This window comes from Phyllobates terribilis, unplaced genomic scaffold (genome assembly GCF_046119375.1).
Source record: "Phyllobates terribilis strain yellow unplaced genomic scaffold, ASM4611937v1 Scaffold_29__1_contigs__length_15306474, whole genome shotgun sequence".
Lineage (NCBI taxonomy): Eukaryota > Metazoa > Chordata > Amphibia > Anura > Dendrobatidae > Phyllobates > Phyllobates terribilis.
This window is the reverse complement of record NW_027362789.1, coordinates 7,286,992-7,575,349: the sequence shown is the minus strand read 5'-3', so window position 1 is coordinate 7,575,349 and position 288,358 is coordinate 7,286,992. Positions and strand designations below refer to the sequence as shown.

The 288,358-nt window shown below is 45.8% G+C and overlaps 2 protein-coding genes and 2 pseudogenes across 2 annotated transcripts; 1 reads left to right on the top strand and 3 right to left on the bottom strand.

Annotated features, from left to right (window-relative positions):
• The first annotated feature begins 31,593 nt into the window (after positions 1-31,593).
• LOC141178614 (uncharacterized) lies at positions 31,594-34,347 on the top strand (annotated as a pseudogene).
• A 24,780-nt stretch (positions 34,348-59,127) lies between these two features.
• LOC141178694 (uncharacterized) lies at positions 59,128-117,540 on the bottom strand. The gene is made up of 4 exons (XM_073660578.1): positions 117,505-117,540; positions 109,342-110,964; positions 98,833-98,938; positions 59,128-61,460 (listed from the first exon to the last, which is right to left on the bottom strand). Exons 1-4 carry the CDS (start codon positions 117,538-117,540, stop codon positions 60,514-60,516), a joined length of 2,712 nt encoding a protein of 903 aa, XP_073516679.1. The 3' UTR covers positions 59,128-60,513.
• Positions 117,541-118,742: 1,202 nt separating this feature from the next.
• LOC141178692 (gastrula zinc finger protein XlCGF66.1-like) lies at positions 118,743-132,597 on the bottom strand. Its single transcript, XM_073660577.1, has 5 exons — positions 132,543-132,597; positions 124,588-124,671; positions 124,286-124,465; positions 124,079-124,202; positions 118,743-118,756 (listed from the first exon to the last, which is right to left on the bottom strand). The coding sequence occupies exons 2-5, from the start codon at positions 124,663-124,665 to the stop codon at positions 118,743-118,745; spliced, it is 396 nt and encodes a 131-aa protein (XP_073516678.1). The 5' UTR covers positions 124,666-124,671; positions 132,543-132,597.
• A 17,394-nt stretch (positions 132,598-149,991) lies between these two features.
• On the bottom strand, positions 149,992-264,442 carry LOC141178691 (uncharacterized; annotated as a pseudogene).
• Between the last annotated feature and the right edge of the window lie 23,916 nt (positions 264,443-288,358).

The window sequence follows — 288,358 nt, the reverse complement described above, 5'->3', positions numbered from 1 at the left end:
CACGGGATGTCCTCCGGTCCGGATGCCAGCTGGATCTTCCCTGGGGTGGAAACCTGTAAAGACTGCACAGTTCGGGTTAGCGCAGCAACGCTCTTAGCTAGCTCTTGGACCTGATGGTGTAGGTCTGGAGCCGGGTCATTGTCCAAAGCCTGCGCATCAGCTCCCACAGGCCCTGCCGACAAGGGCGCCGCCTCCTGGTGGTAAGTGATAGCTGGGCGCCTGTGGGTCACAACGCCACCCGGTGCCGGTTCTCGGAGCACCCGGATGGCTCTGTCCTTGAACTGTGCAAAGCCCAGATGGGGATCCTGTAAGGCCATCGCCCGCAACTAGGTTCGGTGGGCATTACAATATAGTCCCTCTATAAATTGTTCGGTCAACAGCCTGTCCTCGTTTCCCACTCCATCAGGGTCGGTCTGCTTAATGGCCCTCAGGGCCTCTTGTAGGTTTAGTGCATAGTCCCTTATACTCTCATGCGCTCGCTGCTTGCACCCGTAGAATCTAAGCTTAATCTCGGCTGAGGTGCGGGTATCAAAGGTATCCTTCAGCCGGGTTAGTATCCCTGCGACAGTCTTCCTCCCAGGTGGCCAGGATTTTACTTCCCTTTTGGCTGCCCCGGTTAGTTGGGCCACCAGGATGCTCACTTTTTGCTCTTCTGTGAGGGGGTACACCTGGAAGAGGCTATCCAGCTTTTCTCTAAAGTCATGCAGGGTATGTGACTCCCCTGAGTACTGGGGTAGCCAAGCTGCTCCCGGGATATAGGGCATGGTGAAGGGCATAACTGCAGCAGCGGTGGCGCTGGCGGGGGTTGAGGCAATGAAGCTCTCCTCCGCATCCGACATCTTCCTCCCCCCTAGTGGACCGTGGCCTACCTTGCGATGATCCTGTTCCGTAGGCCGCGGCTCCGCAGTAGATCGTCAGGGTTGAGGACCTTCCGTCGCGCTCCGGTGACGTCGGCGTCTGCTGGGCTCCTTCCAGGACCTTACGCAACGTCCGGACGTGAGGCGGGGCTTCAGTTCTCGCGCGCTTTCGGAGTCCACGCCCCTCTTCTTCCCGCGCGGCGTCCTCAAGATGGCGTCCAACGGCGGGAAAACTCCACGGATGGCGGGAAGAAGGCTGAAGATGGCGCCGGATGGCGGGAATCTTCACAGATGGCGGGAAGAAGGCTGAAAATGGCGCCGGATGGCGGGAATCTTCACCGATGGCGGGAAAACTTCACGGATGGTAAGTTTTAAAAGTCTCTTTTTCAGGCACGCAGTACCCGGTGGTTGCGGGCACGAAATCCTGCCGACTACGCCAAAGTTGACGCGCCCCTGGGCCTGCTGTGTCGCGCAGCGTCTCGCGCACGGGGGCTTACCCGGAACCGGATCAGATGAGGGTTGTAGTCTCCGAGTGGCGGGGACCCGGTCCGTGCCCAGGGAGTCAACTCAGTGTGTGGCAGTCTTGATAGATGTTATTTGAGTGTCGACTACGCCACCCGTTGATTTGCAGCTATGGAGCTGCCGCTGCAGGGCAGACCGCTGAGGCCGGTGTAGAATTGTGCAGCGTGATAGTATAACCACCAACGGGAGGGGTATGGCCTCAGGGCAGCCGACGTGGAAGATGAGGGTAGCAGGAACCACTCAGAGACGGTGCGGTGTAATTCAGGGTCTTTACTGGTAACAACGATAGACCCTCCCGGAGTACTTGCTAGCGAACGGGGCCTGGTCAGTCCTTGAGCAGATGGGATCTCCCCTGGCCAGGCGGAGTTGTAGGCCTCCCAAACTGACTGTACTCTTCTGGCTACCTTGCTAGAAGCGGATATAAGTAGCCCACGTCCCTGAGTGTACCGTGTGGTGCTCACCCGTATGGCCGGTGACTCGGGGCCTTCTAATGGCTTCCGCTCCACGATGGCGGCGCTGGTCCCACGCGTGTGACCGTGCCTTCGGGTTTCTGGGCCTGAGGACCTGAAATCCCCTGCCGGTCGGCTTCTGCTGCTGGGTAAGAGTTAGTCCCCATAGCCTCGGACGCCGGGTCCGGTAAGAAAGCTTCTCAGTCAGGGCGAGCTCTGCAGCTGCCAGCCCCTGACTTGTAGTAGTATTGCTCCCACTGAGCTTCTGCTGTTTCTTCCTGTGACTGTTTCTTGTCTCTACTCTCCTTGACTGACTAACCCTGCTTCAGCCCCGGGTTTATATAGGGGAAGGTCTTCCCCTCCCAAGACTGGGCAGGAGGTGTGGCATGCACAGGATCCCTGGCCAAGAGACCTCCCACCTGCTCTCAGACATAACATTGCTTGTTACTGTGGAAACCAGACCCCTGGGGTGCCACACGTACATGTAGTATAATGCGCAGCCCATAGTCCGTACATGTAGTATAATGCACAGCCCATAGTCCGTACATGTAGTATAATGCACAGCCCATGGTCCGTACATGTAGTATAATGCACAGCCCATAGTCCGTACATGTAGTATAATGCACAGCCCATGGTCCGTAAATGTAGTATAATGCACAGCCCATAGTTTGTACATGTAGTGTAATGCACAGCCCATAGTCCGTACATGTAGTATAATGCACAGCCCATAGTCCGTACATGTAGTATAATACACAGCCCATAGTCCGTACATGTAGTATAATGCACAGCCCATAGTCCGTACATGTAGTATAATGCACAGCCCATAGTCCGTACATGTAATATAATGCACAGCCCATAGTCCGTACATGTAGTATAATACACAGCCCATAGTCCGTACATGTAGTATAATACACAGCCCATAGTCCGTACATGTAGTATAATGCACAGCCCATAGTCCGTACATGTAGTATAATGCACAGCCCACAGTCATCCATGTAGTATAATGCACAGCCCATAGTCCGTACATGTAGTATAATGCACCCACTGAGCTTCTGCTGTTTCTTCCTGTGACTGTTTCTTGTCTCTACTCTCCTTGACTGACTAACCCTGCTTCAGCCCCGGGTTTATATAGGGGAAGGTCTTCCCCTCCCAAGACTGGGCAGGAGGTGTGGCATGCACAGGATCCCTGGCCAAGAGACCTCCCACCTGCTCTCAGACATAACATTGCTTGTTACTGTGGAAACCAGACCCCTGGGGTGCCACACGTACATGTAGTATAATGCGCAGCCCATAGTCCGTACATGTAGTATAATGCACAGCCCATAGTCCGTACATGTAGTATAATGCACAGCCCATGGTCCGTACATGTAGTATAATGCACAGCCCATAGTCCGTACATGTAGTATAATGCACAGCCCATAGTCCGTACATGTAGTATAATGCACAGCCCATAGTCCGTACATGTAGTATAATGCACAGCCCACAGTCATCCATGTAGTATAATGCACAGCCCATAGTTTGCACATGTAGTGTAATGCACAGCCCATAGTCCGTACATGTAGTATAATGCACAGCCCATAGTCCGTACATGTAGTATAATACACAGCCCATAGTCCGTACATGTAGTATAATGCACAGCCCATAGTCCGTACATGTAGTATAATGCACAGCCCATAGTCCGTACATGTAATATAATGCACAGCCCATAGTCCGTACATGTAGTATAATACACAGCCCATAGTCCGTACATGTAGTATAATACACAGCCCATAGTCCGTACATGTAGTATAATGCACAGCCCATAGTCCGTACATGTAGTATAATGCACAGCCCACAGTCATCCATGTAGTATAATGCACAGCCCATAGTCCGTACATGTAGTATAATGCACAGCCCATAGTCCGTACATGTAGTATAATGCACAGCCCATAGTCCACACATGTAGTATAATGCACAACCCATAGTCCGTACTTGTAGTATAATGCACAGTCAATAGTCCGTACATGTAGTATAATGCGCAGCCCATAGTTTGTACATGTAGTGTAATGCACAGCCCATAGTCCGTACATGTAGTATAATGCACAGCCCATAGTCCGTACATGTAGTATAATGCACAGCCCATAGTCCGTACATGTAGTATAATACACAGCCCATAGTCCGTACATGTAGTATAATGCACAGCCCATAGTCCGTACATGTAGTATAATGCACAGCCCATAGTCCGTACATGTAGTATAATGCACAGCCCATAGTCCTTACATGTAGTATAATGCACAGCCCATAGTCCGTACATGTAATATAATGCACAGCCCATAGTCCGTACATGTAGTATAATGCACAGCCCATAGTCCGTACATGTAGTGTAATGCACAGCCCATAGTCCGTACATGTAGTATAATGCACAGCCCATAGTCCGTACATGTAGTATAATGCACAGCCCCTGGTCCGTACATGTAATATAATGCACAGCCCATAGTCCTTACATGTAGTATAATGCACAGCCCCTGGTCCGTACATGTAATATAATGCACAGCCCATAGTTTGTACATGTAGTATAATGCACAGCCCATAGTCCGTACATGTAGTATAATGCACAGCCCATAGTCCGTACATGTAGTATAATGCGCAGCCCATAGTCCGTACATGTTGTATAATGCACAGCCCCTGGTCCGTACATGTAATATAATGCATAGCCCATAGTCCTTACATGTAGTATAATGCACAGCCCCTGGTCCGTACATGTAATATAATGCACAGCCCATAGTCCGTACATGTAGTATAATGCACAGCCCATAGTCCGTACATGTAGTATAATACACAGCCCATAGTCCGTACATGTAGTATAATGCACAGCCCATAGTCCGTACATGTAGTGTAATGCACAGCCCATAGTTTGTACATGTAGTATAATGCACAGCCCATAGTCCGTACATGTAGTATAATGCACAGCCCATAGTCCGTACATGTAGTATAATACACAGCCCATAGTCCGTACATGTAGTATAATGCACAGCCCATAGTCCGTACATGTAGTATAATACACAGCCCATAGTCCGTACATGTAGTATAATGCACAGCCCATAGTCCGTACATGTAGTATAATGCACAGCCCCTGGTCCGTACATGTAATATAATGCACAGCCCATAGTCCTTACATGTAGTATAATGCACAGCCCCTGGTCCTTACATGTAGTATAATGCACAGCCCATAGTCCGTACATGTAGTATAATGCACAGCCCCTGGTCCGTACATGTAGTATAATGCACAGCCCATAGTTTGTACATGTAGTATAATGCACAGCCCATAGTCCGTACATGTAGTATAATGCACAGCCCATATTCTGTACATGTAGGATAATGCACAGCCCATAGTCATACATGTAGTATAATGCACAGCCCATAGTCCGTACATGTAGTGTAATGCACAGCCCACAGTCATCCATGTAATATAATGCACAGCCCATGGTCCGTAAATGTAGTATAATGCACAGCCCATAGTCATCCATGTAGTATAATGCACAGCCCATAGTCCGTACATGTAGTATAATGCACAGCCCACAGTCCGTACATGTAGTATAATACACAGCCCATAGTCCGTACATGTAGTATAATGCACAGCCCATAGTCCGTACATGTAGTATAATGCACAGCCCATAGTCCGTACATGTAATATAATGCACAGCCCATAGTCCGTACATGTAGTATAATACACAGCCCATAGTCCGTACATGTAGTATAATGCACAGCCCATAGTCCGTACATGTAGTATAATGCACAGCCCCTGGTCTGTACATGTAATATAATGCACAGCCCATAGTTTGTACATGTAGTATAATGCACAGCCCATAGTCCGTACATGTAGTATAATGCACAGCCCATATTCTGTACATGTAGTATAATGCACAGCCCATAGTCCATACATGTAGTATAATGCACAGCCCATAGTTTGTACATGTAGTGTAATGCACAGCCCATAGTCCGTACATGTAGTATAATGCACAGCCCATAGTTTGTACATGTAGTATAATGCACAGCCCACAGTCATGCATGTAGTATAATGCACAGCCCATAGTCTGTACATGTAGTATAATGCACAGCCCATAGTCCGTACATGTAGTATAATGTGCAGCCCATAGTCCGTACATATAGTATAATGCACAACCCATAGTCCACACATGTAGTATAATACACAGCCCATATTCTGTACATGTAGTATAATGCACAGCCCATAGTCCGTACATGTAGTATAATGCACAGCCCATAGTCCATACATGTAGTATAATGCACAGCCCCTGGTCCGTACATGTAATATAATGCACAGCCCATAGTCCGTACATGTAGTATAATACACAGCCCATAGTCCGTACATGTAGTATAATGCACAGCCCACAGTCATCCATGTAGTATAATGCACAGCCCACAGTCATCCATGTAGTATAATGCACAGCCCATAGTCATCCATGTAGTATAATGCACAGCCCATAGTCCGTACATGTAGTATAATGTGCAGCCCATAGTCCGTACATGTAGTATAATGCACAGTCAATAGTCCGTACATGTAGTATAATGCACAGCCCATAGTCCGTACATGTAGTGTAATGCACAGCCCATAGTCAGTACATGTAGTATAATGCACAGCCCCTGGTCTGTACATGTAATATAATGCACAGCCCATAGTTTGTACATGTAGTATAATGCACAGCCAATAGTCCGTACATGTAGTATAATGCACAGCCCATATTCTGTACATGTATTATAATGCACAGCCCATAGTCCATACATGTAGTATAATGCACAGCCCATAGTTTGTACATGTAGTGTAATGCACAGCCCATAGTCCGTACATGTAGTATAATGCACAGCCCATAGTTTGTACATGTAGTATAATGCACAGCCCATAGTCCGTACATGTAGTATAATGTGCAGCCCATAGTCCGTACATATAGTATAATGCACAACCCATAGTCCACACATGTAGTATAATACATAGCCCATAGTTTGTACATGTAGTATAATGCACAGCCCATAGTTTGTACATGTAGTATAATGCACAGCCCATAGTCCGTACATGTAGTATAATGCACAGCCCATAGTCCGTACATGTAGTATAATGCACAGCCCCTGGTCCGTACATGTAATATAATGCACAGCCCATAGTCCGTACATGTAGTATAATACACAGCCCATAGTCCGTACATGTAGTATAATGCACAGCCCACAGTCATCCATGTAGTATAATGCACAGCCCACAGTCATCCATGTAGTATAATGCACAGCCCATAGTCATCCATGTAGTATAATGCACAGCCCATAGTCCGTACATGTAGTATAATGTGCAGCCCATAGTCCGTACATGTAGTATAATGCACAGCCCATAGTCCGTACATGTAGTGTAATGCACAGCCCATAGTCCACACATGTAGTATAATGCACAGCCCATAGTCCGTACATGTAGTATAATGTGCAGCCCATAGTCCGTACATGTAGTATAATGCACAGCCCATAGTCCGTACATGTAGTATAATGCACAGCCCATAGTCCGTACATGTAGTATAATGCACAGCCCATAGTCATCCATGTAGTATAATGCACAGCCCATAGTCCGTACATGTAGTATAATACACAGCCCACAGTCATCCATGTAGTATAATGCACAGCCCATAGTCCGTACATGTAGTATAATGCACAGCCCATAGTCCGTACATGTAGTGTAATGCACAGCCCATAGTCCACACATGTAGTATAATGCACAGCCCATAGTCCGTACATGTAGTATAATGTGCAGCCCATAGTCCGTACATGTAGTATAATGCACAGCCCATAGTCCGTACATGTAGTATAATGTGCAGCCCATAGTCCGTACATGTAGTATAATGCACAGCGCATAGTCCGTACATGTAGTATAATGCACAGCCCATAGTCCGTACATGTAGTATAATGTGCAGCCCATAGTCCGTACATGTAGTATAATACACAGCCCATAGTCCACACATGTAGTATAATGCACAGCCCATAGTCCGTACATGTAGTATAATACACAGCCCATAGTCCGTACATGTAGTATAATGCACAGCCCATAGTCATCCATGTAGTATAATGCACAGCCCATAGTCCGTACATGTAGTATAATACACAGCCCACAGTCATCCATGTAGTATAATGCACAGCCCATAGTCCGTACATGTAGTATAATGCACAGCCCATAGTCCGTACATGTAGTGTAATGCACAGCCCATAGTCCACACATGTAGTATAATGCACAGCCCATAGTCCGTACATGTAGTATAATGTGCAGCCCATAGTCCGTACATGTAGTATAATGCACAGCCCATAGTCCGTACATGTAGTATAATGTGCAGCCCATAGTCCGTACATGTAGTATAATGCACAGCGCATAGTCCGTACATGTAGTATAATGCACAGCCCATAGTCCGTACATGTAGTATAATGTGCAGCCCATAGTCCGTACATGTAGTATAATACACAGCCCATAGTCCACACATGTAGTATAATGCACAGCCCATAGTCCGTACATGTAGTATAATGCACAGCCCATAGTCCACACATGTAGTATAATACACAGCCCATATTCTGTACATGTAGTATAATGCACAGCCCATAGTCCGTACATGTAGTATAATGCACAGCCCATAGTCCGTACATGTAATATAATGCACAGCCCATAGTCCTCCATATAGTATAATGCACAGCCCATAGTCCGTACATGTAGTATAATGCACAGCCCACAGTCATCCATGTAGTATAATGCGCAGCCCATAGTCCGTACATGTAGTATAATGCACAGCCCATATTCTGTACATGTAGTATAATGCACAGCCCATAGTCTGTACATGTAGTATAATGCGCAGCCCATAGTCATACATGTAATATAATGCACAGCCCATAGTCCGTACATGTAGTATAATGCACAGCCCATAGTCCGTACATGTAGTATAATACACAGCCCATAGTCCGTACATGTAGTATAATGCACAGCCTATAGTCCGTACATGTAGTGTAATGCACAGCCCATAGTCCGTACATGTAGTATAATGCACAGCCCATAGTCCATACATGTAGTATAATGCACAGCCCATAGTCATCCATGTAGTATAATGCACAGCCCATAGTCCGTACATGTAGTATAATGCACAGCCCATAGTCCGTACATGTAGTATAATGCACAGCCCATAGTCCACACATGTAGTATAATGCACAGCCCATAGTCCGTACATGTAGTATAATGTGCAGCCCATAGTCCGTACATGTAGTATAATGCACAGCCCATAGTCCGTACATGTAGTATAATGCACAGCCCATAGTCCGTACATGTAGTATAATGCACAGCCCATAGTCATCCATGTAGTATAATGCACAGCCCATAGTCCGTACATGTAGTATAATACACAGCCCACAGTCATCCATGTAGTATAATGCACAGCCCATAGTCCGTACATGTAGTATAATGCACAGCCCATAGTCCGTACATGTAGTGTAATGCACAGCCCATAGTCCACACATGTAGTATAATGCACAGCCCATAGTCCGTACATGTAGTATAATGTGCAGCCCATAGTCCGTACATGTAGTATAATGCACAGCCCATAGTCCGTACATGTAGTATAATGTGCAGCCCATAGTCCGTACATGTAGTATAATGCACAGCGCATAGTCCGTACATGTAGTATAATGCACAGCCCATAGTCCGTACATGTAGTATAATGTGCAGCCCATAGTCCGTACATGTAGTATAATACACAGCCCATAGTCCACACATGTAGTATAATGCACAGCCCATAGTCCGTACATGTAGTATAATACACAGCCCATAGTCCGTACATGTAGTATAATGCACAGCCCATAGTCATCCATGTAGTATAATGCACAGCCCATAGTCCGTACATGTAGTATAATACACAGCCCACAGTCATCCATGTAGTATAATGCACAGCCCATAGTCCGTACATGTAGTATAATGCACAGCCCATAGTCCGTACATGTAGTGTAATGCACAGCCCATAGTCCACACATGTAGTATAATGCACAGCCCATAGTCCGTACATGTAGTATAATGTGCAGCCCATAGTCCGTACATGTAGTATAATGCACAGCCCATAGTCCGTACATGTAGTATAATGTGCAGCCCATAGTCCGTACATGTAGTATAATGCACAGCGCATAGTCCGTACATGTAGTATAATGCACAGCCCATAGTCCGTACATGTAGTATAATGTGCAGCCCATAGTCCGTACATGTAGTATAATACACAGCCCATAGTCCACACATGTAGTATAATGCACAGCCCATAGTCCGTACATGTAGTATAATGCACAGCCCATAGTCCACACATGTAGTATAATACACAGCCCATATTCTGTACATGTAGTATAATGCACAGCCCATAGTCCGTACATGTAGTATAATGCACAGCCCATAGTCCGTACATGTAATATAATGCACAGCCCATAGTCCTCCATATAGTATAATGCACAGCCCATAGTCCGTACATGTAGTATAATGCACAGCCCACAGTCATCCATGTAGTATAATGCGCAGCCCATAGTCCGTACATGTAGTATAATGCACAGCCCATATTCTGTACATGTAGTATAATGCACAGCCCATAGTCTGTACATGTAGTATAATGCGCAGCCCATAGTCATACATGTAATATAATGCACAGCCCATAGTCCGTACATGTAGTATAATGCACAGCCCATAGTCCGTACATGTAGTATAATACACAGCCCATAGTCCGTACATGTAGTATAATGCACAGCCTATAGTCCGTACATGTAGTGTAATGCACAGCCCATAGTCCGTACATGTAGTATAATGCACAGCCCATAGTCCATACATGTAGTATAATGCACAGCCCATAGTCATCCATGTAGTATAATGCACAGCCCATAGTCCGTACATGTAGTATAATGCACAGCCCATAGTCCGTACATGTAGTATAATGCACAGCCCATAGTCCGTACATGTAGTATAATGCACAGCCCATAGTCCGTACATGTAGTATAATGCACAGCCCATAGTCCTTACATGTAGTATAATGCACAGCCCATAGTCCACACATGTAGTATAATGCACAGCCCATAGTCCGTACATGTAGTATAATGCACAGACCCTGGTCTGTACATGTAATATAATGCACAGACCATAGTTTGTACATGTAGTATAATGCACAGCCCATATTCTGTTCATGGAGTATAATGCACAGCCCATAGTCCGTACATGTAGTATAATACACAGCCCATAGTCCGTACATGTAGTATAATACACAGCCCCTGGTCCGTACATGTAGTATAATGCACAGCCCATAGTCCGTACATGTAGTATAATGCACAGCCCATAGTCCTTACATGTAGTATAATGCACAGCCCATAGTCCTTACATCTAGTATAATGCACAGCCCATAGTCCTTACATGTAGTATAATGCACAGCCCATAGTCCGTACATGTAGTATAATGCACAGCCCCTGGTCTGTACATGTAATTTAATGCACAGACCATAGTTTGTACATGTAGTATAATGCACAGCCCATAGTCCGTACATGTAGCATAATGCACAGCCCATAGTCCGTACATGTAGTATAATGCACAGCCCATAGTCCGTACATGTAGCATAATGCACAGCCCATAGTTTGTACATGTAGTATAATGCACAGCCCATAGTCCGTACATGTAGTATAATGCACAGCCCATAGTTTGTACATGTAGTATAATGCACAGCCCATAGTCTGTACATTTAGTATAATGCACAGCCCATAGTCCGTACATATAGTATAATGCACAACACATAGTCCACACATGTAGTATAATACACAGCCCATATTCTGTACATGTAGTATAATGCACAGCCCATAGTCCGTACATGTAGTATAATGCACAGCCCATAGTCCGTACATGTAGTATAATGCACAGCCCATAGTCCGTACATGTAGTATAATACACAGCCCATAGTCCGTACATGTAGTATAATGCACAGCCCATAGTCCACACATGTAGTATAATGCACAGCCCATAGTCCACACATGTAGTATAATGCACAGCCCACAGTCATCCATGTAGTATAATGCACAGCCCATAGTCATCCATGTAGTATAATGCACAGCCCACAGTCATCCATGTAGTATAATGCACAGCCCATAGTCATACATGTAGTATAATGCACAGCCCATAGTCCGTACATGTAGTATAATGCACAGCCCATAGTCCGTACATGTAGTATAATGTGCAGCCCATAGTCCTCCATATAGTATAATGCACAGCCCATAGTCCGTACATGTAGTATAATGCACAGCCCATAGTCCGTACATGTAGTATAATGCACAGCCCATAGTCCACACATGTAGTATAATGCACAGCCCATAGTCCGTACATGTAGTATAATGTGCAGCCCATAGTCCGTACATGTAGTATAATGCACAGCCCATAGTCCACACATGTAGTATAATGTGCAGCCCATAGTCCGTACATGTAGTATAATGCACAGCCCATAGTCCACACATGTAGTATAATGCACAGCCCATAGTCCGTACATGTAGTATAATGCACAGCCCACAGTCATCCATGTAGTATAATGCACAGCCCATAGTCATACATGTAGTATAATGCACAGCCCACAGTCATCCATGTAGTATAATGCACAGACCATAGTCATCCATGTAGTATAATGCACAGCCCACAGTCATCCATGTAGTATAATGCACAGCCCCTGGTCTGTACATGTAATATAATGCACAGCCCATAGTCCTTACATGTAGTATAATGCACTGCCCATAGTCCGTACATGTAGTATAATGCACAGCCCATAGTCCACACATGTAGTATAATGCACAGCCCCTGGTCTGTACATGTAATATAATGCACAGCCCATAGTCCGTACATGTAGTATAATGCACAGCTCATAGTCCGTACATGTAGTATAATGTGCAGCCCACAGTCCGTACATGTAGTATAATGCACAGCCCATAGTCCACACATGTAGTATAATGCACAGCCCATAGTCCGTACATGTAGTATAATGCACAGCCCACAGTCATCCATGTAGTATAATGCACAGTCCATAGTCATCCATGTAGTATAATGCACAGCCCATAGTCCACACATGTAGTATAATGCACAGCCCATAGTCCGTACATGTAGTATAATGCACAGCTCATAGTCCGTACATGTAATATAATGTGCAGCCCATAGTCCGTACATGTAGTATAATGCACAGCCCATAGTCCACACATGTAGTATAATGCACAGCCCATAGTCCGTACATGTAGTATAATGCACAGCCCATAGTCCGTACATGTAGTATAATGCACAGCCCATAGTCCGTACATGTAGTATAATGCACATCCCACAGTCATCCATGTAGTATAATGCACAACCCACAGTCATCCATGTAGTATAATGCACAACCCACAGTCATCCATGTAGTATAATGCACAGCCCATATTCTGTACATGTAGTATAATGCACAGCCCATAGTCCGTACATGTAGTATAATGCACAGCCCATAGTCATCCATGTAGTATAATGCACAGCCCACAGTCATCCATGTAGTATAATGCACAGACCATAGTCATTCATGTAGTATAATGCACAACCCATAGTCATCCATGTAGTATAATGCACAGACCATAGTCATTCATGTAGTATAATGCACAACCCATAGTCATACATAGTAGTATAATGCACAGTCCATAGTCATCCATGTAGTATAATGCACAGCCCACAATCATCCATGTAGTATAATGTGCAGCCCATAGTCTTACATGTAGTAGTATAATGCACAGCCCATACTCTTACATGTAGTATAATGCACAGACCACAGTCATCCATGTAGTATAATGCACAGCCCACAATCATCCATGTAGTATAATGCACAGCCCATAGTCCGTACATGTAGTATAATGCACAGCCCATAGTCCGTACATGTAGTATAATGCACTCCCCATAGTCATCCATGTAGTATAATGCACAGCCCACAGTCATCCATGTAGTATAATGCACAGCCCCTGGTCTGTACATGTAATATAATGCACAGCCCATAGTCCTTACATGTAGTATAATGCACTGCCCATAGTCCGTACATGTAGTATAATGCACAGCCCACACTCATACATGTAGTATAATGCACAGCCCACAGTCATCCATGTAGTATAATGCACAGACCATAGTTATCCATGTAGTATAATGCACAGCCCATAGTCCGTACATGTAGTATAATGCACAGCCCACACTCTTACATGTAGTATAATGCGCAGCCCATAGTCTTACATGTAGTAGTATAATGCACAGTCCATACTCTTACATGTAGTAGTATAATGCACAGCCCACACTCTTACATGTAGTATAATGCACAGCCCATAGTCCGTACATGTAGTATAATGCACAGCCCACAGTCATCCATGTAGTATAATGCACAGCCCATAGTCCGTACATGTAGTATAATGCGCAGCCCATAGTCTTACATGTAGTAGTATAATGCACAGTCCATACTCTTACATGTAGTAGTATAATGCACAGCCCACACTCTTACATGTAGTATAATGCACAGCCCATAGTCCGTACATGTAGTATAATGCACAGCCCACAGTCATCCATGTAGTATAATGCACAGCCCATAGTCCGTACATGTAGTGTAATGCACAGCCCATAGTCCGTACATGTAGTATAATGCGCAGCCCATAGTTTGTACATGTAGTGTAATGCACAGCCCATAGTCCGTACATGTAGTATAATGCACAGCCCATAGTCCGTACATGTAGTATAATGCACAGCCCATAGTCCGTACATGTAGTATAATACACAGCCCATAGTCCGTACATGTAGTATAATGCACAGCCCATAGTCCGTACATGTAGTATAATGCACAGCCCATAGTCCGTACATGTAGTATAATGCACAGCCCATAGTCCTTACATGTAGTATAATGCACAGCCCATAGTCCGTACATGTAATATAATGCACAGCCCATAGTCCGTACATGTAGTATAATACACAGCCCATAGTCCGTACATGTAGTATAATACACAGCCCATAGTCCGTACATGTAGTATAATGCACAGCCCATAGTCCGTACATGTAGTATAATGCACAGCCCCTGGTCCGTACATGTAATATAATGCACAGCCCATAGTCCTTACATGTAGTATAATGCACAGCCCCTGGTCCGTACATGTAATATAATGCACAGCCCATAGTTTGTACATGTAGTATAATGCACAGCCCATAGTCCGTACATGTAGTATAATGCACAGCCCATAGTCCGTACATGTAGTATAATGCACAGCCCATAGTCCACACATGTAGTATAATGCACAGCCCATAGTCCGTACATGTAGTATAATGCGCAGCCCATAGTCCGTACATGTTGTATAATGCACAGCCCCTGGTCCGTACATGTAATATAATGCATAGCCCATAGTCCTTACATGTAGTATAATGCACAGCCCCTGGTCCGTACATGTAATATAATGCACAGCCCATAGTCCGTACATGTAGTATAATGCACAGCCCATAGTCCGTACATGTAGTGTAATGCACAGCCCATAGTTTGTACATGTAGTATAATGCACAGCCCATAGTCCGTACATGTAGTATAATGCACAGCCCATAGTCCGTACATGTAGTATAATACACAGCCCATAGTCCGTACATGTAGTATAATGCACAGCCCATAGTCCGTACATGTAGTATAATACACAGCCCATAGTCCGTACATGTAGTATAATGCACAGCCCATAGTCCGTACATGTAGTATAATGCACAGCCCCTGGTCCGTACATGTAATATAATGCACAGCCCATAGTCCTTACATGTAGTATAATGCACAGCCCCTGGTCCTTACATGTAGTATAATGCACAGCCCATAGTCCGTACATGTAGTATAATGCACAGCCCCTGGTCCGTACATGTAGTATAATGCACAGCCCATAGTTTGTACATGTAGTATAATGCACAGCCCATAGTCCGTACATGTAGTATAATGCACAGCCCATATTCTGTACATGTAGGATAATGCACAGCCCATAGTCATACATGTAGTATAATGCACAGCCCATAGTCCGTACATGTAGTGTAATGCACAGCCCACAGTCATCCATGTAATATAATGCACAGCCCATGGTCCGTAAATGTAGTATAATGCACAGCCCATAGTCATCCATGTAGTATAATGCACAGCCCATAGTCCGTACATGTAGTATAATGCACAGCCCACAGTCCGTACATGTAGTATAATACACAGCCCATAGTCCGTACATGTAGTATAATGCACAGCCCATAGTCCGTACATGTAGTATAATGCACAGCCCATAGTCCGTACATGTAATATAATGCACAGCCCATAGTCCGTACATGTAGTATAATACACAGCCCATAGTCCGTACATGTAGTATAATACACAGCCCATAGTCCGTACATGTAGTATAATGCACAGCCCATAGTCCGTACATGTAGTATAATGCACAGCCCCTGGTCTGTACATGTAATATAATGCACAGCCCATAGTTTGTACATGTAGTATAATGCACAGCCCATAGTCCGTACATGTAGTATAATGCACAGCCCATATTCTGTACATGTAGTATAATGCACAGCCCATAGTCCATACATGTAGTATAATGCACAGCCCATAGTTTGTACATGTAGTGTAATGCACAGCCCATATTCTGTACATGTAGTATAATGCACAGCCCATAGTCCATACATGTAGTATAATGCACAGCCCATAGTTTGTACATGTAGTATAATGCACAGCCCATAGTCCATACATGTAGTATAATGCACAGCCCATAGTCCATACATGTAGTATAATGCACAGCCCATAGTCCGTACATGTAGTATAATGCACAGCCCATAGTCCGTACATGTAGTATAATGCACAGCCCATAGTTTGTACATGTAGTATAATGCACAGCCCACAGTTATGCATGTAGTATAATGCACAGCCCATAGTCTGTACATGTAGTATAATGCACAGCCCATAGTCCGTACATGTAGTATAATGTGCAGCCCATAGTCCGTACATATAGTATAATGCACAACCCATAGTCCACACATGTAGTATAATACACAGCCCATATTCTGTACATGTAGTATAATGCACAGCCCATAGTCCGTACATGTAGTATAATGCACAGCCCCTGGTCCGTACATGTAATATAATGCACAGCCCATAGTCCGTACATGTAGTATAATACACAGCCCATAGTCCGTACATGTAGTATAATGCACAGCCCACAGTCATCCATGTAGTATAATGCACAGCCCACAGTCATCCATGTAGTATAATGCACAGCCCATAGTCATCCATGTAGTATAATGCACAGCCCATAGTCCGTACATGTAGTATAATGTGCAGCCCATAGTCCGTACATGTAGTATAATGCACAGTCAATAGTCCGTACATGTAGTATAATGCACAGCCCATAGTCCGTACATGTAGTGTAATGCACAGCCCATAGTCCGTACATGTAGTATAATGCACAGCCCCTGGTCTGTACATGTAATATAATGCACAGCCCATAGTTTGTACATGTAGTATAATGCACAGCCCATAGTCCGTACATGTAGTATAATGCACAGCCCATATTCTGTACATGTAGTATAATGCACAGCCCATAGTCCATACATGTAGTATAATGCACAGCCCATAGTTTGTACATGTAGTGTAATGCACAGCCCATAGTCCGTACATGTAGTATAATGCACAGCCCATAGTTTGTACATGTAGTATAATGCACAGCCCACAGTCATGCATGTAGTATAATGCACAGCCCATAGTCTGTACATGTAGTATAATGCACAGCCCATAGTCCGTACATGTAGTATAATGTGCAGCCCATAGTCTGTACATGTAGTATAATGCACAGCCCATAGTCCGTACATGTAGTATAATGTGCAGCCCATAGTCCGTACATGTAGTATAATACACAGCCCATAGTCCGTACATGTAGTATAATACACAGCCCCTGGTCCGTACATGTAGTATAATGCACAGCCCATAGTCCGTACATGTAGTATAATGCACAGCCCATAGTCCTTACATGTAGTATAATGCACAGCCCATAGTCCTTACATCTAGTATAATGCACAGCCCATAGTCCTTACATGTAGTATAATGCACAGCCCATAGTCCGTACATGTAGTATAATGCACAGCCCATAGTCCGTACATGTAGTATAATGCACAGCCCATAGTCCGTACATGTAGCATAATGCACAGCCCATAGTTTGTACATGTAGTATAATGCACAGCCCATAGTCCGTACATGTAGTGTAATGCACAGCCCATAGTTTGTACATGTAGTATAATGCACAGCCCATAGTCCTTACATGTAGTATAATGCACAGCTCATAGTCGTGCATGTAGTGTAATGCACAGCCCATAGTCCGTACATGTAGTATAATGCACAGCCCATAGTCCGTACATGTAGTGTAATGCACAGCCCATAGTCCGTACATGTAGTGTAATGCACAGCCCATAGTCCGTACATGTAGTATAATGCACAGCCCATAGTCCGTACATGTAGTGTAATGCACAGCCCATAGTCCGTACATGTAGTATAATGCACAGCCCATAGTCCGTACATGTAGTATAATGCACAGCCCATAGTCCGTACATGTAGTGTAATGCACAGCCCATAGTTTGTACATGTAGTATAATGCACAGCCCATAGTCCGTACATGTAGTATAATGCACAGCCCATAGTCCTTACATGTAGTATAATGCGCAGCCCATAGTCCGTATATGTAGTATAATGCACAGCCCATAGTCCGTATATGTAGTATAATGCACCGCCCATAGTCCGTACATGTAGTATAATGCACAGCCCATAGTCTGTACATTTAGTATAATGCACAGCCCATAGTTCGTACATGTAGTATATTGCACAGCCCATAGTCTGTACATTTAGTATAATGCACAGCCCATAGTCCGTACATATAGTATAATGCACAACACATAGTCCACACATGTAGTATAATACACAGCCCATATTCTGTACATGTAGTATAATGCACAGCCCATAGTCCGTACATGTAGTATAGTGCACAGCCCATAGTCCACACATGTAGTATAATGCACAGCCCATAGTCCACACATGTAGTATAATGCACAGCCCATACTCTTACATGTAGTATAATGCACAGACCACAGTCATCCATGTAGTATAATGCACAGCCCATAGTCATCCATGTAGTATAATGCACAGCCCATAGTCCGTACATGTAGTATAATGTGCAGCCCATAGTCCTCCATATAGTATAATACACAGCCCATAGTCCGTACATGTAGTATAATGCACAGCCCATAGTCCGTACATGTAGTATAATGCACAGCCCATAGTCCATACATGTAGTATAATGCACAGTCCATAGTCCACACATGTAGTATAATGCACAGCCCATAGTCCGTACATGTAGTATAATGTGCAGCCCATAGTCCGTACATGTAGTATAATGCACAGCCCATAGTCCACACATGTAGTATAATGTGCAGCCCATAGTCCGTACATGTAGTATAATGCACAGCCCATAGTCCACACATGTAGTATAATGCACAGCCCATAGTCCGTACATGTAGTATAATGCACAGCCCACAGTCATCCATGTAGTATAATGCACAGCCCATAGTCATACATGTAGTATAATGCACAGCCCACAGTCATCCATGTAGTATAATGCACAGACCATAGTCATCCATGTAGTATAATGCACAGCCCACAGTCATCCATGTAGTATAATGCACAGCCCCTGGTCTGTACATGTAATATAATGCACAGCCCATAGTCCTTACATGTAGTATAATGCACTGCCCATAGTCCGTACATGTAGTATAATGCACAGCCCATAGTCCACACATGTAGTATAATGCACAGCCCCTGGTCTGTACATGTAATATAATGCACAGCCCATAGTCCGTACATGTAGTATAATGCACAGCTCATAGTCCGTACATGTAGTATAATGTGCAGCCCATAGTCCGTACATGTAGTATAATGCACAGCCCATAGTCCGTACATGTAGTATAATGCACTGCCCATAGTCCGTACATGTAGTATAATGCACAGCCCATAGTCCGTACATGTAGTATAATGCACAGCCCATAGTCCATACATGTAGTATAATGCACAGCCCATAGTCCGTACATGTAGTATAATGCACAGCCCACAGTCATCCATGTAGTATAATGCACAGCCCACACTCATACATGTAGTATAATGCACAGCCCACAATCATCCATGTAGTATAATGCACAGCCCACAATCATCCATGTAGTATAATGTGCAGCCCATAGTCTTACATGTAGTAGTATAATGCACAGCCCATACTCTTACATGTAGTATAATGCACAGACCACAGTCATCCATGTAGTATAATGCACAGCCCACAATCATCCATGTAGTATAATGCACAGCCCATAGTCCGTACATGTAGTATAATGCACAGCCCATAGTCCGTACATGTAGTATAATGCACTCCCCATAGTCATCCATGTAGTATAATGCACAGCCCACAGTCATCCATGTAGTATAATGCACAGCCCCTGGTCTGTACATGTAATATAATGCACAGCCCATAGTCCTTACATGTAGTATAATGCACTGCCCATAGTCCGTACATGTAGTATAATGCACAGCCCATAGTCCGTACATGTAGTATAATGCACAGCCCATAGTCCATACATGTAGTATAATGCACAGCCCATAGTCCGTACATGTAGTATAATGCACAGCCCACAGTCATCCATGTAGTATAATGCACAGCCCACACTCATACATGTAGTATAATGCACAGCCCACAGTCATCCATGTAGTATAATGCACAGACCATAGTTATCCATGTAGTATAATGCACAGCCCATAGTCCGTACATGTAGTATAATGCACAGCCCATAGTCTGTACATGTAGTATAATGCACAGCCCATAGTCCGTACATGTAGTATAATGCACAGCCCATAGTCCTTACATGTAGTATAATGCACAGCCCATAGTCCTTACATGTAGTATAATGCACAGCCCATAGTCCGTACATGTAGTATAATGCACAGCCCATAGTCCGTACATGTAGTATAATGCACAGACCCTGGTCTGTACATGTAATATAATGCACAGACCATAGTTTGTACATGTAGTATAATGCACAGCCCATATTCTGTTCATGGAGTATAATGCACAGCCCATAGTCCGTACATGTAGTATAATACACAGCCCATAGTCCGTACATGTAGTATAATACACAGCCCCTGGTCCGTACATGTAGTATAATGCACAGCCCATAGTCCGTACATGTAGTATAATGCACAGCCCATAGTCCTTACATGTAGTATAATGCACAGCCCATAGTCCTTACATCTAGTATAATGCACAGCCCATAGTCCTTACATGTAGTATAATGCACAGCCCATAGTCCGTACATGTAGTATAATGCACAGCCCCTGGTCTGTACATGTAATTTAATGCACAGACCATAGTTTGTACATGTAGTATAATGCACAGCCCATAGTCCGTACATGTAGTATAATGCACAGCCCATAGTCCGTACATGTAGCATAATGCACAGCCCATAGTTTGTACATGTAGTGTAATGCACAGCCCATAGTCCTTACATGTAGTATAATGCACAGCCCATAGTCCTTACATGTAGTATAATGCACAGCTCATAGTCGTGCATGTAGTGTAATGCACAGCCCATAGTCCGTACATGTAGTATAATGCACAGCCCATAGTCCGTACATGTAGTGTAATGCACAGCCCATAGTTTGTACATGTAGTATAATGCACAGCCCATAGTCCGTACATGTAGTATAATGCACAGCCCATAGTCCTTACATGTAGTATAATGCGCAGCCCATAGTCCGTACATGTAGTGTAATGCACAGCCCATAGTCCGTATATGTAGTATAATGCACAGCCCATAGTCCGTATATGTAGTATAATGCACCGCCCATAGTCCGTACATGTAGTATAATGCACAGCCCATAGTCTGTACATTTAGTATAATGCACAGCCCATAGTTCGTACATGTAGTATAATGCACAGCCCATAGTCTGTACATTTAGTATAATGCACAGCCCATAGTCCGTACATATAGTATAATGCACAACACATAGTCCACACATGTAGTATAATACACAGCCCATATTCTGTACATGTAGTATAATGCACAGCCCATAGTCCGTACATGTAGTATAATGCACAGCCCATAGTCCACACATGTAGTATAATGCACAGCCCATAGTCCACACATGTAGTATAATGCACAGCTCATAGTCGTGCATGTAGTGTAATGCACAGCCCATAGTCCGTACATGTAGTATAATGCACAGCCCATAGTCCGTACATGTAGTGTAATGCACAGCCCATAGTTTGTACATGTAGTATAATGCACAGCCCATAGTCCTTACATGTAGTATAATGCACAGCTCATAGTCGTGCATGTAGTGTAATGCACAGCCCATAGTCCGTACATGTAGTATAATGCACAGCCCATAGTCCGTACATGTAGTGTAATGCACAGCCCATAGTTTGTACATGTAGTATAATGCACAGCCCATAGTCCGTACATGTAGTATAATGCACAGCCCATAGTCCTTACATGTAGTATAATGCGCAGCCCATAGTCCGTACATGTAGTGTAATGCACAGCCCATAGTCCGTATATGTAGTATAATGCACAGCCCATAGTCCGTATATGTAGTATAATGCACCGCCCATAGTCCGTACATGTAGTATAATGCACAGCCCATAGTCTGTACATTTAGTATAATGCACAGCCCATAGTTCGTACATGTAGTATAATGCACAGCCCATAGTCTGTACATTTAGTATAATGCACAGCCCATAGTCCGTACATATAGTATAATGCACAACACATAGTCCACACATGTAGTATAATACACAGCCCATATTCTGTACATGTAGTATAATGCACAGCCCATAGTCCGTACATGTAGTATAATGCACAGCCCATAGTCCACACATGTAGTATAATGCACAGCCCATAGTCCACACATGTAGTATAATGCACAGCCCACAGTCATCCATGTAGTATAATGCACAGCCCATAGTCATCCATGTAGTATAATGCACAGCCCATAGTCCGTACATGTAGTATAATGTGCAGCCCATAGTCCTCCATATAGTATAATGCACAGCCCATAGTCCGTACATGTAGTATAATGCACAGCCCATAGTCCGTACATGTAGTATAATGTGCAGCCCATAGTCCGTACATGTAGTATAATGCACAGCCCATAGTCCACACATGTAGTATAATGTGCAGCCCATAGTCCGTACATGTAGTATAATGCACAGCCCATAGTCCACACATGTAGTATAATGCACAGCCCATAGTCCGTACATGTAGTATAATGCACAGCCCACAGTCATCCATGTAGTATAATGCACAGCCCATAGTCATACATGTAGTATAATGCACAGCCCACAGTCATCCATGTAGTATAATGCACAGACCATAGTCATCCATGTAGTATAATGCACAGCCCACAGTCATCCATGTAGTATAATGCACAGCCCCTGGTCTGTACATGTAATATAATGCACAGCCCATAGTCCTTACATGTAGTATAATGCACTGCCCATAGTCCGTACATGTAGTATAATGCACAGCCCATAGTCCACACATGTAGTATAATGCACAGCCCCTGGTCTGTACATGTAATATAATGCACAGCCCATAGTCCGTACATGTAGTATAATGCACAGCTCATAGTCCGTACATGTAGTATAATGTGCAGCCCATAGTCCGTACATGTAGTATAATGCACAGCCCATAGTCCGTACATGTAGTATAATGCACTGCCCATAGTCCGTACATGTAGTATAATGCACAGCCCATAGTCCGTACATGTAGTATAATGCACAGCCCATAGTCCATACATGTAGTATAATGCACAGCCCATAGTCCGTACATGTAGTATAATGCACAGCCCACAGTCATCCATGTAGTATAATGCACAGCCCACACTCATACATGTAGTATAATGCACAGCCCACAGTCATCCATGTAGTATAATGCACAGCCCACAATCATCCATGTAGTATAATGCACAGCCCCTGGTCTGTACATGTAATATAATGCACAGCCCATAGTCCTTACATGTAGTAGTATAATGCACAGCCCATACTCTTACATGTAGTATAATGCACAGACCACAGTCATCCATGTAGTATAATGCACAGCCCACAATCATCCATGTAGTATAATGCACAGCCCATAGTCCGTACATGTAGTATAATGCACAGCCCATAGTCCGTACATGTAGTATAATGCACTCCCCATAGTCATCCATGTAGTATAATGCACAGCCCACAGTCATCCATGTAGTATAATGCACAGCCCCTGGTCTGTACATGTAATATAATGCACAGCCCATAGTCCTTACATGTAGTATAATGCACTGCCCATAGTCCGTACATGTAGTATAATGCACAGCCCATAGTCCGTACATGTAGTATAATGCACAGCCCATAGTCCATACATGTAGTATAATGCACAGCCCATAGTCCGTACATGTAGTATAATGCACAGCCCACAGTCATCCATGTAGTATAATGCACAGCCCACACTCATACATGTAGTATAATGCACAGCCCACAGTCATCCATGTAGTATAATGCACAGACCATAGTTATCCATGTAGTATAATGCGCAGCCCATAGTCTTACATGTAGTAGTATAATGCACAGTCCATACTCTTACATGTAGTATAATGCACAGTCCATACTCTTACATGTAGTAGTATAATGCACAGTCCATACTCTTACATGTAGTATAATGCACAGTCCATACTCTTACATGTAGTAGTATAATGCACAGCCCATAGTCCGTACATGTAGTATAATGCACAGCCCATAGTCCGTACATGTAGTATAATGCACAGCCCATAGTCCGTACATGTAGTATAATGCACAGCCCATAGTCCGTACATGTAGTATAATGCGCAGCCCATAGTCCGTACATGTAGTATAATGCACAGCCCATCCTCTTACATGTAGTAGTATGGCCAAGGGCACCGTGTACTCGCTGATTTAAAAAACAAACAAACATTATACTCGCCTTCTCTCCGCTCCTTCGCCGCGCGGTGTCTTTTTCTGGAGCTGCCGCTGACTTCAGCTGGAAGCGACAGGAGAGCATGATGTCACTTCCATGCGCCCCCTAATGACGTACATGCCGATGTCAGCTGCTGGCCTCTGATTGGTCCGCAGCGTGTATTGTGGCACTAAGCTGAATGTCAGTCCGAGAACACACATCCAGCTGCAGCAGGGGCTGGTGGTGGCTGGGCCCGGTCACAGGAGCGACTGCGGTCATTAAGCCTCTCAATATAATGCTCTCATAGTACCTCTATTTCCCCACACTGTATAATGTTCTCACAGTACCGCCATCTTCCCACACACTGTATAATGTTCTCACAGTACCGCCATCTTCCCACATACAGTATAATGTTCACAGTACCGCCATCTACCCACATACAGTATAATGTTCCCACAGTACCGCCATCTACCCACATACAGTATAATGTTCCCACAGTACCGCCATCTACCCACATACAGTATAATGTTCCCACAGTACCGCCATCTTCCCACATACAGTATAATGTTCTCACAGTACCGCCATCTACCCACATACACTATAATGTTCCCACAGTTCTGCAATCTTCCCACATACAGTATAATGTTGTCATAGTCCCGCCATCCCCCCACATACAATATAATGATCCCACAATACCACCATCCCCCCACATACAGTATAATGTTCTCACAGTACCGCCATCTTCCCACATACAGTATAATGTTCCCACAGTTCTACAATCTTCCCACATACTGTAGTGTATAATGTTGTCATAGTTCCGCCATCCCCCCAAATACAATATAATATTCCCACATTACCACCATCCCCCTCACATACAGTATAATGATCCCACAGTGCCGCCATCCCCTAATTTTATTTTATGTTTTAACACTTGGTTTTCTTTTTTTGGTGTTTTTCATGTAATATATGGAAACCTACAGGAAAATGCTAAAAGAAACATAATATCCAGGAAAGAAAAACACTGTACATGGAGACATTCGCATCAAATAACTCCTGTCTTGGTGTTCTTACAAACAAGCTCTTATAAATGAGATCTAACGTGATAAAAGATTATAACCTGGGAAAGACGGGAAACATTCATATAGACAGTCGGTGATGATGAGGTCAGCGACGGACTGTGGCCAAATTTGTTTCTAGAGCCGTATTAGAAGATTAAGATGTCGTCGTCATTATGAAGTTGTTTTTTCTCATGTCACGTGTAATGTATATGACGAGAATTAGCGTTAGGCTGAGTTCACACGATGCGTTTTTCATCCGTTTCCGCAGCGTTTTTGCAGTTGCGTAAACGCCGTGGAAACGCATGAAAAACGCATGGTAGAAGGGCAGCAATGTTCCCCAATGGAAATCCGCATGTACTGTGCCCATGATGCGGATTTTTCCGCAGCGTAAACGCTGCGGTCAAAAATCCGCAGCATGTCAATTAATTTTGCGGAAACGTTGCTCTTTTGCCGCCATTGACTTGCATTAGACCGCATGGAATCCGCATCACTGTATATGTTGATGCGCTTTTCATGCGGTCTAATGTGCGGATGGTACCCGTGTCTGGATGAGAGGACTCTCATCCAGACCCAGGTACCATTAAAAAAAAAAGAATAAAATAAAAAATATATATATTCTCACCTTCTGACGGCACGCGCTGCGTCCTGCCGGCTTCCCGGGCACTTCGCGGTTGAATGAAGAAGGACCTTCGCTGACGTCAGAGTCATGTGACGGGTCACGTGACGCTGACGTCGGAAGGTCCTAAAGTCTTCACTGCCGGCAGCCGGGACCGATGAAGCAGGACACCGGGGGCCATCAGATGGTAACGTATAGATTTATTTTTTGACATTCACACACTATATAAATCCATGCCGGTTGCATGGATTTATATAGTGTGAAGTTGACAAGCACTTTCCAAGTGATGCTAAAATCGCTTGGGAAGCGCTTGTCAACCCGCATGCGGAAATGAAAGTGAAGACCGCTTCATTTCCGCATGTCCCTGGCAGGAAACCGCATGTACAATCCGCATGCGTTTTTTCCTGCCAGAGAGATGCAGAAACGCTCAGGAAAAAATCCTGAGCATTTCTGCATCGTGTGCACATACCCTTATGGAAGATGAGTCTATAAGAAACGTATTCAGCTGCAAACTCCAAGGAAGAAACTGCTTGTTGTCTGTGGCCTAAAATATATAGGTTTTATTAGTACGTCAGGGACAAAAGCAGAATGTTGTAAAATAATAAAAATACCATTGCTGCTTGGGTTTCTGGGTGATTCTTACTGCAGCAGTGGCCAACTTAGCCAGTGATTGGAAGTATGGAGGAGATGTCTAAGTCAGCAAATCAACTTATGTTCCAGTCCATAAAAGACTAGAGAATACAACATCTACACATTCTATCTCCTGACATATTTCCCTTATTGTCTCCAGTAATTGTATTAATACACAGAATTCTTTATGATGTTACATCGGCTCATCTTCTTCTCATTCAGGTCTCTACAATATCGGATCCTCTCAGTGAAGATCTTCTATATAAGAGAATTTTCCTTATTGACCCATCAAAGATGAATATGGACAGAGACAAGATGGCAGAGAGGATATTACACCTCACCCTAGAGATCCTCTTCCGGCTTACTGGAGAGGTGAGAGATTCTGATGACGTCACATTACATCATTCTTATCTATGGGAATAACAGATGGACAGAACTGGAGAGGTGAGGACCCTGGAAATGTCTGTAGTGAGATTTATGAATGTGTCTCTCCATAACCAGGATTACACAGTAGTGAAGAAGACCTATAGTGGGCACTGTCAGGACCCTGTGTCTGAGGGATGGGAAAGAACCCAGAGCCCAATCATGGGGCCTCCACCTCACCCCCTGATACATGAGGACATCAATGACCAGAAGATCCTAGAACTCACCTACAAGATGATTGAGCTGCTGACTGGAGAGGTGACACTGCTGGAAATGCTGGGACATTATACAGTAACGCTATGGAGGGATCGGGGGGATGACGGTATCATTGTATGTGTCAGGTTCCTATAAGATGTCAGGATGTCGCCGTCTATTTCTCCATGGAGGAGTGGGAGTATTTAGAAGGACACAAAGATCTGTACAAGGATGTCATGATGGAGGTTCCCCAGCCCCTCACATCACCAGGTAATAGACAGGACTAAATACACACGGCCTATAATTATCTGTATGTAAAGAATGAATTCAGTCCCTGTATGTGTTTCCTCCAGATCTATCCAGTAAGAGGACAACACCAGAGAGATGTCCCCGTCCTCTTCTTCCACAGAACTGTAAACAAGAAGATCCCAATGTTCCTCAGGATCATCAGGTAGATGGAGAGAAGGTGTCATGAGATCTCCCCTATGATGTGTAGACGGCTGTGAAGGTCTTGTGCTCAGTCTTGTTTTATCCACCAGTATTATATGTTTTATACTTGTGTAATGAGAACGGTGGAGATGGCAGGATTAGAGCTGATCATAGATGGGACTTCTCCATGTTTACAATATTTGTTTCAGGGTGAAGATCTGACCTATATTAATACTACAGAGACATATGTGAGGGGTGATGAGTGGTGTAAAGAGGAGATTCCTACATATGACTACCCAGGTGAGTAGCGACCACTAAATGCAGAGAAGTCACAGATTCTTCTCAGTCACCGGCTGTGGCTGCTTTATCGCTGGTGTAGTCCAGCTGTATCACAATCGTGTGATCACCATTTTACCGCTAGACCACAATATTTTCCTCCATCCGAAAATGTTCACATTACTTTGTGTAATTGTAAAAGATCTTTTCTGTAGAACCTACAACCTGGAGGATCCACCTACCCCCTGGGATTAGTAGACGCTGACCATTACCTGCCCAGATCTGTAAACTGTAAAGCCAAATGACAGCGTACGTAGAATGTTCTGACAAGTGAGAAAATCAAAATTATGATGGACCTGTAAGATAAAGCGGAGGGTAATGATGCTGTTGGCTTCCTAGACCCCTGATATCTTTTAGGATGAATCTACCTTCTCTCCCTTCTGTGCTGCTGAATGTGCTCATATGGTCCCTACAAGACCAGGTCCAGTCTTTGTGGCCAAACTTCACTTTTATGATCGACAATATTAAATGTGCAGTGAGGGGCAAGTGTGAATTTCTGTACAATAACAACAGAGTTTCCCTTTATTCTGACTTTTCAATTTCTTTTTAAACCAACTAACTTCAAACAGGATTGTGATAAACTATACAGAAAACATTACACCTGTGCCATGATATATCTCTAAGCTGTGCGTGGCTGATGGCTGTAATATACATTTATTCACACCTGCAGGAGATGTGTTGGCTCCAGCCCTGGTTTCATGGATTCACTCCATGTCATAAATTCCATTATGTTTTCAATTCTAAGGAATTCAGATTACTGCACAATCTCTCCTGAAATGGGGGCGCTAATACTTTCTCTACTCTCCTGGTCAGGACTCATAGTAGCTCCAATGCTCCACCATAAATGAGTGTGACTCCGCTTTAGTGTTGGAGCTCTCCCTTGTATAGATGTGGTTGTTGGGGATGTAACATATCTTTTATTCTGTCTTTTTTTACAGGTTCACTTTGTTTGATTTTGGTGGGATCGGCCTGACTCACTTATTTGACTCTGTAACTCCCTGGTAGTCTTTAAAAGAAGGTCTCCATTACCTCTTCCCAATGCCTGAGATCTAAATTTAAGACACCTCATCTCTGCACTATTATAAAAAGTTCTCTTTGAACGTCTAATATTTCTTCTTGAAACTCATCTGACAGAAAATATTGTCCCTTACGATAGTTTAGATTGCCATGAGCCACCGAGCTCCATACTCCAATTACCCCAGAGAGGTTTCACCACTAGTTACTCATTTATTACTGATGGAGACTGTTGAGTTTGATAATTTCAGTAGATGTTATAGTCTATACTCACAGTTTTTGACTACAGTAGTTAGTTCCCAAAATACTCTGATTTAACCCCTTCCTGCAGACAGTTTTGTGTTCCTATCAGAGCCCATTTTCAAATCTGACATGTGTCACTTTATGTGGTGATAACTTTGTAATTCTTCACAAAGGATAATAGGAAACAAATGGATCTTACAAATTATTTACCAACTTCTCTTGAATCCAACAATCCCCTATATAAGGTTGTACACTACTGTCTGGGCACATGGCAGGATAAGAAGGGAAGGAGCGACATTTAGCTATCTGAATGCAGATCTTGCTGGAATAGTTTGCAGACACAATGTATTGGGGACACTGTTCATGGTCACCTGGCAGCTCAAAAGATGGCTACCACGAACAGGCTTGGTGCTATCTACTCCATTTTCCTGATCCCAGGGATTGCCTTGCTCATCACCCTTTAACCCCAAGACGAATAGTCTGGTAGCCGGGTCATAACCAGGAGGACCGAGAAAATACTAAATCAGAAGAGTAGTCAGTAAACGGTCACAACAGGAAACAAATACACAAGCCGGGAGCTGAGCACAGAGGACTGAACCAGAGGAGAACAAGGCTGTATCTGGCAGCTTCCGGCAATATGCTTCCAGCTTTAGTAGGGTGCGGTGCTTTCTGATTGGATGAAGCAGGGAGCAGATTACTCCAGTTGGACAGCACACGCACCCATACTGCCAGACTGGATGGTACTACAGGTCCCAGGCACCCTAATCTTAGTGTTTGGACACAGCCTGCGCCGCCCAGAGCTTCTGGTTACTCTGTCTCCTCCATCACCAGCGCCGCCTGCAGGATGAATAAGGCGGCGCCTGGTGACAGAAGCAGACGTCGGGGGAGCAGATCCCAGGGGAGATTGGACACACTATTTACGGAAGCCTTAAAGAAGTTTTCTAGTACTTTTTACAATTGCCCAATGTCTCCCAATGTATTTACCATGTAGCCTGTGAGTGGCGCTATCGGGGGTCACGTGGTGCCTGAGAGCGGCCAGCGATAGCAATGCGCACAGGCAAGAAGGACTGCAGAAGGTAATTGCAAAAAGACTTATGGGCACAGGGTAAAAACATTGGGGGAAATTGGGGCAATTGTAAAAAGTACTGGACAACTTCTTTAATATAACAAAGTGACTCCATTTTGGAAATTATAACCCGCAGTGAATTAATCTATAGACGTAGCGATTATTTTGATTCCAGAGGCACTTTCCGGAAATTAGCACGCAATGAATGGTGGAGAATGAAAATTGCACATTGGCCATTTTATTACCCAACACATAGTGCCCAGATTGTGCTCCAGGAGACACACACCGTAAATGAAGTGGGTTCTTCTCACTATAGTAATACCAAGTACATGGATGCTGAATATGGTTTGGGCACACTGCAAGGCTCAGAAGTGAGGGGGAGATTTGACTTTGAGAGAGCGAATATTGCTGGATTGATTTATTGATGAGTAGAAGCTTTTATTGGTATAATTTTCACATACATAACATTTTTTGATGGCTTCTTATTCCATATTTTGGAGACAGAATGAACAAACAGTTGAACACTACGATCCACTGGTTCATCCTATGAGGTTTTCTATTAGACTGTGAACTGTCATTCTGTCAATAACTTGCCATTTCTACAGATATTTTAAGTAGAAATGTTCAAAAATATAAATTTCAGGGATATTTTATTCAAAATATAATAATTTGTTTTATTCTTGGCAGATGACTGTACCAGGAGATCAGAGGAACAGCTGACATCTTCAGTTTTTAAATCTGATGATCTTGGGATCCCAAAGGATACATATGAAGTGAATGCCATTACCCCGGATATACCATCATTCCTTCACAGCAAAGATCTGTCATCTGATTCATTACCGACTACTAAGGAAAATCAAAATAAAAAAATAAGCATTAAAAAACAAACTGCTCATAAAGGAACAAAGTCATTTTCATGTTCAGAAAATGGAAATAGTTTTACCCTTGAAAAGTATTTTCTTAAACATCAAAAAATACACACAGCGGACAATAGATTTTTTTTGTTCCAAATATGGGAAATGTTTTAACCAGAAATCAGATTTTGTCAAGCACCAGAGACTTCACATAGGGGAGAAGCCTTTTTCCTGTTCAAAATGTGGAAAATGTTTCAACCAGAAAGCGCATCTTAATATCCACCAGAGAACTCACACAGGGGAGAAGCCTTTTTCATGTTCAGAATGTGGGAAATGTTTTAACGATAAATCATCTTTGGTTAAGCACCAGAGAATTCACACAGGGGAGAAGCCTTTTACCTGTTCGGAATGTGGAAAATGTTTCAACCAGAAATCAGCTTTGGTCAATCACCAGATAATTCACACAGGGGAGAAGCCTTTTACCTGTTCAGAATGTGGAAAATGTTTCAACCAGAAAGCACATCTTAATGTCCACCAGAGAAATCACACAGGGGAGAAGCCTTTTTCATGTTCAGAATGTAGGAAATGTTTTAACCAGAAATCAGATTTGATTAAGCACCAGAGAACCCACACAGGGGAGAAGCCTTTTTCATGTTCAGAATGTGGGAAATGTTTTAACGATAAATCATATTTGGTTAAGCACCAGAGAATTCACACAGGGGAGAAGAGAAGCCTTTTACCTGATCAGAATGTGAAAAATGTTTCAACCAGAAATCACATCTTAATATCCACCAGAGAATTCACACAGGAGAGAAGCCTTTTTCATGTTCAGAATGTGGGAAATGTTTTAACCAGAAATCAGATTTGATTAGGCACCAGAGAACCTACACAGTGGAGAAGACTTTTTCTTAGTCTTTTTTTTTAATCCAATACATTTGAGATTTTTTTCATTAGTTTTTTTTTTAACAAAACCAAGAAACCAGTACATACAATAATAAAGCAACTTACCATAGGGATCATATACATTCGTCTCTCCTATATATCCTTTCAGCTTGCCCATTACTGCCTGATAACTTGCAGTTCCTAGATCTTCCACATTCTTGAAATCTCTTACAGTTATGCTCAAAAGTTTACATACCCCAGCAGAATTTTTCCATTCTTGGCCTTGTTTGAGAGAATATGAATGATAACAAAAAAAACTTTTTCTCCACTCATGGTTATTGGTTGGATGAAGCCATTTATTGTCAAACTACTGTGTTTTCTCTTTTTAAATCTTAATGACAACCAAAAACATCCAAATGACCCTGCTCAAAAGTTCACATACCACAGTTCTTAATAGCGTGTATTGCCCCCTTTTAACATCAATGACAGCTTGAAGTATTTTGTGGTAGTTGTAGATGAGGTTCTTTAATTTCTCAGATGGTAAAGCTGCCCATTCTTCTTGGCAAACAGCCTCCAGTTCCTGTAAATTCCTGGGCTGTCTAGCATGAACTGCGCGCTTGATATCTCCCCAGAGTGGCTCAATGATATTGAGGTCAGGAGACTGAGATGACCACTCCAGATCCTTCACTTTGTTCTGCTGTAGCCAATGACAGGTCGACTTGGGCTTGTGTTTTGGATCATTGTTATGTTGGAACGTCCAAGTAGGTCCCCATGCGCAGCTTCCGGGCTGATGAGGGCAAATTTGCCTCCAGTATTTGCTGATAACGTGCGGCATTCATGTTTCCTTCCACTTTTACCAAGTTTCCTGTGCCATTGTAGCTCATACATCCCCAAAACATCAGCGATCCACCTCCGTGCTTTACTGTAGGAATGGTGTTCCTTTTTATCATAGGCCTTGTTGACCTCTTTCCAAATGTAATGTTTATGATTGTGGCCAAAAAGTTCAATTTTGGTCTCCTCATTCCAAATTACCTTGTTCCAGAAGTTTTGAGGCTTGTCTCTATGATGTTTGGCGTATTCTAGGTGAGATACTTTGTGGCATTTGCACAGTAATGGCTTTCTTCTGGCGACTTGACCATGCAGCCCATTTTTCTTCAAGTGCCTCCTTATTGTGCATCTTGAAACTGCCACATTAATAGTTTTCAGAAAGTCCTGATGTTCAGCTGATGTTATTTGTGGGTTTTTATTTGCATCCTAGACAATTTGCCTGGCAGTTGTGGCCGAAATTTTTGTTGGTCTGAGCGTGGTTTGGTTTTTACAGAGCCCCTGATTTTCCAATTGTTAATCATAGTTTGAATGCTGCTGACTGGCATTATCAATTCCTTGGATATTTTTTTTTGTGTCCCTTTCCTGTGTTATACAGGTCAACTACCATTTCCCGTAGATCCATTGACAATTCTTTTGCTTTCCCCATGACTCTCAATCCAGAAACGTCAGTGGCTGGATGAAAGATGCAAGAGTCTGTCTGGATCCCAGAAACTCACTCAGCTTTTATGCACACACTCTGATTGCAAGCAAACAGGTCACAGGTGAGGATGTTACCTTTAGTAGCCATTCAAACCCATTTGGGTCAAATTCTGTGCATGTTTTCAGGCCAAAATCACCAGGGTATGTGAACTTTTGCTCAGGGTCATTTGAATGTTTTTGGTTGTCATTAAGATATAAAAAGAGAAAACTTAGTAGTTTGACAATAAATGGCTTCACCCAACCAATAACCATGAGTGGAGAAAACAAAAAAACTTTATCATTCATATTCTCTGAAACAAGGCCAAAACATGAAAAATTCTGCCGAGGTATGTAAACTTTTGAGTACAACTGCATGTGTGTGTATGTGTATATATATATATATATATATATATATATATATATATATATATATATATATATATATATATATATAAGTGTGTGTGTGTGTGTATTCAGGAGCTTTGCTATGCTTTATAACTGTTAGTGCTGCACATGACCTAAATAACTTGTTAGCTCTGGTCACCCGGATGTTGTCATGATGACATCGAGTCACCATGGCAATGAGTGGCCCCTGAGGTGTGGGCTAACTAATTTCTGACGACATATAGGACATCACCGCTTTCAGGAGATATTATTTAATAAATTATGGGGTTCAGTATCACCTATTAACCCTTGTGTACCTGACAAATTTGTAGCAAATACAAAAATTGCATTTTTACCACTAAAATGTCATATTTCCATGACTAAATGTTATAAAAGTCTGTAAGGCACCTATGGGTTCAAAATACTTACTACACCCCTAGATGAATTCCTTAGGCAGTGAAGTTTCCAATATGGGGTCACCGGGGGGGGGGGGGGTGTTTCTGCCACCTCAGGGGCTCAGCTAATGGAGCCCACAATCTATTCTAATGAAATCTGCGTTTTGCAAGCCAAAACCCAAAGCAGAAACACTGAACATGACGTCATAGAAGGCATATTACCTAAGTGGTCCAGGGTACAGAGTGTGGCGCATACTCGGTACCCTGGACCACGTAGAGCAGAAGTATAAGGCATATTACCTATCTTGTCTTGTCTACAAGTTTTGACCTGACCCTCATGTTGAACACGTCCTCTAACATCTAACCAGCATCTTCTGAGCACTTCTCTCCACAGCCGGTCATTAAGCTCCTTTCTTATATATAACGCTGTCGGCCATTGATCTGGTGTTGTGTCCATTGTTTTATCCCGCCTTCCCTCTCTTTGGAATACTCCGTACCTTACATTACACTTCCTTCATTAGTCATTGAAATTTTTACAAGAGGGATTCATTCCCTGGTCCCACCAGTTGACTCGCCGCCTGTGTGAGGCCACTTTATATCTACAATCATCTTATGCTATACAGTTAAGCTCACCTATATGTTATTATTTTTAGGCTACCCCAGGATCATTGACATGCTGCACTAGGTATATTGCTTTATACGCTTGGCCTCATTCTACTTGTACATACTTGCTCCTTTGTGGTTCAGGATCACACCCGTGTCTGTGCGCGTGCACATGACATAATATTAATATATATATTTTATATTAACTATTTGTGTATATATACAATCACTGTATTGTATGTAGTGTGGGCACCCGCTTCTGCAGTGCCACCATGTAACCAATTGCTTGTGAAATAAAGGTTTTTCACTGACCTCATGTTCGGCGTTTCAGGGCTTGGAATGGAAGGAGCGCATTTGACTTTTTGAAAGTAAAATTTGCTTGAATAATTAGCGGACGCCATGTCGCGTTTGGAGAGCCCCTGATGTACCTTAACAGTGGAAACCCCCCACAAGTGACACTATTTTGGAAAATAGACTCTTCAGGGAACTTGTCTAGATGTGTGGTGAGCACCTAGAATCCCCAGGTGCTTCACAGAAGTTTATAACATTGAGCCGTAAAAATACAATTTTCAAATTTTTCCCGCAAAAATGTTTTTAGGCCACCAATTTTGCATTTTCATAAGGTTAACAGGAGAAATTTCACCATACCATTTGTTGTGCAATTTCTCCTGAGTAAGCGATACCCCATATGTGGGGGAAAACCACTGCTTGGGGAAAACCACTGTTTGGGCGCACGGCAGGGCTCAGAAGGAAAAAAGCGCCATTTGACTTTTTGAATCTAAAATTTGCTTCAATAATTAGCGGACGCCATGTCGTGTTTGGGGAGCCCCTGATGGAGCTGTATGGCAGTTTGTTTTTTGCGGGCCAAGATGACATTTTCAGCAATACCATTTTTATTTCCATTTGTCTTTTTGATCACGTTTTATTCCACTTGATGTTTGATGATAAAGCAATTTTTTTGCTTTAGTTTTTTATTTTTACCGTGTTCACTAAAGGGGTTAACTAGTGGGACAGTTTTATATGTCAGGTCGTTCCGGACGCGGCGATACCAAATATGTGTACTTTTATTGTTGTTGTTTTTTTCCACTTTTTTACTTAGTCCCACTATGGGACTTTCACTTTCTGCAGTCTGATCGCAGCTATAATATATAGCAGTGTAGGATCACTGCTGTACATTATAACCTGTCAGTGCAGCAGACACAAGTTAAGGCCCCGTCACACTAAGCGATGCAGCAACGATCCCGACAACGATACGACCTGTCAGGGATCGTTGCTGCGTCGCTAATACATCGCTGGTGAGCTGTCAAACAGGCAGGCTCACCAGCGATCAGGGGAGCAGCGACATCGTGGAAAGAATCGTTCCACGATGTCCTGCTCCCGGTTACCAGCCTGCTGCTGAAGCAGGAGCAGGCTATTAACCATGATAAACATCGGGTTACTAAGTGCGCGTGTGCCCCTAGTAACCCGATGTTTACCATGGATACCACTCTGCTACGGTGCGCGGGAGGTTACCGTTCACCTTAGCAGAGCCGTATCCATGATAAACATCGGGTTACTAGGGGCACGCGCGCACTTAGTAACCCGATGTTTATCATGGATACGACTCTGCTACCGTGAGCGGTAACCTCCCGCGCACCGTAGCAGAGTGGTATCCATGGTAAACAGTGGGTTACTAAGTGCGCGCGTGCCCCTAGTAACCCGATGTTTATCATGGATACCAGGCTGATCGTTGGTCCCGCTGGTCATACACAGCGATGTGTGCTGGCCAGCGGGAGGCCAACGACCAAAAAATGGTCCAGGACACTTTGCAGCGATCAGCGACCTCACAGCAGGGGCCTGATCGCTGCAAAGTGTCACACATAGGAATAAAAAACATTTCACAGCAATCAGACCTCTAATATGAGGCATACAGGTAGGTATAGATTTACACTTATATCACCTGTATGTCCATATTAGAGGGCAGATAAGTCCCAGGGGGTGACAGATTCCCTGTAACTTATCTACTACAGCCTCAACTGAGGACCGACACAGACTCTCGTCATATGGTGAGAACTTTGTACCCACTTACAATTCCACTTTTTTCCACAATTTGTGATGTCAACTAATCCATCAGGAATATCCCTCTTAGAAAGCATTCTGACAATGATGGAATTAATGTACATTGTGGTGAATTGAATCCAGAAAACGCCTTCAGGTCATTACGCTTTACGGAGCAACTTTCACTGTTCTGCTTGGAAAAAGAAAATACTCCTAACAGTACTGCTGATAATCTCATCAAGATGTCATTAGTGTACCAAATCCAAATTTATATCCAGTACAAAAACGCAAACCAACTGTGGATCAATTACAAAATAAGAGAATCAGAGCTGAAGACGCTTTCTGAAAAATTCCAAGATGGATGAATTTATACCAGCAATATCCAACCCAGTTTACAGTGCGCCTTACAACAACTCAGAACCAATAACAACTTATCAAAGCCTCAGACATAGGAGGATCAGTGGTTGTCATGGATAAAAGGATTATGTGAACTGGGTTGAAGATATGCTATTTGACAATAATGTGTACAGGCGTTTATCAGGTAATCCAACTCAGTCTGTTAAAATTAAAATTTTTACTTTGTTGGAACAAGATTTCAGTTTAGGGTTTTTTGCAAAGAAAGAAATGGAGCATATCAAAATAGAAAATCCTGCCATGCCAATATTGTATGCTCTGCCCAAAACCCACAAAGAAATAAATCCACCCCCCATGAGACCAATCGTGTCTGGCATTGGCTCTTTGGGTGAGAGGCTGGGGGAGTGGGTTGCCCGGCTCCTCCAGCTCCTCGTCCAGAGGACACCTGGTTTCCTTCAGGATAATACTGACATGTTGCAGGTAATGAGTGACATCATATGGCAACCATAATAATAATAATAATTTTTATTTTTATAGCGCCAACATATTTCGCAGCACTTTACAATTTTAGGGGGGTTGAACAGACAAAAATAAGTATAACTCAGATATTAAAAGGAGTGAGGGCCCTGCTCGCAAGCTTACAGTCTATGAGGAAATAGGGGAGACACGAAAGGTAAAATGTACATATATTGTATAATACAGCCATAATATACTAAATAGGGTAAGTACATAACACCACATGAACTGGTCGCCAGCCAGTATGTGTACAGTACAGACAGAGGCTATTCAGTGCATGGATGGTATGAGCATGATTTTGAAGAAAATTTTGATATGGGCCAAACTGGGACAGTTAGACTAGTGTGTTAATGCAATAGACCAGTTTAAAGAAATGGGTTTTTAGGGCACGCTTAAAACTGTGGGTATTGGGAATTAATCGAATTGTCCTGGGTAGTGCATTCCAAAGAATTGGTGCAGCATGTGAGAAATCTTTGAGACGGGAGTGGGAGGTTCGGATTAAGGAGGATTTTAGCTTTAAGTCATTGGCAGAACGGAGGGCACGGGAAGGGTGGTAGACTGAGACAAGGGAGGAGATGTAGAGTGGTGCTGAATCGTGGAGAGCTTTGTGGGTAAGAGTGATAAGTTTATATTGAACTCTGTATTGGATGGGCAACCAGTGCAATGACTGGCACAGGGAACAGGCATCGGTGTATCGGTTGGAGAGGAATATGACCCTGACTGCTGCGTTCAGGATAGATTGGAGAGGGGAAAGTTTAGAAAGAGGGAGACCGATAAGTAAAGAGTTGCAATAGTCCAGACGAGAATGAATAAGAGCTACAGTAAGAATTTTTGCAGAGTCAAAGGTAAGAAAAGTTCTGATTCTAGAGATGTTTTTGAGGTGTAGATGACATGAGCGAGCGAGTGATTTGATGTGAGGAGTGAAGCAAAGATCTGAATCAAGTATGACCCCCAGACAGCGGGCATGTTGCTGGCGAATAATGATGGAGCCAGAAACGGGAATGGCAATATCGGGCACAGGTAGGTTAATGGAGGGAGGAAATACTAGTAGTTCAGTTTTTGACAGACTCAATTTTAGATAGAGGGAGGACATAGTGTTAGAGACAGCGGAAAGACAATCACTGGTATTTTGTAATAATGCAAGGGTGATGTCTGGAGAAGAGGTGTATAATTGGGTGTCATCAGCATAGAGATAGTACTGAAAACCGAATCTGTTGATTGTTTGTCCAATAGGAGCGGTATATAAGGAGAAAAGAAGGGGGCCTAGGACTGATTCTTGAGGGACCCCGACAATAAGGGGAAGGGAAGAAGAGCCGGCAAAAGACATAGTGAAGGAGCGGTCCAAATTTTTCTTGGCTAGCTTCTCACTGTACACATTGATCCCACACAAAATAGCTCTTTATGCTCTAAATTTTCACTTTTCACATGAAAAAAAACAGTAATTTTTCATCAGATTTACAATTATTTGTTTTGGATGTTGTACATTTGCTCATACAAAACAATTATTTTTCATTTAATGAAACATATTACATGCAAATCAATGGAGTTTCAATGGGGGCAAAATACTCCCCCTCTTTAGCCAACTTAGTTATGAGCTGGTGGGAGGAGTCGTATGTATACAGCGTGGACAATCCATATAGAGACTTTATATGGTGGTACGGCAGATACATCGATGATATGATCATCATATAGAATTCCGATGTATCTGCTGTACAAAATTTGATAATTTTAATTGCAACCCATTTAACTTAAGATTTACTTTCCATCAAGAACGAACACACATAGATTTTTTAGATTTAAATCTGATTGGCGTTCCCTCTAAAACTGTGATCACCTCAACTTTCAGAAAAGTATAGCAGGTAATACAATCCTGCACGAAAAGAGTTATCATACAAGACACACAACTAGAGGTGTACCTGTAGGGGACATGATCCGGGCAAAATGTAATTGTAGCATGGAAAGCGACTATTAGAGAAGTAAGAAACATCAGAAAGACTATCCGAGAGAGGTTATAGCAATTAGAGGCTAAATAGAGCCGAAAAAATAGTTGAGGACAAAACCCGGTTCAAACACAAATCTAATCAATTCGATGAAAAGGACTTCCCCGCTACACTTGTCCTGCAATACAGCAGTCAGGTTTCACAATAAAAAGAATCTATTATAATAATTAATCAATTTTGAAGGAGGACCCAGATATAGCTGAAATAATCAAAGGTGGGTGTAGAGTAGTATCCAGAAAAGCACCATCTTTGGATTAAGCCTCTCCCCTAGTTTTTTGAAGACTACACAAGCTGCTTCCTCTAGTTTTCTACACTTTAAGGGTTTTTTCAAGTGTGAAACAACATCCGGCAAAACATGCAAATACTCACAAATGTCAGAATTTTACTGACTGAAGTAACAAAAACACCGATCAGATCAAAACGTTTCTTAATTGCAACACAAGCAGTGTAATATACAAGATGGACGCACGGCCGGCAATCTACAATATGTCGGCAGCACAAAACGCCGGTTACAGGCTGGAATCAAAGAACGTATTAATGATATCGAGAACAAAGGTGGAAATAGAAACATATCACAAATCTCCAAACATTTTATATAGGAACACCAAAGTCATCTCGGCACATTAATCGTTTATGCAATTGATAAAACACATAAACCCCTTAGAGGTGGTGATAGGGAGAAGATGCTGAGAACCAGAGAGGCATGGTGGGTCTGTCAGCTAAACACCGGGGTACCGCATGGTGTAAATCTGAGAAGGGACATCATGCTTTTCTATTCCATCTCCATCTCCACCCTGCTCTTCCTCTCACACTTCTTATCGCCATTTGCTGTTTCTCCATCTCTTGATCACCAGGATTAGAGCCTCCATTAGTCTCTCCACCTGCCTTGAAACACTGCGGCCTCGGGTCTTGACATACAGAAAAACTCAGTTCTTTATGGAGGGCTGTATACAAGTTTACTGAAAAGCCGGCCCGTAAATCCCCGCTGTGACAAGTCTGTCTCCCCCCGAATGATCTGTTCTCCTTCCGCAGAATATGGTTGACACGCCAACTTGTCTCCACCTTAGATACCCAGCGATTGTTAGCGTGCGGCTTCCACACATGTTGTTCTAATAGGAGATTTTTCTTATCCCGCTAATTTTGAATTATTGTCTAAACCTCTGTTTTGTATGCATTGCAGTATATTGTTAGATTACCAGTCTTGTGTATTTTGATGCCATATAGTGAGTAAATGTCATCACTAAGAATTCTTATAAAACACAAAAAAACAGAAAATATATAAAAATGTACTATATTATCATAATTGTGCTCCTCTTTATGCTTGTACACACAGTCACTGAATCTCTCAATCAAATTTATGTAGCATACATTAGAAATAATAAATCAATACCAAATTTATTGGGCATTTTATTTACCTTAAGGTTGCGTGCCCACTATGCGTTTTTCAAGCGTATTTGCCGCGGAATTTCCACTGCGAAAAAGCTTAAAAAATGCTTGGTAATACGTGCCCCATGGTCCCCAATGATAATCCGCATGTGCTGTGCACACGCTGTGGAAATTTCCACTGTTGATTATCATTGCGGAAAAATACGCAGCATGTCCATTAATTTTGCGGACACACAGTGTAATTGCCGCCATTGACTTGCATTGAATCGCTTAATATCCGCATCACTACATGTGCACATGCAGATATTAAGCAATTCAATGTGCGGATGGTACCCGGGTCTGGAGGAGAGGAGACTCTCCTCCAGATCCGGGTACCATAGAAACTGTAAAAAAAAAAGAATTTAAAATAAAAAAATAAACATATACTCACCTTCCGATGTCCCCCAGTGTTTTCTCCAGTGCGTCCGGTCTTTTGTACGGCTCGTGCGGTGGTCTAAAAGGACCTGCAGTGACGTCATTTAGTCAAGTGACAGGTCACACGACCGCCGACGTCAGTGCTCGTGTGACCTGTCACATGACTAAATGATGTCACCGCAGGTCCTTTTAGACCACCGCAAGCCGTACAAAAGACAGGACGCACCGGAGAAAACACCGGGGGCCATCGGAAGGTAAGTATAATGTTTATTTTTTATTTTTTACCATTTTTATTCTTTTTTTTAACTATTACTTGGTCACACTATATAAATCCATACCGATTGCATAGATTTATATAGTGTGACCAAGTTGTCAAGCACTTTCCAAGTGATGCTAAAATCGCTTGGAAAAGCCCTTGATAACCCACATGCAGAAATGCATGTGAAGAACGCTTGACAAACGCTTCTACCTGGCAGGAAAAACGCATGTAAAATCTGCATGCGTTTTTCCTGCCAGGGAGATGCGGAAAAAATCTGCAGCATTTCTGCATCGTGGGCACTTAGCCTAAATTGAAATTATTTAAGCTAATGTACAATAATATGGTCACATATTGTACATAAGGATTTGTCATCTCTCTATAGCTAATATGAGATCACATATACTCACAAATAGATTCGCAGCTGGTTTATACGTCTGTATTTATATTACGATTAGTTCTATGTATGTTAAAGTGCACCTGTCAGCAGGATTGTGCAAACTAAAGTACATACACTGTCAGGTGGGCGACATTCCACTGATTGATATGATACCTTTGCTGATGAACTCCATCCAGTGGTTCTTGTGCAATCTTTATGTTCATTTCTGAGATGATATGCTCGTGCTCTGGGGCGGGCATTTGGGGAGGGGCTTTATCTTGGTGCTCTGCTTGTGTATTCATTTGTCTGCTTTCTGATAAGTCACTGTGTGTTCAGTGACCTGCCCCCTATTTTAAATAATGCATATGCAATTGGATATATGAAAGTCTGACATTTATATGCATCAAAATGGCGCCTATGCCCACGCAAGCGCAATAGCGTCTCTCATTTGCTGATAGATGCTACTGCACAAGTGCAGCCGTCCGTGCCATATTGCAGGTTGTGGACAAAATTAAGCTTGTTGCAAACAGAGTGGGCTTTCCACAGTGCTCCAGAGAGAGGGAGCATGGGGGCAGATGTCAGGGGCACGGGTTTTATGTAGGAGAGGTTGCGGTAGTCTGCAGTTGGTTGGAAGCGATACGAGGGAATTGGTGGGAGGTGTAAGTTGTGGGGGTCCAGGATTGGGAGATATGTCACTAGCAGTGAGGAGAAGCAGAGAGAGAGAGCAGGTGGGAGAAGTAGAGTGTCCGGCTTGTTTTGTGTTTTGGTAGGATAGATCTGAGGTTGAGGAGCATGTCTACGGATGAGGTCATGTGGGGAGGTAAGAGGGAAGGAGAGAAGATTATTTGGTTAGAGGATGCTGGGGTTTAGGGATAGCGAAGGAGAGTAAGGATTAGTGGTGCAAATACAGCAATGGCAAATGTAAGCATAATGAAGGTTTAAGTGTGAAGGAGAAGGAGAACCTGAGCACATTTAATAAATAGTTACTCGTACCTTCTGGTCACTTCTAGTCCCATTTCTGGCATTTTTCCGTCAGCTACTTTGGAAACTGCTACTTAGGATAACTGCTCAGAGACCATGCATGGTCAGAGACCAGGCCCTCTAAATGTATACCTCTTAGCTAATTACACATGTAAGAAACCAGGTGTGAATAGAAGGGAGGAGGCACAGGGAGACAGGTAAGAATTATTATTATTATCCTATTGTAGTACAGAAAAAAGATGTAACTAAAATCATGATTAAAAACATATTAAAAACCTTAAAAACAACATCATTAAGTTACAGTGCCTCCACCCTTACAAAAATGAACCAAAACCAAAACTTTTGTTTAACCCAGATGGTGCCAAGGTCTCTAGTCGAAAAATCCACTTACTTTCTACTTGGCCGGTGTTATGCACACGCCCGGGCTGAGCGGCGTGTGCGTGTGATTGTAGTGATTCCACTGGACCATGAACCGGAGAGTGCCTGGAGGGGCGTGACTAAGTATCTGGCCGATCCGACCAAGATGGCACGACGGCATACGACGCCAGTGCACCAGGGAGAAACCGGGCAGAGGGACCAGGTGCTACTCCAGGTCAAACTCCGGACACGGGGGTTGACCCACACAGGGATTACTGGATCAGGCTGGTTAGGCTGGCGCACAGACTGGAGGGTATAGGCAGGCACGACTGGTATGCAGGCAGGCGGGTAAAGGCAAGCGCAGCTAGAGTGCAGACAGGGAGGCACTAGCAGGTAGGAACACAGGCGGGATAGGACCCAGTACACACTGGGACTCAGGAACAATACAGGTAGAGGGGTACAGGCAAGCACAGCTAGAGTGCAGACAGGGAGGCACTAGCAGGTAGGAACACAGGCGGGATAGGACCCAGTACACACTGGGACTCAGGAACAGGCAGGTTAGGCTGGCACAGACTGGTGGATATAAGCAAATACGGCAGGTATGCAGATGGGTGGATACAGGCGAGTATGCAGGCACGGAGGTACTGGCCGAAAGGACGGGCTGGAGCACAGAAAGGTTAAGACCCAGTACAGACTGGGTCACAGAACCGCAGATGCGGTAGACAACCACAGCAGAGAGGGAACGCCCGAAGCGGTGGGCAAGAACAGAGCAGGACGGGGCTGCAGGAGCAGCGAGCACAAGCAGGGCAGGACAGGACTGCCGGAGCAGCGGGCAGAAGCAGGGCAGGACAGGACAGGACTGCCGGAGCAGCGGGCAGAAGCAGGGCAGGACAGGACAGGACTGCCGGAGCAGCGGGCAGAAGCAGGGCAGGACAGGACAGGACTGCCGGAGCAGCGGGCAGAAGCAGGGCAGGACAGGACTGCCGGAGCAGCGGGCAGAAGCAGGGCAGGACAGGACTGCCGGAGCAGCGGGCAGAAGCAGGGCAGGACAGGACTGCCGGAGCAGCGGGCAGAAGCATGGCAGGACAGGACTGCCGGAGCAGCGGGCAGAAGCAGGGCAGGACAGGACTGCCGGAGCAGCGGGCAGAAGCAGGGCAGGACAGGACTGCCGGAGCAGCGGGCAGAAGCAGGGCAGGACAGGACTGCCGGAGCAGCGGGCAGAAGCAGGGCAGGACAGGACTGCCGGAGCAGCGGGCAGAAGCAGGGCAGGACAGGACTGCCGGAGCAGCGGGCAGAAGCAGGGCAGGACAGGACTGCCGGAGCAGTGGGCAGAAGCAGGGCAGGACAGGACTGCCGGAGCAGTGGGCAGAAGCAGGGCAGGCTAGAACCACCGGAGCGGTAAGCAAAGGAGTCAGAGCAGGCTAGGCTGAGTAGGGGGGACAGGGCTCTGTTCACACGGAACAGACAGGAAGGGAAAGGCAGAGCCAGACACCCACAGGGTACTAGCAGAGAAGTAGCGAGTGGACCACAAACTCACAAAACGGGAGTACAGAGACAACAAGCAGGAGTTAGGTACGAGTTCAGACTCTGCAGAAAAAGGAAGGGAACGGACATAGAGGCAAAACAGGTAAAGGATAGGAGAGAGTTCAGACTGGAACTGAGTGTACGGAGGAGACCGACACTGCAGCGGAATACAGGAGCGGGTCTGGGAATACGGCCCCCAGAGAGGCAGGACGAACAGGCAAGGTGCGTGTTCAGACAGGACAGACAAGATACAGGAGCAGGTCTAGGTAATCGGCCCCTAGAAGGCAGGAGGAACAGGCTAGGAGCGTGTTCAGACAGGTCAGACAAGATACAGGAACGGGTCTAGGTAATCGGCCCCTAGAAGGCAGGAGGAACAGGCTAGGAGCGTGTTCAGACAGGCCTGGAAATACAGCCTCCAGGATAGGCAGACAAGAGAACACAGAACGGGACCTGGCACCTTCAGAGTGCAAGCACACACTGAAAGAAACACTATGCTCAGGCAGGGATAGATGGGAGCAGCTGAGCTATATACCAGGTGACAGACAGCAATAGGCTGAGGACGCACAAGGGGTGTGACCCACAGCAGGTACAAAAAGCAGGAAGTGATCGGGCGCCGCCCTTAAGCAGCAGAAACAGACACAAACAGACAGCATGGAGGGAAGCCAGAGAGACATTCTGGACAGGAGATCAAGTGCGCGCTCTTGCACAGTGGGAGATGGACCACTATGCAAGGACGCCGCCAGGTATGTTACAGTACCCCCCCCCTTACGCCCCCTCTTCTTCAGGCCTGCCAGAATCTTCCGCAGGGAATTCGAGGGCCAATTCTTCACTTCGAAGAGATCACTTCCCCTGTCCACCGGAAAAACTGGTCTCCTCTGGGTAGCTAGGATGCTACCTCCCATCCAGCCACCCTTAGCAACAGACGAAACGGGTGGAGTACCAGGAACAGCACACAAGGAAGTCTCTCTCCACATATTTTCAGGTGGCACCCCAGAGGGTACAGGAGACAACTGGAAGTCCTCCACCGGGTTGGAGGGGGACAGAGACTTGGGGGTAATCTCTGCTTCGAGGTACATCTTGTCAAGCTCACAGGAAGAAATAGACGGGTTATCAGGTACATAATGAGGAAAAGTCACTGTCTCTTTGTTTTCTGGTGGTACCCCGGAGGATTCAGGAAACAACTGGAGGTCCTCCGCCGGGTCAGAAGAGTGCAGAGGCTCAGAGAAAACATCTGCTTCAGAGTACACTAGGTCGGACTCACTGGACGAAGCAGGCGAGGTATCGGGTACCGAGTATAGGAGAGTCTCTGTCCATTCTCCACCAGGTGGCACCCCGAAGGGTTCTGGAGACAACTGGCGGTCCTCCGCCTGGTCAGAGGGGTGTAGAGACTCACGGGTAACCTCTGCTTCAGAGTACACTAGGTCGGACTCACTGGACGAAGCAAGCGAGGTATCAGATCCAGGATATAGGAAAGTCTCTGTCCATTTACCACCAGGTGGCACCCCGAAGGGTTCTGGAGACAACTGGAGGTCCTCCGCCTGGTCAGAGGAGTGTAGAGACTCGGGAGTAACCACTGCTTCAGAGTACACTAGGTTGGACTCACTGGACGAAGCGAGCGAGGTATCAGGTACAGAGTATAGGAGAGTCTCTGTCCTTTCGCTACCAGGTAGCACCCCGAAGGGTTCAGGAGACAACTGGAGGTCCTCCGCCTGGTCGGAGGGGTGTAGAGACTCGGGAGTAACCTCTGCTTCGGAGTACACTAGGTTGGACTCACTGGACGAAGCGAGCGAGGTATCAGGTACAGAGTATAGGAGAGTCTCTGTCCTTTCGCTACCAGGTAGCACCCCGAAGGGTTCAGGAGACAACTGGAGGTCCTCCGCCTGGTCGGAGGGGTGTAGAGACTCGGGGGTAACTACCACTTTGGGGTACCCATTGTCAGGCTCACAGGACGAAGCGGACAAAGTATCGAGTACCGGGTGTAGAGAATTCTCTCTCCATTTGTCATCGAGTGGTATCCCGGAGGATTCAGGAGGCAACAGGGGGTCCTCCGCCAGGTAGTAGAGGTGCACAGACTCTGAGGTAACCACAGCTTTGGAGCATCCTTGGACATGCACACCGGTTAAAGTGGGTGAAGCATCTGATGCCGGGTGCAGGAAGTTCTCCTGTGTGGAGTCTGGGTGGGCAGAAGTCTCTTCGGGCAGGAGAACTGGTGCACTACCCACGCACATTACCCGTTGGGGCTTCTCCGGGATACAGGGAGATGAAGCTTCAGTAGGGACTTCAAGGTTGGGGTCAGGAGGTCTCAGGGAGGACAGACCCTGGCGTGACGGCTTGCCTCTACGTCTAGCACGTCTGGACTGCCTCTTGAGGTTGGGAGAAGTATTCCGGAAAGCGTAGTCACCCTGTGAGGATTCTGGGTGGGCAGTAGTCTCATTGGGCTGGAGGACTATTGCGCTACCCACACACATTACCCATTGGGGCTGCTCCGGGATATTGGGAAGTGAAGCTTCAGCAGGAGCCTCCGGGTTAGGATCATCGAAGACCATTAGAAAGGCCACCAGGAAGGCCATTAGGTCCAGGAGGATCGGATCCTGTGTTTCATATAGGGGGTTGATCCATTCCAAGGCATCACCCGCCAGGTAAGACATAATGAATGCCACCTTAACCCGATCGGTGGGAAAACATAGAGGGTAGAACTTGAAGTGTAGCATGCATTGCTCCACAAATGCACGACTTTGTCTAGGATCCCCATAATAACGTAGCGGATCCGCGGGAACGAGAGCAGATAGATCCATCTGGACGGGTGCGTAATTCGCCTGAAAGTCAGCTAAAGGAAAAAAAATATATTTATTTATTTATTTTAATGCATGTATTCGCTGGAAAACTTCTCAGAGAGCGAAGGCCGTGGGGCTCAACGGGAACCATGGCCTGAGCATGCTGTTATGCACACGCCCGGGCTGAGCGGCGTGTGCGTGTGATTGTAGTGATTCCACTGGACCATGAACCGGAGAGTGCCTGGAGGGGCGTGACTAAGTATCTGGCCGATCCGACCAAGATGGCACGACGGCATACGACGCCAGTGCACCAGGGAGAAACCGGGCAGAGGGACCAGGTGCTACTCCAGGTCAAACTCCGGACACGGGGGTTGACCCACACAGGGATTACTGGATCAGGCTGGTTAGGCTGGCGCACAGACTGGAGGGTATAGGCAGGCACGACTGGTATGCAGGCAGGCGGGTAAAGGCAAGCGCAGCTAGAGTGCAGACAGGGAGGCACTAGCAGGTAGGAACACAGGCGGGATAGGACCCAGTACACACTGGGACTCAGGAACAATACAGGTAGAGGGGTACAGGCAAGCACAGCTAGAGTGCAGACAGGGAGGCACTAGCAGGTAGGAACACAGGCGGGATAGGACCCAGTACACACTGGGACTCAGGAACAGGCAGGTTAGGCTGGCACAGACTGGTGGATATAAGCAAACACGGCAGGTATGCAGATGGGTGGATACAGGCGAGTATGCAGGCAGGGAGGTACTGGCTGAAAGGACGGGCTGGAGCACAGAAAGGTTAAGACCCAGTACAGACTGGGTCACAGAACCGCAGATGCGGTAGACAACCACAGCAGAGAGGGAACGCCCGAAGCGGTGGGCAAGAACAGAGCAGGACGGGGCTGCAGGAGCAGCGAGCACAAGCAGGGCAGGACAGGACTGCCGGAGCAGCGGGCAGAAGCAGGGCAGGACAGGACAGGACTGCCGGAGCAGCGGGCAGAAGCAGGGCAGGACAGGACAGGACTGCCGGAGCAGCGGGCAGAAGCAGGGCAGGACAGGACAGGACTGCCGGAGCAGCGGGCAGAAGCAGGGCAGGACAGGACTGCCGGAGCAGCGGGCAGAAGCAGGGCAGGACAGGACTGCCGGAGCAGCGGGCAGAAGCAGGGCAGGACAGGACTGCCGGAGCAGCGGGCAGAAGCAGGGCAGGACAGGACTGCCGGAGCAGCGGGCAGAAGCAGGGCAGGACAGGACTGCCGGAGCAGCGGGCAGAAGCAGGGCAGGACAGGACTGCCGGAGCAGCGGGCAAAAGCAGGGCAGGACAGGACTGCCGGAGCAGCGGGCAGAAGCAGGGCAGGACAGGACTGCCGGAGCAGCGGGCAGAAGCAGGGCAGGACAGGACTGCCGGAGCAGCGGGCAGAAGCAGGGCAGGACAGGACTGCCGGAGCAGCGGGCAGAAGCAGGGCAGGACAGGACTGCCGGAGCAGCGGGCAGAAGCAGGGCAGGACAGGACTGCCGGAGCAGCGGGCAGAAGCAGGGCAGGACAGGACTGCCGGAGCAGCGGGCAGAAGCAGGGCAGGACAGGACTGCCGGAGCAGTGGGCAGAAGCAGGGCAGGACAGGACTGCCGGAGCAGTGGGCAGAAGCAGGGCAGGCTAGAACCACCGGAGCGGTAAGCAAAGGAGTCAGAGCAGGCTAGGCTGAGTAGGGGGGACAGGGCTCTGTTCACACGGAACAGACAGGAAGGGAAAGGCAGAGCCAGACACCCACAGGGTACTAGCAGAGAAGTAGCGAGTGGACCACAAACTCACAAAACGGGAGTACAGAGACAACAAGCAGGAGTTAGGTACGAGTTCAGACTCTGCAGAAAAAGGAAGGGAACGGACATAGAGGCAAAACAGGTAAAGGATAGGAGAGAGTTCAGACTGGAACTGAGTGTACGGAGGAGACCGACACTGCAGCGGAATACAGGAGCGGGTCTGGGAATACGGCCCCCAGAGAGGCAGGACGAACAGGCAAGGTGCGTGTTCAGACAGGACAGACAAGATACAGGAGCAGGTCTAGGTAATCGGCCCCTAGAAGGCAGGAGGAACAGGCTAGGAGCGTGTTCAGACAGGTCAGACAAGATACAGGAACGGGTCTAGGTAATCGGCCCCTAGAAGGCAGGAGGAACAGGCTAGGAGCGTGTTCAGACAGGCCTGGAAATACAGCCTCCAGGATAGGCAGACAAGAGAACACAGAACGGGACCTGGCACCTTCAGAGTGCAAGCACACACTGAAAGAAACACTATGCTCAGGCAGGGATAGATGGGAGCAGCTGAGCTATATACCAGGTGACAGACAGCAATAGGCTGAGGACGCACAAGGGGTGTGACCCACAGCAGGTACAAAAAGCAGGAAGTGATCGGGCGCCGCCCTTAAGCAGCAGAAACAGACACAAACAGACAGCATGGAGGGAAGCCAGAGAGACATTCTGGACAGGAGATCAAGTGCGCGCTCTTGCACAGTGGGAGATGGACCACTATGCAAGGACGCCGCCAGGTATGTTACAGCCGGTATCCTCTTAATATTGCCCCCTCTCGAACCCAGATGTACCTGATCAATGCATATAACTTTTAGTAAACTGGCATCCCCGTTATGACACATGCGGAAATGTTTGGGTAATGTCTTTAAATTCTCAATATCTCCTTCCATATTTGACTTTTCTATATCTCTTATATGCTTTCTGATAAATGTACGAAGTTCTCTCGTAGTGAGGCCTATAAAAATGTTTCCGCAGGGACAGAGAGCATGGTAGATTACCCCTTTAGAACTACATGTGAGATGGTGCTGAATATCATATACCCTAGTGCAATCTGCATTTTGGAATTGTTAAGTTTTAACCATATATGGACAGGCTTTGCATCTGCCACAAGGAAAAACGCCTTTGGTTGCCAACCACGTCTCACTCTTTTTCCGATGATCCCTCTCATAATGGCTGTGTACTAGTAGGTCTCTCAAGTTCTTGAAACATCGTGCAGGATTTGCAGGTAATTAATTCTTCAGAACAGGATCAACTTGTAGTACTCGCCAATGTTTTTTAATAATTTCTAAAATATTTAGATTTGAGAGTCCTCAGTGGTTGATACCTTTTAATGGCTAACTGAAAAGATGGTAACAAATTGCAAGCTTTCGGGACTACTCAGGTCTCTTCATCAGGCATAGTATACCACAAAATCTGAAGAGTCACATATTTATACAAAATATTGTGTATAAATTCAGGGCGGACAATGACCCTTCCCAAATAAACCACACATCGTCAATAAAACGCATCTAGTGATGTATATTTTCTATTCACGGTATCAAGTCGTCTAAAAAAAATCTCTCGCTCCCATGCCCCTAAAAATAAGTTCACGTATGAAGGGGCACTTGTGGCCCCCGTAGCTGTTCCTTGCAGTTTTAAATGCACTTTATTATTAAAAATGAAACATTTATGGGTTAAAACTAAATCAAGGAGAATCAAGATTAGTTCCGCCATGTCAGATTCAATATTACCCCCTCTCAGAAACCACGCAACTGCAGTTAGCCTGTCGGTATGCCTAATGGAGGTATACAGAGGTTCAATATCTGCTGTCACCATAATCATGTTCTCAGTCAGATGCATGTTGTCTATTCTCCGTAAAGCCGCTGTGGTGTCTTTAATATAAGACGGTAAAGTGGTTACCAGGGGTTTTAAAAAATAATCAATGGTTTGCCCAATTACCTCACAAAGGCCTCCAATGCCCGGTACAATGGGTCTTCCAGGGGGATCCATTGGATCCTTATGAATTTTCGGAATTAGATATAGAGTTGGCAATCTGGGATTTAGTTCTTTTGATCACATCGACCATTTTTTTAGGGATCATTCCTTCTTGGTCAGCTCTCTCTAGAATGTTGATCAATTCCATCTGAAAGGCCGACATAGCTTCAGCTGGTAATTTCCTATAACAGTTGGTATCATACAACAATTTATATGCCTGTTTTCATGCACAGTGTAGCGCCGGCGTCCCTGCCCTCTGCTAGGCAGGGACGCTGTTCCCCTCACCCCTCTGCTCCGAGCCCGGCGTCCTCCTCCCGCTCTGCTGGCAGCGCGCGCTCCTTCCCGGCCACTGTGCTTAGGGCGCGCGCGCGCTCCCTCCCTCCTAAAGGGGCCGCGCGCGCCGTCCTAAGGAGTCCCCGGCCAATGGCCGGAGGACTTCACCATATATAAGGCACCTCCTCCAAAATGGAGGTGCCCGAGCAATGTTGTTGCACTGTTCACTACTCTGCTTCAGCCCTCAGGTCCCGTTGCCAGTTACCTGCCAGATTCCTGCCAGTTTGCTGTCTGATTCCTGCCTGATATTCTGCTTACCTGCCTGCTAGCCTGAAGTCCGACGGTCTGCCTACCGACTTCTGTCAGTCTGTCTAAGGACCAGCTTGTCCGCTCACCTGGGAGCGCTCCTCTGCTACCTGCCTGCTAGCCTGAGGTCCGACGGTCTGCCCTCCAACTCCTGTCAGTCTGTCTATGGACCAGCTTGCCCGCTCACCTGGGAGCGCACATCTGCTACCTGCCTGCTAGCCTACCTGGAGGCTCCGCCGTCACGTGCTGTGACCACCTGCCATTCCAGAGACTCTTGCCCGCTCACCTGGGAGCGCACACCTGTTACCTGCCTGCTAGCCTACCTGGAGGCTCCGCCGTCACGTGCTGTGACCACCTGCCATTCCAGAGACTCTCGCTTGCTCACCTGGGAGCACACATCAACCATCTGCCTGCTAGCCTACCTGGAGGCTCTGCCATCACAGGTCGTACCTACCCTTTACCCAGAGACTGCCCCGGTCACTTGCCGTGACCTCCTGCCCGTTCATCCAGAGACTGCCCCGGTCACTTGCCGTGACCTCCAGCCCGTTCACTCAGAGACTGTCCCGGTCACCTGCTGTGACTGCCTGCCCGTCTTCCCTGGTCGCCACCCGCTCCCTTACAAGGACCGCCCCCTTGTATAGTAGCTCAGAGGTTCCGCCTCCCAGACCCGTTACACACAGCATTAGGCCAGATAACTAAGTTACCACCTTTTTATGCCCCCTTAAATACAACATCTTTCCAATCTTGCATTTCTTTTAATGCTGTTCTGTCTGCATTGCTCAAATCTGAGTAAGTTTATTTTAGTGTTAAGTTGCCTAATTTCTGCTGATACAAGTTTGGTGAAAATGTCTACTGCTGGACATAAATTAAGAATTGAAAATGTTTTGGATTTATTGAAAAGTTGTATGGGGAAAGTACTTACCTCTGCTGCAATAGTCGTGGTTTCTTCTGCTAGTGATTCCAAGATCTGTAAAGCCTCAATTTCTTCTTTAGTGGTAAAAATTTCTTCATTGTTGGTTTTACGATGAAGTTTTTTCAATATAAGTTTTCTGCCGAATAAGTGAACATCTTTGATTGCTATAAATGGGTCTAAGGGTTGAGACAGAGAAAAGGTTAATCATTTTTCTAACACATTTATTTGTGCCTCAGTAAGAATATGGGTCAAGAGATTAATCACCTTAAGTTTATCATTCCTTCGGTTTCTACCTCCTCCATGAGTAGGTGCTCCAAATTTCTTTTTCTTATCAAAATATCTTGTTTTCTGACCACGATAACTGGCACCATCCGGTCCATCCTGGTCCCTATTGGATGATGTGCTTTCTGCTGCTGATGCGAATTTGAGGATATACTTCGCGTCAGGGATGTTTTTCTATTCAATTTCTTGAATTGCCATCTGTATACTTTATTGGATTCATAATCCGCCTGATCTCTGGCGAATTTTTTTAATATGCCTTGACTTAGATTATGTTCACATTTTTCCAAGTCCTTCTCAATATCTTTATGCCATTTTTCAAGATTCTCAATTGACATATCTTTATGCATGACTTTTTCTATTTTTTCAATCTCATTATCTATTTCCACCAATAGGGAGGTATTTTTGTCCACTATGACCTTAATGAACAAAATAGAACATGTAGTTGCTACTGTGATCCATTTACTAACAAGGGTTTCATCTTCAAGTTCAAAAGTGGAAAAAAGCTGGATTCTCAGACTCCTAGGAATTATTTTTTGATCTAGATAATTCTCAAGTGAAGTTTTGGTCCACCAAAGTTTGATTTTCTTGAATAATAGATTTTTGGATTGACGTATGGTTTCTTTATTTGAGGTGGAGGTGTCACTAAAACCACATTTACTACCTTTTTTAAAAATTTCTATAGCCTTAGATTGCCAGACCTGTTCTCTGGCTTTAAGATCCATTTGAATTTAATCAAACATTTTTTACTTGGACACTCTGTAATGACAGAAATAATTCATATATCAAAAAACGTCCTATATCACCAAGAATTTAAATTCAGTGGTGTCACCCTACATGTGGAACAGCATAAAAAAAACTATTCCTGAACTGTTGGTTTTTGTTTATTCTGCCTCCCAAAAATTGCAATGGAAAGTGATCAAACAATGTCACGTGCCCGAAAATGGCACCAATAAAAACGTCAAGTTGTCCTGCAAAAAGCAAACCTTTACATGACTTTGTCGGTCGAAATATGGAAAAATTATAGCTATCAAAATATGGCATTGCAAAAACTAGTCTTTGCAAAAATAAGTGTATTTTTAGTGTGTGACAGCAGCCAAACCCGATATAAATCTGGTATCACTGTAATCGCACCGACCCAAAGAATAAAGTAGTCTAATCACTTATACCACATGAGGAACGGCATAAAAGAATGAATAAAATTAATTCTTCACCTGCTGCTGATTTGTTCATTCTGCCTCCCAAAGATCAAAGTAAGGCTTGGCTCACATTTATCCTGCGTTCTGCACTGAGGGCTTACACCGGGGTTTCTTTGTAAATCTCTGAAATACCTGATTCAGATGGAACCCCCGGCGGAAGACTCCCTGTAATGAGTCAGATGGAGGCACCATGGATGCAGTCTGGCCTGTGATCACACGGTGTCTGTCTTTTAATTAGATGTGCATAACAGTGCCATTAGTCTCAGTTTTCTGAACTTCTGAAAAAAAGGACACCGCTAAACAGAGGCCAGATAGAGTTCAGAGTAACTCTGCTGCCTCTTTATAGTGAATGGATCCCTTGGGGTAGGGTTAGGGTTGGGGTTAGGATTGGGGTTAGGATTAGGGTTACGGTTAGGATTAGGGTTGTGTTAAGGTTAGGGTTGTGTTAGGGTTGGTATTTTTTCAAAAGTAAAGAAAAAAAATGAGGATATGGCGACTAGTGTTGAGCGCAAGTGTTCGCTACTTGAGTTTGCATCGGGTGCTTGGGTTTGCTCTGAGTATCGTGGGTGCTCGGGTGACATACTCAAGTCTCCACCCCGCATGTTTCGCGGCTGTTATACAGCAAAAAAAAAAAAAAAACACGTGGGGATTGCCTGCCATACACGAGCAATCCCCGCATGTTTTTTTTGTGTGTTTAACAACCGTGAAACATGGGGGGCAGGGACTCGAGCATGTCACTCGAGCACCCACGATACTTAGTGCAAAAATAAAAAAATGTTTTTTCTAAAGTAACATTTTTGTGAAAAAAAGTTAAATGTTCATTGTTTTCTTCCACATTCCAAAACGTCCTGTGAAGCACCGGAAAGGTGTCACTTCTGGGTATTTTCTGTCATAAAGGCTCCTCAAAGTCACTTCAAATGTGATGTAGTCCCTAAAAAAAGTTTTTTTTAAATTATGTTGGAAAAATGAGAAATCGCTGGTCAACTTTTAACCCTTATAACTTCTTAACAAAAAAAATTTTGGTTCAAAAATTGTGCTGATGTAAAGTAGACATGTGGGAATTGTTATTTATTAACTATTTCGTGTGACATCTCTCTCTGATTTAAGGGCATGAAAATTCAAATTTCGCCAAATTTCTGATTTTTTCACAAAGTAACGCAAGTCTCATCGAAGAAATTTTAACACTATCATGAAGTGCAATATGTCACAAAAAAATAATCTCAGAATCAGTGAGATCCATTGAATTACAGAGTTATTACATCATAAAGTGACAGTGGTCAGAATTGTAAAAATTGGCCTGGTCGTTAACATGAAAACCACATTCGGGGGTAAAGGGGTTAATACAACAACAACAAAAATTGAACGAAGCAAATAATATATATCAAACCAAAGGAAAGTATCTACGTATCCGACAATTGTCTAGTACCAATAAGATGGTGACATATCTATGCTAGGATATGAATGGCAGACCATTTGGGAATGATCAGAAACACCAAACATGAGTTTGGTCAAAAACCTTTATTTCACAAACAATTGGTTACATGGTGGCACTGCAGAAGCGGGGGCCCACACTACATAAAATACAGTGACTGTATAATACACAAACAGTTATATATGTACAGTAGGTGATATCCAGAAGACTATTGATCCTATTCTGAACATTATTGGAGAGTTTGGTGAATGGTCAGGCCAGTCCATTAATTGGGATAAATCGGTTATTCTACCATTTGATGATATCTCTAATTCCAGCATATTAGAACATACACGAATACAAACGGTTGAGAAATTCTAATACCGAGTATAAGTATAACAAAAAGATCTCCGGATTACATTGCACTGATTCTATATCTTCTTCTGGAAAAGTATAAAAAGAAAATAGATGCGTGGTGGAGATTACCATTATCGGCTGTAGGAAGAGGGAACTTATTAAAAATTATATTGATGCCCCAACTCTTATACATTCTGCATAATGCCCCTATTTGGATCCATAATTCCTATTTTCAAAAAATTCATAGCAAGTTTCATTCTCTTATATGGAAAAAGAAATCGGCTAGGATAAAATGTGAATATCTACAAAGTGACAAGGAATCTGGTGGATTGGCGATTCCTAATGCACCAATATACAGTGGGGAAAAAAGTATTTAGTCAGCCACCAATTGTGCAAGTTTTCCCACTTAAAAAGATGAGAGAGGCCTGTAATTGACATCATAGGTAAACCTCAACTATGACACAAAAAATGAGAAAACAAATCCTGAAAATCACATTGTCTGATTTGGAAAGAATTGTTTTTCAAATTTTGGTGGAATATAAGTATTTGGTCAATTACAAACAAGCAAGATTTCTGGCTCTCACAGACCAGTAACTTCTTCAAGAGGCTCCTCTGTCCTCCACTCATTACCTGTAGTACTGGCACCTGTTTGAACTTGTTATCAGTATAAAAAACACCTGTCCGCAACTTCAAACAGTCACACTCCAAACTCCACTATGGTGAAGACCAAAGAGCTGTTGAAGGACACCAGAAACAAAATTGTAGCACTGCACCAGCCTGGGAAGACTGAATCTGCAATAGGCAAGCAGCTTGATGTGAAGAAATCAACTGTGGGAGCAATAATTAGAAAATGGAAGACGTACAAGACCACTGATAATCTCCATCGATCTGGGACTCCACACAAGATTTCACCCCGTTGGGTCAAAATGATCTCAAGAAAGGTGAGCAAAAATCCCAGAACCACACGGGGGGACCTAGTGAATGACCTGCAGAGAGCTGGGACCAACGTTACACAGGCTACCATCAGTAACACACTACGCCGCCAGGGACTAAGATCCTGCAGTGCCAGACGTGTCCTTCTGCTTAAGCTATTACATGTCCGGGCCCATCTGAAGTTTGCTAAAGAGCATCTGGATGATCCAGAAGAGTATTGGGAGAATGTCATATGGTCAGATGAACCCAAAGTAGAACTGTTTGGTAGAAACACAACTCGGCGTGTTTGGAGGAGAAAGAATGCTGAGTTGCATCCAAAGAACACCATATCTACTGTGAAGCATGGTGGTGGCAACATCATGCTTTGGGGCTGTGTCTCTGCCAAGGGACCAGGACGACTGATCCGTGTACATGAAAGAATGAATGGGCTCATGTATCGTGAGATTTTGAGTGCAAACCTCCTTCCATCAGCAAGGGCATTGAAGATGAAACTTGACTGGGTCTTTCAGCATGACAATGATCCAAAGCACACCGCCAGGGCAACGAAGGAGTGGCTTCGTAAGAAGCATTTCAAGGTCCTGGAGTGGCCTAGCCAGTCTCCAGATCTAAACCCTATAGAAAACCTTTGGAGGGAGTTGAAAGTCTGTGTTGCCCAGCGACAGCCCCAAAACATCACTGCTCTAGAGGAGATCTGCATGAAGGAATGGGCCTACATACCAGCAACAGTGTGTGCCAACCTTGTGAAGACTTACAGAAAACATTTAACCTCTGGCATTGCCAACAAAGGATATATAACAAAGTATTGAGATTAACTTTTGTAATTGACCAAATACTTATTTTCCACCAAAATATGAAAAAAAATTCTTTCCAAATCAGACAATGTGATTTTCAGGATTTGTTTTCTCATTTTGTCTCTTATAGTTGAGGTTGACCTATGATGTCAATTACAGGCCTCTCTCATCTTTTTAAGTGGGAGAACCTGCACAATTGGTGACTGACTAAATACTTTCCTGCCCCACTGTATTATATGGCAGCGCAACTGCAACATTTGGGAGGGAGGCAAAGCGCTGCAAACCCAAATAGTATTAAGGGGTTAATTACCTCAGGACACCGTGGAATATTCCTATTCATATAGTGGAACTGAATGACCTCGCACACAAGAAATCAATATACCCTACACTTGCTCTACTCTACAAGGTCTGGGATAGGGGTAAAGATATAATGGAAATAGACTGCAATGAATCTACACCTATATGGTTTAATAATAAATATGCAGAGGTCTATAAATTAGAGGGATTCCGGAGTTGGGAGGATAAAGGAATTTATACAATATAAAACATATATAACATATATACGATATAAAACATATTGTCTGAAGGGATACTTAAGTCCTTTAATGAATTAAAGGGGGAATTTGGGTGACAAACAATTCTAGAAATATCTACAGTTTCGGCATTCATTTAATGCACAATCAAGATGGACTCCCTTTTGGGTAGAAAATAATACTTTTGGTAAGTTGGTATTAGAGAAGGGAAATACTAAGGGTCGTATTTCTGATATTTACTGAGTCCTTCTTGATATTTATTTAAAAATATTTCCTTCTCCAGCTAGACAAAAATGGATGGAGATATAGGTCCAATTTCTGAGGATCAATGGAGAGAGGTATTAGAACTGGTTCCCCAATTATCTTTACATGAGGCTCAGAGATTTTCCCAGATCATATTAATACACAGGAAATATAAGACGCCTAGATTCCTATGTAACATAGGATACCGGACTGTCACTGAATGTCCAAGATGTAACATGGATGCTGCGGGCCTATTACATCCGCTATGGGAATGCCGGGAGATAGGTAAATACTGGAAAGGAGTTCTGTCTATTATAAAGAGGGTATATAAAATAGATATTCAACCAGACCCAAAAATGCCTATTAGGTATATTAGAGGAGGATATGGAATTTAACCCAATGTCAATAGGGATTTCACATATTTTATTTCAAGCTAGGAAACATATTGCATCCAAATGGATTAACCCCTCACCTCCAGAAATTAGTGAACGCAAAAATAGGATAAATAATATTATCAGATTAGAAAAAGGGGTATATAAAAAACAAAACTCAATGAATAAATTAGAGAAAATATGGGGCTTATGGTTGGATACACCTGGAATGCCATCAAGGGGGTTATTGTTGGAGAGACAATGACTTATGGGGGAAGGGGGGTATTGGCGAGGTCTAATGTTTCATTGTAATGTGTATTGGAATTCCTTAACATGTGGTATGGGTAATATAGCACACCTATATGTGTATAGGATTATAATGTTTATTACAATATTATGGTTATATAAAAGATTTCAAGAATGTAGAATGTTAATTGTAAGATATAGTAACTGCAAGTTATCAGATGGTAATGGGCAAGCTGAAAGGATATATAGGAGAGATGCATGTATGTCATCCCTATGGTATGTTATTTTTCTATTGTATGTACTGGTTTCTTGTTTTGTAAAAAAAAAAAAAAACCTAATGAAAAAAATCTCAATAAAAATTTATTGGATTAAAAAAAAAAAAAAGATTAGAAAAAAGGCTTCTCCCCTGTGTGAGTTCTCTGGTGCTTTACCAAAGCTGATTTATGGTTAAAACATTTCCCACATTCTGAACATGAAAAAGGCTTCTCCCCTGTGTGGGTTCTCTGGTGTTTATTAAGATGTGATTTATGGTTAAAACATTTCCCACATCCTAAACATGAATACGGCTTCTCCCCTGTGTGAATTCTTTGGTGATTAACAAGATTTGATTTCTGGGTAAAACATTTCCCACATTCTGAACAGGAAAAAGGCTTCTCCCCTGTGTGAGTTCTCTGATGCTTAATCAAAACTGATTTTTGGTTAAAACATTTCCCACATTCTGAACAAGAAAAAGGCTTCTCCCCTGTGTGGGTTCTTTGGTGACTAACAAGATCTGATTTAAGGTTAAAACATTTCCCACATTCTGAACATGAAAAAGGCTTCTCCCCTGTGTGTGTTCTCTGGTGACGAACAAGATCTGATTTAATGTTACAACATTTCCCACATTCTGAACATGAAAAAGGCTTCTCCCCTGTGTGGGTTCTCTGGTGGATATTAAGAGGTGTTTTCCGGTTGAAACATTTCCCACATTCTGAACATGAAAAAAGCTTCTCCCCCTTGTAGGTTCTCTGGTGATTAACAAAAACTGATTTCTGGTTAAAACATTTTCCACGTTTGGAATAAAAAAATCTATTATCCATTGTGTGTATGTTTTGATGTTTAAGAATAGACTTTTTGAGGGTAAAACTGTTTCCATTTTCTGAATGTGAAAATGATTTCTTTCCTTTAGGAGAAGTTTGTTTTGTAATGCTTATTTTATTTTGATTTTCCTTAGTAGTCGGTAATGAATCAGAAGATAGGACCTGTTTCATAGAAGTAATGGTATTCACTTCAATTGTATCCTGTGTATCCAATTTAAAGATCTCCTGTCCATCTGATCTCCTGGTACAGTCATCTGCCAAGAAAAAAAAAACAATTATTAATTTTGAATAAAATGTCCTTGAAATTTATATTTTTTAACATTTCTACTTAAAATGTCTAAACAAGCACATCCCTGGGCTACATGCTAATCCAGGGAAATGAAGAGATATATGCTCAAGTTTAAAAATCTATTTTATTAGACACAAATCTAAACAATAGAGGATTTTAAATATTTTAAATATTCCTCTATTTTTTAGATTTGTGTCTTATAAAATTGATTTTTAAACTTGAGCATATATCTCTTCATTTCCCTGGACTAGCATGTAGCCCAGGGATGTGTTTGTTTAGATTGAGTTAGAAGTGGTATGCAATCTTTATTTATTTTTCTATGGGATTCTTGTGTTAATTGTACAGAAAATGTCTGTAGAAATGGCAAGTTATTGACAGAATGACAGTTCACAGTCTAATAGAAAACCTCATAGGATGAACCAGTAGAGGGTGGTGTTCAACTGTTTGTTCATTCTGCCTCCAAAATATGGAATAAGAAGCCATCAAAAAATGTTATGTAGGCAAAAATGCTACCAATAAAAACTTCTTCTCATCCCACAAAAAACAAGTCCCCACTTAGGTCAAACAGAGGATTCCACATTATTAGATTCTCAAAGGCTCTTTAGAATCAACATGGCTTCCATAAACCAATCCAGAAAAATCCGCTCTCCCGAAGTCAAATCCCCCCTTGCTTCTGCGCCCAAACAACATTTAGCCTCCATGTGTCTGACATTACTATAGTGAGAGGAACCCACTTAATTTACGGTGTGTCTCTCCTGGAGCACAATCTGGGCACTATGTGTTTGGTAAAAAATGGCCAATGTGCAATTTTTTCTCTCCAACATCCACTGCGTGCTAATTTCCGGAAAGTGCCTGTGGAGTCAAAATAATCAAAACTCCTATAGATTAATTCACTGAGAGTTATAATTTCCAAAATGAAGTCACTTTATGGGGATTTCTACTGCTTTGGTTTTCTGACATTTTGTCATATTAGGGCTTCTGCAAATAGTGTGTCCCATCTCCTCTGGGATCTGCTCCTGTGACGTCTGCTTCTCTCACCAGGAGCCGCCTTATTCATCCTGCAGGCGGCGCTGGAGGAGAAGAACCAGAAGCTCTGCGCGGTGCAGGCTCTGTCCAGCCATTAGGATTCGGGTGCCTGTGACCTGTTGAATCATCCTGTCTGGCAATATGGGTGTGAGAGCCATCCAGCTGAAGTAATCTACTTCAGCCAATTGGAAAACACCACACCCTACTAAAGCTGGAAGCATATTGCCGGAAGCTGCCAGATACAGCCTTGTTCTCCTCTGGTTCAGTCCTCTGTGCTCAGCTCCCGGCTTGTGTATTTGTTTCCTGTTGTGATCTCGGCTCGTTTACTGACTACTCTTGTGTCTCCTTATTTTGTATTTCCTCTGCCTTCCTGGTTCTGACTCGGCTATCTGACTATTCATCCTGCAATCTCACTCCACAGAACAGCAGGTAACACTGTGGCCCAAGCCTAGGGGTCTCTGTGTAAGTCCAGATCCATGTAGAGGGGTTAAATGGTGATGAGCAAGGCAAACCCTGGGATCTAGAAAACGGAGTAGATAGCGCCAAGCCTGTTCGTGGTAGCCATCTTTTTAGATGTCAGGTGACCATGAACAGTGCCCCCAATACATTGTGTCCGCAAACTATTCCAGCAAGATCTGCATTCAAATAGCTAAATGGCGCTCCTTCCCTTCTTAACCTGCCATGTGCCCAGACAGAAGTGTACAGCCCTTATATAGGGTATTGTCAGAGTCACAAGAAGTTGGAAAATAATTTGTAAGGTCCATTTGTTTCCTATTATCATTTGTGAAGAATCTCAAAGTTATCACCACATAAAGTGACAAGTTAGATTAGAAAAATGGGACCTGATTAACAACACAAAACTGGCTGCGGGAAGGGGTTAAATCAGAATATTTTGGGTACCAACTACTGTAGTCAAAAACTGTGACTATAGACAATAACACATCTACTGAAATGATCAAACTCAACAGTCTTCATCAGTAATAAATGAGTAACTAGTGGTGAAACCTCTCTGGGGTAATTAGATTATGGGGCTCGGTGGCTCTTGGGAATCTAAATTATCGTAAGGGACAATATTTTCTATCAGATGAGTTTCAAGAAGAAATATTAGACATTCAAGAGAACTTTTTATAATAGTGCAGAGCTGAGGTGTCTTAAATTTAGATCTCGGACATTTTGAAAAAGCAATGGAGTACTTTTTTCAAAGACTACCAGGGTATTAGAGTCTCACATAAGTGAGGCCGGCCGATCCCACCACAACCTGTAAAAAAAAAAAATGTATTCTATGTTAGATCCCCAACAACAACGTATGTTTGGATGGAGACTTCCAAAACTAAACTGGAGTTTAGAGAAAGTATTATCGCCCCCATTTCAGGAGAGATTGTGCAGTAATCTGAATTCCTTAGGATTGAAAACATAAATGAATTTATGACGTGGAGTGAATCCATGAAACCAGGGCTGGAGCCAACACATCTCCTGCAGGTGTGAATAAATGTATATTACAGCCATCAGCCACGCACAGCTTAGAGATATATCATGGCTCAGGTGTAATGTTTTCTGTATAGTTTATCACAATCTTGTTTGAAGTTAGATTTAAAATAAATTTTTAAAGTTTAGATAAAAGGAAACTCTGCTGTTATTGCATCATTACCCTCCGCTTTCTCTTACAGGCCCATCATAATATTTTTCTTCAAGTGATTTTCTAAGTTGTCAGCACATTCTACGTACGCTGACATTTGGCTTTATAGTTTACAGAACTGGGCAGGTAACGGTCAGCGTCTCCTAATCCCAGGGGGGAGGTGGATCCTTCAGGTTGTAAGTTCTACAGAAAAGGGCTTTCACAATTCACAAAGTCATTTGAACATTTTCAGATGGAGGTGAATGTTATGCTCCAGCGGCAAAATGGTGATCACACGATTGTGATACAGCCGGACTACACCACCAATAAAGCAGCCACAGCCGGTGACTGAGAAGAATCTGTGACTTCTCTGCATTTAGTGGTTACTACTCACCTGGGTAGTCATATGTAGGAATCTCCTCTTTACACCGCTCATCACCCCTCACATATGTCTCTGTAGTATTAATATGGGTCAGATCTTCACCCTGAAACAAATATTGTAAAAGTCACAGACAGATGGAGAAGTCCCATCTATGATCAGCTCTAATCCTGCCATCTCCACCGTTCTCATTACACAAGTATAAAACATATAATACTGGTGGATAAAACAAGACAGAACACAAGACCTTCACAGCCATCTACACATCATAGGGGACATCTCATGACATCTTCTCTCCATCTACCTGATGATCCTGAGGAACATTGGGGTCTTCTTGTTTACAGTCCCGTGGAAGAAGAGGATGGGGACATCTGTCTGGTGTTGTCCTCTTACTGGATAGATCTGGAGGAAACACATACAGGGACTGAATTAATTCTTTACATACAGATAATTATAGGCCATGTGTATTTAGTCCTGTCTATTACCTGGTGATGTGAGGGGCTGGGGAACCTCCATCATGAAGTCCTTGTACAGATCTTTATGTCCTTCTAAATACTCCCACTCTTCCATGGAGAAATAGACCGCGACATCCTGACACCTTATAGGAACCTGACACATACAATGATGGTGTTATCCCCCAATCCTTAATAGTGTTACTGTATAATGTCCCAGCATTCCCAGCAGCGTCACCTCTCCAGTCAGCAGCTCAATCATCTTGTAGGTGAGTTCTAGGATCTTCTGGTCATTGATGTCCTCATGTATCAGGGGGTGAGATGGATGCCCTGTGATTGGGCTCAGGGGTCTTTCCCATTCCTCAGACACAGGGTCCTGACGGCGCTCTCTAGAGGTCTTCTTCACTACTGTATAATCCTGGTTATGGAGAGACACATTAATAAATCTCACTCTAGACATTTCCAGAGTCCTCACCTCTCCAGTTCTGTCCATCTGTTATTCCCATAGATAAGAATGATGTAATGTGACGTCATCAGAATCTCTCACCTCTCCAGTAAGACGGAAGAGGATCTCTATGGTGAGGTGTAATATCCTCTCCACCATCTTGTCTCTGTCCATATCCATCCTTGATGGGTAACTCTGGAAAATTCTCTTCTATAAAAGACCTGAATGAGAAGATGATGAGCCGATGTAACATCATAAAAATCCTGTGTAATAATACAATTACTGGAGATAATAAGGGGAAACATATGAGGAGATTTATTATTTTACAGTATGTAGTTTTCTTCTTTACATCTAGTAATAAAACCTATATATTTTAGGCCTCAGACAACAAGCAGTTTCTTCCTCGGAGTCTGCAGCTGAATACGTTTCTCATAGACTCATCTTCCATAAAGCTAATTCTCGTCTCATTTACGGACACTGGAATCGGCATTAGCAATACTGCAGGAGATATTCATTACACGTGACATGAGAAATAACTACTTCATGATGAGGACGACATTAGGCTTTCCTATATTGCAAGAAAAACATCAGAAATAAAGCAGATATTAAAATGTTTCAAAAGAAAATTGGTACCAACAATTCTTGTAAAAAGAAAAAAACATGCAAAAATAAATTTTCTTATTTTTAATACATTAAACATTTAAGAAAAACAAAAAACCTCTTTTGGGCATCAGAACATAGATGTACACCGCAGGGATGGCACAGGTGCGGCTGCAACAAAAACCCTGGCAGTTTACCCACGTGCTGCTGACAGAAACAAACATGGCATCTAGAAGGTTTGGTAGAGTTTTGCTGAATGTCCCTCCTACCCCAAGGTCTGGATAATATGGGGCTGTCTAGTTACTACGATATATAAATGCCTAATAATGGTGTTTGGGCCTGCAACTTACAAAAGTCTATTAGGCCGGGCCAGAGGCAGCGTCCAATAAGTTACTTTTTAAAGCCTCCAGACACATTAGACTAAAGCTGCATGAAAGTTGGTTGACTATATAATGTATTTTTTTTTTAAACAACTCTCATTAGTGCGATCATACAACATACAAGCCTCTGATTGCTCAGATAATGCACTGTACTACTGTAGTGCTGTGTATCATCCCTGCCTGTCAGTGTAATACTAACGGCCCCATAAACATGAGTTAAGTGTTGGCGGAGCGGTCATTTGGCAGACGGCTATCTCTCCCAACTCCCCTATACACACAAATATTCCAGCTTTCCTGTGGTCTGTATGAGAGAGTCGCCTCCAGACTCCTCTAGCGGAGGATTATCTACAGGAAGAACAAACGGATTAGCCTCTGAAATTCAGGATGCCAGATCCTGCTCTGCCCTGACATCATCTGTTGTAGAGATGTGTCTGCTGCTAGAACTCTGTGTGGCATTGACCTGGTCTCTAATCTGAGCTGCTGTTAACCTGCGATTTCTGAGGCTGGTGACTCGGATAAACTTATCCTCAGAAGCAGAGGTGACTCTTGGTCTTCCTTTCCTGGGGCGGTCCTCATGTGAGCCAGTTTCTTTGTAGCGCTTGATGGTTTTTGCAACTGCACTTGGGGACACTTTCAAAGTTTGCCCAATTTTTCAGACTGACGGACCTTCATTTCTTAAACTAATGATGGCCACTCGTTTTTCTTTACTTAGCTGCTTTTTTCTTGCCATAATACAAATTCTAACAGTCTATTCAGTAGGACTATCAGCTGTGTATCCACCTGACGTATGACCAACACAACTGATGGTCCCAACCCCATTTATAAGGCAAGAAATCCCACTTATCAAACCTGACAGGGCACACCTGTGAAGTGAAAACCATTTCCAGTGACTACCTCTTGAAGCTCATCAAGAGAATGCCAAGAGTGTGCAAAGCAGTCATCAAAGCAAAAGGTGGCTACTTTGAAGAACCTAGAATATAAGACATATTTTCAGTTGTTTCACACTTTTTTGTTAAGTATATAATTCCACATGTGTTAATTCATAGTTTTGATGCCTTGAGTGTGAATGTACAATTTTCATAGTCATGAAAATACAGAAAAATCTTTAAATGAGAAGGTGTGTCCAAACTTTTGGTCTGTACTATATACACACACACACACACACATATACACTGTGGCTGGTGGGGTCTGTGGGGGGAGCGGCAACGTAGTGGGCCACAGGAGGCAGGAGCCACCTACTGCAGACTACACTGTGCCCGCTGCTAAAGAAAATGAATATTCGCTGCTCCCCACGCCCATGGATGTCGGGAGTAGTGAATATTTATTCTCCTAAATAGCGCTCAGTGTTGCCGCAGCACGGCTACAGCTGCGGCTCGACGGTCATGTGTGCCCGCTATTAAAGAGAATGAATATTCACTACTCCCCGCTCCCATGGGCGTGGGGAGTAGAGAATATTCATGCTCTTTAATAGCAGGCACGTGTGATCGTCAAACCGCTGCAGGAGCCGCGCTGCGGCTACACTTTGAGTGCTATTAAAGAGAGTGAATAGTCACTGATGTGAATAGTCACGTCAATAGTCTCAGCGTGGGGAGCAGTGACTATTCCGGCAGCTCGTTTGCTCGAGTGAGGGCATACCAGGATGGGGATTGGGGAGCCATGCATACCAGGATGGGAATGAGGGGTGTCATGCATACCAGGATGGGGATATGGATTGGGGTGCCATGCATACCAGGATGGGGGATTGGGGTGCAATGCATACCAGGATGGAGGAGTGCCATGCATACCAGGATGGGGATTAGGGTGCCATGCCTACCAGTATGGAGATAGGGGGTGCCATGCCTACCAGGATGGGGATGGGGCTGCCATGCATTGCATACCAGAATGGGGATTGGGGTGCTGTGCATACCAGGATGGGGATTGGGGTGCCGTGCATACCAGGATGGGGGATTGGGGCGCAATGCATACCAGGATGGAGGAGTGCCATGCATACCAGGATGGGGATTAGGGTGCCATTCCTACCAGTATGGAGATAGGGGGTGCCATGCTTACCAGGATGGGGATGGGGCTGCCATGCATTGCATACCAGAATGGGGATTGGGGTGCTGTGCATACCAGGATGGGGATTGGGGTGTCATGCATACCAGGATGGGGGATTGGGGTGCAATGTGTTAGAACCTTGCTCTTAGGTTTTTTCCTTTGCTGGTCACATGACCTTGTTGGCCTATTTAATCCTGCTCCGCCCTTCTGGCTTTGCTGGACTTCATTGTATAACTACTTTCTAGCTAGCCTGTGCTCTGTATCTAACTCTGTTAGTTTGCTTGGTCTACGGACCTCAGTGTTCTATATATTTTGTTTGTTTGTCTGTCTGCTACTATCTGTTAGGAGGTGTCCCATTTTCCTCCCAGTCCTTAGTACTTGTAGGGATTCCTTCCCCACATCTATAGGTCTCCGTACAGACTAGCTTAGGACTTTAGCAGGTCTGATCGCAGGATCAGGTCCCCTGTTACATCGTAGGGATAAAGCTGAGTTCTATCGTAGGGACAGATCTCCTCTCTTTCCTTAGCTCTGGTAGCAGAACATAACAGTAAGTCCAGCCTGCAAATTCTCTAAGGAAAGATTTTTCTGTTCCATCATGGTGTCGGTTCAGGATTTGGCTCATCGCCTGCAGGGACTCTCTCTGGAGGTGGCCGAGCTCCGTCAGCACGTGAGTAACTGTCCTGGAGCACATTTCTTGGAGCCTAAGGTATGTTTGCCGGATTTATTTTTTGGTGAACACCGAGAATTTTTTTCATTTTAAAATGCTTGCTTATTGTATTTTCATTTGAGACCCAAGTCCTCTGGGGATGAATCCCAGCGCATAGGGTTCATAATGTCACTTTTCATATTCACTTTCTGACTCCGGAGGGTGTGGACATGCCTGTCTGCCTCTCTGCTAGATTGTGGAGACAATACGGCGCCGGACTACTGGCAGCCCATTGCAGCAGCAGAAGCTTCTACTTTATTTTAGTTACAGTTTTGTTACAGTTATTTTATTTTATTATTTAATTACCTTCTCTGGATTGCAACGTTCCTGTATACTCGTCTATTGGGGATGGAAGATACAACACTTCCCACACTATCAACTGCTGCTGGGCACACAGCACGAGATCTGCACCTGGATCTTCTTCCACCACTTACAAGTCTCCTGCAGGTACAGACACTCTGGGGCACGCAATACGGACCATCTCAGCTAATGCTACTGAAGGATGCATGCTGCTACCCACAGCCTGTGACAGGGATACAGCCATATGTGAGCGGTGGAGGTCACTGTATACGATTTGCCATGGAGAGGACTGGTGTGACGGGTGGGAATAATGACGGGATGGTGGACCCTAGGTCTGTTGCTAAACGAGCAGTGTATTCTAGGGATCGTCTTCTGGAACTGCGCAGGATAAAGTCTTCTCCAGCAGTGGCAATACTGAATGTTCCACGGGAAATAAGGAGACCTTTCAGAGGCTGCAGAGCAGGCAAGAAGATCAAGTCCTGGAGGAGAAGGTTTAAACCAGTGGTCCCATCCATTATCATGGGTAACGTACGATCGCTGGGAAATAAGTCGGATGAACTGCTGGCTCTGAGTAAGACCCAGAAGGAGTTTAGGGAATGCAGTCTCATGTGCTTTACAGAAACCTGGCTGCATGAGGAGGTCCCAGATTCATGTGTCTCGGTACCAGGGTTTCAAATGGTTCGGGCTGATAGAGAGAGAGTTAGATGCGGCAAGAAAAAAGGTGGAGGAGTGATACTCTACATTAACAACAGATGGTGCAATCAGGGGCATGTAACTGTTAAGGAGAAACATTGCTGTCCAAATATTGAACTGTTAGCAGTGGGCCTCAGGCCTTACTATCTGCCTAGAGAATTCACTCTTGTTATTGTAGTTGTGATGTATATACCACCATCTGCGAACCCAGAGGCTGCTGGGGATGTGTTGTCAGGGGTGATGGCCCGGCTTCAGACTAAACACCCAAACTCTCTAACTGTAATTTCTGGGGATTTCAATCGAGTAAAGATCTCATCTGCAATACCAAAGTTCTATCAATATGTCAAATGTCCTACACGGGACAACAACACACTGGATCTCCTCTTTGCTAATGTTAAGAATGCTTATTCATCGGCTGCATTACCCCCCCTGGGGAAATCTGACCACAACCTCATACTATTGTCTCCTGCTTACCAACCAGACGTCCGCAAACAACCAGTGACAATTAAAAAGATAAGGAAGTGGTGTCCAGCAGCAGAGGAGGCGTTACAAGACTGCTTTGACTGTACAGACTGGGAGGTGTTGTGTACCATGAAAGAGAAATGTAATGTTAATGAGATTACTGGCAGAGTTACTGATTACATCAACTTCTGTATGGACATTGTAGTACCTGTTCAAGAGATTCGGTGTTATGCAAACAATAAGCCATGGATTACAAAAGAGTTGAAACATTTACTAAACATGAAAAAACTGGCTTTTAAAAGGAAGGACAAGGAGGCATTGAAAATTATACAGCGAGACCTAAAGGGGAAAATTAAGATTGCCCGTGAGGCATTCAGAGTTAAATTAGAAAATCAATTTGCACAAAAAAGCTCCAGAGAGGTGTGGGCTGGAATGAAGCTAGTGACTGGGTTTAAGGCAAGGTCGGAGCAGGGGGGTGGTGGACTTACAATGGCTAATGAAATGAATCAGTTCTTCAATAGATTCAGCAATAAAGGTGCGGTAGCAGCAGGGAAGGGGGAGGAGGCCGGGGAACAACTAGCTAAATTAACAGGGGGTGAAATAGATCATTTCTCGGTCTCCAAAAATGACGTGAGGGACCAGTTTAGTAAGCTGGCCATTGGCAAAGCAGCAGGGCCTGACGGTCTCAGTCCACGTGTCCTCAGAGTGTGTGCAAATGAGTTATGTACTGTCTTCCAGCATCTCTTTAACCAGAGCTTACAATCAAAGAGAGTACCAGTGCTATGGAAGACTTCCTGCCTGGTGCCGATTCCCAAGACTACCTTCCCGGCTTCCCCGGGGGACTATAGACCGGTGGCCTTAACATCGCATGCGATGAAGTCCTTGGAGAGAATAGTACTTGCTCACTTGTGTCCGAGGGTGATGGCGCATACTGATGCTCTTCAGTTTGCGTACCGGCAGGGACTGGGTGTGGACGATGCTGTAGCGTCTCTGCTACAAACAGTACATTCCTTTTTGGACAATGATGGAACCACAGTGCGTGCTTTGTTCTTTGATTTCTCTAGTGCGTTCAACACATTACAGCCACTCTTACTGCGAGGAAAGTTGATTAAAATGGCGGTGGATGAGGGACTTGTGAATTGGATAATTGACTACCTGTCGGATAGGCCACAGTTTGTTAGGTGGGGGACGGCTACATCAGATAGTGTACTGAGCAGTGTCGGAGCCCCGCAGGGAACAGTGCTGTCGCCATTCCTCTTTACATTGTACACAGCTGACTTTCAGTATAAATCAGACCGTTGTCACCTCCAGAAGTACTCGGATGACTCTGTGATAGTTGGCGGTATTGGGAAGGACCAGGACGAAGAGGAATATAGAAGGGTGGTTGCGGACTTTGTAGTATGGTGCCAGGCTAACCATCTAGAACTAAATGTTAAGAAAACCAGGGAGTTGGTGATGAGCTATGGAAGGTGCAAGAAGGTATGCCTACCTGTTACCATTGACGGTCAGGATGTGGAGATGGTGGACAGTTTCAAATATTTGGGGGTTTACCTGGATAGCAAGCTAGACTGGAAGTGCCACATGGAGAAGGTCTACAAGAAGGGGATGAGTAGATTGTACTTCCTAAGGAAGTTAAGGTCTTTTAATGTGTGTGGCAAAATGCTTGAGGTGTTCTACCAATCCATTGTGGCTAGTGCCACCTTTGCGGCAATAATTTGCTGGGGTAACAGTGTGCGTGTTGCTGACGCCAACAAGCTCAACAAACTTATAAAGAAGGCTAGCGCGACGGTGGGCCTACAGCTTGGGACTTTTGAAGAGGTGGTAGAGGATAGGATTAAGAAGAAGTGCAGAGCTATAATGGGCAACAACACACACCCGCTTTATGAACTGTTTGCGAAACAGAAGAGCACATTCAGCAATCGCCTAATACAACTAAGGTGTAAAAAGGAAAAATACAGGAGATCGTTTGTTCCAACAGCTATGGGGGTGTTTAACAAATGTCTGAAAAGCAATGTCTAAAGCATTCCAAATGTTTTGTTATCATATGTGTCATGTTCGAGATCTGTGTTCTGCTGCTGTGATACCGCAATTTCCTCCGGGATAAAATAAAGTATATCTTATCTTATCTTTTGCGCAAAGAGCCTCAGGAGTGGGCCTTTTCTTTGCAACCTAGTGATACATGCTTCAGATCAGTGGATAGTTTTTTTTCTGCTTTGGGACTATTATATGATGATCCTGACCGTGTCGCATCAGCTGAGACTGAGTTGAGACGTTTGAAACAGGGATCAGGTAATGTGGAAAAATATTGTACTCATTTCCGTCGTTGGTCTACTCAAACAGGGTGGAACGATTCTGCTCTGAAAAGTCTATTTCTTGCTGGGCTCAATGAAAGGGTTAAAGACCTGCTAATTGCTTATCCTACACCTGAAGATTTGCAACAGGCTATGCAATTAGCTATACGGGTGGATAGGAGACTGCGTGCAAGGGTTAATGAGAGCAAATCCTCTGCTATGTCAGTTTCTGGTTATGAGAATGTGTGTACTAACAGTGGTGAACCTATGGAGATTGGATCGGTGGCACCTCGCTCTCAAGAAAAAGACCGTAGATTTTTTGAAGGCTTGTGTTTCTATTGCGGAAAATCTGGTCATTTGATTAAAGGCTGTGAGCTTCGTATGAAGAAAGAAAAAAAAATGGTCAGTCATGCCCGTATTGCCTGTTTAAATTCCAAGGGTGTACTTTTAGCTGCTTCCACGATTGCTCAGGAAAAATTTATGTAATTTCGGGTGTTTGTTGATTGTGGGTCTACTCTGAATGTAACTGATGGGGGATTCTTGGAAAGACTCAATTTAAAACCCGAACCTTTATCATCCCCCATTGCTGTGGTTTCTGTGGATGGTTCCCCTTTGAAGAATATTACTCTCAAGGTCTGTGAATTTCCTCTCACTATTAATGGTGTTCACCATGAGAAATTGGATTTGGTAGTTTTGAATAACTTGCCTTCTCCAGTAATATTGGGATTGCCCTGGTTAAAATTTCACAATCCTGTACTGGATTGGTCTACCAGTGAAATTAAATCCTGGAGCCATAAATGTTATGACAAGTGTTGTAACGGGCGTATTGCAGCTTTGGATAGGGGAGAATTGCCTGTTCCTATTCAGGATTTTTGGAGAGTTTTTTCTGAGAAGGAATCGCAGGTTTTGCCTCCCCATAGAGACTATGATTGTTCTATTGAATTTGTCCCTGGAGCGACTCTTCCTAAAAGTCGTTTATTTAACCTTACTATTCCTGAGAGGAAGGCTTTGGAGGAATACATACAGACAAGTTTGGCCGCCGGTCACATTAGGCCCTCTAAGTCTCCTGTGGCGGTTGGATTTTTTTTTGTAAAAAAAAAGGACGGCGGTTTACGTCCTTGTCTGGATTTTCGTGAGATTAACAAAATTACTGTACGCAATCCTTACCCACTACCATTGATTCCTGATCTGTTTAACCAGTTAATGGGGGCCAAGTGGTTCTCTAAAATTGACCTTAAGGGGGCATACAATCTGTTGCGCATGAAGGAGGGTGACGAATGGAAGACTGCTTTTAACACTCCTGTGGGTCATTTTGAGAATCTGGTTATGCCTTTAGGTCTTACTAATGCTCCTGCATTTTTTCAGAATCTTATTAATGACATCCTTAGACCTTTGATCGGCAAAAATGTGGTTGTGTATTTGGATGACATTTTGATTTATTCGCCGGATCAGGAGTCTCATTGGCGGAGCGTACGTGAGGTATTACAGTTGTTAATGGACAGTTCGCTTTTTGCTAAGCTGGAGAAATGTGAGTTCGCTGTACAGAGAAATAGTTTTTTGGGTTACATTATCTCCAGCGAAGGTTTTGAGATGGACCCGGTTAAAGTTCAAGCTGTACAGGAATGGCCTAGGCCTATTGGTTTGAAATCGATACAGAGGTTTTTAGGTTTCGCCAATTATTACAGAAAATTCATAAAAAATTTTTCTAGTATTGTCAAACCTCTGACCGATCTCACCAGGAAAGGTGCTGATGCGGTTCAGTGGTCTTCTGAGGCTATTGAAGCTTTTGTGTATCTCAAGGAGAGGTTCACCTCTGCTCCCATCCTTATGCAGCCTGATGTGACTAAGCCGTTTTTGGTTGAGGTTGATGCTTCCTCTGTGGGGGTTGGCGCAGTATTGTCTCAGGATAACGGGGATGGATTACATCCCTGTGCCTTTTTTTCAAAAAAATTTTCGGAGACTGAACTGAATTACGATATTGGTAATCGGGAATTATTGGCTATTAAACTCGCATTTGAACACTGGCGCCACTTCTTGGAAGGTGCGGAATTTCCCGTTCAGGTTCTTACGGATCATAAAAATCTGATATATCTTGATGCTGCCAAGCGCCTGAATGCCCGTCAGGCTAGGTGGGCACTGTTATTCTCGCGGTTTAATTTCTCCGTTACTTACATCCCTGGTACTAAGAATGTTAAGGCGGATGCCTTGTCTCGCAGTTTTTCTCCCATAGTCGGTGCTGAGAAAGAGGAGAACATTTTACAAGAAGGTGTTGCGATAGCTGCTTTGGACTCCGTTTTGGAAGATGAGATTCTTAAAGCACAGGAGAATGCCCCATCTAACACTCCTCATGGGAGGTTGTTTGTGCCTGGGACCTTTAGGAGAGATTTGTTTGTTGAGTGTCACGAATCTCAGTTGGCAGGTCATCCCGGAATCTCTGAGACCAAGAGACTGGTGGGTCGCAGTTTTTGGTGGCCTGGATGGCAGAAGGAAGTCATTAAGTGGGTGCGTCAATGTACTATATGTGCTAGATCTAAGTCCTCACATACTCCTGCTGCGGGGTTGCTTTGTCCTTTGGAGGTTCCCAGTGCTCCTTGGACACATTTGGCTATGGACTTTATAACTGACCTTCCCCCCCCTGAGGGTTTTACTGTCATCTGGGTGGTCGTGGACCGTTTTAGCAAGATGTGTCACTTGGTTCCCTTCGTCAAACTGCCCTGCGCTAAAACTCTCGCTAAGGCCTTTGTCAAGGAAATTGTCAGACTTCATGGCGTTCCTACTGACATTGTTTCTGATAGGGGTCCTCAGTTCGTGGCTCGTTTTTGGCGTGCCTTTTGTGACAGGTTGGGAGTTCATTTGTCGTTCTCGTCCGGATATCATCCTGAATCTAATGGCCAGACAGAAAGGAAAAACCAGGATGTTGAGCAGTTCTTGCGTTGTTTTGTGGCAGACAATCAAGAGGGGTGGTCTGAGTTTCTGCCACTTGCTGAATTTGCTCTGAACAATCATACATCTTCTTCTGCTGGTTGTTCGCCTTTTTTTTGTTGTTCTGGGAGACATCCGTCGTTTGGGTCGTTCTCCAAGTTGGGATCTGCCGTGCCTGAGGAGGAGAATTTTTCCGGTGATTTGGAGAGAGTTTGGACGGATGTGCGTGGTAATCTTCAGGAGGCCAACAGAAAATCTAAAGACTACTTTGATAGGAAACGACAGGAGGTTTTGTTCGCTGTTGGTGACATGGTTTGGTTGTCCTCTAGGAATCTGCGGTTGAGGATTCCTTCTAAGAAATTGGGTCCCAAGTTTGTAGGGCCCTTTAAGGTGCTTCAGGTTGTCAACCAATCTGCTGTTAGGTTGGAGGTTCCTACCTCCTGGAGAATTAATCCGGTATTTCATGTCTCTCTGTTAAAAAAAGCTGTTGTGTCGGATGGTGACGCCTCTGCCTCTGTTCCTCCGGTGGTGGAGGACGGGGAATATGAAATTTCTCGCATCCTTAACTCTAGACGGTATAGAGGTAGTTTGCAGTATCTTGTGGCCTGGAAAGGTTTCGGACCCGAGGATAACTCTTGGGTGAGGTCAGATGATGTTTCCGCGTCCAGACTTATCAGAGCGTTTCACAGGAGATTTCCTGATAAGCCTGGTCCTAGGGGATCCGGAGGATCCTCTTAGAAGGGGGGGGGGAATACTGTTAGAACCTTGCTCTTAGGTTTTTTCCTTTGCTGGTCACATGACCTTGTTGGCCTATTTAATCCTGCTCCGCCCTTCTGGCTTTGCTGGACTTCATTGTATAACTACTTTCTAGCTAGCCTGTGCTCTGTATCTAACTCTGTTAGTTTGCTTGGTCTACGGACCTCAGTGTTCTATATATTTTGTTTGTTTGTCTGTCTGCTACTATTTCTGTTAGGAGGTGTCCCATTTTCCTCCCAGTCCTTAGTACTTGTAGGGATTCCTTCCCCACATCTATAGGTCTCCGTACAGACTAGCTTAGGACTTTAGCAGGTCTGATCGCAGGATCAGGTCCCCTGTTACATCGTAGGGATAAAGCTGAGTTCTATCGTAGGGACAGATCTCCTCTCTTTCCTTAGCTCTGGTAGCAGAACATAACACAATGCATACCAGGATGGAGGAGTGCCATGCATACCAGGATGGGGATGGGAGTGCCATGCATTGCATACCAGAATGGGGATTGGGGTGCTGTGCATACCAGGATAGGGGATTGGGGTGGCATGCATACCAGGATGGGGGATTGGGGTGCCATGCATACCAGGATGGGGGATTGGGGTGCCATGCATACCAGGATGAGGTGAGACATGCATATCAGGATGAGGGATTAGAGGGGCCATGCATAACAGGATGAGGGATAAGAGGGGCCATGCAGACTAGGAAGAGGGATGAGGAGTGCCATGCATATCAGGATGAGGGGTGCCATGCATACCAGGAAAAGGGATGAGGTGTGTCATGCATACCAGGAAAAGGGATGAGGGGTGCCATGCATACCAGGATGGGGATGAGGGGTGCCATGCATACCAGGATGGGGATTAGGGGTGCCATGCATACCAGGATGGGGATGAGGGGTGCCATGCATACCAGGATGGGGATGAGGGGTGCCATGCATACCAGGATGGGGATGAGGGGTGCCATGCATACCAGGATGGGGATGAGGGGTGCCATGCATTCCAGGATGGGGATGAGGGGTGCCATGCATTCCAGGATGGGGATGAGGGGTGCCATGCATCTCAGGATGGGGATGAGGGGTGCCATGCATCTCAGGATGGGGATGAGGGGTGCCATGCATACCAGGATGGCGATGAGGGGTGCCATGCATACCAGGATGGGGATTGTTGGGGTTCCATGCAGGATGGGGGATGAGGGGTGCAATGCATACCAGGATGGAGGGATGCCATGCATGCCAGGATGGGGATGAGGGGTGCCATGCATACCAGGATGGGGATTAGGGGTGCCATGCATACCAGGATGGGGATTAGGGGTGCCATGCATACCAGGATGGGGATTAGGGGTGCCATGCATACCAGGATGGGGATTAGGGGTGCCATGCATACCAGGATGGGGATTAGGGGTGCCATGCATACCAGGATGGGGATGAGGGGTGCCATGCATACCAGGATGGGGATGAGGGGTGCCATGCATACCAGGATGGGGATGAGGGGTGCCATGCATACCAGGATGGGGATGAGGGGTGCCATGCATACCAGGATAGGGATTGTTGGGGTTCCATGCAGGATGGGGGATGAGGGGTGCAATGCATACCAGGATGGAGGGATGGGGATGAGGGGTGCCATGCATACCAGGATGGAGATGAGGGGTGCCATGCATTCCAGGATGGGGATGAGGGGTGCCATGCATACTAGGATGTGGATGAGGGGTGCCATGCATCTCAGGATGGGGATGAGGGGTGCCATGCATATCAGGATGGGGATGAGGGGTGCCATGCATACCAGGATAGGGATTGTTAGGGTTCCATGCAGGATGGGGGATGAGGGGTGCAATGCATACCAGGATGGAGGGATGCCATGCATAGCAGGAGGGGGATGAGGGCCATGTATAACAGGAAGGAGGGGGCCATATATACCAGGATGGGGGTTATTAACAGAATTGGGGGACATTACCCCTATAACAGTGTCAGCAGCAGACCCCATCTCCCTTAACGGTGCATCATGACCACATTTTTTGCTTAAATTTTTTTTTCTATAGGTGCGTCTTATAGTGCGAAAAATATGGTACCTCACTGGCTGAGGTGTATCTGTACGACTCCTCACTGGTACTCTCAAAGTACATTCAATGAGGGCTACACGCTCCTTGCTGCGGCATTTCATCTTCAGTTCTTCATAGGAGAACTCATGTCCCAGTTTGGCGACACTGTAGCTTCCTCTCCAGACAATTGCTTGCTTAAATCCTGTTAGTTCAAGATAAGGAATCATCCTTATCATTTCCCTTCCGCTGACATCCCCACTATCATCATGGGTGACTTCAACATCCCCATGGACACTTCCCTCTCAGCTGCCTCTAAGCTTCTATCTCTCACTTCCTCTTTTGGCCTCGCTCAATGGTCCTCCACAGACAAGCACAAAGATGTCCACACTCTGGACCTCATCTTCACACGCCTCTGTTCCCTATCTAACCTCTCTAACTCACCTCTTCTTCCCTCTCCTCTCCAGTTGCACAATCCCCACTCCACAAACCTGCACACCCTCGCAGAAATCTTAAACACTTTGATCTACATTCACTTTCCGAGTCTCTTCTCCCTCTTGCAAACATAAGTTCCTTACACAATGCAGATGCTGCCGCTTTATGTAACACCACTATATCTGCATCTCTCAAATCGGCTTCCCCTCTCAGACATACCAAAGCTCACAAAATTAACAGGCAACACTGGTACACTAGCCTGACTAAAGAACTGAGGCGGGCTTCCAGAGTTGCTTAGCGGAGATGGAAAAGATCCCACTCCAAAGAGCACTTCATCGCAATCAAACAGTCCCTCACTACTTTCAAGTCCACACTCACTGCAGCAAAACAAACATACTTCTCATCTGTCATAGCTTCCCTGTCTCACAACCCTAAACAGCTATTCAACACTTCCAATTCTCTCCTCAATCCCCCAGCACATCCTCCCTCTCCCATCATCTCAGCTGAAGACTTTGCCTCACTCTTCAAGCAGAAGATTGATAACATCAGAGAAAGCTTTGGCCGACAACCCCCCCAGCACCTGCTCATATCTACTCAGCCCTCCTCCTCCAAAACCAGCTTCTCCGCCATCACAGAAGATCAACTTTCCGCTCTACTCTCAAGATCACATCTCACCATAATGACTGCTCATTCTCCCTAGTCCCGCAAGCTAGCTTCCCCGGGGTAACCTTGGACTCTGATCTCTCCTTCAAACCACATATCCAAGCCCTTTCCACTTCCTGACGAATCCAACTCAAAAATATTTCCCGGATCCATACATTCTACTTAATAATCTGCAAAAACCATAGTCCATGCCATCATCATATCCTGCCTCGACTCCTGCTCTGTGTGGCCTCCGTTCTAACACTCTCGCACCTCTCCAATTTATACTAAACTCTGCTGCCTGACTAATCCACCTGATCCCTGGCTATTCCCCAGCCTCTCCCCTCTGGCAATCCCTTCACTGGTTACCCATTACCCAGAGACTCCAGTATAAAGCCCTACCCATGACATACAAAGCCATCCACAACCTGTCTCCTCCATACATCTGTGACCTAGTCTCTCGGTACTAGCCTACACACAACCTCCGATCCTCACAAGATCTCATTCTCTACTCCACCCTCTGCTCTTTGTCTCTGCTATGCTCTCGCCTTGGAATCTGAATTCCCACTGCTATTATATCTTTGTTTTCCTTCAGAACGTACCATCTGATGTCTACCTTTGGTCACACAATACCATATCAATTCAAGTCACCAGGTAGACCAAAAATTTGTATTTCTCACTTAATTATCCCTATCTGACTCATCACCAGGAAATTGTTCTCCTGTATGCCCATGTAGCTCAGAATTAGGCTCCAACACAGTATAATGGCACCCACAAAGTATGATGGCCCCCTCAGCCCCTCATAGAGTATTATGGCCACAATAGCCTGCTAAACAAAATGAGGACACGCACTCAATATGGAGGCCATTAAAGTCCATCAAAGCACCCAACACAGTTTAATGGCCCCCACCTGCCGCCAACTCTGTATGAGAGTCCCAAAGGCCCTTCACTTAATATGATGCCCCCATAATTCTTGATATTAAGAAAAAAAACACACACACTCTACTCAACCAACCCCGTTCCCGGGTGCACTGCTCCGGTCTGTTCAGTGTGAGTACTGAGGCTCCATACTACAGGTGTGATGTAGTGACATCATTGTGCCTGCAGTGCACAGAGACTCAGATTCACAGGCGAATGCTGAATGATGGATCAGTGAGCTTTCGACTTCCTGATTCATTATCCTATTCAATGGTATTACCGTCACAGGAATGTGGATGTAGCTGAAATTTTGATGATTGGGAAGGAGAGGGTGCCCGTTGCTGACCCACACCGAGCCCTCTCAATTCACAGGCATTATAGTGGCTACATGGGCTGCCACTATGGATGATATGCCTTTGCCTATCCATCTATTGTGTGGTAAATATCTCAGAGGATCTGGGTTCATTAGTATCTGCACCAAGAATGGTGCTGAGTTTTTATTAATTGCCGTGGGGTAGTCGGTGAGATGGGTGGTACAAAATTGTGTGTCTAATGAGCAGTACTGTGGGAAACCTCCGCCCCCCAAATGAAAATATATGCACTAAAAACTGGACTAACAACATATACAGTACAGACCAAAAGTTTGGACACACCTTCGCATTTAAAGATTTTTCTGTATTTTCATGACTATGAAAATTGTACATTCACACTGAAGGCATCAAAACTATGAATTAACACATGTGGAATTATATACTTAACAAAAAAGTGTGAAACAACTGAAAATATGTCTTATATTCTAGGTTCTTCAAAGTAGCCACCTTTAGCTTTGATGACTGCTTTGCACACTCTTGGCATTCTCTTGATGTATATACTTAAAACTAGCAAAACTACAAGCTGAATGGCTTACCCTATCCTGTACCTAAACAAAGCTGTTACAGCCTAAGTGCAGAGTTTGGCACCCTAAGAGACGACAATAGCATCCCCACTCACCGGTGGCTGTCCCTCAGAAGCCCTAGATAACACTGATATACACAAAAAAATAAAGGGAACACACTCAAATAACACATCCTAGATCTGAATGAATGAAATATTCTCATTGAATACTTTGTTCTGTACAAAGTTGAATGTGCGGACGACAAAATCACACAAAAATCATCAATGGAAATCAAATTTATTAACCAATGGAGGCCTGGATTTGGAGTCACCCCCAAAATTAAAGTGGAAAAACACACTACAGGCTGATCCAACTTTGACGTAATGTCCTTAAAACAAGTCAAATTGAGGCTCAGTATTGTGTGTGGCCTCCACGTCCCTGTGTGACCTCCCTACAATGCCTGGGCAAGCTCTTGATGAGGTTGCGGATGGTCTCCTGTGGGATCTCCTCCCAGACCTGGACTAAAGCATCCGCCAACTCCTGGACAGTCTGTGGTGCAACGTGACGTTGGTGGATGGAGCGAGACATGATGTCCCAGATGTGCTCAATCGGATTCAGGTCTGGGGAACGGGCGGGCCAGTCCATAGCTTCAATGCCTTCATCTTGCAGGAACTACTGACACGCTCCAGCCACATGAGGTCTGGCATTGTCCTGCATTAGGAGGAACCCAGGGCCAACCGCACCAGCATATGGTCTCACAAGAGGTCTGAGGATCTCATCTCGGTACCTAAAGGCAGTCAGGCTACCTCTTGCGAGTACATGGAGGGCTGTGTGGCCCTCCAAAGAAATGCCACGCCACACCATTACTGACCCACTGTCAAACCGATCATGCTGAAGGATGTTGCAGGCAGCAGATTGCTCTCCACGGTGTCTCCAGACTCTTTCACATCGGTCACATGTGCTCAGTGTGAACCTGCTTTCATCTGTGAAGAGCACAGGGCGCCAGTGGTGACTTTGCAAATCCTGGTGTTCTGTGGCAAATGTCAAGTGTCCTGCTGCACGGTGTTGGGTTGTGAGCACAACTCCCATCTGTGGAAGTCGGGCCCTCATACCACCCTCATGGAGTCGGTTTCTAACCGTTTGTGCAGACACATGCACATTTGTGGCCTCCTGGAGGTCATTTTGCAGGGCTCTGGCAGTGCTCTTCCTGTTCCTCCTTGCACAAAGGTGGAGGTAGCGGTCCTGCTGCTGGGTTGTTGCCCTCCTATGGCCCCCTCCACGTCTCCTGGTGTACTGGCCTGTCTCCTGGTAGCGCCTCCTGACTCTGGACACTACGCTGACAGACACAGCAAACCTTCTTGCCACAGCTCGCATTGATGTGCCATCCTGGATGAGCTGCACTACCTGAGCAACTTCTGTGGGTTGTAGAGTCCGTCTCATGCTAGCATGAGTGTGAAAGCACAACCAACATTCAAAAGTGACCAAAACATCAGCCAGAAAGCATTGGTATTGAGATGTGGTCTGTGGTCCCACCTGCAGAACCACTCCTTTATTGAGGGTGTCTTGATAATTGCCAATAATTTCCATCTATTGTCTATTCCATTTGCACAACAGCATGTGAAATTGATTGTCAATCAGTGTTGCTTCCTAAGTGGACAGTTTGATTTCACAGAAGTTTTACTTACTTGGAGTTATATTCTGTTGTTTAAGTGTTCCCTTTATTTTTTTGAGCAGTGTATATATAAAAAAAAACACTGATACATTAAATAGGACCACGTATGTCTCAAGGTATATGTAAAGGAAAGGGTATGGTACTCTTCAGAGAACGTTTCAACAATCCGCCTCAATGGGTTTCCCCAACAGGTTCATCAGACTTGATACAGGGATGATAATTCATGATGTTTAGCATAGTGTGTCTAATAGCCAGGTGTCCATGTTTAAATATCCTACTTCATCCAAAAACCCTCCCCAGACTAGGAGACCCATTCCCCTTCCTAGAAGTGAATTGTCATAGGATATATAGAATGCAGTCTGTCTATAATAAGAGGTCCGATAATGTCCATCTCCTAGTGTGCATCTCCGGAAGTGACGTGCTATAAAGTTTAATGGCAGATAAACTGATTGCTGTCACGCTACTCGTACCCTTCACTGCGCATGATCGTAGTTATGCATTCCACGCCGGAGAGCATCTAGGGTCATTGCCTGCGATTGTGCATGACCGGATGTATCCGGACGAATACTGAATCTGGATTGCATTCCTCCCATATAGAAAAGTCCGGTCTCTGAGATCAGCATCATGGGAGACTAAAAACAAGTATTGCACATCCTCCCATCAGGCAATAGGCATGTAGATCTACTTTATCACTACATAAAATATGGGATGGTGGCCCACAGTATATTCCTAAATGGCCAAATCTGACCCCTATTACATAATTGGAGATATACAATGATCACCACACTTGTTAGTTACTAAACAGTATACGTGGGATATAACTGATAAGAAATAATTCTGATATAGGAGCTCAGATATCTTGATGAAGTACAACAATATGTGAACCCCATTCACATTGAACTGAGTAGAAATGGGTAGAGTATAAAATCCAAAAGTGTAGTTCAGAATATGGATGTATTCACACAAAACAGGCATAGGAAATTTGCTCATCGAGTCCCTTAGGGGCTAGTCAATCCAGTCTGGAAATCCACTCTCTTTCCTTTTTGAGGATACATCTATTGTGATCACCTCCTCTGACACTGGGTTTAACCACCGCAATGATAGAAAAGGAGATGTTTCCGGTTTCACCTCGATGTGCACTAATTGGGGTGTCCTGACCATGGCACAAATTACCCAAATGCCCCCTCCCCCACCCTCCTCCTAGACTGCCTCTTGGTTGTTCATACATAATCTAGGACAGGTGCATGTGGCCATATATAAAAGTCCTGAGGTTTTACAGTTGGAATAATCCCTCTGGAAAAAGATTTTACCTGTAGAGGAACTCGAGAAAGATTTACATGGTCTCATCCAATTACATGTACAACTTTATCCACATCTAAAGAAACCGCAGACTCTTCTATCTAGCCAAGTCCACTTGGTTGCAGGTTTTTATAGAAACTATGCACTAAACGGTCTCTAATTGACCGACCATTTCTGAAACTTATTGTGGGAGTAGATCCCACAGCACCCTCAGGTCCAGGTCGGCCAGGGTTTTCTGAGAATATTAAAGATATGGTCACTCTGATTCTCGTAAGTTCCTATTACTCGTGTTATCCCATCTTTTTCTTGCTCTCTTGGTTAGGTATGGAGGAGTGTCTGTCTCTCCCGATTTTCTGCAAACAATCGTGTGGAATCCAAAATGTACTGTTGGTGCCCTTTTTTCTTGAATCTGGTGTTCATGTCTATTGCCTGTATATTAATCTCTGTGACATTAGAGCAGTCTCTTCTCAACTGTAAAAATTGGCCCTTGGATATTGCTTTTTTTAAGGAGGATGGGGTGGTGACTATCCCACTTCAATAGTTTATTAGTGCTTGTAGGTTTATGGTAGATGAGTGTCCCTAGGGTCCCACCCCTTTCATTCTTGATTAGTACATGTAAGAAAGGCAACTGGTAATAATTAAACTCTGATATAAATCTCAGGCCCACTCTATGGATATTGAGTTCCCAGACAAATTCAAGAAACTTTTCACTCGTCCCTGACCAGATGATAAAAATGTCGTCAATATATCTATACTAAGCCCCAATATATGGATGCCATCACTTATGATCATCTATGAATATTGTATTTTCCTCCCACCAGCCCAGGAATAGGTTAGCATATGAGGGGGCACAGAGGCTTCCAATCACAGTACCCCTGAGCTGGTGGAAGTACTTCCTGTCAAAAAGAAAGAAGTTATGAGTAAGAGTGAATTTTAGAAGATCCTCCATGAAGTCATTATGTCTGCTACACTCTATTGATCTCGATTACAAGAAATGTTTTACTCCTCTGATATCATCCTCATGCGGTATATTACTGTACAAAGCCTCGATATCTAGTGAAGACTGCTCCCCTACATGCATGTATACATGCTCGAGGGTCTACATGTAGGGGAGCAGGGAAAACCAACTCCAGAGGGATTATTCCAACTGCAGGACCTCAGGTGGTACTGGGGGAACATTATACTATGTGGGGGCATCATACATACTGCATAAGGGGCATAATGGGGGCATTATACTATGTGGGGGCATCATACATACTGCATAAGGGGCATAATGGGGGCATTATACTATGTGGGGGCATCATACATACTGCATAAGGGGCATAATGGGGGCATTATACAGTGGGGGGCATCATACATACTGCATAAGGGGCATAATGGGGGCATTACACTGTGTGGGGGCATCATACATACAGCATAAGGGGCATAATGGGGGCATTACACTATATGGGGCATCATACATACTGCATAAGGGGCATAATGGGGGCATTACACTGTGTGGGGCATCATACATACTGCATAATGGGCATAATGGGGGCATTACACTGTGTGGGGGCATCATACATACTGCATAAGGGGCATAATGGGGGCATTACACTGTGTGGGGGCATCATACATACTGCATAAGGGGCATAATAGGGGCATTACACTGTGTGGGGGCATCATACATACTGTATAAGAGGCATAATGGGGGCATTACACTGTGGGGGGCATCATACATCCTGCATAAGGGGCATAATGGGGGCATTACACTGTGTGGGGGGCATCATACATCCTGCATAAGAGGCATAATGGGGGCATTACACTGTGGGGGGCATCATACATCCTGCATAAGGGGCATAATGGGGGCATTACACTGTGTGGGGGGCATAATACATCCTGCATAAGGGGCATAATGGGGGCATTACACTGTGTGGGGGCATCATACATCCTGCATAAGGGGCATTGCACTGTGTGGGGGGCATCATACATCCTGCATAAGGGACATTACACTGTGTGGGGGCATCATACATCCTGCATAAGGGGTATAATGGGGGCATTACACTGTGGGGGCATCATACATACTGCATAAGGGGCATAATGGGGGCATTACACTGTGGGGCAGTAAAGGGGTCCTGTACTATGAGAACAATACGTTTCCTCCCTTCCTGTCTCCATAGTTGGGTCGTATGTATCTATTACAGGGAACAGAACAAAAACCTTATGATTCTTATAAAGGGGCAACACAAGACCCCAAAAGAGTCTCCGTGCTGAAGGGGTTAATGCCCCCTGCGCCCAGTAATGGGGGTCTCCACATACCTCCACCTGCAGAGCCGCCACCACATATATGGCTGCTCTGTGCGCACAGGAGCTGTGATGAGGTCACAGGAGGGGAGGAGTCAGGGGTCACATGATCAGGGGCCTCAGTGGATGCAGGACTCTGCTGTGCTGGTTGTCATGGTGCTGGATGAGCTGAAGTTTATGTGTGGGGTCAGGAGGGGTTTACAGTGTGGATGTAGCAGAGCCGCGTGTGTACGAGGTGTACGGAGCAGAGCCGTGTGTGTACGAGGTCTACGGATCAGAGCCGTGTGTGTACGAGGTGTACGGAGCGGAGCCGCGTGTACGGAGCAGAGCCGCGTGTACGAGGTGTACGGAGCCGAGCCGCGTGTGCGAGGTGTATGGAGCAGAGCCGCGTGTGCACGAGGTGTACGGAGCAGAGCTGCGTGCGTACGAGGTGTACGGAGCAGAGCCGCGTGTGTACGAGGTGTACGGAGCAGAGCCGCGTGTGTACGAGGTGTACGGAGCAGAGCCGCGTGTGTACGAGGTGTACGGAGCAGAGCATAATGGGGGCATTATACTATGTGGGGGCATCATACATACTGCATAAGGGGCATAATGGGGGCATTACACTGTGTGGGGGCATCATACATACAGCATAAGGGGCATAATGGGGGCATCATACATACAGCATAAGGGGCATAATGGGGGCATTACACTGTATGGGGCATCATACATACTGCATAAGAGGCATAATGGGGGCATTACACTGTGTGGGGGGCATCATACATACTGCATAAGGGGCATAATGGGGGCATTACACTGTGTGGGGGCATCATACATACTGCATAAGGGGCATAATGGGGGCATTACACTGCGTGGGGGGCATCATACATACTGCATAAGGGGCATAATGGGGGCATTACACTGTGTGGGGGCATCATACATACTGCACAAGGGGTATAATGGGGGCATTATACTGTGTGGGGGCATCATACATACTGCATAAGGGGCATAATGGGGGCATTACACTGTGTGGGGGGCATCATACATACTGCATAAGGGGCATAATGGGGGCATTACACTGTGTGGGGGCATCATACATACTGCATAAGGGGTATAATGGGGGCATTATACTGTGTGGGGGCATCATACATACTGCATAAGGGGCATAATGGGGGCATTATACTGTGTGGGGGCATCATACATACTACATAAGGGGCATAATGGGGGCATTACACTGTGTGGGGCATCATACATACTGCATAATGGGCATAATGGGGGCATTACACTGTGTGGGGGCATCATACATACTGCATAAGGGGCATAATGGGGGCATTACACTGTGTGGGGGCATCATACATACTGCATAAGGGGCATAATAGGGGCATTACACTGTGTGGGGGCATCATACATACTGTATAAGAGGCATAATGGGGGCATTACACTGTGGGGGGCATCATACATCCTGCATAAGGGGCATAATGGGGGCATTACACTGTGTGGGGGGCATCATACATCCTGCATAAGAGGCATAATGGGGGCATTACACTGTGGGGGGCATGATACATCCTGCATAAGGGGCATAATGGGGGCATTACACTGTGTGGGGGGCATAATACATCCTGCATAAGGGGCATTACACTGTGTGGGGGCATCATACATCCTGCATAAGGGGCATTGCACTTTGTGGGGGGCATCATACATCCTGCATAAGGGACATTACACTGTGTGGGGGCATCATACATCCTGCATAAGGGGCATAATGGGGGCATTACACTGTGGGGGCATCATACATCCTGCATAAGGGGTATAATGGGGGCTGTGATGAAAGCCGGCCGGTGGGTGCAGCTCTCTGGCGCCCCCTTACCTCTCAGGTCAGTCAAGGTACTGCACCTAGAGAAAGTAGTGCCAGGTAGCTGCAACCAGCGCAGGGAACACGGTAGTGTGTTATCCCTTCAACGTCACTACACAGCACAACTCGCTAGCGCCCTCTTAGCCTCAGGTCAGTCAAGGAACTGCACCTAGGATAAGCGGTCGCCAGAGAGACTGTCCTGTAACCTACTGGGTATCGGGGCCCTCTGTAGTGAGGGCGGTATATATATCTTCCTTGGCCGCGCCAGGAATATATATATCTGAACCTCCGACCGTCACTACCAGCCTTCCCCAATCCCCAGTTGGTATGCTGCCACCAGTCCCTATTTTAGATATACGCCCAGTCCGTGAATGGGCCTATATCGGGTCAGGAACCAACCCTGGGTAGCGTTTTTGGCTTGAGCCGAGCTCACACGGACGTGCGTTCGTTATGCAGAATAAAAGGCAGGCCCACAATTACTTGAGGTAATTGATTATAATAATACACTAGATACACGATATACAACTAAATATACACAGGTATAAGGTCAGGCTAAACTATACCACAATGGAATACAACACACAGAATCACCACAGCATATCAGTTACCGGTTTCTTGATTTTCTTGTGACGCAGGGAGAGGATTCTGCGATCGCAGGCACGGTTCTTTGTTACAGGCTGAGGCCTACCACCGCATGGTCAAACTGCTCCTCCCCTTGGTGGCCTCAGCTGGTGCTCAGATGTTCAGCACACCACTCTTGGGTCAAGACTGACTTATCTCTTGTCTGTCCTGCTATCTTACCTGCCCCGTCCCGCCCACTGCTGGTGAGGTCAGCTGGCTCAGTCTCCACCCTCAGGTCTAACTTCGATCAGAAGCCCAAATTCTAAGGAACCCAATAACTTCTTCTGGGATGGTCTCAGGATACCCACAGGGGTTCCCACGGATTCGGGCCGCCGTAACCGACCTTTTGATATCAATTATGATACCATACGGTCCTCAGGAATGGCTCAGCGCTATATCTTGGCTTCCAGAGCACGTACAAACGTCTACCGCGGAGGCTTGTGTGCGCAATGGCTCCGGGACGCCGTGATATTTTTTTATTGGCCCATCCCACGCAACATGCGTGTACTTTTCATGTTTCTATATCTTATGCCTCCATGCTTGTGACAGACAAAGAAACTAGTCCTATGGGACAAATGGTCAGGTACAGATAGACGAAGCACCCCCCCCCCTGCTGGCTGTGTTTCCTCTCGAAGTCTTTGAAGCTCCTAGCATTCAAGTGTTAAGTAGGCTTCTTATCTTACAGGAGCCTGGATGGGGGGAAACTATCTAGTTGACGTTTTAACAGAAGGTCCCAAGGGTGGGGGCTGCTGAAGTGTGGCCATCCCTGGATATGATTTATCATTACCAAGATGGCGGCTACAGGTTCATCACACCTCCCCCTATACGAGGGCGCGAGGGGGTAGCACATTCCTGTGTTCCCCCGTGCGTCCTTCTGCACCCTCCCCTTGCCGGGATAACCCGTCAGCGTTACCGTGGTCACGGCCTCTTCTGTGGCGAATGGAGAAGTGGTACTGCTGGAGAGCGAGGCTCCAGCGTAGCAACCTGCCATTCGACCCAGAGACCGTGTGTAACCAGCTGAGGGGGTTGTGGTCCGTCTCCACGGTGAAATGGCTCCCGTACAAGTAGGGCTGCAGACGCTGCAGGGCCCATACAATTGCCAGGCATTCTTTTTCCACCGTGGAGTAAGCCACCTCCCGGGGCAGTAGCTTCCTGCTCAGGTACAAGACAGGATGTTCCTGGCCTGTCGTGTTGACCTGACTTAGCACAGCACCGAGGCCAAAGTCACTGGCGTCGGTCTGTACCACAAACGGCCGGTCGAAGTCGGCAGCTTGCAGTACAGGGGAGCTACTTAGGGCGGCCTTGAGTGCCCCGAAAGCTGTCTCGCAGGCGACTGTCCAGTCGACTGCGACGGGCAGCTTCTTCTTGGTGAGGTCCGTCAGGGGCTTGGCCAGGGTGCTATAGTGTGGGACGAACCTCCTATAGTACCCGGCGGTCCCCAAGAAGGACATCACCTGCTTTTTGGTCCTAGGAGTGGGCCAGGATGCGATGGCATCCACTTTCCCAGGTTCTGGCTTCAGAACCCCCCCGCCTACCCGGTGACCCAGGTAGAGGACCTCACTCATGCCCAGCTGGCACTTTTCCGGCTTGATGGTCAAGCCTGCCCGGTGGATCCGACCGAGCACCTGCCGCAGGTGCTCTAGGTGATCCTCCCAAGTGGGACTGAAGACTGCAATATCGTCCAAGTACGCAGCCGCGTACCCTTCAAGTCCCTCAAGCAGCGTATTGACCATCTGCTGAAAAGTGGCAGGGGCATTCTTCATGCCGAATGGCATCACTGTGGACTCGTACAGTCCAAAAGGGGTGATAAAGGCAGAGCGTTCCCTTGCCGCGGGGGTCAGAGGAATCTGCCAGTACCCCCGGCTCAGATCCATGATGGTCAGGTACTTAGCCCCGGCCATCCGATCGAGCAGGTCATCGATGCGTGGTATGGGGAACGCATCGGTGGCCGTTACAGCGTTGAGCCCCCGGTAGTCCACGCAGAACCGTGTAGTTCGGTCCTTCTTTGGTACGAGGACTACAGGCGAGGCCCACGCGCTGCTGGATGCCTGGATCACCCCCAGCTTCAGCATCTCGTCTATCTCTTGGCGCATGTTTCCCTGCACCTCGAAAGAGACCCGATATGCTGAACGCCGGATCGGCGGGTGATCGCCAGTGTCCACGTCGTGGACAGCCATCTCAGTCCTTCCGGGCAGGCTGCTGAACAGCCCCCGGAAGGGGTGCAGGGTGGTCCCCAGCTGGGACCGTTGGTCCTCCGTGAGCTGGTGGCCAACCCCCACATCCTCGATGGACCCACCCGCCTTGGCTTGGGTGAGCAGATCCAGGAGGCTTTCTACCTCTCCTTCCTCGGGAAGGTTGCACACTGGGTGGGCAGTCGCTTCCCGCTCATGATGAGCCTTCATCATGTTCACGTGGAAGGCCTTCCTCCTTCCACGGGCGTGATCCAGGGTGACCAGATAGGTGACGGCATTGAGTTTCTGGTGCACGAAGTAGGGACCTTCCCAGGCTGCCTGAAGCTTGTTCTGTGGTACGGGGACCAGTACCCACACCTTTTGACCCACCTGGTAGGTCCTCTCACAAGCATTCTGGTCGTACCACCGCTTCTGGTCGGCCTGGGCCATATTGTCCTGCACCAGCTTTGCCAAGGCCATCATCCTGTCCCGGTGGCGCACGACATACTCGATGACCGACACCTCGGGGGTGGCCAAATACCCTTCCCATGCTTCCTTCACCAGAGCCAGGGGGCCCCGTACCCGTCGCCCGTACAGGAGCTCAAAGGGGGAGAACCCCGTTGAGGCCTGCGGAACCTCCCGGTAAGCAAATAGGAGGTGTGGGAGGTAACGCTCCCAGTCTCTCCCGTGGGAGTCGACCAACATCTTAAGCATCTGCTTTAAGGTGCCATTGAACCGCTCACACAGGCCATTAGTCTGTGGGTGATACGGGCTGGCCACCAGATGTTGCACCTGCATTTGCTTACAGAGGGACTCCATCAGCCGCGACATGAACTGGGTCCCTCGGTCGGTGAGCATTTCTTGGGGGAAACCCACTCTGGAGAAGATCTCCAGTAAGGCGGTAGCCACCTTGTCGGCCCGAATGGACGACAAAGCTACCGCTTCCGGGTACCGGGTGGCATAGTCCACTACCGTGAGTATGAAGCATTTCCCGGAGTGGCTGGGAGTGGACAGAGGTCCAATAAGATCCACAGCGACCCTCGAGAAAGGCTCTTCGATGATTGGCAGAGTTACCAGTGGGGCTTTGGGGCGCGGCCCCGCCTTCCCCACCCTCTGACAGGTGTCACACGAACGGCAGTAGGCACCCACCGCGGCTCCCATCCCAGGCCAGTAGAAATGCTGAGCTATCCTGGCCTTGGTTTTAGCGATCCCTAGGTGTCCGGCCATCGGAATCTCGTGTGCGATCCGCAACAATTCCGCCCTGAACGGATAGGGTACCACTAACTGTCGGTCCCTGGGCCACGCCTCCGGTGAACCCTGCTGGACCGTTACCCGGTACAGCCGTCCCTGGTCCCAGACCACCCGCTCGCAGTCTGACTCCATGGGAGGCTGTGCCGCCTGTTCCTTGAGAGCTTTCAGGCTGTCGTCTGCTTCCAACGCAGCCTGAAATTCCTGACTTGATGTGGCCAGAATCGACGAAACTGCCACATCCTCTGTCAGCCCCTCCGGGCATGTCACCTGGCCGCTGTCTGACCCGGCAGACACTTGGTCAGAAGTGGGGAAGCCGTCGGACCTCTGCAAGGCTCCTTGGGCTCCGGCGCTCCCACTCCTGGTGACAGCGGCTATGACCGCTGTGACCGTGGGTAGTGCCTGCTTCCCCTCTGTTTCTGACCAAGCCGCCCGATCAGGCAGGCTTCCTAGGCCTTTGGACATCTCGGATGTGGGGAACTCCTGCCCTGGGGTCTTACCTGGCGGCTCCTCTCTTGGGACACCCCCACCTCCCATGGCCTGTTCCTCCCCCTGCAGTGGGCCTATACTCAGCAGCCTGGATACCCCTGGGAGCCCTACACTGCCGGTAGCTGCCCCCCTCTCCATCCCTGAGCTTCCCTCTACAGAATCCTGCCCGCCCCCTCCCTCACCGGAGGACAAGAGGTCACGGCACGCCGGCTGAGCACCTCTGCGGGCATCCCCACACTCCCCACCTGCTTTCACTAACCCTGTTTGTGTTGTGTCTGTGCAGGTGTTACCCTCAGGTTTCACTCCCTCCTCCTCAGCAGGACACACACTACATACAACATGGTTGGCATTAGCAGCAGACAAATCAATACACTCTTGGGGGGCCGAACTTGGGGGTTCAGAGGGTACATACTGCGATACTAGACGCCCCAAGTCGGTCCCTAATAAAACATTTGCGGGAATATTTGGCGTTACTCCCACCTCCCGCATCCCCCTTCCGGCACCCCAGTCCAAATACACCATGGCAACGGGAAGTGCCGGCTCCACGCCTCCAACCCCGGAGACGGAAAGAGTCTTTCCTGGTACCAAGTCCTGGGGGGACACCACCTCAGGCCGTACCAGTGTTCGTTCAGCGCCCGTGTCCCGCAGTCCCATGACCGCAGAACGGCCTATGGTGACGGGTTGGATGTTGTCCAGGGACCTACCACCACCCCCTCCCACACACAAAACATTGGGCGCTCTCTGGGACTGGGATGGGGTCTTTTGGCGCTGGGGACACTCAGCCCTAAAGTGTCCTGGTTTGTTGCATAGATGACAACGTCTTATGTCTGGTCTTTGCCTGGAGAGGGCAACAGGGGGATACACCCCTTGTGTTCTAGGGGCCGGGGAAACAGGGGCATGACTGGGCTTACCCCCTCTCCAGGTGCTGCTGGCAGACTTCTTCAGCTCAGGCGCCCTGTTATTGGCATACTCGTCTGCCAGGGCGGCTGTAGCAGAAGCCCCTGTTGGTTTTCGGTCACGGAGGAACTGTCGGAGGTCCTCTGGGCAGTTCCACAAGAACTGCTCCGTGACGAACAGTTCCTGGACCTCCTGGCGGGTAGTAAGCGCTAGACCCGAGGTCCAGTGCTCTGCGGCTCTCAACAGCGCCCGCATATGATCGGTCCAGGTGTCCTTGGGGCCACGCAGCAGGCTCCGGAACTTCTGGCGGTACGACTCGGGAGTGAGGTTGTACTGCCGGATCAGGGCCCGCTTGATGCAGTCGTAGTTCTGTACCTCCCCGGCAGGTAAGTCCCCCAAGGCATCCAGGGACTTACCCCTCAAACGGGGGGTCAGGTATCTGGCCCACTGATCCCGGGCCAGATGGTGCTGAAGACAGGTCCGTTCAAATGCCACCAGAAAGGAGTCCAGGTCCCCATCCTTCTCCAGTAGAGGGAAGTCCTCAGCTCGGACTTTGGACGACTTGGTCTCCTGATGGGTTGGTTGCTCTAGCGGAAGCCCCCGCTGGGCCAGGTCCAGTTGGTGCTGGCGCTCCGCAGCTCGCTCTGCACGCTCCGCAACCTCCCGGCGCTCTGCAGCTTCACGCTCCGCAGCCTCCCGGCGCTCTGCAGCTTCACGCTCCGCAGCCCGCTCCGCAGCCCGCTCCGCAGCCCGCTCTGCACGCTCCTCCTCCGCTGCCTTCTCTGATGCTGCCAGGAGGGTTTTGTAGACGGCATCGCCATGAGACTGGAGACTTGCCATAGCCGCTTGTAAAAGGGCTTGTGATCTGGACAGGCTGGGCTGGGTAGGTGGTGGGCAGCCCACTGCGGGACCGTATACTGGGGACTGGCTCCCTGAGGTGCCCGGGCTGGACTCCTCCTCGCCATGAGTAACAATGTCCTCCCCTCCTGCCACACGGACCGTAGCATTAGCCTCCTGCAGGGTCTTGCTCCTGGTGCCGTCTGCCATCTTGGTAACCGACACCGCTGCAACCCTGAGTTTGCACACACCTTGTTATACTTTTAGCCTGACCGTCTAATGTTGGGCTGACCTTAAGACTCCAGCAGTGGAAGTTACCACTGGCAGTCTTTAGTGCCTGGGAGTAGGGGTCCCACAACACTATTATTCTGCAATCCCACCGCTCTGCCACCAATGTGAGGAAAGCCGGCCGGTGGGTGCAGCTCTCTGGCGCCCCCTTACCTCTCAGGTCAGTCAAGGTACTGCACCTAGAGAAAGTAGTGCCAGGTAGCTGCAACCAGCGCAGGGAACACGGTAGTGTGTTATCCCTTCAACGTCACTACACAGCACAACTCGCTAGCGCCCTCTTAGCCTCAGGTCAGTCAAGGAACTGCACCTAGGATAAGCGGTCGCCAGAGAGACTGTCCTGTAACCTACTGGGTATCGGGGCCCTCTGTAGTGAGGGCGGTATATATATCTTCCTTGGCCGCGCCAGGAATATATATATCTGAACCTCCGACCGTCACTACCAGCCTTCCCCAATCCCCAGTTGGTATGCTGCCACCAGTCCCTATTTTAGATATACGCCCAGTCCGTGAATGGGCCTATATCGGGTCAGGAACCAACCCTGGGTAGCGTTTTTGGCTTGAGCCGAGCTCACACGGACGTGCGTTCGTTATGCAGAATAAAAGGCAGGCCCACAATTACTTGAGGTAATTGATTATAATAATACACTAGATACACGATATACAACTAAATATACACAGGTATAAGGTCAGGCTAAACTATACCACAATGGAATACAACACACAGAATCACCACAGCATATCAGTTACCGGTTTCTTGATTTTCTTGTGACGCAGGGAGAGGATTCTGCGATCGCAGGCACGGTTCTTTGTTACAGGCTGAGGCCTACCACCGCATGGTCAAACTGCTCCTCCCCTTGGTGGCCTCAGCTGGTGCTCAGATGTTCAGCACACCACTCTTGGGTCAAGACTGACTTATCTCTTGTCTGTCCTGCTATCTTACCTGCCCCGTCCCGCCCACTGCTGGTGAGGTCAGCTGGCTCAGTCTCCACCCTCAGGTCTAACTTCGATCAGAAGCCCAAATTCTAAGGAACCCAATAACTTCTTCTGGGATGGTCTCAGGATACCCACAGGGGTTCCCACGGATTCGGGCCGCCGTAACCGACCTTTTGATATCAATTATGATACCATACGGTCCTCAGGAATGGCTCAGCGCTATATCTTGGCTTCCAGAGCACGTACAAACGTCTACCGCGGAGGCTTGTGTGCGCAATGGCTCCGGGACGCCGTGATATTTTTTTATTGGCCCATCCCACGCAACATGCGTGTACTTTTCATGTTTCTATATCTTATGCCTCCATGCTTGTGACAGACAAAGAAACTAGTCCTATGGGACAAATGGTCAGGTACAGATAGACGAAGCACCCCCCCCTGCTGGCTGTGTTTCCTCTCGAAGTCTTTGAAGCTCCTAGCATTCAAGTGTTAAGTAGGCTTCTTATCTTACAGGAGCCTGGATGGGGGGAAACTATCTAGTTGACGTTTTAACAGAAGGTCCCAAGGGTGGGGGCTGCTGAAGTGTGGCCATCCCTGGATATGATTTATCATTACCAAGATGGCGGCTACAGGTTCATCACAGGGGCATTACACTGTGGGGGCATCATACATACTGCATAAGGGGCATAATGGGGGCATTACACTGTGGGGTCAGTAAAGGGGTCCTGTACTATGAGAACAATACGTTTCCTCCCTTCCTGTCTCCATAGTTGGGTCGTATGTATCCATTACAGGAAACAACAAAAACCTTATGATTCTTAGAAAGGGGCAACACAAGACCCCAAAAGAGTCTCCGTGCTGAAGGGGTTAATGCCCCCTGCGCCCAGTAATGGGGGTCTCCACATACCTCCACCTGCAGAGCCGCCACCACATATATGGCTGCTCTGTGCGCACAGGAGCTGTGATGAGGTCACAGGAGGGGAGGAGTCAGGGGTCACATGATCAGGGGCCTCAGTGGATGCAGGACTCTGCTGTGCTGGTTGTCATGGTGCTGGATGAGCTGAAGTTTATGTGTGGGGTCAGGAGGGGTTTACAGTGTGGATGTAGCAGAGCCGCGTGTGTACGAGGTGTACGGAGCAGAGCCGTATGTGTACGAGGTCTACGGAGCAGAGCCGTGTGTGTACGAGGTGTACGGATCAGAGCCGTGTGTGTACGAGGTGTACGGAGCAGAGCCGCGTGTACGGAGCAGAGCCGCGTGTACGAGGTGTACGGAGCCGAGCCGCGTGTGTACGAGGTGTACGGAGCAGAGCCGCGTGTGTACGAGGTGTATGGAGCAGAGCCGCGCGTGTACGAGGTGTACGGAGCAGAGCCGCGTGTGTACGAGGTGTACGGAGCAGAGCCGCGTGTGTACGAGGTGTACGGAGCAGAGCCGCGTGTGTACGAGGCGTACGGAGCAGAGCCGCGCGTGTACGAGGCGTACGGAGCAGAGCCGCGCGTGTACGAGGCGTACGGAGCAGAGCCGCGCGTGTACGAGGCGTACGGAGCAGAGCCGCGCGTGTACGAGGCGTACGGAGCAGAGCCGCGCGTGTACGAGGCGTACGGAGCAGAGCCGCGCGTGTACGAGGCGTGCGGAGCCGTGTGTGTACGAAGTGTACTGTGCAGAGCCGCGTGTGTACGAGGTGTACGGAGCAGAGCTGTTCATGTACGATATGTACAGAGCAGAGTCGCGCATAAGCGGAGCGGCGCGTGTACGAGGTGTACGGAGCGGAGCGGCGCGTGTATGAGGTGTACGGAGTGGAGCCGCACGTGTACGAGGTGTACAGAGCGGAGCCGAGCGTGTACGGAGTGGAGCAGTGTGTACAATGTGTACGGAGCGGAACTGTGTGTATGAGGTGTACGGAGCAGAGCCGTGTATGTATGGAGCGGAGCCATGTGAGTACGGAGCCGAGTTGTGTGTGTACGCTGTATACAGCTGTATACTCCAAGGTTCGGACGGAGACACCACTGCTCTTTATCAGACTGTAGAAGAACTGACACTGGACACTCAGTAAAACTGCGCTCGGACGTCTCTTGTTTCTCGCACAGATATTGATAACATAAGATGGAGTCAGACGAACCCTCCTACAAAACCTGATAACAAAGTCATTACTACAGGACTGGATGAGAAAGGGATTTAGTCTACAAGAAACGCTGGGGCCACAAATGAGAGAATCCGGGCCCCGTGGCTGGATACTCCGGGCCCCCAGCGTGTTAGGACCAGATGGGGTCTTTGTCCCTGGAGCTTCTTTTCTCAGTATAATGAGACTCTGATCTTGTTCATACTAAGAGGGTTTGAGTAAAATAGAAACTGCGTAAATCTGAGGAGTTTGAGGAGCCGGCCATGGACTAAAGATTACTGGACCAATGGACGTAGAACAGAGTTCACAGCTCTAAGGTATGCAGACTTTTTCCAGCACGGAGCACCTGTTACGTTGATCTTATTGTTGTGTTTTATTAGAGATTTGCTTGCTCGTCAGTTGAAATAGGTGAGCCCGAACAGTAAAGTTCGGGGTCTGTTCTGAACACCTAGTGATCGGGCACGGATCCCGAACACTGACTTCATCTGACATCGTGAGTCTGCAGCTCTCTGACCGGTGGTAACAATCTTACCGCCGATCAGAGCTTGTGTTTCCCACGCTGTCACACAGATGACAGTGTGGGAAACCACAGATGTTTGGGCCCCCCATTCATATGACTGAGGTCAGATACCGTTCGGGTACCCAAACCGAAGTTTTTTTAGATGTTCGGCTGAACCCGAACATCCACGTGTTCGCTCATTACTACTCATGAGTTTAAGGTGCACAAATCTCTCCAGGAATGTGTTCAGCCTCAGGAATTGATGTTTCCATTCAGTTACAGTAAGCAGAGGAACACGTGCGGGCTGGATCTTATGAATATACACTGTGTTCCAAATTATTATGCAAATAATATTTTCTCAGATTTTCCCAAATTACCTATATGAATTGCAGTCATTGTAATTTTCCAGTCAAATAACTATTAGAGTACAATTGAAAGGTTTTTGTACAAACTGCCTATGATAACAGTATATTTTTAAAAAAATAAAACTCTCAAACTGCACTCAAAATGCATGTTCCAAATTATTATGCACAGCAGAGTTTTCAACCTTTTCATTTTAATAAAGATCAAAAAAAGGTCATTTTTGAAATTATAAGCATTAGCAGGTTATTACAAACTGAAATCAAACAGTTTTCAACTCAAAACTTTATTCTATGTGATGTTACATTTGCACATAGGACTCCTTGTCCGAAAGGAGCTTCTGAACTCTCTCGTCCATTGAATTTGTCAGGTTTTGGATGGTTTCTGCTACAATTATTTTGCATGAGGACAGAATACCCTCCCAGAGCTGTTGCTTAGATGTGAACTGCCTCCCGCCATCATAGACACTCCTTTTGATGATGCTCCAGAGGTTCTCAATGGGGTTGAGGTCAGGGGAGCATGGAAGCCACCCCATAAGTTTGTCCCCTTTTATGCCCATAGCAGCCAGAGATGCAGATGTGTTCTGTGCAGCATGAGACGGGGCATTATCATGCATGAAATGATCTTGATGGTCCAGATGGATGGAGTGGAGGATGGCTGGTTGATGGATGCCGCATGTAAACACGGCTACGGCGCTAACAAGGAGGAGGTGGAGTAATGTTTTGGGCTGGAATCATGGGGAGAGAGATTGTCGGCCCTTTTAGGATCCCTGAAGGGGTAAAGATGAACTCCATAATGTATGTTGAGTTTCTCAAACAGCACTTCCTTCCATGGTTCAAGAAGAAGAACCGTGCATTCCGCAGCAAGATCATTTTCATGCATGATAATGCCCCGCCTCATGCTGCACATAACACATCTGCATCTCTGGCTGCTATGGGCATAAAAGGGGACAAACTTATGGTGTGGCACCCATGCTCCCCTGACCTCAACCCCATTGAGAACCTCTGGAGCATCATCAAAAGGAGTGTCTATGATGGCGGGAGGCAGTTCACATCTAAGCAACAGCTCTGGGAGGGTATTCTGTCCTCATTCAAAACAATTGAAGCAGAAACCATCCAAAACCTGACAAATTCAATGGACGAGAGAGTTCAGAAGCTCCTTTCGAACAAGGGGTCCTATGTGCAAATGTAACATCACCTAGAATAAAGTTTTGAGGTGAAAACTTTTTGATTTCAGTTTGTAATAACCTGCTAATGCTTATAATTGCAAAAATGACCATTTTTTTGTTCTTTATTAAAATGAAAAGGTTGAAAACTCTGCTGTGCATAATAATTTGGAACATGCATTTTGAGTGCAGTTTGAGAGTTTTATTTTTTTAAAAATATACTGTTATCATAGGCAGTTTGTACAAAAACCTTTCAATTGTACCCTAATAGTTATTTGACTGGAAAATTACAATGACTGCAATTCATATAGGTAATTTGGGAAAATCTGAGAAAATATTATTTGCATAATAATTTGGAACACAGTGTATAAGGCCAGACAGGAGATAGGTAAAGATAAAGCAATCATTCCATTACTCTCATCAGTGTTTCAGGGGCCTCAATTGAGCTATTCACCCAGTCACTAGGAGGAGATGGAAGACGTGCCGTTCATTAGGCGCCTTTCAGATGTCAGTGTTGTGAGTACGTGTGGTGTCCGTTTCCACACGTACTGGAGACACTGACACTCGTAGACCCATTAAAATGAATGGGTCTGTGCTAATGTCAGTGTGTTTCTACAGACAGTGTATCTGTTTGCAAAACACGCTGATATGTCCGTTTTTTTTCTCACAGCACTGGCGGCAAAACGTCTTGCACATGTGCACAGTGATGACAGATGACATCTGTGTGTCATCAGTATCACACGTATCGGTACCTGGGAAATCAATGGTACAGGTAGCGCTGTTCCCAAGCGCTGGGTGCTGAATGCATCATTGTCCCCTGCTTGCGATACAATCAGCACGAGCAAGGGACAATGTTGAGAGTAGTATTTTGCTCCCGCTGTGTCCTGCTGTAAAAATAAGAATACAATTAAAAAATCGTTATATTCACCTGTCCGAAGATGTCCCCCACTGGAATCCACGTGATGCTCATGCCGAGGAGCCAGGGAGAATGACTCGCTATAGCGAGCAGGCCCCTGCACTGTGCTGAGCTCAGCGGGAGCAGAATACTACTCTCATCATTGTCCCTTGCTATCGCTGATCGCAGTGCAAGCAGGGGACAATGATGAGGGCAGCATTCTGCACACGATGCTTGAGAACAGCATTAACAGTACCACTGATTCCCAAGCGCCGGAACTGATGGGGCACACGGGTGACACACGGTTGCTACACATATCACACACATGGACACGGATATCTCCGGTACTGGTTTTACCAGTACCGGAAATACTCGGACGTGTAAAAGAGGCCTTACAGAGAGGCATTCTGGATACTGGTGCTAGATTCGTCCTGCCTGCGGGACTTGAAGAAGCAAACCGATTTAATTCTGCATGATTAAATATCAATCATTCATATAGAAATGTATGATTATATTTGTTTTTTGACTTTTTTCTTGAGAATTAACAGGCAGAAAGAATCTACTCCTTCTGGAAATGATGGAGACAATCAGTGTTTCACTGCTAAACACAGCAAGTCATCCTCACCCTCTTTGTCCGGTCTGCAGTGGTCTATAGGCCATCATGTTGTAGCTTGTGATCCAAAAGTGTAATATGAAGTCCAGCTTCTCAGTATATAAAAAGTCTCCTTTTTTAGTTTTCTTACATTTTTTTTAAAAGAGGCAAATTCAGTCTTGTGCCAAACTGCCCCTGAATTCTGTGCCCATGACATGATATGGGTCCATACTGATTCTATATATGCCCTTAATGTTACAATGAAGTTTTATATAATTGATTCTATGATAACAATGTGGCATGCTGCAACTAATGTCATATTAATAAGGGAACAAAGCTCCTTGAGGAGACACAAAGAAATATAGAGCTTCATATTTGTCAGGTTGCAAAGTAATTTAATGCAAACTGATTAAAGGGAACCTGTCAGCAGGATTTTGCCAAATAAACTATAGGCCTTGTCATATTGGGGCTGTTACTGTTGTCCTTGTTGTTACATGGAAATTGCTTTTGTTGCCGTTAGATGGAAGTTGTTGCTGCCGTTAGATTAAAGTTGTAGCTGTTATCGTAAATGGATGTTGCTGTTGTTGCTGTTACATGGAAATTGCTGTTGTTGCCTTTAGATGGAAGTTGTTGTTGCTGCCGTTAGATGGAAGTTGTAGTTGTTGCCGTTATATGGAAGTTGTAATTGGTGCCATTACATGGAAGTTGTAGTTGTTGCCGTTAGATGGAAGTTCCCGTTGTTGTTGCCGTTACATGGAAATTGCTGTTGTTTTTGCCTTTAGATGGAAGTTGTTGTTGTTGCTGTTAAATGGAATTTATTATTGCCATTGTTGCCGTTAGATGGAAGTTGTTGCTGTTAGACAGAAGTTGTTGTTGTTGCAGTTAAATGGAAATTGCTATTGTTGTTGCCATTAGATGTAAGTTGTTACCGTTGGATGGAAGTTGTCATTGTTGTTGCCGTTAGACGGAAGCTACAGTTGTTGTTTCTGTTACATGGAAATTGCTGTTGTTGTTGTTGTGAGACGAAAGTTGTTGTTGTCGTTAGATGGCGGTTGTCGTTGTTGATGTTAGATCGAAATTGTTGTTGCCGTTAGATGGAAGTTGTTGTCATCAGATGGGGAAGTTTTTGCTGTTAGATGGAAGTTGTTGCTGTTAGATGGAAGCTGTTGCCGTCATTAGATGGAGAAGTTGTTGCCGTTATATGGAAGTAGTTGTCTTTAGATGGAAGCCAGGGTGTGTGTTTCTGTGGTGCATGTGCTGCAACGTAAACCAATCTCAAATTCTGTGTTTTTTCTTTGTATTTTTCGCATTCTGTGCAAACCAGGGTGTGTCCTCCCTTCCTAGAGCTGGATAATACATTTAAAGCACTGAAATCAACTTTGACACATTGTAAGGTTTTTAATATTAGACAGAGTAGGACTATTCTAAATGGGTTCAATTTGCTTGGTGGGATAGCTTTCATGCTATTTTTGATGAAAACAGTGTTAGTAAGCTTTTTATTTATAGCAGGGTTTAGGTTAATTTTGCTTCTTGTAGGTTTTTGTTTATTACTTGGAAGTTGTTGCCATTAGATGGAAGTTGTTGCCGTTAGATGAAAGTTGTTGTTGCCATTAGATGGAAGTTGTTGCCGTTAGGTGGACATTGTTGTTGTTGCCGTTAGATGGAAGCTTCTGTTGTCTTTAGATGGAAACTGTTGTTGCCGTTAGATAGAAGTTGTTGTTGCCGTTAGATGGACACTGTTGATGTTATTGCCATTAGATGGAAGTTGTTATTGCCGTTAGATGGACGTTGTTGATGTCGTTAGTTGGAAGTTGTTGCCGTTAGATGGAAGTTGTTGTTGCAATTAGATGGAAGATGTTCTTGCCGTTAGATGGAAGTTGTTGTTGTTGGCGTTAGATGGAAGCTGTTGTTGTTTGCGTTAGATGGAAGTTGTTGCCATTAGATAGAAGTTGTTGTTGTTGCAGTTAGATTGAATTTGTTGTTGTTGCAGTTAGATGGAAGTTGTTCTTGCAGTTAGATGGAAGTTGTTCTTGCCGTTAGATGGAAGTTGTTCTTGCCGTTAGATGGAAGTTGTTGTTGTTGGCGTTAGATGGAAGTTGTTGTTGTTGGCGTTAGATGGAAGTTGTTGTTGTTTGCGTTAGATGGAAGTTGTTGCCATTAGATAGAAGTTGTTGTTGTTATAGTTAGATTGAATTTGTTATTGTTGCAGTTAGATGGAAGTTGTTGTTGCCTCTAGATGGAAATTGTTGTTGCCATTAGATGGAAGTTGTCATTGATGCCATTAGATGGAAGTTGTCGTTCTTGTTGCTGTTAGATGGAAATTGCCATTGTTGTTGCCATTAGATGTAAGCTGTTGTTGTTGTTGCCGTTGGATGGAAGTTGCCGTTGTTGTTGCCGTTAGACGGAAGCTGCCGTTGTTGTTTCCCTTACATGGAAATTGCTGTTGTTGTTGACGTTAGATGGAAGTTGTTGTTGCCGCCATTCGATGGAAATTGCAGTTGTCGTTAGATGGAAGTGGTTGTTGCCGTTAGCTGGAAATTGTTGTTGCCGTTGGATGGAAGCTGTTGTTGCCGTTAGATTGAAGATGTTGTTGTTGACAGCAGATGGGGATGTTGTTGCCGTTAGATGGAAGTTGTTGATGCCGTTAGATTGAAGTTGTTGTTGTTGTCATTAGATGAAGAAGTTGTTGCCGTTAGATGGAAGTAGTTGTCATTAGATGGAAGCCAGGGTGTGCGTTTCAGTGCTGCATGTACACCAACGTAAACCAAGCTAAAATTCTGTGTTTTTTCTTTGTATCTTTTGCATTCTGTGCAACCCAGGATGTGGCCTCCCTTCCTAGAGCTGGATAATACATGTAAAGCTTCCCTAAGCTGATGTCCACATTTCGGGACCCCAGCCCTTTGTCTGCCCTTATTCACACACTGAAATCAACTTTGACACATGGTGAGGTTTTTAATATTAGACAGAGTAGGACTATCCTGAATGGGTTCAATTTTCCATGGTGGGATAGCTTTCATGCTATTTTTGATGAAAGACAGTGTTACTAAGAAACCTATTATATTTAAATTCACTTTTTCTTTTTATTTATTTACAGCAGGGTTTATGTTCATTTTGCTTCTTGTAGTTGTTGGCGTTAGATGGACATTGCTAATGTCGTTAGTTTGAAATTGTTGTCGTTATATGGACGTTGATGTTATTGTCGTTAGATGGAAGTTGTTGTTGCCGTTAGATGGAAGTTGTTGTTGTTGCCATTAGATAGAAGTTGTTGCCATTAGATAGAAGTTGTTATTGCAGTTAGATGGAAGTCCATTTGACTTTTGAACGTAAAATTTGCTTGAATAATTAACGGATGCCATGTTGCATTTGGAGAGCCCCTGATGTGCCCAAACAGTGGAATCCCCCACAAGTGACACCATTTTGGAAATTAGACCCCTCAGGGAACTTATCTAGATGTGTGGTGAGCACCCTGAACCCCAGGTGCTTCACAGGAGTTTAGAACATTGAGCCGTAAAAATAAAATTTTCACATTTTTCCCACAAAAATGTTTTTCAGCCCCCAATTTTGCATTTTCATAAGGGTAACAGAAGAAATTGCACCATGCAGTTTGTTGTGCAATTTCTCCTGAGTAAGCGGATACTCCATATGTGGGGGAAAACCACTGTTTGGGTGTACGGCAGGGTTCAGAAGGGAAGGAGCGCCATTTGACTTTTTGAATGTAAAATTTACTTGAATACTTAGCGGATGTGCCCCTGATGTGCCTAAACAGTGTAAAAACCCCACAAGTGACACCATTTTGGAAACTAGACCCCTCAGGGAACTTATCTAGATGTGTGGTGAGCACCCTGAACCCCCAAGTGCTTTGCAGAATTTTATAACAAGGAGCCGTGAAAATAAAAAAATCTAACTTTTTCCACAAAAATAATGTTTTAGCCCCAATTTTTTTATTTTCACAAGGGTAAAAGGAGAAAATGGATCCCAAAAACTGTTGTGCAATTTCTCCTGAGTACGCCAATACCCCATATGTGGGGAAAATACAGTGTTTGGGCGCACGGCAGAGTTCAGAAGAGAAGGAGCACTGTGTGACTTTTTGAATGCAAAATTGGCTGGAATTGAGAGCGGACGCCATGTCGCGTTTGGAGAGCCCCTAATGTGCATAAACAGTGGAAACCCCACCACAAGTGACCCCATTTCGGAAACTACACCCCTCAAGGATTTTATCAAGGGGTATAGTGAACATTTTGAATCCAGAGGTACGACACAGAATTTGATAACATTAGGTCATCATATTGAATAAGTTGTCATTAGTCTTGAGCGCAAGTGCTCGCTACTTGAGTTTGCATCAGGTACACGGGTATGCACCATGTATCACAGGTGCATGAGTGACATTCTCGAGTCCCCGCTCGCATGTTTCATGGTTATTAGACACCCAAAAAAAAACATGCGGGGATTGCTCGTGCATAGCAGGCAATTCCCGCAAGGTTTTTTTGGCCACAAAGCATATGGGGCGGAGACTCGAGCATGTCACTTGAGCACCTGCGATACTCAGTGCATTCCTGAGCACCCAATGCAAACTCAAGTAGCGAGCACTTGCGCTCAACACTAGTGGCCATATCATTACTTTTGAAAAAAATCCCTAGCCGAACCCTAACCCTAACACCAACCCCAACCCTAACCCTAACACAACCCTAACCCATGAGTTTATTTTTTACGCCGTTTCTTGTGCGGTATAAGTGATTAGACGATTTTATTCTTTGGGTCGGTGCGATTACAGTGATATCAGAATCATAGCGGGTTTTTATGATTGACAGCTGTCACACACTGAAAGACGCTTTTTTTTGCAAAATCTAGTTTTTGCGTCGCCATATTTTGAGAGCTATAATTTTTCCATATTTTGGCCGACAGAGTCATATGATGGCTCGTTTTTTGCGGGATGACTTGACGTTTTTATTGGTACCATTTTCAGGCACTTGACATTTTTTGATTGCTTTGTATTCTGATTTTTGGGAGGCAGAATAAAAAAAAAACAGCAATTCCAGAATTTTTTTTGTGTTTTTTTTTTATGCTGTTCCGCATGTGGTAAAATTGATAAGGCAGCGTTATTCTTCGGGTCAGTACGTTTACAGCTGTACCACGTTTATATAGTTTTTCTATGTTTTGGCGCAGTTACACAATGAAAGCTATTTTACAGAAAAAAATATTTTTTTGCATCACTTTATTCTGAGAGCTCTAACTTTTTTATTTTCCGGCCGATGGAGCTGTATGGCGGCTTGTTTTTTGCGCGACAAGATGACGTTTTCAGCGCTACCATTTTTATTTATATTCATCTTTTTGATCGTGTGTTATTTCATTTTTTGTTTGGCGGTATGATGATAAAGCTAGTGGGACAGTTTTATAGGTCAGGTCGTTCCAGACGCGGCGATACCAAATATGTGGACTTTTATTTTTTTTTTCATAATAATATTTATTGATGGGTACATTATATTTTTATTTTGGGTGGATTATTTTTTTTATTTTTTTTTTTACAATTTTTTATTTTTTTTTCATTTTTTAACACTTTTTGGATTTTTATTCTGTGTCCCACTCTGGGACTTCACTTTTTTTATTCTGATCGCCTGTATAGCACAGGAATGCAGCACCATCCCTGTGCTATACAGGCTGTCAGTGCTGCACAGGGAGAAGATAGTTTGGTCATGCACTGCGCATGACCAAAGAATCTTCCTGCTGTCCGGTGACCCAGATGTTGTCATGACGACATCGGGTTGTCATGGCAACATCCGGGAAGCCGCTGCAGACAGCGCTGGAGGCCGGAAGAGGAGGTGAGTATTGCGATCACCTCCCCTTGCCACCGCAATGGTGCGTTTGCAACATTGAGGGGGTTAATGTGCCGGGAGCGGTGCGGGACCGCTCTCTGCACATAGTACCGGGTTTCAGCTAACACCCGACGGCGATAGCCCCGCACCGCTTATGTGCGGGCGCGATCGCCATATGACCTAATAGTACGTCATTGGTCCAATCGGCCCAGGTCACCAAGACTTACTATTAGGTCATACGTCAGAAAGGGGTTAATATTAGACAGAATAGAATGGGTTCACCTTGTCGTGGTGGGATAGCTTTCATGCTATTTTTGATGAAAAACAGTGTTCCGAAGAACCCTATTTTATTTAAATGCACTTTTGCTTTTTATTCACTTATAGCAGGGTTTATGTCCATTTTGCTTCTTGTAGTTTTTTTTTATTAGATGGAAGTTGTTGCCATTAGATGAAAGTTGTTGCCATTAGATGGAAGAAGTTGTTGCCATTAGATGGAAGTTGTTACCATTAGATGGCTCCCGGTCTCCTCAGCGATGCATCCGGTCTCTAGTACGGCTCGCGGTGGTGTGAAAGGCCCTTTCATGACGTCATTTAGTCATGTGACAGGTTACGCGACAGCCGCGTCAGCGGTCATGTGACCTGTCACATCACTAAATGACATCATGGCAGGTCCTTTCACACCACCGCGACCCATACAACACACCGGACCCATCGCTGAGGAGACCGGGGGCCATCGGAAGGTAAGTATAATCTTTATTTTTTTTTATTTTAAATTCTATTTTTAACAGGTACTGTGGTACCCAGGTCTGGATGAGAGTGTCCTCTTCTCCAGCCCCGGGTACCATCCGCACATTGAATCACTTAATATCCGCTTGTGCACATGTAGTCATGCGGATATTAAGCGATTCAATCCAAGTCAATGGTGGCAATTACATTGCGTGTCTGCAAAATTAATGGACATGCTGCATATTTTTACGTAATGATAATACACAGCGGATATTTCCGCAGCATGTGCACAGCACATGCGGATTATCATTGGTGACCATGGGGCACGTATTACCAAGCGTTTTTAAACGTTTTTGCTGCAGAAATTCCGCGGCAAAAACGCTTGAAAAACTCATAGTGGGCACACAGCCTATGCGTGTATGTATTTGTCTTTGTATATGTCTGTATATGTTTGTTTGTGTTGGTGCGGACTCATGTTGTAACTGGGGGGGCACCGTGCGGCCTCATGCTGTATCTGGGGGGGTGCCGTGCGGCCTCCAGCTGTATCTGGGGGGGGCGCCGTGCGCCTCCGGCTGTATCTGGGGGGGCGCTGTGAGGCCTCCTGCTGTGTATAGGAGGAATATGTGAAAGCTCATATTATACAGTATGAGACCCTACATACATAGGGGGATGTCAGCTTCTTTAATTGTGCTCAATATTAAGTCATACAATTAATATAAAAAAATAATTATAATTAATATATTAATATTGTGCAGAATTAATTTCACTTGAACTATCACATGATCTATCAAAGGGGGATCATGTGACAAGTCACGTGATACATCAGGTGTGTGTGTGGGAGGTGGGGCCACGCCTTCAAAACTGCCCGGGGCCCTTGCTACTCTTAATCCACCCCTGTGTGTATAGGATTATAATGTTTATTACAATATTATGGTTATATAAGAATTACAAGAATGTGAAATGTTAATTGTAAGATATACTAACTGCAAGTTATCAGATGGTAATGGGCAAGCTGAAAGGATATACAGGAGAGATGCAGGTATGTCATCCCTATGGTATGTTATTTTATTATGGTATGTATTGGTTTCTTGTTTTGTAAAAAAAAAAACTAACGAAAAAAAAATCTCAATAAAAATTTATTGGATTAAAATAAAATAAAATAGGAAAAAGGCTTCTCCCCTGTGTGGGTTCTCTGGTGCTTAATCAAAGCAGGTTTTTGGTTAAAACATTTCCCACATTCTGAACATGAAAAAGGCTTTTCCCCTATGTGAGTTCTCTGGTGCGTAACCAAAGCTGATTTTTGGTTAAAACATTTCCCACATTCTGAACAGGAAAAGGGCTTCTCCCCTGTGTGGGTTCTCTGGTGCTTAATCAAGCCTGATTTCTGGTTAAAACATTTCCCACATTCTGAACAGGAAAAGGGCTTCTCCCCTGTGTGGGTTCTCTTGTGATTATCAAGAATCATTTTACGATTAAAACATTTCCCACATTCTGAACAAGAAAAAGGCTTCTCCCCTGTGTGAATTCTCTTGTGACTATCAGGATTCATTTTACGATTAAAACATTTCCCACATTCTGAACAAGAAAAAGGCTTCTCCCCTGTGTGAGTTCTCTTGTGACTATCAAGAATCATTTTACGATTAAAACATTTCCCACATTCTGAACAGGAAAAGGGCTTCTCCCCTGTGTGGGTTCTCTGGTGGCTATCAAGATGCGCTTTCCGGTTAAAACATTTCCCACATTCTGAACATGAAAAAGTCTTCTCCCGTATGTGGGTTCTCTGGTGGTTATATAGATACACTTTCTGGTTAAAACATTTCCCACATTCTGAACATGAAAAAGGCTTCTCCCCTGTGTGAGTTCTGTGGTGCTTAACCAAAGTTGATTTCTGGTTAAAACATTTCCCACATTCTGAACAGGAAAAGGGCTTCTCTCCTATGTGGGTTCTCTGGTGGTTATTTAGATATGCTTTCTGGTTAAAACATTTCCCACATTCTGAACATGAAAAAGGCTTCTTCTCTGTGTGGGTTCTGTGGTGCTTAACCAAAGCTGATTTCTGGTTAAAACATTTCCCACATTCTGAACATGAAAAAGGCTTCTCCCCTGTGTGGGTTCTCTGGTGGCTATCAAGATGCGCTTTCCGGTTAAAACATTTCTCACATTCTGAACATGAAAAAGGCTTCTTCCCTGTGTGGGTTCTCTGGTGGTTAACGAAAACTGATTTCTGGTTAAAACATTTCCCACATTCTAAACAGGAAAAAGGCTTCTCCCCTGTGTGGGTTCTCTGGTGGTTATGAAGATGCTCTTTCCGGTTAAAACATTTCCCACATCCTGAACATGAAAAAGGCTTCTCCCCTGTGTGAGTCCTCTGGTGGATATCAAGATGTGCTTTCTGGTTAAAACATTTCCCACATTCTGAACATGAAAAAGGCTTCTCTCCTGTGTGGGTTCTCTGGTGATTAACAAAAACTGTTTTCTGGTTAAAACATTTCCCACATTCTGAACAGGAAAAGGGCTTCTCCCCTGTGTGGGTTCTCTGGTGGTTATGAAGATGATCTTTCCGGTTAAAACATTTCCCACATTCTGAACATGAAAAAGGCTTCTTCCCTGTGTGAGTTCTCTGGTGGATATCAAGATGCGCTTTCTGGTTAAAACATTTCCCACATTCTGAACATGAAAAAGCTTTCTCACCTGTGTGGGTTCTCTGGTGATTAACAAAAAATGATTTCTGGTTAAAACATTTTTCACATTTGGAACAAAAAAATCTATTGTCCACTGTGTGTATTTTCTATTTCCATTTTCTGAATGTGAAAATGATTTCTTTGCTTTAGGAGCAGTTCGTTTTGTAATGCTTATTTTATTTTGATTTTCCTTAGTAGTCGGTAATAAATCAGAAGATAGGACCTGTTTCATAGGATCAGGTGATTGATGTTTGCTGTGAAGGGATGATGGTATATCTGGAGTAATGGCATTCACTTCAATTGTATCTTGTGGGATCTCAAGATCATCAGATTTAAAAATCTCCTGTCCATCTGATCTTGTGGTACAGTCATCTGCCAAGAAAAAAAAACAATTATTAATTTTGAATAAAATATCAATGAAATTTATATTTTTGAACATTTCTACTTAAAATGTCTAAACAAACACATCCCTGGGTTACATGCTAATTGTAGCATCGGCGTCTCTGCCTCCTGCTAGGCAGAGACGCCGTCCCTCTCACCTTCCTGTTCAGCGCGCGGCATCCTCCAGCGCTCCTTCCCTCGCTGCTGCCGGCGCGCGCTCCTCCCCGGGCACTGTGCTTAGGGTGCGCGCACGCACGCTCCCCCTCTCTTAAAGGGACCGTGTGCGCCGTCCTAAGGAGTCCCCGGCCAATAGCCGGAGGACTTCCCATATATAAGGCACCTCCTCCAAAATGGAGGTGCCCGAGCAAAGTTGTTTGTTCCACCACCCGGCCCCGTTACAGTTTGCTCGGGCCATGGAATCCGGTGGCGCCCAAGCTCCCTCGCTCTCTGACCTGTTCCACGAAGTCTCCCTTCAGAGATCCCAACAGGAATCCATCCTGAACCACCTGTGCAATGTCAACTCCCACCTGGACACACTGACTGCTCCACCTGGACCTGCCTCCAGTCGTACGACTCACGCCCCGGCAGCGCCGCTACCCATCAATGCCATGGTACCCGGTCCAGGTCCTCGGCTCTCTGCACCGCCTCGTTTTGGTGGAGATCCCGCCTTGGCTCGAGGCTTCATTAACCAGTGCACCCTGCATTTTGAACTCTTGGCACATCACTTTACCACCGGGCCAAAGTGGCTTTCATCATGTCCCATCTCACTGGTGAGGCACTGGCTTGGCTAAATCCCTTGTGGGAGAGAGGGGATCCCCTGGTATCCAACTTGTCAGATTTCCTCACGGCTTTCCGGAAAGTCTTCGATGAACCGGGACGAAAGACCTCGTCAGCCTCCTCTCTGCTACGTCTCCGCCAAGGGAGTCTCACCGTAGGTCAATATGTCATACGGTTTCGTACCCTCGCTTCTGAGCTTGCCTGGGATAACGAGGCCCTGCTGTCCGTCTTCTGGGAGGGACTTTCCGGACGGATTAAAGATGAACTTGCCGGTCGGGACATCCATACCACGGACGACCTGGTGTCACTAGCTACCCGGATTGACATCGGTTCCAGGAACGTACCAAGGAAACCACCCGTGAGAGAAGGTTTCCCCGCCTTGCTCCTAACTTCCAGAGACCTGTCTCTTCTTCAGTCACTCCCCGGGCGCACTCACCCGAGCCCATGCAGGTCGACCAGACCAAGTTGGTCAAATCCCGCCAGGAGTCACGCCGGGCTGAGGGGAGCTGTTTCTATTGTGGCAGCAAGGAGCACCTGATCCGTTCCTGCCCGGAGAGGCCAGGAAACGCCGGTGTCTATGATCGCTCGGAGAGGTCGTCCTAGACAAAAGTAAGTCCTCTCCCTCCCTTACTTTGTCTGTCTCTCTCTCCTGGGGAGAGGATCGGCACTTTGAAATCGCCCACCTGGACTCTGGAGCTGCTGGGAACCTCATCTCCCAGTCCTTGGTAGAGAGATACCGTATTCCCACCAAGCCTCTCACTGAACCTTTGTCAGTTGCCTCCGTGGATGGTAGACTCCTTCCAGTACCCATCCTGCTCGTCACTGAACCCTTAACTCTGCAGGTGGGAATGCTGCACTCAGAGAAGATCTCCTTCCATGTGCTATCCGGACTCTCTCACTCCCTGTTGCTTGGTCTACCTTGGCTCCAGACACATGAACCCGTACTGAACTGGCGATCCGGTGAAGTACTCCGGTGGGGTCCAGACTGCCATAAGACCTGCCTGGTTCCGGTCTGCCCAGCTCGCCCTCCACCTACTCCAGCTAATCTACCCGGTCTCCCGGCTCCATACTGGCCCTATGCGGACATCTTTGGTAAAAAGGAAGCAGAGACTTTGCCACCCCATAGGCCATATGACTGCCCGATCGACCTGGTACCTGGCGCCACTCCTCCCCGTGGGCGTATCTACCCATTGTCTGCGGCCAAAACCCGGGCCATGTCTGAATACATTGAGCTAAAATCTGGCTAGGGGATTTATCCGAAAATCTACCTCCCCGGCTGGAGCCGGATTCTTCTTTGTCAAAAAGAAAGACGGCTCGCTACGTCCCTGTATAGACTACAGAGGACTCAATCTAATCACTGTAAAAAACAAATACCCCCTGCCGCTCACCTCCGAATTGTTTGACCGTCTCAAGGGCGCCAGGATCTTCTCCAAGCTGGATCTACGAGGAGCCTACAACCTGGTCCGTATCCGTCAAGGAGACAAGTGGAAGACAGCATTCAATACCCAAGGCGGTCACTATGAGTACCTTGTGATGCCCTTTGGTCTCTGTAACCTGGACAATATCTTGGTCTTCTCTCCGGATCTCTCCACACACCGGAGGGATGTTCGCCAGGTCCTGCTTATACTTCGGCAGAACCACCTCTATGCCAAATACGAAAAGTGCCTCTTCGACCAGACCTCCCTTCCATTCTTGGGCTATGTTATCTCCCAGACAGGCCTGCAAATGGATCCCGAGAAGCTCTCTTCCGTTCTAAAATGGCCCCGTCCAGAAGGTCTGAAGGTGATACAGCGATTCCTGGGCTTCGCCAATTACTATCGTCTTTTCATCCCACACTTCTCGTCCCGGACTGCTTCCATATCTGCGCTTACCCATAAGGGGGCAAATCCCAAGGTATGGTCGCCTGAAGCCGAGGAGGCCTTCCTTTCCTTAAAGAGAGCCTTCGCCTCTGCACCGTCCGGACTGTAATAAACAATTCTACCTGGAGGTTGATGCCTCCTCCTCCGGAGCCGGAGCGGTACTCACCCAAAAATCTTCTACCGGGAGAATGGTAACCTGCGGCTTCTTCTCCAAAATCTTCTCCTCGTCTGAGCGCAACTATTCCATAAGAGACCGTGAATTACTAGCCGTCAAATTGGCACTGGGGGAGTGGCGCTATCTGCTTGAAGGGGCTCTTTACCCGGTAATCATCTACACGGATCACAAAAACCTGGCATATCTCCAAAATGCCCGGAGACTCAATCCTCGCCAGGCCCGGTGGTCGTTGTTTTTTGCCCGCTTCGACTTCATTCTTCATTTCCGCCCGGCGGACAAGAACGTCAAAGCTGATGCCTTGTCCCGGTCCTTCCTGTCCTCCGATCAAGAGGAGGAGCCTACGCACATCATTGACTCCTCCAAGGTGATGAATGTGGCCCCCTTGGATCTGACTCGTCTTCCACCCGGTAAGACGTTTGTAGCAGTACCAGATCGGGAGAGGGTTCTTCGCTGGGGACATTCCTCTAAACTAGCTGGCCATGCTGGCCAAAAGAAGACCTTCCAGCTCATTTCCCGGCATTACTGGTGGCCTACCCTGCGAAAGGACGTCGTGGACTTCGTTGCGGCCTGTTCATCCTGTGCCCGTAACAAAATTCCCAGACATTTACCAGCTGGCCATCTCCAGCCCCTTCCCGTACCTGCTGCTCCATGGCAGCACATTGCTATGGACTTTATCACCGATCTTCCTGTTTCTGCCGGTTGTACAGTCATTTGGGTGGTCGCTGACCGCTTTTCTAAAATGGCCCACTTCATTCCCCTGCCTGGTCTCCCATCTGCACCCGAGCTGGCTAAAGACTTTATTCGCCATATCTTCCGTCTCCATGGCATACCTCTCCACATTGTGTCGGATCGTGGGGTTCAGTTCACCTCTCGCTTCTGGAGAGCCACATGTAAGCTGCTAGACGTCACCCTGGATTTCTCCTCCGCTTACCACCCACAGTACAATGGTCAAGTGGAGCGGATCAATCAGATCTTGACCAGCTACCTCCGGCACTTCGTTAATGCCCACCATTCGGATTGGGTGGATCTCCTACCATGGGCTGAATTCTCTTATAAGAGAGCGAATCCTCTTCCAAATCCCCGTTCTTTATAGTCAGTGGCCAACATCCCCGGATTCCAGTTCCTGTCTCCGCTTCTGTGGACAACCCTGCCGCGGAGTCTCTTGTCAGCGAATTTTCTACTATTTGGGAGAGTACCAGGTCCGCTCTTCTTCTGTCCTCCGAGCGGATGAAGAGATATGCTGATAAGAGACGTCTGGATCCGTCTCAATTTCGTCCAGGAGACAGGGTTTGGCTCTCTTCCAAACATGTGCAGCTCAAAGTACCCTCCTACAAGTTGGGCCCTCGATTCATCGGACCTTTCGAAGTCCTCAGGCAAATTAACCCAGTGGCCTACAAATTAAAACTCCCGGCCAACCTACGCATTCCCAACTCTTTCCACGTATCCCTCCTCAAACCCGTTGTCCTTAACACTTTTTCCGACAATCCAGGTACTCCTCCTACTCCGGTTTCTGCTGAGGACGTCTTTGAAGTGGAGAGTATCCTGGCCACCAAGAGGGTAAGAGGGAGAACCTTTTATCTGGTGGATTGGAAGGGGTTTGGTCCTGAGGAAATAACTTGGGAACCCAGGGAGAACATCAACGCTCCGCTTCTCCTTGAGAAATTTCTCTCTGGCCTAAAAAAGGGGGGGCCTAAAGGGGGGGTACTGTAGCATTGGCATCTCTGCCTCCTGTTAGGCAGAGACGCCGTCCCTCTCACCTTCCTGTTCAGCGCGCGGCGTCCTCCAGCGCTCCTTCCCTCGCTGCTGCCCCTCTCTTAAAGGGACCGCGCGCGCCGTCTTAAGGAGTTCCCGGCCAATAGCCGGAGGACTTCCCATATATAAGGCACCTCCTCCAAAATGGAGGTGCCCGAGCAAAGTTGTTCCAAAGCATACTCACCTCTGCTTCAGCCCCCAGGTCCCGTTGCCAGCCTGTCTGCTAGTCCTGTTTGCCTGCTTGTCTTCTCTTCAGCCCGACAGTCTGCCTTCTGCATCCGCCAGTCTGTCTATGGGCGAGTCCACCTGTGGACCAGGAAGCACCTGCCAATTACCTGTCTGCTACCTGCCGTACCTGCTAGCCCGCTCACCTGGGAGCGCTCACCTGCTACCCGCCTGCTAGCCTCCCTGGAGGCTCCGCCGTCACTTGCCGTGACCACCTGCCTGCCAGCCAAGAGACTCTTACCCGCTCAGCTGTCTCTTGCCGTGACCGCCTGCCTGCCAGCCAAGAGACTATTACCCGCTCGGCCGTCACTTGCCGTGACCGCCTGCCTGCCAGCCAAGAGACTATTACCCGCTCAGCCGTCACTTGCCGTGACCGCCTGCCTGCCAGCCTAGAGACTCTTACCCGCTCTTCCGTCACTTCCCGTGACCACCCGCCTACTCACCCGGAGATTGATACCTACCAGCTGTGTCCTCCCGCTACTCCGGTCAGTCCCAGCTACCTGACCCGTGGGAGCCACCTGCTCTATTACAAGGTCGTCTCCAGTATAACATCTGCCCCTCGGGGTTCCGCCTTGTTCCTGGGCACAGAGGTTCTACCACCCGGCCCCGTTACACTAATCCAGGGAAATGAAGAAATATATGCTCAAGTTTAAAAATCTATTTTATTAGACACAAATCTAAAAAATAGAGGATTTTAAATATTCCACTAATTTTTAGATTTGTGTCTAATAAAATAGATTTTTAAACTTGAGCATATATCTCTTCATTTTCCTGGATCAGCATGTAGCCCATGGATCTTTTTGTTTAGATTGATTTAGAAGTGGTATGCAATCTTAATTTATTTTTCAGTGGGATTCTTGTGTCAATTGTACTTAAAATGTCTGTAGAAATGGCAAGTTATTGACAGAATGACAGTTCACAGTCTAATAGAAAACCTCATAGGATGAACCAGTAGAGCGTGGTGTCCAACTGTTCATTCTGCCTCCAAAATATGGAGTAAGAAGCCATCAAAAAATGTTATGTAGGCTAAAATAATACCAATAAAAACGTCTACTCATCTAGTTAAAAACAAGCCCCCACTCAGGTCCATCATCTGTCAGTGGAAAAACAGAGGTTTCCACATTATTAGTGGCTCAAAGACTTGAGAATCAACATGGCTTCCATAAACCAATCCAGCAATATCCGTTCTCCTGAAGTCAGATCTCCCCCTCACTTCTGCGCCTTGCAGTGCGCTAAACCACATTTAGCATCCATGTATTTGGCATTACTATAGTGAGAAGAACCCATTTAATTGATGGTGTGTGTCTCCTGGAGCACAATCTGGGCACTATGTGTTGGGTAAAAAAATAGGCAATGAGCAATTTTTACGCACCAACATCCACTGCGTGCTAATTTCTAGAAAGTGCCTGTGGAGTCAAAATAGTCACTACTCCTATAGATTAATTCACTGAGGGTTATAATTAGCAAAATTAAGTCACTTTATGGGGATTTATATTGTCCTGGTTTTCTGACATTTTGTCATATTAGGGCTTCTGTAAATGGTGCATCCCATCTCCTCTGGGATCTGCTCCTGCGACGTCTGCTTCTCTCGCCAGAAGCCGCCTTATTCAACCTGCAGGCAGCGCTGGTGATCGAAGAGACCTCAGAACAGAAGCTACTGGGCGGTACAGCTTCTGTCCAGCCACTAAGATTAGGTAGCTGGGACCAGTAGTACCATCCAGTCTGGCAGTATGGGTGTGTGTGCTGTCCAGCTGGATTAATCTGCTCCCTGCTTCAGCCAACTGGAGAGCACCGCACCCTACTAAAGCTGGAGCATATTGCCGGAAGCTGCCAGATACAGCCTTGTTCTCCTCTGGTTCAGTCCTCTGTGCTCAGCTCCCGGCTTGTGTATTTGCTTCCTGTTGTGACCTCGGCCCGTTTACTGACTACTCTTGTGTCTTCTGATTTTGTATTTTCTCTGCCCTCTTGGTTCTGACCCGGCTATCTGACTATTCTTCTTCCCATTTCACACCACAGAACAGCAGGTAACACCGTGGCCCAAGCCTAGGGGTCTCTGTGTAAGTCCAGATCCATGTAGAAGGGTTAAATGATGATGAGCAAGGCAAACCCTGGGATCTGGAAAATGGAGTAGATGTGCCCAGACAGTAGTGTATGACCGTATATAGGGGATTGTCGGATTCAAGAGAAGTTGGAAAACAATTTATCAGGTCCATTTGTTTCCTATTATCCTTTGTGAAGAATTTAAAAAATTATCACCACATAAAGTGACACACGTCAGATTTAAAAATGGGGCCTGATTAGAAACACAAAACTGGCTGCGGGAAGAGGTAAAATCAGAGTATTTTGGGCACTAACTACTGTAGTCAAAACTGTGACTATAGACAATAACACATCTACTGAAATGATCAAACTCAACAGTCTTCATCAGTAAGTAGTGAGTAACTAGTGGTGAAACCTCTCTGGGGTAATTAGAGTATGGGGCTCGGTGGCTCTGGGCAATCTAAACTATCGTAAGGGACAATATTTTCTATCAGATGAGTTTCAAGAAGAAATATTAGACATTGAAAGAAAACTTTTTATAATAGTGCAGAGCTGAGGTGTCTTAAATTTAGACCTCGGGCATTGGGAAGAGGTAATGGAGACCTACTTTTAAAGACTACCAGGGAGTTACAGAGTCACATAAGTGAGTCAGGCCGATCCCACCACAATAAAGCTATCATACAAATAAACCTGTCAAAAAAGACAGAATAAAAGATATGTTACATCCTCAACAACAACGTATGTATAAGGAAGAGCTCCAACACTAAACCGGAGTCGCACTCATTTATGGTGGAGCATTGGAGCTACTATGAGTCCTGACCAGGAGAGTAGAGAAAGTATTAGTGCCCCCATTTCAGGAGAGATTGTGCAGTAATCTGAATTCCTTAGGATTGAAAACATAATGTAATTTATGACGTGGAGTGAATCCATGAAACCAGGGCTCGAGCCAACACATCTCCTGCAGGCGAGAATAAATGTATATTACAGCCATCAGCCACGCACAGCTTAGAGATATATCATGGCACAGGTGTAATGTTTTCTGTATAGTTTATCACAATCCTGTTTGAAGTTAGTTGGTTTGAAAAGAAATTGAAAAGTCAGGATAAAGGGAAAGTCTGAAAGGAAGGAGAAAATATGAGTATCATGGCATAAAAATGTTATTTTTATTAAATAATCTTAACCCCTTTACGCCTGAGGGTGGTTTGCACGTTAATGACCAGGCCAATTTTTACAATTCTGACCACTGTCACTTTATGAGGTAATTACTCTGGAACGCTTCAACGGATCCCGCTGATTCTGAGATTGTTTTTTCGCGACATATTGTACTTCAGGATAGTGGTAAAATGTCTTCGATATCACTTGCGTTTATTTGTGAAAAAGATCGGAAATTTGGCAAAAATTTAGAAAATTTAGCAATTTTCAAAATTTGAATTTTTATGCCCTTAAATCAGAGAGATATGTCACACAAAATAGTTAATAAATAACATTTCGAACATGTCTTCTTTACATCAGCACAATTTTGGAACCAAAATATTTTTTATTATTAGGGAGCTATAAGGGTTAAAAGTTGACTAGTGTTTTCTCATTTTTACAACAAAATTTGCGAAACCATTTTTTTAGGGACCACATCTTATTTGAAGTGACTTTGAGGGGCCTTTATGACAGAAAATACCCAAAAGTGACACCATTCTAAAAACTACACCCCTCAAGGTGCTCAAAACCACAATCAAGAAGTTTATTAACTCTTCAGGTGCTTCACAGGAATTTTAGGAATAGGGAGGAAAAAAATTAACATTTTACTTTTTTTCCCAAAAATGTTACTTTAGACCCCAATTTTTTTATTTATGCAGGGGTAACAGGAAAAAATGGACCCCAAAATTTGTTGTACAATTTCCCCTAAGCACGCAGATACCCCATACATGGGGAAAAAAACACTGTTTGGGCGCACGGCAGGGTTCAGAAGGGAAGGAGAGCCATTTGACTTTTTGAATGTAAAATTTGCTTGAATAATTAGTGGACGCCATGTTGCGTTTGGGGAGCCCCAGATGTGCCTAAACAGTGGAAACCCCCAACAAGTGACACCATTCTGGAAACTAGACCCCTCAGGGAACTTATCTAGGTGTGTCGTGAGCACCTTGAACCCCCAGATGCTTCACAGAAGTTTATAACATGGAGCTGTGAAAATAAAATTTTCACATTTTTCCCACAAAAATATTTTCCAGCCCCCAGTTTTGCATTTTCATAAAGGTAACAGGAGAATGTGCACAATACAACTTGTTGTGCAATCTCTCCTAAGTAAGCCGATACCCCATATGTGGGGGAAAACCACTGCTTGGGCGCACGGAAGGAAAGGAGCGCTATTTGACTTTTTGAATGTAAAATTTGCTTGAATAATTAGCGGATGTGCCCCTGATGTGCCTAAACAGTGGAAAACCCCTACAAGTGACACCATTTTGGAAACTAGAGTACGCCAATACCCCATATGTGGGGAAAATACACTGTTTGGGCACACACCAGGGTTCAGAAGGGAAGGAGCACTGTGCGACTTTTTGAACGCAAAATTGGCTGGAATCAAGAGCGGACGCTATGTCGCATTTCGGGAGCCCCTAATGTGCCTAAATAGTGGAAACCCCCCACAATTGACTCCATTTTGGAAATGACAGAATTTGATAACATTAGGTCATCCTATTGAATAAGTTGTCATTAGTCTTGAGCGCAAGTGCTCGCTACTTGAGTTTGCATCGGGTACTCGGGTATGCACCAAGTATCAAGGGTGCTTGTGTGACATGCTCGAGTCCCTGCCCCACATGTTTCATGGTTGTTAGACACCCAAAAAAAAACATGCGGAGATTGCTCATGCATGGCAGGCGATCCCAGCAACGTTTTTTTTGGCCGCGAAGCATATGGGGCAGAGACTTGAGCATGTTACTCGAATACCCAAGATACTCAGTGCATACACGAACATCCGATGCAAACTCAAGTAGCGAGCACTTGTGCTCAACACTGGTCGCCATATCGTCATCATTTTTTTTTTCTTTACTTTTGAAAAAATACCAAACCCAACCCCAACCCTAATACAACCCCAACCCTAATCCCAACCCAACCCTAACCCAAACCTAACCCCAATCCCACCCTAGCCAACCCTAACCCCAACCCTAGACCCAACCTCAAACCTAACCCTAACCCCAACCCTAGCCCAACCCTAACCCCAACCCTAACCCTACCCTAGCCCCAACCCAACCCTAACCCTAGCCCAACCCTAACTCTAGCCTAACCCTAGCCCAACCCTAATCCTAGCCCAACCCTAACCCTAGCCTAACCCCAACCCTAGCCCAACCCTAACCCTATCACAACCATAACCCTAGCACAACTATAACCTTAGCACAACCCTAACACAACCCTAACCCTAGAGTTTATTTTTTTACACTGTTCCTCGTGTGGTATAAGTGATTAGACGACTTTATTCTTCGGGTCGGTGCGATTACAGCGATACCAGAACCATATCGGGTTTTTATGATTGACAGCTGTCACACACTAAAAGACACTATTTTTGCAAAGACTAGTTTTTGCATCGCCATATTTTGATAGCTATAATTTTTCCAGATTTTGGCCGACAGAGTCATGTGACAACTTGTTTTTTACGGGACAAGTTGACGTTTTTATTTGTACCATTTTCGGGCATGTGACATTTTTTGATCGCTTTCTATTCCAATTTTTGGGAGGCAGAATAAACAAAAAACATCAATTCCGGAATTGTTTTTATGTTTTTTTTTTATGCCGTTCCACGTGTGGTAAAATCGATAAGGCAGCTTTATTCTTCGGGTTAGTACGTTTACAGCTGTACCACATTTGTATAGTTTTTTTATGTATGGGCGCTTTTACACAATAAAAACTATTTTCTAGAAAAAATAACTTTTTTCTATCGCTTTATTCTGAGAGCTATAACTTAATTTTCAGATGATGGAGCTGTATGGCGGCTTGTTTTTTGCGGGACAAGATGACGTTTTCAGCGGTACCATTTGTCTTTTTGATCGCGTGTTATTCCATTTTTTGTTTGGCGGTATGATGATAAAGCATTGTTTTTTTGCTTCGTTTTTTTTTTTTTTTTTTTTACCGTGTTCACTAAAGAGGTTAACTAGTGGGACAGTTTTATAGGTCAGGTCGTTCCGGACGGGACGTGGTGATTCCAAACAATGTACTTTTATTGGTTTATTTTTTTTTCATAATAAATAAATATTATGGGTTCAAAATATTTTTATTTTTTGGAGATTATTTTTTTCATTTTTTTTTTAAATATATATTTTTTTTTTCACTTTTATACTTTTTTTTTTTTTACTCTTACACATTGTCCCACTATGCGACTTTCACTTTTTGCAGCCTGATCGGCAGCATGGCATAGAGAGCAGCCTCTTGAAAAATCCTCATATCTAACGGGTGAAACGCGCGTTGAGGCATGCTGTCACTTCCGCACACTCCTCTGTGACACCCTGCGTCTGCTTTGGAGCTTAGTGATTTGGTGAGTTTAAGGGCATATGTACTGTTGAATTTGACATTCTCTTTGGTTCATATGGGAACCTTGAATGTCATATGCCTATAATGATATTAATTATGTGCTTACCTATCTCCCTTACTACCATCTCATGCTTTTTGGAATATAACAACATCGGGCTCCCTTTGCACCGCACGGTGTTTCGATCTATTGCACACCATGTTAATTATATGTATTGGATTTATTGAATTATTTATTTTAAGATTATTTAATAAAAATACAATTTTATGCCATGATGCTCATATTGTTAGAACTCTCCTGTTAGTTTTTTTCTATTTTGGTCACGTGACCTGCTGCCTATTTATTCCAGCTCCGCCCTTCTGGCTTTGCTGGACTTCAGTGTTGTTTGACTCTCTATCTAGCCAGGTGCTTTTGTACCTATCTCTCTAGTTCGTTTGGTCCTTTGGACCTCTAAGTACTTTTTGTCTGTTTGTCTTTTTGCTCCGCTACAACATCTGCTAGGAGGTGTCCAATTTTGTCCCAGTCCTTAGTTCTTTTAGGGACCCCTCCCTTTATTCTATAGGTCTGCGTTCAGACTAGCTGAGGACGAAGGCGGGTCTGTTCACAAGGAACAGGTCGCCCGCTGCAACGTAGGGAATCAGCTTAGTCTTATTGTAGGGACAGATTCCCTTTCTTTCCTTAGTTCTTGTAGCAGATCATAACACATATTGTCTCCTTCCTTTCATACCTTTTTGAGTAGGCAATTGTTGTGTGTTGGGCTAGTTGTTGTTGGCCTTTGACCGACCTCCCTGGCTGACTATAAAATTATGTGGGACGTTGTTTGTCTATTAAAGGGAAACTCTGTTGTTATTGTACAGAAATTCACACTTGGCCCTCACTGCATATTTAATGTTGTAGAACATAAAAGTGAAGTTTGGCCAGAAAGACTGGACCTGGTCTTGTAGGGACCATATGAGGACATTCAGCGGCACAGAAGGGAGAGAAGGTAGATTCATCCAATGTGACTTCTCTGCATTTAGTGGTCACTACTCACCTGGGTAGTCATATGTAGGAATCTCCTCTTTACACTGCTCATCACCCCTCACATATGTCTCTGTAGTATTAATATGGGTCACATCTTCACCCTGAAACAAATATTGTAAAAGTCAAAAACAGATGAGAAGTCACATCTATGATCAACTCTAATCCTGTCACCTCCACCGTTCTCATTACACAAGTATAAAACATATAATACTGGTGGATAAAACAAGACTGAGCACAAGACCTTCACAGCTGTGTACACATCATAGGGGAGATCTCATGACACCTTCTCGCCATCAACCTGATGATCCTGAGGAACATTGGGATCTTCTTGTTTACAGTCCTGTGGAAGAAGAGGACGGGGACATCTGTCTGGTGTTGTCCTCTTACTGGATAGATCTGGAGGAAACACATACAGGGACTGAATTCATTCTTTACATACAGATAATTATAGGCCGGGTGTATTTAGTCCTGTCTATTACCTGGTGATGTGAGGGGCTGGGGAACCTCCATCATGACGTCCTTATACAGATCTTCGTGTTCTTCTAAATACTCCCACTCCTCCATGGAGAAATAGACGGCGATATCCTGACACCTTATAGGAACCTGACACATACAATGATACCGTCATCCCCTCTATCCCTTCATAGCGTTACTGTATAATGTCCCAGCATTCCCAGCAGTGTTACCTCTCCAGTCAGCAGCTCAATCATCTTGTAGGTAAGTTCTAGGATCTTCTGGTCATTGATGTCCTCATGTATCAGGGGGTGAGGTGGAGGTCCTGTGATTGGGCTCAGGGGTCTTTCCCATCCCTCAGACACAGGGTCCTGGCAGCGCTCACTAGAGGTCTTCTTCACTACTGTGTAATCCTGGTTATGGAGAGACACATTAATAAATCTCACTACAGACATTTCCTCACCTCTCCAGTTCTGTCCATCTGTTATTCCCAGAGATAAGAATGATGTAATGTGACGTCATCAGAATCTCTCACCTCTCCAGTAAGCCGGAAGAGGATCTCTAGGGTGAGGTGTAATATCCTCTTCGCCATCTTCTTTCTGTCTCTATCCATTCTTCTCTAGGAAAGTGATATAGATAGATTATTAGTATCTCATATTGTGGGAATCTGAGTGGACTGAATATGAATTGGTGTAAAATCTATAAAATTCTGTGTAATAAAAAAAATTAATAGCATTGTGATGCCGGTATAAAGCAATAATGTGGTAGAGCACTTCATACATCTTGAGGTCATACAGAGATACCTATGTGCTATCAGTTGGGATTACGGAAGTTATAAAATAATTCAGGTAATTTAACAATATACATCTCACCACTCCATGATAAGTTCTAGAAAGAAGAGGTCTTCTATCTCCACCACCTACTCTACACTGTGCACAATTATTAGGCAATTTGTATTTTTGATGATTACTTTTATTATTTAACATCTCCAGTGCTGTCGGTCAATCCAAAGGGTAATAAACCTGAATATTTAAGAAAGTAAAAGTGAGGTGTTGTCTTAGGAGAATATCTCTGTGTCCAGAATTATTATGCAACTATATGAAAAATGTAAATTTTCCATCTTTGTTTATTTTCATCTGTTTTAGTGAGAATAAGAACCAAACATCTCAATGTCCAAAAATACATTTCTGACATTTAATAAAAATATATCAGTGACCAATATAGCCCACATTCTTATCAACACCAGTGATAAGCCATCCATCCATGGAGTCCATTAGTTTCTTAATCTGTTGACGATCATCTTTGTGGGCAGCACCAACCATAGTCCCAGACACTGATCAGAGAGGGGACTGTTCTCCTTCACCATAAATCTCGAGTTTAAGAAAAGCTCGAAAGTTCTCTCTACGGTTTAGGTCCAATGAGGAAAAGGCCATTTCATTATGTCATTATTTTTTCATCTTTAAGACCTTTTCTTCGGCACTGAGCAGTCAAGACTTTCATGCTGTGATTGAGAATTGTCCTGCAGAACAATTCTGTTTTTTTTTTGAATGATGAAGATTTTTCTGTACCTCTGCTTAAAGAAAGTGTCTTCTAAAAACTGGCAGAAGGTTTGGGAGTTGATTTTGCGCCTAATTGTAACTTGAAAATGTCCAACTAGTTCATCTGTAATAATACCAGCCCACAGCAATGCCCATCTCCACCTCGCTAGCGTCTGAAACGAAGTCAAGGTCTGTGCCCATTACTGATTCAGCCATGAGCCCATCCATCTGGTCGTCAAGAGTCAGTCTCATCAGTCCATAAAACCTTTGAAAAATCTGTCTTCAAATATTTATTGACCAAGTCTTTTCTTGTGTCTTGTTCAGTGGTGATTGATATTCAGCCTCGGCCTTGTCTCTGATCACTGAAACCTAGTTCTTCTGGGCCTCCAGGGAGGCTGCAGTTCTGGAATACGACAGCACTGGAGGATAATATCTTCCTTGTCGCTTCAGTTTGAGTCATCCGAAATCTTTTGCAGTTAATGCTATTTTTTTTTCTTTTGTGACCCTATACACTTTTGAAGGTTCTGTGGTCACTCCCCAATATCTGAGCAATTTAAGGAGTGCTGCATCCCTCTGTAAGACTTTTAAACATTTTTGAGTTCTTATTGCCAGTTAAAACTCTTTTTGGCCCATTTTGCCTGAGGAAAAGAAGCTGCCTAACAATTCTGCCCCCCTGATAAAAGGTGTCAATATCCATAGGCCACCCACCCCGCATTACACAAATACACATCACCTGATCTACTTCATCCAACAACATACGTTTATATAGCTGGCATTTGGAGAATCTGCATAAAAATTACGATATGGTCAAAACATTCACTTGCCAAATAATTGTGCACACAGTGTATGTTTCAAAGTGATCAAGAAAATTATTTTTTATTCTCAACTGCTATAAGCTATGGGTGCAATGTTCAGGAATCATCCTTCAATCCATAGAACATGGATTCCACATCTCACTCTCGACAAAGCCAAAAAGTGAAAATAGTTGGGCAATATTCTGAAGCTTGTCTCCATTGTGATTATGATATGTTATAAGCAAGTTTGAATCTCTCAGTTATTTCAGTGTGTATTAGGGGTGCACTGTTTTATATGGCAATACAAAAAGAAACACTGGCATGGTGGCACCTAGCAGGGTACAGTGTATGCTCAGGAGTTACAAAAAATAAATGATTACACCAAGTCTTGTAGATTTCAGCAAAAGAGAAGAACAACCATATTAGTGGTGTTGGGCACTAAAACTATGGGGGTAACAAAGATGAGGATCATTACTGTACAGTACAGACCAAAAGTTTGGACACACCTTCTCATTTAAAGATTTTTCTACATTCACACTGAAGGAATCAAAACTATGAATTAACACATGTGGAATTATATAGTTAACAAAAAAGTGTGAAACAACTGAAAATATGGCTTATATTCTAGGTTCTTCAAAGTAGCCACCTTTTGCTTTGATGACTGCTTTGCACACTCTTGGCATTCTCTTGATGAGCTTCAAGAGGTAGTCACTGGAAATGGTCTTCCAACAATCTTGAAGGAGTTCCCAGAGATGCTTAGCACTTGTTGGCCCTTTTGCCTTCACTCTGCGGTCCAGCTCACCCCAAACCATCTCGATTAGGTTCAGGTCTGGTGACTGTGGAGGCCAGGTCATCTGGCGTAGCACCCCATCACTCTCCTTCTTGGTCAAATAGCCCTTACACAGCCTGGAGGTGTGTTTGGGGTCATTGTCCTGTTGAAAAATAAATGATGGTCCAACTAAACGCAAACCGGATGGAATAGCATGCCACTGCAAGATGCTATGGTAGCCATGCTGGTTCAGTATGCCTTCAATTTTCAATAAATCCCCAACAGTGTCACCAGCAAAGCACCCACACACCATCACACCTCCTCCTCCATGCTTCACGGTGGGAACCAGGCATGTAGAGTCCATCCGTTCACATTTTCTGCGTCGCACAAAGACATGGTGGTTTGAATCAAAGATCTCAAATTTGGACTCATCAGACCAAAGCACAGATTTCCACTGGCCTAATGTCCATTCCTTGTGTTCTTTAGCCCAAACAAGTCTCTTCTGTTTGTTGCCTGTCCTTAGCAGGGGTTTCCTAGCAGCTATTTTACCATGAAGGCCTGCTGCCCAAAGTCTCCTCTTAACAGTTGCTGTAGAGATGTGAATGCTGCTAGAACTCTGTGTGGCATTGACCTGGTCTCTAATCTGAGCTGCTGTTAACCTGCGATTTCTGAGGCTGGTGACTCGGATAAACTTATCCTCAGAAGCAGAGGTGACTCTTGGTCTTCCTTTCCTGGGGCGGTCCTCATGTGAGGCAGTTTCTTTGTAGCCCTTTATGGTTTTTACAACTGCACTTGGGGACACTTTCAAAGTTTGCCCAATTTTTCAAACTGACTGACCTTCATTTCTTAAAGTAATGATGGCCACTCGTTTTTATTTACTTAGCTGCTTTTTTCTTGCCATAATACAAATTCTAACAGTCTATTCAGTAGGACTATCAGCTGTGTATCCACCTGACTTCTGCACAACACAACCCAATTTATAAGGCAAGAAATCCCACTTATTAAACCTGACAGGGCACACCTGTGAAGTGAATACCATTTCCGGTGACTACCTCTTGAAGCTCATCAAGAGAATGCCAAGAGTGTGCAAAGCAGTCATCAAAGCAAAAGGTGGCTACTTTGAAGAATCTATAATATAAGACATATTTTCAGTTGTTTCACACTTTTTTGTTAAGTATATAATTCCACATGTGTTAATTCATAGTTTTGATGCCTTCAGTGTGAATGTACAATTTTCAAAGTAATGAAAATACAGAAAAATCTTTAAATGAGAAGGTGTGTCCAAACTTTTGGTCTGTACTGTATATGGCAATGAGAGGGGGGCTAATACTTTATAGGGCACTATAGATGGTTATAGCACTATGTGGAAGTGCGGAAAAATGGGCAGGACACCTAAAGAGAGTAATGAAAAATATATATATGAAAAAGACAAAATATTAAAAAACACAGAAACAATAAATCTTTATATCATTCCCCTCCCCCAAAGTAAATAGCAAAATGTAATACATTGAAATAATTATTCGGTATTGCCATGTACGTAACAGCCTGAATTAATAAAAATTTAGAAATATTTTTTTCCATATGGTATAAATCGAAACACTAGGAATAATGTTTTTGATCACCACAATTCCACATAAAAATGTAATAAAAAGCTATTAAAATGTCATATTTCCTCCAAAATTGTATCAACAAAAACGAAGAAAACAAGAAATAATCATTGACTCTGGTCCATCGATGGAAGAATGAAAATAGTTACGGGTCTCAGTAAATGGAGACACGAAAAAATTGTTAGATACTAAATTTTCAGCCCTGGTGACATCATAACTATAGCGCATTAGACCGCTGCAATCAACCACTGATCTCAGAACTGATGCCAATTTATTCAGATTGAACCGTTGAGCTCAGTGACTGGTTGCGGTTGTCAGACACGCTAAAGACATGACATCACCACTGCAGCCAATAAAGAAGACCCGAGCAGCAGCAGAGAGCCGGCACTGGAGCAGGGGAAGGTGAGTAATGCTGATTATAATATTTGTTACACAGGCTCGTAGATTGTGTACAGAACACTGAAATGGGAAACCTCTTCTATGATACTCCTCTCTGCTGTTGGCCCAGGGCACATTGTGATGTTCAAAGTTGTAATGAGCCTTAGCCTGAGGATAGACAGGAATAATGAGGAGATGGCCTGAGCGCAGAGAGGAACGCTGAGGAGATTGTCTGAGGGAAGAGAGGAACGCTGAGAAGGCAGCCTGATTGCAGAGAGGAATGCCAATAAGATGGCCGGACGTCAAAGAACGGTGAGGAAATGCGTTCAGGGTACAGAAGAGCGCTGAGGAGACAGCATGAGGGTAGAGAGGAGCGCTGAGGAGACAGCCTGAGGGTAGAAAGGAGCGCTGAGAAGACAGCCTGAAAGTGGAGAGGAATGTTGAGGGGATGGGCTGAGGTTAGATATGAGCACTAAGGAGGCAGCCAGAGAGCAGAGAAGAAAGGAGATGGCCCGAATACAGAGAAGAGTAATGAGGAGACGGCCTGAGAGCAGAGAGGATCACTGAAGAGACAACCTGAGGGTAGAAAGGAGCGCTGAGGAGACAGCCTGAGCATAGAGAGTAGCACTGAGGAGACAGCCTGAGGGTAGAGAGAAGCATTGAGGAGACAGCCTGAGGGTAGAGAGGAGTGCGAAGGAGGCAGCTTGAGAGAAGAGAGGGACACTGAGGAGACAGCCTATGTAGAGAGAAGCGCTGAGGAGACTGCCTGGGAGCATAGAAAAGCGATGAGGGGACAGACTGAGGGCAGAGGGGAACACTGAAGAGATGGCCTGAGAGCAGAGAGGATCACTGAGGAGATGGCCCGAGAGCAGAGAGGAGCGCTGAGGAGACGGCCTGAGAGCAGAGAGGATTACTGAGGAGATGGCCTGAGAGCAGAGAGGAGCGCTGAGGAGATGGCCTGAGAGCAGCGAGGATCACTGAGGAGATGGCCCGAGAGCAGAGAGGAGCGCTGAGGAGATGGCCTGAGAGCAGAAATGAGCGCTGAGGAGATGACCTGAGAGCAGAGAGGAGCGCTGAAGAGATGGCCTGAGAGCAGACAGGAGCGCTGAGGAGATGGCCTGAGAGCAGTGCTGAAGAGATGGAGTGAGAGCAGAGAGGAGCGCTGAGGAGATGGCCTGAGAGCAGAGAGGAGCACTGAAGAGATGGCCTGAGAGCAGACAGGAGAGCTGAGGAGATGGCCTGAGAGCAGTGCTGAAGAGATGGAGTGAGAGCAGAGAGGAGCACTGAGGAGATGGCCTGAGAGCAGACCGGAGCACTGAAGAGATGGCCCGAGAGCAGAGAGGAGCGCTGAAGAGATGGCCTGCGAGCAGACAGGAGCACTGAGGAGATGGCCTGAGAGCAGAGAGGAGTGCTGAAGAGATGGCCTGAGAGCAGAGAGGAGTGCTGAGGAGATGGCCCGAGAGCAGAGAGGAGAGCTGAGGAGATGGCCTGAGAGCAGAAAGGAGCGCTGAGGAGACGGCCTGAGAGTAAAGAGGAGCGCTGAGGAGATGGCCTGAGAGTAAAGAGGAGCGCTGAAGAGATGGCCTGAGAGCAGAGAGCAGTGCTGAAGAGGTGGAGTGAGAGCGGAGAGGAGCGCTGAGGAGATGGCCTGAGAGCAGAGAGGAGCGCTGAAGAGATGGCCTGAGAGCAGACAGGAGAGCTGAGGAGATGGCCTGAGAGCAGTGCTGAAGAGATGGAGTGAGAGCAGAGAAAAGAACTGAGGAGATGGCCTGAGAGCAGACCGGAGCACTGAGGAGATGGCCTGAGAGCAGTGCTGAAGAGATGGAGTGAGAGCGGAGAGGAGCACTGAGGAGATGGCCTGAGAGCAGAGAGGAGCGCTGAAGAGATGGCCTTAGAGCAGACAGGAGCGCTGAGATGGCCTGAGAGCAGTGCTGAAGAGATGGAGTGAGAGCAGAGAGGAGCGCTGAGGAGATGGCCTGAGAGCAGAGAGGAGCACTGAAGAGATGGCCTGAGAGCAGACAGGAGAGCTGAGGAGATGGCCTGAGAGCAGTGCTGAAGAGATGGAGTGAGAGCAGAGAGGAGCACTGAGGAGATGGCCTGAGAGCAGACCGGAGCACTGAAGAGATGGCCCGAGAGCAGAGAGGAGCGCTGAAGAGATGGCCTGAGAGCAGACAGGAGCACTGAGGAGATGGCCTGAGAGCAGAGAGGAGTGCTGAAGAGATGGCCTGAGAGCAGACAGGAGTGCTGAGGAGATGGCCTGAGAGCAGAGAGGAGTGCTGAAGAGATGGCCTGAGAGCAGACAGGAGTGCTGAGGAGATGGCCCGAGAGCAGAGAGGAGAGCTGAGGAGATGGCCTGAGAGCAGAAAGGAGCGCTGAGGAGACGGCCTGAGAGTAAAGAGGAGCACTGAGGAGATGGCCTGAGAGCAGAGAGGAGCGCTGAAGAGATGGCCTGAGAGCAGACAGGAGAGCTGAGGAGATGGCCTGAGAGCAGTGCTGAAGAGATGGAGTGAGAGCAGAGAAAAGAACTGAGGAGATGGCCTGAGAGCAGACCGGAGCACTGAAGAGATGGCCTGAGAGCAGAAAGGAGCATTGAGGAGATGGAGAGCAACGAGGAACGTTGATGAGACCAACAAGAAATTCAAAGGAGATGGTCTGAGGATAGAGAGGAACACCAGGGAGACAGCCTGAGCATGAATTTATGAGAACAAGAACAACTTAGGTGAGAAATATGAGGGGAATCTTGACAGAAAGTTGACGGAGCTCATTGTAGTCAGTGGGGACAGTCGGGCTCTGCTCCTGGGCATCTAGTTATGAATCCGTCACCAGTCTTTTTTCCATTGCTCTATTCCTACAAAGGAACAGAACAACGGATGGATTTAGCAGTAAACACAGCCTTAAAGGGGTTGTCCATTTATTTTGTGTGTTCAAGGTAGAATTAAATGGTAATGGGTGTGGTTAGGGGTTGGAGGAATGGTTATGGACGTGGCCTAAGGCAGGGTTCCCCAACTCCAGTCCTCAAGGCCCACCAACAGGTCATGTTTTCAGGATTTCCTTAGTATTGCACAGGTGATAATTACATCACCTGCACAGGCAATAGTTACATCACCTGTGCAATACTAAGGAAATCCTGAAAACATGACCTGTTGGTGGGCCTTGAGGACTGGAGTTGGGGAACCCTGGCCTAAGGTGTTGTCATGATGTACAATCTATCCCTCTTTATCTTCTGTGACAGTTGGGAGGTCAAACAAATGTAGAAATCTAATTGTTTTTGTAGCTGAAAAATGCAATGTGTGAATAAAGTCTATAGAGAGTGTGAGCCCCAATGGGGACAGTGATAATAATGTGTGTACAGCAGCTGCGGAGTATGGTGGCGATATAGAGAATAATGGGGAATCTCCACATACCTCCACCTGCAGAGCCGCCACCACATATATGGCTGTTCTGTGCGTACAGGACCTGTGATGAGGTCACAGGAGGGGAGGAGTCAGGGGTCACATGATCAGGGGCCTCAGTGGATGCAGGACTCTGCTGTACCCTGTAGGATGGAGCGTGTACAAGTGTTTAGTGTGTGATGAGCGTCTTTATTAGGTTATAGGCCAGACACTATGTACCACACTTATCTGTGTGACTGGCGCCCTATACCGGCCTTATCTATGTGCACTTATAATACTACGCAGCCGCCCCTCCATGAACCACCGGTGCAAGTGGTTGTTTCATCTATTTTGCACCTGTGCTGCCTCCGCCTTTATCATGGGGACTGTTGTGTCCTGCAGTCTATTTAATATTGTGTCTGTCACGATTCCTCCGCTCAGTGTGTCTTGGATGCAGTAAGTGACAGCTCAGTCATCCAATCTAGTGCAGGGAAATGCTGAGAAGTCGGTATTTTGATTGACAGCTCAGCCGCCCAATCTGAGACTGGGAGTTGCTGAGTTTCCTTCAGGTGTTCCCTGTTCCTAGTGATTAACCTGCTACTTAGCTGAGCTGTCAGTCTCAGATAGCTGCCAGTTGTAGCTTTCAGCTCAGTGTGGTTTGTGCCCTCTGTGCTTTGTGCTCTGAATTCACACATTCTGATCTTCTGTTGCCGGACCCTGGAAATCCCTATGTATTACCCCTTTTGTCTTGACACATGCTGACCTTGGAATTCTGACTCTGGACTGTGACCTGACTAGGCCTTTGTCTCTTCCCTCTTTTTATAATGTACCCTCCTGGCTCTTGACCTCAAACTCCTTGACTATCCTGACTCGCGGCTTGTCTGTGAGAAGTGAGTCAGTGTAACAGCATCTTGGTTTTGGTAAATATGGCCGCCTTTTTTCCGTGTTGTTTTTTGAATGTGCGGTGGGAGAAAAAAATAAATATTTCTAATACTGTGAGCTCTACTGGTATCACGTGCCAAGCGTCTCTGATCTGTGAGGACTGACGAAAGTTTGGTCTGAACCGTGTCCAATACATTACAGCAAAGAGGATAAAAACAACCTCGTTATGGCTCATTCACATGTCCATGTCCAGACTGCAATGCATTGGCTGGCCGCGAGTCTCCTGACCTGAGCGTGACAGCCTCATGTATTTCCTGACTAAGCTGAATCCCTACGATGTAGCGGGCTGCCTGTTCCTAGCAAACAGACCCGCCTTAGTCCTCGGCTAGTCTGAACGAAGACCTATAGCATTAAGCAAGGAGTCCCTAAAAGAACTAAGGACTGGGACAAAAATGGGACACCTCCTAAACAGAGAAGTTGTTGCAGAAACACAAAAATACAAACTGATAAAAATGTACTAGAGGTCCCAGAAGGACCAAGCGAACTGACAGAGAAAGACACAGAAGCACCTGGCTAGAGAAACAGTCAAACACTGAAGTCCAGCACAGCCATAAGGGCGGAGCTGGAATATAAAGGCAGATGGTCACGTGACCGCAAAACACAAGATGGAAAAAACAAACAGGAGGGTTCTAACACAAACAAGTCTCTTCTGCTTGTTGCCTGTCCTTAGCAGTGGTTTCCTAGCAGCTATTTTACCATGAAGGCCTGCTGCACAAAGTCTCCTCTTAACAGTTGTTGAAGAGATGTGTCTGCTGCTAGAACTCTGTGTGGCATTGACCTGGTCTCTAATCTGAGCTGCTGTTAACCTGCAATTTCTGAGGCTGGTGACTCGGATAAACTTATGCTCAGAAGCAGAGGTGACTCTTGCTCTTCCTTTCCTGGGGCGGTCATCTTGTGAGACAGTTTCTTTGTAGCGCTTGATGGTTTTTGCAACTGCACTTGGGGACACTTTCAAAGTTTGCCCAATTTTTCAGACTGACTGACCTTCATTTCTTAAAGTAATGATGGCCACTCGTTTTTCTTTACTTAGCTGCTTTTTTCTTGCCATAATACAAATTCTAACAGTCTATTCAGTAGGACTATCAGCTGTGTATCCACCTGACTTCTGTACAACACAACTGATGGTCCCAACCCCATTTATAAGGCAAGAAATCCCACTTATTAAACCTGACAGGGCACACCTGTGAAGTGAAAACCATTTCCGGTGACTACCTCTTGAAGCTCATCAAGAGAATGCCAAGAGTGTGCAAAGCAGTCATCAAAGCAAAAGGTGGCTACTTTGAAGGACCTAGAATATAAGACATATTTTCAGTTGTTTCACACTTTTTTGTTAAGTATATAATTCCACATGTGTTAATTCATAGTTTTGATGCCTTCAGTGTGAATGTACAATTTTCATGGTCATGAAAATACAGAAAAATCTTTAAATGAGAAGGTGTGTCCAAACTTTTGGTCTGTACTGTATATACACTACGAAAAAAAGGATACAACTTTGCCAATTACGTGCTGTTTATATGGAACATTTTTTTAAAGGAAAAAAACAATGATGTGGATATACGTATTGTGTCTTATGATGTAAGAAAATGCAGGTTATGCAGACACGATGTTTTCAGGTTTGTCATTAAACTCATCTCCTCTCCATCATGTCAGGTTCCCCAGGCTTCCTAAACTACCACCGTTATGATTCAGAGACTTATGTACACATTACCTATCATTTTTTTTCGGTGAATTAAATAAACAATTGGTGTGTGGGGACTTTACTAAGACCCTCATGTAATGTTCACTATTGTTATCACAATGCTGCTTGAATGCAGCACAATTAGGACGGCAGTTTCCAAACCACACGCTTTTTATTATATAATTGTTGTGGTACCAATGTAGCAAGCTTGATTGTGTTATTGTATCAACATAACGAGTATGGATCTGTTATTATTTCTACGCAGTAAGTTTTCGCTGATCCCATATATATATACAGTAACCTTCCTTTGTAAATGTATATCAGCAGTAATCTAGGTTCTGTTACAGTTTGCTTCTAATAGGCATGGTTCTGTTCCTGTAGCTATGTAGTAACCTAGGTTCTGTTCCTGTTGATGTGTAGTAAGCTTGGTTCTGGTACTGCATCAAAGTAGTACACTTGGTCCTGGTACCGGATCTATTTAGTACGCTTGGCTGTCATATATTTATTCAGTAGACGTTTTTTAACCATGTCTGTGTAGTCTGTTCAATCATGGGTTTGTGACTACATTACAAATACAATCCCAACATGAACACACAACCCCTGCTCCTTCTTTAATCCTTTAAGGGCCAGATGACATTTTGTTTTTACCTTTCTGTTTTTTTCCTCCCCTTATTCCAAGACCCAGAATTATTTTATTTTCCATCCACATAAGCATGTGAGGGCTTGTTTTTTGTGGGACGAGTTGTACTTTTGAATGACATCATCCAATTAATCATGTGATACTGGACAGTGGGAAAAAAATTCCAAGTGTGGGGAAATAGCAAAAGAGCACAATTCTGTAATTGTTTTTTTACTTAGAGTATTAATTTTATGGTAAAAATTACCTGACAGCATGATTTTCCAGGTCAGTACGATTATGCAGATACCAAACATGCATAGTTTTTGTTTTATTTAAGTGGTGAAAAAAAAAATCAGAAATTTGTAAAAAAAAATTAGCTTGTGATGTCATTTTCCAAGAGTCGTATCGTTTTCAATTTTCGGGATATGGAGCTGTGTGAGGGCTTATTTTTTGCACCCCTAGCCAATTTTTTTATTGATATAATTTTGGGTAGATACTATGTTTTAATCTCCCATTATTACATTTTTGAGTTGTTGTAGTGGCCGAAAAAAAATGCAATTCTTGCGGTTTGAATTTTTTTCCTCTTTACGTAGTTTACCGAGCTGATTAATTTATTTTATATAGTCAGGAACGACACCAGTGGGACTATACAATATCCCACCGCTTCCACCAATTTGTCAGGGATTTGGCACACGCACGATCCCGATTACTCATTCCTTAATTAGCGTCAAGTGAGCGTATGGCGTACACACCTCTGAATTCCAATGCATGGAATATGTGTATATGCCTCCATATGATCACTGCCAGCTTCACGATAGCCCAATTAAGATTATTCGCTGCCACCACCGATCAAATACAGGCATGATTGGGCGCCTGCTTTCTGGTAGCGTATATGCCTTCGGGGGAGGGACAATTACAGAGCACAAGAAACAGAACTATTAAATTTTATATTTAATCCAAAAGGGAGGCAGTGTTTATGAAAAGTATACAAAGATTTTACCAAGGGGGGCAATACAATATAGAATATATAGTTACACAAAATAAATGGGATTAATAGAAGAACTTACTAGACGATTCAGTTTAGCTGGAGAGGAGGCGCTCCAATGGACCATTATCGAACGGGACCCATTTTTATAGAATATATACTGTACCTCCCAGCATGAGTATGGACCCATCTTCAGCTGGATCTTTTATGCTAAATGGGGGCCCTGCCCACACACTCCCCAGGGATGACTTCACGTGGTCTCGGCTCCACTCTTCATGTTTTTATTAAAATCTCTAACTTGTGCGATAACTTATCGCTGGTTGATCGCAGAAGTTAGCAAGCGACGCCATATTTTTTATTTCAAATATACTTTTCTGTAGAGACCAGACATAACATGGCTGCTGTCCGTTATTTTTGTACTTTTTGCGTTATAGCTCCCAGGAAGGGCTTATAGATCCAGAAAAATGTGCATATTGTTCCTTAGCTAGACCCTCTGCTAAAAATGTGGGTTCTATCATTATCGGAATTATAGAACTTCCAATATTCCATATTTTGTTACAGTGGCTACGAGACTGGTGAGCAAAAGGAGTTTGCAAATGAGGATGACCCTGCTATTATACGGAGTGTGATAGAATTTCTTTGAAGCTTAAACGAGCAGTTTCCTCTTTACACAGGTGCCTATCATCACCCATGTGTCTCTGTTTGGTATGATAATTAGCCTAGATTATTGAGTTTGAGGTTTCTTTTGTCCCCTGCCTTTTGCATAAAGGCAGCTGTCTAGATTGCAAGCTCCGCTTCATTTGACAAATGGTATAGGAGAGGGGGAAGAGGGGCTTGGGGGGGGGGGAGTGAGAAATTCTTAATATTTTCTATGACATATCTTGATCATATTTTAAGAACTTAGCGATATCAAGCAAATATGTGTATTTTTTTATTTCCTAATTTATAATAGGCAAAAAGGGGTGTGATTTGAATATATATATATATTTTTTTTTTGTATATTTAAGACTTTTTAGTCCCTTTAGGGGACTTGAACCTGCGATCATCTGATCGCTTGTGCTATATACAGCAGTGCCACAATATTGTTGTGTATAGCAAAAAACATAGTCTATCAATGCCAGGCATGGGTTGGCTTATGACAGGCACAGGGTTTTCAACAAATCCCTAGCTGTCACGAAGACCCATCAGTGTCCCACACATTGGGGGAGCGCCGATGAGCAGTTAGAACAGCGCGCCCCCTGCTGATGCATTGTAAATGCCGCTGTCACAGATTAACAGCGGCATTTAACAGCAAGTCAGATGATTACAGCCATCATCTGCTGACAAAGACACGGGCTTTTTTACGAGCCTGCATTAAAGTCAGGGAGCTAGCATTTGACATACCTAGTGCATCATATTTCGTTAGGGGGTTAAAAGTGTCTACTTTAAAGCCTAATAACTCAGTTACCTTTATAAGGCAGCCAAAACAAAATGGATAAAGCCCCCATAGACATCAGATACATCCAAAATCTATCTTCCTTGAATCCTCCATTGTCATAGAAAATATTAAGAACCTCTCTCCCCCCTGAAATCCCTCTCACTCTTCCCCCTCCCCTATACCACATGTCAAAGCAGAAGAGCTCACAATCTAGAGAGCTGTCTCTACGCAAATGGCAGTACACACAAGAGGTGGCAAACTCAATTATCCAGGCTAATTACCATACCAAATGGAGACACATGGGTGATGAATAGACACCTGAGTAAATAGGAGTATCTCGTTAAGGCTTCAAAGGGAATCTACCACACTTCTCACAATAGCCGGGGCATTCTCATTTGCACATGTGTTGAATCTGCAGACTCGTAGGCACCAAAATAAAATATGGAATATCAGGAGTTCTATAATTCTGATTGGTATATGGGACATATTTTTAGCGGCGGCGCCAGATAAGGAACAATATGCATATTTTTCCGGATCTGTGCGCCCTCCCGGTGAGTTGTAACGCAAGAACACAAAAATAACGGACAGCAGTCATGTCTGTGGTCTCTAAGTAAAGGTAAAATAAAAATAAAAAAGATGGCATCACTTTCTAACTTCTGCGCTCAACCAGCGAGGAGTTATTGCAGAAGTTAGAAATTTAATAAAAACCATGAAAGATGGAGACCAGCCCACGTGAGGTCATCACAGGGAAGTGTGTGGGCAGTGACCCCCTTCAGCTTAAAAGACCAGCTGCATATTGATCTATCCTCATGTCGGGAGATACATATTTGTGTAAGTAGTGGTCCCGTTCCATAGAATCATAGAATGGTAGAGTTGGAAGGGACCTCCTGGGTCATCTGGTCCAATCCCCTGCTCAAAGCAGGATTCACTAAATCATCTCAGACACATGTCTGTCCAGCCTCTGTTTGAAGACGTCCATTGAAGGAGAACTCACCACCTCTCGTGGCAGCCTGTTCCACTCATTGATCACCCTGTCAAAAAGTTTTTTCTAATATCTAATCTGTGTCTCCTCCCATTCAGTTTCATCCCATTGCTTTTAGTCTTTCCTTGTGCAAATGAGAATAAAAATGATCCTTCTACAATGTGACAGCCCTTGAGATATTTGTAGACAGCTATTAAGTCTCCTCTCAGTCTTCTTTTTTGAAAGCTAAATATTCCCAAATCCTGTAACCGTTCCTCATAGGACATGGTTTGCAGACCGGTCACCATTCTGGTCACTCTTCTCTGAACTTGCTCCAGTTTGTCAATGTCTTTTTTAAAATGTGGTGCCCAAAACTGGACACAGTATTCCAGATGAGGTCTGACCAAAGAGGAGTAAAGTGCGATAATGACTTCACGTGATCTTCGTGTATGCTTCTGTTAATACATCCCAGAATTGTATTTGGCTTTTTTGCTGCTGCATCACACTGTTGACTCATGTTCCGTCTATGATTTATTAGTATACCTAAGTCTTTTTCACATGTACTGTTGCTTAGCGCTCTTCCTCCCATTTTGTATATGCTTTTTTCATTTTTATTGCCCAGATGTATTTTGCATTTTTCCCTGTTAAAAAACATTCTGTTAGTTGCTGCCCACTGCTCCAGTTTATTTAGGTCCTTCTGAAGCCTCTCTCTCTCTTCTCTAGTGTTAGCTATCCCTCCTAGCTTTGTGTCATCAGCAAATTTAATCAGTTTACCCTCAATTCCTTCATCTAAATCATTGATAAAGATTTTGATCAATACAGGTCCCAGGACAGAGCCCTGTGGTACCCCACTTGAGACATTCATCCAACTGGATGTGAGGCCATTTATAACCACCCTTTGATTCCGATCACTAAGCCAGTTATGAATCCACCTAACAGTTGCCTGGTCCATTGCATACTTGGTCATTTTTTCAATAAGGATGGTGTGAGATTCTTTGTCAAATGCTTTGCTGAAGTCAAGATATACTATATCTACAGCATTTCCCTGATCCACCCAGTCAGTGATTCTGTCATAGAAGGAAATTAAGTTAGTCTGACATGACTTGTTAGTTACAAACCCATGCTGACTCTGGTTAATCACTTCATTCTTATCCAGGTACTTACATACATGTTGTTTAATAATTTGTTCAAAGATCTTTCCTGGTATAGAAGTCAGACTCACCGGCCTATAGTTCCCTGGGTCTACCTTCTTCCCCCTTTTGAAGATAGGAACAACGTTTGCTCTTCTCCAGTCTTCTGGGACTTCTCCTGTTCTCCAAGAATTTTCAAAGATTACGGAGAGTGGTTCTAAAATTTCTTCTACGATCTCTTTCAGTACTCTGGGGTGTAATTCATCTGGACCTGGAGACTTGAACTCATTTATGTTAGCTAAATATTCCCTCACAATCTTTCTGTTTACAGATAACCTGGATTCTTCTATTCCTTTAATAGGACAGTGAAGATCAGTTGATGTTACATTTTCTTTCTGAGAGAAAACTGATGCAGAATAGGAATTAAAAAGTTCGGCCTTCTCAACATCCTTTCTTACCATTTCACCACTTTCATCCTGTAAAAATCGTATAGCATCTTTGACTTTTCTTTTACTTTTGACATACCCCCAAAATCCTTTTTATTGCTTTTGACAACTCTTGCAAGCCTTAATTCATTGTCAGCTTTAGCTAACCTTATACGTGCCCTGCAGGATCTGCAATATAATCTTCTTTAGATATGCCTCCCTCTTTCCATTTGATAACACATGCTAAAAAGAAAGAAAGAAATGTTTAAGTTCTGTGTTCATCCATCCTGGTTTCCTTAAATGCTTTCCATTCTTCCTACTTTTCGGGATTGTTAATGATTGTGCTTTGAGAATCTAATTTTTAAAAATTTCCCATCCTTCCTGGACATTTTTGTCCTAAAGGACATCCAGCCATTGGATCCCTCCTATTCTCTTTCTGAGTCGCTTAAAATCTGCCTTTCTGAAATCTAACCTTGAAGTTTGAGTCTTCACATGTCTTCCTCCTCTAGTTATCCAAAATTCTATAATAGCATGATCGCTGCCTCCTAGGGTCCCAGCCACTTTTACCTCCTCAACCATTTCCTCCCTGTTTATAAGGATTAGATTCAAAGTAGCAGATCCCCTTGTTTTCTCCCCTACCTTTTGGAAGATAAAGTTATCAGCAAGAGAGGATAAGAATTAGCTTGACCTGTTAGTTTTACTTGAGAGAGATTCCCAACAAATGTCTGGATAGTTGAAGTCTCCAATGACCACTACGTCATATTTTTTGGAGAACTTGGTCATTTGATACATAAAGAGTTCATCCATATCATCCATAACGGCCAGAATTGGATTGCTTCCCTCCAACTAAACTGAATCGTCTCGACGATCGGTCTAGTAAGTTTTTTCTGTTAATTTTATTTTGTGTAATTGTATATGTTGTATCGTCTTGTCCCCCTTTGTAGAATGTTTGTATATTTTTTCATAAACACTGCCTCCCTTTTGGATTAAATATAAAATGTAATAGTCCTGTTTCTTTTGCTTTGTAGTCGTTCCTCCCCCCGAAGCCATATACACTACCAGAAAGCAGGTGTCCAATCAGACCTGTATTGAATATTTAAAACTGATTGGTGGTGGCAGCAAATAATCTTAATTGTGACCATACGGGGGCATATACACATATTCCCTGCACTGGAATTCGTAGGTGTGTACGCCATACCCTCACTGCTCGCTTGCCGATAGTTACATAATGAGTAATCGGGATCGTGCATGTGCATAATCCCTGTCAAATTGGGGACAGCGGTGGGATAATGTATGATCTCGCCGGTGTCATCCATGACAACTTAATGGCAACGGTGGGATATTACAGAACATCAGTGGCTGGATTGAGCAATCATTCCTGTCACTGAACACTTGCATGGTTCTTGCGAGAATTCTGTGCAAAGTTTTAAGGAATCAGACTCAGTGTTTTAATATATTTTATCTGGGACATTACTGTACGTGCAGCAGTTGCACCCCCCCCCCCTTCTCTTGTTTTTCTGTCCTATCTTTTGTTTGGCAATGATGGTCATGCGTGGAGAGCCCTGGTATCACCAGCAGTGAAAGGACACTATCACTGCCCTCTGTGAGCTGGGACAGATTGACCCCACAGGCAAAACCAAGGCCCAAACGATTGCTGAACTGTTGCAAGGTGCCACAGAGCCAGTCCGACAGCAGAACCCTGATGATGGGGCGGCCAACCAAGGGGCTGTTGCAGGGGTCCCACCTGTGATTGACAGTCATACAAGCAGCCAGGGTAGTGTGGACCCCCACCTGCAGATGGCCTGGGAGCAGCTCACGGCAGACGATTGTGATGGACGACTGCAGCTGATCATGAAATTCTGAGAGAGCTGAGTGACAGGCCCAAGCTGACCGAGAGGCTGCTGAGCAACAGGCCCAAGCTCACCGAGAGGCTGCTGAGCGAAAGGCCCAAGCTCACCGAGAGGCTGCTAAGCGACATACCCAAGACAAGAGTCTGTCCTCACTGGAGCTAGTCTGGATTCAGAAGGAGCCATCCCCCATACATACCCATGAGTGCAACAGTGCCAACAGCTTTAAACCCCATCCCGAGCATATTCCTGTAATGGAAAAGAACGGGGACTTGGACATATTTCTGCAGAGATTTGAAAAAGCCTGCAGACAGTACCAGCTGCTCGAGGACCAGTGGACCAGATATAACTCCAGGGCTCAGAGGAAAAGCTCTGGAAGTGTTTGCTTCTCTCCCTCGAGCCCACAATGGAGACTATGAGGCCATCAAGCAGGCCCTGATTAAAAAGTACCAGCTGACTCCGGCGGCATACCGGAAAAAGTTCAGAGCCCTATAGCGTGGACCACATGACAGCTACAGTGATGTGGGTCCAAGGACTGTCAGTCATCACTTTTGAGGACCTAAAAGATCTGATGGTGAAGGACCAGTTTCTTCATCTTTGCCCTGTGGAAGTGTGACAGTTTGTGCTGGACCGGGAGGAAAAGGAAGCTGCCAAAGCAGCCAAGATCGCGTACACTAGAACATTCGTCTCTGCCTCAAGCTTCTGTGTTCTCTATGAGAGAGCTGCTCCAGCATTCGCTTATCTCCCTGTGAGCAAAAGAATCGGCCTCCGGAAATCAAAAGCTTCGGATCCTTTTCTCTCATCTTATTCATAAGAATAGGAAAGCGCCCATACACATTAGACTGTTGGCGGATCCCATCGATTCGCGTAACTGTAGTCCAATGTGGATGGTGGCCTTTAGTGATGGGCCGCTTCTCATGGGCTAGGGCTTGTAACCCCAGGATATAACGTGCCAGCTAGCCCCTGAATCTAAGCCACAATGGATGGTTATGGCACTATGGAAGTGGGGGGGGGGGAGGGGAATGTGCAAGGTGCCGAATGGGGAATAATTGAAATTATAAAAATATATGTAATAAACAAAAAACATTTTAAATCCTTCCCCTATTATTTTAACCACTAAATAATAATAAATTCTTCTTAAATTTGGTATCACACCAACCGGGAGAATCGCTGCAGGTGACGACACAGCTTTTCTTCTTAATTATGCCAGACATACAGTACTTTCTGATGGTCAAGAGCAATATACCTTTATTTTTATGTTGACTTTTTAACCTGTGTTCTTCTTTGGTTGATTAACACAGACTATTGTTTGAATAATCCTGAATGTTAACAATAGAGTTAAGATGTACTACAACTTATTGTCTGCAAATCTTAAAAAGATAGAGTTAGGCTGAGTTCACACGATGCGTATTTCATGCGTTTCCACGGCGTTTTTGCAGTTGCGTAAACGCATGAAAAACGCATGGTAGAAGGGAAGCAATGTTCCCCAATTGAAATCCGCATGTGCTGTGCCCAAGATGCGGTCAAAAATTCGCAGCATGTCAATTAATTTTGCGGAAACGCGGCGATTTCGCCGCCATTGACTTGCATTAGAACGCGCCAATTCCGCAAGACAGCATCTGTACTTGCGCTATTGGCTCGTTCTAATATGCGGATGGTACCCGAGTGTGGAGGAGAGGAGAGTCTCATCCACACCCAGGTACCATTAAAAAAGCTGTAAAAAAAGAATAAAATAAAAAATAAATGTATTCTTACCTTCTGTCGGCCCGCGCACCGCTCCTGCTTGCTTCCCGGCACTATGCAGTGAGTTGTAGGACCTGCGCTGACGTCAGAGTCATGTGACGGGTCACGTGACGCTGACGTCGACAGGTCTTTCAATTCAAAGTTGCCGGCAGCCGGGAACTTTGTAAAGCAGGACAGCGCGGGCCATCGGAGGTAAGTATATACATTCTCTCGGGTCACACTATATAAATCCATGCTGTTTGCATGGATTTATATAGTGTGACCTAGTTGTCAAGCACTTTCCAAGTGATGCTAAAATCGCCTGGAAAGCGCTCGTCAATCTGCATGCGGAAACACATGTGAATCTGCATGTGAATCCGCATGTATTCCGCAGGAAAAACGCATGCACAATCTGCATGCGTTTTTTCTGCCAGGGAGATGCAGAAATGATGCAGAAATTTTCTGCTTCATTTCTGCATCGTGTGCACATACCCTTATAGAGCATGGTCATACTGTTTGATAACATGCTGATTATGTATTATACTAGTCCAGGGATTTGTTGATTTGCTGAGCAATGGAGGACAAACTATTCCTCCAGCTGGAGGAATACAGATCGGCTCCATTGACCATTGCTGAACCCTCAGAGATGTCTTGAGCCCTGGTCCATGCGGTCTTTCTAAAGACAGCCGGGCCAGCGGACAAGAGCACCCACTGATCCCCGGGTCTTCACACCGCTCATTCACACTGGACATTTAAAGAAGTGTTAAAAAAATTGCAGAATTTTTTTTTCTTTTTCAGTACATTTTAAAGTGAATTTTGTTCTAAAGCACAAAAATTTTCTATCACCCGATGCCAAAGGGTTAAACATTCCTAAAAATGGATGAAAAACATCATTACACAGATGGAGAAAGCGGCAAATGGTGAATGTGAACAGGTGTGAAGAAAGGAGAGAGTGAGGCCCGATGGGGACGGTGATAATAATGTGTGTACAGCGCTGCGGAGTATGGAGGCGACATAGAAGGAAGAGGAAAAAATAATAGAGAATAACGGGGAATCTCCACATACCTCCACCTGCAGAGCCGCCACCACAAATATGGCTGTTCTGTGCGCACAGGAGCTGTGATGAGGTCACAGGAGGGGAGGAGTCAGGGGTCACATGATCAGGGGCCTCAGTGGATGCAGGACTCTGCTGTGCTGGTTGTCATGGTGCTGGATGAGCTGAAGTTTATGTGTGGGGTCAGGAGGGGTTTACAGTGTGGATGTAGCAGAGCCGCGTGTGTCCGAGGTGTACGGAGCGGAGCCGCGTGTGTCCGAGGTGTACGGAGCGGAGCCGCGTGTGTCCGAGGTGTACGGAGCGGAGCCGCGTGTGTCCGAGGTGTACGGAGCGGAGCCGCGCGTGTCCGAGGTGTACGGAGCGGAGCCGCGCGTGTCCGAGGTGTACGGAGCGGAGCCGCGCGTGTCCGAGGTGTACGGAGCGGAGCCGCGCGTGTCCGAGGTGTACGGAGCAGAGCCGCGCGTGTACGAGGTGTACGGAGCAGAGCCGCGCGTGTACGAGGTGTACGGAGCAGAGCCGCGCATGAAAGAGGTGTACGGAGCAGAGCCGCGCGTGTACGAGGTGTACGGAGCGGAGCCGCGCGTGTACGAGGTGTACGGAGCGGAGCCGCGTGTGTACGAGGTGTACGGAGCAGAGCCGCGCGTGTACGAGGTGTACGGAGCAGAGCCGCGCATGAAAGAGGTGTACGGAGCAGAGCCGCGCGTGTACGAGGTGTACGGAGCGGAGCCGCGCGTGTACGAGGTGTACGGAGCGGAGCCGCGTGTGTCCGAGGTGTACGGAGCAGAGCCGCGTGTGTACGAGGTGTACGGAGCGGAGCCGCGTGTGTACGAGGTGTACGGAGCGGAGCCGCGCGTGTACGAGGTGTACGGAGCAGAGCCGCGCATGAAAGAGGTGTACGGAGCAGAGCCGCGCGTGTACGAGGTGTACGGAGCGGAGCCGCGCGTGTACGAGGTGTACGGAGCGGAGCCGCGCGTGTACGAGGTGTACGGAGCGGAGCCGCGCGTGTACGAGGTGTACGGAGCGGAGCCGCGCGTGTACGAGGCGTACGGAGCGGAGCCGCGCGTGTACGAGGCGTACGGAGCGGAGTCGCGTGTACGAGGCGTACGGAGCGGAGCCGCGCGTGTACGAGGCGTACGGAGCGGAGCCGCGCGTGTACGAGGCGTACGGAGCGGAGCCGCGCGTGTACGAGGCGTACGGAGCGGAGCCGCGCGTGTACGAGGCGTACGGAGCGGAGCCGCGCGTGTACGAGGCGTACGGAGCGGAGCCGCGCGTGTACGAGGCGTACGGAGCGGAGCCGCGCGTGTACGAGGCGTACGGAGCGGAGCCGCGCGTGTACGAGGCGTACGGAGCGGAGCCGCGTGTGTACGAGGAGTACGGAGCAGAGCCGCGTGTGTACGAGGCGTACGGAGCAGAGCCGCGTGTGTACGAGGCGTACGGAGCGGAGCCGTGTGTGTGTACGAGGCGTATGGAGCAGAGCCACGCGTGTACGAGGCGTACGGAGCAGAGCCGCACGTGTACGAGGTGTACGGAGGGTAGCCGCGCGTGTACGAGGCGTACGGGGCGGAGCCGCGCGTGTACGAGGCGTACGGGGCGGAGCCGCGCGTGTACGAGGCGTACGGGGCGGAGCCGCGCGTGTACGAGGCGTACGGGGCGGAGCCGCGCGTGTACGAGGCGTACGGAGCAGAGCCGTGCGTGTACGAGGTGTACGGAGCAGAGCCGCGTGTGCAAGAGGAGTTGTGGAGCGGAGCTGTGTGTGTATACTTGGATGAGGGGCCATATATACCAACATGGGAATCCTATATGTCTGGATGGGGACATATATAGATCAGGATGGGGGATGTTAGTATAGACTTGGGGTACATTAACCCTATAACAGTGTCAGCAGCAGACCTCCCCCATAACAGGGCATCATATGGTATATCTCAGAGGCACACAGACAATTAATGGATGACTCCACATATGTTCCTTTGCCGGATGATCCTACTAATAAATATAAAAATCAACTCCGTACATTTTTGAGAAAAAGGTTGAAAAATACTGGTACTATATACTCAAAGTGCATAAATCCTTAACCTCACCTCCTGGCAGTCCGATAATCTCGGGGATTGGTTCTGTAATGGAACCACTGTCAAAATATCTCGACTGGCTGCTGAGACCATTGTTAAAAAATGTTCCATCATATCTAAAAGAATCTGGTGAATTCCTGAAGACTTTCTATGACATTGAATGACATGAGAATTTTATTTTAACATCGATAGATGTAGAAAGCCTTTGTACAAGAATTCCCCAAAAAACGGCAATTGAATGTATATTAAAACCCCTCTCTGACATTGTCAGCAAGAGTACGTCCCTGTGTCCTGAGCCTATTGGACTACTACTATTATGCACAATGTGATCACGCCCGCACACAAGCTGTGCAGGGCGATCGCCGCCGGTGCTATGTGCCAGGAGCGGTGTACCCGATGCAAACTCAAGTAGCGAGCACTTGCACTCAAGACTAATGACAACTAATTCAATATGATGACCTAATGTTATCAAATTCTGTGTTGTACCTCTGGGTTCAAAATGAATAAAATCCATGAGGGGTGTAGTTTCCAAAATGGGGTCACTTTTGGGGGGTTTCCACTGTTTAGGCGCATCAGTGGCTCCCCAAACACGACATGGCGCCCGCTCTTAATTTCAGCCAATTTTGCGTTCAAAAAGTCACACAGTGCTCCTTCCATACAGAACCCTGCCGAGTGCCCAAACAGTGTATTTTCCCCACATATGGAGTATCGGCATACTCAGGAGTAATTGCACAACAGTGTTTGGGGTCCATTTTCTCCTCTTACCCTTGTAAAAAATAAAAAATTTGGGGCTAAAAGATTATTTTTGTGGAAAAAGTTAGATTTTTTTATTTTCATGGCTTTACGTTATAAACGTCTGTGAAGCACCTGGGGGTTCAGGGTGCTCACCACACATCTAGAGAAGTTCCCTGAGGTGTCTAGTTTCCAAAATGGGGTCAGTTGTTTAGGCACATCAGTGGCTCCCAGAACGCGACATGGCGTCTGCTAATTATTCAAACAAATTTTACATTAAAAAAGTCAAATGGCGCTCCTTCCCTACCGAACCCTGCCGTACGCCCAGTGTTTTTTCCCCACATATGGGGTATCTGCGTGCTCAGGAGAAATTGCACAACAAACTTTGGGGTCCATTTTTTCCTGTTACCGTTGCGAAAATAAAAAAAAAAATTGGAGTCTAAAGTAACATTTTTGTGAAAAAAGTTATATGTTCATATTTCTTCCACATTCCAAAAACTCCTGTGAGGCACCTGAAGGGTTTCTTGAATGTGGTTTTGAGCACCTTGAGGGGTGCAGTTTTTAGAATGGTGGCACTTTTGGGTATTTTCTGTCATAAAAGCCCCTTAAAGCCGCTTCAAATGTGATGTGGTCCCTAAAAAAAATGGTTTTGTAAATTTTGTTGCAAAAATGAGAAATCACTGGTGAAATTTTAACCCTTATAACTTCTTAACAAAAAAAGTAGACAGTATAAAGTAGACATGTGGGAAATGTTATTTATTAACTATTTTGTTTGACATACAGTACAGACCAAAAGTTTGGACACACCTTCTCATTTAAAGATTTTTCTGTATTTTCATGACTTTGAAAATTGTACATTCACACTGAAGGCATCAAAACTATGAATTAAGTATATAATTCCACATGTGTTAATTCATAGTTTTGATGCCTTCAGTGTGAATGTACAATTTTCATAGTCATGAAAATACAGAAAAATCTTTAAATGAGGTGTGTCCAAACTTTTGGTTTGTACTGTATCTCTCTCTGATTTAAGGCCATGATAATTCAAATTTTGAAAATTGCAAAAATTTTTGCCAAATTTCCTATTTTTTCACAAATAAAGCAAGTCATATCGAAGAAATTTTACCACAATCATGAAGTACAATATGTCACGAAAAAACAATCTCAGAATCAGGGGGATCCGTTGAAGCGTTCCAGAGTAATTACCTCATAAAGTGACAGTGGTCAGAATTGTAAAAATCGGCCTGGTCATTAACGTGCAAACCACCCTGGGGGGGGTAAAGGGGTTAAACAATGCAGGTGAAAATTAGGACTATAATGACTTTGTAAGTGAAGCTTTGGGTTTTGTTTTATCCCATAACACTTTGAAATTTCTGGACAAGTGGTTCCTTCAGCAGGTTGGAACTACAATGGGTACCCCTGTGGCATGTGCTTTTACCAACTTATTCTTGGCTTTTTTTGAAGATAAATATGTCACCACTACCTCAAACCCATCCATGCATATCTCCAGTATGTAGATGATGTGTTTATTGGATGGGCGGGCACTAGTGCGCAGGTTTTTTTTTCTTTTGTTCCTAATCTGAATTAATGTTCAAAATATGAAATTTACTGCAAATTGTGGGGGAACTCATTAGAATATTTCAATGTCAAAATAAACATACAGGACGGAAAAATAGTTACAGAAATGTATAAAAAAAACCACTGCAACAAATTTGCTGTTACATTGTAACAGTGCACATCCACAGCACACAAAGAGATGGCTCCTTACAGTCAATTCCTGAGATTAAGAAAGATCAATAACAATGATGACACATTTTCCAGACAAGCAAATGAACTCAAAAGATAATTTTTCTTAGTCGAGGTTATCCATTACCCCTACTAAATGAACAGACAGAGTCTGTAAAAAAACTCAAAAAGATTTATTAAAACAGAAAGATAAGAAAAAGCAGAGTACCGTAGAGAGGTTAACTTTAACTGTCAAACACAAAGCAATGGATAAGGTGATCCATACAGCTATAAGACAAAACGGACACCTGATAGAAAGTGACAAAGAGCTAAACGAGAAAGCCAATAATAAACCCCTATCTTCATGTAGAAGTAGTAAATTGGGAGATTTAATAGTCAGAAACAGAACTGAACCCAATACAGTTAACAGGCTAGAGACACTTCAGATGCGGCAGCCGCTCGTTCTGCCACCTGCAGATCACAGATAAAAGCTTCCGCTTAGGACCATTGACCTGACATGTGAAGGACTTTGTGTCATGTAGAACTAAGCACATCATATCATAGCATCATACATAGCATAGCATGTGTGGTATACGTCATCTCCCCATGTAAATTCTATAACAAAGGTAAAACTATATGAGCTCTGTTTATCTGATCTAGAGAACATTATCGCTCTATAATCACTGGAAAGGGAGCTTCTCCACTTAGACGACACACGCATGATTATCATAATGCTGATCCGAAGTGTTTTGCAGGAATAGAAAAGGTCAAGGTCCCTCCACAATTTGGAAATCTTCATGTGTTATTATTAAAACAAAAAGCAAGGTGGATTCTTAATTCTGCAGCCCAGGGTCCTTTGGGACTAAATGACAGATTGGATAGGCAACACGGTGACTCAGTGGTTAGCACTGCAGCCTTGCAGCGCTGGGGTCCTGGGTTCAAATCCCACCAAGGAGAACATCTGCAAGGAGTTTGTATGTTCTCCCTGTGTTTGGGTGGGTTTCCTCCCACACTCCAGGGACTGGCAGGGAATTTAGATTGACAGCCCCAATGGAATTAATAGTGGTATATAAGTGAGTAAAATAAATAAATAAAAATACATGTACGTGTTTTTTGTAATTACCTTTTAACATGTTTTTAAATTGCACAATGTGTTGCATACACTGATAATGACAACTGAACTGTTGAAGCGCAGCTGCGCAAAACGGCTGTGATTCTCCCTCATTCCCCTGCACACTCCCTGTCCTCCACTCAGTTAGATCCTGCTCAAATGTACTGGAAATAAAGGACTCTTGAATTGCATACCTGGTGAGTGCCGCTTTTCTTCAATTTTGTTGGATGCATTAAATAAGGCCAATGGCACCCCAACCCGAGTAAAGGAATGGGTCAGAGAGTAATTAATAGGACCCCTAACACATCCCCCCGCCTAGGTTGGTCAGGTATCACGTTCTGATGACCACTTCCATTAAAATTGTTACCTTTTTCCCCAAAAAATACCAGCAGAAATTAAATATGTGGTGTGCTTTAGGGCTAAGGCTTAATAGTGATTGCAATTTCAGAGTTAGAGTCCCTGGGTTACCATGACAGAGAGGGGCCAGAAGACTGCGGTGTCTGGTTTCATGTACTTCTGCACTGGTTAAAAGTACTTCACCACCATATTCAAAAGTGCAGGTTTTTTCCTTGCTAGCAGTGCAAGGGTTAATCTGTTTAGTTGAAGCTGCTGGAGCTTTCCTACCTGGATTGTCTCAGCTGTTCAGTGTTGGTCACTCCCCTCTGCTATATAAGCTCACCTCTGACACTTAGGTAATGCCAGTGTTAGTTCTTACTGCCGGGTTCTGGAGTTGGCAGTAGTAGTGAACAACTCCTTTAAGAAGATACAATTTTCAGTTAAAACATTTCCAACATTCTGAACATGAAAAAGGCTTCTCCCCAATGTGACTTCTATGATGTTTATTAAAAGTTGATTCCTTGTAAAACATTTCCCACATTAATTACATGAAAAAGGCTTCTCCACTGTGTGGGTTCTCTGGTGACTAAGAAGGCTTGTTTTCTTCACAAAACATTTTCCACATTATGAACATGAAAATGGCTTCTCCCCTGTGTGAATTCTCTGGTGTCTATTAAGATGCGCTTTCAGTTTAAAACATTTTCCACATTCTGAACAGGAAAATGCCTTCTCCCCTGTGTGACTTATCTGGTGCCTAACAAGATTTGATTTATGGTTAAAACATTTACCACATTCTGAACATGAAAATGGCTTCTCCCCTGTGTGAATTATTTGGTGACTTAAAAGATATGATTTGTTCACAAAACTTTTTCCACATTCTAAACAGGAAAATGGTTTCTCCCCTGTGTGAGTTATTTGGTGTCTATTAAGATGTGCTATCAGGTTAAAACATTTTCCACAATCTGAACAGGAAAAAGGCTTCACCCCTGTGTGGGTTCTCTGGTGGTAATCAAGCTGTGTTTTCTGGTTAAAACATTTCCCACATTCTGAACAGAAAAAAGGCTTCTCCCCTGTGTGAGTTCTCTGGTGTGTAACAAGACTTGATTTATGGTTAAAATATTTCCCACATTCTGAACAGGAAAAAGGCTTCACCCCTGTGTGGGTTCTCTGGTGGTAAGCAAGCTGTGTTTTCTGGTTAAAACATTTCCCACATTCTGAACAGAAAAAAGGCTTCTCCCCTGTGTGGGTTCTCTGGTGTGTAACAAGACTTGATTTATGGTTAAAATATTTCCCACATTCTGAACAGGAAAAAGGCTTCTCCCCTGTGTGAGTTCTCTGGTGCTTAACCAAATCTGATTTCTGGTTAAAACATCTCCCACACTTGGAAAATACAAACCTATTCTCTGTCGTGTTAATTTTTTGATGTTTAAGAATAGACTTTTTGAGGGGAAAACTATTTCCATATTCTGTATGTGAAAATGGCTTCTTTCCTTTAGGAGCAGTTTGTTTTTTAATGCTTATTTTGTGACTTTGATTTTCCGTAGTAGTCGATAATGAGTCAGAAGACAGGACCTGTTTCACAGGATCAGATGACAGATCTTTGCTGTGAAGGGATGATGGGATATCTGGAGTAATGGCATTCACTTCAATTGTATCCTGTGGGATCTCAAGATCATCTGATTTAAAAACTGAAGATATCAGCTGTCCCTCTGATCTCCTGGTACAGTCATCTGCCAAGAATAAAACTAATTATTATTTTAGAATAAAATATCCTTGAATTTTATATTTTTGAACATTTCTACTTAAACTGTCTGTAAAAATGGTAAGTTATGTAAAATACTGAATTATTCATCAAGACAATGACAGATCACAGTCTAATAGAAAACCTCGTAGGATGAACCAGTGGAGCGAGGTGTTCAACTGTTTGTTTATTCTGCTTCCCAAATATGGAATAAAAAGCCACCAAACAATGTTATGTCGGCGAAAATAATATCAATGAAAACTTCTACTCATCCCACAAAAAACAAGTCCCCACTCAGGTCCATCATCTGTCAATGGAAAACAAAGGTTTCTACACCATTATTGGCTCAAAGGCTCTTGAAAAGTAACATGGCTTCCATAACCTAATCCAGCAATATCCACTCTCCCAAATTGAAATCTCCCCCTCACTTCTGAGCCTTGCAGTGCACCCAAACCACATTTAGCCTCCATGTATTTGGCATTACTATAGTGAGAAGAACCCACTTAATTTACGTTATGTGTATCCTGAAGCAAAATCTGGGCACTATGTGTTGGGTAATAAAATGGTATATTTGTAATTTTCACTCTCCAACATCCACTGTGTGCTAATTTCCAGAAAGTGCCTGTGGCGTCAAAATAGTCACTACTGCTATAGATTATTTCACTGAGGGTTATAATATCCAAAATAGAGTCACTTTATGGGGATTTCTACTGCTCAGGTTTTCAGCAATTTTGTTATTTTAGGGCATCTGCAAAAGGTATGTCCCATTTTTTCTGGGATCTGCTCCTGCGACATCTGCCTCTGTCACCTTATTCATCCTGCAGGCGGCGCTGGTGATGGAGGAGACATCAGAACCAGAAGCTCTCGGTGATGCAGGTTCTGTCCAGCCCTTGGCTCTGAACAGCAGGTAACACCATGATCCAAGCCTAGGGGTGCAAGTCCAGATCCATGTAGAGGGGTAAAAGGATGATGGGTAAGGCAATCCCTATTTTGGACACTAACTAGTGCAGTCAAAAATTGTGAGTATAGACAATGACACATCTATTGAAATGATCAAACTCAACAGTCTTCATCAGTAAATAGTAACTAGTGGAGAAACCTCTCTGGGGTAATTAGAGTATGGGGCTCGGTGGCTCTTAGCTATCTAAAGTATCGTAAGGGCAGTTGGAAGAGGCAATGGAGACCTTTTTTTTTTTTTTTTTTTTTTTTTTTTTTTAAAAGGCTACCAGGGAGTTACAGACTCACATAAGTGAGGCCGGCCGATCCCACCACAATCAAACTATCACACAGAATTAACCTTTAAAAAAAAGATATGGAATAAAAAAAAGTTACATCTCCAACAAAATTTTATGTATGGGGGGGAGAACACCAATACTAAACCGGACTTTATTCATTTATGGTGGACCACTGGAGCTACTATGAGTCCTGACCAGAAGAGTAGAGAAAGTATTAGTGCCCCCATTTCAGGAGAGATTTGCAGTAATCTGAATTCCTTAAGAATGAAAACATAATGGAATTTATGACGTGGAGTGAATCCATGAAACCAGGGCTGGAGCCAACACATCTCCTGCAGGCGTGAATAAATGTATATTACAGCCATCAGCCACATACAGCTTAGCGATATATCATGGCACAGGTGTAATGTTTTCTGTATAGTTTATCACAATCCTGTTTGAAGTTAGTTGGTTTGAAAAGAAATTGAAAAGTATAAAAGGAAACTCTGCTGTTATTATACAGAAATTCACACTTGGCCCTCACTGCACATTTAATGTTGTAGATCATAAAAGTAAAGTTTGGCCAGAAAGACTGGACCTGGTCTTGTAGGAACCATATGAGCACATTCAGCAGCACAGAAGGGAGAGAAGGTAGATTCATCCAATAAGATATCAGGATTTTAGGAAGCCAACAGGGGGTAGGTGGATCCTGCAGGTTGTAAATTCTATAGAAAAGGGCTTTCTATGCCCAAAGTCATTTGAACAGTTGTGGGTGAAAGAGAATGTTGTGGTCAAGAGGTAAAATGGTGATTACACGATTGTGATACGGCCGGACTACACCACCGATAAAGCAGCCACAGCCGGTGACTGAGAAGAATCTGTGACTTCTCTGCATTTAGTGGTCACTACTCACCTGGGTAGTCATATGTAGGAATCTCCTCTTTACACCGCTCATCACCCCTCACATATGTCTCTGTAGTATTAATATGGGTCAGATCTTCACCCTGAAACAAATAATGTAAAAGTCACAGACAGATGGAGAAGTCCCATCTATGATCAGCTCTAATCCTGCCATCTCCACCATTCTCATTACACAAGTATAAAACATATAATACTGGTGGATAAAACAAGACTGAACACAAGACCTTCACAGCCGTCTACACATCATAGGGGAGATCTCATGACACCTTATCTCCATCTACCTGATGATCCTGAGGAACATTGGGATCTTCTTGTTTACAGTTCTGTGGAAGAAGAGGACGGGGACATCTCTCTGGTGTTGTCCTCTTACTGGATAGATCTGGAGGAAACACATACAGGGACTGAATTCATTCTTTACATACAGATAATTATAGACAGTGTGTATTTAGTCCTGTCTATTACCTGGTGATGTGAGGGGTTGGGGAACCTCCATCATGACGTCCTTGTACAGATATTTGTGTTCTTCTATATACTCCCACTCCTCCATGGAGAAATAAACAGCGACATCCTGACACCTTATAGGAACCTGACACATACAATGATACCGTCATCCCCCCGATCCCTTCATAGCATTACTGTATAATGTCCCAGCATTCCCAGCAGTGTCACCTCTCCAGTCAGCAGCTCAATCATCTTGTAGGCGAGTTCTAGTATCTTCTGGTCATTGATGTCCTCATGTATCAGGGGGTGAGGTGGAGGCCCTGTGATTGGGCTCAGGGGTCTTCCCCATCCCTCAGACACAGGGTCCTGACAGCGCTCACTAGAGGTCTTCTTCACTACTGTGTAATCCTGGTTATGGAGAGACACATTAATAAATCTCCCTCCAGACATTTCCAGAGTCCTCACCTCTCCAGTTCTGTCCATCTGTTATTCCCATAGATAAGAATGATGTAATGTGACATCATCAGAATCTCTCACCTCTCCAGTAAGCCGGAATAGGATCTCTAGGGTGAGGTGTAATATCCTCTCCACCATCTTGTCTCTGTCCATATCCATGTTTGATGGGAGAAACAGGAAAATTCTCTAATATAGAAGATCTTCACTGAGAGGATCTGATATTGTAGAGACCTGAATGAGAAGAAGATGAGCCGATGTAACATCATAAAAATCCTGTGTAATAATACAATCACTGGAGATAATAAGGGGAAACATATGAGGAGATTTATTATTTTACAGTATTTCGTTTTCTGCTTTACATCTAGTAATAAAACCTATATATTTTAGGCCACAGACAACAAGTAGTTTCTTCCTCGGAGTCTGCAGCTGAATACATTTCTCATAGACTCATCTTCCATGACGCTAATTCTCGTCTCATTTACGGACACTGGAATCGGCATTAGTAATACTGCAGGAGATATTCATTACACGTGACATGAGAAATAACAACTTCATGATGAGGACGACATCTTCATCTTCTACTACGGCTCTAGAAACATATTTGGCCAGAGTCCGTCACTGACTACATCTCCACCGGTCATCTATATGAATGTTTCCCGTCTTCCCTGCACTGTAGTCTTCTATCATGTTAGTTCTCATGTCTGATTCACACACAGAAGTTTGAGGCTTTTATATATAATTTCACAAGCCCCTACATATAATAAACTTGCACCCTTTAGTGCCTTTCATGTGGCACTAAAGGGTGTTTACCCTAATAAATAAATGAAAAAAAAAAAACCACGTGGGGTCCACCACTATTTTTCGTAACCAGGCAAGGTGAAGCAGACAGCTGCGGGCTGATATCAGGCTCAGAAGGATCCTGGTTATTGACCCTTTCCAGCCTGAAAATACACGCTTTGCCCACCTCTTCTCTATTGCCCTGGTGCGGTGGCAATCGGGGTAATGATAATTGAGGTTGATGTCAGCTGTGAATTGTCAAAAAACACATTTGGCATCAAGCCCTGGGGTTAGTAATGGAGAAAAAAATACCCAGAAAGAAAAAAAAATTATTTGAAGGAAGACTCCCCGACACTCTTCCTGGTTCACCAATTTATTTTTGAAAAAAAAAAACATGCAGGTCCGACATAGTCCATGGCATTCCCATGACGATCCCTGAATCCAACATCCAAAGGCTATGGAGCCTTGTTCAGAGGACGACGCTCTATAGGTCGTAGCAGCAGCCACTCCGGGGCCCACTGCGTTCCACAAGACCTGGCGGCTCTGATGAGCAGTGACCTCAGTAACTACACCGCTCTTCAGAGTCACCAAGTCCTCTGTATAATGGCCCCATGTAGTGCCCCACAGTCTAATGGCCCCATACAGGGGCCCACAGTCTAATGGCCCCATACAGGGGCCCACAGTCTAATGGCCCCATACAGGGGCCCACAGTCTAATGGCCCCATACAGGGGCCCACAGTCTAATGGCCCCATATAGTGGCCCACAGTCTAATGGCCCCATACAGTGGCCCACAGTCTAATGGCCCCATATCGTGCCCCACAGTATCATGGCCCCATATAGTGAACTATAGTATAATGTCTTCCCCATATAGTGCCACCCAGTATAATGGTCCCATATAGTGTACCACAGTATAATGGTCCAATGTAGTGCATCCTGGTAAATGGCCCGTGACATTACTAATAGATGGGGGCACACAGGTGACATTACTAATATATGGGGGCACACAGGCGACATTACTAATATATGGGGGCACACAGGCGACATTACTAATATATGGGGGCAATACCAGCAAAATACCAACAACTGTTGGAAAAACAGGGTATATATATAAAATAACTAACAGACCAAAAAGTGGAAAAAATACCCATTAAAAAATAACTTTTAATTTATCATTTAAAAATGTGTACTCAATAGTACGGTTAGGAAAAACTACACATAATGAGGAGAGATACCTTATATTATAGGGATGGTGGGGATAAGCATATAGCAATCAGATATTAGCCCTAAATAGCCCTGGTAGAGGAGCTCTCGCTACCTGACAGCGGAGTGTTTTCACCCTAGGGGTTCAAGTGGTGCCCCCGCTCCATGACGGCTGTCCCTCACCTATCCCTGAATATCCCTACTCAACCACACAATAAAACACACATATATTGACCAGTAACGTCCTAATGACGTACTAGACATATATCAGATACAATAGTTATATCAATAGAGGTAGTCAATAAATACACAAAAATAGAAAGAAGGATCGCCTGAAAAATAAGGGCAATCCTAAAAAGACAATAGCCAATTGCAACGTATACTGGTCAAAGATATGGTATCAAAAATATATAGCAATGGACTTATCTTATTAAATCCTTCTGAGGTTCCGGCTGGTGTTCAGACAGGTATCCCCTTCAGGCTCAACGAACATGTGGCTGTATGAACCAGGTCCAGGAAGTAATCCCAGCAAAGGACGTGCACTTCTCTCCTCTAATACAGCTTGTCCCCTGATGAGCCCCGCATTAAGGAGGAGGGGGCGAAACGCGTAGGGACTATGGGACTACTCTGAAGGGACTTTTGATCCGTTGATGATTTTGGGACTATATTTAAGAGATATGTTACCTGCTGATGACTCTATACCTGTCTGAGGGACTATTGCTATGGGCACCTGGTGTGTTCTCGAAGTAACCTGTGCACGTCCTTTGCTGGGATCACTTCCTGGACCTGGTTCATACAGCCACATGTTCGTTGAGCCTGAAGGTGATACCTGTCTGAACACCAGCCGGAACCTCAGAAGGATTTAATAAGATAAGTCCATTGCTATATATTTTTGATACCATATCTTTGACCAGTATACGTTGCAATTGGCTATTGTCTTTTTAGGATTGCCCTTATTTTTCAGGCTATCCTTCTTTCTATTTTTGTGTATTTATTGACTACCTCTATTGATATAACTATTGTGTGTCTGATATATATCTAGTACGTCATTAGGACGTTACTGGTCAATATATATGTGTTTTATTGTGTGGTTGAGTAGGGATATTCAGGGATAGGTGAGGGACAGCCGTCGCGGAGCGGGGGCACCACTTGAACCCCTAGGGTGAAAACACTCCGCTGTCAGGTAGGGAGAGCTCCTCTACCAGGGCTATTTAGGGCTAATTTCTGATTGCTATATGCTTATCCCCACCATCCCTATAATATAAGGTATCTCTCCTCATTATGTGTAGTTTGTCCTAACTGTACTATAGAGCACACATTTTTAAATGATACATTAAAAGTTATTTTTTAATGGGTATTTTTTCCACTTTTTGGTCTGTTAGTTAATATATGGGGCACACAGGGGACATTACTAACATATGGGGGGCACACAGGGGACATTACTAACATATGGGGGGCACACAGGGGACATTACTAATATATGGGGCACACAGGGGACATTACTAATATATGGGGGCACACAGGGGACATTACTAATATATGGGGGCACACAGGCGACATTACTAATATATGGGGGCACACAGGGGACATTACTAATATATGGGGGCACACAGGGGACATTACTAATATATGGGGGCACACAGGGGACATTACTAACATATGGGGGGCACACAGGGGACATTACTAACATATGGGGGGCACACAGGTGACATTACTAACATATGAGGGCACACAGGGGACATTACTAACATATGAGGGCACACAGGGGACATTACTAATATATGGGGGGCACACAGGGTACATTACTAATATATGGGGGGCACACAGGGGAAATTACTAATATATGGGGGCACACGGGACATTACTAATATATGGGGGCACACAGGGGACATTACTAATATATGGGGGCACACAGGGGACATTACTAATATATGGGGGCACACAGGGGAAAATACTAATATATGGGGGCACACAGGGGACAATACTAATATATGGGGCACACAGGGGACAATACTAATATATGGGGGCACACAGGGGACATTACTAATATATGGGGGCACACAGGGGACATTACTAATATATGGGGGCACACAGGGGACATTACTAATATATGGGGGCACACAGGGGACATTACTAATATATGGGGGCACACAGGTGACATTACTAATATATGGGGAAACACAGGGGACATTACTAATATATGGGGGCACACAGGTGACATTACTAATATATGGGGGCACACAGGTGACATTACTAATATATGGGGCACACAGGGGACATTACTAATATATGGGGGCACACAGGGGACATTACTAATATATGGGGGCACACAGGGGACATTACTAATATATGGGGGCACACAGGGGACATTACTAATATATGGGGGCACACAAGGGACATTACTAATATATGGGGCACACAGGGGACATTACTAATATATGGGGCACACAGGCGACATTACTAATATATGGGGCACACAGGCGACATTACTAATATATGGGGCACACAGGGGACATTACTAATATATGGGGGCAAACAGGGGACATTACTAATATATGGGGGCAGTAATACTATTTCGGGCACACAGGTGACGTTACTAATATATGAGGGCACACAGGTGACATTACTAATATATGGGGGCACATGGGACATTACTAATATATGGGGGCACACAGGGGACATTACTAATATATGGGGGCACACAGGGGACATTACTAATATATGGGGGCACACAGGGGACATTACTAATATATGGGGGCACACAGGGGTCATTACTGATATATGGGGACACACAGGGGACATTACTGATATATGGGGGGCACACAGGGGACATTACTAATATATGGGGGCACACAGGAGACGTTACTAATATATGGGGGACAGGTGACATTACTAATATATGGGGGCACACAGGAGACATTACTAATATATGGGGGGCACACAGGTGACGTTACTAATATATGGGGGCACACAGGGGACATTACTAATATATGAGGGCACACAGGGCACATTACTAATATATGGGGGCACACAGGGGGCAGTAATACTATTTCGGGCACACAGGTGACGTTACTAATATATGGGGGGACACAGGTGACATTACTAATATATGGGGGGCACACAGGGGACATTACTAATATATGGGGGCACACAGGGGACATTACTAATATATGGGGGCACACAGGGGACATTACTAATATATGGGGACACAGGTGACATTACTAATATATGGGGACACAGGTGACATTACTAATATATGGGGACACACAGGGGACATTACTAATATATGGGGGCAAACAGGGGACATTACTAATATATGGGGGCAGTAATACTATTTCGGGCACACAGGTGACGTTACTAATATATGAGGGCACACAGGTGACATTACTAATATATGGGGGCACATGGGACATTACTAATATATGGGGGCACACAGGGGACATTACTAATATATGGGGGCACACAGGGGACATTACTAATATATGAGGGCACACAGGGGACATTACTAATATATGAGGGCACACAGGGGACATTACTAATATATGGGGGCACACAGGGGACATTACTAATATATGGGGGCAAACAGGGGTCATTACTGATATATGGGGACACACAGGGGACATTACTGATATATGGGGGGCACACAGGGGACATTACTGATATATGGGGGGCACACAGGGGACATTACTGATATATGGGGGGCACACAGGGGACATTACTAATATATGGGGGCACACAGGAGACGTTACTAATATATGGGGGACAGGTGACATTACTAATATATGGGGGCACACAGGAGACATTACTAATATATGGGGGGCACACAGGTGACGTTACTAATATATGGGGGCACACAGGGGACATTACTAATATATGAGGGCACACAGGGCACATTACTAATATATGAGGGCACACAGGGGGCAGTAATACTATTTCGGGCACACAGGTGACGTTACTAATATATGGGGGGACACAGGTGACATTACTAATATATGGGGGGCACACAGGGGACATTACTAATATATGGGGGCACACGGGACATTACTAATATATGGGGGCACACAGGTGACATAACTAATATATGGGGACACACAGGTGACATTACTAATATATGAGGGCACACAGGGGACATTACTAATATATGAGGGCACACAGGGCACATTACTAATATATGGGGGCACACAGGGGGCAGTAATACTATTTCGGGCACACAGGTGACGTTACTAATATATGGGGGGACACAGGTGACATTACTAATATATGGGGACACAGGTGACATTACTAATATATGGGGACACACAGGTGACATAACTAATATATGGGGGCACACAGGGGACATTACTAATATATGGGGGCACACAGGGGACATTACTAATATATGGGGGCACACAGGGGACATTACTAATATATGGGGACACACAGGGGACATTACTAATATATGGGGCACACAGGGGACATTACTAATATATGGGGGCACACAGGGGACATTACTAATATATGGGGCACACAGGGGACATTACTAATATATGGGGGCACACAGGGGACATTACTAATATATGGGGGCACACAGGGGACATTACTAATATATGGGGGCACACAGGGGACATTACTAATATATGGGGGCACACAGGGGACATTACTAATATATGGGGGCACACAGGGGACATTACTAATATATGGGGGCACACAGGGGACATTACTAATATATGGGGGCACACAGGGGACATTACTAATATATGGGGGCACACAGGGGACATTACTAATATATGGGGGCACACAGGGGACATTACTAATATATGGGGCACACAGGGGACATTACTAATATATGGGGGCAAAAGTGACATTACTAATATATGGGGGCACACAGGGGGCAGTAATACTATTTCGGGCACACAGGTTACGTTACTAATATATGAGGGCACACAGGTGACATTACTAATATATGGGGGCACATGGGACATTACTAATATATGGGGGCACAGGTGACATTACTAATATATGGGGGCACACGGGACATTACTAATATATGGGGGCACACAGGTGACATTACTAATATATGGGGACAAACAGGGGACACACAGAGGACATTACTAACATATGGGGGCACACAGGGGACAATACTAATATATGGGGGCACACAGGGGACATTACTAATATATGGGGGCACACAGGGGACATTACTAATATATGGGGACACACAGGGGACGCAGGGGACATTACTAATATATGGGGGCACACAGGGGACATTACTAATATATGGGGGCACACAGGGGACATTACTAATATAAGGGGGCACACAGGGGATATTACTAATATAAGGGGGACACAGGTGACATTACTAATATATGGGGCACACAGGTGACATTACTAATATATGGGGGCACACAGGGGACATTACTAATATATGGGGGCACACAGGGGACATTACTAACATATGGGGGCACACAGGGGACATTACTAACATATGGGGGCACACAGGGGACATTACTAACATATGGGGGCACACAGGGGACATTACTAATATAAGGGGGCACACAGGGGACATTACTAATACACGGGGACAAACAGGTGACGTTACTAATATATGGGGCACACAGGTGACATTACTAATATATGGGGGCACAGGTGACATTACTAATATATGGGGGTACACAGGTGACATTACTAATATGGGGGCACACAGGTGACATTACTAATATATGGGGGCACACAGGGGACATTACTAATATATGGGGGCACACAGGGGACATTACTAATATATGGGGGCACACGGGACATTACTAACATATGGGGGCACACAGGGGACATTACTAACATATGGAGGCACACAGGGGACATTACTAATATATGGGGGCACACAGGGGACATTACTAATATATGGGGGCACACAGGGGACATTACTAATACACGGGGACAAACAGGTGACGTTACTAATATATGGGGGCACACAGGGGACATTACTAATATATGGGGGCACACAGGGGACATTACTAATATATGGGGGCACACAGGGGACATTACTACCATATGGGGGCACACAGGGGACATTACTAACATATGGGGGCACACAGGGGACATTACTAATACATTGGAGCACACAGGTGACATTACTAATATATGGGGACAAACAGGGGACACACAGAGGACATTACTAACATATGGGGGCACACAGGGGACAATACTAATATATGGGGGCACACAGGTGACATTACTAATATATGGGGACATACAGGGGACATTACTAATATATGGGGCACGCAGGGGACATTACTAATATATGGGGACACACAGGGGACATTACTAATATATGGGGGCCCACAGGGGACATTACTAATATATGGGGGCCCACAGGGGACATTACTAATATATGGGGGCACACAGGGGACATTACTAATATATGGGGGCACACAGGGGACATTACTAATATAAGGGGGACACAGGGGACATTACTAATATAAGGGGGACACAGGGGACATTACTAATATAAGGGGGACACAGGGGACATTACTAATATATGGGGGCACACAGGGGACATTACTAATATATGGGGGCACACAGGGGACATTACTAATATATGGGGGCACACAGGGGACATTACTAATATATGGGGGCACACAGGGGACATTACTAATATATGGGGGCACACAGGGGACATTACTAATATATGGGGGCACACAGGGGACATTACTAATATATGGGGGCACACAGGGGACATTACTAATATATGAGGGCACACAGGGGACATTACTAATATATGGGGGCACACAGGGGACATTACTAATATATGGGGGCACACAGGGGACATTACTAACATATGGGGGCACACAGGGGACATTACTAACATATGGGGGCACACAGGGGACATTACTAATATATGGGGGCACACAGGGGACATTACTAATATATGGGGGCACACAGGGGACATTACTAATATATGGGGGCACACAGGGGACATTACTAATATATGGGGCACACAGGGGACATTACTAATATATGGGGCACACAGGGGACATTACTAATATATGGGGGCACACAGGTGACATTAATAATATATGGGGAAACACAGGGGACATTACTAATATATGGGGGCACACAGGGGACATTACTAATATATGAGAGCACACAGGGGACATTACTAATATATGAGAGCACACAGGGGACATTACTAATATATGAGGGCACACAGGGGACATTACTAATATATGAGGGCACACAGGGGACATTACTAATATATGAGGGCACACAGGGGACATTACTAATATATGGGGGAACACAGGCGACATTACTAATATATGGGGCACACAGGAGACATTACTAATATATGGGGGCACATGGGACATTACTAATATATGGGGGCACAAGTGACATTACTAATATATGGGGGCACACAGGGGGCAGTAATACTATTTCGGGCACACAGGTTACGTTACTAATATATGAGGGCACACAGGTGACATTACTAATATATGGGGGCACATGGGACATTACTAATATATGGGGGCACAGGTGACATTACTAATATATGGGGGCACACAGGGGACATTACTAATACATTAGAGCACACAGGTGACATTACTAATATATGGGGACAAACAGGGGACACACAGAGGACATTACTAACATATGGGGGCACACAGGGGACAATACTAATATATGGGGGCACACAGGGGACAATACTAATATATGGGGACACACAGGGGACATTACTAATATATGGGGACACACAGGGGACGCAGGGGACATTACTAATATATGGGGGCACACAGGGGACATTACTAATATATGGGGGCACACAGGGGACATTACTAATATAAGGGGGCACACAGGGGATATTACTAATATAAGGGGGACACAGGTGACATTACTAATATATGGGGCACACAGGTGACATTACTAATATATGGGGGCACACAGGGGACATTACTAATATATGGGGGCACACAGGGGACATTACTAATATATGGGGGCACACAGGGGACATTACTAACATATGGGGGCACACAGGGGACATTACTAACATATGGGGGCACACAGGGGACATTACTAATATATGAGGGCACACAGGGGACATTACTAATATATGGGGGCACACAGGGGACATTACTAATATATGGGGGCACACAGGCGACATTACTAATATATGGGGCACACAGGAGACATTACTAATATATGGGGGCACATGGGACATTACTAATATATGGGGGCACAAGTGACATTACTAATATATGGGGGCACACAGGGGGCAGTAATACTATTTCGGGCACACAGGTTACGTTACTAATATATGAGGGCACACAGGTGACATTACTAATATATGGGGGCACATGGGACATTACTAATATATGGGGGCACAGGTGACATTACTAATATATGGGGGCACACAGGGGACATTACTAATACATTAGAGCACACAGGTGACATTACTAATATATGGGGACAAACAGGGGACACACAGAGGACATTACTAACATATGGGGGCACACAGGGGACAATACTAATATATGGGGGCACACAGGGGACATTACTAATATATGGGGGCACACAGGGGACATTACTAATATATGGGGACACACAGGGGACATTACTAATATATGGGGACACACAGGGGACGCAGGGGACATTACTAATATATGGGGGCACACAGGGGACATTACTAATATATGGGGGCACACAGGGGACATTACTAATATAAGGGGGCACACAGGGGATATTACTAATATAAGGGGGACACAGGTGACATTACTAATATATGGGGCACACAGGTGACATTACTAATATATGGGGGCACACAGGGGACATTACTAATATATGGGGGCACACAGGGGACATTACTAATATATGGGGGCACACAGGGGACATTACTAACATATGGGGGCACACAGGGGACATTACTAACATATGGGGGCACACAGGGGACATTACTAACATATGGGGGCACACAGGGGACATTACTAACATAAGGGGGCACACAGGGGACATTACTAATACACGGGGACAAACAGGTGACGTTACTAATATATGGGGCACACAGGTGACATTACTAATATATGGGGGCACAGGTGACATTACTAATATATGGGGCACACAGGGGACATTACTAATATATGGGGGTACACAGGTGACATTACTAATATGGGGGCACACAGGTGACATTACTAATATATGGGGGCACACAGGGGACATTACTAATATATGGGGGCACACAGGGGACATTACTAATATATGGGGGCACACAGGGGACATTACTAACATATGGAGGCACACAGGGGACATTACTAATATATGGGGGCACACAGGGGACATTACTAATACACGGGGACAAACAGGTGACGTTACTAATATATGGGGGCACACAGGGGACATTACTAATATATGGGGGCACACAGGTGACATTACTAATATATGGGGGCACACAGGGGACATTACTACCATATGGGGGCACACAGGGGACATTACTACCATATGGGGGCACACAGGGGACATTACTAACATATGGGGGCACACAGGGGACATTACTAATACATTGGAGCACACAGGTGACATTACTAATATATGGGGACAAACAGGGGACACACAGAGGACATTACTAACATATGGGGGCACACAGGGGACAATACTAATATATGGGGGCACACAGGGGACATTACTAATATATGGGGACATACAGGGGACATTACTAATATATGGGGCACGCAGGGGACATTACTAATATATGGGGGCCCACAGGGGACATTACTAATATATGGGGGCCCACAGGGGACATTACTAATATATGGGGGCCCACAGGGGACATTACTAATATATGGGGGCCCACAGGGGACATTACTAATATATGGGGGCACACAGGGGACATTACTAATATATGGGGGCACACAGGGGACATTACTAATATATGGGGGACACAGGGGACATTACTAATATAAGGGGGACACAGGGGACATTACTAATATATGGGGCACACAGGGGACATTACTAATATATGGGGCACACAGGGGACATTACTAATATATGGGGCACACAGGGGACATTACTAATATATGGGGGCACAGGTGACATTACTAATATATGGGGGTACACAGGTGACATTACTAATATGGGGGCACACAGGTGACATTACTAATATATGGGGGCACACAGGGGACATTACTAATATATGGGGGCACACAGGGGACATTACTAATATATGGGGGCACACGGGACATTACTAACATATGGGGGCACACAGGGGACATTACTAACATATGGAGGCACACAGGGGACATTACTAATATATGGGGGCACACAGGGGACATTACTAATATATGGGGGCACACAGGGGACATTACTAATACACGGGGACAAACAGGTGACGTTACTAATATATGGGGGCACACAGGGGACATTACTAATATATGGGGGCACACAGGTGACATTACTAATATATGGGGGCACACAGGGGACATTACTACCATATGGGGGCACACAGGGGACATTACTAACATATGGGGGCACACAGGGGACATTACTAATACATTGGAGCACACAGGTGACATTACTAATATATGGGGACAAACAGGGGACACACAGAGGACATTACTAACATATGGGGGCACACAGGGGACAATACTAATATATGGGGGCACACAGGTGACATTACTAATATATGGGGACATACAGGGGACATTACTAATATATGGGGCACGCAGGGGACATTACTAATATATGGGGACACACAGGGGACATTACTAATATATGGGGGCCCACAGGGGACATTACTAATATATGGGGGCACACAGGGGACATTACTAATATATGGGGGCACACAGGGGACATTACTAATATATGGGGGCACACAGGGGACATTACTAATATAAGGGGGACACAGGGGACATTACTAATATAAGGGGGACACAGGGGACATTACTAATATATGGGGCACACAGGGGACAATACTAATATATGGGGGCACACAGGGGACATTACTAATATATGGGGGCACACAGGGGACATTACTAATATATGGGGGCACACAGGGGACATTACTAATATATGGGGGCACACAGGGGACATTACTAATATATGGGGGCACACAGGGGACATTACTAATATATGGGGGCACACAGGGGACATTACTAATATATGAGGGCACACAGGGGACATTACTAATATATGGGGGCACACAGGGGACATTACTAATATATGGGGGCACACAGGGGACATTACTAATATATGGGGGCACACAGGGGACATTACTAACATATGGGGGCACACAGGGGACATTACTAATATATGGGGGCACACAGGGGACATTACTAATATATGGGGGCACACAGGGGACATTACTAATATATGGGGGCACACAGGGGACATTACTAATATATGGGGCACACAGGGGACATTACTAATATATGGGGGCACACAGGTGACATTAATAATATATGGGGAAACACAGGGGACATTACTAATATATGGGGGCACACAGGGGACATTACTAATATATGAGAGCACACAGGGGACATTACTAATATATGAGAGCACACAGGGGACATTACTAATATATGAGAGCACACAGGGGACATTACTAATATATGAGGGCACACAGGGGACATTACTAATATATGAGGGCACACAGGGGACATTACTAATATATGGGGGCACACAGGCGACATTACTAATATATGGGGCACACAGGAGACATTACTAATATATGGGGGCACATGGGACATTACTAATATATGGGGGCACAAGTGACATTACTAATATATGGGGGCACACAGGGGGCAGTAATACTATTTCGGGCACACAGGTTACGTTACTAATATATGAGGGCACACAGGTGACATTACTAATATATGGGGGCACATGGGACATTACTAATATATGGGGGCACAGGTGACATTACTAATATATGGGGGCACACAGGGGACATTACTAATACATTAGAGCACACAGGTGACATTACTAATATATGGGGACAAACAGGGGACACACAGAGGACATTACTAACATATGGGGGCACACAGGGGACAATACTAATATATGGGGGCACACAGGGGACAATACTAATATATGGGGACACACAGGGGACATTACTAATATATGGGGACACACAGGGGACGCAGGGGACATTACTAATATATGGGGGCACACAGGGGACATTACTAATATATGGGGGCACACAGGGGACATTACTAATATAAGGGGGCACACAGGGGATATTACTAATATAAGGGGGACACAGGTGACATTACTAATATATGGGGCACACAGGTGACATTACTAATATATGGGGGCACACAGGGGACATTACTAATATATGGGGGCACACAGGGGACATTACTAACATATGGGGGCACACAGGGGACATTACTAACATATGGGGGCACACAGGGGACATTACTAACATATGGGGGCACACAGGGGACATTACTAACATATGGGGGCACACAGGGGACATTACTAATATATGAGGGCACACAGGGGACATTACTAATATATGAGGGCACACAGGGGACATTACTAATATATGGGGGCACACAGGCGACATTACTAATATATGGGGCACACAGGAGACATTACTAATATATGGGGGCACATGGGACATTACTAATATATGGGGGCACAAGTGACATTACTAATATATGGGGGCACACAGGGGGCAGTAATACTATTTCGGGCACACAGGTTACGTTACTAATATATGAGGGCACACAGGTGACATTACTAATATATGGGGGCACATGGGACATTACTAATATATGGGGGCACAGGTGACATTACTAATATATGGGGGCACACAGGGGACATTACTAATACATTAGAGCACACAGGTGACATTACTAATATATGGGGACAAACAGGGGACACACAGAGGACATTACTAACATATGGGGGCACACAGGGGACAATACTAATATATGGGGGCACACAGGGGACATTACTAATATATGGGGGCACACAGGGGACATTACTAATATATGGGGACACACAGGGGACATTACTAATATATGGGGACACACAGGGGACGCAGGGGACATTACTAATATATGGGGGCACACAGGGGACATTACTAATATATGGGGGCACACAGGGGACATTACTAATATAAGGGGGCACACAGGGGACATTACTAATATAAGGGGGACACAGGTGACATTACTAATATATGGGGCACACAGGTGACATTACTAATATATGGGGGCACACAGGGGACATTACTAATATATGGGGGCACACAGGGGACATTACTAACATATGGGGGCACACAGGGGACATTACTAACATATGGGGGCACACAGGGGACATTACTAACATATGGGGGCACACAGGGGACATTACTAACATATGGGGGCACACAGGGGACATTACTAATATAAGGGGGCACACAGGGGACATTACTAATACACGGGGACAAACAGGTGACGTTACTAATATATGGGGCACACAGGTGACATTACTAATATATGGGGGCACAGGTGACATTACTAATATATGGGGCACACAGGGGACATTACTAATATATGGGGGTACACAGGTGACATTACTAATATGGGGGCACACAGGTGACATTACTAATATATGGGGGCACACAGGGGACATTACTAATATATGGGGGCACACAGGGGACATTACTAATATATGGGGGCACACGGGACATTACTAACATATGGGGGCACACAGGGGACATTACTAACATATGGAGGCACACAGGGGACATTACTAATATATGGGGGCACACAGGGGACATTACTAATATATGGGGGCACACAGGGGACATTACTAATACACGGGGACAAACAGGTGACGTTACTAATATATGGGGGCACACAGGGGACATTACTAATATATGGGGGCACACAGGTGACATTACTAATATATGGGGGCACACAGGTGACATTACTACCATATGGGGGCACACAGGGGACATTACTACCATATGGGGGCACACAGGGGACATTACTAACATATGGGGGCACACAGGGGACATTACTAATACATTGGAGCACACAGGTGACATTACTAATATATGGGGACAAACAGGGGACACACAGAGGACATTACTAACATATGGGGGCACACAGGGGACAATACTAATATATGGGGGCACACAGGGGACATTACTAATATATGGGGACATACAGGGGACATTACTAATATATGGGGCACGCAGGGGACATTACTAATATATGGGACACACAGGGGACATTACTAATATATGGGGGCCCACAGGGGACATTACTAATATATGGGGGCCCACAGGGGACATTACTAATATATGGGGGCCCACAGGGGACATTACTAATATATGGGGGCACACAGGGGACATTACTAATATATGGGGGCACACAGGGGACATTACTAATATATGGGGGACACAGGGGACATTACTAATATAAGGGGGACACAGGGGACATTACTAATATATGGGGCACACAGGTGACATTACTAATATATGGGGGCACACAGGTGACATTACTAATATATGGGGGCACACAGGGGACATTACTAATATATGGGGGCACACAGGGGACATTACTAATATATGGGGGCACACAGGGGACATTACTAATATATGGGGGCACACAGGGGACATTACTAATATATGAGGGCACACAGGGGACATTACTAATATATGGGGGCACACAGGGGACATTACTAATATATGGGGGCACACAGGGGACATTACTAATATATGGGGGCACACAGGCGACATTACTGATATATGGGGGCACACAGGGGACATTACTAACATATGGGGGCACACAGGAGACATTACTAATATATGGGGGCACACAGGGGACATTACTAATATATGGGGGCACACAGGGGACATTACTAATATATGGGGGGCACACAGGGGACATTACTAATATATGGGGCGCACAGGGGACATTACTAATATATGGGGGCACACAGGGGACATTACTAATATATGGGGGCACACAGGGGACATTACTAATATATGGGGGCACACAGGGGACATTACTAATATATGGGGGCACACAGGGGACATTACTAATATATGGGGGGCACACAGAGGACATTACTAATATATGGGGGCACACAGGGGACATTACTAATATATGGGGGCACACAGGGGACATTAGTAATATATGGGGGCACACAGGGGACATTAGTAATATATGGGGGCACACAGGGGACATTACTAATATATGGGGGCACACAGGGGACATTAGTAATATATGGGGGCACACAGGGGACATTAGTAATATATGGGGGCACACAGGTGACATTAGTAATATATGGGGGCACACAGGAGGAGTTGTGGCCGCTGCAGGTGAATAGGGGAATGTTATCTTGTGGGGTCACAGGGGGAGAAGGGAGAATTATTACAGAGGCCGGTACAGAGGGGAGGAGGAAACCGCAATCACTGCACAGACAGATAGGAATCGCAGGTGTGAATAAGGACTATAGTGAGTGCGATAATGTGTACAGTGCTGCGGTGATATAGAAGGATGAGGAAGAAATAATCCGCATAGAGAATAACGAGGAGTCTGCACAGCCCTCCAGCTGCAGAGCCGCACCCCGGGACAGACGGAGACACCTGGAATGACGGCAGGGGAGCGTCTAGATTGGAGTTGATTTCTGGAGGGGGAGGAGTGATCTCATTTTAGCATGACGTCACCGGAAGGGGCGGGGCTGGGCCTTCTCAATCTAGTGGACTCTATTTCAGCTGCAGCAATGCACATTGTGCCGGGACAGGAGGATGGTGATGAGCAGGTTGTGGTGAGCGTTGTGCTGTGAGGACTGAGGCGGGTGAACGGACTTTGTGAATAAATGCTGTGGAGGCATAAAGGGGACTGGTGTGAGGGGGCATGAGGTGTGTAGAGGGGGATCCAGGGGGCTATGTGGCTGGTGTGAGGGGGCATGAGGTGTGTAGAGGGACATCTAGGGGGCTACCTGGCTGGTGTGAGGGGCAACCAGGGGGCTGGTGTGAGGGGCATGAAGTGTGTAGAGGGTCATCCAGGGGGCTACGTGGCTAGTGTGAGGGGCATGGGGTATGTAGAGGGGGATCCAGGGGGCTGTGTGACTGGTGTGAGGAGGCATGGGGTATGTAGAGGGGCATCCAGGGGGCTGTGTGGGTGGTGTGAGGGGGCATGGGATATGTTGAGGGGCATCCAGGGGGCTGTGTGGGTGGTGTGAGGGGGCATGGGATATGTAGAGGGGCATTCAGGGGGCTGTGTGGGTGGTGTGAGGGGGCATGGGATATGTAGAGGGGCATCCAGGGGGCTGGTGTGAGGGGGCATGGGATATGTAGAGGGGCATCCAGGGGGCTGGTGTGACTGGTGTGAGGAGGCATGGGGTATGTAGAGGGGCATCCAGGGGGCTGGTGTGAGGGGGCATGGGATATGTAGAGGGGCATCCAGGGGGCTGGTGTGAGGAGGCATGGGGTATGTAGAGGGGCATCCAGGGGGCTACGTGGCTGGTGTGAGGGGGCATGGGGTATGTAGAGGGGCATCCAGGGGGCTGTGTGGCTGGTGTGAGGAGGCATGGGGTATGTAGAGGGGCTGTCTGGCTGGTGTGAGGGGGCATGAGGTATGTAGAGGGGCATCCAGGGGGCTGTGTGGCTAGTGTGAGGAGGCATGGGGTATGTAGAGGGGCATCCAGGGGGCTGTGTGGCTAGTGTGAGGAGGCATGGGGTATGTAGAGGGGCATCCAGGGGGCTGTGTGGCTAGTGTGAGGAGGCATGGGGTATGTAGAGGGGCATCCAGGGGGCTGCGTGGCTGGTGTGAGGAGGCATGGGGTATATAGAGGGGCATCCAGGGGGTTCTATGGGTGGTGTGAGGGGCATGGGGTATGTAGAGGGGCATCCAGGGGGCTGTGTGGCTGGTGTGAGGAGGCATGGGGTATGTAGAGGGGCTGTCTGGCTGGTGTGAGGGGGCATGAGGTATGTAGAGGGGCATCCAGGGGGCTGTGTGGCTGGTGTGAGGGGGCATGGGGTATGTAGAGGGGCATCCATGGGTCTGTCTGGCTGGTGTGAGGGGCATGGGGTATGTAGAGGGGCATCCAGGGGGCTGCGTGGCTGGTGTGAGGAGGCATGGGGTATATAGAGGGGCATCCAGGGGGTTCTATGGGTGGTGTGAGGGGCATGGGGTATGTAGAGGGGCATCCAGGGGGCTGTGTGGCTGGTGTGAGGAGGCATGGGGTATGTAGAGGGGCTGTCTGGCTGGTGTGAGGGGGCATGAGGTATGTAGAGGGGCATCCAGGGGGCTGTGTGGCTGGTGTGAGGGGGCATGGGGTATGTAGAGGGGCATCCATGGGTCTGTCTGGCTGGTGTGAGGGGCATGGGGTATGTAGAGGGGCATCCATGGGGCTGTCTGGGTGGTGTGAGGGGGCATGGGGTATGTAGAGGGGCATCCAGGGGGCTGCGTGGCTGGTGTGAGGAGGCATGGGGTATGTAGAGGGGCATCCAGGGGGTTGTATGGGTGGTGTGAGGAGGCATGGGGTATGTAGAGGGGCATCCAGGGGGCTGTGTGGCTGGTGTGAGGAGGCATGGGGTATGTAGAGGGGCATCCAGGGGGCTGTGTGGCTGGTGTGAGGAGGCATGGGGTATGTAGAGGGGCATCCAGGGGGCTGTGTGGCTGGTGTGAGGAGGCATGGGGTATGTAGAGGGGCATCCAGGGGGCTGTGTGGCTGGTGTGAGGAGGCATGGGGTATGTAGAGGGGCATCCAGGGGGCTGTGTGGCTGGTGTGAGGAGGCATAGGGTATGTAGAGGGGCATCCAGGGGGCTGTGTGGGTGGTGTGAGGGGGCATGGGATATGTAGAGGGGCATCCAGGGGGCTGTGTGGCTGGTGTGAGGAGGCATGAGGTGTGTAGAGGGGCATCCAGAGGGCTGGTGTGAGGGTGCATGAGGTATGTAGAAGGGTATCCAGGAGACTGCGTGGCTGGTGTGAGGGGGTATGTAGAGGGGCATCCAGGGGGCTGCATGGCTGGTGTGAGGGGGCATGGGAAATGTAGAAGGGCATCTAGGGAGCTGTGTGGCTGGTGTGAGGGGCTTGGGGTATGTAGAGGGGCATCCAGGGGGCTGGTGTGAGGGGGTATGAGGACAGTGGCCGACACAACCTCCTTAAAGACGATGGCACACCATTTTAAAATCTGTCATGGGAGAAATCCTAAAACATTTATGGTACGTGGTATCGATATCATCCATAGTGGAATTAGGGATGGAAATGTAAAAAAAACTTTGGCTCAAAGGGAAACCAAATGGATAGTGGAACTGGGAACAATGACGCCAAATGGCCTTAATCAGGCCCTGAGCTTCACCCCATTTCTTTAATAGATATAATCTTTGTGGTATTTTTATACAATTGTATGTGTTGATTTTAATTTGTTTTCTTTGTCTTTTGTAACTTTCTCCCTCCATAGTCTATATGCACCATCTATATGGATCACCTACATATGGTTAATCAATATGAGGATACTACGAGCAACAATTAAATTGGACCAAGAAAATTGATTTTCGTACTGACAGAATCGTGTTGCAATTATAGGAAAATGATACTTCTTACTCTAACACATTTTTGCATTATTAAGTAGTTGCGTTACTATACTTGTCTAAATGCGTTACTGTGTTCTCTTTGGCGAGTGCGTGGGTGCTGTGCCTCCCCTTGCCTCTGTGTCATGCACGGCATCTGCATGGTGTCTGCGCATGTTGGGGGGCCATGGCAACGTGTCCTGGTTCCCTGTCATGCGTGGTTCACCTTGATGGCCGTGCATGACGCATCTGGCTCGGGCAGTTCAGCGCGCATGCGCTGATGGTCCAGGAGATGATTGGTCCGTTGTGGTCACGTGACCGCAGGCCCTAAAGTATATTTAAACAGACATGGAAGGTCCTATTAAACAATCCCCCTGAGGAAGCCATAGGATATACCACGCGAAACACGCATTGGGGTCCTTGCTTATTCTGGGTGCTGATCTAATATGGCTAAGAGTGCAATATAATTCTTCAGCATTTTTTCATAGGGCACTATAGGCCATATGGCACGTGGTACATATCCATAGTGATGAAATATGCCATAATTTTGTACCAGTGCATAAATGACTTGAATACGAGCACTTCTTGCACTTTGTCCCAATAGATATTTAACATCTATTATTATGTTGTATATGTGTCACCCAGTTTGGTTGTCTGTGTGTCGTCCTTTTTAATCATGTTTGTCTTTTCTGTATATTGTTTACAATAAAGTTTTTTGATTCTCTGCCATATACTCCGTATTTGGTTCGTTTTTGCTATATAACAGCAGAAACAAGTCCGGGGGCGCCTCCCGCCAGGGAAAATATAGCAATAGTCCTTGGATGAGTTCAATGGATCCAGCAGATGAGGGACACAACACAATCCCACGTGGCAGCTTCTATCAATCCACACACGCCACGAGGATCTGGCCGCAGCCGGAGACCCTCCAGCATCGGGAGGAACCACGCAACTGACTGGGCCAAACATGAGTCTATTGTTCTGTCTACTGGGATCAGCCCCTGGATGGGGAAAGGGTTCACACCCGCTAGATGCAACAAGAGATGTTGACCTAGGCCTGATTACATTGCAGTCCATGAACACAGGCCGGGGGAGGGACACGCTGTTAGGCTGTGTGCCCACGATGCGTTTAAACGTTTCCATAGCGGCAAAAACGCTGCAGAAACGCTTAAACGCATGGTAGAAGACCTGCCATGTTCCCCAATGATAATCCATGCTGTGCACATGCTTCAAAAATTTCCGCTGCGCATTATCATTGCGGAAAAATACGCAGCATGTCCATTAATATTGCGGACATGCAGCGTAATTGCTGTAATTGACTTGCATTGAAACGCATATTATCCGTGTCAGCATATTTGCACACACGGATAATATGCGTTTCTATGTGCGGATGGTGCCCGGGTGTGGAGGACAGGAGACTCTCCTCCGGACCTGGGTACCATAGAACCTGTGAAAAAAAGAATAAAATAAAAAATAAATATTATACTTACCTTCTGATGGCCCCCGCTCTCCTTGTCTTCACTTGCCGGCAGCGTGCTGTGGACTGAAGGACCTGCGCTGACGTCATTTAGTCATGTGACGGCAGGTCCTTCAGTGTATCGCGAGCTGCGGAAAAAAACGCAGCACTACCAATTATTTTGCGGAAGCGCTGCGTTTTCGCCGCCAGTGACTTGCATTAGAACGCATGCATTCCGCTTCACTAGATAAGCACATGCGGAATACAAGTGTTCAATGTGCGGCTGGTACCCAGGTCTAGAGGAGAGAAGACTCTCCTCCGGACCCGGGTACCATAGACACTGAAAAAAAGAATAAAATAAAAAATAAATGTTATATTTAGCTTCTGGCGGTCCCCGCTGCGCTCGTCCTCCCATGCCGGCAGATCGCGATGGACTGAAGGACCTGCGGTGATGGGTCATAGTCATGTGACGGGTCAAGTGATGCTGACATCGGCAGGTCCTTCAGTGTACCACGATCTGCCGGCAGCCAGAACGGAGCAAAGCAAGACACCGGGGGCCATCAGAGGGTAAGTATAGATTTATTTTTAACCATTCTTTTACGGTCACACTATATAAATCCATGCCGGTTGCATGGATTTATATAGTGTGACTAAGTTGACAAGCACTTTCCAAGTGATGCTAAAATCGCTTGGAAAGCGCTTGTCAACCCGCATGCGGAAATGCAAGTGAAGAACGCACTGTTAGTCATATTGGATAAAACAAGTTGCTGAGGTTAGGACCACCAGGGACCCCAATGTTACTTAGGAAAGACTATGTCCATGTTTTATAAAAAAAATTTCACATATGCATAGCACAGGTCTGTCCGTCCATTCATGGATTCTGTATGGGACTAATAAAAATAGGCCATCACAACACTCGGCTGTCACTTATGTACATAAATGCATACAAAATATTAACTACTTGAGCTAAATTGCTGCATTGTCACCTTAAGGCTGTGTGCCCACGTAGCGTTTTTCAAGCGTATATGCTGCGGAATTTCCGCAGCGTAAACGCTTGTAAAACGCATGTATATCCGCACCCCATGGTCCCCAATGGCATTCCGCAATGTCAATGCCCATGCTGCGGATTTTTCCGCAGCGTATATGCTGCAGTCAAAAATCCGCAGCATGTTCATTAATTTTGCGGAAGCGCTGCGGGATCAATGTGCGGATGGTACCCAAGTCTGGCGGAGAGGAGACTCTCATCCAGACCTGGGTACCAAAGAACCTGTAAAAAAAAAAAGAATAAAATAAAGTTTATACTTATCTTCTGATGTTTTCCCTCCGTCGCGCTGTGACCTATCACATGACTCAATGACGTCACCGCAGGTCCTGCACACAACAGCGAGAGCCGCTCAAGACTCCGGACGGGGCAGAGAATGCATCGGTAGGTGAGTATAAACTTTATTTTTTACCATTCTGATTCTTTTTAACTATTACTTGGTCACACTATATAAATCCATGCCGGTTGCATGGAATTATATAGTGTGAACAAGTTGTCAAGCACTTTTCCAAGTGATGCTTAAATCACTTGGAGAAGTGCTTGATAACCCGCATGCGGAAAAGCATGCAAAGACGCCTCACAAACACTTCTACCTGGCGGGAAAACCGCATGTAATATCCGCATGCGATTTTCCCGCCAGGGAGAAGCGTAAAAAATATGCTTCAGGTCCGCAACGTGGGCACATAGCCTAAAAGAACTATGCACCTGATTAATGTTCATGCCGGTCTTGATGAGAGGGCGGGGGTGAAGGACGCAGCTCCTGATTCATTAAGAGGCATATTCATCAGAAGCGTCTGATGACTGGACAGCGCCTCCATGCTATGCCACTTACTGGAGCAGGATTTGTACCGACCACCGTTGCTCATGATCAAGTTGCCAAACAGCAGTCATCACAACCCGGCCCACTTACCGATAAAAATGGCATTAGAAAGCAAAAAGTTGCAACATTTTTACATAGTCTTCAGTAGCATCCAAATTATACCATTGAGCATTTTATAACAGAATTCTGGAGTAAAAACTATGATGAATAGGGTCCTATGGGTTTTGTTCTGTTTAAGCTGAGTTGATGCAGGTCTGTGCTACGACGTCAATTCAAGTTAAGAAACTCTTTTATCTACAGGTGCATCTCACTAAATTAGAATATCATTAAAAAGTTACTTTGTCAGTTCTTCAATACAAAAAGTGAAACTCATATATTATATAGAATCATTACAAACAGTGATCTATTTCAAGTGTTTATTTTTGTTAATGTTGATTATGGCTTACAGCCAATGAAAACACTAAAGTCATTATCTCAGTAAATTAGAATACTTTTAAAACAGCTTGAAAAATTATTTTAAATCCGAAATGTTATCCTCCTAAAATGTCTGTTCAGTAAATGCACTCAGTACTTGGTCGGGCTCCTTGTGCATCAATTACTGCATCAATGTGGCATGGAGGTGATCAGCCTGTGGCCCTGCTGAGGTGTTATGGAAGCCCAGGTTGCTTTGATAGCAGCCTTCAGCTCGTCTGCATTGTTGGCTCTGGTCTCTCATCTTCCTCTTGACAATACCTCATAGATTCTCTATAATAAATAGATTCTCTATGGGGTTAAGGTCAGACGAGTTTGCTGCCAATCAAGCACAGTGATACTGTTGTGTGTAAACCAGGTACTGGTACTTTTGGCAGTGTGGACAGGTGCCAAGTCCTGCTGGAGAATGACATTTCCATCTCCAAAAAGCTTGTCGGCAGAGGGAAGCATGAATTGCTGTAAAATGTCCTGGTAGACGGCTGCGCTGACTTTGGTCTTGGTAAAGCACAGTGGACTTACACCAGCAGATGACATGGCTCCTCAAACCATCACTGATTGTGGAGACTTCACACTAGACCTCCAGCCGCTTGGATTGTGGCCTTTCCACTCTTCCTCCAGACTCTGAGACCTTGTGGATGGTGTCAATGACTGCCTTCTGGACATCTGTCAAGTCAGCAGTCTTCCCCATGATTGTGGAGCCTACTGAAACAGACTAAGGGACCTTGTTAAATGCTTAGGAAGCCTTTGCAGGTGTATTTTGTTAATTATTCTAATTTACTGAGATAATGACTTTTGTGTTTTCATTGGCTATTAGCCATAATCATCAACATTAACAGAAATAAACACTTGAAATAGATGACTGTCTGTAATGACTCTATATAATATAGGAGTTTCACTTTTTGTATTGAAGAACTGAAATAAATTAACTTTTTGATCATATTCTAATTTAGTGAGATGCACCTGTATTATTAGAATTATCACACCAGTACACCTGTTTTCTGATTTGTAAGATTTAAGTAAACCTTGTATGATATCTTTTTCATTTGTGAATGTCCTTATACTTTCAAGCAGAACCTAGAAACCTCACAATGCAATAACCCATCGATCACTACAAGCCCTCTGTTTTCGATGGATATCCATATTATGGACTGTGTATACGTTTCTTATGCCTGAACTGCGCACCCCTTGGTGAAGACAGTGAGTTTTTTTGGGGCAGCTTATGGTCGTCTCAGGATATGAACACCCCCTGATCTGCTTGAAAATATAACAAATAAAATGTTGAGAAAAAATTTCAAATATCAAGTTGACCCTTCAAGTCACTGTCTTGTAAATCTTTATCACTTCTCCACAGAATAAGTGATTGGTCTGAAATCACTCAGGGTGTAAAGACTCCGTCATCACAGAATAACTAATCAAACCAATGGCAGCCCCTCAGTATATCATGGCACCCTGTATTTTGATTGGCAGCTGTAGCTTTATAGACTCGAGTGGGGGTCTCAAACATTTGGCCACAGAGGCTGCTTGAGGTCCTCAAAAAATCCTCTCCAATCCAATGTGGTAAATTATGAGGACTCTCTCGGCTGCGCTCTGTTACGTTTATCCCTGCGAGGCTCCGCCACTTTTTGAAAAACTGAATTCCAGTCACCTCAGCACAAAACTGTACAGAATGGAGGCTGCAGAGAGATCCTCCAAAAATCCACTCCGACCTAGACAGCTCACTAGTGAATCAGCTAGAATGGAGTCGCTAAAATGAGGTCCTCAAAAAATCCACTCCAATACAATGTTGTAAATTATGAGGACTCTGTTGCTGCGCTGTGTTACGCTTTTCCCCGCGAGGTTCCTCTCTCTTTAAAAAAAATTGATTTCAGTCACCTCAGCACCAAACTGCACAGTTTGGAGGCTACAGGGAGGTCCACAAAAAATCCACTAAGATCTAGACGGCTCAATGAAGAATCAGCTAGAATAGAGTTGCTAAAATGAGGTCCTCAAAAAATCCACTCCAATCCATTACTGTTCATTATGAGGACTCCGTCGCTGTGCTGTTACGTTTATCCCCGCGAGGCTCCGCCCACTCTCGAAAGACTCAATTCCAGTCACCTCAGCCCCAAACTGTACAGTTTGGAAGCTACAGGGAGATTCTCAAAAAATCCACTCCGATCTAGACGGCTCACTAGTGAATCAGCTAGAATGGAGTTGCTCAAATGACGACCTCAAAAAATCCTCTCCAATCCAATGTGGTAAATTATGAGGACTCTCTCGGCTGCGCTCTGTTACGTTTATCCCTGCGAGGCTCCGCCACTTTTTGAAAAACTGAATTCCAGTCACCTCAGCACCAAACTGTACAGAATGGAGGCTGCAGAGAGATCCTCCAAAAATCCACTCCGACCTAGACAGCTCACTAGTGAATCAGCTAGAATTGAGTTGCTCAAATGACGACCTCAAAAAATCCACTCCAATCCAATGTTGTAAATTATGAGGACTGTCGGCTGCACTCTGTTATGTTTTTCCCCGCCAGGCTACACCTACTCTTTGAAAACTAAATTCCAGTCACCTCAGCACCAAACTGTACAGAGTGAAGGCTACAGGGAGATCCTCAAAAAATCCACTCCGATCTAGACGGCTCACTAGTGAATCAGCTAGAGGGAGATGCTGGAATGAGATCCTCAAAAACATGCGACTACAGTGAGGCCTCAAAAATTCAACTCCGATCTACTCACCTCAGCAGTGAACTGTCTAGAGTGGAGTTGCTGGAATGAGGACCACAAAATATCCGCTCCGATCCAGTCACTTCAGTACTGAGCCGTCTAGAGGGGAGCTGATAAAATGAGGTCTCAAAAAATCAACTCCGATCTAGATGGCTCACTGGTGAATCAGCTAGAATGGAGGAGCACAAATAACCAACTCCAAACTAGACGCAACCCTGCTCTGTGCGCACAGGAGCTGTGATGAGGTCACAGGAGGGGAGGAGTCAGGGGTCACATGATCAGGGGCCTCAGTGGATGCAGGACTCTGCTGTGCTGGTTGTCATGGTGCTGGATGAGCTGAAGTTTATGTGTGGGGTCAGGAGGGGTTTACAGTGTGGATGTAGCAGAGCCGTGTGTACGAGGTGTACCGAGCGGAGGCACGTGTGTACGAGGCGTACGGAGCGGAGCCGCGCGCGTACGAGGTGTACGGAGTAGAGCCGCGCGCGTACGATATGTACGGAGCAGAGCCGCGCGTGTGTACGAGGTGTACGGAGCGGAGCCACGTGTGTGTACGAGATGTACGGAGCGGAGCCGCGTGTGTACGAGGCGTGCGGAGCGAAACCGCGTGTGTACGAGGCGTGCGGAGCAGAGCCACGTGTGTACGGAGCGGAGCCGCGTGTGTACGAGGTGTATGGAGCAGAGCCGCATGTGTACGAGGCGTACGGAGCGGAGCCGCGTGTGTACGAGGTGTACGGAGCAGAGCCGTGTGTGTACGAGGTATACGGAGCGGAGCCGCGTGTGTACGAGGAGTGCGGAGCGGAGCCACGTGTGTACGAGGTGTACGGAGCGGAGCCGCGTGTGTACGAGGTGTACGGAGCAGAGCCGTGTGTGTACGAGGTATACGGAGCGGAGCCGCGTGTGTACGAGGAGTGCGGAGCGGAGCCACGTGTACGAGGTGTACGGAGCGGAGCCGCGTGTGTACGAGGTGTACGGAGCCGCGTGTGTACGAGGTGTACGGAGCGGTGCCGTGTGTGTACGAGGTGTACGGAGTGAAACCGAGCGTGTACGTGGCGTGCAGAGCCATGCGTGTACGAGTACCAAGCAGAGCAGCGTGTGTACGAGGTGTACCGAGCTGAGCCGCGTGTGTACAAGGCGTACGGAGCGGAGCCGCGTGTATAAGAGGCGTATGGAGCAGAGCTGTGTGTGTTTGGCTGTTCTCGCCAGGGCTGTGGAGTCAGAGTTGGAGCCCATTTTGGTGGAGTCGGAGTTGAAGTTGGTATAAAATGGACCGACTCCGACGCCTAAAATATATAATAAATTGGGTACAGTAGTTCAATGCAGAATGTGCTGAATATTTTTTCATAAGAATTTGGGAAAGTTATGAAATGTCCTATAAATGTCTGTCCTATTCCTGTTCTAAGGGTATAGACTTTTAGCTGAAAAAAATGTGTCCTACCGTAAATGTATCACTTAAACATGAGCCATGTATGAGGGAGTCATGGAGTCAGTGTCATGGAAATTGAGGAGTCGGAGTCGATGGTTTGGCTTACCGACTCCACAGCCCTGGTCCTCGCTTGTGGGGGCCAATAGCAAAGCCCCCGAGGTGTGAACAACATACAACCCCCTAAAGTGACCCCATTTTGGACACTGTACCTATCAGGGAAGTCATCTGAGGGTGTAATGGGCGTTATTACATTCTTATCCCACAGGTGATTCACTGATTTCTTTACCATTTGGTTGTGTGAAAATAATATTACACTTGCTCTGTCCCACAGCGCATGGTTCAGCTCAGGGGGTGAAACATCTGAGCGGCACCTAATCAAGTAATTGTGTATATTATATATGTGTATATATATATATATACAGTACAGACTAAAAGTTTGGACACACCTTCTCATTTAAAGATTTTTCTGTATTTTCATGACTATGAAAATTGTACATTCACATTGAAGGCATCAAAACTATGAATTAACACATGTGGAATTATATACTTAACAAAAACGTGTGAAACAACTGAAAATATGTCTAAGTCTGTGTGCCCACGTAGCGTTTTTCAAGCGTTTATGCTGCGGAATTTCCGCAGCGTAAACGCTTGTGAAACGCTAGGTAATCCGCACCCCATGGTCCCTAAGGGGATTCCGCATGTTCTATGCACATGCTGCGGATTTTTCCGCAGCGTTTATGCTGCGTACAAATATCCGCAGCATGTCATTTAATTTTGCGGAAGCGCAGCGGAAGCCCCGCCATTGACTTGCATTGAGACGCATAGAATGCGCGTCTGTACATTTCTACAAGCGAATTCTATGCGTCTCTATGTGCGGATGGTACCCAGTTCTGGAGGAGAGGAGACTCTCATCCAGACCTGGGTACCATTGTACCTGTAAAAAAAGAATAAAATAACAAATAAAGTTTATACTCACCTTTCCGAAGGCTTCTCTGCATGCCGGCATCGCTGAAGGACCTGCGGTGACGTCACAGTCATGTGACCGCAGGCCCTTCACCGCTCTGTCTCGCAATATGCCGGCAGCCGGGAACCAGACAGGAAGGAGCGCTGCAGCACACGCCGGGGCATCGGGGGTGAGTATAGCTTTATTTTATTTTATTTTTACGGTTCACACTGTATAAATCCATGCTGTTTGCATGGATTTATACAGTGTGACCTAGTTGTCAAGCACTTTCCAAGTGATGCTATCGCCTGGAAAGCGCTTGTCAATCTGCATGCAGAAACGCATGTGAATCCGCATGTATTCTGCAGGAAAAAAGCATGCACAATCTGCATGCGTTTTTTCTGCCAGGGAGATGCAGAAATGCTGCAGAAATTTTCTGCTTCATTTCTGCATCGTGGGCACATAGCCTTATATTCTAGGTTCTTCAAAGTAGCCACTTTTTGCTTTGATGACTGCTTTGCACACTCTTGGCATTCTCTTGATGAGCTTCAAGAGGTAGTCACCGGAAATGGTCTTCCAACAATCTTGAAGGAGTTCCCAGAGATGCTTAGCACTTGTTGGCCCTTTTGCCTTCACTCTGCGGTTCAGCTCACCCCAAACCACCTCGGATCGGGTTCAGGTCTGGTGACTGTGGAGGCCTGGTCATCTGGCGTAGCACCCCATCACTCTCCTTCTTGGTCAAATAGCCCTTACACAGCCTGGAGGTGTGTTTGGGGTCATTGTCCTGTTGAAAAATAAATGATGGTCCAACTAAACGCAAACCGGATGGAATAGCATGCCGCTGCAAGATGCTGTGGTAGCCATGCTGGTTCAGTATGCCTTCAATTTTGAAAAAATCCCCAACAGTGTTACCAGCAAAGCACCCCCACACCATCACACCTCCTCCTCCATGCTTCACGGTGGGAACCAGGCATGTAGAGTCCATCTGTTCACCTTTTCTGCATCTCACAAAGACACGGTGGTTGGAACCAAAGATCTCAAATTTGGACTCATCAGACCAAAGCACAGATTTCCACTGGTCTAATGTCCATTCCTTGTGTTCTTTAGCCCAAACAAGTCTCTTCTGCTTGTTGCCTGTCCTTATCAGTGGTTTCCTAGCAGCTATTTTACCATGAAGGCCTGCTGCACAAAGTCTCCTCGTAACAGTTGTTCAAGAGAGGTGTCTGCTGCTAGAACTCGGTGTGGCATTGACTTGGTCTCTAATCTGATCTGCTGTTCACCTGCGATTTCTGAGGCTGGTGACTCGGATAAACTTATCCTCAGAAGCAGAGGTGACTCTTGGTCTTCCTTTTCTGGGGCGGTCCTCATGTGAGCCAGTTTCTTTGTAGTGCTTGATGGTTTTTGCAACTGCACTTGGGGACACTTTCAAAGTTTTCCCAATTTTTCGCACTGGCTGACCTTCATTTCTTAAAGTAATGATGGCCACTCGTTTTTATTTACTTATCTGCTTTTTTCTTGCCATAATACAAGACTTCTGCACAACACAACTGATGGTCCCAACCCCATTATAAGGCTAGAAATCCCACTTACTAAACCTGACAGAGCACACCTGTGAAGTGAAAACCATTTCCGGTGACTACCTCTTGAAGCTCATCAGGAGAATGGCAAGAGTGTGCAAAGCAGTCATCAAAGCAAAAGTTGGCTACTTTGAAGAACCTAGAATAGAAGATATATTTTCAGTTGTTTCACACTTTTTTGTTAAGTATATAATTCCACATGTGTTAATTCATAGTTTTGATGCCTTCAGTGTGAATGTACAATTTTCAAAGTCACGAAAATACAGAAAAATCTTTAAATGAGAAGGTGCATCCAAACTTTTGGTCTGTACTGTTTATATATATATATATATATATATATATATATATATATATATTGTAAGGTGGCGGTGCTCACACCATGCAGTAACTGAGGCAGTGACCCAAGCAAGTCCAACTTAAACCGCTTTTATTCAGCAACTCATGGTTTAAACAGAAAGTCCTCCGGTTCGCAGCCGGGTTAACATGAGTCCATAAACAACGGTTGCCGGGGACAACGGCCACGCCGGCCGCGCAGAACCTGACAGGTGCAGAGCCTTCCTAGGCGGTGGTTCAGCCACACTCAGTCCTGCTGAGCTATCCTGCTGTGCTCCCAGCAGGTTGCAACATAGAACAACACTAAACCTTAGTGAAGGAGTTTTAAAGGACCTGTGGCAAGAGCCACTGGAAAATCCGGGTTGGGGGGAGGAGGCCGCCCCACTGCCTCCTGAGATCTCCTCCAAGAAATGAAGGCCCTGCCGGGTTTTACTTAATCTGCCTTGGCCAGGTAGTCTGACCAGGTGATTGCTCACCTTCATTCCTGCATTGCAGCCGCAGCTGTGTCTGTGACTGCAATGCACTCCAATGGATTTAATAGGTCTCTGTACACATTCTGGGGGATATATAACGTCCCTCGTATATGATCCCCGTCACTGCCTCACAATATACACTGCTCAAAAAAATAAAGGGAACACTTAAACAACAGACTATAACTCCAAGTAAATCAAACTTCTGTGAAATCAAACTGTCCACTTGAAGCAACACTGATTGACAATCAATTTCACATGCTGTTGTGCAAATGGAATAGAAAATAGATGAAAATTATTGGTAATTATCAAGACACCCTCAATAAAGGAGTGGTTCTGCAGGTGGGGATCACAGACCACATCTCAGTACCAATGCTTTCTGGCTGATGTTTTGGTCACTTTTGAATGTTGGTTGTGCTTTCACACTCGTGGTAGCATGAGACGGACTCTACAACCCACAGAAGTTGCTCAGGTAGTGCAGCTCATCCAGGATGGCACATCAATGCGAGCTGTGGCAAGAAGGTTTGCTGTGTCTATCAGCGTAGTGTCCAGAGGCTGGAGGCGCTACCCGGAGACAGGCCAGTACACCAGGAGACGTGGAGGGGGCCGTAGGAGGGTAACAACCCAGCAGCAGGACCGCTACCTCCGCCTTTGTGCAAGGAGAAACAGGAGGAGCACTGCCAGAGCCCTGCAAAATGACCTCCAGCAGGCCACAAATGAGAAACCGACTCTATGAGGGTGGTATGAGGGCCCGACGTCCACAGATGGGGGTTGTGCTCACAGCCCAACACCATGCAGGACGCTTGGCATTTGCCACAGAACACTAGGATTGGCAAAGTCGCCACTGGCACCCTGTGCTCTTCACAGATGAAAGCAGGTTCACACTGAGCATATGTGACAGACGTGATAGGGTCTGGAGACGCCATGGAGAGACCTGCTGCCTGCAACATCCTTCAGCATGACCGGTTTCGCAGTGGGTCAGTAATTGCGTGGGGTGGCATTTCTTCAGAGGGCCGCACAGCCCTCCATGTAATCGCCAGAGGTAGCCTGACTGCCCTTAGCTACCGAGATGAGATCCTCAGACCCCTTGTGAGACCATATGCTGGTGCGGTTGGCCCTGAGTTCCTCCTAATGCAGGACAATGCCAGACCTCATGTGGCTGGAGTGTGTCAGCAGTTCCTGCAAGATGAAGGCATTGAAGCTATGGACTGGCCCGCACGTTCCCCAGACCTGAATCCGATTGAGCACATCTGGGACATCATGTCTCGCTCCATCCACCAACGTCACATTGCACCACAGACTGTCCAGGAGTTGGCGGATGCTTTAGTCCAGGTCTGGGAGATCTCACAGGAGACCATCCGCAACCTCATCAGGAACATGCCCAGGCATTGTAGGGAGATCATACAGGTATGTGGAGGCCGCACACAATACTGAACCTCATTTTGACTTGTTTTAAGGACGTTACATCAAAGTTGCCTGGTCTCCTGAGTGGAGTCCTGACTGAGCCCTGCTCTCACCTGCCTGTATTATTCTGTCTTAATTTCCTAAAAACTATGTTATATATATCAACAAAATTATACTGGCCCCCTGCTCTTTCCTACTAGTAGGCAGCCAGCGGCGATCTGTATAAAAGGGCAGGGGGCCATTGTCATTTGTAAAAATTGTATATAATGTGGGGGATGGGAGTGGACTGAAACTACATAAAGACAAATGCCCCTGCACACTGTGTGCCTCCCCTCATCTTAGAATTTTTGCTTGCCTCATGTATTCATATAAATACATGATACATGGGCACAGTGTGCAGGGGCATTTGACATGATGTTGGTAAAATTTCCAAGGTGGAGGGGCACATAGTGTGTCGGGTCATTTGCCCCATGTAGTTTCAGTCTACTCCCATCCCCCACATTTTTTACACTAAAAAGGCTCCTTGCTCTTAGATACAGAGCGCCATTGGAAATTCTGCTTGTATGTGCCCACATTCAGGAATGGTAATGTTATGGACGCAGCGTATTTTCACTGCATCCAAAACGCTGCGTTCTAATTACCGCACTTGTGTTTAGTTACATGCGGATTTACCGCATCTAATGAAATGCTATTGGTCACAATACGAGTGAAGACTGTTATGGTAAATATTTATGCTTAGTTTTATTATTTAGACAATTCATATATCTTTGATAATTTTGTATTTTAATATTAGCTTTATAAGTATTATTCATAAATAAAAGGGTGTTGTCTCTGATATAGAGATGTCTTTGTATTAAGTTTCTTTGTTACAGAAGGCATAGAAAGCTGCGTAGAACCAGTTTTCTAGGAATTTAACAGTTTCCATGATTTACGACCTTGTTTTTCCCAAACTTAAATATTCCTTTTTAGGTAAAGCCTGTAAACACCTTCCCCTTTTTCCTTATCTCTTTGCTTGTACTAAAGATATGTGACCAGGCATCTGAGAGCAGATGAGCCTGAGACACAGACAGATTTGGTCGTGTTTCTCTTGTCTCCGACTCCCTGATTTGATCAAAACTGGCAAACGTGGGAAACACTTTGTGTTTCTCCTAAAACTTTCTATCCAGGTTTCCACATCAAGACTTGCGCCTTCGGTACAGAAATTGACATGCTGCAGCTCGTAACCCCGCACAACAAGTGAGATTACACAGCTGTCACGCAAGGTGTGGGAAAGACTAATGTAACATGAAGGGATGGGAGAAGGGAGCCAAAGGGGGGTGGAGACCTCCTAGGCTGATCTACAATCACCCTGTCCCCCTATAGACCCTATATTGGTTCCTCACTAGTGTTGAGCGAGTATGTTCTGTTCAGAGTATGTTCGGGTCGAGCTCCGAGTATTTACAGCTGCTCGGTGATATGCTTGAATCGCTCCCGTGTGCATGATTTGCAACTGTTTGACAGCTTTATTACATGTGAGGAATGTGTAAGAAATAGACATTCCTCACATGTAATAAAACTGTCAAACAGTTGCAAATCATGCACACGGGAGAGATTCAAACATACCACCGAGCAGCTATAAATACTCGGAGCTCGGACCGAGCATACTCGCCGAAAGGGTTGATAGAACATACTCGCTCAACACTATTCCTCACCAATTGCCGCACGCGCACCTAAACTCTTTATTTCTCTAGCGCTTAGCCCTGTATAGGGAACGGGGGGTGAGCACTAGTCAATCCCCACTAACGACTAAACACAAAAAGGTAGACAAACATGGGGGAAAGTAGCTTAGCCTTAGCCGACTTCAGAGAGAACTCCAAGCATCCTCCTAGCACCACAGAGGAAGATAGCAGTCTGAGAGCTCCAAGCTTTCTCAAGGTACCATTTGAATATCACTGGTACCTTCCTGCTGCAAAGTTAAACTATTTAAACACCCAGGCCAGGGTGTCAATTAGCAGGAAGGAGGTAGCCGCTAGGTCCTAGAGTGAAACACCTAAGAAGGTGTCTGTAATGCCAAACGAAGAGATCTTCTGCAACCAAATGCAGGGCGACTGTCTGTCACACCTGGCACAACCGTGACAACAGTGCCAAATAGAAGCATAGTGGCATGGGATTTCTATAAATCCATCCACTATGCTTATAATGTAGAATGCAGCGTTTTGGAGGTGAGCTACCTCCAGAACGCGACTATTCCTGGTCGTGTGCACGCAGCCTTATACTACTGTCATTATTTCACGGTCTCCAGTGACATAGAGTGACTGCAGACTAATGTTAGGACCCAGACAAGCCCATTAAAGGGAGCCTGTCTAGTAAAATAAACACTATTTAACCTGCAGATACAGGGTTAATCTGCAGGCTAATAGCGTTCTGAAGCCATGCAACCACCACACATAGAGCCCCGCTACCAGGAGGAAATGAACTTTAATCCTCCCAGTAGCCTCAAGATTTCAGTCATAGAGGTGCTGCTGTGAGGCTTCAGTAACCGCTCAGTGTATAGTGAGCGGCAGCTGTAACTTCGCCCCTACACTGACTTAAAGCTGGCACTAAGGGCTCTTTCACACGTCTGGATATTACGTGCAAAAACCAATGCCAGAGATATCCGTGTACCTGTGTGGCAAATGTGTGCCGCATCAAGATCACACGTACCGGCGCCTGGGGATCAGCGGTACAGTTAGCGCTGTTCCCAAGTGCCAGGTGCTGAAGACATCTGTCATCATTGTCCCCTGCTTGCGTATTATCAGTGCTAGCAAGGGACAATGTTGAGAGTAGTATTCAGCTCCCAATGTCTCCAAAACCTGTAAAAATAAGAATAAAATAAAAAAAAATCATTATACTCACCTGGCTTGAAGTGACCGCACACGCTGCGGAGCAGAAGAGAATGCCCCTGAACTGCGCTGAGCTCACTGAGAGATAGGACACCTCTCACTGAGCTCAGTGCAGGTCAGAGGCCCGCTCGCTGGAGTTAGTCATTCTTCTCTGCTCCTCAGCATGTGCAGTCGCCTCAGGCCAGGTAAGTATAATGATTTTTTACATTTTATTCTTATTATTACAGGTTTTGGAGACATTGGGAGGTGAATACTACTCTGCCCATTGTCCCTTACTAGAGCTGATCGCAGTGCAAGCATGGGACAATGATGAGTGATTCCTTCAGCACCCGGCAACAGCATTAACTGTACCGCTGATTCCCAGGTGCCGGTACATGTCACAAATTATGGGGGGGCGGACCCTGTGCGCAGTATGGGGGAGATCTGGATGGGGGACATGTCTACAAGATAAGGACCAGGATGGTGGACCATGTCTGCAATATGGGGGACCTGGATGGGGGACCATGTCTGCAATATGGGGGACATTTCTGCAATATGGGGAACCATGTCTCCAATATGGGGGACCTGGATGGGAGACCATGTCTGCAATATGGAGGACCTGGATGGGAGACCATGTCTGCAATATGAAGGACCTGGATGGGGGACCATGTCTGCAATATGAAGGACCTGGATGGGAGACCATGTCTGCAATATGGGGAACCTGGATGGGAGACCATGTCTGCAAGATGAGGACCAGTTCAAAAGGTGTATAGAAATTAAAATGGTATCACTAAAAATGTCACTTTGTCATGCAAATAATACAGCCCCCAAATTAAATGTTTTTCCGTGTGCGGCCCATATGCCCAGCTGAGTTTGAGACCCCTGGTCTACAGGAACTTCTCTCATGCTTTGACCAATGGAACAGGTGTCAGGAGCAAGAAGCTCGGAGAAAGACAAAACTAGAGAGGAACAGAGACCCAGTGACTTTCTAGTAAGTGTTTCACAAGTACACACACGACGCACCATCAGGTTCACTAGGTGTAAGCTGATGATGTTATAGAAAACTTAATTTTTGCATCATATCTTTTATCCTCTTCATCCTCAAAGTACCAGACAAAATGTAAGTTACTCACAAAACCCACGGACTGACGGCAGCCATATTTAGTTGTTATAACTAGTCTTATACTTTATCATCCTATGTCTGTAGATGCATTCGTCACTAAAATCGGGTGCTCAGAAAAGAAGAGAGCAGCGACAGAAAGCTCCACAAATAAATGAAGAGATTTGTAAAATGCCTAAAGTTACAGACTTTCTTTAAAAGAAAATCTACAGAATCTGATCGGCCGACTGAATGTGATGTCAATAACAACAGCTGTGAAAATGTCCATCTCCATCTCACTGCTCCGAGCACGCGGATTATTTCATTGTAGTGCACCAAACATCTGACGCAGAGCCAGAAAATGTCCATCTCCATCTGACTGCTCTGAGCACGCGGATTATTTCATTGTAGTGCCCCAAACATCTGACGCAGAGCCAGAAAATGTCCATCTCCATCTCACTGCTCCGAGCACGCGGATTATTTCATTGTAGTCCCCCAAACATCTGACGCAGAGCCAGAAAATGTCCATCTCCATCTCACTGCTCCGAGCACGCGGATTATTTCATTGTAGTCCCCCAAACATCTGACGCAGAGCCAGAAAATGTCCATCTCCATCTCACTGCTCTGAGCACGCGGATTATTTCATTGTAGTGCCCCAAACATCTGACGCAGAGCCAGAAAATGTCCATCTCCATCTCACTGCTCCGAGCACGCGGATTATTTCATTGTAGTGCCCCAAACATCTGACGCAGAGCCAGAAAATGTCCATCTCCATCTCACTGCTCCGAGCAGGTGGATTATTTCATTGTAGCGCCCCAAACATCTGGCGCAGAGCCAGAAAATGTCCATCTCCATCTCACTGCTCTGAGCACGCGGATTATTTCATTGTAGTGCCCCAAACATCTGACGCAGAGCCAGAAAATGTCCATCTCCATCTCACTGCTCTGAGCACGCGGATTATTTCATTGTAGTGCCCCAAACATCTGACGCAGAGCCAGAAAATGTCCATCTCCATCTCACTGCTCTGAGCATGCGGATTATTTCATTGTAGTGCCCCAAACATCTGACGCAGAGCCAGAAAATGTCCATCTCCATCTCACTGCTCTGAGCATGCGGATTATTTCATTGTAGTGCCCCAAACATCTGACGCAGAAGCAGAAAATGTCCATCTCCATCTCACTGCTCTGAGCATGCGGATTATTTCATTGTAGTGCCCCAAACATCTGACGCAGAGCCAGAAAATGTCCATCTCCATCTCACTGCTCTGAGCACGCGGATTATTTCATTGTAGTGCCCCAAACATCTGACGCAGAGCCAGAAAATGTCACTGACGAAATGGCGGGTGCTCGGGAAGGGGTGGAAGCTGCTTCAGAGTTTCCATCAGATATTGGGCTGTGCAAATGGAAAGTGAAAAATTATATTGGCGAGAAGTCTTAAAAAGATCCCTCTACACCAGATGTTTCCAGCTGTGACCAGCTAACATTTATTTTGTCCGATATGTTTTGCCCACTGGACTCCTTGAAAGATTTCTACAATTCATTCCTGTTATTGGTCACGCTGGCAAACCAACAGCCGAGGTGATTGGTGGTATGCCTTGTAAAAATGGTATTAATATTAAAGATTGTAGGGGTCAGTCTTATGATAATGCTGCCAATATGAGTGGGAAGTACAATGGGGTCCAAGCACATGTTAGGAATTCATTCCCTGTGCGGTCCATTCCCTTAACCTGGCAGGAAAAAATAGTGATGAAACTATTCAAGAGACATAAAGTTGTTCCAAAGTGTTAAAAAATCCGTAGTTTTTTCAACATCTGCTGGTAGAAAAACGAAACCCCCTCTGGTTACCAGTTGTGAAATCGCTTTCTACCACAAGGTGGTCAGCAAGATATGAAGCAGGTTTAGCTTTGTACAAAGGATACAGCCAATATGTAATCTTATAGACAGCATGGCTACAGACCCTGACTTCAGTTCATGTAAAGCAGGGGTCTCAAACTCGGCTGGGTATATGGGCCGCACATGGAAAAAATTTGAATTTGGGGGGCCGCATTCTTTGTTCAATGTGACATTTTTAGTGATACCATTTTTTTTGTATACACCTTTTGAACATTTTTGCCGTGTTTATTTTTTTATGGCTTGTGTCGTTATGGATGTGGCGATAATAAACGTGCACTTTTTTGTGTTTACTTTAGTTTACATATAAAACAGCATTTTTAGTGCCCAATATTTTTTCATGCTTTATTTTATTTTTTATTTTTTTTACAATTTTATTTCCCCCAATTGGCCACATACAGTAATATTGTCTTACAATTAGCATCATATAGTAATAATGGAAAACATCTTGTAGTAATGTTCCCCATCCAAGTCCCCATCTTGTACTAATGTGCCCCATCCAGGTCCCCATCCTGTGGCTATGTGCCCCATCCAGGTCCCCATCCTGTGGCAACGTTCCCCATCCTGGCGCCCATCTTGTACTAATGTGCCTCATCCAGGTCCCCATCTTGGGGCTATGTGCCCCATCCAGGTCCCCATCCTGTGGCAATGTTCCCCATCCAGGTCCCCATGTTGTGGCTCTGGTCCCCATCCTGTGGCAATGTTCCCCATCCAGGTCCCCATGTTGTGGCTCTGGTCCCCATCTTGTGGCTCTGGTCCCCATCTTGTGGCTCTGGTCCCCATCTTGTGGCTCTGTGCCCCATCCAGGTCCCCATTATGTGCCCCATCCAGGTCCACATCTTGAGGCTATGTGCCCCATCCAGGTCCACATCTTGAGGCTCTGTGCCCCATCCAGGTCCACATCTTGAGGCTCTGTGCCCCATCCAGGTCCACATCCTGTGGCTATGTGCCCCATCCAGGTCCCCATCTTGTGGCTCTGGTCCCCATCTTGTGGCTCTGGTCCCCATCTTGTGGCTCTGTGCCCCATCCAGGTCCCCATTATGTGCCCCATCCAGGTCCACATCTTGAGGCTATGTGCCCCATCCAGGTCCACATCTTGAGGCTCTGTGCCCCATCCAGGTCCCCATCCTGTGGCTCTGTGCCCCATCCAGGTCCCCTCTTGTGGCTATGTGCCCCATCCAGGTCCCCTCTTGTGGCTATGTGCCCCATCCAGGTCCCCTCTTGTGGCTATGTGCCCCATCCAGGTCCCCTCTTGTGGCTATGTGCCCCATCCAGGTCCCCTCTTGTGGCTATGTGCCCCATCCAGGTCCCCTCTTGTGGCTATGTGCCCCATCCTGGTCCCCATGTTGTGGCTCTGTGCCCCCTGTGCTGTTCTTCACACACATAAAATAGAAAAAAAAAAAAAGATGATTCTCACCTGTCCTCCGTTCCCTCGGCGGCCTTCCTGCAGATGTGGCCCGCAGGCACCACAGAGTCCGACCCCTTGACGATCCCGACCTGGTCCAGGAGGAGCCGCCGACAGCAGCGCTGCATTGCCGCACAGAGACTGTCTCCCAGCACAGCATTTTCAATGTCAGCCGCCGGCCAATCAGAGGCCAGCAGCTGACATCTGCATATGGCAATGACGTCATACTCGCTGCGCCGACACGCAGATATCAGCTGCTGGCCTCTGATTGGCCAGCGGCTGGCATTGGAAATACAGTGCTGGGAAACAGTCTCTGTGCGGCAATTCAGCGCTGCTGTCGGCGGCTCCTCCTGGACCAGGTCGGGATCGTCAAGGGGTCTGTGCCTGCGGGCCGCATAAAGCAGCCTCAGGGGCCGCATGCGGCCCGCGGGCCGCGTGTTTGAGACCCCTGATGTAAAGTCTGAGGCTTTGGGTGAGAAATTCACTGAACCTGATTCTCCCTTCATTCTTCTAGTGTGGCATGAGATTTTGGATCGGTTTCATAAAACCAATCTGTCCCTTCAAGAGGCATGGAAATACTGCTGTAGTTTTACTTCAGTCTTTGTTAGACTTTGTCAAAAGTCTGAGAGAAGAATTTGATATATACAGTGGGTACGGAAAGTATTCAGACCCCTTTACATTTTTCACTCTGTTTCATTGCAGCCATTTGGCAAATTCTAAAAAGTTCATTTTTTTTCTCATTAACCCCTTAAGCCCCGCGGGTGGTTTGCACGTTAATAACCGGGCCAATTTTTACAATTCTGACCACTGTCACTTTATGAGGTAATTACTCTGAAACGCTTCAACGGATCCCCCTGATTCTGAGATTGTTTTTTCGTGGTATATTGTACTTCATGATTGTGGAAAAATTTCTTCGATAGCACTTGCGTTTATTTGTGAAAAAAACGGAAATTTGGCGAAAATTTTGAAAATTTTGCAATTTTCAAAATTTGAATTTTTAAGCCCTGAAATCAGAGCGATATGTCACACAAAAGAGTTAATAAATAACATTTCCCACATGTCTACTTTACATCAGCACAATTTTGGAACCAAAATTTTTTTTTGTTAGGGAGCTATAAGGGTTAAAAGTTGACCAGCGATTTCTCATTTTTCCAACAAAATTTATAAAACCATTTTTTTAGGGACCACATCACATTTGAAGTCACTTGGAGAGGTCTTTATGACAGAAAATACCCAAAAGTGACACCATTCTAAAAACTGCACCCCTCAAGGTGCTCAAAACCACATTCAAGAACTTTATTAACCCTTCAGGTGCTTCACAGGAATTTTTTGAATGTGGAAGAAAAAAATGAACATTTAACTTTTTTCACAAAAATGTTACTTTAGACCCAATTTTTTTTATTTTCACAGGGGTAACAAGAAAAAATGGACCCCAAAATTTGTTGTGCAATTTCCCCTGGGCACGCAGATACCCAATATTTGGGGAAGAAACACTGTTTGGGCGCACGGCAGGGCTCGGAAGGGAAGGAGCGCCATTTGACTTTTTGATTGTAAAATTTGCTTGAATAATTAGCGGACGCCATGTTGTGTTTGGAGAGCCCCTGTGTGCCCAAACTTTGGAGCTCCCCCACAAGTGACCCCATTATGGAAACTAGACCCCCCAAGGCACCTTTATAGATGCATAGTGAGCACTTGGAACCCCCAGGTGCTTCACAAATTGATTCGTAAATATGAAAAAGTGAAAAAAAAAACACTTTTTCATTTTTACGAATCAATTTGTGAAGCACCTAGGGGTTCCAAGTGCTCACTATGCATCTAGATAGGTGCCTTGGGGGGTCTCGTTTCCAAAATGGGGTCACTTGTGGGGGAGCTCCAATGTTTGGGCACACAGGGACTCTCTAAATGCAACATGGTATCCGCTAACAAATTGAATGGAAAATCGGCTCAAATTGTTAGCGGACACCACATTGCGTTTGGAGAGCCCCTCTGTGCCCAAACTTTGGAGCTCCCCCACAAGTGACCCCATTTTGGAAACTAGACCCCCCAAGGCACCTATCTAGATTCATAGTGAGCACTTGGAACCCCAGGTGCTTCACAAATTGATTCATAAAAATGAAAAAGTGTTTTTTTTTTCACTTTTTCATTATTACGAATCAATTTGTGAAGCACCTGGGGGTTCCAAGTGCTCACTATGCATCTAGAAAGGTGCCTTGGGGGGTCTAGTTTCCAAAATGGGGTCACTTGTGGGGGAGCTCCAAAGTTTGGGCACAGAGGGGCTCTCCAAACGCAATGTGGTGTCCGCTAACAATTTGAGCCGATTTTCCATTTAATTTGTTAGCGGATACCATGTTGCATTTAGAGAGTCCCTGTGTGCCCAAACATTGGAGCTCCTCCATAAGTGACCCCATTTTGGAAACTAGACCCCCCAAGGCACCTTTCTAGATGCATAGTGAGCACTTGGAACCCCCAGGTGCTTCACAAATTGATTCGTAATAATGAAAAAGTGAAAAAAAAAAACACTTTTTCATTTTTATGAATCAATTTGTGAAGCACCTGGGGTTCCAAGTGCTCACTATTCATCTAGATAGGTGCCTTGGGGGGTCTAGTTTCCAAAATGGGGTCACTTGTGGGGGAGCTCCAATGTTTGGGCACACAGGGACTCTCCAAATGCAACATGATATCCGCTAACAATTTGAGCCGATTTTCCATTCAATTTGTTAGCGGACACCATGTCGCGTTTGGAGAGCCCGTGATGTGCCTAAACAGTGGAGCTCCCCCACAAGTGTCCCCATTTTGGAAACTATACCCCTCAAGGATTTTATTAAGGTGTATAGTGAACATTTTGAACCCAGAGGTACGGCACAGAATTTGTTTACATTAGGTCATCATATTGAATAAGTTGTCATTATTCTTGAGCGCAAGTGCTCGCTACTTGAGTTTGCATCGGGTACTCAGGTATGCACCATGTACAGCATGTGCTCGAGTGACATGCTCGAGTCCCTGCTCCGCATGTTTCACGGTTATTAGACACCCAAAAAAAAACATGCGGGGATCGCTCGTGCATGGCAGGCAATCCCCGTAAAGTTTTTTGGCCGCGAAGCATATGGGGCAGAGACTCGAGCATGTCACTCAAATACCCACGATACTCAATGCATACCAGAGCACCCGATGCAAACTCAAGTAGCGAGCACTTGCTCTCAACACTAGTCGCCATATCGTCATCTTTTTTTCTTACTTTTGAAAAAAATCCCAACCCCAGCCCTAACCCTAGCACAACCCTAGCCCTAGCACAACCCTAGCCCCAGCACAACCCTAGCCCCAAACCCAGCCCTAACCCTAGCCCAATCCTAACCCAAGAGTTTATTTTTGACGCCGTTCCTTGTGCGGTATAAGTGATTAGACGACTTTATTCTTCGGGTCGGTGTGATTACCGCAATGCCAGAATCATATGGGGTTTTTATGACTGACAGCTGTCACACACTAAAAGACGCATTTTTTGTAAAATCTAGTTTTTGCATCGCCATATTTTGAGAGCTATAATTTTTCCAGATTTTGGCAGACAGTCATGTGACGGCTCGTTTTTTGCGGGATGACTTGACGTTGTTATTGGTGCCATTTTCAGGCACGTGACATTTTTTGATCGCTTTCTATTCCGATTTTTGGGAGGCAGAATAAACAAAAACCAACAATTCAGGAATTGTTTTTTTTTTTTTATTATTCTGTTCCGCGTGTGGTAAAATTGATGAGGTAGCTTTATTCTTCGGGTCAGTACGTTTACAGCGGTACCACATTTGTATAATTTTTCTATGTTTTGGCGCTTATACACAATAAAAGCTATTTTATAGAAAAAAATATTTTTTACCATTGCTTTATTCTGAGAGCTATAACTTTTTTATTTTTCGGCTGATGGAGCTGTATGGCGGCTTGTTTTTTGCGGGACGAGATGACGTTTTCAGTGGTATCATTTTTATTTATATGCGTCTTTTTGATCGCGTCTTATTCCACTTTTTGTTTGGCGGTATGGTGATAAAGCATTGTTTTTTGCTTAGTTTTTTTTTTTTTTTTTTTTACCGTGTTCACTGAAGGGGTTAACTAGTGGGACAGTTTTATAGGTCAGGTTGTTCCGGACGCGGCGATACCAAATATGTGTACTTTTATTGTTTTTTTTTAAATTTTTTTTATAATAATATTTATTGATGGGTACATTATATTTTTATTTTTGGTGTATTATTTTTTTAATTTTTTTATAATATTTTTGCAAATTTTTTTTTTTCTTTCCACTTTCAGACAGTTTGTACACTTTATTACTTTGTCCCACTCTGGGACTTTCACTTTTTTTTTTCTGATCGCCTGCATGGCACAGGAATGGAGCACCATCCCTATGCCATGAAGGCTGTCAGAAGTGCACAGTGTGAAGATTGCTTGGAGATGCACTGCGCATGTCCAAGCAATCTTCCTGCTCTCTGGTGACCCGGATGTTGTCATGACGACATCGGGTCGTCATGGCAACACCCGGGAAGCCGCTGCAGACTGCGCTGGAAGCCGGAAGAGGAGGTGAGTATCGCCGATCACCTCCCCTTGCCCCCGCAATGCCGCGATCGATTTCGATCGACTTCGATCGCAGCATAGCGGGGGTTAATGTGCTGGGAGCAGTGCAGGACCGCTCCCTCCACATAGTACCGGGTGTCAGCTGTGACAATCAGCTGACACCCGGCGGCGATCGCGCCCGCACAGCCTGTGTGCGCGCGCGATCGCGATGACGTACTAATACGGGTCTGGGTCTTAAGTCCCAGGGCACAGACGCGTATTAGTACGTCAGATGTTGTTAAGGGGTTAAAGTACAATCTGCACCCCCATCTTGACTGAAAAAAAAACAGAAATGTAGACATTTTTGAAAATGTATTAAAAAGGAAAACTGAAATATCACATGGTCATAAGTATTCAGACCCTTTGCTCAGACACTCATATTTAAGTCACATGCTGTCCATTTCCTTGTGATCCTCCTTGAGATGGTTCTACTCCTTCATTGGGTCCAGCTGTGTTTAATTAAACTGATAGGACTTAATTTGGAAAGGCACACACCTGTCTATATAAGACCTCACAGCTCACAGTGCATGTCAGACCAGATGAGAATCATGAGCTCAAAGGAACTGCCCAAGGAGCTCAGAGACAGAATTGTGGCAAGGCACAGACCTGACCAAGGTTACAAAAGAATTTCTGCATTACTCAAGGTTCCTAAGAGCACAGTGGCCTCCATAATCCTTAAATGGAAAAAGTTTGGGACCACCAGAAGCTTTCCTAGACCTGGCCATCCAGCCAAACTGTGCAATTGTGGGAAAAGAGCCTTATTGAGAGAGGTAAAGAAGAACCACAGGATCACTGTGGCTGAGCTCCAGAGATGCAGTAGGGAGATGGGAGAAAGTTCCACAAAGTCAACTATCACTGCAGCCCTCCACCAGTCGGGCCTTTATGGCAGAGTGGCCCGACGGAAGCTTCTCCTCAGTGCAAGACATATGAAAGCCCACATAGAGTTTGCTCAAAAACACATGAAGGACTCCAAGACTAAGAGAAATAAGATTCTCTGGTCTGATGAGACGAAGATAGAACTTTTTTATGATCATCCTAAGCGGTATGTGTGGATAAAACCAGGCACTGCTCATCACCTGCCCAATACAATCCCAACAGGGAAACATGGTGGTGACAGCATCATGCTATGGGGGTGTTTTTCAACTGCAGGGACAGGACGACTGGTTGCAATTGAAGGAAACACGAATGCGGCCAAGTACAGAGATATCCTGGATGAAAACTTCTTCCAGAGTGCTCTGGACCTCAGACTTGGCCGAAGGTTCACCTTCCAACAAGACAATGACCCTAAGCACACAGTTAAAATAACAAAGGAGTGGCTTCAGAACAAATCTGCGACCATTTTTGACTGGCCCAGCCAGAGCTCTGACCTAGACCCAATTGAGCATCTCTGGAGAGACCTGAAAATGGCTGTCCACCAACGTTCACCATCCAACCTGACGGAACTGGAGAGGTTCTGCAAGGGAGAATGGCAGAGGATCCCCAAATCCAGGTGTGAAAAACTTGTTGCATCATTCCCAAGAAAACTCATGGCTGTACTAGCTCAAAAGGGGGCTTCTACTCAATACTGAGCAAAGGGCCAGTTTCTTTGTAGCGCTTGATGGTTTTTGCAACTGCACTTGGGGAAACATTCAAAGTTTGCCCAATTTTTTCTTAAGGTAATGATGGCCACTCGTTTTTCTTTACTTAGCTGCTTTTTTCTTGCCATAATACAAATTCTAACAGTCTATTTAGTAGGACTATCAGCTGTGTATCCACCTGACTTCTGCACAACACAACTGATGGTCCCAACCCCATTTATAAGGCAAGATATCCCACTTATTAAACCTGACAGGGCACACCTGTGAAGTGAAAACCATTTCCGGTGACTACCTCTTGAAGCTCATCAAGAGAATGCCAAGAGTGTGCAAAGCAGTCATCAAAGCTAAAGGTGGCTACTTTGAAGAACCTAGAATATAAGACATATTTTCAGTTGTTTCACACTTTTTTGTTAAGTATATAATTCCACATGTGTTAATTCATAGTTTTGATGCCTTCAGTGTGAATGTACAATTTTCATAGTCATGAAAATACAGAAAAATCTTTAAATGAGAAAGTGTGTCCAAACTTTTGGTCTGTACTGTATGACCATGTGATATTTCAGTTTTTCTTTTTTAATAAATTTTCAAAAATTTCTACATTTCTGTTTTTTTCAGTCAAGATGGGGGGCAGAGTGTACTTTAACCCCTTTACAACCCAAGGTGGTTTGCACGTTAATGACCAGGCCAATTTTTACAATTCTGACCACTGTCACTTTATGAGGTAATTACTCTGGAACGCTTCAACGGATCTCCCTGATTCTGAGAATGTTTTTCCATGACATATTGTACTTCATGTTTGTGGTACAATTTCTTCTATATCACTTGCGTTTATTTGTGAAAAAAACAGAAATTTGGCGAAAATTTTGAAAATTTTGCAATTTTCAAAATTTTCATTTTTATGCCCTTAAATCAGAGAGATATGTCACACAAAAGAGTTAATAAATAACATTTCCCACATGTCTACTTTACATCAGCACAATTTTGGAACCAAAATTTTTTTGTTTTATGGAGCTATAAGGGTTAAAAGTTGACCAGTGATTTCTCATTTTTCCAACAAAATTTACAAAACCATTTTTCTAGGGACCACATCCCATTTGAAGTCACTTTGAGAGGTCTTTATGACAGAAAATACCCAAAAGTGACACCATTCTAAAAACTGCAGCCCTCAAGGTGCTCAAACCCACATTCAAGAACTTAATTAACCCTTCAGGTGCTTCACAGGAATTTTTGGAATGTGGAAGAAAAAAAATGAACATTTAACTTTTTTTCACAAAAATGTTACTTTAGACCCAATTTTTTTTATTTTCGCAGGGGTAACAGGAAGAAATGGACCCCAAAATTTGTTGTGCAATTTCACCCTGGGCACGCAGATACCCCATATGTGGGGAAAAACCACTGTTTGGGCGCACGGCAGGACTCGGAAGGGAAGGAGCGCCATTTGAATTTTCGATTGTAAAATTTGCTTGAATAATTAGCGGACGAAATGTTGCATTTGGAGAGCCCCTGATGTGCCTAAACAGTGGAAACCCCACACAAGTGACCCCATTTTGGAAACTAGACCCCCCTGGGAACTTATCTAGATGGGTGGTGAGCATTTTGAACCCCCAGGTGCTTCACAAACTAATCCGTAAAAATGAAAAAGTATTTCCTTTTCCACTTTTTCATTTTTACGAATCAATTTGTGAAGCACCTGGGGGTTCCAAGTGCTCACTATGCATCTAGATAGGTGCCTTTGAGGGTCTAGTTTCCAAAATGGGGTCAGAAGTGGGGGAGCTCCAATGTTTAGGCGAACAATGAGCCGAAGTCAGAGAGAAGCTGCAGCCCTGGCTTCCTGTTGATGTTCAATACGTCTGAAGGCGGGGACAGTGAAGCCAGGGCTGATTGGGCACAGGGCCCATGTGATGTAACAACCTCACATGAGCCTCGGGAATGCGAATCCTGACACCGCTGGAATGGTGCCGTCATGGGAGGTTTGTTTAAGTGTTTTTATTTTAACAGGACCAAACATGAGGAATGAGAAGGGGTTGCCTTACTAGTGGACAACCCCTGTGTGGGTTCTCTGGTGCATAACAAAAGCTGATTGATGGCTAAAACATTTCCCACATTCTGAACATGAAAAAGGCTTCTCTCCTGTGTGAGTTCCCTGGTGTATAACAAGATTCCCTTTCAGTGTAAATCATTTCCCACATTCTGAACAGGAAAAAGGCTTCTCCCCAGTGTGAGTTCTCTGGTGATTAAGAAAAATTGATTTTCTTATAAAAAATTTCCCACATTCTGAACATGAAAAAGGCTTCTCTCCTGTGTGAGTTCCCTGGTGTATAAAAAGACTGCATTTACGGTTAAAACATTTCCCACATTCTGAACAGGAAAAAGGTTTCTCCCCTGTGTGAATTCTCTGGTGCTTAACCAAATCTGATTTCAGGTTACAACATTTCCCACATTCTGAACATGAAAAAGGCTTCTCTCCTGTGTGCGTTCTCTGGTGTATTTCAAGTTGCGCTTTCCGGTTAAAACTTTTCCCACATTCTGAACATGAAAAGGGCTTCTCTCCTGTGTGAGTTCCCTGGTGTATAAAAAGACTGCATTTACGGTTAAAACATTTCCCACATTCTGAACAGGAAAAAGGTTTCTCCCCTGTGTGAATTCTCTGGTGCTTAACCAAATCTGATTTCAGGTTACAACATTTCTCACATTCTGAACATGAAAAAGGCTTCTCTCCTGTGTGGATTCTCTGGTGTATTTCAAGATGCGCTTTCCGGTTAAAACATTTCCCACATTCTGAACAGGAAAAAGGCTTCTCCCCTGTGTGAATTTTTTGGTGCCTAACCAAATCTGATTTCAGGTTAAAACATTTCCCACATTCTGAACATGAAAAAGGCTTCTCTCCTGTGTGAGTTCTTTGGTGTATAACAAGATTCCCTTTCAGTGTAAAACATTTCCCACATTCTGAACAGGAAAAAGGCTTCTCTCCTGTGTGGGTTCTCTGGTGTCTTTCAAGATGAGCTTTCCGGTTAAAACTTTTCCCACATTCTGAACATGAAAAAGGTTTCTCCCCTGTGTGAATTCTCTGGTGCTTAACCAAATCTGATTTCGGTGTAAAACATTTCCCACATTCTGAACATGAAAAAGGCTTCTCCCCTGTGTGAGTTCTCTGGTGTCTAACAAGATCTGATTTCTGGTTAAAACATTTCCCATACTTGTGACAAGAAAATCTGTTCTCTGCATGAATTTTTTGATGTTTAAGAGAAGACTTTTCGAGGAGAAAACCATTTCCATATTCTGAACGTGAAAATGGCTTCTTTGAATTAGGAGCAGTTCGTTTTTTAATGCTTATTTTGCGACTTTGATTTTCCTTAGTGGTCGGTAATGAATCAGAAGACAGGACCTGTTTCAAAGGATCAGATGACAGATCTTTGCTGTGACGGGATGATGGTATATCTGGAGTAATGGCATTCACTTCAGTTGTCTGTTGTGGGATCACACGATTATCAGATTTAAAAATTGAAGATGACAGCTGTCCCTCTGATCTCCTCGTACAGTCATCTGCTAAGAATAAAACCAATTATTATTTTAGAATAAAATATCTTTGAATTTTATATTTTTTAACATTTCTACTTAAACTTTAAAATGGTAAGTTATGAAAACATACTGAATTATTCACCAAGAAAACCTCATAGGATGACCCAGTAGAGCACGGTGTGCAACTTTTTGTTCAGTCTGCCTCCCAAATATGCAATAAAAAGCCACCAATGTTATGTAGGCGAAAATAATACCACTCAAATCCATCATCTGTTAATGGAAAAAAACAGGGGTTTCCACATCACTAGTGGCTCAAAGGCTCTTGAAAAGCAACATGGCTTCCATAAACTAATCCAGCAATACCCACTCTCCCAAAGTCAAATCTCCCCCTTGCTTCTGAGCCTTGTGTGTGTCCAAACCACATGTACCATCCATGTATTTGGCATTACTATAGTGAGAAGAACCCACTTAATTTACGGTGTGTGTCTCCTGGAGCACAATCTGGGCACTATGTGTTGGGTAATAAAATGGTATATTTGCAATTTTCACTCTCCAACATCCACTGAGTGTTAATTTCTGGAAAGCGCCTGTGGAGTCAAAATAGTAACAACTTCTAAAGATTGATTCAATGAGGGTTATCATTTCCAAAATGTAGTCATTATATGGGGATTTCTACTGCTGATTTTCTGACATCTATATATATAATTGACTTATCCCGTCTGTCTGTCTGTCTGTCTGTCTGTCTATCTGTCTGTCTGTCTGTCTGTCCAGGAAATCCCGCGTCGCTCATTGGTCCGGCAGCGGCCAATCAGAGCCGCGGGATTTCTGAAAAAAGATGGCGGCCGTTAGCGGCTCATCTGCGGGACGGAGCTCAGCGGCGATGCAGCCGGGAGATGACCGGCGCGAGGCGCTCATCTCCCGGCCGCTAGCAGCAGAAGGACCTCGACCGCCGGACCCATCTGCGGGACGGAGATGCAGCCGGAAGATGAGCGGCGCGAGGTGCTCATCTCCCGGCCGGTAGCAGCGGAAGGACCGCCGGCGCCGCCGACCTCCATGCGGAAGGGAGGACCGGGGAGCGGCGCTGCGGGTGGGGATACTTCTGCTGCGAGCGCCCGCTCATGTCCCGGGTTCTCGCAGCGGAAGTACCCGCACAGGCAGCGCCGCTCCTCGGTCCTCACCAAGACGATTCGATGATTGGTTGCGGTCTTCGGACCCGACCAATCACTCATCTTACCGCAAAAGTTAAACACCGCTGTGCTGATTGGTCGCGGACGCTGCCCGTGACCAATCACCGATTTGGGCGCCACATTTAAATATCGGCCGCGACCAATCAGCACAGCGGTGTTTAAATGTGGAGCCAAGATCGGTGATTGGTCGCGGCCAATATTTAAATTTGGCGCCCAAATCGGTGATTGGTCGCGGACGCTGACCGCGAGCAATCAGCACAGTAGTGTTTAACTTTGGCGACAAGATCAGTGATTGGTCGCGGGCCAAGACAGCGACCAATCACCGATTTGTGCGGCAGATTTAAATAGCGGCCGCGACCAATTGGATGTCAGCGCCGCTCCCCGGTCCTCCCTTCACACCCTAGCCGCATGGATGTCAGCGCCGCTCCCCGGTCCCCCCTTTACACCCTAGCCTCATGGATGTCAGCGGCGCTGCCTGTGCGGATACTTCTACTGCGAGAACCAGGGACATGAGCGGGCGCTCGCAGCAGAAGTATCCCGACCCGCAGCGCCGCTCCCCGGTCCTCCCTTGACTCCCTAGCCGCTGATGTCCCCACAGTATCCGCCTGGTGTTACAAAGGTCCGGACATTTGTGTTAAAAATCGCTGATTGGTCGCTGGCGCTGCCCGCGACCAATCACCGATTTGGGTGCCAAATTTAAATATCGTCCGCGACCAATCAGCACAGCGGTGTTTAAATGTGGAGCCAAGATTGGTGATTGGTCGCGGCCGATATTTAAATTTGGCGCCCAAATCGGTGATTGGTCGCAGGCAGCGCCCGTGACCAATCAGCACAGTAGTGTTTAACTTTGGCCGCAAGATCAGTGATTGGTCGCGGGCCAAGACTGCGACCAATCACCGATTTGTGCGGCAGATTTAAATAGCTGCCGTGACCAATTGGATGTCAGCGCCGCTCCGCGGTCCTCCCTTCACATCCTAGCCACATGGATGTCAGCGGAACTGCCTGTGCGGATACTTCCGCTCTGAGAACCCGGGACATGAGCGGGCGCTCGCAGCAGAAGTATCCCGACCCGCAGCGCCGCTCCCCGGTCCTCCCTTCATACCCTAGACGCTGATGTCCCCACAGTATCCGCATGGTGTTACAAAGGTCCGGACATTTGTGTTAAAAATCGCTGATTGGTCGCAGGCGCTGCCCGCGACCAATCACCGATTTGGGCGCCAAATTTAAATATCGGCCGCGACCAATCACCGATCTTGGCTCCACATTTAAACACCGCTGTACTGATTGGTCGCGGACGCTATTTAAATGTGCCGCCAAAATCGGTGATTGGTCGCGCATAGCGTCGGCGACCAATCAGCACAGCGGTGTTTAAATGTGGAGCCAAGATCGGTGATTGGTCGTGGCCGATATTTAAATTTGGCGCCCAAATCGGTGATTGGTCGCTGGCAGCGTCAGCGAACAATCAGCGATTTTTAACACAAATGTCCGGACCTTTGTAACACCATGCGGATACTGTGGGGACATCAGTGTCTAGGGTGTGAAGGGAGGACCGGGGAGCGGTGCTGCGGGAGGGGATACTTCTGCTGCGAGCGCCCGCTCATGTCCCGGGTTCTCGCAGCGGAAGTACCTGCACAGGCAGCGGCGCACCCCGGTCCTCACTAATACGATTCCGCTCCCCGCTCCTCACCAATACGATTCGCTGATTGGTCGCGCTCTCCGCACTCGACCAATCAGTGATCTTGGTGCTAAAGTTAAACACCGATTTGGGCGCCACATTTAAATAGCGGCCAATACCAATCACCGATCTTACCGCCACATTTAAACACTGCTGTGCTAATTGGTCGCGGATGCCAGCCGCGACCAATCAGCGAGCTTGGCGCCAAATTTAAACAACGCTCCGCTAATTGGTTGCGGACGCCAGATGCGTCCAATCAGCGAGATTGGCGCCAAATTTAAACAACGCTCTGCTGATTGGTCGCGGACTCCAGCTGCGACCAATCAGCGATTTTGGCGCCAAATTTAAACACCGCTCTGCTGATTAATCGCGGTCGCAGGCCGAGATCAATCAGCAGCATTGGCGCAAAATTTAAACCTCACTCTGCTGATTGGTCGCAACCACCGGCCGCAACCAATCTGCGTTTTTTGTGCCAAATTTAAACACGCTCTCCATTCCTCACTAACACGGTTTGCTGATTGGCGCCAAATTTAAACCCCGCTCTGCTGATTGGTCGCGGTCGCGACCCATCAGCATTATTGGCGCCAAATTTAAACCCCGCTCTGCTGATTGGTTGAGGCCGCCGGCCGCGACCAATCAGCGATTTTGGCGCCAAATTTAAACCCCGCTCTGCATCGCTCTGCTGATTGGTCGCGGTCGCCGGCCGCGACCAATCAGCAGTATTGTCGCCAAATTTAAACACCTCTTTGCTGATTGGTCGCGGTCGAGACTAATCAACGATTTTGGTGCCAAATTTAAACATGCTCTCCAGTCCTCACTAACACGGTTTGCTGATTGGTCGCGGCCGCCGCCCGCGACCAATCACCGAGATTGGCGCCAAATTTAAACACCGCTCTGCTGATTGGTCGAGGCCGCGACCAATCAGCAGAGCGATGTTTAAATTTGGCCCCAAAATCGCTGATTAGTCGCGGCTGACGGCCGCGACCAATCAGCAGAGCGTTGTTTAAATTTTGCGCCAAATTTAAACCCCGCTCTGCATCGCTTTGCTGATTGGTCGCGGCCGCGACCAATCAGCAGAGCGATTTAAACACCGTTTAAATCGCAATTTAAACGGTGTTTAAATCGCAATTTAAACACCGTTCTGCTGATTGGTCGCGACTAATCAGCGATTTTGTTGCCAAATTTAAACACGCTCTCCACTCCTCACTAACACGGTTCGCTGATTGGTCGTGGCCCCTGCCCGCGACCAATCACTGATATTGCCGCCAAATTTAAACACCGCTTTGCTGATTGGTCGCGGTTGCCGAACGCGACCAATCAGCGATTTTGGCGCCAAATTTAAACAACGCTCTGCTAATTGCGCCCGGTCGGCCGCATACATATTCTAGAATACCCGATGCGTTAGAATCGGGCCACCATCTAGTTTTATTATATTAGGGCTTCTACAAATATTGTGTCCCATCTCCTCTGGGATCTGCACCTGCGATGTCTGCTTCAGTCACCAAATAAGAGATAATCAGGCGCACTCATGGAGATAGCCTTGGTAATAGATTTATTGTGACAGAAGAAAGCCATATGCTGGGTTACGTTTCAGCCCTATCAGGGTCTTTCTGAAACATCGCTAGAATAAGAGATATATACAAAATTAGCTGTGCTGTACAAATATACACGAGGTCCTAAAAACTGACTATACATGAATGATATATACGGAAATCATGGGGAACAAAAACAAAACAAAAACCATATTGTATAATAATACTGACCATATGGAGCGTTGTCCAGGGGAGTTAGTGTGGAGCGCTGTGTGCGTTTGCTGTGGTGCCATTGGTGTCAGTGGGGGAGTGTATATATGCGCTTAGCTCGGTACACACTGCGTCTGAAGCCTCGCTCTGGCTCTCAGTCCTGGGTCACTTCCGGTGCTTTGACACCGGAAGTACCGAGCTAAGCGCGTATATACACGTTCCCACTGACACCAATGGCGCCAGAGCACCACCGCAAGTGCACACAGCGCTCCACACCAACTCCCCTGGACAATGCTCCATATGGTCAGTATTACTCCCGGTGTCCACTTTTCCTTTATACTACTGATTACATCTCAGCTACTTTTATGTCTTTTCCAACAGCCTTCACCGTACCACGGTTGGACAGTACATTTTTGCTAACAAGCATAAAACTTCCTTATACTTCGGACATTACCATACCTAGGTTTGTACCATTTCAATGTCTTCTTTCCCCCTCCCCCTTCCAGAACATATCCGTCTCACCTATTAACTAAACCCTCCCTGGGTACATATATATGTGCACATATGTTTGGCTCTAGTCCTTAGCCCTCAAATTCTTGCTTTTAGTCTTCCTATTGTTCTTACCCCTATATGAATCTATTATTACTTCATTTTTTTGTTTTCTTTTTGGTTGTTTTGTGGTCTTCGTGTCATGTAGTTGCATAGAATATATGTTTGGGCAATATGGTTTTTGTTTTTGTTCCCCATGATTTCTGTACATATTATTCCTGTATAGCCAATTTTTAGGACCACAGGTATATTTGTACAGCACGGCTAATTTTGTATCTCTCTCTTCTTCTAGCGATGTTTGAGAAAGACCCTGATATGCTGGGTTACGTTACCAACCCTATCCCTTTTTTCATCATCAAGTATTATATTTCCCAACACTGTGATGAATGACTGTCACAATAAATCTATTTGCAGGGATATCTCCATGAGTGCGGCTGATTATCTCTTATTTGATTATTTGGAATCTTCCGGTCCGGACGGCACCACCACTTATTTTTGAGAAACGCCTTATTGCAGCTACCAGGTACACATGAATTGGCCTATTTATGCCCTAAGATTTCTCATTTATTTTTATTTTCTACAGCAGTAATGCTATTCATATTTCATATATTTCATGTTTGCATGCTTGGCGTTACAGAGTGCTACTTTATCTGTTAATTATTCATTCTGCAGGCGGCGCTGGTGATGGAGAAGACGTCGGAACCAGAAGCTCTGGGTGGCGCAGGCTCTGTCCAGCCACTAAGATTAGGGTTGCTGGGACCAGTAGTACTATCCAGTCTAGCAGTATGGGTGTGTGCTGTCCAGCTGGAGTAATCTGCACCCTACTAAAGCTGGAAGCATATTGCTGGAAGCTGCCATATACAGCCTTGTTCTCCTCTGGTTCAGTCCTCTGTGCTCAGCTCCCGGCTTGTGTATTTGTTTCTGTTGTGATCCCGGCCCGTTTACTGACTACTCTTGTGTCTTCTGATTTTGTATTTTCTCTATCCTCTTGGTTCTGACCCGGATACCTGACTATTCTTCTTCTCATCTCACTCCACAGAACACCAGGTAACACCGTGGCCCAAGCCTAGGGGTCTCTGTGTAAGTCCAGATCCATGTAGAAGGGATAAATGGTGATGAGCAAAACTGTGACTAAAGACAATAACACATCTACAGAAATAATGAAAGTCAACGGTCTTCATCAGTAAAAAAATGAGTAACTAGTGGTGAAACCTCTCTGGAGTAATTAGAATATGCGGCTCGGTGGCTCTTGGCCATCTAAATTGTCGTAAGGGCCAATATTTTCTATCACATGGAGTTTCAAGAAAAAATAAATTTTTAAAGAGAACTATTTATAATACTGCAGAGCTGAGGTGTCTTAAATTTATATCCCAGGCTTCTGGGAGAGTCAATGGAGACCTTTTTTTTTTTTTTTTTTAAAAACACTACCAGCCAGTTACAGGCCGATCCCACCACAATGAAACCATCATACAGAATGAACCTATAAAAAAAAACAACTTGTTTTTTTATTCTATGCTACATCCCCAACAACAATGTATGTATGAGGGGAGAACTACAAACTAAATCGGAGATTCACACTCCTTCAACCTTTTAATGCGATTACCCCCTCTACGGTTTAACGGTACATGGTCTATGATTGGATATCTCAATTGTGCGACTGTATGGGACATGGCACTGAAATGGGCTGGTATGGGCAACAAAGGGGGCGCAGTGGTCGTTATGGACCGAGCCTATTATATTTCGGAGATCAAATCCCAGTTGACGGACAATGAGACCTACTCTGCAATTCCTTTCAATCCCACATCACAGATAGCAGATCTAATTACTAGACTGTTTTCCTACCATGCAAAGAAAGGCACTATTGCCCCTAAACTCTGAATTTTTGGTCAACAATCATCCAACTACACCAGTTTTTTTATACGTTGCCTAAGATACATAAGAATTTACTCACACCACCTGGTAGGCCTATCGTTGCCTCTACTGACTATTTTATCACCACTTGTCATTACGCTCAAGAAAATTCTGACACCACACATCCCAAAAATTCCTTCGTATATTAAAGATACAAGTAATTTTCTTACATCTCTAGGGAATTGGACCACATCCCCAGAAATATTTTTCTAGTAACCATGGATGTAAATGGTTTGTATAAGAGTATTGACCATCACGACGGCATCACAGCCACTTCCAATTTTCTTAATACTCGTACTCAACTAACATTGGCAGAAATTCGCTTCTAAGTTGACATTCTTATGCTGATCCTGGCAAAAAATGATTTCCTCTTTGAGGATCAATTTTATTTTCAAAAGAGGGGGACAGCAATGGGCTCAAACGCAGCGCCCCCTTATGCTAACATCTTCATGGCAGACTTTGAGGATGTCTATGTCTACACACATGATTTTTTTCAGAAATATTGGAAACGTTTTATCTACGATATTTTCTTCATTTGGACAGACACTGACAGTGAGCTTTTCACTTTTTTAGGATACCTCAACACTTGTGTCCCCAATCTAACATTCACAATACTTCATAATCCATGTTCAATCCATTTCCTAAATACCCTGATCACCCTGACCGAGACTGGCTCACTCGAGAGTGACCTCTATGTCAAGCCCACTGACAAAAACAGCTTGCTGTTGTATTCCAGTTGTCACCCACGTCATATAAAAAGAGCTCTCCCCAAATCACAACACTGTAGGGTCGAACGTATCGTTTCAAATAGCGAGATTAGGAGTATCAGACATAGGGAAATGGACCAGAAGTTTCTTCAGCGTGGTTATCCTGATCATATTCTGAAATCTAATACCCCACGTTCCCCATCTCACGAACAGACTAAAAGAATAGCATTCGTAAACACCCATCACCCCTTTGGAGGGGCGATCTACCAATGTATTCAACGACACTGGTCACTATTAATGCAATCGTATCCCTCTATACCGGAATTTGCCAACAAACCCTTACTGTGCAACAAACGCCCACATAATATTCGTGACCATCTTGTTAGAGCCGATGTGGGCTCTACTAAAAGAGGACTGGTACAACACACTTTGATGACACCACGTCGGGGTACCTTCCCATGTCAAGGATGTCTTCAGTGCTCTAATGTAATGAAGGGCGACTCATTTACACATCCCCTATCAGGGAAGAGATACCCCATTCGGGAATATTTCACTTGCGATTCTACATATGTAGTGTACCTGATTAAGTGTCCTTGCGGTCTCTGATATGTTGGTGAGACTACCCAACATATCAGAGACCGCATTTCACAACATAAATTGACCATTAAGTGTGGAAGTACCATGTTGCCCATACAAGCCCATTTCAGTGCCATGTCCCATACAGTCGCAGAATTGAGGTATGAGGTCACAGACCATGTACCGTTAAACAGTAGAGGGGGTAATCGCATTAAAAGGTTGAAGGAATGTGAATCCTTCTGGATACACACGCTTCAGACCCTACATCCCAAAGGTCTTATTAACAGGGAGTATGAAATACAGTTTTAGAGCAATTCTCCCTTGGTGTTTTGTTTTCTATATGTATTCCATATGATCATATGATATTCCATGTCTATTAAGCTATTTATTGGTACATTGTCCAGATTACTTGTTGATTCTCATGTTCTGAAGTGCCACTTATTATTTCTCCTTTTTATTTTAGGTCACCCATTAGCACCATCCTCTTTTACCGTGCTCTAGGAACGTAGTTCACCTATGGAACATCACTACCCTATCACAATTGGATTATGATATAGTTATTTATCTCCATTTGAAATATCTACCATCTGGGGGAATATAGTACGCTCTCCTATAATCCTTGTTGGACCTAATGGTGACTGAACACACATTCTCCATCTCATAGCTTGATACTAATACAACACTTCCTTTCTGGAGAGCTGTGAACCACAATGCGTTCCACCGAATCGGAAGCTCCGTACCATGTGACAGGAAGTTCCCGCACATGTGACCCGCAGGTCCTTCACACAGTAATCGGCTACACTCTCATGCTGGGGAGCGCGCCCACACTAAAATCACCAATGAGGTAGAGCACAGCGCGGTATTTAAGGAGGGGACTCCTCCAACCCCCTTATACCACTTACCAGAACGGTCTTTCCACTATCACCCTGCACAGGTATGAGATCTCCATTATACATGGGGTTTATTGTTCCAGTTTTGCCATTGGCGATTATAGAATTTTATTATATTATGATGATGTTGCTTTGAGTCTCTCACTGTACTTATTTATACATGCTTGCTAAATTAGGACGCAACAGAGCTCCCTTCACGAACACTGATTTCAACCCTGCTTTATTCAGGATTTCTTGTGGCCATAATAGGCAATATTAACTCAATATATAACTAATAGTTTCTGTCTATATCACGCGGCCCTGTTGGACCTTATCTAGGATCTATTGTCCACCTGGCTTATCCTTCTGATACCACTCCTCTACCTCTATATTTATCTTTTTGGTGGGGTTCTAGGAATTGTCACTATAATATTCTGTAGCCTATAATAGGCAGAACCTGCCATATCTGTTATACCTGTATTAATTTTGGTGTGTTTTGTTTAGTGATGGATTTGCCTTGAAAAAGACCGGTAAAAAGGTGGAAACGTTGACCCATGCTCTGGGCTTATGCTCTGTTTACAAGAGGGGTATATTTCTTATTCAATAAAGCATTTGAAAATTTCATTTATTGGAGTCCCGAAGTTCATTTTCCACTTCTAAATGGAGTTGCACTCATTTATGGTGGACCATTGGAGCTACTATGAGTCCTGACCAGGAGAGTAGAGAAAGTATTAGCGCCCCCATTTCAGGAGAGATTGTGCAGTAATCTGAATTCCTTAGGATTGAAAACATAATGGAATTTATGACGTGGAGTGAATCCATGAAACCAGGGCTCGAGCCAACACATCTCCTGCAGGCGTGAATAAATGTATATTACAGCCATCAGCCACGCACAGCTTAGAGATATATCATGGCACAGGTGTAATTTTTTTTATGTAGTTTATCGCAATCTTGTTTGAAGTTAGTTCATTTTAAAAGAAATTGAAAAGTCAGGATAAAGGGAGACTCTGTTGTTATTGTAGAGAAATTCACACTTGGCCCTTACTGCACATTTAATGTCGATCATAAAAGTGAAGTTTGGCCAGAAAGACTGGACCTGGTCTTGTAGGGACTAGCGTTGAGCGAGCATGCTCGACACTGCTCGGTACTCGCCCGAGCATCTCACTACTCGGGATGTTCGGCGAGCACCGAGTATTTCCGGGTTACTCGGGCGGGAGCTCGGGTCTCCGCCCTGCACGTTTGGAACTCTTCACAGAGCCAATGAACATGCAGGGATTGCCAGCCAGTCACTGTAATGCCGCCGCCATGTTCTTTGTGGGCATTACAGTGATTGGCTGGCCACACAGCATCACCTCGAGTATTTAAAACTGGGCGCCGCCATCTTGGACACAGTCGCTCCGGATCAGACAGTGTAGGGAGAGTGCTGCTGAGCTAGGGAGAGATTTATACTGCGAAATAGTTAATGTAGTGTCTCTAAAGCCTGCCAAATCAAACAAACGGTCCTTCTCAGGACTAATATCCATCCCAGATATCAGGCAGGCAGGCTGTATAGGAGACGCAGTGGTTATACCAGCAAACGCTGCATTACAGTCCTGTGTGCTCCTGTGGTCAAATTGCGAGACTTATCCCCCGGTCTCAGGGGCCAGGAAAAATCCTTTTTTCTTTTTTCATCTAAATCCTGTATTTTTTTTTCCCTCAGTCAGACTGTACAAATACCCGTCTTATTAACCTTTTGGTATTCCCCCCCCCCAAAAAAAAAAAATTGAGTGTGTCTGTGAGTATTCAGACACCAATATACAGTTATATGAAAAAGTTTGGGCACCCCTATTAATCTTAATGCTTTATAAAAATTGGTGTTTTTGCAACAGCCATTTCAGTTTAATATATGTAATAACTGTTGGACACAGTAATGTTTCTGCCTTGAAATGAGGTTTATTGTACTAACAGAAAATGTGCAATCTGCATTCAAACAAACTTTGACAGGTGCATAAGTATGTGCACCCTTATCATTTTCTTGTTTTAAATACTACTACCTACTTTTTACTGACGTATTAAAGCACTATTTTTGGTTTTGTAACCTCATTGAGCTTTGAACTTCATAGCCAGGTGTATGCAATCATGAGAAAAGCTACTTAAAGTGGCCACTTGCAAGTTGTTCTCCTGTTTGAATCTCCTCTGAAGAGTGGCATCATGGGCTCCTCAAAACAACTGTCAAATGATCTGAAAACAAAGATTATTCAACATAGTTGTTCAGGGGAAGGATACAAAAAGCTGTCTCAGAGATTTAACCTGTCAGTTTCCACTGTGAGGAACATAGTAAGGAAATGGAAGAACACAGGGACAGTTCTTGTTAAGGCCAGAAGTGGCAGGCCAAGAAAAACATCAGAAAGGCAGAGAAGAAGAATGGTGAGATCAGTCAAGGACAATCCTCAGACCACTTCCAGAGAGCTGCAGCATCAACTTGCTGCAGATGGTGTCACTGTGCATCGGTCAACTATACAACGCACTTTGCACAAGGAGAAGCTGTATGGGAGAGTGATGCGAAAGAAGCCGATGCTGCAAGCACGCCACAAACAGAGTCGGCTGAGGTATGCAAAAGCACATTTGGAGAAGCCAATTTCTTTTTGGAAGAAGGTCCTGTGGACTGATGAAACCAAGATTGTGTTGTTTGGTCATACAAAAAGGCGTTATGCATGGCGGCAAAAAAACACAGCATTCCAAGAAAAACACTTGCTACCCACAGTAAAATTTGGTGGAGGTTCCATCATACTTTGGGGCTGTGTGGCCAATGCCGGCACCGGGAATCTTGTTAAAGTTGAGGGACGCATGGATTCCACTCAGTATCAGCAGATTCTTGACAATAATGTTCAAGAATCAGTGACAAAGTTGAAGTTACGCAGGGGATGGATCTTTCAGCAAGACAATGATCCAAAATACCGCTCCAAATCTACTCAGGCATTCATGCAGAGGAACAATTACAATGTTCTGGAATGGCCATCCCAGTCCCCAGACCTGAATATCATTGAACATCTGTGGGATCATTTGAAGAGGGCTGTCCATGCTCGGCGACCATCAAACTTAACTGAACTGGAATTGTTTTGTAAAGAGGAATGGTCAAAAGTACCTTAATCCAGGATCCAGGAACTCATAAAAAGCTACAGGAAGCGACTAGAGGCTGTTATTTTTGCAAAAGGAGGATCTACTAAATATTAATGTCACTTTTCTGGTGAGGTGCCCATACTTATGCACCTGTCAAATTTTGTTTGAATGCAGATTGCACATTTTCTGTTAGTACAATAAACCTCATTTCAAGGCAGAAACATTACTGTGTCCAACAGTTATTACATATATCAAACTGAAATAGCTGTTACAAAAACACCAATTTTTATAAAACATTAAGCTTAAGATTAATAGGGGTGCCCAAACTTTTTCATAGAACTGTATCTGTTTAAAAGAGTCTGGTGTAGGACAGATAACTAGAACTGTGGTTTCGCAGTTCCACGGTTCAAATTTCTGTATTATCCACCTTTTTGCCTTTTTTACATAAAAAATAAAAAAATTGAGTGTCTCGCTCTGTGTTCAGACACAAATATATCTGTTTAAAAGATTCTAGTGTAGGCAAGAGAAATAGGACTGTGGTTTTCCTTTTCCACGGTTCTAATCTCCTTTTTGTTACCCTTTTTCCATTGATAGTGCGAGTGTAAGCTATTTTACTTTCTTTACAATGGGCAAGGCGCGTGGAAAGGGACGTGGAACTGGACGTTCTGGTGATGGTGCGTGTAGAGGACGGGGCTGTGGCCAAGGTGAAAATGTGCCACAACCAACAGCCACATCTTCTCGCTCCCACTTCTTGACCGAATTACTAGGGAAGCAGACTACAACACCAGTGTTGCGAACTGATCAGTGTGAACAGGTTATTAATTGGATAGCAGATAATACTTCCAGCTACCTGGGTACCACCACCTCCGGTCTGTCTTCCACACGGTCAAGTTTTAGTAGTCTCGACCACATACTCCTCCTCACCCTGATGCTCCTTCCTCCCACCATGCAGAGTGTCGTCAGACAGCAACTGATCCCACACTTGGACACTCTGAAGAGCTGTTCACTGGTCCATTTCCATATTTGTGCCCCTTGCCTGCTCCGCTTGAAGAAGTGGTGGAAGAGGAGATCCCATGTAGCAATGCCCAAATATTTAAACAGGCACGGCCAGAGAAAGTCGACGCTGGCAATTTGTCACAAGAGGTGGACGATGACGAGACATAATTGCCATGAAGTGAGGAGGAGGGTCGTGGTGCGCAAGTGGAAGAGGAGGAGGTGGTGGATGATCTAGTAACTGACCCAACGTGGCAGGAGGACACGCAGAGCGAGGCCAGCAGCACACGGGGGGGGGGGGGGCAGAGTACCCCAACAGGCAGGAAGAAGAAGTGTGGTGGCCGCACAAAGAGGGCGAACAACAGTTCTCCGTAACACCAACACGAGGGACGTTGCCAGTACAAGCGGTAGGTCTTCCAGAGTCTGGAATTTTTTTAAAGACTCTGCTGATAACCCCAAAAAGGCCATTTGTACCACCTGCCATGCCAGCATCAGCAGGGGTGACAAAACTATCAGCTTGACCACCACCAGCATGATCAGGCACATGGCAGCAAAGCACCCGACTTTGTGGGGCGAACCCTAGGGTCCACAACCAGCGTTAGCAGGTGTCACCACTGCTTCTTCCGTTGTTGTGCGCGTAATAGAACCCCCTGTTGTGCGTGCAAGGCAATCCCCTGTCCATACTGCATGTAAAGATGCCCCCTCCTCTCAGTCTTCACTTGTTATGGCAGTTTCTCAAGAAACAGCATCAACGTCCACGTCCCACCGCAGCGTTCAATTGTCCATATCCCAGAGCTTTGAACGAAAGTGCAAATTCGCAGCCAACGCCCCACAGGCCACAGTCCTAAATACGCACATTTCACGACTGCTTGCGTTGGAAATGCTGCCTTTTAGGCTGGTGGAGATGGAATCCTTCCACAACCTTATGGCGGTGGCTGTCCCTCGGTACTCGGTCCCTAGCCGACACTATTTTGCCCGGTGTGCCATCCCCGCACTACACAAGGACGTGTCCCAAAACATCTGCCGTGCCCTCAACAACGCAGTTACTGGGAGAGTCCACCTGACAACGGACACGTGGACAAGTGCTTGTGGCCAGGGACGGTACATCTCCCTGACGGTACACTGGGTAAACATAGTGGAAGCTGGGACCCAGTCGGACCTTGGGACGGAACCCATCCTCCCCACACCAAGGATTGCGGGCCCTATGTCAGTCAGAGTTGCCCCCCACAGTGTACAGCTCCTGCGTATCATCCTCCTCCTCATGTTCAGCCTCCATCTCAGATATCACCACATCAGTTACAAGCTGGAAGCACTGCAGTACTGCCTCAGCCAAGCGGCAACAGGCTGTGCTGAAACTCATAAGCTTAGGTGATAAACCTCACACTGCTTGCGAGTTGTGGACAGCTGTGAAAGAGCAGGCAGATCTGTGGCTGAGACCGCTGAACCTACATCCAGGCATGGTCGTGTGTGACAATGGCCGTAACCTAGTGGCGGCTCTGAGGCGAGGTGAGATCACACACGTACCATGCCTGGCTCATGTGCTTAACCTCGTGGTTCAGCGGTTTCTTAAAACGTACCCCGAGTTGCCAGATCTGCTCGTCAAAGTACGCCGCCTGTCAGCTCATTTTTGGAAGTCGGCTACAGCTTCGTCCGCCCTTGCTGTGTTGCAGCAGCGTTTGCAGCTTCCGGCACACCGATTGGTGTGTGATGTCCCCACACGTTGGAACTCTACCCTCCACATGTTGCAAAGGATTTGTGAGCAGAAGAGAGCAGTTGTGGAGTACCAGCTGCAACAAGGCCGTCGATATTCAGGTCAGACTCCACACATAAGACCTCAGGAGTGGACCTGGATGTCTGACATATGTACCATCCTGACAAGCTTTGAGGAGGTCACCAAGATGGTGAGTGGCGATGACGCCATCATTAGCGTCAGCATCCCACTTGTCTGTCTTTTGCAACGCTCTCTGAAGAGAATTAAAGAGGAGGCATTGCAGCCAGAGTATGATGAGATGGATCAAGAAGCCGTAGCGGGCGATTACACACAGCCCAGCCTCATCTCATCCCAACGTGCATTGGGGAACAATGAGGGATAGGAGGAGGAGGAACAGGAGCTGGTATCATGCGCTGTAGACGGTAGTACCTGTACAACTGTCATACAGTCGGTTCAGCGTGGGTGGCCCGAGGACAGGGGGGAGGAGGAAGAGGAGAGCATGGTCAGTCGTCATCTTGGTGAGGACACGGAAGTCTTGCCCGTTACCAGTCTGGCACGCATGGCTGACTTTATGTTACGCTGCCTTAACCGTGACCCTCGTGTTGTGAAAATGTTGGGTAACAGCGATTACTGGTTGGTGACACTTTTAGACCCCCGCTACAAGGAGAACTTTCACTCTCTTATTCCTGAGGTGGAGAGGTCTACAAAAATGTGGAAGTACCAGAAGGCCCTTGCTGCAGAACTGTTAAAAAAATTCCTATCTGAACACGCTAGCGGCAGAGGTCACAGTTCGTTGACCAACCAAGGCGTACAGGCGAGAGAGACGCAACTCCAATGCAGCAGAGGTAGGGGAACACTGTCAACGTTCTGGGACAGTTTTCTGAGACCCACCCAGCTTACAGGCCCTGAGGCGCGGGGCACTCTCGCAAAGAGTGGAAAGTTTCAAAAGATGGTGAGGGAGTACCTTGCCGACCGTACCAGCGTCCCCCATGATTCCTCTGTGCCTTTTAATTATTGGGTATCCAAGCTGGACACTTGGAATGAACTCGCTCTGTACACCTTGGAGGTCCAGGCCTGCCCTGCCGCTAGCGTGTTATCGGAGTGTGTTTTTAGTGCCACTGGGGGAATTATAACTGATAAGCGCACTCGCCTATCAACTGACAATGCTGACAAGCTGACCCTTATCAAAATGAACAAGGGCTGGATTGGGTCAGACTTCTCATCACCATCAAATGACAGCAGAGTATCAAAGTCAAATCCACTGTGTTATTTCGGGAGGTGTATTCCCATGCACCGCTTCACACCCACACATGGGTATACGCTTCCTCATTTCGGCTGTTTTTTGCTCTTCTCCTTATCCTCAGCCTCCACCACCACTGTACCACCATGGTGACCGTGGTCCGTGTTGCCAGCATTGCAAGTTCCTCCGTCCTAATTTTTGGCAGCTTTTGCTTGGAAGGTATAGGCAAAGACTATAGGAGACCCACTCCCCAATAATGGGAATAATGTTTTTAATATGCTGTACTGCATGGCTCTTCCAAGGGGCATTAAAACAGTCTTGTTAAGCTACTGTGACCTCCACCACTCTTCCAAGGGGCATTGATATTGTCTTTTTATTCCACTGCGACCTTCACCATTCTTTCAAGGGGCATTAAAACCGTCTTGCTAAGCTACTGTGACCTCCACGACTCTTCCAACGGGCATTGCATTTCCTACTAATTTTAGTCAGCTTTTGTTTTTCAATGCATAGGCGAACAGTAAGGGAGACCCCCTCCCCAATAATGGGTAGAAGGTTTTTAGTATGCTGTAATCCACGTCTGTTTCAAGGGGCATTGCAGTTCCTCATAATTTTTGGAAAGCCTTCCATTCACTGCTTAGGCCAACAGTGTACAGGAGACCCAGTTGCTATAAATGGAAAAAACGGTTTAGTTAAGGCCCTCTGACCTCCATGTCACTTCCAAGGGGCATTGGAGTGCCTCGAAATTTTTGGTAGGCATTGCACTCACTGTATGCCCTATAACTGTGTAGCCGAACCGCTCCTTTTGGTACAGAAACATATCCTACAAGACATGTGTGGTTGACTGGCCTGAGATTGATGTGAATGGTCCCTGTTCCTCCTGCTCTTTTTCCTTTGCCACCACCTCATCCATCATTCATCACCTGAAGCTTTGTTTTAACGGGAGTCATAGAACTGGGATAGTAGCAGGAAAACATCCAGCAATCCTCGGAGGATGTAGGATATGCGCCAAAACGCTGACCACCTCAGGCCTAGCCGCTACTACATACATGCGCTTGCATTCCAAGTAACAGAAAGCTATGGAGATGGATGGCCTCATGATCATGAATAATTTACTCGTTGTGTAGGAGGCCGACCACTGCTGCTGTCTACCTTCTGAACTTTGTGTTGAAGCCTGATTGACCCAGGACCCGCAATCCTCTATGTCTGGAGGACGTGTTGCATCCCAGTGTCCAACTGTGTCCCGGCTTCCACAATATTAACCCAGTGTGAAGGCGTCAGTCAGATGGACCATCCCTGGCCACATTCACTTCTCCACGTGTTTGTGGTTAGGCTGTCCTTCAAATAAGGGCAGCTGGGGACCGAGTATGGACACCCGGCCGCCCCCTTGCGGCTGGAGACCGAGCGTGGACACCGGGCCGCTGGGGACCGAGTATGGACACCAGGTCGCCCCCTGGCGGCTGGGGACTGAGCGTGGACACCCGGCCGCCGACCCAGCCATGACATGGTGGCCGGCGTCTGCCTCCACATGCCTAAAAGGATCAATTTCAAGTGCAAGCAAGCTAGCAGTATGGTATTGCAGCCTGGGGGTGGGTGGGAGGCAGGTTGCACACTTACGCTTGCATTCCAAGAAAACAAAGCAGATGCTAACTTCTATCATCATCATCATGCTCCTCACCTTGGCACTCTCAACTCCCCTGATGGAGAAGCCAGGGCCCACCGGAGAAGTCTGGTTCTCTGGTGGGCTCGTCCAATGCTGCCCTAAAGCAGGCCAGGCTAAGAAAAGTGTGGGGGAAGTTCCCAGGAGAAATAGGGGCAGCTGGGGACCGTGTGTGGGCACCCGGCCGCGGGACGGCTGGGGACCGAGTATGGACACCCGGCCGCCCCCTGGCGGCTGGGGACCGAGCGTGGACACCGGCCACCGGGCGGCTGGGGACTGAGTATGGATACCAGGCCGCCGACGCAGCCATGACATGGTGGCCGGCGTCTGCCTCCACATGCCTAAAAGGCCCAATTTCAAGTGCAAGCAAGCTAGCAGTATGGTATTGCAGCTTGGGGGTGGGTGGGTGGCAGGCTGCATACTTGCGCTTGCATTGCAAGGAATGGGGAGGTACAATTGAACACTGCCCTGGGACAAGGACTTGCACAGGGATAGTTGCAAGTCTGCATCTTCTGATGCGGCAAGGATCACTTCTGATGGGCACACTTTTAGGCAGTGACCTGGGGGTCAGAAATGCTTCCTGGTGCGATGCCCATGCTGTCCCCATGTCTTTTGAGCACTGTCACTATCGTTTTGGGCACTTTTTAGGCTTTCTACAGACTCCCGGGGGTGAAGCCGCAAAAATGCTCGGGTCTCCCATAGACTAACATTGGGCTCGCTGATCGAGTCGAGCACCCGAGTATCACGGTGAGCTCGGCCCGAGCTTCGAGCACCCGAGCATTTTTGTGCTTGCTCAACACTAGTAGGGACCATATGAGCACATTCAGCAGCACAGAAGGGAGAGAAGGAAGATTCATCCAATAAGATATCAGGGATCTAGGAAGCCAACTGCATCATTACCCTCCGTTTCTCTTACAGGCCCATCATAATATTTTTCTTCAAGTGATTTTCTAACTTGTCAGCACATTCTATGTACAGTGTCATTTGGCTTTATAGTTTACAGCTCTGGACAGGTAACGGTCAGTAGGAGAATGTTGTGATCTAGAAGCAAAATGGTGGTCACACGATTGTGATACGGCTGGACTACACCACCGATAAAACAGCCATAGTTGGTGATTGAGAACAATCTGTGACTTCTCTACATTTAGTGTTCAGTACTCACCTGGGTAGTCATATGTAGGAATCTCCTCTTTACACCGCTCATCACCCCTCACATACGTCTCTGTAGTATTAATATGGGTCAGATCTTCACCCTGAAACAAATATTGTAAAAGTTACAGACAGATGGAGAAGTCAAATCTATGATCAGCTCTAATCCTGCCATCTCCACTGTTCTTATTACACAAGTATATAACATATAATACTGGTGGATAAAACAAGACTGAGCACAAGACCTTCACAGCCGTCTACACATCATAGGGGAGATCTCATGACACCTTCTATCCATCTACCTGATGATCCTGAGGAACATTGGGACCTTCTTGTTTACAGTCCTGTGGAAGAAGACGGGGACATCTCTCTGGTGTTGTCCTCTTACTGGATAGATCTGGAGAAAACACATACAGGGACTGAATTCATTCTTTACATACAGATAATTATAGGCCGTGTGTATTTAGTCCTGTCTATTACCTGGTGATGTGAGGGGCTGGGGAACCTCCATCATGACGTCTTTGTACAGATCTTTGTGTTCTTTTAAATACTCCCACTCCTCCATGGAGAAATAGACAGCGAGATCCTGACACCTTATAGGAACCTGACACATACAATGATACAGTCATCCCCCTGATCCCTTCATAGCATAATTGTATAATGTCCCAGCATTCCCAGAAGTGTCACCTCTCCAGTCAGCAGCTCAATCATCTTGTAGGTGAGTTCTAGAATCTTCTGGTCACTGATGTCCTCATGTATTAGGGGGTGAGACGGAGGCCTTGTGATTGGGCTCAGGGGTCTTCCCCATCCCTCAGACACAGGGTCCTGACAGCACTCACTAGAGGTCTTCTTCACTACTGTATAATCCTGGTTATGGAGAGACACAATAATAAATCTCACTACAGACATTTCCAGAGTCCTCACCTCTCCAGTTCTGTCCATCTGTTATTCCCATAGATAAGAATGATGTAATGTGACATCATCCGAATCTCTCACCTCTCCACTAACACGGAAGAGGATCTCTAGGGTGAGGTGTAATATTTTCTCTGCCATCTTGTCTCTGTCCATATCTATCTTTGATCGGTAAATGAGGAAAATTCTCTTCTATAGAAGATCTTCACTGAGAGGTTCCGATATTGTAGAGACCTGAATGGGAAGAAGATGAGCAGATGTAACATCATAAAAATCCTGTGTAATAATACAAGTACTGGAGACAATAAGTGGAAACATATGAGGAGATTTATTATTTTACAGTAGTTTTCTTCTTTACATCTACTAATAAAACCTATATATTTTAGGCCACAGACAACAAGCAGTTTCTTTGGAGTCTGCAGCTGAATACGTTTCTCATAGACTCATCTTCCATAACTCTAATTCTCGTCTCATTTACCGACACTGGAATCGGCATTAGCAATACTTCAGGAGATATTCATTACACGTGACATGAGAAATAACTACTTCATGATGAGGACGACATCTTCATCTTCTACTAAGGCTCTAGAAACATATTTGGCCACAGTCTTTCACTGACTATATCATCACCGGCCGTCTATATAAATGTTTCCCGTCTTCCCCAGACTCTTATCTTCTATCTAATTAGATCTCATGTCTGATTCACACACAGTAGTTTGAGGCTTTTCTAAAAGCTTTTTTGTTTGTACAAACACAGTGCACAGAAATTATTAGATACCAAAATCTCCATGTACAGAGTTTTATGGGGTTTGTTTCTGGCCTTAGGCTTTCCCATATTACAAGAAAAACACCAGAAAAAAAGCAGATATTAAAATGTTTCAAAAGAAAATTGGCACCAACAATTTTTGTAAATAGAAAAAAAACATGCAAAAAGCATAAGTTGGATTTCAGGTTACGGCGCTAGTCAAGTAGGATGCAAGTGAAAAGCTCCTGCACCCGACTTAAATAAAACCAGAGATAAGCACCAATAAATGGCCTAGACTCTTGACAAACCTGCCCTACTCTTGCATGAACCAGTATCTGCTTTGCCGAACGGATGGCGGGACAATATGGCGCTGACCACAGAATGCGTCTCAGCAACGCAAACAGCTTTACCTCCGTCTAACAGTGAATATACTGAGGATGCATCATTAACAGAGGTACCCTCCGATTTGCTGGATTATAAATAACTGGCTGTTGAAAGCAGAATTGCTCCTGATATTCAAAAGATTCTGGAGCAACCATCCAAACCTCCCTCAACCACTTACAGTGAGAACTACGTGGCCACAAAGATAGAATCGCAGAGCTTGAACAACGGGTCCTGCATTTGAAAGATGCAAATAGTTAAATGAAAACTTACATAGGGATTTTATTAATACTTTTATTAAATCACTAGAGTAATATAAAATATAAAACTAATAAAAAAATTATAAACGGGTTTATTTTTAATTGTAAAAGAGAAGCAATAATAAAAATGGTAATAATACATTTGTGAGGCCTAGTCCCAGTTAGTTAGTAAGTTAGTGTAGTGTTAGTGTAGGGGGTACAATTGGGGAAAGAAGGTTGAACTTGATGGACCTAGGTCTTTATTCAACCTATGTTACGATGTACTATGTTGCGTTAAAGAAATGTCTGCAGAATCCAGCCGCCTCAGTGAAAGGCCGGAGTCCCATTAGCGTGTGGCATCCGATGCGATATGCGAATGACACTCGGCTCCTGCTCTGCTGAGAGCGAGAGCCGAGTGTCAGTGCTCTGATCCTCTCACATGAGAGGATTGCAGCACAGTTGCGGAGAAGATGGAGAAATTAATTTCTCCATCTCCTCTTTTGCTGGTGTCGGCGGGAATCGCAATGCATTAGGGTGATATCAGAGTGCAGTGCGATGTTTCACATGCAGCCATAGACTTGTATGGGTGCGTGAGATCCGAATTCAGCATGCAATGGCACCATCATGCATTTTTTTTTTTAGTCCAATCGCAATTCGATCGGAGCTGGGGAAAAAAAAACGCATATGAGCACACACTCAAAAATTAACACTGGACCTAATGCAATCCAATGTTTTACTGGATTGCATTAGTCCGAATTAATCACAAGTGACAGCGAGTCCAAAAGGTGGAAGATCTAGAGAATAGATACAGATGTAGTAACTTGAGACTAATAAGGCTAATGGAGTCGGTTCCTGCCTCAGAATTACAGCGACTCTGTGAGAGAGATCTGCCTCAATCACTGGGTCTCAGCCATAGCTGCAGAGTTGAAAGAGCACAGAGAGTGGGACTGGATATACATTCTCACCAACAATGAAATTCTTAGATTACAACGACAAAGCAGACATTATGAGAGCTTACAGAAAAAGGTATCACTGTCACGGGTGTGTCAGAAGTGACAGACTGTCTCTCTAGGACCCAGCGGCTATCTTCCTCTGGCTAATGAACACCTTGGCCTGGGTGTATAAATACCTGCTGTCTGCTAGAGGGAGGTGCCGGCAACACTCACATTACCCTTTGTGAAGGCTCGGAGCAAAGTGCATTACTTCATCCTCTCTGAAGCTACGAGGACGGTTGTTCATCTCTCTGAAGTTGACTAAAAGCTAAGCTAAGCTATCTTCCCTTGTTTGTTACCCCTTGTTATCATTAGTAGTCAGTGGGGATTGACTAGCGCTCATCCAGCTCCCTTCCCTAGCCAGGGCCAAACGCCAGGGAAAGACAGGGTGAGGTTTGCGTGCGGCGATTGGTGAAGAGCAAATGTAGGGACGTTAGTGGAGACAGGGTGATACTAGATCAGCCTAGGAGGTCTCCACTTCCCCCTTTCTATAGAGTCTGGGTGCTCCCTTTTCCCCTTCCCTTTGTGTTGCACTAAGTCTTTCTTACACCTTACATGACTATCGCCCTTTGATAATGAAAGTAATGAGGCTCTTACTATTTGAAGATGACATAGTTACATAGGTTGAATAAAGACCTAGGTCCATCAAGTTCAACCTTCTTCCCTCAATTGTACATTTTGTCACCAATTTAACTATAACCCACAATGTTATGCGTAGTGAGGAAATCATCCAGCCCTTTTATATTCGGCAGATGTCACCAAGCACAAGAGGTCCTTTAAAAAAATCTGTTCAACTTTATTCCAGTAAAAGTGGAGGTTCACACTCCAGTACCCTGCTGTACTAAGAATTTTCCAGGAAAAGTTATTACTTTTAAGTCGCCTCGAGAGGCGGAAAGGGACATGGACACTTCACTCTCCAAATCATCGAGACATGGAGGTTAGGAAAGAAGTGAATGAGAAGAAGTCGGACCCTACTCAACACCAAAGGGCCAAGGACAGCATAGACACCGGAGCAGATCACCTACTTGAATGGTAATCACTTTCCACAAGTCAGCCATTCTTTTCTGCCTATTCAAAAGATTCGTAAATGTTGAAAAAGTTATGTCTCCGACTGGTTTACATGTCAGGAAGTGAATTGCTTGTTTACATCATCTTAATTCTCCATGTAGAGATTTACATTATTTTTTCTGACTTTAATGAGAGGGACCAATATTGCTTATTGTTCTCTTTGAAAAACCGTCTCAATGTTGATGCTATATATTTTTTCTTTGTCTCTTCTATCATAGGAACATTGCTGCTAAATAATTCACAGTAGCATTTATAGACACAGTATATAAAGTTCTTAGAGTTATTAATGCTACATAAATGATTAAGGCTATGAAGTTACATGCACCCTGTTGGTGAACGGGTTGACCCAGGTGCGGGAAGAGTCTCTTCTTTTCCCTTTCTTAGTTTTTAATTTAGCTTAATATTCTGAGGTCCAACTCACCAGAAAAAAAGAGAAGTCCACAGCGTGGTCAGTGGTGCAACTACTATTAGCAGGGCAACTTACTGCAGGGCATAAATAGTTAAGTGGTTAATTGTTAAGGGTTTGGGGTTTCCCCCATCTAGTGATGTCTTCCCCCTCTCTACTTCCCTCTTGTAACATTCTGGCGGGCTGACCCTAGGTCCTCCCTATCACTACTATACTGAGAAATAAAAATAACTATTAATAAAATTACCAAAATCAAAATAGGACTATCAATAGCTCGGAGTGATGTACACTCGATTACTAACCAAATGGGGAAAACCCCATATAATATCCCTCACTATAAGGCTATAAAATTTCACTTTTATTTAATTATTCCATTAAAATGAAGAAAGGGTATTAAAAGTTTGTTCTTAATCTACCAAAGCGTTTTGTTTAGAAATAAAAACAGACAACATAACCAAAATAGCAATTGTGAGATTATTGTTTATTGCCAGAAAATTGATTGCAAAATATTGGATTAGAGAGGAGCCCCCGTCCAGACGCGAATTCATGGCCCAAACGAACTATATAATTCAACCTGAAAAAAGTATTTACACCAAGAAGAATAAGCAGGAATACTTCCAGAAATTATGGCAGCCACGGCTGGATAGGATTAATTAGAGTAACACCTATATATACTACTGTAGAGTAAAAAAACTGCATGGTGGAGTGGAGAGGGAAGAAGGAAAGAAGAAAAGGGGAAGAGAAGGAAAGGGAGTAGGGGAAGGAAAGAAAAGGAGTAAAGTGAGGAAGAAAAGGAAAGGAAAGAGGGGGGGAATAAAAAAAAAAAAAAAAGAAAGAAAGGTCTCCATGGGGGGGGGGGTAAGTGAAGGGGGGGGACTTAGTGTAATATTGTAAAACGAGTATTGCCATGTCACAGGCCGGACCTGACGTCATACACCAGCGACGTGCGCGTGACGTCAGCAGCCGGCCTATGATTGGCTGGTGGCCGTTAACTATTGACATGCGGGAAGACTCCCGCACGGCAATAGCTTTAAAGTGAACCTGCGTCCAAGCGAGGACACAAGTTCAGTTCCCAGGGGCCCGGTGAGCAAAGGAACGGGGCCCCGTTCGGGCCCCTCTGCTCACCGGGCCCCATATGCCAGTAAGGGCAGTAATGCCCTGTTGGTGGCCCTGTACTGAGTGGTATTGTTTGGAGGATCTGGGGGCTACGCTGGGGATTCTTCAGGTCCCATATTCCAGTTGAAGGTTTAAGTATATTAACAGTGTGTACAAATGTTTGCAGTGGGAGATATTCTCTTTTCTACCCTTTCCACCACTTCCCCACTAAATACATTTACCTCCTCTCTCCCCTCCTTTTTTTCTCTTCTTTTCCTTTCCTTATACACGTTATAATGTATACGATGTAATGCTGACATGGAAAGTCAAACGTTTTACTCAGTTGTATCTTTTCTGTATTGTAATGTTTGAAAATCTTCAATAAAAAGATAATTGAAAAAAAAAGCATAAGACACATTTTGTTATTTTTTAACACGTTAAACATTTGTTTTAAAAAAAATTCATACATTTGAGCACCAGAACATAGATGTTCACCGCAGGGATGGCACAGGTGCGGCTGCAACAAAAACCCTGGCAGTTTAACCACTTGTTGTCCAAAGGAAACATGGCATCTAAGAAGGTTTGACAGAGTCCGGCTCAGTGCCCCTCCTCCCCCAAGTACTCGATAGTATGGGGCTGCCTAGTTACTATGATACTTAAATGCCTAATAATGGTGTCTGGGCCTGCAATGTACGAAAGTCTATTAGGACGGGCCAAAGGCAGCGTCTAATAAGTTACCTTTTAACGCACCCATACACATTAGACTAAAGTTGCATGAAAGCACTGACTTGGGTGGTTTGGTTGACTATATAATGTATTTGGGGGCCTCCAGACAGATGATGTCAGGGCAGAGAAGGATCTGGAATCATGAATTTTAGAGGCTAATAAGTTTGGTCTTCCTGTAGATAATCCTCTGCTAGAGAAGTCTGGAGGAGACTCTCATACACACCACAGGAAAGCTGGAATATTTGTGTGTATGGGAGAGTCGGGAGAGATAGTCATCTGCCTAATGACCGATCAGTCAACATTTATCTCATGTGTATGGGGCCGTTCGTATTACACTAACAGGCAGGGATAATACACGGCACTACAGTAGTACAGTGCATCACCTGAGCAATCAGAGGCTTGTATGTTGCATGATCGCACTAAAGAGAGTTGTTTAAAAAAATTAAAAAAAGGTTTAAAATGCAACAAGAAATATCGGTCACTATAGGGAAAACAGACTCACTGCACAATTTTAGTTAAGTCACGTCCATAACAACTTTATTTTACTCTATTATCCTATACACATCCTATAAACAGTGGTATAGATAAAAATCACAGATCCCACAGCAATAGCTGTAATTGGCCCCCAAAGTCCAAATAAAACTTTTCTTACCTAACAAGAACTTGACGATAAGTACATATATCAGATAGCAGGCACAATACTTCATGAATGCTTCTTCCGTACAGTGTCCATTTTAGGACATAATCAGATATCAAAATCAAACATCAGAATGATGTCAGCCTGAGGCTAAATACCCTGTCTGACAAGTGATTTTGACAATTGATCCTGGCAAGTGACTTTTACAACTGTAACAATAATAAAAGAAAGTCACTGTTCGCTGATGGGACTTGAACCCAAAATTCTGTCCAGAAGTCAGTACACTAACCACTGAGCTATAAACTCAGGTGATGAAAGCTAAGCGTTCGGTTTGGTTATATGATTTTCAGTGCAAACCTACAGTATCTGAAACTGATTGGGACTTTCAGAAATACCTGCTCCAAGCCAAATTCAAATGATGTTTGATTTTGATGTGTGACTTTCTTCAAACATCAGAATCACAATAACTTTTAGTCATCCTGAGTATTTTCATGGTTGATCTCATAAGACAAGAAAAGCACCCAAGCAATATGTCATGGCTCGATAGCTCAATGGTAAGGCATCAGCCTCTGAAACTACAATGGAGTCATTCCCCTCGGTGTGAGCGCTCGCACGGATTACAGCGGGTGACACTTAGGAGAGGTGAGTGTAAGGATTTTTTAATTTTATTCCTATTTTTACAGTTGGACACGGCATGAGTAGACTACTACTCTCATCATTGACCCTGCTGCTGCTGATCGCAGCACCGGCAGGGATCTATGATGAGGGCAGCGCTCAGCACCCGGCTCTTGGGAACAGCGCTAACTGTACACCGATTCCCAAGCGCTGCTACGTGTCACACGGATGACACACAAGTGGACAATGATATCTCCAGTCCAGTAAATATCAGGACATGTGAAAGAGCCCTAATATCCACACGCAGATACACACTCACAGAAATGGGGACACATACACACACAGCAAGCACACGCAGAAATGTACAGACACACTCAGACAATCACACACAAAAATGCAGACACGCAGGGAAGAACGCACACATGTGTGAAGACACATATACACAAGTAGACATGCAGGCATATAGACACACACAAACACATGCAGGCATATACACACACAAACACATGCAGGCATATACACACACAAACACATGCAGGCATATACACACACAAACACATGCAGGCATATACACACACACAAACACATGCAGGCATATACACACACACAAACACATGCAGGCATATACACACACACAAACACATGCAGGCATATACACACACTGTACACACACAGGAAGGCATTTACACACACACACAGGCAGGCATATACACACATACATATGCAGGTATATATACACACATACATATGCAGGTATATATACACACACAGGCATATACACACACACATGCAGGCATATACACACACACTGTACACACATGCAGGCATATACACACACACACGCAGGCATATACACACACACGCAGGCAGGCATATACACACACGCAGGCAGGCATATACACACACACTGTACACACATGCAGGCAGGCATTTACACACACAGGCATATACACAAAAATTCATACAAACACACAAATATTACACTACCTGTACAGTACAGACGCGCTCCTAAGGCGGGAGACTGCAGTGCAGGGAGCGCTGTGACGTCACTTTTAGCAGACGTGCGGCCCTGTCTGCTGAGTGTGACGCTGCTCTGCTCTTCGGCTCTCCTGCTCCCAGGCCCCTCCCGCTACTGTCCTGGGCATCGCGGCGGTGATAGTGCGTGTGCGCGCCCTTAAAGGGCCCGCGACCACTTTGTTTTTCCTTTTTTTTCTTTTAAATTTCTCCTCTGTCTTCTCTGCAGGGGGCCCACCGGGAAATTTCCCGGCATCCCACCAGGCCAGTCCGAGCCTGTCGGTACGACTCTCAAAGTCCATTCGATGAGGGCCACACACTACTGGTTGTGGCACTGCATATTCAGCTCTGTGTAGGAGAACTTGTGTCCGACACTATAGCCTCCTCATAAGTATAACAGACAATCCCTGCATGTGTTGCAGATGCCTAGCAGCCGCAATTTATGCAACTGTGATGATGCAAACATATTTTTCGAGCACGCAGAAGATACTCTTAGCACCCGAGCGTGCTCGGATAACACCTGGTCGTCCCTGACCAGATGATAAAAATGTTGTCAATATATCTATACCATACCAATATATCTATACCATACTCCAATATATGGCTGCCACCGCTTATGATTATCCCTGAATATTGTGGTTTCCTCCTATGAGCCCAAGAATAGGTTAGCATACAAAGGGGCACAGAGGCTCCCCATCGCAGTACCCCTGAGCTGATGGAAGTACTTCCTGTCAAAAAAGAAAGAAGTTATGAGTAAGAGTGAATTTTAGAAGATCCTCCATGAAGTCATTATGTCTGCTACACTCTACTGATCTCGATTTCAAGAAATGTCTTACTCCTCTGATACCATCATCATGCGGAATATTACTGTACAAAGCCTCAATATCTAGTAAGGCCTGCTCCCCTACATGCAAGTATACATGCTCGAGGGTCTACATGTAGGGGAGCAGGGAAAGGGAAAACCAACTCCAGAGCGATTATTACAACTGTAAAACCTCAGGCGATACTGGGGGAACATTATACTGTGTGGGGGCTTCATACATACTGCATAAGGGGCATAATGGGGGCATTACACTGTGTGGGGGGCATCACACATCCAGCATAAGAGACATAATGGGGTATTACACTGTGTGGGGGGGCATCATACATACTGCACAAGGGGCATAATGGGGGCATTACACTGTGTGGGGGGCATCATACATCCTGCATAAGGGGCATAATGGGGGCATTATATTGTGTGTGGGCATCATACATACTGCATAAGGGGCATAATGGGGACATTACACTGTGTGGGGGCATCATACATACTGCATAAGGGGCATAATGGGGGCATTACACTGTGTGGGGGCATCATAAGTCCTGCATAAGGGGCATAATAGGGGCATTACACTGTGTGGGGGGCATCATACATCCTGCATAAGGGGCATTACACTGTGTGGGGGCATCATACATCCTGCATAAGGGGCATTACACTGTGTGGGGGCATCATACATCCTGCATAAGGGGCATAATGGGGGCATTACACTGTGTGGGGGCATCATATATCCTGCATAAGGGGCATAATGGGGGCATCATACATCCTGCATAAGGGGCATTACACTGTGTGGGGGCATCATACATCCTGCATAAGGGGCATCATACATACTGCATAAGAGGCATAATGGGGGCATTACACTGTGTGGGGGCATCATACATCCTGCATAAGGGGCATAATGGGGGCATTACACTATGTGGGGGCATCATACATCCTGCATAAGGGGCATAATGGGGGCATTACACTGTGTGGGGGCATCATACATACTGCATAAGGGATATAATGGGGGCATTACACTGTGGGGGTCATCATACATCCTGTATAAGGGGCATAATGGGGGCATTACACTGTGGGGGCATCATACATCCTGCATAAGGGGCATAATGGGGGCATTACACTGTGTGGGGGCATCATATATCCTGCATAAGGGGCATAATGGGGGCATTACACTGTGTGGGGGCATCATACATCCTGCATAAGGGGCATAATGGGGGCATTACACTGTGGGGGGCATCATACATCCTGTATAAGGGGCATAATGGGGGCATCATACATACTGCATAAGGGGCATAATGGGGGCATTACACTGTGTGGGGGCATCATACATCCTGCATAAGGGGCATAATGGGGGCATTACACTGTGTGGGGGCATCATACATCCTGCATAAGGGGCATTACACTGTGTGGGGGCATCATACATCCTGCATAAGAGGCATTACACTGTGTGGGGCATCATACATCCTGCACAAGGGGCATAATGGGGGCATTACACTGTGTGGGGCATCATACATACTGTATAAGGGGCATAATGGGGGCATTACACTGTGGGGGGCATCATACATCCTGCATAAGAGGCATAATGGGGGCATTACACTGTGTGGGGTCATCATACATCCTGCATAAGGGGCATAATGGGGGCATTACACTGTGTGGGGGACATCATACATCCTGCATAAGGGGCATAATGGGGGCATTACACTGTGTGGGGGCATCACACATACTGCATAAGGGGCATAATGGGGGCATCATACATCCTGCATAAGGGGCATAATGGTGGCATTGCACTGTGTGGGGGCATCATACATCCCGCATAAGGGGCATAATGGGGGCATTACACTGTGTGGGGGCATCATACATCCCGCATAAGGGGCATAATGGTGGCATTACACTGTGTGGGGGCATCATACATCCTGCATAAGGGGCATAATGGGGGCATTACACTGTGTGGGGGCATCATACATACTGCATAAGGGGCATAATGGGGGCATTACACTGTGTGGGGGCATCATACATCCTGCATAAGAGGCATAATGGGGGCATTACACTGTGTGGGGGCATCATACATACTGCATAAGGGGCATAATGGGGGCATTACACTGTGGGGGGCATCATACATCCTGCATAAGTGGTATAATGGGGGCATTACACTGTGGGGGCAGTAAAGGGATCCTGTACTATGAGAACAATACGTTTCCTCCCTTCCTGTCTCCATAGTTGGGTCGTATGTATCTATTACAGGAAACAGAACAAAAACCTTATGATTCTTATAAAGGGGCAACACAACACCCCAAAAGCGTCTCTGTGCTGAAGGGGCTAATGCCCCCTGCGCCCAGTAATGGGGGTCTCCACATACCTCCACCTGCAGAGCCGCCACCACATATATGGCTGCTCTGTGCGCACAGGACCTGTGATGAGGTCACAGGAGGGGAGGAGTCAGGGGTCACATGATCAGGGGCCTCAGTGGATGCAGGACTCTGCTGTGCTGGTTGTCATGGTGCTGGATGAGCTGAAGTTTATGTGTGGGGTCAGAAGGGGTTTACAGTGTGGATGTAGCAGAGCCGCGTGTGTACGAGGTGTACGGAGCAGAGCCGTGTGTGTACGAGGTGTACGGAGCAGAGCCGCGTGTGTACGAGGTGTACGGAGCAGAGCCGCGTGTGTACGAGGTGTACGGAGCAGAGCCACGCATGTACGAGGTGTACGGAGCGGAGCCGCGTGTGTACGAGGTGTACGGAGCGGAGCCGTGTGTGTACGAGGTGTACGGAGCAGAGCCGCGTGTGTACGAGGTGTACGGAGCAGAGCCGCGCGTGTGTACGAGGTGTACGGAGCAGAGCCGCGTGTGTACGAGGTGTACGGAGCAGAGCCGCGTGTGTACGAGGTGTGTACGGAGCAGAGCCGCGTGTGTACGAGGTGTACGGGTACGAGGCATACGGAGCGGAGCCGGGCGTGTACGAGGCGTACGGAGCGGAGCCGCATGTGTACGAGGCGTACGGAGCGGAGCCACGTGTGTACGAGGCGTGCGGAGCGGAGCCGCGCGTGTACGAGGTGTACGGAGCGGAGCCGCGCATGTACGAGGCGTACGGAGCGGAGCCGAGCGTGTACGAGGTGTACGGAGCGGAGCCGTGTGTACGAGGTGTACGGAGCGGAGCCGCGCGTCTACGAGGTGTACGGAGCGGAGTCGCACGTGTACGAGGTGTACAGAGCGGAGCCGCGCGTGTACGAGGTGTACGGAGCGGAGCCGCGCGTGTACGAGGTGTACGGAGCGGAGCCGCGCGTGTACGAGGTGTACGGAGCGGAGCCGCGCGTGTACGAGGTGTACGGAGCGGAGACGCGCGTGTACGAGGTGTACGGAGCGGAGCGCGTACGAGGTGTACAGAGCGGAGCCGCGCGTGTGCGAGGTGTACAGAGCGGAGCCGCGCGTGTACGAGGTGTACAGAGCGGAGCCGCACGTGTACGAGGTGTACAGAGCGGAGCCGCGCGTGTACGAGGTGTACGGAGCGGAGCCGCGCGTGTACGAAGCGGAGCGCGTACGAGGTGTACGGAGCGGAGCGCGTACGAGGTGTACGGAGCGGAGCCGCGCGTGTGCGAGGTGTACGGAGCGGAGCCGCGCGTGTACGAGGCGTACGGAGCGGAACCGCGCGTGTACGAGGCGTACGGAGCAGAGCCGTGTGTGTACGAGGCGTACGGAGCAGAGCCACGTGTGTACGAGGTGTACAGAGCGGAGCCGCGCGTGTACGAGGTGTACAGAGCGGAGCCGCGCGTGTACGAGGTGTACAGAGCAGAGCCGCGCATGTACGAGGTGTACAGAGCGGAGCCGCGCGTGTACGAGGTGTACGGAGCGGAGCCGCGCGTGTGCGAGGTGTACGGAGCGGAGCCGCGCGTGTACGAGGCGTACGGAGCGGAGCCGTGCGTGTACGAGGCGTACGGAGTGGAGCCGGGCGTGTACGAGGTGTACGGAGCGGAGCCGTGTGTACGAGGTGTACGGAGCGGAGCCGAGCGTGTACGAGGCGTATGGAGCGGAGCCGAGCGTGTACGAGGTGTACGGAGCGGAGCCGGGCGTGTACTAGGTGTACGGAGCGGAGCCGGGCATGTACGAGGCGTGCGGAGCGGAGCCAGGCGTGTCCGAGGCGTGCGGAGCGGAGCCAGGCGTGTACGAGGCGTGCGGAGCCGCGCGTGTACGAGGCGTACGGAGCGGAGCCAGGCGTGTACGGGGTGTGCGGATCGGAGTCGGGCGTGTACGAGGCGTGCGGAGCGGATGCTGCCCCTCTCCAGGAGCGATCACAGCAGCAGCACGTCATGAGACATTCTTGTACTACACTGACTGTCCTGACAGAACACAGCTCGTCAGGACATAGCCCCGACCTCCAGCGACAGCCGGACAGTCCCATTGGATCGGGGACGGTTGGGGGGTTTCTGTATATAAGTTGTGTGTGATAATTGTAGAATTATTAATGTCTTAGCATAAAATGATGGACATGAGTGTTTGTGCCGGGGTCCTCATGCATGGAGGGGGTTGAGGCGGTGCTGGCTGTATTATGCAGGCGGCATCTGCCTGTAACAGTAGTAACCAGAAACTACTAGAAACTCTGCACCAAAATGAAGCAAATCCTTATTCTGGGACCTTCGCCTTGTACGTAACACCCCCGGATCCGGTACAAGCCGGGCAGATGTTCTCATTCATGTGATTTTCTGCTTAAGGTTCTGCGGTTTTCTGGCCAACTATAAAAAAGAAAAAGCGTAAAACAATATTTGTTTCTGCTGCATTGACATAAGTACAATCTTTCATTATATATAAATCTATTACACGTCGGGTCAATGCTGTAAAGGACAGTAAAGTGCCATGGTTGTGGTTGTGTTTTTTCGGTCTCTCTACTTCCCTCCCAAAAATGCAATCAGAAACTTGTAACTACTGATCTCTCCACAAGAAAAAGCCGACAACTCCATCAATGGGATCATTTTATAAAATTAGGTCTTCGCAGGATGAAAATGGTCTCACTAACCACATTTTTTTTTAAATGTTCATAAAAAAAACAAAAAAAATAACCTTACTTTGATTTTTTCCCCATTTTTCAATACTTTATGTGCTAAATTGAATATTGTCATTCCAAACAACAACTAGTCCCACAAAACACAAGCCCTCCGTCTATGTTAATGAAAAAACAAAGTTATATTTTTTGGGAAAAAGGGGAGGAAAAAAACAAAAAATTGGTCTTGTCAGAATAATGTAATTGCTATATATATATATTTTTTTTAAAATTGAATAATTTTACCCAAAAATTGTGATCTCTTATAATATTATCATTCTTCATGCGAGATTAATCATTAGTCTGTAGATAAATCCAAACATCTGGAAGATGTAGAACAATATATCTGTGATCCTCTTCTGCCAGGATAAGCGCCTCCTTTCTGTCCTTTCTGTGATTGAGAAAACGCTTGAAAGATTCAGAAAGTCCGATGAGTTTTTGGAGCTTATTGTAAAGGGCCTTAATGACGACCTGGGAAAGAAACCACCAGAAACAAAGGATCCAACCAGGTAAGTTCTAATGATCCCATCTGATAAAATGATCAGCTTTATTTCCATGGGATTGTTATGTAGAAGAGATGGGACCTGCAGCATTTTGATGCTGAACTTCACTATGTATAGATGCAGCAAAGCTTAATGTGACAATTCACACAGCGCATTGATAAATTGTCTCAGAAGGTTAGCTCTCATAACAGAATTAACATCACTTATAGTGGAACTAAACTTACAATTTATTTTCAGAATTGTGAAAATTATAGCACTTTGCAAAGCACTTCATTAGTTTCTTTGACGTCATATCCATAAAATGATGATATTAAAGTGGCCTCCAGACCCTGCTTTTCCCCAGTGCAGGAGCGTTGCTGGGGTCCTAAGAGATCAGGGACCCCAGCCCCAAAGTACATGTTTCCCCATATAACCTCCCTGCCACTTAAAAGAGGATTTATACTTATATAATTACAGTATACCACTGTTACTAATGTAAAATACACTATACAAAGACCAATATTCCCAAAATTACTACTATACAAGGCCAAAATGATCCTGCTACACAATGTCCTCTACCATCACCACCACACAGTGAGTCCATATATGAAAGAAAACCCCGCAGGGTAAAAGACCATCAAAGGAGTCCAGGGAGTATAAAATCTATCATATTTATTCAGCAATAGAACAATAGGATGATGGGGGAAGGGACACAACACATATGTGATTGTTAGACATGTAAGCTAAAAAAAGCAAGGCACGCAAGTAAGGGGCCATTCCAGGTATAATGGCTGTCTATAGTATCATCATGGGTATACTAAAATATCCCAAAATAGACACCGCATATATTCCACTGGGGGCAACAGTCATCATATGCAGGTGCATCTCACTAAATTACAATATCATCAAAAAGTTTATTTATTTCAGTTGTTCAATACAAAAAGTGAAACTCATATATTATATAGAGTCATTACAGACAGAGAGATCTATTTCTAGTGTTTATTTCTGTTAATGTTGACGATTATGGCTTACAGCCAATGAAAACACAAAAGTCATTATCTCAGTAAATTAGAATAATTAACAAAAAACACCTACAACGGCTTCCTAAGTGTTTAAAAATGTCCCAGAATCTGTTTCAGTAGGCTCCACAATCATGGGGAAGACTGCTGACTTGACAAATGCCAAGAAGGCAGTCATTGACACCATCCACAAGGTCCCAGAGTTCCAATTTTCCTTTGGAAATCAAGGTCTCAGAGTCTGGAGGAAGAGTGGAGAGGTCACAATCCAAGCTGCTTGAGGTCTAGGGTGAAGTTTCCATAATCAGTGATGGTTTGGGGAGCCATGTCATCTGCTGGTGTAGGTCCACTGTGTTTTATCAAGACCAAAGTCAGCGCAGCCGTCTACCAGGAAATTTTACAGCACTTCATGCTTCCCTCTGCCGACAAGCTTTTTGGAGATGGAGATTTCATTCTCCAGCAGGACTTGGCCACTGTCCACATTGCCAAAAGTACCAATACCTGGTTTACACACAACAGTATCACTCTGCTTAATTGGTCAGCAAACTCACATGACCTTAACCCCATAGAGAATCTATTATAGAGAATGTATGGGGTATTGTCAAGAGGAAGATAAGAGACACCAAACCCAACAAAGAAGACGATCTGAAGGCTGCTATCAAAGCCACCTGGGCTTCCATAACACCTCAGCAGTGCCACAGGCTGATCGCCTCCATGCCACGCCGCATTGATGCAGAAATTGATGCAAAAGGAGCCCTGACCAAGTATTGAGTGCATTTACTGAACATACATTTCAGTAGCCCAACATTTCGGATTTTAAAAACATTTTTCAAGCTGATGTTATAAAGTATTTTAATTTACTGAGATAATGACTTTTGTGATTTCATTGGCTGTAAGCCATAATCAGTGGCGTACCGCCAATGGTGGCAGGCCACACCACTGCTATGGGGCCCGTGAGCCTCGGGGGAGCGAGGAGGATAGGTGAGTATTGGGGGGGTGGGAGGTTGCGGTGGCGGAGGAGCCTAGGATCTAGGACTTCAGTAGGAGGAAAATTAGAAAAACGAAGTAAAGGCTGGAAAGTTGTGAGATCGGTTCTTCTGTGACACAGACAAATATTTCTTTATTTTTTTGGTGGGGGGGTCCAATTAGAGCTTCTGCTATGGGGCCTCATGATTTCTATGTGCGCCCCTGGCCATAATCATCAACATTAACAGAAATAAACACTTGAAATAGATCACTTTGATTGTAATGACTTTATATAATATATGAGTTTCATTTTCAGCATTGAAGAACTAAAATAAATAAACTTTTTGATGATATTCTAATTTAGTGAGATGCACCTGAATATATAAGGGGTGTGGGTGCCATCATACTATAAGGGGCTATGGGAGTCATCATGCTATATATGAGGGGCAGTGGGGCCATCATATTATATAAAATGGGGAGTGGGTGCCAGAATACAGTTTATAAGGGGCTGTGTCGGCGTCCCTGCCTCCTGCCAGGCAGGGACGCTGTTCCCCTCACCTCTCCGCTCCGTGCCCGACGTCCTCCTCCCGCTCTGCTGGCAGCGTGCGCTGCTTCCCGGCCACTGTACTTAGGGCGCGCGCTCCCCCTCTCTTAAAGGGGCCGCGCGCGCCGTTCTAAGGAGTCCCCGGCCAATGGCCGGAGGACCTCACCATATATAAGGCACCTCTTCCAAAATGGAGGTGCCCGAGCAATGTTGTTGCAAAGCCTTCACTCTGCTTCAGCCCTCAGGTCCCGTTACCAGTTACCTGCCAGTCACCTGCCAGATTCCTGCTTGATACCTGCCTGATATCCGCTTACCTGCTTGCAAGCCTGCGGTCCGACGGTCTGCCTTCCGACACCTGTCAGTCTGTCTATGGACCAGCCTGCCTGCTCACCTGGGAGCGCTCACCTGCTACCTGCCTGCTAGTCTACCTGGAGGCTCTGCCGTCATTTGCCGTGACCACCTGCCAGTCCAGAGACTCTTGCCCGCTCACCTGGGAGCGCTCACCTGCTACCTGCCTGCTAGCCTACCTGGAGGCTCTGCCGTCACTTGCCGTGACCACCTGCCAGTCCAGAGACTCTTGCCCGCTCACCTGCTACCTGCCTGCTAGCCTACCTGGAGGCTCTGCCGTCACTTGCCGTGACCACCTGCCAGTCCAGAGACTCTTGCCCGCTCACCTGGGAGCGCTCACCTGCTACCTGCCTGCTAGCCTACCTGGAGGCTCTGCCGTCACTTGCCGTGACCACCTGCCAGTCCAGAGACTCTTGCCCGCTCACCTGGGAGCGCTCACCTGCTACCTGCCTGCTAGCCTACCTGGAGGCTCTGCCGTCACTTGCTGTGACCACCTGCCCGTCCAGAGACTCTTGCCCGCTCACCTGGGAGCGTCCACCTGCTACCTGTCTGCTAGTCTACCCAGAGACTGTCCCTGTGACTACCTGCCCTTCTACCCAGAGACTGTCCCTGTCACTTGCCGTGACTACCTGCCCTTCTACCCAGAGACTGTCCCTGTCACTTGCCGTGACTACCTGCCCGTCTTCCCTGGGAGCCACCCGCTTCCTTACAAGGACCGCCCCCTTGTATAGTTGCTCAAAGGTTCCGCCTCCCAGACCCGTTACACATACAGTGCATAGGGAGCTGTGGAGACCATCATACAGTGCATAGGGAGCTGTGGAGACCATCATACAATGCATAGGGAGCTGTGGGGACCATTATGCAGTGCATAGGGAGAGGTGGGGACCATCATACAGGGCATAGGGAGCTGTGGGGACCATTATGCAGTGCATAGGGAGCTGTGGGCACCATTATGCAGTGCATAGGGAGCTGTGGGGACCATTATGCAGTGCATAGGGAGCTGTGGGGACCATTATGCAGTGCATAGGGAGCTGTGGAGACCATCATACAGTGCATAGGGAGCTGTGGGGACCATTATGCAGTGCATAGGGAGAGGTGGGGACCATCATACAGGGCATAGGGAGCTGTGGGGACCTTTATGCAGTGCATAGGGAGCTGTGGGGACCATTATGCAGTGCATAGGGAGCTGTGGGGACCATTATGCAGTGCATAGGGAGTTGTGGGGACCATCATACAGAGCGTAGGGAGCTGTGGGGACTATCATACAGTAGATAAGGAGCCGTGGGGACCATTATACAGTATATAAGGAGCCGTGGGGACCATTATACAGTGTATAAGGAGCCGTGGGGACCATCATACAGTGCATAAGGAGCTGCGGGGACCATCATACAGTGCGTAGAGAGCTGTGGGGACCATCAGACAATGCATAGGGAGCTGTGGAGACCATCATACAGTGCCTGAGGAGCTGTGGGGACCATCATACAGTGCATAGGGAGATGTGGGGACCATCATACAGGGCATAGGGAGCTGCGGGGACCATTATGCAGTGCATAGGGAGCTGTGGGGACCATCATACCGAGCGTAGGGAGCTGCGTGGACCATCATACAGTGTATAAGGAGCTGTGGGGACCATCATTCAGTGCATAAGGAGCTGCGGGGACCATCATACAGTGCATAGAGAGCTATGAGGACCATCATACAGAGCATAGGAAGCTGTGGAGACCATCATACAATGCATAGGGAGCTGTGAAGACCATCATACAGTGCATAGGGCACTGTGGGGACCATCATACAGAGCGTAGGGAGCTGTGGGGACCATCATACAGAGCATAGGGAGGTGTGGGGACCATCATACAGAGCATAGGGAGCTGTGGGGACCATCTTACAGTGTCTAGGGAGCTGTGGGGACCCTCATACAGTATCTAAGGAGCTGTGGGAACAATCATTCAGTGTGTAGGAACCTGTGGGGACCATCATACAGTGTCTAGGGAGCTGTGGGGACCATCGTACAGTATCTAAGGAGCTGTGGGGACCATCATACAGTGTGTAGGGAGCTGTGGGGACCATCATACAGTGTATAGCGAGCTGTGGGGATCATCATACAGAGCGTAGGGAGCTGTGGGGACCATGATACCAGTGCATATGGAGCTGTGGGTACCATCATACAGTGCATAGGGAGCTGTGGGGACCATCATACAGTACATAGGGAGCTGTGGGGACCATCATACAGAGCGTAGGGAGCTGTGGGGACCATGATACAGTGCATATGGAACTGTGGGTACCATCATACAGGGCATAGGGAGCTGTGGGGACCATTATGTAGTGTACACGGAGCTGTGGGGACCATCATACAGGGTATAGGGAGCTGTGGCGATCATCATACAGTGCGAAGGGAGCTGTGGGGACCATCATACAGTGTCTAGGGAGCTGTGGGGACCATCATGCAGTGTATAGGGATCTGTGGGGACCATCATACAGTGCATAGGGAGCTGTGGGGACCATCATACAGGGTATAGGGAGCTATGGGGATCATCATACAGTGCGTAGGGAGCTGTGGGGATCATCATACAGTGCGTAGGGAGCTGTGGGGACCATCATACAGTGTCTAGGGAGCTGTGGGGACCATCATGCAGTGTATAGGGATCTGTGGGGACCTTCATACAGTGCATAGGGAGCTGTGGGGACCATCATACAGTGTGTAGTGAGCTGTGGGACTATCATACAATATACAGGGTGCTATGGGGGCACTCAGGACATTGTTTCTTTTAAATGGGTGCATCATCAGAAATTTCTTCTTTCACCACCCCGAAATCATCGTCCATAGATTTGAAGAAGAACTTTGTAGTTGGGTGTAGTTTCATTGTGACTTTAAGGGGGCATTATTACTTAAAGGGGATACTCAACGGTATTTGTTGCTTGGAGGGAACACTTCAGATATTGAAACTTTCATAAGAGCATATCTGGCATTATTACTTGATAGGTAGTACAGTGGGGTCTTTACTACTTTCTATGGGACGCTATTATTTTTATAGATCCCCTCTATCTGGCACACAGTGTTTGTAGCATTAATTGGTGGAGGGTAATCATAGTAATGACATAATTTTTTAAGTATTGAGGTTCCTCTTCCACGTCGGAAGAGCAGGCAGCATGGGGAGGTTGTGCAGGGTGGGAATAGATGGGGACGGTGCTGGAAATGTGAGAAGTCAGATGGTCTTTGTACAGTGTGTTTTTTATGTAGAGGCAATGGTCATATCATAGTACTATGTACTCACCGTGTAGTGTTGATGGTAGAGGGCATTGTGTAGCGGGATTATTATTGCCTTGTATAGAAGTAATTTTGGGAATATTGGTCTTTCAGTTGTGTATTTTAGGTTAGCAACAATGGTGTACTGTAATTATATATGTATAGGTCCTCTTTTAAGTGGCGGGGAGGTTGTATGGGGAAACACCTACTTTGGGGCTTTGGCCCCTGATCTTTTAGAACCCTAGCAATGTCCCGGCATACAAGGGATATCGGGTACAAAGTGTTCTGGACGTTTCCTTTACAGCAGGGGTCTCAAACTCAGCTGGGCATATGGGCCGCACACGGAAAAACATTTAATTTGGGGGGCCGCATTATTTGCATGACAAAGTGACATTTTTAGTGATACCATTTTATTTTCTATAAGCCTTTTGAACTGGTCATCTTGCAGACATGGTCTCCCCTCCAGGTCCCCCATCTTGCAGACATGGTCTCCCCTCCAGGTTCCCCATCTTGCAGACATGGTCTCCCCTCCAGGTCCCCCAACTTGCAGACATGGTCTCCCCTCCAGGTCCCCCATCTTGCAGGCATGGTCTACGCTCCAGGTCCCCCATCTTGCAGGCATGGTCACCCCTCCAGGTTCCCCATCTTGCAGACATGGTCTCCCCTCCAGGTCCCCCATCTTGCAGACATGGTCTCCCCTCCAGGTCCCCCATCTTGCAGACATGGTCTCCCCTCCAGGTCCCCCATCTTGCAGACATGGTCTCCCCTCCAGGTCCCCCATCTTGCAGACATGGTCTCCCCTCCAGGTCCCCCATCTTGCAGACATGGTCTCCCCTCCAGGTCCCCCATCTTGCAGACATGGTCTCCCCTCCAGGTCCTCCATCTTGCAGACATGTGTAAGGTGCCCCAGCGAGGTAGTCGTGGGCGAGCTGTAGCCCCCTCTCGCTCTGGCACCCTACAGACAATACGTGTCCTCCCTCTGATGTGTGGCTGTGTATGTGGGGCTCTCCACTTACTTCAAACCATCCGATCGCGGCTGTCTCCAGGCATTTCTCTTCTGGGACCAGGGCAGCAATAAATTCAGAGGACACGAGGTTCTTAATCAGAACTTGAACTTTACTTGGGGAAGAGGAATATGTACAATATTTACAGGCAGATATAATGGATAAGGCCCGACAGGTTATCATCTCTCTCACAGGCGCTGGTAACTCCTTCAGCCCTGGTTCCCTCTTTAAGTGAAGCATCTCTGTGACTCTAATCTCTGGCCCAAGAGACTCTTCTGAAATACCAACAGTGATCTGGATCCGATATCTCTCCCCCACGTCTTAGCCTGGAGTCCTATTTATCTTCCTCTGCTTCCTGCAGACTAGAAGTGCCCCGGGTCCTCACTACCTTTGATGAGTTTCTCCGGCCGGCTAACCGGACTCTTACTCTTGCGTAGGGAGACTTTCACACTGGTGATCCCACTGTCTGAGGGTATGGAGCTCCCGTCTACCCTAGCAGCCACATATATTAGCTGCCCGTACAATTCACTGTCCTATCTCTTACTGAAGAATCACTTCCTGATTCTGGAAACTAAACTGTACGGCCCCCTCATCCTGGCTTGTATGGCCTCCTCATCCTGGCTTGTATGGCCCCCTCATACTGGTTTTGTATGACCTCCTCATTCCCCCATCCCCACAGCACAGTTAAAAAACTAATCCCCAAATACTCACCTTGTTTCCTTTTCTCTGGTCTAGCACTGTCTGTCCTGTTTTCAGCAGCTCCTGGCAGGATCGGAGGCACAGCACGTGCTCTCAGATACTGCCCTGAGTTGCTGCTGTCTGTAGATTCGCTCCTCTCCACGCCGGGACTAAGTGCGTGGAGAGGCACAAATCTGCATTCACTTTAGTAGCAGATGCTGCAGATGCCGCTATGAAGATTTAAGAATAATACAATGAATACACAGGATTTTCTGGGTAAAATAATACTTTATTAAATATTAATGATAAATATCATTAAATATTATTGTTTATAGAACTTAATACAACTGAACGAAATTATTAAACAGATGATCAAAATATATAAACTATTCCATGAATATCTAACTATATTTTGAAATAAATCATCAGACAAAAGAAGGACGACCCTATAATATATTTCTTAACAACATCAACCCAAAATATTTTTGTACACTACATTTTTTGTGAATACTTTTGGACTATCTCGAAGCAACTTTCCTTGTAAATGGGTATCCAAAACTTGCACCTTGACGTTGGATCTCATTTTACCTCTTGAAAATGCAACATAGAGTTGTCCACCAAAAACGGGCTCCGGTAAATATATGCCAACACGGTGTAGAGTTTGACCATGTGACTTGTTTATTGTCATGGCAAATGCTGGTTTTACTGGAAACTGTCGACGCCGAAGCCTAAATGGAAAACCGGTGTCCGAAGGACATAAATCAATGCGTGGAATGAACACTTCGTCTCCTTTTGCTGATCCAGTGATCACTCTTGATTAAATTATGTGGGAATAGAGTCCAGTAACAATAAGGTGAGTTCCATTACATAGACCATTTCTGGTATTTAGATTCCGCAGCAGCATTACGATTGTTCCAACTTTAAGTTGTAGTCTGTGGGATGGCATTCCTGATGGCGTAACACTATTTAAAAATTCAACTGGATAATGCTCTCGTTCAACTTCATTGTCTACATCCACCGAATCATCACTTTTGTACAATTTATACTCTCCAGGCATTCTATCCATCACACGGGAATTTAGCAGAGCTACGTCATCGTTCTTGGGACAGAGAATTGCATAGGAAGAGGCCCTCTCAACACTGCTTTGGTCGTTCACATTAATTTCAACACGTTGTCCAACAACATCACTTACGATGCAGTCAGTGCACAACATGTCTTCTGGTATTTCAATAATGTTTTCTCCAAGGTTATGTTCATTGCTAAGTTCACCATTACCAAGTTTAAAAAGCCAGTTGCTGTACTTTGGGTCAGAAGATCGCATGTTGTTAATTAGTTGGAGTTTATTAAACTGTTTCCAAAGGTCAGACATTTTTAAGCTGGACTCGATAATATTTGTTCTTGTTCCATTTGGTATAACTGGAAGGCATTGCCTAAAATCTCCGCCAATGACAAAAACTTTACCTCCAAAAGGAATTTAATTTTTTTCAGCAACATTTGTAGCCATGCGTTTTTAATGCATTTTTAATGCGTTTCCGCAGCTGCAAAAACGCTGCGGAAATGTATTAAAAACGCATCGTGGGCACACAGCCTTATATGTTCATTGAAATTTGTCCAAAGTTGAGCCGGATTTGTAGGTGGTCCAAATACACAAATGTAGGCAAACAACTCGCGAAGTTTCTTAGGCATATGTAGGGTAACTGCGTCTTCTAAAGTAAGTGTCCACACAGTATCATCCAATAGAAGTCCTAAAGCCAAAGCTGCAGCTTTAAATGAATCGTGTAATACTCCGTTAACTGTTTTCAAATCGTCGTAACTTCTAGCTCCTTTGACATGCAGTAGTAACAGCCGAAGACAATATCTTTCTTGATCCTTGACACTAACAGTATACATGCGTCTAATTATTCTGCTAAGTCCTCGTTGTCTTGGATTCCAAGTTTTATTCCAAACATAATGTTCTGGAATCTCTCGATACAAATACTGCCTTGCGTTTTCCTCACGTTGGTTAAGCAAAAACCATTCCATTAATGTTGACTTTGTGCTTAAAGTTTTTGAGACATCTTTGACTTGAGCATTTTCAAAGAAATAAAGCTGCTGTTGATTTGGTAAATGAATAGCTAAACGTTTAATGGCATGGGACTGTGAATGCATTGGAAACGCAAATATTCTCCAAGCAGCTTCTGGAGCACTCACATATCTTGAGTCAACAAAACTTGATGATTCATCGTGATTGATTGTTTTCTGTTCTATTTTGACATTAGCTTTGTCATGCCCCTTGTAGATGTACTTGAAAAGATATTTTACACTTTTTATTGAAGCGCAGATTTCAACGTTGATGTGACAGTTGTAGCGTTTTAATAAGTACGGGTTGTATGGGACTATCCATGAGTTATTTATAATTTTTTTGTTGTGTACAATGTTATCAATGTATTGTCGCCGGTAGGATGGGTAGCCATCCAAATCTTTAACAGTGTGCTGTTTCAACGGCTTAGGAAACCCTTTTGTACACTTTACGTTTTACATGCATGGACTTTTTGGATTTGCTAGACAGCATGGGCCATGAACCATATGACAGACTACAATATTATACAATGCAGGATACTTTTCTTGGTTAGGAATTTCAGCCCACACTATGTTGTCAATTTCTTCCTCCGTGCGAACCTTGGAATCCACGTCTAAGATAATTAGTATATGCGCATGTGGAAGACCTCCTTTCTGAAACTCTATGACGTGTACCATTGCTACAACTGTTTCAAAAAGCTCATTTTTGATGTCTTTAAAAAGGCTGCTGAGTTTTAGTCGAAATACGTGTGCAACTAAGTCCGGCCTGTGTTCAATTTGCTGCCAGGGTTCTAGATTTTCGGTAATTTCTAGCCATTTAGGATTACAGGTCATTGTTACAAAAATGTCTGGTCTTCCATACTTTGATACTATTGCCATTGCATCTTGATAACGCTGTTGCATGTTGCGGGGGCTACCTTCAAACGACGACGGGAGAATTACTGTTTTTCCAATTGGAATTCCCTTTTGAATTGATTGTTTTTGCAAATGTTCTTGAAGAACGCAGTAGTCTTGAACTTTAAGTTGTTTTTGGTTCATTCGTATGAAATTTAGACGATTAGCTTCAATTTTAACGTATGCGTTGACTAAGTACTGTTGTGTCAGTTTCCCACCGTTTAAAATAGGATTGAAGTAATTTCAGACAGACAGAAGAAAACTGTAGTACTGCAGTTGCGTAATTCTTCTTGAAGTTCTTTGCTGGTGTAGGTTTTCATGCCACCCTTGATCACCTCTTGGAAAAAATAGCGGATACAGAAGAGCATCAAGGTTGCTGTGTGTAGCATCGGCGTCTCTGCCCCCTGCCAGGCAGAGACGCCGTCCCTCTCACCTCCCCGCTCCCCACGCGGCATCCTCCTGCGCTCCTCTTCCTGCTGCTGCCGGCGCGCGCAGCTTCCTGGGCACTGTGTTTAGGGCGCGCGTGCTCCCTCTCTCTTAAAGGGGCCTCGCGCGCCGTCCTAAGGAGTCCCCGGCCAATAGCCGAGGGTCCTTCCATATATAAGGCACCTCCTCCAAAATGGAGGTTCCCAAGCAAAAGTTGATGCACAGCATACTCACCTCTGCTTCAGCCCTCAGGTCCAGTTGCCAGCCTGACTACTGTTCCAAACCACCAGTCTGACTTCTCTCCAGCCCGACAGTCTGCCTTCCGCTCTACCCGCCAGTCTGTCTATGGGCAAGTCCGCCGGCTTACCAGGAAGCACCTGCCTGATACCTGCCTGCTACCTGCCGTGCCTGCTAGCCCGCTCACCTGGGAGCACTCGCCTGTTACCTGCCTGTTAGCTGGAGCCTCCAGGTAGGCTATCAGGTGTCACTTGCCGTGACCACCCACCTGCTAACCTTGAGACTCCAGCCTGCCTGGCCGTCACTTGCCGTAGCCTACTGGAGGCTCCTGCTGTCACTTGCCGTGACCACCTGTCTGTTACCTAGAGACTTCAACCTGCTCTGCCGTCACGTGCCGTGACCATCTGTCTACAATCCAGTGACTTCTGCCTGCCTGTTGTTTCCATCCGCTATACCGGTCAGTCCCAGTTTGCTGACCCGTGGGAGCCACCTGCTCTCTAACAAGGTCGTCCCCAGAGTAGCACCTGGTCCCTCTGCTCGGTCCCTCCCTGGTCACGGAGTCGTTAGCCGCCGTACGACCAGGGTCGGTCTGAGTTGATACTTAGTTACGCCCCTCTGAGTCCCTCCTTGCACCGCGGCACAGAGGTTCCACCACCCAGATCCGTAACACTGTGCAAAATGCTAATTCATTGTGTTTTAGGAATGAAAGGGTTGTTTTGGTCTGGCTTAAGATGGACTAATATATCCCTTTGAAAAGGAGGCTCTCCATCATCGTTTTGAAAAACAACTGCGACCTCACTTACACGTGGTTTGTTGTAACATCGGGGATCTTGTTTACGTTCTTGTTTAATGGCCATGGTAATAGAAGGCATTTCAGTCTCATTTTGTATAGCCCTCTGTTCCTCCTCAGCTTCGACGTCTTTTAGCATGCGATATGCCGCAGTAAATGGGACGATTTTTTGTAACTGTACGGCAATCAGGTTCATCAGTTCAGCATTACACTTTTCAGCCAGCGGCTGCGACCAATCAGCGAACCGTGTTAGTGAGGACCGGGGAGCGGTGCTGGCTGTGCGGGTACTTCCTCTTGAAGCTCATCAAGAGAATGCCAAGAGTGTGCAAAGCAGTCATCAAAGCAAAAGGTGGCTACTTTGAAGAACCTAGAATATAAGACATATTTTCAGTTGTTTCACACTTTTTTGTTAAGTATATAATTCCACATGTGTTAATTCATAGTTTTGATGCCTTCAGTGTGAATGTACAATTTTTATAGTCATGAAAATACAGAAAAATCTTTAAATGAGGTGTGTCCAAACTTTTGGTAACTACTGTGTATATATACCGTATCAATATGTGCTCCATGACGCGCGGTCACGTGGTTCCCCACGTGCTTGCGGCGTCATGGATCACATGACGCGGTTGCCGAGGAAGCGGTGGTGTATCGGTGATTGCCATGTGTCATGCCACACCCTCCCCACTCCCATTGGCGGAGACTACACACCCCCTTTTCGATTGGCTCAAGGGTTTCTAAACCCTACCCACCTTCATTGACGCCACCTCCTGACGAAGGCAGCCATGCCAAAACGCGCACCAGGGTGAGCGCCATTGAGGAGCGTGTTCACATCCACTGTGGCTTTAAGTATTCATGCTACTCTTTTTGCTGCCATTCTTTAATCTTTTTTCCTACTTAGGTGCATTTTCTAGGCTTTAATATGTATTAGGATATACACTGCTCAAAAAAATAAAGGGAGCACTTAAACAACAGAATATAACTCCAAGTAGATCAAACTTCTGTGAAATCAAACTGTCCACTTAGGAAGCAACAATGATTGACAATCAATTTCACATGCTGTTGTGCAAATGGAATAGACAATAGATGGAAATTATTGGCAATTATCAAGACACCCTCAATAAAGGAGTGGTTCCGCAGGCGGGGACCACAGACCACATCTCAGTACCAATGCTTTCTGGCTGCTATTTTGGTCACTTTTGAATGTTGGTTGTGCTTTCACACTCGTGCTAGCATGAGACGGACTCTACAACCCACAGAAGTTGCTCAGGTAGTTCAGCTCATCCAGGATGCACATCAATGCGAGCTGTGGCAAGAAGGTTTGCTGTGTCTGTCAACGTAGTGTCCAGAGGCTGGAGGCGCTACCAGGAGACAGGCCGGTACACCAGGAGACGTGAAGGGGGCTGTAGGAGGGCAACAACCCAGCAGCAGAAGTGCTACCTCCGTCTTTGTGCAAGGAGGAACAGAAGGAGCACTGCCAGAGCCCTGCAAAATGACCTCCAGCAGGCCACAAATGTGCATGTGTCTGCACAAACGGTTAGAAACCGACTCCATGAGGGTCCGACGTCCACAGATGGGGGTTGTGCTCACAGCCCAACACCGTGCAGGACGCTTGGCATTTGCCACAGAACACCAGGATTGGTAAAGTCACCACTGGCGCCCTGTGCTCTTCACAAATGAAATCAGGTTCACACTGAGCACGTGATAGACATGACAGAGTCTGGAGATGCCGTGGAGAGCGATCTGCTGCCTGCAACATCCTTCAGCATGACCGGTTTGGCATTGGGTCAGTAATGGTGTGGGGTGGCATTTCTTTGGAGGGCCGCACAGCCCTCCATGTACTCGCCAGAAGTAGCCTGACTGCCATTAGGTACCGAGATGAGATCCTCAGACCCCTTGTGAGACCATATGCTGGTGCGGTTGGCCCTGGGTTCCTCTGAGTGCAGGACAATGCCAGGCCTCATGTGGCTGGAGTGTGTCAGCAGTTCCTGCAAGATGAAGACATTGAAGCTATGGACTGGCCTGTCCATTCCCCAGACCTGAATCCGATTGAGCACATCTGTGACATCATGTCTCACTCCATCCACCAACGTCACGTTGTACCACAGACTGTCCAGGAGTTGGCGGATGCTTTAGTCCAGGTCTGGGAGGAGATCCCACAGGAGACTGTCCGCAACCTCATCAGGAGCATGCCCAGACGTTGTAGGGAGGTCATACAGGCACGTGGAGGCCACACACAATACTGAGCCTCATTTTGACTTGTTTTAAGGACATTACATCAAAGTTGGATCAGCCTGTATGTGTTTTTCCACTTTAATTTTGGGGGTGACTCCAAATCCAGGCCTCTATTGGTTAATAAATTTGATTTCCATTGATGATTTTTGTGTGATTTTGTTGTCAGCACATTCAACTTTGTACAGAACAAAGTATTCAATGAGAATATTTCATTCATTCAGATCTAGGATGTGTTATTTGAGTGTTCCCTTTATTTTTTTGAGCAGTGTACTTTTACCCTGTAGCCTAAGAGGTCAGGTCACTGATACCACTTATAAAGATCTGCTATCCCCTGTATGAGCTATCTATATTAGTACCTATATATAGACAGCGGTATGACTAACCTCTTATATAGCAAGTACTTCTGACCTACCTCATAAGCACCTGCACTTTTATTGAATGCTTCACTGCATTTTAACAAGATATTCTTATTTTTTGGCAGCCCAATTATGTATTTACATCAGAAAAGAATCATGTTAATTTGTCTCATGCTCCTCATTAGTGATCCTCTATTGTTTTACTATTAACTGTCTCTGTGATTCATATTTTTTTCCTGTATAAATTATAATTAATAAAATTTTGTAATTTTTTCACTATTATATGGGACTCTGACTTGAAGTTTTTCCCTCTTGTTTCTTATGTATGGAAAGCTATGTGGGGCCCATTATACTGTATGGAGGACTATGTGGGGCCCATTATACTGTAGGGAGGACTATGTAGGGCCCATTATACTGTAGGGAGGACTATGTAGGGCCCATTATTCTGTATGGAGGACTATGTGGGGCCCATTATACTGTATACTGGTTGGCCCACGACTTTGTCAAAGTTTTTCATCTTGGCCCTCTGCATGTTTTGAGTTTTACATCCCTGATGTAGAGAGTCAGTATGGGTAATGTACATGGAAATGGCAATAATGGAAAGCTGCTAATTGGACTTTGCTACAAGCCTCCTAATATAGCTGAACACGTAGAGGATGATATGCTGCAACAAATTAAAAAGGCAACAAAAACAAGTCATGGTCAAAGTGTTGGATCCCTTGAAATTGTTCCAGAAAATGAAGTCATTCTCCCAGAAAATTATTGAAATGACACGTTTTGTTATACACGTTTATTTCCTTGGCATGTATTGGAACAACACAAGAAAACAGAAAAAAAAGGCAAATTGAACATAATTTCACACAAAATAGGTCGGACAAAATTGTTGGCACCTTGCCAAAATTGTGGGTAAACAACTTTGTTTCAAGCATGTGAAGCTTGTTCAAATGCAATTGTGGCAAGTAACAGATGTGGGCAATATGAAAATCACAACTAAAACCAGATAAAAAAGGTAGAAGTTGATTCAATCTTTGCATTGTGTGCATATGTGTGCCACACTAAGCATGGAGAAAACAGAAAAAGGAGAAGAGAACTGTCTGAGGACTTGAGAACCAATATTGTTCAAAAATATCAATAATTTCAAGGTTATAAGTCCATCTTTAGAGATCCGCATGTTCCTTTGTAGAAGGTGCGCAGCATAATCAATAAATTTACAACCCATAAAGTCAAATATGGTGGAGGTTCAAAGGTGTTTTGGGGTTGTTTTGCTGCCTCTGACTATGTGCAAGGCATCATGAAATCTGGGTCACAATGTAGTGCCTAGTGTCGGAAAGATGGGTTTGTGTCCTAGATCATGGGTCTTCCAGCATGACAATGACCTCAAACACCCAGAAAATGGATGGAAACAAAGTGCTGGAGAGTTCTGACCTGCAATGAGTCTGGATCTAAATCCCATTGAACACCTGTGGAGAGATCTTAAAATTGCTGTATGGATAAAAATATTAACATTTGAGAGTCCTCAGTGGAGGATACCATCTTTTCAGTTAGCCATTAGTCAGTAAACTTTCAAGACTACTCAGGTCTCTTCATCAGACATAGTATAACACAAAATCTGAAGAGTCACATATTTATACACAACAGTGCACAGGAATAATGCAATAGATAAGACAAGTGACGTGAAGCAGAACTATCAGTATGGGAGAGGGAGAAGCAGTTGTGGCCGTAAATATGTGTGGACACAAGTAGATCTATTCTTTTTTTGTGTGGCGATGAGAATTCATCCTTTTTTTAAGTTTTTGCCCCATCTCCCCTACATACAGACCCCCAGTTGGACAATTGGTACATATAATTAAGTTCATTGTGATGCAGCTGAAAGTACCTGGGATCTTGTGGTCCTGATGTGAGTTGGGAATCTTTATCTTGTCCGTGGTCATTATAAATGGACGGGTTTTACATTTACAGTTGGTGAGGATGAATTTTGTAAGTTTCACCACAAAGGTGAAACTATCCTCCCGGTCAGTTTGCTTTCCCTCCCAGTATCTTTTCATTCTAAAAATGAAAGGTTTCTGGGAGATTATACTAGTTCCTTTTATTTTTGGTTCTCCTTAGCTTGCCTTCTTCGCCCTATATGAATGTGTTTTTGTTTCTCATTCAGGTTTTTCGTATTTTACTTCATACTTTCCTTACCCCTTGTTGACAGTGTGTTGCAGCCTCCCCTCTGTTTCCTCAGGAGGTATGACAAACTCCTCAATGACTTATTAGGGAGTTAGGTCTGTCGTGGCGTTTTTAGTTGTGCAGTTAGGGCCTTTCTTGTCTGTACAGAGACTAGTTGGGTGTAGTTGCGGCATTCTCCCCAGTGTGGGTTCTCCGATGGTTATCAAAATGCGCTTTCTGGTTAAAACATTTCCTAGATTTTGAACATGAAAAAGGCTTCTTCCCTGTGTCAATTCTCTGATGTTTATTAAGATGTGATTTCTGTCCAAAACATTTCCCACAATCTGAACATGAAAAAGGCTTTGCCCCTGTGTGGGTTCTCTGGTGCTTATCAAAATCAGATTTCTAGTTAAAACATTTTCCATATTCTGAACATGGAAAAGGCTTCTCCCCTTTGTGAGTTCTCAGATGTTTGATAAGGGTAGGTTTCTCTGTAAAACATTTCCCACATTCTGAACATGAAAAAGGCTTCTCCCCTGTGTGAGTTCTCTGATGTGCAATAAGATTTGATTTCGCTGTAAAGCAGTTTCCACATTCTGAACATGAAAATGGCTTCTCCCCTGTGTGAGTTCTCAGATGTTTGATAAGGGTAGGTTTCTCTGTAAAACATTTCCCACATTCTGAACATGAAAAAGGCTTCTCCCCTGTGTGAGTTCTCTGATGTTTGATAAGGGTAGATTTGTCTGTAAAACATTTCCCACATTCTGAACATGAAAAAGGCTTCTCCCCTGTGTGAGTTTTGTGATGTTTGTTAAGATTTGATTTCATTGTAAAATATTTCCCACATTCTGAACATGAAAATGGCTTCTCTCCTGTGTGAATTCTCTGATGGTTGATAAGAGCTGATTTCTCTGTAAAACATTTTCCACATTCTGAACATGGAAAAGGCTTGTCCCCTGTGTGAGTTCTCTGATGTATATTAAGACAAGATTTCCGTACAAAACATTTCCCACAATCTGAACATGAAAACGACTTCTCCCCTGTGTGAGTTCTCTGGTGCTTAAGAAAACTAGATTTCTTGTTAAAACATTTTCCACATTCTGAACATGGAAAAGGCTTCTCCCCTGTGTGGGTTCTCTGATGTTTGATAAGAGTAGATTTCTCTGTAAAACATTTCCCACATTTTGAACATGGAAAAGGCTTCTCCACTGTGTGAGTTCTCTGATGTTTGATAAGGGTAGATTTCTCTGTAAAACATTTCCCACATTCTGAACATGAAAAAGGCTTCTCCCCTGTGTGAGTTTTGTGATGTTTGTTAAGATTTGATTTCACTGTAAAATATTTCCCACATTCTGAACATGAAAATGGCTTCTCTCCTGTGTGAGTTCTCTGATGTTTAATAAGATCTGATTTCCCTGTAAAACATTTCCCACATTCTGAACATGGAAAAGGCTTCTCCCCTGTGTGAGTTCTCTGATGTGTGATAAGATATGATTTCTCTGTAAAGCATTTCCCACATTCTGAACAGGAAAACGGCTTCTCTCCTGTGTGAGTTCTCTGGTGCCTAACAAGACTTTTTTTCTGATTAAAACATCTCCCACACTTGGAGCAAGAAAATCTATTCTTCGTTGTGTGAATTTTTTGATGTTTAAGAAAAGACTTTTTAAGAGGAAAACTATTTCCATATTCTGAATGTGAAAATGGCTTCTTTGCATTAGGAGCAGTTTGTTTTTTAATGCTTATTTTGTGACTTTGATTTTCCTTAGGAGTCGGTAATAAATCAGAAGACAGGACCCGTGTCAAAGGATCAGATGACAGATCATTGCAGTGAAGGGATGATGGTAAATCTGGAGTAATGTCATTCATTTCAATTGTATCTTGTGGGATCTGAAAATTATCTGATTTGAAAATTGAAGATGTCAGCTGTCCCTCTGATCTCCTGGTACAGACATCTGCCAAGAATAAAACCAATTATTATTTATTAATAAAAAATCCTTGAATTTTATATTTTTGAACATTTCTACTTAAATTGTCTGTAAAAAAGGCAAGTTATATAAAAAAAATTCACTTATTCACCAGGACAATGACCATCTAATAGAAAACCTCATAGGATGAAGCAGTGGAGCGTGGTGTTCAACGGTTTGTTCATTCAGCCTCCCAAATATGGAGTAAAAGGCACAGGCTCTGTCCAGCCACTAAGATTAGGGTTGCTGGGACCAGTAGTACCATCCAGTCTGGCAGTATGGGTGTGTGTGCTGTCCAGCTGGAGTAATCTGCTCCCTGCTTCAGCCATTTGGAGAGCACCGCACCCTACTAAAGCTGGAGCATATTGCTGGAAGCTGCCAGATACAGCCTTGTTCTCCTCTGGTTCAGTCCTCTGTGCTCAGCTCCCAGCTTGTGTATTTGTTTCCTGTTGTGACTCCGGCCCGTTTACTGACTACTCTTGTGTCTTCTGATTTTGTATTTTTTCTGCCCTCCTGGTTCTGACCTGGCAACCTGACTATTCTTCTTGTCATCTTACACCACAGAACAGCAGGTAACACAGTGGCCCAAGCCTAGGGGGTCTCTGTGTAAGTCCAGATCCATGTAGAGGGGTTAAAGGGTGATAAGCAAAGTAATTTGTGAAATCTGTAAACAGGGTAGATAGTGACAAGCCTAATCGTGGTAGCCATCTTTTAAGCTTCCAGGTGACCAAGACCAGCTCCCCCAATACATTGTGTCTGCGAACTATTCCAGCAAGATCTGCATTCCTAATAGCTAAATGGCGCTCCTTCCCTTCTTAGCCTGCCATGTGCCCAGACAGTAGGGTACAACCGTATATAGGGGATTGTCAGATTCAAGAGAAGTTGGGAAATAATTTGTAAGGTCCATTTGTTTCCTATTATCTTTTGTGAAGAATTCCAAAATTATCACCATATAAAGTGACACACGTCAAATATGAAAAATGGGTCTGATTAGAAACATAAAACTGGCTGCAGGAAGGGGTTAAATCAGAGGATCACTGAAGTCAAAAACTGTGACTATAGACAATAACACATCTACTGAAATGATCAAACTCAACAGTCTCCATCAGAGAAAAATGAGTAACTAGTGGTGAAACCTCTCTGGGGTAATTAGAGTATGGGACTCGGTGGCTCTTGGGAATCTAAACTATCGTAAGGGCCAATATTTTCTGGCAGATGAGTGCAAAGAAGAAATATTAGACATTTAAAGAGAACTTTTATAATACTGCAGAGCTGAGGGGTCTTAAATTTTGATCTCGGGCATTTGGAAGAGGCAATGGAGATCTTTTTGAAAGACTACCAGGGAGTTACAGAGTCACATAAGTGAGGCCGGCCGATCCCACCGCAATGAAACTATCATACAGAATGAACTTGTAAAAAAAAGAAAGAATATAAAAACATGTAACATCCCCAACAACAATGTATGTATGAAGGGAGAAATCCAACACTAAACTGGAGTCACACTCATTTATGGTGGACCATTGGACCTACTATGAGTTCTGACCAGAAGAGTAAAGAAAGTATTAGCGCCCCCATTTCAGGAGAGATTGTGCAGTAATCTGAATTCCTGAGGATTGAAAACATAATGGAATTTATGACGTGGAGTGAATCCATGAAACCAAGGCTGGAGCCATGCCAACACATTCATGCAGGTGTATATATTACAGTATATTACAGCCATCAGCCACGCACAGCTTAGAGATATATCATGGCACAGGAGTAATGTTTATTGCAATTCTATCTAAAAATAGGGGCGCTGGTAAGTGAACTCAGTGGGTCTGCTGCAAATGGTTTGTGTCACCATAAACCACTAGGGGAATAGAATCAATTATATAAAAACACTGCGCTGATGTACTGAGGAGGATAGGTGAGGATTGTAGGGAGTAGTAATGGAAGAATTTACAATTGTTTGATGGATTTTATTATTTTATTAATCATAAACCACTATTTAGAGATGTCATGGATACATAAATTAGTATAAAACCAAGGGTTAAAAATAGACCATTTGGTAAGTCCTCCTGGGATCCAGAGCTGTTTGGGACCTGTAGTAGGATATATAAGGACTGTAGCTACTGGCCTGTATAGATTAGTTGCTTTCTTGTAGAGCTACTGTGCATGTATTTACCTTGGATTGCGAGAGGATCTTACTGGATATTGAAGAGGAGAATAGGAACGGGATAATGGATCTTCTTATTAAATAAGATGTTGGAATGAATGCTGTAATGAAAGAATTTTCATTAAATAACAAGCTCCATCTTGCCTTCGATTATAAAATCGCTTTTTAAATGACTTACATAGAAAGCATGAACCTAGATGTTCAATAAATACCCAGGGGTGTGCCCCAGGGGGACGAGTATACGCTTCTGTGGGGTTATAGAGGCTTGATTCTGGTTTATAAAACTGGTAGAACCTATGGTCTGAATCGATACCCTGGCACATTCTGGGTATAACATTCTGGTTCGTGCTTTCTATGTAAGCCATTTAAAAAGCGATTTTATAATCGAAGGCAAGATGGAGCTGGTTATTTAATGAAAATTCTTTCATTACAGCATTCATTCCAACATCTTATTTAATAAGAAGATCCATTATCCCGTTCCTATTCTCCTCTTCATTATCCAGTAAGATCCTCTCGCAATCCAAGGTAAATACATGCACAGTAGCTCTACAAGAAAGCAACTAATCTATACAGGCCAGTAGCTACAGTCCTTATATATCCTACTACAGGTCCCAAACAGCTCTGGATCCCAGGAGGACTTACCAAATGGTCTATTTTTAACCCTTGGTTTTATACTAATTTATGTATCCATGACATCTCTAAATAGTGGTTTATGATTAATAAAATAATAAAATCCACCAAACAATTGTAAATTCTTCCTTTATCACAATCCTGTTTGAAGTTAGTCGGTTTTAAAAGAAATTGAACAGTCAGGATAAAGGGAAACTCTGCTGTTATTGTACAGAAATTCACACTTGGCCTCACTGCACATTTAATGTTGTCGATAATAAAAGTGAAGTTATGTCAGAAAGACTGGACCTGGTCTTGTAGGGACCATATGAGGACATTCAGCAGCACAGAAGGGAGAGAAGGTGGATTCATCCAATAAGATATCAGGGATCTAGGAAGGAACAGCATCATTACCCTCCGCTTTCTCTTACAGGCCCATCATAATATTTTTCTTCAAGTGATTTTCTCACTAGTCAGCACATTCTACGTACGCTGTCATTTGGCTTTGTAGTTTACAGATCTGGGCAGGTAACGGTCAGCATCTCCTAATCCCAGGGGGTAGGTGGATCCTCCAGGTTGCAAGTTCTACAGAAAAGGGCTTTCCCAATTACACAAAGTAATTTGAATATTTTCGGACAGAGGAGAATGTTGTGGTCTAGCGGCAAAATGGTGATCACACGATTGTGATACGGCCGGACTACACCACCGATAAAGCAGCCACAGCCGATGACTGAGAAGAATCTGTGACTTCTCTGCATTTAGTGGTCACTACTCACCTGGGTAGTCATATGTAGGAATCTCCTCTTTACACCGCTCATCACCCCTCACATATGTCTCTGTAGTATTAATATGGGTCAGATCTTCACCCTGAAACAAATATTATAAAAGTCAAAGACAGACGGAGAAGTCACAAGTTTGATCGGCTCTAATCCTGCAATCTCCACCATTCTCATAACACAAATATAAAACATAATAATGGTGGATAAAACAAAACTGAAGACATGACCTTTACAGCCGTCTACACATCATAGGGGAGATCTCATGACACCTTCTCTCCATCTACCTGATGATCCTGAGGAACATTGGGATCTTCTTGTTTACAGTCCTGTGGAAGAAGAGGACGGGGACATCTCTCTGGTGTTGTCCTCTTACTGGACAGATCTGGAGGAAACACATACAGGGATTGAATTCATTCTTTACATACAGATAATTATAGACCGTGTGTATTTAGTCCTGTCTATTACCTGGTGATGTGAGGGGCTGGGGAACCTCCATCATGAAGTCCCTGTACAGATCTTTGCGTCCTTCTAAATACTCCCACTCCTCCATGGAGAAATAGACGGTGACATCCTGACATCTTATAGGAACCTGACACATACAATGATACCGTCATCCCCCAATCCCTTCATAGCGTTACTGTATAATGTCCCAGCATTCCCAGCAGTGTCACCTCTCCAGTCAGCAGCTCAATCATCTTGTAGAGGAGTTCTAGGATCTTCTGGTCATTGATGTCCTCATGTATCAGGGGGTGAGATGGAGGCCCCATGATTAATCTCTGGTTATGGAGAGACACATTAATAAATCTCACTGCAGACATTTCCAGAGTCCTCACCTCTCCAGTTCTGTCCATCTGTTATTCCCATAGATTAGAATGATGTAATGTGACGTCATCAGAATCTCTCACCTCTCCAGTAAGCCGGAAGAGGATCTCTAGGGTGAGGTGTAATATCCTCTCCACCATCTTGTTCATCATTTTCCTGGATAAATCAGGAAAATTTTCTTATATAGACAATCTTCACTGAGATGATCCGGTATTTTAGAGATCTGAATGAGAAAAAGATAAGCTGATGGAACATCATAAAAATCCTGTGTAATAATAAAATTACTGGAGATAATAAGGGGAAACATAGGAGGAGATTTATTATTTTACAGTATTTAGTTTTTTCTTTACATCTAGTAATAAAACCTTTATATTTTAGGCCACAGACAACAAGCAGTTTCTTCCTCGGAGTCTGCAGCTGAATACGTTTCTCATAGACTCACCTTCCATAAAGCTAATTCTCATCTCATTTTCCGACACTGGAATCGGTATTAGCAATACTGCAGGAGATATTCATTACACGTGACATGAGAAATAACTACTTCATGATGAGGCAACATCTTCCACTACGGATCTAAAACCATATTTGGCCACAGTCCGTCACTGACTACATCACCACCGGTCGTCTATATGAATGTTTCCCGTCTTCCCCGAACTGTAATCTTCCATCAAGTTAGATCTCATGTCTGATTCACACACAGAAGTTTGAGGCTTTTATAAAAGCTGTTTTGTTTGCACAAACACCACAAGCAGAAATTATTTGATTCTAAAGTCTACATGTATAGTGTATTATGGGTTTTATTTCTGGCCTTAGGCTTTCCTATATTACAAGAAAACCCCCAGAAAAAAAGAGCAGATATTAAAATGTTTCAAAAGAAAATTGTCACCAACAATTCTTGTAAAAAGAAAAAACATGCAAAAAGCAGAAGACACATTTTGTCATTTTTTAACACGTTAAACATTTGTTTTTGTTTATATATGAACTCTTTTGGGCACCAGAACATAGATGTTCACCGCAGGGATGGCATGGGTGCGGCTGCAATAAAATCCCTGGCAGTTTAACCACTAGCTCCTGCAAAAAGCAAACATGGCATCTAAGAAGGTGTGACAGAGTTCGGCTGAATGCCCTTCTCCCCCAAGTACTCGATAGTATGGGGCTGACTAGTCGCTACAATACTTAAATGCCTAATTATGGTGTCTGAGCCTGCAATGTACGAAAGTCTATTAGGCCGGGCCAGAGGCAGCGTTCCATAAGTTGCCTTTTAACGCCTCCATAAACATTAGACTAAAGTTGCATGGAAGCACTGATTTTGGTAGTCTATATAATGTATTTGGGGGCCTCCCTACAGATGCAGTCAGTCATACAAATCACAGGAAAGCTGGAATATTTATGTATGGGGGAGTCTGGAGAGATAGCCGTCTGCCAAATGACCGTTCAGCCAACACTTATCTCATGTGTATGGGGCCGTTAGTATTACACTGACAGGCAGTGATAATACACGGCACTACAGTAGTACAGTGCATCACCTGAGCAATCAGAGGCTTCTGTGTTATATGATCGCATTAATGAGAGTTGTATAAAGTTTATAAAAAAGTTTAAAAAAAAGTTTTAAAGTGAAAATATCACAGTTTTAGCAAAAATAAATATTCGTCACTATAGGGAAAACATGCATATAATGGTAAAATGGAGAGGGAGGTCAGCTCACTGTTTATTGAATCCACCTTGTCTGAAGATCACCGCATGGAACCGCCCTGGTCAGGGACTGTGAAGACCAGGGGTCTTCCGTGGGCGTAATGCTACTCAAACAACACAGGGTGAGGGTAAAACAGCGTGGCAATACTTTATTGAACCACAAAGTGGACAATAAACACACAGAACAGTCCCAGCAAATACCCAAAATTGTACAACATTACACAGTCTCACACTTCCTTCTCCACCCACCTGGGACAGAACAGCTGCGACTTTGGAAGTCTTCCAGGGCCGACTACCTCTACCAGTGGCCCCCTGCTTCTGGCGGGCCCCCACAGAGAGAAGGTAGCGACAAGATTAAGAAGCCAACAGTCCATCGAGGTACAAGACCAGGAGACCCGATGGTCCCATCCTGGCCTCTCCGAGAGTTTTCATGGGGCCAGGTGACCGGTGGGTCCCTCCTGGCAACTCCAAATGCCTCCATGGGTTCTAGGCGACTGGTGGGTCCCTCCTAGCAACCCCAAAACATATACATGGGGCCAAGTGACTTTTTCGTCCTCTCCTGGACTCCCCAAAAGTAGCGATGGAATCTTTCCAGTCAAGGCCGATACCCTTAGACTAGAATCATGTAGAATACAAATCTGTGTCTCTTTAGATGACATGCAATCCATCTACTTTCCTGAAGGATGTCTCCCATTCTCCTTCCAAAGTTCTTCTGATGTTCCTTGATTCTCTGTCCCAAGTCTCATTCTGTCTACAGCACTACAGACATCCCTGTTTATATTTACATCTGTGTCAGGTCATCAGGCCCAGGTAAAAGAGGTAAAGGTGCAGGGATCACCTATCATTGTTTGAGCTAATCTATTTACATAGTTGGTATCACAGGGGCTGTTGTAAATTAACTTTCAGGAAACTTAGTACAATTTGTCATTAGCATAGTAAACATGATTGTTTCCAAATGAATAGAATTCAGCATTCAGGGTGTAATGCAGTGGCTTGCAGCATTACTGTAATGGTCCAGGGAGTGTGTGGCCTAGTGTGAGGCCTAGTGTGGCCTAGTGTGGCCTGAAGAGAGAGCCAGGCCTGGTGAAGCCTTGTGTAGTCCTGGAGGGCGAAGGCTGGATCTCTGGGTGTGGGGGATGCCAGTAGCCTTGGACGGAGTGAGGCCTGGTAAGGCAAGAAGCCTCGTCCCTGTGTATGGGAACCTACTAGCCTGAAGAAAGCAGCTGACACACGACTAAGGTGAAGCAGTGTGTTATATGGACATTGATAGTTACTTTGCTGAAGGCTGTAACTGGAGCCAAGAAAGGGCATGTCTGCAATTGGAAAGGTCTCCTGGATGTTATGTGTATAACCATGCCGGTGAGCCACTGAGATGGACTATGTTATGTGCAGTTATGAAGTGTAATAAACTGCTGGATGTCGTGTTACCGGAAAACGTGGCTGGTGTGCTATAATTGACCCTGTGAAGCGAGTGTCCCCCAGCGTGATGAAAAGCGCTACCTTACAAGGGTTATACAAATACTATGACCTTATTGATCAGCAAGAGAAATACAAATACATTTGTAAGTCAACACAACAAGATAGTGTATTTCTCTTGACTGAACAAATCTAATCGTTGGCTTATTCAGATTTTACCCTGTATCGTCACAGGGAAATTTCAAGGTTCAAGTAGAGAAAGGAGGAGAGATGGATTCTCCAGCATTGTCTATATTGTTAAAACCTCACATTTATTGTGAATTCATAAACACTGTTGTGATGGTATACCACCAAGTGCCCACATACCAAACCAATGCTTATTCCTGATTTGTAACATGTGAGTCTCTGTGATACTTTTATATCCTTCCCTTTCCTGGGTGTCCATTGATTACTGAGTACTTCTCAGACAATTTAACCCTGTATTGTATGGAAGAAAAAGATAATACACAAATACAACTCATGCATGAGACATTCAATAAAATCACAGGAAATCAAAAACAAATATAATTAATTGCACTGTAATATTAATCCTGTCTGATGTCCATTCCCTGTGGGGCTCTAGTGTGTAATTTAAATATCCAATATGACTTTCTGTTTAAGATTTTTCTTTTCATATCTCCACCTCTTAATGGTTTATAAGACTTTTCTATTCCTAATATCTGAAGGATCTGATATCCCCTTTATGTTTTTGTGAAAAGCATCTTGAAACCACAGACAGGTTTAATGTTGTGGGATTGATTGCATCAGATAAATGTCTTCTAATACATGTTTATGTAACGGGTCTGGGAGGCGGAACCTCTGAGCTACTATACAAGGGGGCGGTCCTTGTAAGGGAGCGGGTGGCGACCAGGGTAGACGGGCAGGCAGTCACAGCAGGTGACCGGGACAGTCTCTGAATGAACGGGCAGGAGGTCACGGCAAGTGACCGGGGCAGTCTCTGGATGAACGGGCAGGAGGTCACGGCAAGTGACCGGGGCAGTCTCTGGATGAACGGGCAGGAGGTCACGGCAAGTGACCGGGGCAGTCTCTGGATGAACGGGCAGGAGGTCACGGCAAGTGACCGGGGCAGTCTCTGGATGAACGGGCAGGAGGTCACGGCAAGTGACCGGGGCAGTCTCTGGATGAACGGGCAGGAGGTCACGGCAAGTGACCGGGGCAGTCTCTGGATGAACGGGCAGGAGGTCACGGCAAGTGACCGGGGCAGTCTCTGGATGAACGGGCAGGAGGTCACGGCAAGTGACCGGGGCAGTCTCTGGATGAACGGGCAGGAGGTCACGGCAAGTGACCGGGGCAGTCTCTGGATGAACGGGCAGGAGGTCACGGCAAGTGACCGGGGCAGTCTCTGGGTAAAGGATTGGTACGACCTGTGGCGGCAGATGATAGACGTGAGCTCCCAGGTGAGCAGGCGAGAGTCTCTGGATAATCGGGTGGTCACAGCATGTGACGGCGGAGCCTCCAGGAAGACCAACAGACAGGTAGCAGGTGAGCGCTCCCAGGTGAGCGGGCAGGAGTCTCTGGACAGGCGGGTGGTCACAGCACGTGACGGCAGAGCCTCCTGGTAGGCTAGCAGACAGGCAGCAGATGAGCGCTCCCAGGTGAGCGGGCAAGCTGGTCCTTAGACAGACTGACAGGAGTTGGAAGGCAGACCGTCGGACCTCAGGCAAGCAGGCAGGTAGAAGATGTGCGCTCCCAGGTGAGCGGGCAAGCTGGTCCTTAGACAGACTGACAGGAGTAGTAAGGCAGACCGTCGGACCTCAGGCTAGCAGGCAGGTAGCAGGATATCAGGCAGGAATTAGACAGCAGACTGGCAGGAATCTGACAGGTATCTGGCAGGTAACTGGCAACGGGACCTGAGGGCTGAAGCAGAGTAGTGAACAGTGCTACAACATTGCTCGGGCACCTCCATTTTGGAGGAGGTGCCTTTTATATGGGAGGTCCTCCGGCAATTGGCCGGGGACTCCTTAGGACGGCGCGCGCGGTCCCTTTAAGAGAGGGGGAGCGCGCGCGCGCGCCCTAAGCACACTGCCGGGGAAGGAGCGCGTGCCGGAAGCAGCGGGGAGAGAAGCGCTGGAGGACGCCGCGCCAGGAGCGGGGAGGTGAGAGGGACGGCGTCTCTGCCTAGAACGGGGCAGAGACGCCGATGCTACAGTACCCCCCCCTTTAGGCCCCCCCTTTTTTTGGCCAGAAAGAAATTTCTCAAGGAGAAGCGGGGCGTTGATGTTCTCCCTGGGTTCCCAAGTTCTCTCCTCAGGACCAAACCCCTTCCAATCTACCAGAAAAAAGGTTTTTCCTCTTACCCTCTTGGAGGCCAGAATACTCTCTACCTCAAAGATGTCATCAGCGGAAACCGGAGCAGGAGGGGCACCTGGATTTTTGGAAAAAAAGTTAAAGACAACGGGTTTGAGGAGAGATACGTGGAAGGAGTTGGGGATCCGTAGGGTGGCCGGGAGTTTTAATTTGTAGGCCACAGGGTTAATTTGCCTGAGGACTTCGAAGGGGCCGATGAATCGAGGACCCAACTTGTAGGAGGGTACTTTGAGCCGCACATGTTTGGATGAGAGCCAAACCTTGTCTCCCGGACGGAATTGGGGCGGATCCAGACGTCTCTTATCAGCATATCTCTTCATCCGCTCAGAGGAGAGAAGAAGAGCGGACCTGGTGCTCTCCCAAATAGTAGAAAATTCGCTGACAAGAGACTCCGCAGCAGGGTTGTCCACAGAAACGGAGACAGGAAGTGGAATCCGGGGATGTTGGCCACCGACTATAAAGAACGGGGATTTGGAAGAGGACTCGCTCTCATGGTTGTTATAAGAGAACTCGGCCCATGGTAGGAGATCCACCCAGTCCGAGTGGTGAGCATCAACGAAGTGCCGGAGGTAGCTGGACAAGATCTGATTGATCCGCTCCACTTGACCATTGGACTGAGGGTGGTAAGCGGAGGAGAAATCCAGGGTAATGTCCAGCAGCTTACATGTGGCTCTCCAGAAGCGAGAGGTGAACTGAACCCCACGATCCGACACGATGTGGAGGGGCAGACCATGGAGACGGAAGATGTGGCGGATAAAGTCTTTAGCCAGCTCGGGTGCAGACGGAAGACCAGGCAGGGGAATGAAGTGGGCCATCTTAGAAAAACGGTCAGCGACAACCCAAATGACAGTACAACCGGCAGAAACTGGAAGGTCGGTGATAAAGTCCATAGCGATGTGTTGCCAAGGAGCAGCAGGTACGGGAAGGGGCAGGAGATGGCCGGCAAGTAGATGTCGGGGAACTTTGTTACGGGCACAGGATGAACAGGCCGCGACGAAGTCTACCACGTCTTTACGCAGGGTAGGCCACCAGTAATGCCGGGTAATAAGTTGGAAGGTCTTCTTTTGGCCAGCATGGCCAGCTAGTTTAGAAGAATGTCCCCAGCGAAGAACCCTCTCCCGATCTGGCACAGCTACGAACGTCTTACCGGGTGGAAGACGAGTCAGATCCAAGGGGGCAACATTCATCACCTTGGAGGAGTCGATGATGTGCGTAGGTTCCTCCTCTTGATCGGAGGACAGGAAGGACCGGGACAAGGCATCATCTTTGACGTTCTTGTCCGCCGGACGGAAATGAAGAATGAAGTCGAAGCGGGCAAAAAACAACGACCACCGGGCCTGGCGAGGATTGAGTCTCTGGGCATTTTGGAGATATGCCAGGTTTTTGTGATCCGTGTAGATAATTACCGGGTAGAGAGCCCCTTCAAGCAGATAGCGCCACTCTCCCAGTGCCAATTTGATGGCTAGCAATTCCCGGTCTCCAATGGAGTAGTTGCGCTCCGACGAGGAGAAGATTTTGGAGAAGAAGCCGCACGTTACCATTCTCCCGGTAGAAGACTTCTGGGTGAGCACCGCTCCGGCTCCGGAGGAGGAGGCATCAACCTCCAGGTAGAATTGTTTATTACAGTCCGGACGGTGCAGGACGGGAGCAGAGGCGAAGGCTTTCTTTAGGGAAAGGAAGGCCTCCTCGGCTTCAGGCGACCATGTCCTGGGGTTAGCCCCCTTACGGGTAAGTGCAGATATGGGAGCAGTCCGAGACGAGAAGTGTGGGATGAAAAGACGATAATAATTAGCGAAGCCCAGGAATCGCTGTATCGCCTTCAAACCTTCAGGACGAGGCCATTTTAGAACGGAAGAGAGCTTCTCGGGATCCATTTGCAGACCTGTTTGGGAGATGACATAGCCCAAGAACGGAAGGGAGGTCTGATCGAAGAGGCACTTCTCGTATTTGGCGTAAAGGTGGTTCTGCCGAAGCCTAAGCAGGACCTGACGAACATCCCTCCGGTGTGTGGGGAGATCCGGAGAGAAGACCAAGATATCGTCCAGGTATACCACTACGCAGGAGTACAGGAGGTCACGGAAGATGTCGTTGACTAGTTCCTGAAAGACCGCGGGAGCATTACAGAGACCGAAGGGCATCACAAGGTACTCGTAGTGACCGTCCCGGGTATTGAATGCCGTCTTCCACTCGTCTCCTTGACGGATACGGACCAGATTATACGCTCCTCGTAGATCCAGCTTGGAGAAGATCCTGGCGCCCTTGAGACGGTCAAACAATTCGGAGATGAGTGGCAGGGGATATTTGTTTTTTACCGTGATGAGATTGAGTCCTATGTAGTCAATACAGGGACGTAGCGAGCCGTCTTTCTTTTTGACAAAGAAGAATCCGGCTCCAGCCGGGGAGGTAGATTTTCGGATAAATCCCCTAGCCAGATTCTCTTCAATGTACTCAGACATGGCTCGGGTCTCGGCTGCAGACAACGGGTAGATACGCCCACGGGGAGGAGTGGTGCCAGGTACCAGGTCGATCGGGCAATCGTATGGCCTATGGGGTGGCAACGTCTCAGCTTCCTTCTTACCGAAGACGTCCGCATAGGGCCAGTAGGGAGCCGGGAGACCAGGTAAGTTAGCTGGAGTAGGCTGAGGGCGAAGTGGACGGACCGGGACCAGGCAGGTCCTATGGCAGTCAGGACCCCATCGGAGTACTTCACCGGACCGCCAGTTCATGTGTCTGGAGCCAAGGTAGACCTAGCAACAGGGAGTGAGAAAGTCCGGACAGCACATGGAATGAGATCTCCTCAGAGTGCAGCATTCCCACATGCAGGGTTATGGGTTCGGTGACGAGCAGGATGGTCTCCGAGAGAAGTCTTCCATCCACGGAGGCGACTGACAATGGTTCAGCCAGGGACTTGGTGGGAATATGGTATCTCTCTACCAGAGACTGGGAGATGAGGTTTCCAGCAGCTCCAGAATCCAGATGGGCGAGTTCAAAGAGACGGTTTTCTCCCCAAGCAATAGAGACCGGTAAGGTCAGAGACGGAGAGGGCTTACTTTTGTCTAGGACGACCTCTCCGAGTGGTCCTAGACACTGGCGTTTCCCGGCTTTTCCGGGCAGGAACGGATGAAGTGCTTCATACTGCCACAATAGAAACAGCTTCCCTCGGCTCGGCGAGATTCTTGGCGAGAACCGACCATCTTGGTCTGGTCGACCTGCATAGGCTCAGGAGAGTGTAGCTGAGGAGAGACGGAGGGAGTGACGGGTTTCTGAAAAGTAGGAGCTAGACGTGGAAACCTCCTCTCACGGGTGCCCTCTTTGGCACGCTCCTGGAACCGCAGGTCAATCCGGGTGGCAAGAGTTATTAGGTCATCGAGAGTGGTAGGAATGTCCCGACCGGCAAGTTCATCTTTAATACGGCCGGACAGACCCTCCCAGAAGACGGAAACTAGAGCGTCATTATCCCAGGCCAGCTCCGAGGCAAGGGTACGGAACCGTATGGCATATTGGCCCACGGTGAGACTTCCCTGACGGAGGCGTAGCAGAGATGATGCGGATGAGGTCTTCCGTCCGGGTTCGTCGAAGACTTTCCGGAAAGCCGTGAGAAAGGCAGGCAAGTCGGACACCAGGGGATCTCCTCTCTCCCATAGAGGATTTAGCCAGGCCAGGGCCTCTCCGGTGAGATGGGACATGATGAAGGCAATTTTGGCCCGGTCGGAGTTAAACTGGTGAGACAGGAGTTCAAAGTGCAGGGTGCACTGATTTATGAAGCCCCGAGCCTGGGCGGAGTCGCCTCCGAAACGAGGAGGTGCAGAAAGCCGGGGTCCGGGGTAGGATACCATGTTATTAGTGGGCAGTGGAGCTGCCGGATTGCGAGTCATGGCACTGGCGGTGGTTGCAGGCAGAGCAGTCAGAGTGTCCAGGCGAGAATTGACATTCCGCAGGTGACCCAGGATGGACTCCTGTTGGGACCTCTGACGGGACAGTTCATGACACAGGTCCGAGAGCGAGAGAGCTTGGGTGCCACCGGGTTCCATGGCCCGAGCAAACTGTAACGGGTCTGGGAGGCGGAACCTCTGAGCTACTATACAAGGGGGCGGTCCTTGTAAGGGAGCGGGTGGCGACCAGGGTAGACGGGCAGGCAGTCACAGCAGGTGACCGGGACAGTCTCTGGATGAATGGACAGGAGGTCACGGCAAGTGACCGGGGCAGTCTCTGGATGAACGGGCAGGAGGTCACGGCAAGTGACCGGGGCAGTCTCTGGATGAACGGGCAGGAGGTCACGGCAAGTGACCGGGGCAGTCTCTGGATGAACGGGCAGGAGGTCACGGCAAGTGACCGGGGCAGTCTCTGGATGAACGGGCAGGAGGTCACGGCAAGTGACCGGGGCAGTCTCTGGATGAACGGGCAGGAGGTCACGGCAAGTGACCGGGGCAGTCTCTGGATGAACGGGCAGGAGGTCACGGCAAGTGACCGGGGCAGTCTCTGGATGAACGGGCAGGAGGTCACGGCAAGTGACCGGGGCAGTCTCTGGATGAACGGGCAGGAGGTCACGGCAAGTGACCGGGGCAGTCTCTGGATGAACGGGCAGGAGGTCACGGCAAGTGACCGGGGCAGTCTCTGGGTAAAGGATTGGTACGACCTGTGGCGGCAGATGATAGACGTGAGCTCCCAGGTGAGCAGGCGAGAGTCTCTGGATAATCGGGTGGTCACAGCATGTGACGGCGGAGCCTCCAGGAAGACCAACAGACAGGTAGCAGATGAGCGCTCCCAGGTGAGCGGGCAGGAGTCTCTGGACAGGCGGGTGGTCACAGCACGTGACGGCAGAGCCTCCTGGTAGGCTAGCAGACAGGCAGCAGATGAGCGCTCCCAGGTGAGCGGGCAAGCTGGTCCTTAGACAGACTGACAGGAGTTGGAAGGCAGACCGTCGGACCTCAGGCAAGCAGGCAGGTAGAAGATGTGCGCTCCCAGGTGAGCGGGCAAGCTGGTCCTTAGACAGACTGACAGGAGTAGTAAGGCAGACCGTCGGACCTCAGGCTAGCAGGCAGGTAGCAGGATATCAGGCAGGAATTAGACAGCAGACTGGCAGGAATCTGACAGGTATCTGGCAGGTAACTGGCAACGGGACCTGAGGGCTGAAGCAGAGTAGTGAACAGTGCTACAACATTGCTCGGGCACCTCCATTTTGGAGGAGGTGCCTTTCATATGGGAGGTCCTCCGGCAATTGGCCGGGGACTCCTTAGGACGGCGCGCGCGCGGTCCCTTTAAGAGAGGGGGAGCGCGCGCGCGCGCCCTAAGCACACTGCCGGGGAAGGAGCGCGTGCCGGAAGCAGCGGGGAGAGAAGCGCTGGAGGACGCCGCGCCAGGAGCGGGGAGGTGAGAGGGACGGCGTCTCTGCCTAGAACGGGGAAGAGACGCCGATGCTACAGTTTATAGCGGATCTGACGTCCATCCCACATATTGTAGTTTACTCTCTATACATTCTATTAAATAGATGACCCCTACAGTGTTACAATTGATGAAATTGTGTATTGCAAATTGTTGTCCCGTTAGGTTTTCTTCAAATGTGTCGGTTTTATTAACATAGTTGCACGCTTTACAGGATTTATGTCCACATTTAAAAAAACCCTTATAGGATAACCAAGTTACATTGCGTTTGAAATTTGTTTCTTGAAAAAAACTCGGTGAAAGTTTTCCGCCAAGTGTAGAAGACTTTTTGGATACAAAACTCAAACAAAATATGTAAAAGAATTTACCAAGTCTGGAGGATGGATCTCAGACATCAAAAAAACTAAAGTTTGAAAGAGATATCAAAGACTACGAGTCAAATTCAATTTACACATGGAAATGAAACAAACCAAGAGCTACTGTTCTGAAATACAAGTCACACAATAAATTCAAAGGAAATAGAGGAGAGCAGAGGTCAGCTTCACAAATCCTAATGTGTCCATGGCTTCCTCTAATTATAATTCTCTGAGGACTTATCTGATGCATCAGTGGGATCAACTAAAGACAGATGGAACAAAAATAAATTCTCAAATACTCCCCACAATTCAGCACAAAACAATAGAGACGGGCGGGCAGAAAGATCAAACGTGCCGGACATGTGTGTTTCATGCCGGAGTGCATCACAGTCTCCTATCTGCGAATCTGCATGTCCAGAAGCATGCGTTCCACACTGGAGCGCATATGGTATTGGATTGCATTCCACCAATATAGAAAAGTCCTATCTCTGAGATCAGCGTCATGGGAGACTAAAAACAAGTATTTCCCTGAATCTGATGTTCAGGTCTATTGCCTGTATATTAAAATCTGTGACATTTGAGCAGTACCTTCTCAACCATAAAAATTGGTCCTTGGGTATTCCTCTTTTTATGGGAATGGGGTGGTTATCCCACTTCAATAGTTTATTAGTGCTTGAAGGTTTATGGTAGATGAGAGTCCCTAGGGTCCCATTCCAATCTTTCTTGATCAGTACATACAGCAAAGGCAACTGGTAATAATTGGTGTTGGTCTGCTCCTTTAAATAAAATGTACTTTTCAGGTTATATCCTCAGTACCCTCACTTTTCTTCCCTTCTTTTGAGGCCCACACAGTCAGACTCTACCGGCCCTTCTCCCTGCGAGTGGCGGTTGTGTATCGCCCTCCGCCCCCCTCCCGTCAGTTTGTGGATCACTTTGCCACTTGGCTTCCAAACTTTCTATCCTATGACATCCCCACCCTCATCATGGGAGACTTTAACCTCCCAATTGGCGATTCCCTCTCCCCATCTGCCGCTCATCTTTTATCGCTAACTTCCTCCTTCGGCCTTTCACAGCTTACTAATTCTACTACACATTAAGATGGAAATACTCTTGACCTGATCTTCGCCCGGCTCTGTTCAATACATGACGTTACTAACTCTCCTCTTCCGCTCTCTGATCACAACCTTCTTTCATTCTCTGTTAAGAACTGTCACCCTGCTGAAGACACCCCCACTTTCCACACTTATAGAAATATACATGCCATTAACACCCAGAAATTTATGAAAACATTGCAATCATCATTGGCCCCAATCTCCTCCCTCCCATGCCCTGACTCTGCACTGAAGCATTATAACGAAACATTGCAATGCGCCCTGGATGAAGTAGCACCTCCTACACAGAGAACAACTCGGCACAGACGGCGACAACCCTGGAACACGCTGCAAACACGTTTTCTCCAGTGGTGCGCCAGGTGTGCCGAACGGCTGTGGAGAAAATCTAATCTGGCCAAAGATTTCCTCCATTATAAATTTATGCTTAAAACCTATAACTCCTTCACCTCTCCAAACAAATCTACTTTAACAACCTAATCATCTCATGGTCCAATAATCCTAAACACCTGTTTGACACTTTTCACTCCCTCCTTAATCAAACAGCACAGGCCCCAACCATCAACCTCAGCACTGACGATCTGGCCAATTATTTCAAAGAAAAAATTGACCATATCCGACAGGAAATTTTCTCCCAATCCCCAAATGTTATGCATGCTCCTCCCTCCCACATTGCATCTTGCTAATTTTCTGACTTCGAACCAGTCACGGAAGAAGAAGTGATAAGGCTCCTTGCTTCCACTCGTCCTACTACCTGCACCAGTGACCCTATTCCCTCACATCTCTTTCAGTCCCTTTCTCCAGCTGTGACCACTCACCTAACTAAAATATTCAACCTCTACCTCTCATCAGGTATTTTTCCCTCCTCTTTTAAACATGCCAGCATACATCCATTACTTAAAAAAACATTCCTCGATCAGAACTGTGCTGCTAACTACAGACCTGTTTCCAATATTCCCTTTATCGCTAAACTCCTGGAAGGACTGGTCCACTCCTGTCTAATCCACTAACTCTCAGATAACTCCCTTCTTGACCCTTTACAATCTGGTTTCCGCTCTTTACATTCTAGTGAAACTTGTAACATACCTGGCGGCGTCCTTGCATGGTGGTCCATCTCCCACTGTGCAAGAGCGCGCACTTGATCTCCAATCCAGAATGTCTCTCTGGCTTCCCTCCATGCTGTCTACTTGTGTCTGCTTCTGCTGCTTAAGGGCGGCGCCCGATCACTTCCTGCTTTTTGTACCTGCTGTGGGTCACACCCCTTGTGCGTCCTCAGCCTATTGCTGTCTGTCACCTGGTATATAGCTCAGCTGCTCCCATCTATCCCTGCCTGAGCATAGTGTTTCATTCAGTGTGTGCATGCACTCTGAGGGTGCCAGGTCCCGTTCTTTGTCTCCTGCCTTGCGGTATCAGTTCCCGTGTCTGAACTGAGTCCTGTCTATGTCTCCTGCCTTGCGGTATCAGTTCCCGTGTCTGAACTGAGTCCTGTCTATGTCTCCTGCCTTGCGGTATCAGTTCCCGTGTCTGAACTGAGTCCTGTCTATGTCTCCTGCCTTGCGGTATCAGTTCCCGTGTCTGAGCTGAGTCCTGTCTATGTCTCCTGCCTTGCGGTATCAGTTCCCGTGTCTGAGCTGAGTCCTGTCTTTGTCTCCTGCCTTGCGGTATCAGTTCCCGTGTCTGAACTGAGTCCTGTCTGTGTACTCTTACCTGCTGCCTTTCCTGGAGGCTGTATTTCCAGGCCTGTCTGAACACGCTCCTAGCCTGTTCCTCCCGCCTTCTAGGGGCCGATTACCTAGATCCGTTCCTGTATCTTGTCTGTCCTGTCTGAACATGCTCCTAGCCTGTTCCTCCCGCCTTCTAGGGGCTGATTACCTAGATCCGTTCCTGTATCTTGTCTGTCCTGTCTGAACACGCTCCTTGCCTGTTCGTCCCGCCTCTCTGGGGGCCGATTACCCAGACCTGCTCCTGTATCTTGTCTGTCCTGTCTGAACACGCTCCTTGCCTGTTCGTCCCGCCTTCTAGGGGCTGATTACCTAGATCCGTTCCTGTATCTTGTCTGTCCTGTCTGAACACGCTCCTTGCCTGTTCGTCCTGCCTCTCTGGGGGCCGTATTCCCAGATCCGCTCCTGTGTCCCGCTGCAGTGTCGGTCTCGTCCGTACACTCAGTTCCAGTCTGTACTCTCTCCTATCTTTCATCTGTCTTTTCTCTATGTCCGTTCCTTTCCTTTTTCTGCAGTCTGAACTCGTACCTAACTCCTGCCTGTTGTCTCTGTACTCCCGTTTGTGAGTTTGTGGTCCACTCGCTACTTCACTGCAAGTACCCTGTGGGTGTCTGGCTCTGCCTTTCCCTTCCTGTCTGTTCTGTGTGAACAGAGCCCTGTCCCCCCTACTCAGCCTTGCCTGCTCTGACTCCTTTGCTCACCGCTCCGGCGGTTCTAGCCTGCTCTGACTCCTTTGCTCACCGCTCCGGCGGTTCTAGCCTGCTCTGACTCCTTTGCTCACCGCTCCGGCGGTTCTAGCCTGCTCTGACTCCTTTGCTCACCGCTCCGGCGGTTCTAGCCTGCTCTGACTCCTTTGCTCACCGCTCCGGCGGTTCTAGCCTGCTCTGACTCCTTTGCTCACCGCTCCGGCGGTTCTAGCCTGCTCTGACTCCTTTGCTCACCGCTCCGGCGGTTCTAGCCTGCTCTGACTCCTTTGCTTACCGCTCCAGCGGTTCTAGCCTGCTCTTACTCCTTTGCTCGCTGCTCCGGCAGCCTTGCTCCGCTCTGACCCTTTTGCTCGCTGCTCCGGCAGTCTCGCTCCACTCTTGCTCACCGCTCCAGGCGGCCTCATCCTGCTTTACTCTTGCTCACTGCTCCGGCAGTCTCGCTCAGCTCTGACCCTTTGTTCACCGCTCCTGGCGGCCTTGTCCTGCCCTGTTCTCGCTCACCTCTCTGGGCGGCCTCACTCTAGCTGTGCTTGCCTGTACCCCTCTGCCTGTATTGTTCCTGAGTCCCAGTGTGTAATGGGTCCTATCCCGCCAGTGTCCCTACCTGCTAGTGCCTCCCTGTCTGCACTCTAGCTGTGCTTGCCTGTACCCCTCTGCCTGTATTGTTCCTGAGTCCCAGTGTGTACTGGGTCCTACCCCGCCTGTGTTCCTACCTGCTAGTGCCTCCCTGTCTGCACTCTAGCTGTGCTTGCCTGTACCCCCCTGCCTGCATACTCGCCTGCCTGCATACCAGTCGTGCCTGCCTATACCCACCAGTCTGTGTGCCAGCCTACCAGTCTGTTCCTGTATTCCCCTGTGTGGGTCAACAGCCGTGTCCGGGGTCTGTCCTGGAGTAGCACCTGGTCCCTCTGCTCGGTTCCTCCTTGGTGCACTGGCGTCGTATGCCGTCGTGCGACCCTGGTCGGATCGGGTGAATACCTAGTTAAGCCCCTCCAGGCATTCACTCTCCGGCACGGTCCAGTGGAATCACTACAATCACACGCACACGCCGCTCAGCCTGGGCGTGTGCATTACAAAACTGCACTCACTAAAGTCTCTAATGATCGACTAACAGCCAAATCTAATGGTCACTACTCCCTGCTGATTCTCCTGGATCTCTCTGCAGCATTCGACACTGTGGATCTACCTCTCTGACCGCTCCTTAACTGTGTCTTTTGCTGGCTCCTCTTCCTCTCACCTTCCCCTTATTGTCGGGTTTCCTCAAGGATCAGTCCTAGGCCCCCTTCTTTTCTCCTTATATACCGCTCCTATTGGACAAACAATCAGCAGATTCGGTTTTTAGTACCATCTCTATGCTGATGACACCTAATTATACATCTATTCTCCAGACATTACCCCTGCATTATTACAAAATACCAGTGATTGCCTTTCCACTGTCTCTAACACTATGTCCTCCCTCTATCTAAAATTAAATCTGTCAAAAACTGAACTACACGTATTTCCTCCCTCCACTAACCTACCTATGCCAGATATTGCCATTTACGTTCATGGCTCCACCATTACTCGCCAGCAACATACCGGCTGTCTTGGAGTCATACTTGATTCAGATATTTCCTTCACTCCTCACATCAAATCACTCGCTCGTTCATGTCATCTACACCTCAAAAACATCTCTAGAATCAGAAATTTTCTTATCTTTGACTCTGTAAAAACTCTTATGTAGCTCTTATTCATTCTCATCTGGACTATTGCAACTCTTTACTTATCGGTCTCCCTCTTTCTAAACTTTCCCCTCTCCAATCCATCCTGAACACATCAGCCAGGATCATATTCCTCACCAACCGACACAACGATGTCTCTTCCCTGTGCCAGTCATTTAACTGATGGCCCATTAAAATACAAAGTTCAATATAAACTTATTGCTCTTACCCACAAAGCTATCCACGATTCAGAACCGCCCTACATCTCCTCCCTCGTCTCAGTCTACCACCCTACCTGTGACCTCCGTTCTGCTAATGACTTAAAACTAAAATCCTCCGTAATCTGAACCTCCCACTCCCGTCTCCAAGATTTCTCGCGTGCTGCACCAATTCTTTGGAATGCACTACCCAGGACAAGTTGATTAATTCCCAATACTCACAGTTTTAAGCGTGCCCTAAAAACCCATTTCTTTAGACTGGCCTATCACTTCAACACACTTATCTAACTGTCCCAGTTTGGCCCATATTAAATTTTTCTTCAAAATCGTGCTCATACCATCCATGCACTGATTAGCCTCTGTCTGTACTGTACACATACTGGCTGGCGATCAGTTCATGTAGTGTTATGTACTTACCCTATTTAGTATATTAAGGCAGTATTATACACTATATGTACATTTTACCTTTTGTGTCTCCCCTATTTCCTTATAGACTGTAAGCTTGCGAGCAGGGCCCTCACTCCTTTTAATATCTGAGTTATGCTTATTCTGTAAAGTCTGTATAAGTCCTCCCTAAAATTGTAAAGTGCTGTGGAATATGCTGGCGCTATAAAAATAAAAATTATTATTATAATTAAACTCAGATGTAAATCTCAGGCCCACTCTATTGATGTTGAGTTCCCCAACAAATTAAAAAGATTGTTCACTCGTCCCTGACAAGGTGATAAAAATGTAGTCAATATATTTGTACCATACCCCAATATATGAATGCCACCACTTATGATCATCCCTGAATATTGTGGATTCCTCCCACCAGTCCAGGAATAGGTTAGCATATAAGGGGGCACAGAGGCTCCCCATCGCAGTACCCCTGAGCTGGTGGAAGTACTTCCTGTCAAAAAGAAAGAAGTTATGAGTAAGAGTGAATTTTAGAAGATCATCCATGAAGTCATTATGTCTGCTACACTCTATTGATCTCGATTTCAAGAAATGTCTTACTCCTCTGATACCATCCTCATGCGGTATATTACTGTACAAAGCCTCGATATCTAGTAAGGCCTGCTCCCCTACATGCATGTATACATGCTCGAGGGTCTACATGTAGGGGAGCAGGGAAAGGGAAAACCATTTCCAGAGCAATTATTCCAACTGCAGGACCTCAGGCGGTACTGGGGGAACATTATACTGTGAGGGGGGCATCATACACACTGCATAAGGGGCATAATGGGGGCATTACACTGTGTGGGGTCATCATACATACGGCATAAGGGGCATAATGAGGCATTACACTGTGTGGGGCATCATACATCCTGCATAAGGGGCATAATGGGGGCATTACACTGTGTGGGGGCATCATACATACTGCATAATGGGGGCATTACACTGTGTGGGGGCATCATACATACTGCATAAGGGGCATAATGGAGGCATTACACTGTGTGGGGGCATCATACAGCCTGCATAAGGAGCATAATGGGGGCATTACACTGTGTGGGGGCATCATACATCCGGCATAAGGGGTATAATGGGGGCATTACACCGTGTGGGGGCATCATACATACTGCATAAGGGGCATTACACTGTGGGGCATCATACATACTGCATAAGGGGCATTACACTGTGGGGGGCATCATACATCCTGCATAAGGGGCATAATGGGGCATTACACAGTGGGGGGCATCATACATCCTGTATAAGGGGCATAATGGGGGCATTACACTGTGTGGGGGGCATCATACATACTGCATAAAGGGCATAATGGGGGCATTACACTGTGTGGGGGGCATCATACATCCCGCATAAGGGGCATAATGGGGGCATTATACTGTGTGGGGGCATCATACATACTGCATAAGGGGCATAATGGGGGCATTACACTGCGTGGGGGATCATACACCCTGCATAAGGGGCATAATGGGGGCATTACACTGCGTGGGGGATCATACACCCTGCATAAGGGGCATAATGGGGGCATTACACTGAGGGGGGGCATCATACATCCTGCATAAGGGGCATTACACTGTGTGGGGGCATCATACATACTGCATAAGGGGCATAATGGGGGCATTACACTGTGTGGGGGCATCATACATACTGCATAAGGGGCATAATGGGGGCATTACACTGTGTGGGGCATCATACATCCTGCATAAGGGGCATAATGGGGGCATTACACTGTGTGGGGGCATCATACATCCTGCATAAGGGGCATAATGGGGGCATTACACTGTGTGGGGGCATCATACATACTGCATAAGGGGCATAATGGGGGCTTTACACTGTGTGGGGGCATCATACATACTGCATAAGGGGCATAATGGGGGCTTTACACTGTGGGGGGCATCATACATCCTGCATAAGGGGCATAATGGGGCATTACACTGTGTGGGGGCATCATACATACTGCATAAGGGGCATAATGGGGGCTTTACACTGTGGGGGGCATCATACATCCTGCATAAGGGGCATAATGGGGCATTACACAGTGGGGGGCATCATACATCCTGTATAAGGGGCATAATGGGGGCATTACACTGTGTGGGGGCATCATACATACTGCATAAGGGGTATAATGGGGGCATTACACTGTGGGGCAGTAAAGGGGTCCTGTACTATGAGAACAATACGTTTCCTCCCTTCCTATCTCCATAGTTGGGTCGTATGTATCTATTACAGGAAACAGAACAAAAACCTTATGATTCTTATAAAGGGGCAACACAAGACCCCAAAAGAGTCTCCGTGCTGAAGGGGTTAATGCCCCCTGCGCCCAGTAATGGGGTCTCCACATACCTCCACCTGCAGAGCCGCCACCACATATATGGCTGCTCTGTGCGCACAGGAGCTGTGATGAGGTCACAGGAGGGGAGGAGTCAGGGGTCACATGATCAGGGGCCTCAGTGGATGCAGGACTCTGCTGTGCTGGTTGTCATGGTGCTGGATGAGCTGAAGTTTATGTGTGGGGTCAGGAGGGGTTTACAGTGTGGATGTAGCAGAGCCGTGTGTGTACGAGGTGTACGGAGCAGAGCCGTGTGTGTACGAGGTGTACGGAGCAGAGCCGTGTGTGTACGAGGCGTACGGAGCAGAGCCGCGTGTGTACGAGGTGTACGGAGCAGAGCCGCGTGTGTACGAGGTGTACGGAGCAGAGCCGTGTGTACGAGGTGTACGGAGCGGAGCCGTGTGTACGAGGTGTACGGAGCGGAGCCGTGTGTGTACGAGGTGTGCGGAGCCGCGCGTGTACGAGGTGTACGGGGCGGAGCCGCGCGTGTACGGAGAGGAGCCGCGCGTGTAGGAGGTGTACGGAGCGGAGCCGCGTGTGTACGAAGTGTACGGAGCGGAGCCGCGCGTGTACGAGGTGTACGGAGCGGAGCAGCGCGTGTACGAGGTGTACGGAGCGGAGCAGTGCGTGTACGAGGTGTACGGAGCGGAGCCGCGCGTGTACGAGGTGTACGGGGCGGAGCCGCGCGTGTACGAGGTGTACGGGGCGGAGCCGCGCGTGTACGAGGTGTACGGGGCGGAGCCGCGCGTGTACGAGGTGTACGGGGTGGAGCCGCGCGTGTACGGGGTGGAGCCGCGCGTGTACGAGGTGTACTGAGCGGAGCCGCGTGTGTACGAGGTGTACGGAGCAGAGCCGCGTGTGTACGAGGTGTACGGAGCAGAGCCGCGTGTGTACGAGGTGTACGGAGCAGAGCCACGTGTGTACGAGGTGTACGGAGCAGAGCCGCGTGTGTACGAGGTGTACGGAGCAGAGCCGCGTGTGTACGAGGTGTACGGAGCAGAGCCGGGCGTGTACGAGGTGTACTGAGCGGAGCCGGGCGTGTACGAGGTGTACGGAGCGGAGCCGGGCGTGTACGAGGTGTACGGAGCGGAGCCGGGCGTGTACGAGGCGTGCGGAGCGGAGCCGGGCGTGTACGAGGCGTACGGAGCGGATGCTGCCCCTCTCCAGGAGCGATCACAGCAGCATGCACGGCATGAGACATTCTTGTACTACACTGACTGTCCTGACAGAACACAGCTCGTCAGGACATAGCCCCGACCTCCAGCGACAGCCGGACAGTCCCATTGGATCGGGGACGGTTGGGGGGTTTCTGTATATAAGTTGTGTGTGATAATTGTAGAATTATTAATGTCTTAGCATAAAAGGATGTGCCTGAGTGTTTGTGCCGGGGTCCACATGCATGGAGGGGGTTGAGGTGGTGCTGGCTGTATTATGCAGACGGCATCTGCCTGTAACAGTAGTAACCAGAAACTACTAGAAACTCTGCTCCAAAATGAAGCAAATCCTTATTCTGGGACCTTCGCCTTGTGCGTAACACCCCCGGATCCGGTACAAGCCGGGCAGATGTTCTCATTCATGTCATTTTCTGCTGAAGGTTCTGCGGTTTTCTGGCCAACTATAAAAAAGAAAAAGCGTAAAACAATATTTGTTTCTGCTGCATTGACATAAGTACAATCTTTCATTATATATAAATCTATTACACGCCGGGTCAATGCTGTAAAGGACAGTAAAGTGCCATGGTTGTGGTTGTGGTTTTTGGGTCTCTCTACTTCCCTCCCAAAAATACAATCAGAAACTTGTAACTACTGATCTCTCCACAAGAGAAAGCCGACAACTCCATCAATGGGATCATTTTATAAAATTAGGTCTTCGCAAGATGAAAATGGTCTCACAAACCACATTTTTTTTTTAAATGTTCATAAAAAAAAACCAAACGAACAAAAATAATAACCTTACTTTGATTTTTTCCCCATTTTTCAATACTTTATGTGCTAAATTGAATGTTGTCATTCCAAGCAACAACTAGTCCCACAAAACACAAGCCCTCCATCTATGTTAATGAAAAAACAAAGTTATATTTTTTGGGGAAAAAGGGGAGGAAAAAAACAAAAAAATGGTCTTGTCAGAATAATGTAATTGATATATATATATATATTTTTTTTTAAAATTGAATAATTTTACCCCAAAATTGTGATCTGTTATAATATTATCATTCTTCATGCGAGATTAATCATTAGTCTGTAGATAAATCCAAACATCTGGAAGATGTAGAACCATATATCTCTGATTCTCTTCTGCCAGGATAAGCGCGTCCTTTCTGTCTTTTCTGTAATTGAGAAAACGCTTGAAAGATTCAGAAAGTCCGATGAGTTTTTGGAGCTTATTGTAAAGGGCCTTAATGACGACCTGGGAAAGAAACCACCAGAAACAAAGGATCCAACCAGGTAAGTTCTAATGATCCCATCTGATAAAATGATCAGCTTTATTTCCATGGGATTGTTCTGTAGAAGAGATGGGACCTGCAGCATTTTGATCCTGAACTTCACTATGTATAGATGCAGCAAAGCTTAATGTGACAATTCACACACCGCATTGATAAACTGTCTCAGAAGGTTAGCTCTCATAACAGAATTAACATCACTTATAATGGAACTAAACTTACAATTTATTTTCAGAATTGTGACAATTATGGCACTTTGCAAAGCACTTCATTAGTTTCTTTGGCGTCATATCCATAAAATGATGATATTAAAGTGGCCTCCAGACCCTGCTTTTCCCCAGTGCAGGAGCGTTGCTGGGGTCCTAAGAGATCAGGGACCCCAGCCCCAAAGTACATGTTTCCTCATATAACCTCCCTGCCACTTAAAAGAGGATTTATACATATATAATTACAGTATACCACCGTTACTAATCTAAAATACACTATACAAAGACCAATATTCCCAAAATTACTACTATACAAGGCCAAAATGATCCTGCTACACAATGTCCTCTACCATCACCACCACACAGTGAGTCCATATATGAAAGAAAACCCTGCAGGGTAAAAGACCATCAAAGGAGTCCAGGGAGTATAAAATCTATCATATTTATTCAGCAATAGAAAAATAGGATGATGGGGGAAGGGACACAACACATATGTGATTGTTAGACATGTAAGCGAAAAAAAGCAAGGCACGCAAGGAAGGGGCCATTCCAGGTATAATGGCTGTCTATAGTATCATCATGGGTATACTAAAATATCCCAAAATAGACGCCGCATATATTCCACTGGGGGCAACAGTCATCATATGCAGGTGCATCTCACTAAATTAGAATATCATCAAAAAGTTCATTTATTTGAGTTTTTCAATCCAAAAAGTGAAACTCCTATATTATATAGAGTCATTACACACAGAGTGATCTATTTCAAGTGTTTATTTCTGTTAATGTTGATGATTATGGTCTTTGTACCGTGTGATTTTTTTATGTAGAGGCAATGGTCATATCATAATACTATGTACTCACTGTGTAGTGTTGATGGTAGAGGGCATTGTGTAGCGGGATTATTATTGCCTTGTATAGAAGTAATTTTGGGAATATTGGTCTTTCAGTTGTATATTTTAGGTTAGTAACAATGGTGTACTGTAATTATATATGTATAGGTCCTCTTTTAAGTGGCGGGGAGGTTGTATGGGGAAACACCTACTTTGGGGCTTTGGCCCCTGATCTTTTAGGACCCTAGAAACGTCCCGGCATACAAGGGATATCGGGGGGCACAAAGTGTTCTGGACGTTTCCTTTACAGTATGAAGCATTTTCCACACAGTATCCTTCCTCTGTAATATACTCCAGGACTGGTGAGGCGCACTGTCGCTCCCTATTTCTCCATAACTCGGCCTCAGCACTGCAATGCTGATCAGCAGGTCTGCTTGCTTGTTCTTCGGTTTCGCGCACTATGTCTTCCACTACTGGCGCCCTTGAACCCTTGCACTCGTGACTCCCACTAGTACATCATATTCAGTGCTGCTTTGGGGTCCGTAACTCGGCGTCCAATCCAAGGACCCTTCTCTGTAAGGCCACTCTGTCTCATCGGTCCAAAAAAGTCGGGCGCACTTCATGGCCGCCTCATATAGAATGAATGGAGCAGCATTTTAGCATGCGTACCACCGTTCCAATGTAAAGGGGATGAAGGTTCCTGTAGATTGGAGCTTGTTTTCATTGGACAACCGCTGTAATTTGTCACACACTGTTTCTGCATTTAAGTCTATTTTTTGGTAAATATTCGATGACCTGGTGTCATTTGTGATGTGTTGTTGTTCCCCTGAGGTTGTATTGACCTCATTTTATAACTTCTAAGGACCAGACTTTTTTTTAATATATCCTGAATAGAACACAATAGAATTGTATGGAAAACATTATTGTGTTCTTCACAATTCAAGGCAACATGTCCTTATGAGATCTTTTTCTTGAAGGTATATGGCCTTCAGGTTCTTTATCACCATGCAATCTGAAGAGCCAACTTAGACTAAGAGTGGCCACCACTGGGCATACACCATGGTGCAGCAAGGGCTAGCAATCTGTCCCTCCAATTGTGTGGGTACTTATTGCTTAGGGAATGTCAGTCCAATTCTTCTTTTTAAGAGGGTTCACTGTCTGTGCATCTCTGTGCCCAAAGAATATTAACCTGGTGTTACTGTATTACAGCTGTTCCAAGTGGCAAGCACATGGTTCTTTTAGAGACAGTACCCTTGTTTAAACCCAAGTAGACTTGAATTGGAAAGGCCACTGGTCTGGACCAGGACTCTGGTTGTGGACGGTGATGGCGGCATGCACGGTTTCTATGTACGTGTCTGTGTGTAGTCAGAAAAGCATTTCAGTAGTGGCCTAATAACTGCAAGGAGCGACGGAGGTGTTGGACAAAGGTAACGAGTGGCTGCAGAACGGTTGGTAAATGTGGCCACTTCATGCGAATATTGGCCACTGATGACTGAGGCCTCCCTCCTGGTTTGGTCCTGGAGCCCCCCGGCCACTTGTTGAACATCTTTCTTGTTTTTTACTGTCACACAAGACCCTGCGTCTCCTGTATTCTGCAGCTGCGTCCCCCAGTCCTTCAGTCTTCTTTCTGTAGCATGGTGTGTACGACGTCCTGGATACAATGTTACTGCTCCATCACAGACTGAACCCCAGAACAATTGTCATGGAATTTGGTACCAGAGTTGATATTATGACATCTTCTCTCTGTGTATGGAGCCCCCATATTTTGTGATTACTCTTATCATTCTCACTGTGGAAGGTGAAATCCAGGAAAAAAAACACACAAAACAATATATATATATATATAATTAATTTTTTTTATTGAAATAGCAATAAGCAACATTGTAATGAAAATATTACTGGTAGTAGTG

What these genes read in the sequence shown, in the direction of transcription:
- LOC141178694 (XM_073660578.1), bottom strand. Translation starts at nt 117,540, where the DNA reads ATGTCAGAAAACCAGGACAATATAAATCCCCATAAA. An exon ending in ACAATATAAATCCCCATAAA is followed by an intron (nt 110,965 to 117,504) that starts GTGACTTAATTT and finishes AAATGGAAATAG; the next exon opens with AAAATACACACAGTGGACAA. An exon ending in GCACCTTAAACTCATGAGTA is followed by an intron (nt 61,461 to 98,832) that starts GTAATGAGCGAA and finishes TTTTCTTGGCAG; the next exon opens with ATGACTGTACCAGGAGATCA.
- LOC141178692 (XM_073660577.1), bottom strand. Translation starts at nt 124,665, where the DNA reads ATGGATAGAGACAGAAAGAAGATGGCGAAGAGGATATTACACCTCACC. An exon ending in TCTTCCGGCTTACTGGAGAG is followed by an intron (nt 124,466 to 124,587) that starts GTGAGAGATTCT and finishes CTCCATAACCAG; the next exon opens with GATTACACAGTAGTGAAGAA. An exon ending in TTGAGCTGCTGACTGGAGAG is followed by an intron (nt 124,203 to 124,285) that starts GTAACACTGCTG and finishes TGTATGTGTCAG; the next exon opens with GTTCCTATAAGGTGTCAGGA.